The sequence below is a fragment of the Bombina bombina genome, chromosome 5 (genome assembly GCF_027579735.1).
Source record: "Bombina bombina isolate aBomBom1 chromosome 5, aBomBom1.pri, whole genome shotgun sequence".
Taxonomy (NCBI): Eukaryota; Metazoa; Chordata; class Amphibia; order Anura; family Bombinatoridae; genus Bombina; species Bombina bombina.
In genome coordinates, this window is record NC_069503.1 from 436,941,775 (window position 1) to 437,230,132 (window position 288,358).

The window sequence follows — 288,358 nt, forward strand, 5'->3', positions numbered from 1 at the left end:
TTGGATGACATAGAAAATAGAACGCGGCGCAACAATCTCCGATTTCGGGGTATACCTGAATCCGTGGGCAGAGAAGATATACACGAGCACCTACAAAACCTGTTTCAAGCTTTGGCTATTACTAATCAAAGGGTCATTGAGGAGATCCCCCTTGAAAGAGCCCACCGTGCCCTGCGCCCAAAGCCCAAAGAAAACCAACCTCCTAGAGACATTATCGTGTGCTTTCAAAGCTATAGAGACAGAGAAAAGATATTTCAACATCTTGCAGAGGGATGCAGCACTCTTAAAATTGCAAAGCTTCTGAAGCGTGATCATCGAACAATCAAGCGTTTCATTCAAAATAGTCAACAGGGTCGCAAGAAGCGTGTGGAAAAACCAAGGCGCAAAATAACTGCCTATGAACTGAGAAAAGTCAAGCGTGCAGCTGCCAAGAAGCCACTTGCCACCAGTTTGGCCATATTTCAGAGCTGCAACATCACTGGAGTGCCCAAAAGCACAAGGTGTGCAATACTCAGAGACATAGCCAAGGTAAGAAAGGCTGAAAGACGACCACCACTGAACAAGACACACAAGCTGAAACGTCAAGACTGGGCCAAGAAATATCTCAAGACTGATTTTTCTAAGGTTTTATGGACTGATGAAATGAGAGTGAGTCTTGATGGGCCAGATGGATGGGCCCGTGGCTGGATTGGTAAAGGGCAGAGAGCTCCAGTCCGACTCAGACGCCAGCAAGGTGGAGGTGGAGTACTGGTTTGGGCTGGTATCATCAAAGATGAGCTTGTGGGGCCTTTTCGGGTTGAGGATGGAGTCAAGCTCAACTCCCAGTCCTACTGCCAGTTTCTGGAAGACACCTTCTTCAAGTAGTGGTACAGGAAGAAGTCTGCATCCTTCAAGAAAAACATGATTTTCATGCAGGACAATGCTCCATCACACGTGTCCAAGTACTCCACAGTGTGGCTGGCAAGAAAGGGTATAAAAGAAGAAAATCTAATGACATGGCCTCCTTGTTCACCTGATCTGAACCCCATTGAGAACCTGTGGTCCATCATCAAATGTGAGATTTACAAGGAGGGAAAACAGTACACCTCTCTGAACAGTGTCTGGGTGGCTGTGGTTGCTGCTGCACGCAATGTTGATGGTGAACAGATCAAAACACTGACAGAATCCATGGATGGCAGGCTTTTGAGTGTCCTTGCAAAGAAAGGTGGCTATATTGGTCACTGATTTGTTTTGTTTTTGAATGTCAGAAATGTATATTTGTGAATGTTGAGATGTTATATTGGTTTCACTGGTAAAAATAAATAATTGAAATGGGTATATATTTGTTTTTTGTTAAGTTGCCTAATAATTATGCACAGTAATAGTCACCTGCACACACAGATATCCCCCTAAAATAGCTAAAACTAAAAACAAACTAAAAACTACTTCCAAAAATATTCAGCTTTGATATTAATGAGTTTTTTGGGTTCATTGAGAACATGGTTGTTGTTCAATAATAAAATTAATGCTCAAAAATACAACTTGCCTAATAATTCTGCACTCCCTGTACTATGGTAGACCCCTAACCTTGGCCAATATATATGCCCCAAATCGCCCTTCCCCCTCCTTCTTTCGCTCAGTGACCAATAAACTAATATATATCTCCAAAGGCCCAATAATTATGGGGGGTGACTTCACCTTTCCAATAAATCCATCTTTAGATACATCTACAGGTAAATCTTACATGCGATATAACCAGATTAGGGATAATTGGGTAGCTCTTAGAACGATTCCTTTTTTTCACACTTGGAGAATTATGCATCCCTCCACGAAGGACTTTACATTTTTCTCCCACCCGCCAGTGACGTGCAGTGACGTCAGAGGCTAGTGAGGCACATATATGAACCCAACAGAGGCAGCTTAAATTTACGGTTAAATTGGCAGGTTGCAGGTTGAATTAACTGCTAATATTAAATTTGCTTCATTCTTTTGGTATATTTTGTTGAAGGATATGCAGCAATATATATATTTACAGTATATAAACATACACACACAGTGCTATATATTGCAGGGTCATAATTGCAGAATACACTCCAGCCATATTTTCATTATAGACATAGGAGTTCTTATCAGGGATTTTTTTTATCAACCATATTTCTAAATGGAAATTTATAGTGATTTTCCCCTTAACCTATGTATTGAGGATTGATCTTATTTGTATTTGTAGAACTGTTAAAATGGAGGGAGAAGTTTTTCTGATCAAATTTGATATTTTTCTATCTGCTTTGGTTAGTGGGGAGACTTTCTTTGCATTCAGCAAAGCCCAAATGCAAGTACATTTGGAATTATTTAAAAACTGGTTATATCTTCATTCCACAACAAACAATAGGAAGTGGACAGAATATCCCAGAGGTTTTAGTTTCCTGTATTTAACCAGGGCTCTGCTTTAGGGGTGCATTCATTTCCACCATAAACCTAATATACAGTATATTACACTTAAAGTTGACCAGTCTGAGGGCATGAAATGCCATATAACTTGTTTTAGAAGCTCCACTTTGCTCATAGATTACTTTGAACTGATACTGAATTCCCCTAGAAACCACAGGACTTGTTTACCAACCAATTCACTGAGCTTAAGTTCAGCATTATTATTTGCAATAATTCCTTTGAAAAATAATTTCTTTAAAAAAATATGTTTTTCTTTTTTTTAGTTTCCTAAAACATGAATGTAGTACCATATCATAACTATATGACACACAATGCATAGGAATCTGAGAAAGGAAGAAGGAAAAAGAGAGAGAAAAAGAGAGAGAGAAAGAAAGACAAAGAGAGAAAGAGAAAGAAAGGAGAAAAGGAAATAAGGCAATATTTCCCTTCACCTCCCCCCCACTAAGTCAGAAGCAGGCCATGGTTGTATAATATCTCCTTCAAACTATGAGAGGAAAGGCTATTACCAGCTAATAACCATCAAAAGCTTTGAGAAACTAACCTGCTGTCAAAAAGGCAGCAAATTTATAATGAAAATAGTACATGCTAAACCTCCACAAACTGAGCTCTCCTCATCCAGGGAGTTGCCAGTAAGACCTGCATACTTGCATAGGAAAGACAAACTCTGACAAAAGTAGCAATGTTCCTTCAATAGCATAAAGCAAAGTTTGGACACCCCTGGCATAAGCATTAAAAGCAAGTCACTGTTGGGAAAAATGCATTATTGAAGCCAGGATTTCTAGCTCACTGGAAATACAATATGCAACTATGCAGTAAATAATGTATATGTAATTGTACTTGGTTTGTAAATTTACTAACACTTATAATATAGTAAATTCCATGGCATTTGTTCAGGCAATATGCTATCTTGGCAATTGGCACATCTGAGTGATATATATTCTGCATGATTCCTATAAACATCCAAAATATCTACATGAACAATGATTAATAAATCTGATTAAGACAGTTTAAGATATCTGGCTGGCCTGCTTTGATATTTCTCATTTTCACCATGCTCTGATTTTAAATGCATGGTTTAAGCTCTAAAATGTGTAATAAGCCTCTTTCTGCTCTGTGTAGATTATAAAACAATACTTAATATTTAAAAGGGACAATATCTATATTATTACAGTGCAATAAATAATATATTTATGTTGTTTATTGTCTCTTTAAGGAAGGGTAGTGGTACACAAGGAAATATCAGTTTTATAATGCACACAGAGCTGAAAGAGGCTTATTACACATTTTAGAGATAAACCATGCAAAATTAGAGCATGGTGAAAATGAGAAATATCAAAGCTGGCCAGCATAGCATATTAACACACTAGGGGTTAAAACAAAGCAGTGTTGTGCTGTGCTGGGGAACTGTAGTAAAGAGCCTGGTTACAATCCTGCTCAGCCCCCATCGCAGTGCACATGAAAGAAACTCTTAATGTTATGAGCTGACCATACTTTGTGCAGCACCCTTATTGCCCTCTTACCTAGGTTCACTGTCAGATTTAAGGCTATAAATTAAGCTGCTGTCCGTTTTCTGCCTTATGTTAGAGGCTGACTGCACTGTGCTCTGGGAGGAAGGGGAGGGGACTGGCTTTAGTGAGAGAAGCTGCAGCTTGCTCAGAATCAGCCCAGTAGTTTAAGAGGAAGCAGTGGCTGGGAACATTATACCCCCAAAAGCTACTATCTGGGGACAAAAAACCCCCAGCAGTGCTCAGCAGTCAGCACTAGTAATAACATTTAAATTAAAACAGATGTAGCACAACCGGCATCCCCTAATGTCGCTGCACTATTAGCACTGCTGCTAGACTACTGTTGTAGTTCAGCAGTTGTACTAATAGCACAGGGACATTGGTTATTTGTAGGAGCACAGTTTTTAAAAAAAAACTTATTTCTAGTGTGCCAGCTTCAGGAGAGGGAACGGTGGATGATCTTTATTAACCCCTTGAATGTAATTAGCACATATAGAACTGATAGTTCTTCCAACTAAACTCCAACCAGCGGCTAATGTGTGTGATGAGTAGAAGGCCCTCCTCACCACCCCTCCGTGACCATCTGTCCCTCACCACGCACCACTCAGTTCACCTACCTCTCTGGCTATGCTCCTGACCGGATCCTAGTCCTCCTGACCTCCAACTCCTCCTGACACTTGACTTGACTGACTACTCCACACACTCCAACAGTGACACAGTCCGACTCCTGACCGTCACCGACCAACTGCACAACAACACCTGACCACCAATGTGGCTGTGCAACTATTTCCCGCCCGGCAACTCAGCCTAGAGACTCAGACATACTGATGTCTGATTGGCTGAGGGGCGGGCAGGCAGGGCTGAGGGCTCCCGAGGCTAGAACAGTCAAGCCTCCGGTGGGAGCAGTTATGGGCTGCAATAGAGACTGCTGCATTAGCTATTATTCCCCACTGGGTGGCAGTCTCTAAAGCGGCCCATAACATAACAGAGAATTACATTCATATTGCGCAATGGAAGGACAGCTGGCCTCTACCTTCTTGCGCAATATGAATGTAGTAACTTAATATAACGTTTCTTTTTTTAAACAATAAAATTGTAATAACATACATAATGGTGGAGGGGTGGGGGGGTAGGGGGGGGCACCTTTTCATATGAAAAAAAAATGGGGAAAAAAAAGCATTTATTTTGTATTTTATTTTTTTTTATATAAAAAAGCATGTAATTCCCACATTGGCCAGGGGAGGCACTGCCTCACCTGCCTCCAATGAATGCACGTCACTGCCACCCGCAGCATTCTTATTCCTGCTTAGATTACATCCTTTGTGACCAAAATACTTTAACTGCCCTAGTGGACTCTAGGCTCCATCACACCTCTTGGTCCGATCATAGTATGACATGTTCCACCTTCACGTGGTCCGCTAGACCTCACTACCAACAACACTGGAGACTGAACGAACACATACTCTCAGACCCACTTATAACTACTGACATAATAGAAAAAACAACTGAACATTTCAATTTCAATGACCCTTCTTCTACCTCCGCAACTAATAACTGGGAGGCCTATAAGTGCTATATCAGAGGAGTGATCCTTAACCACACACACAAAATTCGCAAACAAAGAGCAGCACAATATTTGTCCTTAGTGAATAACTTTCAAAATAGCGAAAAAGCACTAAAACAAAATCCCCTCTCCCCTCAGCTTCTTTTGCAGTCGCAACAGGATAGGGAAGCTCTTAATCAGCATTTAATTAGAAACGCCCACTTACGAGCACTTCCAAATCTAAATTATATATTGAAAGCAATAAAACTGGGAGATTATTGGCCAGATCCCTCAAAAAGAAGAGGTATAAAACCTTTATCTCAAAAATCACATGCCCTTCTGGATCCTCAGTCTCAAAAAACACCGAAATAGTCAATCAATTCGCAGAAACTATATACGCTGCCAACACCACCAAGACACCAGTCATCTTACTCTCTACAGATGCAGAGAAAGCTTTCGACAGGGTGGACTGGGACTTTCTCTGGACCACCCTGTTGAATTTCGGATTCTCAAAAACACTGATCTCACGAGTTCAGGCTCTATATCAGGGCCCAACATAAGTGCTAATAACACATTATCCCGAAGAATCTCAATCTTTCTCCGTTATTGTTTGCCTTGGCAGTGGAGGTGTTGGCTGCCAAGATTAGGGAAAATAATCGTATCGAAGGTATGACTTTTGGGCAATCACAACAAAAATGTCTCCTCTATGCAGACGACATAATATTTTCAATCTGTTCCCCGCCCACTTCACTACCTGCATTGCTCCTTGAACTGGATAACTATAGGGAGGTCTCAAACTTCTCAATTAACATGGAAAAGTCCAAACTAATGCCCCTTAACCTATCAGAGGAAGACACCAGGTTCATTGTGTCTCACAACCCCTTTCAGATCACAAATAAGATACGATATTTGGGTATAGAAATTACCCCCTCTCAGTCAGACTTGTTTGACCTGAATTATATCCCTCTTCAAAAGGAATCCCAGGCCTCCCTTGAGGGGTGGCATAAGCAAGGCCATCTCTCCTGGATGGGTCGGGTTAATGCACTCAAAATGAATCTTCTCCCCAAATTTCTATATCTATTTCAGGTCCTCCCCCTAGACATTCCTCCCTCGTACCTAATACAACTGCAAAAACTGTTTGATTCTTTATATGGGCTCATAAACGTAGCAGAGTGACTAAGAATACGTTGTATCTTGATAGAGAGCACGGAGGTCTTGGCGCCCCAAATCTCACTGCATACTATAGGGCAGCTCATTTAGCCCGAATTGTGGCGTGGAAGCATTCACACCACCAGAAGCCATGGGTACAATTAGAATCCTCATTAACTGGTGGCAATAATCTTGGTGACTTATGCTGGACCCTTCCCAGGCATAGACCACCCGAAGCCCACACAAATTATTATGTTTCTGCTACTCTGAAAGTATGGGACAAAACTCTAGCCTCTGACAACCCTGTCTCGACCATACCCTCACCCTTAACTCCACTCCTCAACAATCCTCTTCTTTTACAACCACACTCCTTGCAGACCCCGGTCATTGCTAACTCACCCTCGAACGTCCCTGTATACTTGGTGCTTAGCAAGGGCCAGATTTGTCTGCAACATGAACTCTTCCAACTATAGTCCCCCCTTTCCATCTCTGGTACCCCTACCTTCAACTAAGACATGCCATAACAAATAGCCCTCACACTATTGATTTAACCAGGCCCCTAAAACCTTTTGAAACACTTTGCACGACTCCAGAAATGGCGAGATCCCACATCTCCATCATATATAAACTGCTTAGAGGTTCATACCCAGCCAAACAACCCTCATATATAGCTAAATGGGAGAGAGAGCTTAATTTCACTTTAACCAAAACCCAATGGACCCACATTTTTCTAGAAACTAAAAAATCCTCCCCCTCATTAATGTTTGCAGAAATGAACTACAAGCTATTATCTAGATGGTATTTAACCCTGCATCGCCTTCATAGCATCTACCCAAACTCCTCCTCTTTGTGTTGGAGGCACTGCGGTGGAAGAAGAACCCTCTCCCATATCTGGTGGGATTATCCCCTTCTACACATGTATTGGAAAGATATCACCAGAAGTATTAATAATACATTAGGTCTTAATATCACACTCTCTCCTAGTGAAGTCCCCCTACATAACAACCCCCCTATATATTGTATTTATTACAGACAACTATTTAAGTGCATGCTCAACTGTGCCAAACGCCTTATACCCAGGTTCTGGAAATCCATGCAAATCCCCACTATCTCCATGTGGCAGAGAGAAGTAGATACTATCTTATCATTAGAAAAAATACACTACACATTTTTAGGCAAACAAGATTTTATTGCTGATATTTCATACATATGGGAACAAAGGAAGCAATAAATTAGGTCCAGTATCATTGTATTATTTTCCCAAAGTGACTAACCAAATGTTGCCCCTCAGAATGTGGGGAGATCACTCATTGCCTTGTATAGCCATTTTTTTTTTCTTTTTTTTGCATGACGAGTACTACGCATCTCTCTTCGTTATGATCAAAAATCCACATATATAGTTATTTACCATGATTTTGTGTCACCTCTGCAGCCTTACACTGTTCTCTTGTACTGCTGTAAACCATATGTACTACTGTATTTTATTTTTGTACTTTTGTTTCAAAAACTTAATAAAAACAGTTAAATATAAACAAATAAACTCAACTAAAGTGCTAAAAAGTACACTAACACCCATAAACTACCTATTAACCCCTAAACCGAGCCCCCCCACATCGCAAACACTTAAATAAAAATTTTAACCCCTAATCTACCTAATCTGGATGAAGACTTCTGGCCGTCTGGAGGACCTCTTCTGCCCGGATAGGATGAAGACTTCAGACCGTCTAGAGGACCACTTCTGCCAGGTTTGGTGAAGACGTCTCAAGGTAAGGTGATCTTCAAGGGGGTAGTGTTAGGTTTTATTAAGGGGGGATTGGGTGGGTTTTAGAGTAGGGTTGGGTGTGTGGGTGGTGGGTTTTAATATTGGGGGGTATTGTACTTTTTTTTACAAGTAAAAGAGCTGATTACTTTGAGGCAATGCCCCACAAAATGCCCTTTTAAGGGCTATTTGTAATTTAGTATAGGGTAGGGATTTTTTTTATTTTGGGGGGCTTTTTTATTTTATTAGGGGGATTAGATTAGGTGTAATTAGTTTAAAAAAATTGTAATTATTTTATTATTTTCTGTAATTTAGTGTTTTTTTTCCGTACTTTAGTTTATTTAATTTAATTGTAATTAATTGTAGTTTAATTAGGTAATTTATTTAATTATAGTATATTGTTAGGTGTAATTGTAGCTTAGGTTAGGTTTTATTTTACAGGTATATTTGTATTTATTTTAACTAGGAAGTTATTAAATAGTTAATAACTATTTAATAACTATTGTACCTAGTTAAAATAAAAACAAAGTTGCCTGTAAAATAAAAATAAATCCTAAGCCAGCTACAATGTAACTATTAGTTATATCGTAGTTATCTTAGGGTTTATTTTATAGGCAAGTATTTAGTTTAAAAAGGAATAATTTATTTAATGGTAGGAATATTTATTTAGATGCATTTAAATTATATTTAAGTTAGGGGGGTGTTAGGGTTAGACTTAGATTTAGGGGTTAATAACTTTATTATAGTGGCAGAGACGTTGGGGGTGGCAGATTAGGGGTTAATGATTGTAGGTAGGTGTCGGCGACATTGGGGCGGCAGATTAGGGGTTAATAAATATAATGTAGGTTTCGGCGATGTTGGGGGCAGCAGAATAGGGGTTCATAAGTATAATGTAGGTGGCGGCGGTGTCCGGAGCGGCAGATTAGGGGTTAATAATATAAAGCAGGGGTCGGCGATATCGGGGGCGGAGGATTAGGGGTTAATAAGTGTAAGATTAGGGGTGTTTAGACTTGGGGTTCATGTTAGGGTGTTAGGTGTAGACATAAATGTTATTTCCCCATAGGAATCAATGGGGCTGCGTTAGAAGCTGAACCCTGCTTTTTTGCAGGTGTTAGGTTTTTTTTCAGCCGGCTCTGCCCCATTAATCCCTATGGGGAAATCATGCACGAGCACATTTTGCAAGTTTACCGCTACCGTAAGCAGCGCTGGTATTGAGGTGAGATGTGGAGCTAAATTCTGCTCTACGCTCACTTTTTTGCGGCTAACGCCGGGTTTCTAAAGACCTGTAATACCAGCGTTACTGTAGGTGAGCGGTAAGGAAAAACTGTGCGTTAGCACCGCACACCATTACTGACAAAAACTCGTAATCTAGCCGATTGTTTAAATGCATTTTATTCCAGGATGAATTTGAGGATACTGTGTCTGTATTTGTCTTCATAAAGTTTCATATTTGTTATTGTTATTGTTGTGTGTATATATTTAAGGTATTGGTACAATGTGTCATATAATGTTTAACACAATCATATACCCATATAATACTAATTGTAAAGCACTGGCATAATATTTTGTTGAAACAAAAAATACTAATAGAAAATTTACATGGCAAACATGCACAAACTGTTATGCCTCTCATAGAAATGAATTAATCACTCTCTTCCCTTCTGAGAATCTAGAAGGGAAGATCAAATTGGACAGGGTGCCCTGGCCAATTTTTAAGCACATACAAAGCTATTGTATTTTTTCAGTGTACTTATTTATTTTCTGTTTGCTTTTAGTTTTGCCTTCTTTACTTTTCCTCTCAGTGAAATAAGTGCATTGTTTATTTTGAGACAATTTAAAAGATAAAACAGACAGAGAGCTAGATTACAAGTGGTGTGCTAATGTTAGCGCAGGCCTTATATCGCAATATCGCGATTGTGCTAACTTGTATGACAAGTTGAAAGTAAATGTGTAATGCTGAGCACAATCTAAATTTGCACTAGTTGGGTTAGCGCAACTCGCATAAAGGGTGAGCGCTAAAAATAATTTGTAGCAAACACAACATAAATACATTAAAATAAACTGTTACACTCATACATAGACTATCTGATAAAAAATATTCATATAAATATTAATACTTACAAGGTTTATAAGGTATATGGTATATGACAAGGTGTTTGAATGGGAAGGGCTATAATGTATGCATGTATGTATGTGTATATATATATATATATATATATATATATATATATATATATATATATAAATAAATAAACAATAAACTATGGTTTCAGCACTAAGGGTATCAACAGATTCAATTGTCTCTACTGAGTATAACGTTCCACACATTAAAACCGGTTTGGTTTCACTTAGTATAAATTACCTCAATCGAAATGAGTTAAGTTGCCTCATCTATGAGGGAGAGACCACCCGTGTAGTGTAGACAGGATCCCTGTGACTGGTAGCCTTCTTGCTCTTTTGGAGTATGACAGAGTCAGTACTCAACTCGTACGGTCCCCAGGCGTCAGAATACACCACAAGGTAACAAAAGGATATTGAACTATCTGCATTTCTCACAAAATAAAATATGGTAGTCTTTTTCCTGTAGACTCCTTTTTAGTATATATTTTAGAAAGTGACTTTTTGTAACATGTATCTGTCACATTCTTAGTAGTGGGGACATCTTAATATAATCGGATGAAGGGAGTTTGTTTGATTCACTTTCTCCATCTGTGATAACATGGGAAAGGTAAAGATATATTGTTATAAGAATAACCAAGAATAATATTTATTAAGCAACCCAGGATTATAACAATACTTGTTTAATATATTTTTTTTATAGGAATTGAGTTAAAGGAACATTCCAGTCAAAATTTAAATGCACATAGATTAATTACATCTTTGAAAAGATATTTGCAATATACATGCATTAGCAAATATGCTTTTAGTAAAAGTTATCACTGTTTTAGTGTTCTCTGCACGTGCATGTGAAGCATAGCTAGAGATTGTCACTGCACCCACATTTTAAATAATATAGCTGCTCAGATCATCAGTGGGGCTTGTATCATGTCAGCAATTAACAAAATGAGTCATTACCATATGGTACAAGCACCTTAGGCTCTCTGAGCAAGTGCTATGTTTAAAATGCTGGTGCACGGTGCATACTTAAATACACTTTTGAAACAGCTATAGCTTTTATTAGAAGCATTTTTGCTAATGCATGTATATTGCAAAATTGCTTCTGTTCAATACTGAAATGCACCCATGTGGTTTTCAATTTTGGCTGGAATGTCCCTTTAATGAATTTGACAATATGGATCAAGTGTTTATTGTTTATTTTGTAATACAGGTAGCTTAATCAGTGGTTATTCAGTGTTTGGCCATTTGCTTCTCACTGTTATGTTGTGACATTTTGATTCATGCCAAACTGTACTTGAATCCGTGAATGGCTCTATTGATGCTAACGTGGATCATTACATACCTTAGTGACACAACGCACTTTGGACCAATAGCGTTGTTTGTTTCACGAGGGTGTGTTGCCGCGCTCAATGTGTAAGTCTCCTTGGACGGACTCTCGGCTTGGCTCTCTGATGAAGAAGAAAGTGATCCTTTAAAACGCATAAAAGATACGCTAACCAGTCTAAGGCATTTTCAACTTTTATTGAACTTTATGTTTTATTGCTTTTTATCGTATTATCATATGAACTACACCTGTGAACTATACCGGTCGTCAGGGAATAATACATTTGTATATACACTCACTGGCCACTTTATTAGATACACCTTGCTAGCACTGGGTTGGACTCCATTTTACCTTCAGAATTGCCTTAATTCTTTGTGGCATAGATTCAATAAGGTGTTGGTAATATTCCTCAGAGATTTTGGTCCATATTGACATGATAGCATCACGCAGTTGCTGCAGATTTATCGGCTGCACATCCATGATGCGAATATCCCAAAGGTGCTCTATTGGATTGAGATCTGGTGACTGTGGAGGCAATTGGATTACAGTGAACTCATGTTCAAGAAGCCAGTTTGAGATGATTTGAGTTTTGTGAATTGGTGCATTATCCTGCTGGAAGTAGCCATCAGAAGATGGGTACACTGTAGTCATAAAGGGATGGTCATGGTCAGCAACAATACTCAGGTAGGCCGTGGCATTTAAAAGATGCTCAATTGGTACTAAGGGTCCCAAAATTTGGCAAGAAAATATCCCCCACACCATTACACCACCAACACCAACCTGAACCGTTGATACAAGGCAGGATGACCTCTCACATCAGCAAGGCATTTTTGCCCACACAACTGCCACTCACTGGATATTTTCTCTTTTTTGACCATTCTCTGTAAACCCTAAAGATGGTTGTGCATGAAAATCCCAGTAGATTAGCAGTTTTTGAAATACTCAGATCAGCTTGTCTGGCACAAACAACCATGCCACGTTCAAAGTCACTTAAATCCCCTTTTCTTTCATGTAATTAGCAATAGTCCATGAGCTAGTGACGTATGGGATATACATTCCTACCAGGAGGGGCAAAGTTTCCCAAACCTCAAAATGCCTATAAATACACCCCTCACCACACCCACAAATCAGTTTTACAAACTTTGCCTCCTATGGAGGTGGTGAAGTAAGTTTGTGCTAGATTCTACGTTGATATGCGCTCCGCAGCAGGTTGGAGCCCGGTTTTCCTCTCAGCGTGCAGTGAATGTCAGAGGGATGTGAGGAGAGTATTGCCTATTTGAATTCAATGATCTCCTTCTACGGGGTCTATTTCATAGGTTCTCTGTTATCGGTCGTAGAGATTCATCTCTTACCTCCCTTTTCAGATCGACGATATACACTTATATATACCATTACCTCTACTGATTCTCGTTTCAGTACTGGTTTGGCTTTCTACTACATGTAGATGAGTGTCCTGGGGTAAGTAAGTCTTATTTTCTGTGACACTCTAAGCTATGGTTGGGCACTTTTATATAAAGTTCTAAATATATGTGTTCAAACATTTATTTGCCTTGATTCAGGATGTTCAACGTTCCTTATTTCAGACAGTCAGTTTCATATTTGGGATAATGCATATGAATAAATCAATTTTTTTCTTACCTTAAAATTTGACTTTTTTCCCTGTGGGCTGTTAGGCTCGCGGGGGCTGAAAATGCTTCATTTTATTGCGTCATTCTTGGCGCAGACTTTTTTGGCGCAAAATTTTTTTCTTTGTTTCCGGCGTCATACGTGTCGCCGGAAGTTGCGTCATTTTTGACGTTTTTTGCGGCAAAAGTGTCAGCGTTCCGGATGTGGCGTCATTTTTGGCGCCAAAAGCATTTAGGCGCCAAATAATGTGGGCGTCTTTTTTGGCGCTAAAAAATATGGGCGTCACTATTGTCTCCACATTATTTAAGTCTCATTTTTTATTGCTTCTGGTTGTTAGAAGCTTGTTCACTGGCATTTTTTCCCATTCCTGAAACTGTCATTTAAGGAATTTGATCAATTTTGCTTTATATGTTGTTTTTTCTATTACATATTGCAAGATGTCCCAGATTGACCCTGAGTCAGAAGATACTTCTGGAAAATCGCTGCCTGGTGCTGGATCTACCAAAGTTAAGTCTATTTGCTGTAAACTTGTGGTATCTGTTCCTCCAGCTGTTGTTTGTAATGAATGTCATGACAAACTTGTTAATGCAGATAATATTTCCTTTAGTAATGTTACATTACCTGTTGTTGTTCCATCAACATCTAATACTCAGAGTGTTCCTGTTAACATAAGCGATTTTGTTTCTAAATCCATTAAGAAGGCTATGTCTGTTATTCCTCCTTCTAGTAAACGTAAAAGGTCTTTTAAAACTTCTCATTTTTCAGATGAATTTTTAAATGAACATCATCATTCTGATTCTGATAATGATTCCTCTGGTTCAGAGGATTCTGTTTCAGAGGTTGATGCTGATAAATCTTCATATTTATTCAAAATGGAATTTATTCGTTCTTTACTTAAGGAAGTCTTAATTGCATTAGAAATAGAGGATTCTGGTCCTCTTGATACTAAATCTAAACGTTTAAATAAGGTTTTTAAATCTCCTGTAGTTATTCCAGAAGTTTTTCCTGTCCCTGATGCTATTTCTGAAGTAATCTCCAGGGAATGGAATAATTTGGGTAATTCATTTACTCCTTCTAAACGTTTTAAGCAATTATATCCTGTGCCATCTGACAGATTAGAGTTTTGGGACAAAATCCCTAAGGTTGATGGGGCTATCTCTACTCTTGCTAAACGTACTACTATTCCTACGGCAGATAGTACTTCCTTTAAGGATCCTTTAGATAGGAAAATTGAATCCTTTCTAAGAAAAGCTTACTTATGTTCTGGTAATCTTCTTAGACCTGCTATATCTTTAGCGGATGTTGCTGCAGCTTCAACTTTTTGGTTAGAAGCTTTAGCGCAACAAGTAACAGATCATAATTCTCATAGCATTGTTAATCTTCTTCAACATGCTAATAACTTTATTTGTGATGCCATCTTTGATATCATTAGGGTTGATGTCAGGTATATGTCTCTAGCTATTTTAGCTAGAAGAGCTTTATGGCTTAAAACTTGGAATGCTGATATGTCTTCTAAGTCAACTTTGCTTTCCCTTTCTTTCCAGGGTAATAAATTATTTGGCTCACAGTTGGATTCTATTATCTAAACTGTTACTGGAGGGAAAGGAACTTTTTTACCACAGGATAAAAAATCTAAAGGTAAATTTAGGTCTAATAATCGTTTTCGTTCCTTTCGTCACAATAAGGAACAAAAGCCTGATCCTTAACCCACAGGAGCGGTATCAGTTTGGAAACCATCTCCAGTCTGGAATAAATCCAAGCCTTTTAGAAAACCAAAGCCAGCTCCAAAGTCCACATGAAGGTGGTAGGGGGCAGATTACGATTTTTCAAAGAAATTTGGATCAATTCAATTCACAATCTTTGGATTCAGAACATTGTTTCAGAAGGGTACAGAATTGGCTTCAAGATAAGGCCTCCTGCAAAAAGATTTTTTCTTTCCCGTGTCCCAGTAAATCCAGCGAAGGCTCAAGCATTTCTGAAATGTATTTCAGATCTAGAGTTGGCTGGAGTAATTATGCCAGTTCCAGTTCTGGAACAGGGGCTGGGGTTTTATTCAAATCTCTTCATTGTACCAAAGAAGGAGAATTCCTTCAGACCAGTTCTGGATTTAAAAATATTGAATCGTTATGTAAGGATACCAACATTCAAAATGGTAACTATAAGGACTATCCTGCCTTTTGTTCAGCAAGGGCATTATATGTCCACAAAAGATTTACAGGATGCATATCTGCATATTCTGATTCATCCAGATCACTATCAGTTTCTGAGATTCTCTTTCCTAGACAAGCATTACCAGTTTGTGGCTCTGCCGTTTGGCCTAGCAACAGCTCCAAGGATTTTTACAAAGGTTCTCGGTGCCCTTCTGTCTGTAATCAGAGAACAGGGTATTGTGGTATTTCCTTATTTGGACGATATCTTGGTACTTGCTCAGTCTTCACATTTAGCAGAATCTCATACGAATCGAGATCATGGTTTCTTCTGTTTCTTCGAGATCATGGTTGGAGGATCAATTTACCGAAAAGTTCATTGATTCCTCAGACAAGGGTAACCTTTTTAGGTTTCCAGATAGATTCAGTGTCCATGACTCTGTCTCTGACAGACAAGAGACGTCTAAAATTGATTTCAGCTTGTCGAAACCTTCAGTCTCAATCATTCCCTTCGGTAGCCTTATGCATGGAAATTCTAGGTCTTATGACTGCTGCATCGGACGCGATCCCCTTTGCTCGTTTTCACATGCGACCTCTTCAGCTCTGTATGCTGAACCAGTGGTGCAGGGATTACACAAAGATATCTCAATTGATATCTTTAAAACCGATTGTACGACACTCTCTGACGGGGTGGACAGATCACCATCGTTTAGTTCAGGGGGCTTCTTTTGTTCTTACGACCTGGACTGTGATTTCAACAGATGCAAGTCTGACAGGTTGGGGAGCTGTTTGGGGGTCTCTGACAGCACAAGGGGTTTGGGAATCTCAGGAGGTGAGATTACCAATCAATATTTTGGAACTCAGTGCAATTTTCAGAGCTCTTCAGTCATGGCCTCTTCTAAAGAGAGAATCGTTCATTTGTTTTCAGACAGACAATGTCACAACTGTGGCATATATCAATCATCAAGGAGGGACTCACAGTCCTCTGGCTATGAAAGAAGTATCTCGAATACTGGTATGGGCGGAATCCAGCTCCTGTCTAATTTCTGCGGTTCATATCCCAGGTATAGACAATTGGGAAGCGGATTATCTCAGTCACCAAACGTTACATCCGGGCGAATGGTCTCTTCACCCAGAGGTATTTCTTCAGATTGTTCAAATGTGGGGACTTCCAGAAATCCCAGGCCTCCCTTGAGGGGTGGCATAAGCAAGGCCATCTCTCCTGGATGGGTCGGGTTAATGCACTCAAAATGAATCTTCTCCCCAAATTTCTATATCTATTTCAGGTCCTCCCCCTAGACATTCCTCCCTCGTACCTAATACAACTGCAAAAACTGTTTGATTCTTTATATGGGCTCATAAACGTAGCAGAGTGACTAAGAATACGTTGTATCTTGATAGAGAGCACGGAGGTCTTGGCGCCCCAAATCTCACTGCATACTATAGGGCAGCTCATTTAGCCCGAATTGTGGCGTGGAAGCATTCACACCACCAGAAGCCATGGGTACAATTAGAATCCTCATTAACTGGTGGCAATAATCTTGGTGACTTATGCTGGACCCTTCCCAGGCATAGACCACCCGAAGCCCACACAAATTATTATGTTTCTGCTACTCTGAAAGTATGGGACAAAACTCTAGCCTCTGACAACCCTGTCTCGACCACACCCTCACCCTTAACTCCACTCCTCAACAATCCTCTTCTTTTACAACCACACTCCTTGCAGACCCCGGTCATTGCTAACTCACCCTCGAACGTCCCTGTATACTTGGTGCTTAGCAAGGGCCAGATTTGTCTGCAACATGAACTCTTCCAACTATAGTCCCCCCTTTCCATCTCTGGTACCCCTACCTTCAACTAAGACATGCCATAACAAATAGCCCTCACACTATTGATTTAACCAGGCCCCTAAAACCTTTTGAAACACTTTGCACGACTCCAGAAATGGCGAGATCCCACATCTCCATCATATATAAACTGCTTAGAGGTTCATACCCAGCCAAACAACCCTCATATATAGCTAAATGGGAGAGAGAGCTTAATTTCACTTTAACCAAAACCCAATGGACCCACATTTTTCTAGAAACTAAAAAATCCTCCCCCTCATTAATGTTTGCAGAAATGAACTACAAGCTATTATCTAGATGGTATTTAACCCTGCATCGCCTTCATAGCATCTACCCAAACTCCTCCTCTTTGTGTTGGAGGCACTGCGGTGGAAGAAGAACCCTCTCCCATATCTGGTGGGATTATCCCCTTCTACACATGTATTGGAAAGATATCACCAGAAGTATTAATAATACATTAGGTCTTAATATCACACTCTCTCCTAGTGTAGTCCCCCTACATAACAACCCCCCTATATATTGTATTTATTACAGACAACTATTTAAGTGCATGCTCAACTGTGCCAAACGCCTTATACCCAGGTTCTGGAAATCCATGCAAATCCCCACTATCTCCATGTGGCAGAGAGAAGTAGATACTATCTTATCATTAGAAAAAATACACTACACATTTTTAGGCAAACAAGATTGTATTGCTGATATTTCATACATATGGGAACAAATGAAGCAATAAATTAGGTCCAGTATCATTGTATTATTTTCCCAAAGTGACTAACCAAATGTTGCCCCTCAGAATGTGGGGAGATAACTCATTGCCTTGTATAGCCGTTTTTTTTTTTTTTTTTCTTTTTTTTGCATGACGAGTACTACGCATCTCTCTTCGTTATGATCAAAAATCCACATATATAGTTATTTACCATGATTTTGTGTCACCTCTGCAGCCTTACACTGTTCTCTTGTACTGCTGTAAACCATATGTACTACTGTATTTTATTTTTGTACTTTTGTTTCAAAAACTTAATAAAAACAGTTAAATATAAAAAAATAAACTCTTAACTAAAGTGCTAAAAAGTACACTAACACCCATAAACTACCTATTAACCCCTAAACCGAGCCCCCCCACATCGCAAACACTTAAATAAAAATTTTAACCCCTAATCTACCTAATCTGGATGAAGACTTCTGGCCGTCTGGAGGACCTCTTCTGCCCGGATAGGATGAAGACTTCAGACCGTCTAGAGGACCACTTCTGCCAGGTTTGGTGAAGACGTCTCAAGGTAAGGTGATCTTCAAGGGGGTAGTGTTAGGTTTTATTAAGGGGGGATTGGGTGGGTTTTAGAGTAGGGTTGGGTGTGTGGGTGGTGGGTTTTAATATTGGGGGGGTATTGTACTTTTTTTTACAAGTAAAAGAGCTGATTGCTTTGAGGCAATGCCCCACAAAATGCCCTTTTAAGGGCTATTTGTAATTTAGTATAGGGTAGGGATTTTTTTTTATTTTGGGGGGCTTTTTTATTTTATCAGGGGGATTAGATTAGGTGTAATTAGTTTAAAAAAATTGTAATTATTTTATTATTTTCTGTAATTTAGTGTTTTTTTTTCCGTACTTTAGTTTATTTAATTTAATTGTAATTAATTGTAGTTTAATTAGGTAATTTATTTAATTATAGTATATTGTTAGGTGTAATTGTAGCTTAGGTTAGGTTTTATTTTACAGGTATATTTGTATTTATTTTAACTAGGAAGTTATTAAATAGTTAATAACTATTTAATAACTATTGTACCTAGTTAAAATAAACACAAAGTTGCCTGTAAAATAAAAATAAATCCTAAGCTAGCTACAATGTAACTATTAGTTATATCGTAGCTATCTTAGGGTTTATTTTATAGGCAAGTATTTAGTTTAAAAAGGAATAATTTATTTAATGATAGGAATATTTATTTAGATGTATTTAAATTATATTTAAGTTAGGGGGGTGTTAGGGTTAGACTTAGGGGTTAATAACTTTATTATAGTGGCAGAGACGTTGGGGGTGGCAGATTAGGGGTTAATGATTGTAGGTAGGTGTCGGCAACATTGGGGCGGCAGATTAGGGGTTAATAAATATAATGTAGGTTTCGGCGATGTTGGGGGCAGCAGAATAGGGGTTCATAAGTATAATGTAGGTGGCGGCGGTGTCCGGAGCGGCAGATTAGGGGTTAATAATATAAAGCAGGGGTCGGCGATATCGGGGGCGGAGGATTAGGGGTTAATAAGTGTAAGATTAGGGGTGTTTAGACTTGGGGTTCATGTTAGGGTGTTAGGTGTAGACATAAATGTTATTTCCCCATAGGAATCAATGGGGCTGCGTTAGAAGCTGAACCCTGCTTTTTTGCAGGTGTTAGGTTTTTTTTCAGTCGGCTCTGCCCCATTAATCCCTATGGGGAAATCATGCACGAGCACATTTTGCAAGTTTACCGCTACCGTAAGCAGCGCTGGTATTGAGGTAAGATGTGGAGCTAAATTCTGCTCTACGCTCACTTTTTTGCGGCTAACGCCGGGTTTCTAAAGACCTGTAATACCAGCGTTACTGTAGGTGAGCGGTAAGGAAAAACTGTGCGTTAGCACCGCACACCATTACTGACAAAAACTCGTAATCTAGCCGATTGTTTAAATGCATTTTTCCAGGATGAATTTGAGGATACTGTGTCTGTATTTGTCTTCATAAAGTTTCATATTTGTTATTGTTATTGTTGTGTGTATATATTTAAGGTATTGGTACAATGTGTCATATAATGTTTAACACAATCTTATACCCATATAATACTAATTGTAAAGCACTGGTATAATATTTTGTTGAAACAAAAAATACTAATAGAAAATTTACATGGCAAACATGCACAAACTGTTATGCCTCTCATAGAAATGAATTAATCACTCTCTTCCCTTCTGAGAATCTAGAAGGGAAGATCAAATTGGACAGGGTGCCCTGGCCAATTTTTAAGCACATACAAAGCTATTGTATTTTTTCAGTGTACTTATTTATTTTCTGTTTGCTTTTAGTTTTGCCTTCTTTACTTTTCCTCTCAGTGAAATAAGTGCATTGTTTATTTTGAGACAATTTAAAAGATAAAACAGACAGAGAGCTAGATTACAAGTGGTGTGCTAATGTTAGCGCAGGCCTTATATCGCAATATCGCGATTGTGCTAACTTGTATGACAAGTTGAAAGTAAATGTGTAATGCTGAGCACAATCTAAATTTGCACTAGTTGGGTTAGCGCAACTCGCATAAAGGGTGAGCGCTAAAAATAATTTGTAGCAAACACAACATAAATACATTAAAATAAACTGTTACACTCATACATAGACTATCTGATAAAAAATATTCATATAAATATTAATACTTACAAGGTTTATAAGGTATATGGTATATGACAAGGTGTTTGAATGGGAAGGGCTATAATGTATGCATGTATGTATGTGTATATATATATATATATATATATATATATATATAAATAAATAAACAATAAACTATGGTTTCAGCACTAAGGGTATCAACAGATTCAATTGTCTCTACTGAGTATAACGTTCCACACATTAAAACCGGTTTGGTTTCACTTAGTATAAATTACCTCAATCGAAATGAGTTAAGTTGCCTCATCTATGAGGGAGAGACCACCCGTGTAGTGTAGACAGGATCCCTGTGACTGGTAGCCTTCTTGCTCTTTTGGAGTATGACAGAGTCAGTACTCAACTCGTACGGTCCCCAGGCGTCAGAATACACCACAAGGTAACAAAAGGATATCGAACTATCTGCATTTCTCACAAAATAAAATATGGTAGTCTTTTTCCTGTAGACTCCTTTTTAGTATATATTTTAGAAAGTGACTTTTTGTAACATGTATCTGTCACATTCTTAGTAGTGGGGACATCTTAATATAATCGGATGAAGGGAGTTTGTTTGATTCACTTTCTCCATCTGTGATAACATGGGAAAGGTAAAGATATATTGTTATAAGAATAACCAAGAATAATATTTATTAAGCAACCCAGGATTATAACAATACTTGTTTAATATATTTTTTTTTTATAGGAATTGAGTTAAAGGAACATTCCAGTCAAAATTTAAATGCACATAGATTAATTACATCTTTGAAAAGATATTTGCAATATACATGCATTAGCAAATATGCTTTTAGTAAAAGTTATCACTGTTTTAGTGTTCTCTGCACGTGCATGTGAAGCATAGCTAGAGATTGTCACTGCACCCACATTTTAAATAATATAGCTGCTCAGATCATCAGTGGGGCTTGTATCATGTCAGCAATTAACAAAATGAGTCATTACCATATGGTACAAGCACCTTAGGCTCTCTGAGCAAGTGCTATGTTTAAAATGCTGGTGCACGGTGCATACTTAAATACACTTTTGAAACAGCTATAGCTTTTATTAGAAGCATTTTTGCTAATGCATGTATATTGCAAAATTGCTTCTGTTCAATACTGAAATGCACCCATGTGGTTTTCAATTTTGGCTGGAATGTCCCTTTAATGAATTTGACAATATGGATCAAGTGTTTATTGTTTATTTTGTAATACAGGTAGCTTAATCAGTGGTTATTCAGTGTTTGGCCATTTGCTTCTCACTGTTATGTTGTGACATTTTGATTCATGCCAAACTGTACTTGAATCCGTGAATGGCTCTATTGATGCTAACGTGGATCATTACATACCTTAGTGACACAACGCACTTTGGACCAATAGCGTTGTTTGTTTCACGAGGGTGTGTTGCCGCGCTCAATGTGTAAGTCTCCTTGGACGGACTCTCGGCTTGGCTCTCTGATGAAGAAGAAAGTGATCCTTTAAAACGCATAAAAGATACGCTAACCAGTCTAAGGCATTTTCAACTTTTATTGAACTTTATGTTTTATTGCTTTTTATCGTATTATCATATGAACTACACCTGTGAACTATACCGGTCGTCAGGGAATAATATGTTTGTATATACACTCACTGGCCACTTTATTAGATACACCTTGCTAGCACTGGGTTGGACTCCATTTTACCTTCAGAATTGCCTTAATTCTTTGTGGCATAGATTCAATAAGGTGTTGGTAATATTCCTCAGAGATTTTGGTCCATATTGACATGATAGCATCACGCAGTTGCTGCAGATTTATCGGCTGCACATCCATGATGCGAATATCCCAAAGGTGCTCTATTGGATTGAGATCTGGTGACTGTGGAGGCAATTGGATTACAGTGAACTCATGTTCAAGAAGCCAGTTTGAGATGATTTGAGTTTTGTGAATTGGTGCATTATCCTGCTGGAAGTAGCCATCAGAAGATGGGTACACTGTAGTCATAAAGGGATGGTCATGGTCAGCAACAATACTCAGGTAGGCCGTGGCATTTAAAAGATGCTCAATTGGTACTAAGGGTCCCAAAATTTGCCAAGAAAATATCCCCCACACCATTACACCACCAACACCAACCTGAACCGTTGATACAAGGCAGGATGACCTCTCACATCAGCAAGGCATTTTTGCCCACACAACTGCCACTCACTGGATATTTTCTCTTTTTTGACCATTCTCTGTAAACCCTAAAGATGGTTGTGCATGAAAATCCCAGTAGATTAGCAGTTTTTGAAATACTCAGATCAGCTTGTCTGGCACAAACAACCATGCCACGTTCAAAGTCACTTAAATCCCCTTTTCTTTCATGTAATTAGCAATAGTCCATGAGCTAGTGACGTATGGGATATACATTCCTACCAGGAGGGGCAAAGTTTCCCAAACCTCAAAATGCCTATAAATACACCCCTCACCACACCCACAAATCAGTTTTACAAACTTTGCCTCCTATGGAGGTGGTGAAGTAAGTTTGTGCTAGATTCTACGTTGATATGCGCTCCGCAGCAGGTTGGAGCCCGGTTTTCCTCTCAGCGTGCAGTGAATGTCAGAGGGATGTGAGGAGAGTATTGCCTATTTGAATTCAATGATCTCCTTCTACGGGGTCTATTTCATAGGTTCTCTGTTATCGGTCGTAGAGATTCATCTCTTACCTCCCTTTTCAGATCGACGATATACTCTTATATATACCATTACCTCTACTGATTCTCGTTTCAGTACTGGTTTGGCTTTCTACAACATGTAGATGAGTGTCCTGGGGTAAGTAAGTCTTATTTTCAGTGACACTCTAAGCTATGGTTGGGCACTTTTATATAAAGTTCTAAATATATGTGTTTAAACATTTATTTGCCTTGATTCAGGATGTTCAACATTCCTTATTTCAGACAGTCAGTTTCATATTTGGGATAATGCATATGAATAAATCAATTTTTTTCTTACCTTAAAATTTGACTTTTTTCCCTGTGGGCTGTTAGGCTCGCGGGGGCTGAAAATGCTTCATTTTATTGCGTCATTCTTGGCGCAGACTTTTTTGGCGCAAATTTTTTTTCTTTGTTTCCGGCGTCATACGTGTCGCCGGAAGTTGCGTCATTTTTGACGTTTTTTGCGGCAAAAGTGTCAGCGTTCCGGATGTGGCGTCATTTTTGGCGCCAAAAGCATTTAGGCGCCAAATAATGTGGGCGTCTTTTTTGGCGCTAAAAAATATGGGCGTCACTATCGTCTCCACATTATTTAAGTCTCATTGTTTATTGCTTCTGGTTGCTAGAAGCTTGTTCACTGGCATTTTTTCCCATTCCTGAAACTGTCATTTAAGGAATTTGATCAATTTTGCTTTATATGTTGTTTTTTCTATTACATATTGCAAGATGTCCCAGATTGACCCTGAGTCAGAAGATACTTCTGGAAAATCGCTGCCTGGTGCTGGATCTACCAAAGTTAAGTCTATTTGCTGTAAACTTGTGGTATCTGTTCCTCCAGCTGTTGTTTGTAATGAATGTCATGACAAACTTGTTAATGCAGATAATATTTCCTTTAGTAATGCTACATTACCTGTTGTTGTTCCATCAACATCTAATACTCAGAGTGTTCCTGTTAACATAAGCGATTTTGTTTCTAAATCCATTAAGAAGGCTATGTCTGTTATTCCTCCTTCTAGTAAACGTAAAAGGTCTTTTAAAACTTCTCATTTTTCAGATGAATTTTTAAATGAACATCATCATTCTGATTCTGATAATGATTCCTCTGGTTCAGAGGATTCTGTTTCAGAGGTTGATGCTGATAAATCTTCATATTTATTCAAAATGGAATTTATTCGTTCTTTACTTAAGGAAGTCTTAATTGCATTAGAAATAGAGGATTCTGGTCCTCTTGATACTAAATCTAAACATTTAAATAAGGTTTTTAAATCTCCTGTAGTTATTCCAGAAGTTTTTCCTGTCCCTGATGCTATTTCTGAAGTAATCTCCAGGGAATGGAATAATTTGGGTAATTCATTTACTCCTTCTAAACGTTTTAAGCAATTATATCCTGTGCCATCTGACAGATTAGAGTTTTGGGACAAAATCCCTAAGGTTGATGGGGCTATCTCTACTCTTGCTAAACGTACTACTATTCCTACGGCAGATAGTACTTCCTTTAAGGATCCTTTAGATAGGAAAATTGAATCCTTTCTAAGAAAAGCTTACTTATGTTCTGGTAATCTTCTTAGACCTGCTATATCTTTAGCGGATGTTGCTGCAGCTTCAACTTTTTGGTTAGAAGCTTTAGCGCAACAAGTAACAGATCATAATTCTCATAGCATTGTTAATCTTCTTCAACATGCTAATAACTTTATTTGTGATGCCATCTTTGATATCATTAGGGTTGATGTCAGGTATATGTCTCTAGCTATTTTAGCTAGAAGAGCTTTATGGCTTAAAACTTGGAATGCTGATATGTCTTCTAAGTCAACTTTGCTTTCCCTTTCTTTCCAGGGTAATAAATTATTTGGCTCACAGTTGGATTCTATTATCTAAACTGTTACTGGAGGGAAAGGAACTTTTTTACCACAGGATAAAAAATCTAAAGGTAAATTTAGGTCTAATAATCGTTTTCGTTCCTTTCGTCACAATAAGGAACAAAAGCCTGATCCTTAACCCACAGGAGCGGTATCAGTTTGGAAACCATCTCCAGTCTGGAATAAATCCAAGCCTTTTAGAAAACCAAAGCCAGCTCCAAAGTCCACATGAAGGTGGTAGGGGGCAGATTACGATTTTTCAAAGAAATTTGGATCAATTCAATTCACAATCTTTGGATTCAGAACATTGTTTCAGAAGGGTACAGAATTGGCTTCAAGATAAGGCCTCCTGCAAAAAGATTTTTTCTTTCCCGTGTCCCAGTAAATCCAGCGAAGGCTCAAGCATTTCTGAAATGTATTTCAGATCTAGAGTTGGCTGGAGTAATTATGCCAGTTCCAGTTCTGGAACAGGGGCTGGGGTTTTATTCAAATCTCTTCATTGTACCAAAGAAGGAGAATTCCTTCAGACCAGTTCTGGATTTAAAAATATTGAATCGTTATGTAAGGATACCAACATTCAAAATGGTAACTATAAGGACTATCCTGCCTTTTGTTCAGCAAGGGCATTATATGTCCACAAAAGATTTACAGGATGCATATCTGCATATTCTGATTCATCCAGATCACTATCAGTTTCTGAGATTCTCTTTCCTAGACAAGCATTACCAGTTTGTGGCTCTGCCGTTTGGCCTAGCAACAGCTCCAAGGATTTTTACAAAGGTTCTCGGTGCCCTTCTGTCTGTAATCAGAGAACAGGGTATTGTGGTATTTCCTTATTTGGACGATATCTTGGTACTTGCTCAGTCTTCACATTTAGCAGAATCTCATACGAATCGAGATCATGGTTTCTTCTGTTTCTTCGAGATCATGGTTGGAGGATCAATTTACCGAAAAGTTCATTGATTCCTCAGACAAGGGTAACCTTTTTAGGTTTCCAGATAGATTCAGTGTCCATGACTCTGTCTCTGACAGACAAGAGACGTCTAAAATTGATTTCAGCTTGTCGAAACCTTCAGTCTCAATCATTCCCTTCGGTAGCCTTATGCATGGAAATTCTAGGTCTTATGACTGCTGCATCGGACGCGATCCCCTTTGCTCGTTTTCACATGCGACCTCTTCAGCTCTGTATGCTGAACCAGTGGTGCAGGGATTACACAAAGATATCTCAATTGATATCTTTAAAACCGATTGTACGACACTCTCTGACGGGGTGGACAGATCACCATCGTTTAGTTCAGGGGGCTTCTTTTGTTCTTCCGACCTGGACTGTGATTTCAACAGATGCAAGTCTGACAGGTTGGGGAGCTGTTTGGGGGTCTCTGACAGCACAAGGGGTTTGGGAATCTCAGGAGGTGAGATTACCAATCAATATTTTGGAACTCAGTGCAATTTTCAGAGCTCTTCAGTCATGGCCTCTTCTAAAGAGAGAATCGTTCATTTGTTTTCAGACAGACAATGTCACAACTGTGGCATATATCAATCATCAAGGAGGGACTCACAGTCCTCTGGCTATGAAAGAAGTATCTCGAATACTGGTATGGGCGGAATCCAGCTCCTGTCTAATTTCTGCGGTTCATATCCCAGGTATAGACAATTGGGAAGCGGATTATCTCAGTCACCAAACGTTACATCCGGGCGAATGGTCTCTTCACCCAGAGGTATTTCTTCAGATTGTTCAAATGTGGGGACTTCCAGAAATCCCAGGCCTCCCTTGAGGGGTGGCATAAGCAAGGCCATCTCTCCTGGATGGGTCGGGTTAATGCACTCAAAATGAATCTTCTCCCCAAATTTCTATATCTATTTCAGGTCCTCCCCCTAGACATTCCTCCCTCGTACCTAATACAACTGCAAAAACTGTTTGATTCTTTATATGGGCTCATAAACGTAGCAGAGTGACTAAGAATACGTTGTATCTTGATAGAGAGCACGGAGGTCTTGGCGCCCCAAATCTCACTGCATACTATAGGGCAGCTCATTTAGCCCGAATTGTGGCGTGGAAGCATTCACACCACCAGAAGCCATGGGTACAATTAGAATCCTCATTAACTGGTGGCAATAATCTTGGTGACTTATGCTGGACCCTTCCCAGGCATAGACCACCCGAAGCCCACACAAATTATTATGTTTCTGCTACTCTGAAAGTATGGGACAAAACTCTAGCCTCTGACAACCCTGTCTCGACCACACCCTCACCCTTAACTCCACTCCTCAACAATCCTCTTCTTTTACAACCACACTCCTTGCAGACCCCGGTCATTGCTAACTCACCCTCGAACGTCCCTGTATACTTGGTGCTTAGCAAGGGCCAGATTTGTCTGCAACATGAACTCTTCCAACTATAGTCCCCCCTTTCCATCTCTGGTACCCCTACCTTCAACTAAGACATGCCATAACAAATAGCCCTCACACTATTGATTTAACCAGGCCCCTAAAACCTTTTGAAACACTTTGCACGACTCCAGAAATGGCGAGATCCCACATCTCCATCATATATAAACTGCTTAGAGGTTCATACCCAGCCAAACAACCCTCATATATAGCTAAATGGGAGAGAGAGCTTAATTTCACTTTAACCAAAACCCAATGGACCCACATTTTTCTAGAAACTAAAAAATCCTCCCCCTCATTAATGTTTGCAGAAATGAACTACAAGCTATTATCTAGATGGTATTTAACCCTGCATCGCCTTCATAGCATCTACCCAAACTCCTCCTCTTTGTGTTGGAGGCACTGCGGTGGAAGAAGAACCCTCTCCCATATCTGGTGGGATTATCCCCTTCTACACATGTATTGGAAAGATATCACCAGAAGTATTAATAATACATTAGGTCTTAATATCACACTCTCTCCTAGTGTAGTCCCCCTACATAACAACCCCCCTATATATTGTATTTATTACAGACAACTATTTAAGTGCATGCTCAACTGTGCCAAACGCCTTATACCCAGGTTCTGGAAATCCATGCAAATCCCCACTATCTCCATGTGGCAGAGAGAAGTAGATACTATCTTATCATTAGAAAAAATACACTACACATTTTTAGGCAAACAAGATTGTATTGCTGATATTTCATACATATGGGAACAAATGAAGCAATAAATTAGGTCCAGTATCATTGTATTATTTTCCCAAAGTGACTAACCAAATGTTGCCCCTCAGAATGTGGGGAGATAACTCATTGCCTTGTATAGCCGTTTTTTTTTTTTTTTTTTCTTTTTTTTGCATGACGAGTACTACGCATCTCTCTTCGTTATGATCAAAAATCCACATATATAGTTATTTACCATGATTTTGTGTCACCTCTGCAGCCTTACACTGTTCTCTTGTACTGCTGTAAACCATATGTACTACTGTATTTTATTTTTGTACTTTTGTTTCAAAAACTTAATAAAAACAGTTAAATATAAAAAAATAAACTCTTAACTAAAGTGCTAAAAAGTACACTAACACCCATAAACTACCTATTAACCCCTAAACCGAGCCCCCCCACATCGCAAACACTTAAATAAAAATTTTAACCCCTAATCTACCTAATCTGGATGAAGACTTCTGGCCGTCTGGAGGACCTCTTCTGCCCGGATAGGATGAAGACTTCAGACCGTCTAGAGGACCACTTCTGCCAGGTTTGGTGAAGACGTCTCAAGGTAAGGTGATCTTCAAGGGGGTAGTGTTAGGTTTTATTAAGGGGGGATTGGGTGGGTTTTAGAGTAGGGTTGGGTGTGTGGGTGGTGGGTTTTAATATTGGGGGGGTATTGTACTTTTTTTTACAAGTAAAAGAGCTGATTGCTTTGAGGCAATGCCCCACAAAATGCCCTTTTAAGGGCTATTTGTAATTTAGTATAGGGTAGGGATTTTTTTTTATTTTGGGGGGCTTTTTTATTTTATCAGGGGGATTAGATTAGGTGTAATTAGTTTAAAAAAATTGTAATTATTTTATTATTTTCTGTAATTTAGTGTTTTTTTTTCCGTACTTTAGTTTATTTAATTTAATTGTAATTAATTGTAGTTTAATTAGGTAATTTATTTAATTATAGTATATTGTTAGGTGTAATTGTAGCTTAGGTTAGGTTTTATTTTACAGGTATATTTGTATTTATTTTAACTAGGAAGTTATTAAATAGTTAATAACTATTTAATAACTATTGTACCTAGTTAAAATAAACACAAAGTTGCCTGTAAAATAAAAATAAATCCTAAGCTAGCTACAATGTAACTATTAGTTATATCGTAGCTATCTTAGGGTTTATTTTATAGGCAAGTATTTAGTTTAAAAAGGAATAATTTATTTAATGATAGGAATATTTATTTAGATGTATTTAAATTATATTTAAGTTAGGGGGGTGTTAGGGTTAGACTTAGGGGTTAATAACTTTATTATAGTGGCAGAGACGTTGGGGGTGGCAGATTAGGGGTTAATGATTGTAGGTAGGTGTCGGCAACATTGGGGCGGCAGATTAGGGGTTAATAAATATAATGTAGGTTTCGGCGATGTTGGGGGCAGCAGAATAGGGGTTCATAAGTATAATGTAGGTGGCGGCGGTGTCCGGAGCGGCAGATTAGGGGTTAATAATATAAAGCAGGGGTCGGCGATATCGGGGGCGGAGGATTAGGGGTTAATAAGTGTAAGATTAGGGGTGTTTAGACTTGGGGTTCATGTTAGGGTGTTAGGTGTAGACATAAATGTTATTTCCCCATAGGAATCAATGGGGCTGCGTTAGAAGCTGAACCCTGCTTTTTTGCAGGTGTTAGGTTTTTTTTCAGTCGGCTCTGCCCCATTAATCCCTATGGGGAAATCATGCACGAGCACATTTTGCAAGTTTACCGCTACCGTAAGCAGCGCTGGTATTGAGGTAAGATGTGGAGCTAAATTCTGCTCTACGCTCACTTTTTTGCGGCTAACGCCGGGTTTCTAAAGACCTGTAATACCAGCGTTACTGTAGGTGAGCGGTAAGGAAAAACTGTGCGTTAGCACCGCACACCATTACTGACAAAAACTCGTAATCTAGCCGATTGTTTAAATGCATTTTTCCAGGATGAATTTGAGGATACTGTGTCTGTATTTGTCTTCATAAAGTTTCATATTTGTTATTGTTATTGTTGTGTGTATATATTTAAGGTATTGGTACAATGTGTCATATAATGTTTAACACAATCTTATACCCATATAATACTAATTGTAAAGCACTGGTATAATATTTTGTTGAAACAAAAAATACTAATAGAAAATTTACATGGCAAACATGCACAAACTGTTATGCCTCTCATAGAAATGAATTAATCACTCTCTTCCCTTCTGAGAATCTAGAAGGGAAGATCAAATTGGACAGGGTGCCCTGGCCAATTTTTAAGCACATACAAAGCTATTGTATTTTTTCAGTGTACTTATTTATTTTCTGTTTGCTTTTAGTTTTGCCTTCTTTACTTTTCCTCTCAGTGAAATAAGTGCATTGTTTATTTTGAGACAATTTAAAAGATAAAACAGACAGAGAGCTAGATTACAAGTGGTGTGCTAATGTTAGCGCAGGCCTTATATCGCAATATCGCGATTGTGCTAACTTGTATGACAAGTTGAAAGTAAATGTGTAATGCTGAGCACAATCTAAATTTGCACTAGTTGGGTTAGCGCAACTCGCATAAAGGGTGAGCGCTAAAAATAATTTGTAGCAAACACAACATAAATACATTAAAATAAACTGTTACACTCATACATAGACTATCTGATAAAAAATATTCATATAAATATTAATACTTACAAGGTTTATAAGGTATATGGTATATGACAAGGTGTTTGAATGGGAAGGGCTATAATGTATGCATGTATGTATGTGTATATATATATATATATATATATATATATAAATAAATAAACAATAAACTATGGTTTCAGCACTAAGGGTATCAACAGATTCAATTGTCTCTACTGAGTATAACGTTCCACACATTAAAACCGGTTTGGTTTCACTTAGTATAAATTACCTCAATCGAAATGAGTTAAGTTGCCTCATCTATGAGGGAGAGACCACCCGTGTAGTGTAGACAGGATCCCTGTGACTGGTAGCCTTCTTGCTCTTTTGGAGTATGACAGAGTCAGTACTCAACTCGTACGGTCCCCAGGCGTCAGAATACACCACAAGGTAACAAAAGGATATCGAACTATCTGCATTTCTCACAAAATAAAATATGGTAGTCTTTTTCCTGTAGACTCCTTTTTAGTATATATTTTAGAAAGTGACTTTTTGTAACATGTATCTGTCACATTCTTAGTAGTGGGGACATCTTAATATAATCGGATGAAGGGAGTTTGTTTGATTCACTTTCTCCATCTGTGATAACATGGGAAAGGTAAAGATATATTGTTATAAGAATAACCAAGAATAATATTTATTAAGCAACCCAGGATTATAACAATACTTGTTTAATATATTTTTTTTTTATAGGAATTGAGTTAAAGGAACATTCCAGTCAAAATTTAAATGCACATAGATTAATTACATCTTTGAAAAGATATTTGCAATATACATGCATTAGCAAATATGCTTTTAGTAAAAGTTATCACTGTTTTAGTGTTCTCTGCACGTGCATGTGAAGCATAGCTAGAGATTGTCACTGCACCCACATTTTAAATAATATAGCTGCTCAGATCATCAGTGGGGCTTGTATCATGTCAGCAATTAACAAAATGAGTCATTACCATATGGTACAAGCACCTTAGGCTCTCTGAGCAAGTGCTATGTTTAAAATGCTGGTGCACGGTGCATACTTAAATACACTTTTGAAACAGCTATAGCTTTTATTAGAAGCATTTTTGCTAATGCATGTATATTGCAAAATTGCTTCTGTTCAATACTGAAATGCACCCATGTGGTTTTCAATTTTGGCTGGAATGTCCCTTTAATGAATTTGACAATATGGATCAAGTGTTTATTGTTTATTTTGTAATACAGGTAGCTTAATCAGTGGTTATTCAGTGTTTGGCCATTTGCTTCTCACTGTTATGTTGTGACATTTTGATTCATGCCAAACTGTACTTGAATCCGTGAATGGCTCTATTGATGCTAACGTGGATCATTACATACCTTAGTGACACAACGCACTTTGGACCAATAGCGTTGTTTGTTTCACGAGGGTGTGTTGCCGCGCTCAATGTGTAAGTCTCCTTGGACGGACTCTCGGCTTGGCTCTCTGATGAAGAAGAAAGTGATCCTTTAAAACGCATAAAAGATACGCTAACCAGTCTAAGGCATTTTCAACTTTTATTGAACTTTATGTTTTATTGCTTTTTATCGTATTATCATATGAACTACACCTGTGAACTATACCGGTCGTCAGGGAATAATATGTTTGTATATACACTCACTGGCCACTTTATTAGATACACCTTGCTAGCACTGGGTTGGACTCCATTTTACCTTCAGAATTGCCTTAATTCTTTGTGGCATAGATTCAATAAGGTGTTGGTAATATTCCTCAGAGATTTTGGTCCATATTGACATGATAGCATCACGCAGTTGCTGCAGATTTATCGGCTGCACATCCATGATGCGAATATCCCAAAGGTGCTCTATTGGATTGAGATCTGGTGACTGTGGAGGCAATTGGATTACAGTGAACTCATGTTCAAGAAGCCAGTTTGAGATGATTTGAGTTTTGTGAATTGGTGCATTATCCTGCTGGAAGTAGCCATCAGAAGATGGGTACACTGTAGTCATAAAGGGATGGTCATGGTCAGCAACAATACTCAGGTAGGCCGTGGCATTTAAAAGATGCTCAATTGGTACTAAGGGTCCCAAAATTTGCCAAGAAAATATCCCCCACACCATTACACCACCAACACCAACCTGAACCGTTGATACAAGGCAGGATGACCTCTCACATCAGCAAGGCATTTTTGCCCACACAACTGCCACTCACTGGATATTTTCTCTTTTTTGACCATTCTCTGTAAACCCTAAAGATGGTTGTGCATGAAAATCCCAGTAGATTAGCAGTTTTTGAAATACTCAGATCAGCTTGTCTGGCACAAACAACCATGCCACGTTCAAAGTCACTTAAATCCCCTTTTCTTTCATGTAATTAGCAATAGTCCATGAGCTAGTGACGTATGGGATATACATTCCTACCAGGAGGGGCAAAGTTTCCCAAACCTCAAAATGCCTATAAATACACCCCTCACCACACCCACAAATCAGTTTTACAAACTTTGCCTCCTATGGAGGTGGTGAAGTAAGTTTGTGCTAGATTCTACGTTGATATGCGCTCCGCAGCAGGTTGGAGCCCGGTTTTCCTCTCAGCGTGCAGTGAATGTCAGAGGGATGTGAGGAGAGTATTGCCTATTTGAATTCAATGATCTCCTTCTACGGGGTCTATTTCATAGGTTCTCTGTTATCGGTCGTAGAGATTCATCTCTTACCTCCCTTTTCAGATCGACGATATACTCTTATATATACCATTACCTCTACTGATTCTCGTTTCAGTACTGGTTTGGCTTTCTACAACATGTAGATGAGTGTCCTGGGGTAAGTAAGTCTTATTTTCAGTGACACTCTAAGCTATGGTTGGGCACTTTTATATAAAGTTCTAAATATATGTGTTTAAACATTTATTTGCCTTGATTCAGGATGTTCAACGTTCCTTATTTCAGACAGTCAGTTTCATATTTGGGATAATGCATATGAATAAATCAATTTTTTTCTTACCTTAAAATTTGACTTTTTTCCCTGTGGGCTGTTAGGCTCGCGGGGGCTGAAAATGCTTCATTTTATTGCGTCATTCTTGGCGCAGACTTTTTTGGCGCAAATTTTTTTTCTTTGTTTCCGGCGTCATACGTGTCGCCGGAAGTTGCGTCATTTTTGACGTTTTTTGCGGCAAAAGTGTCAGCGTTCCGGATGTGGCGTCATTTTTGGCGCCAAAAGCATTTAGGCGCCAAATAATGTGGGCGTCTTTTTTGGCGCTAAAAAATATGGGCGTCACTATCGTCTCCACATTATTTAAGTCTCATTGTTTATTGCTTCTGGTTGCTAGAAGCTTGTTCACTGGCATTTTTTCCCATTCCTGAAACTGTCATTTAAGGAATTTGATAAATTTTGCTTTATATGTTGTTTTTTCTATTACATATTGCAAGATGTCCCAGATTGACCCTGAGTCAGAAGATACTTCTGGAAAATCGCTGCCTGGTGCTGGATCTACCAAAGTTAAGTCTATTTGCTGTAAACTTGTGGTATCTGTTCCTCCAGCTGTTGTTTGTAATGAATGTCATGACAAACTTGTTAATGCAGATAATATTTCCTTTAGTAATGCTACATTACCTGTTGTTGTTCCATCAACATCTAATACTCAGAGTGTTCCTGTTAACATAAGCGATTTTGTTTCTAAATCCATTAAGAAGGCTATGTCTGTTATTCCTCCTTCTAGTAAACGTAAAAGGTCTTTTAAAACTTCTCATTTTTCAGATGAATTTTTAAATGAACATCATCATTCTGATTCTGATAATGATTCCTCTGGTTCAGAGGATTCTGTTTCAGAGGTTGATGCTGATAAATCTTCATATTTATTCAAAATGGAATTTATTCGTTCTTTACTTAAGGAAGTCTTAATTGCATTAGAAATAGAGGATTCTGGTCCTCTTGATACTAAATCTAAACATTTAAATAAGGTTTTTAAATCTCCTGTAGTTATTCCAGAAGTTTTTCCTGTCCCTGATGCTATTTCTGAAGTAATCTCCAGGGAATGGAATAATTTGGGTAATTCATTTACTCCTTCTAAACGTTTTAAGCAATTATATCCTGTGCCATCTGACAGATTAGAGTTTTGGGACAAAATCCCTAAGGTTGATGGGGCTATCTCTACTCTTGCTAAACGTACTACTATTCCTACGGCAGATAGTACTTCCTTTAAGGATCCTTTAGATAGGAAAATTGAATCCTTTCTAAGAAAAGCTTACTTATGTTCTGGTAATCTTCTTAGACCTGCTATATCTTTAGCGGATGTTGCTGCAGCTTCAACTTTTTGGTTAGAAGCTTTAGCGCAACAAGTAACAGATCATAATTCTCATAGCATTGTTAATCTTCTTCAACATGCTAATAACTTTATTTGTGATGCCATCTTTGATATCATTAGGGTTGATGTCAGGTATATGTCTCTAGCTATTTTAGCTAGAAGAGCTTTATGGCTTAAAACTTGGAATGCTGATATGTCTTCTAAGTCAACTTTGCTTTCCCTTTCTTTCCAGGGTAATAAATTATTTGGTTCACAGTTGGATTCTATTATCTAAACTGTTACTGGAGGGAAAGGAACTTTTTTACCACAGGATAAAAAATCTAAAGGTAAATTTAGGTCTAATAATCGTTTTCGTTCCTTTCGTCACAATAAGGAACAAAAGCCTGATCCTTCACCCACAGGAGCGGTATCAGTTTGGAAACCATCTCCAGTCTGGAATAAATCCAAGCCTTTTAGAAAACCAAAGCCAGCTCCAAAGTCCACATGAAGGTGCGGCTCTCATTCCAGCCCAGCTGGTAGGGGGCAGATTACGATTTTTCAAAGAAATTTGGATCAATTCAATTCACAATCTTTGGATTCAGAACATTGTTTCAGAAGGGTACAGAATTGGCTTCAAGATAAGGCCTCCTGCAAAAAGATTTTTTCTTTCCCGTGTCCCAGTAAATCCAGCGAAGGCTCAAGCATTTCTGAAATGTATTTCAGATCTAGAGTTGGCTGGAGTAATTATGCCAGTTCCAGTTCTGGAACAGGGGCTGGGGTTTTATTCAAATCTCTTCATTGTACCAAAGAAGGAGAATTCCTTCAGACCAGTTCTGGATTTAAAAATATTGAATCGTTATGTAAGGATACCAACATTCAAAATGGTAACTATAAGGACTATCCTGCCTTTTGTTCAGCAAGGGCATTATATGTCCACAAAAGATTTACAGGATGCATATCTGCATATTCCGATTCATCCAGATCACTATCAGTTTCTGAGATTCTCTTTCCTAGACAAGCATTACCAGTTTGTGGCTCTGCCGTTTGGCCTAGCAACAGCTCCAAGGATTTTTACAAAGGTTCTCGGTGCCCTTCTGTCTGTAATCAGAGAACAGGGTATTGTGGTATTTCCTTATTTGGACGATATCTTGGTACTTGCTCAGTCTTCACATTTAGCAGAATCTCATACGAATCGAGATCATGGTTTCTTCTGTTTCTTCGAGATCATGGTTGGAGGATCAATTTACCGAAAAGTTCATTGATTCCTCAGACAAGGGTAACCTTTTTAGGTTTCCAGATAGATTCAGTGTCCATGACTCTGTCTCTGACAGACAAGAGACGTCTAAAATTGATTTCAGCTTGTCGAAACCTTCAGTCTCAATCATTCCCTTCGGTAGCCTTATGCATGGAAATTCTAGGTCTTATGACTGCTGCATCGGACGCGATCCCCTTTGCTCGTTTTCACATGCGACCTCTTCAGCTCTGTATGCTGAACCAGTGGTGCAGGGATTACACAAAGATATCTCAATTGATATCTTTAAAACCGATTGTACGACACTCTCTGACGGGGTGGACAGATCACCATCGTTTAGTTCAGGGGGCTTCTTTTGTTCTTCCGACCTGGACTGTGATTTCAACAGATGCAAGTCTGACAGGTTGGGGAGCTGTTTGGGGGTCTCTGACAGCACAAGGGGTTTGGGAATCTCAGGAGGTGAGATTACCAATCAATATTTTGGAACTCCGTGCAATTTTCAGAGCTCTTCAGTCATGGCCTCTTCTAAAGAGAGAATCGTTCATTTGTTTTCAGACAGACAATGTCACAACTGTGGCATATATCAATCATCAAGGAGGGACTCACAGTCCTCTGGCTATGAAAGAAGTATCTCGAATACTGGTATGGGCGGAATCCAGCTCCTGTCTAATTTCTGCGGTTCATATCCCAGGTATAGACAATTGGGAAGCGGATTATCTCAGTCACCAAACGTTACATCCGGGCGAATGGTCTCTTCACCCAGAGGTATTTCTTCAGATTGTTCAAATGTGGGGACTTCCAGAAATAGATCTGATGGCTTCTCATCTAAACAAGAAACTTCCAAGGTATCTGTCCAGATCCAGGGATCCTCAGGCGGAAGCAGTGGATGCATTGTCACTTCCTTGGAAGTATCATCCTGCCTATATCTTTCCGCCTCTAGTTCTTCTTCCAAGAGTAATCTCCAAGATTCTGAAGGAATGCTTGTTTGTTCTGCTGGTGGCTCCAGCATGGCCTCACAGGTTTTGGTATGCGGATCTTGTCCGGATGGCCTCTTGCCAACCGTGGACTCTTCCGTTAAGACCAGACCTTCTGTCGCAAGGTCCTTTTTTCCATCAAGATCTCAAATCCTTAAATTTGAAGGTATGGAGATTGAACGCTTGATTCTTAGTCAAAGAGGTTTCTCTGACTCTGTGATTAATACTATGTTACAGGCTCGTAAATCTGTATCTAGGAAGATATATTATCGAGTCTGGAAGACTTACATTTCTTGGTGTCTTTCTCATCATTTTTCCTGGCATTCTTTTAGAATTCCGAGAATTTTACAGTTTCTTCAGGATGGTTTGGATAAAGGTTTGTCTGCAAGTTCCTTGAAAGGACAAATCTCTGCTCTTTCTGTTCTTTTTCCCAGAAAGATTGCTAATCTTCCTGATATTCATTGTTTTATACAAGCTTTGGTTCGTATAAAGCCTGTTATTAAGTCAATTTCTCCTCCTTGGAGTTTGAATTTGGTTCTGGGGGCTCTTCAAGCTCCTCCGTTTGAACCGATGCATTCATTGGACATTAAATTACTTTATTGGAAAGTTTTATTTCTTTTGGCCATCTCTTCTGCTAGAAGAGTTTCTGAATTATCTGCTCTTTCTTGTGAGTCTCCATTTCTGATTTTTCATCAGGATAAGGCGGTGTTGCGAACTTCTTTTAAATTTTTACCTAAGGTTGTGAATTCTAACAACATTAGTAGAGAAATTGTGGTTCCTTCATTGTGTCCTAATCCTAAGAATTCTAAGGAGAGATCATTGCATTCTTTGGATGTAGTTAGAGCTTTGAAATATTATGGTGAAGCTACTAAGAATTTCCGAAAGACTTCTAGTCTATTCGTTATCTTTTCCGGTTCTAGGAAAAGTCAGAAGGCCTCTGCCATTTCTTTGGCATCTTGGTTGAAATCTTTAATTCATCATGCTTATGTCGAGTCGGGTAAAACTCCGCCTCAAAGGATTACAGCTCGTTCTACTAGGTCAGTTTCTACTTCCTGGGCGTTTAGGAATGAAGCTTCGGTTGATCAGATTTGCAAAGCAGCAACTTGGTCTTCTTTGCATACTTTTACTAAATTCTACCATTTTGATGTGTTTTCTTCTTCTGAAGCAGTTTTTGGTAGAAAAGTACTTCAGGCAGCTGTTTCAGTTTGATTCTTCTGCTTATAATTTCAGTTTTTTTCATTATAAGATTTAAACTTTATTTTGGGTGTGGATTATTTTCAGCGGAATTGGCTGTCTTTATTTTATCCCTCCCTCTCTAGTGACTCTTGCGTGGAAGATCCACATCTTGGGTATTCATTATCCCATACGTCACTAGCTCATGGACTCTTGCTAATTACATGAAAGAAAACATAATTTATGTAAGAACTTACCTGATAAATTCATTTCTTTCATATTAGCAAGAGTCCATGAGGCCCACCCTTTTTTGTGGTGGTTATGATTTTTTTGTATAAAGCACAATTATTCCAATTCCTTATTTTTTATGCTTTCGCACTTTTGTCTTATCACCCCACTTCTTGGCTATGCGTTAAACTGATTTGTGGGTGTGGTGAGGGGTGTATTTATAGGCATTTTGAGGTTTGGGAAACTTTGCCCCTCCTGGTAGGAATGTATATCCCATACGTCACTAGCTCATGGACTCTTGCTAATATGAAAGAAATGAATTTATCAGGTAAGTTCTTACATAAATTATGTTTTTTCCCCATTCAGATGCTCGGCTTGAACTTCATCAAGTCGTCTTCGCCACGTCTAGATGCCTAAATGCATTGAATTGCTGCCATGTGGTTGGCTGATTAGCAATTAGTGTTACCAAGCAAATGAACAAATGTATCTAATAAAGTGGCCGGTGAGTGTATATTCTGACACTGACAGCATGCACTTTTAAACAACTTTCTAATTTACTTCTATAATCTAATTTGCTTCATTTTTTTCATATCCTTTGCTGAAAAGCATATCTAGATATGCCCAGTAGCTGCTGATTGTTGGCTGCACATAGATGCCTCGTGATTGGCTGACCTGCGTGGAATGCTATTTCTTCAACAAAGGTTATCTAAAGAATGAAGCAAATTGCATTTGCATTGAAGATGTTCAAACATGATGTGACTGAAATCTCTCTATCATGCAAAAGCCAAACACAGTGTTTGCACCTACATTATTGAACTCACATTCACAAAAGTGAGATCCTGTTTACAAGTTCAATAACAAAGGTAAAAGTACTGTGAAACACACTGGGCTAGATTACAAGTGGAGCACTATTTTAACGTGCATCCGTAAAGGGGCAAATTTGCCAGTTTATGAGCACACGTTAAATAACCACCCTTTACAAGTGGCTGGTTAATGCTCCCTCGAGCTTGCGGGAGCACTTTGCTCTTGGCGCAATTAACAAGAGGTCAGACCTCTAGTTAATTAAAAAAATGTGCCCAAATTGCCCCCCCAAATAATGTGTACAGTTCCTTTATTTAAATAAAAAATATTAGCATCTTTACTTTTTTTTAAAAAAACTGCGCAAAGCAGTTATAATGGGTTAAAGTGAGAGGATGTTGGTTGTTAGAAAAAAGTCACTGAAAAGTGCCTTTACATTGCCGTCTATGGGGACTGTGTTTTAACTGTAAATATATATGTATATGCTTATATACATATATATTTAGATATTGACGGCAGATAAGAGCCATAGGCCCGGCAAGTCTGCCCGAACTTATCTAGTTCGTAGGATAGCCTTATGATTGTCGCATGCATTTTTAAAGTCCCCACAGTGTTTGTTGCTACTACCTCTTGAGGAAGTTTATTCCATAAATCAATCACTCTTTCTGTAAAGAAGTCCTTCCTCAAATTACTCCTGAATCTACTACCCTTTAGCTTGAGCTCATGACCCCTTGTTCTTGAATTTTCCATTTTATGTAAAATACCCACAGCCTCAGTTTTACTAAACCCTTTAATGTACTTGAAAGTTGCTATCATATCACCTCTTTCCCTTCTCTCCTCGAAGCTATTTTTATATTATATTTTAATTTTTTTAGACCATGTACCATTTTGGTAGCCCTCCTTTGCACAGATTCAAGTTTGTTAATATCCTTTTGAAGATATGGCCTCCAGAACTGCACACAATACTCAAGATGAGGCCTAACTAATGATCTATAAAGTGGCATAAGAACCTTACTATTTTTGTTGCAAATACCTCTACCAATACATCCAAGCATTCTGCTAGCCTTACTCGCTGCATTACTACATTGTTTACTAAGTTTTAAATAATCTAAAATAATAATTCCCAAGTCCTGTTCCTCATCTGTAACAGTCAGTAAAGTGTCATTGAGTTTGTAATTAACATTTGGATTTTTCTTCCCTAAATGCATTATTTTACACTTTGCTGTGTTAAACTTTAGATCCCAGTCGTTTGTCCAATCCTCCAATTGTTGTATATCACTTCTCATTTTGTCTACCCCCTGGAACATCCACTCTGTTACAAATTTTTGCTTCATCTTCAAAGAGACATACTTTCCCCTGTAGCCCTTTGCTGATATCGCAGATAAATATGTTAAACAAAACAGGCCCCAGAACTGACCCCTGAGGAACACCACTAGTAACAGCCCCTTCTGCTGAATGAACTCCATTTACTAAGACACTTTGTTTTCTGTCCTTAAGCCAGCATTCCACCCAGTTCACACTTTTTGAAACTAGACCAAGGAGATATAGGCCTAGATTTGGAGTTTGGCGGTAGATGGGCTGTTAACGCTACGCAGGCTTTTTTCTGGCCGCACCATAAAATTAACTCTGGTATCGAGAGTCCCAAAAAATGCTGCGTTAGGCTCCAAAAAAGGAGCGTAGAGCATTTTTACCGCAAATGCAACTCGATACCAGAGTTGCTTACGGACGCGGCCAGCCTCAAAAACGTGCTCGTGCACGATTCTCCCATAGGAAACAATGGGGCTGTTTGAGCTGAAAAAAAACCTAACACCTGCAAAAAAACAGCGTTCAGCTCCTAACGCAGCCCCATTATTTCCTATGGGGAAACACTTCCTACGTCTGCACCTAACACTCTAACATGTACCCCGAGTCTAAACACCCCTAACCTTACACTTATTAACCCCTAATCTGCCGCCCCCGCTATCGCTGACCCCTGCATTATATTATTAACCCCTAATCTTCCGCTCCGTAAACCTCCGCAACTTACATTATCCCTATGTACCCCTAATCTGCTGCCCCTAACACCGCCGACCCCTATATTATATTTATTAACCCCTAACCTGCCCCCCACAACGTCGCCGCCAGCTACTTACAATAATTAACCCCTAATCTGCCGAGCGGACCTGAGCGCTACTATAATAAAGTTATTAACCCCTAATCCGCCTCACTAACCCTATCATAAATAGTATTAACCCCTAATCTGCCCTCCCTAACATCGCCGACACCTAACTTCAATTATTAACCCCTAATCTGATGACCGGAGCTCATCGCTACTATAATAAATGGATTAACCCCTAAAGCTAAGTCTAACCCTAACACCCCCCTAACTTAAATATAATTTAAATCTAACGAAATTAATTAACTCTTATTAAATAAATTATTCCTATTTAAAGCTAAATACTTACCTGTAAAATAAATCCTAATATAGCTACAATATAAATTATAATTATATTGTAGCTATTTTAGGATTAATATTTATTTTACAGGCAACTTGGTAATTATTTTAACCAGGTACAATAGCTATTAAATAGTTAAGAACTATTTAATAGTTACCTAGTTAAAATAATTACAAATTACCTGTAAAATAAATCCTAACCTAAGTTATAATTAAACCTAACACTACCCTATCAATAAATTAATTAAATAAAATACCTACAATTACCTACAATTAACCTAACACTACACTATCAATAAATAAATTAAATACAATTGCTACAAATAACTACAATTACATAAACTAACTAAAGTACAAAAAATAAAAAAGAACTAAGTTACAAAAAATAAAAAAATATTTACAAACATAAGAAAAATATTACAACAATTTTAAACTAATTACACCTACTCTAAGCCCCCTAATAAAATAACAAAGACCCCCAAAATAAAAAAATGCCCTACCCTATTCTAAATTAATAGAGTTAAAAGCTCTTTTACCTTACCAGCCCTGAACAGGGCCCTTTGCGGGGCATGCCCCAAGAAAATCAGCTCTTTTGCCTGTAAAAAAAAACATACAATACCCCCCCCCAACATTACAACCCACCACCCACATACCCCTAATCTAACCCAAACCCCCCTTAAATAAACCTAACACTAAGCCCCTGAAGATCTTCCTACCTTGTCTTCACCATCCAGGTATCACCGATCCGTCCTGGCATCCGGTGCTGAAGAGGTCCAGAAGAGGCTCCAAAGTCTTCCTCCTATCCGGCAAGAAGAGGACATCCGGACCGGCAAACATCTTCTCCAAGTGGCATCTTCGATCTTCTTCCATCCGGTGCGGAGCGGGTCCATCTTGAAGCAGCCGACGCGGATCCATCCTCTTCTTCCGGCGTCTCCCGACGAATGACGGTTCCTTTAAGGGACGTCATCCAAGATGGCGTCCCTCGAATTCCGATTGGCTGATAGGATTCTATCAGCCAATCGGAATTAAGGTAGGAAAATTCTGATTGGCTGATGGAATCAGCCAATCAGAATCAAGTTCAATCCTATTGGCTGATCCAATCAGCCAATCAGATTGAGCTCGCATTCTATTGGTTGTCTCTATTGCTGAGCACCCTGCTAACTGAACAGATCTCGCTCACACCAGCCCAGGCGTTGTTGCATGAGACGGTCCCAAGATTAAACCCACACATAAACACTTTTATTCGAATTTTATGTACCACTACAAGAATAGCTATAGCTAAATATTGGAAAAGCGAGATACCGACGTGGACAGAGGTCCTTAATAGAATACAGATGGTTTATTTAATGTACGAGACAGCAGCTTATATACAGGACACTGTTCCTACGTTCCAGAAGATCTGGTTTTACTGGATAATTAAAGAAGGTACAGAAATAAGGTAGGAAGAAAAACAGGGACTCCTTTAGAGGAAGATAGTCGCTGATCTGACACGAGAGATTATTTAATATAAGGAAAATTGATGAGGAAGCTACTAATAGCAATATAAATGAGACAAAAGGCGTGAGGTACCCGTGACTCCATTAGTTTAATTTGTTATGTTATGAGAAATGTTGAGTTTTGTTTATCTGTTCTAATTAAATTAACGATAAAGCTAAAGTTATGTGAATCTGACCCCCCATGAGTAGTTACTTCTAACAAAGAGTCATATATCCAAGGATGTGTAAAAGAAGTAATGGAAGGAAAAATATGAAAAGGGGAGAAACCTCCATATACACTGAAACAGACTACAGCAAAGGTAGCTGCATGATTTAATTGGAGATATCTTATGGACATGAGGATAGAAATAAATACAGAGGGTTTTATTGGAAACTCTGCTCAAGGAACTGTCTTCAGCTGAGAACCATTCGTACCTCATTATATAAGTATGAGTAGGGTACTCTTTATCATGCAGCTGAATGTCTTTCTCTGTTTCTTTTTTTTTTGTGCTTTTCTTTGTTCTTGCTTAATGTATCCTACATGTAATGTATCTGAAGTGTAAAGAGGAGGTTTGTGGTTTAATAAAAAATATTTTATCTAAATTGTTTGTCTTTATGTAAGTCATAATTCTTTCTTTTAAGAGGCTTTCCATTAATTCCCTACTACTGAAGTTAAACTAACTGGCCTGTAGTTGCCAGATTCTTCTCTACTGCCCTTTTTATGAAGAGGTATTACATTTGCTATTCTCCACTCATCTGGGACAGCTCCTGTTAATAGTGACTGATTAAACAGATCAGTTAATGGGACAGTTAGCACTGATCGAAGTTCTTTTAAAACCCTTGGATGAATATTATCAGGACCCACTGCCTTTTTAACATTTATTTTTGATAATGCTAACAAAACCTCATCCTCTGTAAAAAGATTACTGTTAAGCTTGTTTCTATTTTTCGTAGCATCCCTTAATGTAGACATTGTATCTTCACAATCTTTTGTGAAAACAGAACAGAAGTAATCATTGAGACAGTCTGCAATCTGCTTATCTCCTTCTATTATTCTACCATAAACTGATTTCAATTTTACTATTCCTACCTTATTTTTTCTTCTTTCACTGATATATCTAAAGAATGTTTTGTCCCCATGTTTTACTGACTGTGCTATCTTCTCTTCTGCATGAGCGTTAACCTTCCTAATTATATACACAAAGACATAAATATATATGTATCTATTCATATACATATTTTTAATTTGCTGCCCAACGCTGTGTGACTTACCCCCTGTGCTGCGCTAGGTGCTTTGCTGTGTCTCAAGGCATGAGAACGAGGCTCCCATTGGAGCCTATGGAAGTGCGCTCTTGTGAGCGCAAGACTTCCAGGCAATGCTAACGCAAGTTCGCATTCGCATTGCGCTTAACTTGTAATACCATTGTACATTTGCTTGTGCTGGTATTACTGAATGGAGTGCAAATATCTCACTCATGAAATCGCAAATTTGCACTCCACTCATAATCTAGGCCCCTGTTGTGAACATGTGTCCAACTTGCATGCATGTATGAAGGTACATTTCCTATAAAAACCTGGTCACAAAGGCACAATCTTCTATGAAGATTCCATGTTGCAATGGAGTGGGTTCATGCTTTACAGTAATGTTCCGTAATGTTAAAATCCAGTATAGGAAGGTATCATTAGTCCATGTCATAGAAACCCATAGTCTTATTCTTGCTTTCAGGTCATGACAGTTGTTTTCAGGTCATGACAGTTTGCTTTTACAATCAATAAATGTAAATATTGTTTTTACAATCAATAAATGTAAATATTGTTTTTACAATCAATAAATGTAAATATTTTTTTAAAAACCCAATAGTTGCAATATAGTCATTGAGCAATAATGCCCAATGTTCCCATCATACCTACATAGTTACAATTGGCATTCATATGGTTTAGCCATGGTGATAATTGAAACGGATTGCAATAGGGTTCTTTTGAACTCATGATTTTGTGATCCCATTTTTAATGTTGGTTATGAAGATGCCCGTAATTAAAGTGACCATCACTATAGTGAAAGTGTGACTTAGAATGAACCATTAACAGAAAGAGATGGCTCAACACTATTTCTTTCATGTAATTAGCAAGAGTCCATGAGCTAGTGATGTATGGGATATACATTCCTATCAGGAGGGGCAAAGTTTCCCAAACCTCAAAATGCCTATAAATACACCCCTCACCACACCCACAATTCAGTTTTACAAACTTTGCCTCCCATGGAGGTGGTGAAGTAAGTTTGTGCTAGATTCTACATTGATATGCGCTTTGCAGCAGGTTAGCCCGGTTTTCCTCTCAGAGTGCAGTGAATGTCAGAGGGATGTGAAGAGAGTATTGCCTATTTGAATACAATGGTCTTCCTCTAGGGGATCTATTTCATAGGTTCTCTGTTATCGGTCGTAGAGATTTCTTCTCCTACCTCCCTTTTCAGATCGACGATATACTCTTATATACCATTACCTCTACTGATTCTCGTTTCAGTACTGGTTTGGCTATCTACTATATGTAGATGAGTGTCCTGGGGTAAGTAAGTCTTATTTTTTGTGACACTCTAAGCTATGGTTGGGCACTTTATATGTAAAGTTCTAAATATATGTCTTTAAACTTATATTTGCCATGATTCAGGATAATCAGTATTCCTTTATTCAGACTGTCAGTTTCATTATTTGGGATAATGCATATGAATAAATATTTTTTCTTACCTTGAAAATTTTCAATTGACTATTTTTCCCTGCGGGCTGTTAGGCTCGCGGGGGCAAAAAATTCTTCATTTTATTGCGTCATTCTTGGCGCGAACTTTTTTGGCGCAAAATTTTGTCATTTCCGGCGCCGTAGTTGACGCCGGAAGTTGTTTTCAGTTAACGTCATTTTTTTTACGCATGTGTATTCAGACGTTTTTTTGCGCCAAAAAATGTGGGTGTCGGTTTTGGCGTCAGAGGATGTGGCGTCATACTTGGCGCCAAAAAATATGGGCGTTGTACTTGGCGCCAATAATGTGGGCGTCATACTTGGCGCCAAAAATGTGGGCGTCTTTTTTGTTCCACTTTTTTCTCACATTAGTTAAGTCTCACTTTTTCATTGCTTCTGGTTACTAGAAGCTTGTTATTTTGCATTTTTTCCCATTCCTGAAACTGTCATTTAAGGAATTTGATAATTTTGCTTTATATGTTGTTTTTTCTATTACATATTGCAAGATGTCACATCCTGACCCTGGATCAGAATCTACTACTGGAAAGACGCTGCCTGATTCTGGTTCTACCAAAGTTAAGTGCATTTGTTGTAAACTTGTGTTAACTGTTCCTCCGGCTGTAGTTTGTGTTAGTTGCCATGATAAACTTTCCAATGCAGATTGTATCTCCATTAGTAATGATCCTTTACCTGTTGTTGTTCCTTCAACATCTAATGTTGAGGATCTCCCTGTTAATGTAAAAGAATTTGTTTCTAATTCTATTAGGAAGGCTCTGTCTGTTATTCCTCCTTCCAGTAAACGTAAAAGGTCTTTTAAAACTTCTCACATTTCGGATGAATTTTTAAGTGACCGCCATCATTCTGACTTATCTGTTTCTGATGAGGATCTATCTGGTTCTGAAGATTCTGCCTCAGATATTGGTACTGATAAATCTTCATATTTGTTTAAAATGGAGTTTATTTGTTCTTTACTTAAAGAAGTGTTGATTGCATTAGATATGGAGGAGTCTAGTCCTCTTGATACTAAATCTGCTAAACGTTTAAATTCGGTTTATAAACCTCATGTGGTTATTCCAGAAGTTTTTTTCAGTTCCTGATGCTATTTCAGAAGTGATTTCTAGGGAATGGAATAGTCTGGGTACTTCATTTACTCCTTCTCCAAGGTTTAAGAAATTGTACCCTGTGCCATCTGATAGATTAGAGTTTTGGGACAAAATCCCCAAAGTTGATGGGGCTATCTCTACTCTTGCTAAACGTACTGCTATTCCTACTGCAGATAGTACTTCCTTTAAGGATCCTTTAGATAGGAAGCTTGAATCCTTTCTGAGGAGAGCTTATTTATGTTCAGGTAATCTTAGACCTGCTATTTCTTTGGCTGATGTTGCTGCAGCTTCAATTTTCTGGTTGGAGGCTTTAGCGCAACAAGTATCAGACCATAATGCTTATAGCATTGTTAAACTTCTTCAACATGCTAATAACTTTGTTTGTGATGCCATTTTTGATATCATTAGAATTGATGTCAGGTATATGTATTTAGCTATTTTAGCTAGAAGAGCTTTATGGCTTAAAACTTGGAATGCAGATATGACTTCTAAGTCAACCTTGCTCTCTCTCTCTTTCCAAGGTAATACATTGTTTGGTTCTCAGTTGGATTCAATCATTTCAACTGTTACTGGGGGAAAGGGAGCCTTTTTGCCTCAGGACAAAAAATCTAAAGGTAAATATAGGGCTGCTAATCGTTTTTGTTCCTTTCGTCAGAATATGGAGCAGAAGCCTGACCCTTCCTCTAAAGGAACGGTTTCCGTTTGGAAACCTTCTCCAGTCTGGAATAAATCCAAGCCTTTTAGAAAGTCAAAACCAGCTCCCAAAGCCGCATGAAGGTACGGCCCTCATTCCAGCACAGCTGGTAGGGGGCAGGTTACGATTTTACAAAGATGTTTGGATCAATTCGATTCACAATCTTTGGATTCAGAACATTGTTTCACAAGGGTACAGAATAGGTTTCAAGGTAAGGCTGCCTGTGAAGAGATTTTTTCTCTCACGCATTCCAGTAAATCCAGTGAAGGCTCAGGCATTTCTGAAATGTGTTTCAGACCTAGAGTTGGCTGGGGTAATTATGCCAGTTCCAGTTCTGGAACGGGGTCTGGGGTTTTACTCAAATCTATTCATTGTACCAAAGAAGGAGAATTCCTTCAGACCAGTTCTTGATCTAAAAATATTGAATCATTATGTAAGGATACCAACATTCAAAATGGTGACTATAAAGTCTATTCTGCCTTTTGTTCAGCAAGGGCATTATATGTCTACAATAGACTTACAGGATGCATATCTTCATATTCTGATTCATCCAGATCACTATCAGTTTCTGAGATTCTCTTTTCTAGACAAGCATTTTCAGTTTGTTGCTCTTCCGTTTGGCCTAGCAACAGCTCCAAGGATCTTTTCGAAGGTTCTCGGTGCCCTTCTCTCTGTAATCAGAGAACAGGGTATTGCGGTATTTCCTTATTTGGACGATATCTTGGTATTTGCTCAGTCTTTACATTCTGCAGAATCTCATTTGAATCGACTTGTGTTGTTTCTTCAAAGACATGGTTGGAGGATCAATTTACCAAAGAGTTCCTTGTTTCCTCAGACAAGGGTAACCTTTTTGGGTTTCCAAATAGATTCAGTATCCATGACTTTATCTCTAACAGAAAAGAGACGTCTGAAATTGGTTTCAGCTTGTCGAAACCTTCAGTCTCAATTGTTCTCTTCAGTAGCATTATGCATGGAAATTCTAGGTCTCATGACTGCTGCATCGGACGCGATCCCTTTTGCTCATTTTCACATGAGACCTCTCCAGCTTTGTATGCTGAACCAGTGGTGCAGGGATTATACAAAGATGTCACAATTAATATCCTTAAATCCCAATGTTCGATCTTCTCTAACTTGGTGGTTGAATCACCCTTGTTTAATTCAAGGGGCCTCTTTTGTTCGTCCAACCTGGACTGTGATCTCAACAGATGCGAGTCTTTCAGGTTGGGGAGCTGTATGGGGATCTCTGACAGCGCAGGGGGTTTGGGAATCTCAGGAGGGGAGATTACCAATCAACATTTTGGAACTCCGTGCGATTTTCAGAGCTCTTCAGTTCTGGCCTCTTCTGAAGAGAGAATCGTTTATTTGTTTTCAGACAGACAATGTCACAACCGTGGCGTATGTCAATCATCAAGGTGGGACTCACAGTCCTCAAGCTATGAAAGAAGTATCTCGGATACTTGTACGGGCGGAACCCAGCTCTTGTCTAATTTCTGCGGTTCACATCCCAGGTGTAGACAATTGGGAAGCGGATTATCTCAGTCGCAGACGTTACATCCGGGCGAATGGTCTCTTCACCCAGAGGTATTTCTTCAGATTGTTCAAATCTGGGGTCTTCCAGAAATAGATCTGATGGCCTCTCATCTAAACAAGAAACTTCCCAGGTATCTATCCAGATCCAGGGATCCTCAGGCGGAAGCAGTGGATGCGTTGTTGCTTCTTTCAAATTATCATCCTGCCTATATCTTTCCGCCTCTAGTTCTTCTTCCTAAAGTGATTTTGAATGGAGCGTTCATTTGTACTGCTCGTGGCTCCAGCATGGCCTCACAGGTTTTGGTATGCGGATCTCATTCGGATGGCCAGTTGCCAACCTTGGACACTTCCGTTAAGACCAGACCTTCTACCTCAAGGCCCATTTTTCCATCAGGATCTCAAATCATTAAATTTGAAGGTATGGAGATTGAACGCTTGATTCTTAGTCATAGAGGTTTCTCTGACTCAGTGATTAATACTATGTTACAGGCTCGTAAATCTGTCTCTAGAAAGATTTATTATCGAGTTTGGAAGACTTACATTTCTTGGTGTTCTTCTCATAAATTCTCTTGGCATTCTTTTAGAATTCCTAGAATTTTACAATTTCTTCAGGATGGTTTGGATAAGGGTTTGTCTGCAAGTTCTTTGAAAGGACAAATCTCTGCTCTTTCTGTTCTTTTTCACAGAAAGATTGCTAATCTTCCTGATATTCATTGTTTTGTACAGGCTTTGGTTCGTATCAAACCTGTCATTAAGTCAATCTCTCCTCCTTGGAGTCTTAATTTGGTTTTGAAAGCTTTACAGGCTCCTCCGTTTGAGCCTATGCATTCTCTGGACATTAAATTACTTTCTTGGAAAGTATTGTTCCTTTTGGCCATCTCTTCTGCTAGAAGAGTTTCTGAGTAATCTGCTCTTTCTTGTGAATCTCCTTTTCTGATTTTTCATCAGGATAAGGTGGTGTTGCGGACTTCATTTCAATTTTTACCTAAGGTTGTGAATTCTAACAACATTAGTAGAGAAATTGTTGTCCCTTCATTGTGTCCTAATCCTAAGAATTCTCAGGAAAGATCTTTACATTCTTTAGATGTAGTAAGAGCTTTGAAATATTATGTTGAAGCTACTAAAGATTTTAGAAAGACTTCTAGTCTATTTGTTATCTTTTCTGGTTCCAGGAAAGGTCAGAAGGCTTCTGCCATTTCTTTGGCATCTTGGTTAAAGTCTTTGATTCATCTTGCTTATGTGGAGTCGGGTAAGTCCCCGCCTCAAAGGATTGCGGCTCATTCTACTAGGTCAGTTTCTACTTCTTGGGCTTTTAAGAATGAAGCTTCTGTTGATCAGATTTGCAAAGCAGCAACTTGGTCTTCTTTGCATGTTTTTACTTAATTCTACCATTTTGATGTTTTTTCTTCTTCTGAAGCAGTTTTTGGTAGAAAAGTACTTCAGGCAGCTGTTTCAGGTTGATTCGTCTGCTTATAATTTCAGTTTTTTTCATTATAAGATTAAAACTTTTTGATTTGGGTTGTGGATTATTTTTTCAGCGGAATTGGCTGTCTTTATTTTTATCCCTCCCTCTCTAGTGACTCTTGCGTGGAAGTTCCACATCTTGGGTATCTGCTATCCCATACGTCACTAGCTCATGGACTCTTGCTAATTACATGAAAGAAAACATAATTTATGTAAGAACTTACCTGATAAATTAATTTCTTTCATATTAGCAAGAGTCCATGAGGCCCACCCCTTTTTGTGGTGGTTATGATTTTTTTGTATAAAGCACAATTATTCCAATTCCTTATTTTTGATGCTTTCGCTCCTTTCTTATCACCCCACTTCTTGGCTATTTGTTAAACCAAATTGTGGGTGTGGTGAGGGGTGTATTTATAGGCATTTTGAGGTTTGGGAAACTTTGCCCCTCCTGGTAGGAATGTATATCCCATACGTCACTAGCTCATGGACTCTTGCTAATATGAAAGAAATGAATTTATCAGGTAAGTTCTTACATAAATTATGTTTTCTAGCTGTTGGGGTCCTGATCTTACTTTTCCTGCAGATCCTCTTAGCTGTAAAGGATATTACGTAGTTAACACATATACATATGTAAATGAGCATATACATAGGTAAATGTGATCCCTGGCCCCTGTAAACAGCCCATACAATAGCCATGAATAGAACTTTAACCCCTTCACCCAAATAGAAGTATATATGCAAAAAGGGGGTTTATAGGTACTGGCAGACAATTGCCAATACCTAAGATGGCGGAAATAGTTAGAAGGGGAAGGGTTAGAGAGCTGTTTGGGGGGGGGGGTCAGGGAAGTTGGAGGGCTAAGGAATAATAGAATTGTGGTGTGCACTGCAATTAGTGGCCTTCTTATTACCGAAAATCAATGGCAAAGCCATATATGTCTGCTATTTCTGAACAAAGTGGATCCCAGAGATGTTTTTAAATCCATTTATGCCATGATTGCACAAGCAACAAATAAATAATTTCAGTGAGAAAAAGTTTGTGAAAAAATTAAATTTTTTTTTATTTGATCGCACTTGGTGGTGAAATGGTGGCATGAAATATACCAAAATAGGCCTAGATCAATATATTGGTTTTTCTACTTAAAATATATATATTTTTGACGGATAAATAAAAAAAACAAGCTCTATTTCTGTTTAAATGGAATGATAGCAAAAAATGCTGAAAATTCTCCGGTATTTTGGGCAATTCTCTGAAAGTCCCAGCAGTGAAGGGGTTAATGAATCAATACATTGCAAAGTCTCTTGAAAATGGATTTTGGTTGTCTAGAATTTTTCGGCCCTATAATAAAATAGGACAGCTGAAAATGAATTGAAAAGTGTCCTGTTTGGAAAGAAAAAAGCTGAAAAGGCCTCAGCCAATCGATTGTGATCGACCCCTGTATGTTTAACCCCTGCATGTGTGTAGCCACCAATCACCAGCTAGCTCCTAGATATGTACATATTCTTTTTCAACCAACAGAACCAAGTAAATTTGATAATAGAAATGAATTGAAATGTCTTAAAATGACATGCTCTATCAGAATCATGCAAGTTTAATTTGACCATCCCTTTAAATAATAATTTTACTGTGAAATTTAAATTAGGATTGTTGCATAGTTTTAAAACAAATTTTAATGTGCACTGTACTGTTAAATGTAGGGAACACCCCTTAGTGACAAACAAAGCTCTTAAAGGGACGTGAAACCCCAAAATTGTATTTCATGATTCAGAAAGAGTATACAATTTTGAACAACTTTCCAATGTACTTCTGTTACCTAATTTGCTCCGTTCTCTTGATATCTTTTGTTGAAAAGCATACCTAGGTAGGCTTAGGAGCTGGGAACCAGCTGCTGATTGGTGGCACAAATATGCCTCTTACCATTGGCTTACCAATGTATTCAGTTAGCTCCCAGTAGTGCATTGCTGCTTTATAAATAAAGGATATCAAGAGAATGAAGCAAAATTGATAATAAAAGTAAATTGGAAAGTTGTTTAAAATTGCATGCTCTGTCTTTATAATGAACAAATAAATGTTGGGTTTCATGTACCTTTTCCTTTCTAGAATCCTATAAATTACCTAATATTATGGATGGTATTGGTATATCAGTCTGATCACATCCAAAACTGCAAAACTGGTTCCCTAATGGCTTTACGGTTTTGCAGATGTGAACTTCTTGTTGATTGTAATTAACATAATAATGTCTTTAATAGCACTAATTGTCTGAGAACAAATTTACAACTTCCTGTGACATTTATTTTTAATATGACAACAATCTGCAAGATTTCTATAAAAAATGAAGTTAGTGTGCATGTACCTATACATCAAACAGCACAACAGCAAGTAACTCAAGGACACAGTTCAACCATCTCATCTAGTCAGTAAAAGAAACAGCTGCAAAGAGATTTAGGGTGTCATTAATGTACTGTCTTGTCTATAAGCAAAATAAATAAATACATAAATCAAATGATTACCCATCCATGGAAAATGTCTGTAACATTTTCATAGCTGGTGATTTATTTCATTTTAATTTGTTTTCTAAAGCGGTTATCTTTAAATATGGAATAAAAAGCATGCTTTGTTTTGACAACATGGATAATACCTGTGCCTCTGGCATTCACATGTCCTCGGTAAAGAATAATACAAATAATTAAAACTATTTTTTTTTAAAGGCATAGGAACATGCATTTTTTTTCATTCATGATTCAGATTGAACATACATTTGCTATCATACCTATACATAGTTTACAGAGGGAAACAGGTTTCAGGGTCAAAGAGGTTATGGATGCTCAAGTGGATATTCTGATTAGACCTAACACAACCTTCTTCTCTTTGAAAATTCACAAGAGAGAGATGAACTTAACCAGGAACTTGGGACTATCTTGGACAGAACAAAGTATGCCCTCATGCCTTATTTGAGGAAATTGAATTTTTTTTATAATTAAATAGAATAAACCTAAGTGGGATGTTTGGACACTGGAGAAATATCTAAAAATTGGTTTAATCCCTAGGGGCCTTCACCTAAATAAATTCCCCAACTTTTCCACTGATGATAAAGCATTTATTAAGTTATGGAATGATACATTATCTGATTGCTCTTTCAAATTAATACAATTACTTGTATAATACAAGACAGAACAGATACAGGATGTTTCTGCTAAAATAACCCTAATGCAGGAAGAGCTAAATAAAAGATGCGCTAACAACAATTACCCTAAATTTGATAACATTTTGCAAGACTCAGTGGCAGAGTCCAAAACCCTCCTTCTTGAAATAAAGCATTTCAAATAAATAATAGATCAATAGGATTATACCAATAATACAGTATATATTTGGAATAGGAAGGAAAGGTTTCAAAAGAGGAGAGAAATTAACCAGAGGAATGGATTTGAAAACAGGGGGCGGGGCAACAGGAATAGACATAGAAATAGAGGGAAACAAAACAGGAGAATTTTCTCACCCAGTGGGGGCTTATGACAGATGACATAAGGGATCCCCCTACCTCAAGCTCAAAGTTGAGAGTCACTGCTCCTGAATGGTCTGTTAAAGACCAAAGACCCAAGAAGTTGAAAACACAACAGTCTCAGGATACAACTCAACAACATAATTTACCCTCCTGAATTTGTGTCCACTGTTCGTAGCTTCGCCTTTCTTCCGGTACACCATGTCCTTCTTGACTGTGCTTTGGAAGCCGGCATGGAGATACCGGGGCCCTTAGGAGAACTAATTATATGACTACGGTTATAATATACAGGCTCAATACTGTAGACTGTGTTTAATTTTATTTGCCCTATCATTTGTTATAATGCTTAATATGTCAAGGAGCAGGGCCTGTACTTATTGAAATATGCCATTCAACTGCTCCATGTTAGACATTTATTCCCATAATGTTGTTGAATGTTTTGTTGTTGCCTCTTATGAGGCCCATCGGTTGACAAATGTTAATATTTTACGATGTATTTCCACTGTTTGATTAATTTTGCTTATGGAGTGGGGCTGGAGTTTCCGGCTCCCTCGTATACATTCTTGCTCTTAGCTCCCCCCCCCCACACACAGGTTAACCCACACCAGGGTTCCACCCAGGTGGACTATTTCCACCTCATACTGTCTATACATTTCTTTGCTCTAAGTGTTATTTAGTTCCCTTTCCCTTCCACCCTTTCCAGCTCGTTTCCACTACTTGACTGGGTCCCAACCTAAGCTTCCCCTCTCTCCCCCCACCCCAGCCTACTTTCATCTTAGTAAATGACTTTGAAAATGAACCGCTTAAGAATCCTCACACACAATTCCAGAGGTTTAAACTCCCCTTTCAAACGAAGTTTGCTTACCCGTATGCTCAAACTCCATAACCCTGATCTTGTATTCTTACAAGAAACACAATGGCAGTCAGATACACCCCATAGATTTTATTCACGTTCATACATGACTATTGAGTATTCCCCGTTTACAAAGAAAGCTAGAGGAACAGCGATCATGATTCATGGGAGAATAGCTTATGAAGAAATACAGGTAATAAAGGACCCCCAAGGTAGGTTTACCATCATAGTTTGCAAACTAGATCACGCCCCGCACAGCCTAGTTTCAGTATACCTAACTCTCACCAGCCTTAGAAAAATTCTGCGGTTAATAGACCAATACAAACAGGGTAGAGTCCTAATAGCGGGGAATTTCAATATGAATTGGGACACCAAAATGGACCGTAAGACTCTCTCCCCGGCTAAGGTCCCCCCTCAGCTGAACCTTCTCTCTTCACGGTTTAAGACCATTATGTCGGAATTTGGATACTATGACATATGGAGGTCACTACACACAACAGACAGGGATTATACCCATTATTCTCATTCGCACAAAGCCTATTGTAGGTTGAACCACATATTTTGTTTGGTGGCAACCCTAGACTCAGTTTCCCATACCAGTATCCCCCTTTGTTCTTGGTCAGACCATGATCCAGTTCTTGCTGACCTACGTGCTAATGACCCCCGTTTCCATAAAAGTAAGTGGTCCCTACCGTGCAGACCGCAGACGACACATTATGGGGAGCTATTAAGGCTGTAGTTAGGGGTTATATCATTCACAAGCAGGCCCGACTTAGGAGACTAGCAGGACTTACCTTAGCTCAAGCCCATTGTAAACTTAGACTACTGGAATCCACTAACCGAGTTAACATTACGGAAACAACGATAGCACAGATTTCAGCCGTTCGCTCACATATCAACCAGTTAGAATTACGTCGCACTCAAGAGAACCTTACAAAACTTAGGCAGTTATTTTACCATAAAGGCAACAGAGCAGACACCATGTTAGCCCACAAACTTCGCCAGCGGAATAGCACATCTCGAATACACCAAATTTTGTATAATAACAAGACGTTCAGACTCCCCTCACTGATAGGAGATTGTTTCTCAGACTATTATTGTAAGCTTTACAACATTGAAAAAAATGAAAATAAAACTCCTGCCCCTGCACAACAGATCAGACAATTCCTTAGCTCCCTTAACCTCCCAACTTTAACGTTGGAGCAACAAGAGTCCCTGACTAATCCATTCACTCCGCTTGAACTTAAACAAGTAATAAGCGTCTCAAACCCTTTAAGGCCCCTGGGCCTGATGGATTCCCTGCACAGTTCTATAAAACCTACTGCCAAGAATTGATGCCGTTGCTCTTTAGATTTTTTAGCTTAGCTAGACAAGAAGGAAGCTTTAAGCAAGAATTCTTGGAGGCTGACATTATTATGATCCCCAAGCCAAATAAAGATCCCTCATTTTGCCCCAACTATAGACCCATCTCGCTAATCAACGTGGATATTAAAATATATTGAAAACTTTTGGCCAACCGTATTTGTAAACTTTTGCCCAGTTTAATTAACCCGGACCAAGTAGGGTTCATACACAATCGTTATGGCCCAGATAACACGAGGTGTCTTATCAATGTGGTCTGCGAGTCGACGAGACTGCACAAGCCCTTCTCGGTCATCTCTTTAAATGCCGAGAAGGCCTTTGATAGAGTCAGATGGAGTTACCTCTGGGAGACTCTTAGTGCTTTCAAGTTCCCCTCCGACGCATGCCTCTCGATTCAAGACTTATATTCCAGACCTACAGCAGTGGTCAGGGGCTTGGGTTTCCAATCAGACCCATTCTTCATCTCTAATGGTACGAGGCAGGGTTGCCCACTCTCCCTGTTACTGTTTGCTCTGGCCATTGAGCCACTTGCTGAAACAATACGTTCTGACGCAGGCTTAGAGGGAATCACACTATACAGCTCCAAACACAAAATTGCCCTGTTTGCAGACAATGTCACTGTGTTTTCTGCTGACCCACTTCACACAATCCCTAGACTTCTGAAAATTCTGGAGGCCTTTGGCACTCTCTCCTTTTATAAACGTAATGCTCCCAAAACAGAAATTTATTGGTGGGGCTACCCCCAAGACTATATTATGGAGTTACAAACTAAGTTCAACTTTAAATGGTCTAACAAATGTGTAACTCACCTCGGAGTAAGGATCTCCAATAATTTGAAGCAAATGGTTAAAGATAACTATCTCCCTCTCTTGGTAGACTTATGCGTTCTAAAGAACAAAGGGGACCACAAGAATATATCTTGGATGGGCCGCATAACTTTCCTCAAAATGTAATTTCTTCCTAGGCTTACCTACTTATTTAGATGTCTCCAGATTAGAATACCTGCCCACCTCTTATTACAATTTCAAAGTGAGTGTACGAAGTTTATATGGCGGAATAGGACACCCAGAATAGCTCATAGAACCTTACAGTTTCCTATCCAGCTAGGAGGATTGGCTTCCCCATCTATAGTTAAATACTATGAGGGAGCTATGCTCACGCATATTTCCCAATGGGGGGTGCTCCAAGCACAAGACAGGTGGAGAGATATTGAGCAAGCCTCATTACCTTTTGACATTTGCCTAAAAGATTTAATCTGGCCCCCAGCCCATAGTCGTAGAACCTTAGGCATAAATAACCCCGTAGTACTTGAATGTCTGGCAGTCTGGGATAAGATCCGGCATCGTAGCCTGATCGCACCTCACCCCTCCCCGATTACTTCTGTTTCGGGCCTTCTTACAGGCCTTGTGGAAACACATCCCAACATGTGGGCTCGAATAGGTGTCAAGCAAGTCTCTGACTTTTGGTCAGGGTCCAGTAGAGATGGATATATCTCGCTGACCCAGGACAGATCCGGTGAAAACATCCCGTCCTTCCTTCACTTCAAACTTACTAGAATTAAGAGTTTCCTCTCTAGCTGGGGATTCCTCCCTACTGCTACTCTCCCGCTTACCCCATGGGAGTCCGTCTGGCGTGGGTGCCGCAGACTTCTTAAGCCTCTCTCGAGGCACTATGGTTTGCTTGAGGGCACCATGCCTCCTGTTCCGGCAACACACCTACTTAGGTGGAATACAGCTCTCCACACCCACATTCCTGTAAATTCTTGGCAGAGGTCTATTACTTTAACTAAAAAAACTTTACATTGTATAACAATGTTCGAAACTTACTACAAAGTCATTTCTCAATGGTATCTGGTCCCAAAATGTTTCCACTGACTTCACCATTGTGTTGGAGGGAATGTGGTCTTCCTGGCTATATGCTCCACACGTGGTGGGAGTGTCCAAAATTAAAGCCCCTATGGAACTCGTGCTTTCGCACCCTGGTGGCACTCAAGATTACGATACCTAAAAGTCCCGCTATGGCACTACTCCACCTAAATTTGCACACTCTTCCTAAACACCATCAGATTTTCTGTGTATATCTCCTGTCTTCAGTTAAAACTAACATTGCAAGGTGTTGGAAAAAAGAAAATCCCCCACGGTGGTCTGATATCCTTAACACGATGGCCTACCTGTACACAATGGAAAAAGACATATATTATAGTTTGGATAAAGTAGACTTATTTGAAATGGTCTGAGCTGACTGGAAAGATAAACACGACACTGCATGGATACCCTCGGTTAGGGCCTAAGCGACTCTGTCCCTGCCCACATTGTGGTGGTTTTCTGAGTTGTTTCCTTCCCCCTCTCCCTATCATCAGGGTCCCTTTTTCCTCTTTCCCCTCCCCTCTCCCCCCCTTTTAATAGCTACTTTGAAATGTATCAACTTTACTCTTTGTTCTCAAACATAAATGTTTCTTTAATGTTCCCTCATCTCCGATTGAGGAGTTCTTTTGAATATACAAGATACATGTTATAGATTCTGTGCATCTATATACCTGACATGTGTCATACTGTGCAGGGGTCCGGCGAGTCCCTGATTGTTGCTTATATTGTTTAAAACGAATAAAAATTATATTTAAAAAAACAAACAAAAAAAAAAAAACAGGAGAATTCAGTTTTCTGACAGTGAGGCAGAATCTTTTGGGAATAGTTCAGCGTCAGGGGATGAGGAGATAGCTAACAATCAACAAAGAGAAAACACACAGAGTGTCCCTAGCCAAATACAGCAGATAGTTAGACCCAAAGAAAACACTGGATATCCAATTTCTATTCTAAAAAACATCACTCCAGGTTCCAAATACAATACACAGAGTGTAGACATTTCTCCAATAACAGGTAATCCCAGTACCACCGAAAGTCTAGAATTAAATCAGTTTTTTCCCCTTCCCCCTAAAAAAACAGACGGGGATGGGGAGGCGAGGCATAAGAGGAGTCTACAAAGGGGGCTACCCTCTGAGGAAAAAACAAAAACAAACCCACTACCAGTAAATAGTGTAATTTATCTACACAACGTATTAGGATTAGGGTTGGGCTTTGTACCTACCAATTCATTCAACTTGTTCAATACTTTATTGGGTGTTAATAAATTAATTAGGAAACTAACTCTCAAAAAACATTTTCTAAGTCCACTGAAAGAGCCAATACTGATTTGTCACAAAGGTTTGGTGCAGAAAGGTCAGACATCATTTCACACTTGGAAGAATTTCACTTCCAGGACCTTTGTGAACTAGCAGTTTTGGATTTATTAAATCAGGAACAGGGGGACTATCAGCACCTGGGTACCAGTCGGCCACCAAGATTAAAGTGTCCTTCCACTTTTACCCAATTCAAAGTAGGGGCCCTATCATTAAAAAATTTCAGGAAAGGGTAGAAAATAAAGTATTTCCAAAAAATTAGAAAGAAAATGATAGTGTTGTCCAGTTATCATAAAAAAGACAGGCAATCAAGCACTCTTTTAACTTTTATTGTATAGCAATAAGATCTTTGCAATGCCAAATCCATAATAGAGACACTCTCTCACAAGAGAAACTATACACTAACTACCATACATGAACCAACTCTGTGGAAGGGATATGCTGTCATGGAATACAATAGGATCTATGCAGTTTCTTATTTGCCCTTAAAAATTAAATGCATCCACTTAAGACACTTAAAGACCAAGTATAGCACAATGATTAATGAGTCACCGATCATGGATATGCACACAAATGGCTGAAAATAGCTGAACCCTATGCTATAATGTAGACATTTAGAAAAATGGGTGTTAAAGTGTCAAAGATAATACTTTATACATAATTGAATAGTGGATTTAAACATGGCTCCTATCCATAAACCAATGACTGAAATACATGTCCCAGATTAAGCTCAAGGAAACAAAGATAGCGGTTATATATCTAGGCAAAAGTTTCCTTTTTATAACTATAAATTAAGTCTTAGAAAGCATGAATGTTCATGGTTATTTATATTGCAAAAGCTTCCAATATTAGTATTTGCACAAACGATGTTAAAGCTGTAGCAAGCATGAAATCCAGCATGCAAATGTTCGTTAATGAACGCTGATTTAGAGCAGAGGCTGTAGGTGTGCGGCAAATAGCAACGTGTGCAGTTAGTAATGTTGTATGTAATGTTGACAATCCTTCCCCATATTAGCTGCACACAACGGTAAGAACTAACTCACATACCTAGGTGCTGGGGTTGTATCAAGGAATGTTTGTCATCCAGAATCCTCATAGAGCAACTGGAATTATGTGTAAACTGTGCAAACAGTATCAACCTCTCCAACAAGCTGCACACAGCGTGCGTGACGTCACAGGATTAAGCCTACACGTGTTTCATCCCCTGTATCACTCAGGAATTCTTCTAGGCTAGTTAACAAGTAAACATACAGCTCTATTTATGAGATGTCGTTGTAACGCCCCTTAGGATGATGAATGTGGACAACACTAGCTAAAATTAACAATAGTAAAATACTTAATTTACAACATTTACTTGACGCTAATGATGCATAGTAAACCCAGATGGCGCACATTATTATTACGGCATTATGATAATATATAACATTATACCAACATTAAATATGAGGACAATTCAAGCGCATTGTTTATACAGATCCCTCTAAAGAAGCTTAACATATTAAATAAAGAACAGTGAAATATCACAAGAATGAAGCAAATTCAATCTTTTTGTTTAGTCCATTAGGAGATAAAGTATTAAGTCTGTACATCCAGACAGCCTCTTTTTGAAGCAAAATTTTATCTGAATTACCTTTACGATTATGCATAATGCCTCTATCAATGCCAATGCATCTTAAACTATCTGACTCTTGTCTGTGACAATTTTTAAAAAGACAAGCTACGCCAGTGTCTCTTCCATACTTTATGTTATCCTGGTGTTCTTGTATTCTATCTTTAAAAAATCTCTTGGTTTTTCCTACATAGAACACCGGGCATGAACAATAGAGCAGGTAGACCACTCCAATTGATTTACAATTAATAAAATAATTAATGTAATATTTTTTATCACCTGTGGAAAAATTGTTAGTTTTAACCACATGTTTGAAATAGACGCAATTCCCACAGGGAAAGCATCCCTTTGGAAGGGCCTTCTTCGAAAGCCAGTTAGGCGAGGCACTCTTGACAAAACCAATATGGACCAGTTTGTCCTTTAAATTAGGAGCACATCGGGCAGTAAGCAATGGGTATTCACCCACATTCTCAGCAATTTTTTTATCTGCTAAGAGGTAGTGCCAATTATCACAGAGAAAATTGCGAGTATGTGTCCAATGACTGTTATATTAGGTTATCACTCTTACTTTATTATCAGGGACTCTACAGGGAGTGCAGAATTATTAGGCAAATGAGTATTTTGACCACATCATCCTCTTTATGCATGTTGTCTTACTCCAAGCTGTATAGGCTCGAAAGCCTACTACCAATTAAGCATATTAGGTGATGTGCATTTCTGTAATGAGAAGGGGTGTGGTCTAATGACATCAACACCCTATATCAGGTGTGCATAATTATTTGGCAACTTCCTTTCCTTTGGCAAAATGGGTCAAAAGAAGGACTTGACAGGCTCAGAAAAGTCAAAAATAGTGAGATATCTTGCAGAGGGATGCAGAACTCTTAAAATTGCAAAGCTTCTGAAGCGTGATCATCGAACAATCAAGCGTTTCATTCAAAATAGTCAACAGGGTCGCAAGAAGCGTGTGGAAAAACCAAGGCGCAAAATAACTGCCCATGAACTGAGAAAAGTCAAGCGTGCAGCTGCCAAGATGCCACTTGCCACCAGTTTGGCCATATTTCAGAGCTGCAACATCACTGGAGTGCCCAAAAGCACAAGGTGTGCAATACTCAGAAACATGGCCAAGGTAACAAAGGCTGAAAGACGACCACCACTGAACAAGACACACAAGCTGAAACGTCAAGACTGGGCCAAGAAATATCTCAAGACTGATTTTTCTAAGGTTTTATGGACTGATGAAATGAGAGTGAGTCTTGATGGGCCAGATGGATGGGCCCGTGGCTGGATTGGTAAAGGGCAGAGAGCTCCAGTCAGACTCAGACGCCATCAAGGTGGAGGTGGAGTACTGGTTTGGGCTGGTATCATCAAAGATGAGCTTGTGGGGCCTTTTCGGGTTGAGGATGGAGTCAAGCTCAACTCCCAGTCCTACTGCCAGTTTCTGGAAGACACGTTCTTCAAGCAGTGGTACAGGAAGAAGTCTGCATCCTTCAAGAAAAACATGATTTTCATGCAGGACAATGCTCCATCACACGCGTCCAAGTACTCCACAGCGTGGCTGGCAAGAAAGGGTATAAAAGAAGAAAATCTAATGACATGGCCTCCTTGTTCACCTGATCTGAACCCCATTGAGAACCTGTGGTCCATCATCAAATGTGAGATTTACAAGGAGGGAAAACAGTACACCTCTCTGAACAGTGTCTGGGAGGCTGTGGTTGCTGCTGCACACAATGTTGATGGTGAACAGATCAAAACACTGACAGAATCCATGGATGGCAGGCTTTTGAGTGTCCTTGCAAAGAAAGGTGGCTATATTGGTCACTGATTTGTTTTTGTTTTGTTTTTGAATGTCAGAAATGTATATTTGTGAATGTTGAGATGTTATATTGGTTTCACTGGTAAAAATAAATAATTGAAATGGGTATATATTTGTTTTTTGTTAAGTTGCCTAATAATTATGCACAGTAATAGTCACCTGCACACACAGATATCCCCCTAAAATAGCTATAACTAAAAACAAACTAAAAACTACTTCCAAAACTATTCAGCTTTAATATTAATGAGTTTTTTGGGTTCATTGAGCACATGGTTGTTGTTCAATAATAAAATTAATCCTCAAAAATACAACTTGCCTAATAATTCTGCACTCCCTGTATTCTTTCCATCATATAGCAAGTTATCATGTGTCAATTGCCTGGCCCTTGCTAGTGACCCTTTAAGTTTTCTTTTAGAATAGACTCGTCTAAGAAATCTATCTGACATTTCTGCAGCTTGTCTCTCAAAGCACTTTTTAGTTGAACAATTCCTTTTTAATCTTAAAAATTGGGCATATGGAATACTTCTCTTTAAAGGGACAGGGCGATTGCTTGATGCCTCCAATAAACTATTAGTAGCTGTTGGTTTTTTGTAGTTTTCAGTGGTTAGAATGTTACCTACTTTTTTATTTTAACATCAAGAAACTCTAATTCATTGTGGTCCATAGTGTACATTAAGACAATGTTGTACTCATTATTGTTCAATAAATCCACAAATTCTTTTAGGGCTTCAACAGTGTCATTCCATAAGATGAAAATATTAGTCCTATTAGAAAATTAGTCCTTTCTCAAATCATGAAGAGCCGGATTTACCACACGGCTATTGGCTAAGAGGTGAAAATGTCACCCCTTAACCAAATTTTTTTTTTGCCGTGGGCTGCTGTACAAGGTAAACACGGCGATCGATTGAATCAAATAAAGGAGCTTTCTACATGAAGTATCTTATACTTCATGAATGAAAGTCCCCTTTATTTGTTTCAATAGTAAATCCTAGCGTTTGTAAAATGCTAGGATTTACTTTCACTTTAAAAAGCCTGCAATATGCCTGTTTTATATCTTTTTGTTTGTTTCTCATCAGTTTCCTTGCTTGAAAAAGATGCTATAGAGACAAAGGAATATTCTAGTAGAACTTGACTGTTCTTTCAAACTGTATGCAATAGGATAGAAATCAATTAAATAAACTCTAGCGGGAAATGCATGGGAACGGAGTTCCTGCACTATTTTTGAAGGAGGAACTAAGTTCCATCTGGACAGAGAACAGAAACACTTCAGTAAACACTGCTGTTGCTGGTGGGAGGAGCTGGAGGACAGTCTGGTTAGAGGGATAGTGAGATCCTCTAGTAATGGGCAGTAACACTTCCTACAATACACTAAATGCAAGCCTGTCAGCGGTCCTGCTGTGTGATCACCCAGAAAAGTGTGTAACACATGGTGCTTACATTTCTCTGTTGCTTGCTCTGGGGTAAGTTAGCTCCCCTCAGCAGAAATAGGACTATTGCACCTTAAATGGGGGAGATTCTGTGACAGAAGATGATTCTTATGCCAAAAGGCAACCATTCAACCCTTACCCTTCATTGGATTTAATTTGCTTTCTATAACCAAAGTGTATAGATTATATACATATAGTATCAATACAGTGTGTGTGTGCGTATTTATATATATATATATATATATATATATATATATATATATATATATATATATATATATATATATATATATATATATATATATATATATATATATACCTGCAAGGTTTAATAGCATATATCATTAATTTTACTGAAGACAAGACAGTACCTAGCAATAAATACATATATATATATATATATATATATATAATCACATTCTCTTTTCCTATATGCTTATTAGCTCCTTTTTGCTTCTATGTAGGTCTGCAATAAGGTTGTCAGTTTAATAATATCTAGTCTAAAATCTACTAACTTAAAAATGTGCTGTACATTTCTCGCATTGACAAGGGGTACTCCAGCACTTGGCCTTATATTATTTCAATGTAAAGGTAAATATTCCTTGTATCTCAGTGTTTCTCAGATCTATCCTCAAACACCTCTTATAGGACAGATTACATTTCCAGTCCTGGTCTGGTCAGCTGCTCACTCAATATGGTTCACTCACCTGTGTTCCGCTAGGGAATTCTTTAGAGTCTGAAGTTATAGAGATTGAAGACCGGTGATACTAAACACTGATATAAAGTGTGTCACATGGAAAATTATAGTAAATTGTGTATTACTGTGAAAAAGTTCTTACACTGCCATGTGCCATATATAGGGCTATAATAAAATATCAGATATGCCATGGTGAAATGTGCCAGGTAAAGTGTTTTATACCCGAGTATGCCACAATATATAGAGCTGCATATGTGATGAAGTTGCAAACATGTTGAAACATGAATATTCCCTGTCATTTGCTTCAGTAAAACTGGATTGTAAAATGAATTCATGAAAACAATATTTATCTGATACCAATTTATCACATTCTGGGATATGCTTGATTGGATTTTTTTTTAAAAACAATAATATGTACTAGTTACAGGTGGGATTCTTGTGTTCCTGTGGTGGTTCTTGCTACAAAAGGGTTGTACAAATAAGCATGTGCTTAAGGCAGCAGGGTATAGGGGCAGCACAATTTAAGGGTTAATTCTATGGAGTAATGCTATCCTAAGCTTTCCAAGTGTTTCATTTAAAGTGACAGCAAGGTAAAAAAATTAAACTTGCATGTTTCAGATAGAGTATGTGATTTTAGACAACTTTCCGGTTTACTTCTATTAGCTAACTTGCTTTGCTTTCTTGGTATCCTTTGTTGAAGTGTAGGCTGAGGAGCAGCAATGCACTACTGGGAACTAGTTGAACACATCTGGTGAGCCAATGAAAAGAGACATGTGTTAAACACCAATCATCAGCTAGCTCCCTGCAGTGCCTAGGTATAAGGTATGCTTTTCAAAACGCATACCAAGAGAACAAAGCAAATTTAATAATAGAAGTAAATTGGAAAACTGTTTAAAATTGCATGCTCTATCAGAATCATAAAAGTGTAACTTTGTCTTTACTGTCCCTTTAATTGTATTACAAATCATTATTTCTTGGTAGTCTATTTGGTGTGCATGATCACTCTATGTATCCCTGGCCCCTGTCTGTGAGAAGTGTATGAGTCAATTAGAATTATATGAGTAAATGTAAAGGTCAGTCAACTCAAATGGTTGTATTGTTTAAAAAGATAGATAATCCCTTTATTACCCATTCCCCAGTTTTGCATAACCAACAGAGTTATATTAATACACTTTTTACCTCTGTGATTACCGTATCTAAGCCTTTTCTGATAGCCCCTTGATCACATGACGTTTTGTTTATTATCTATTGACTTGCATTTTATTCAATTAGTGCAGTGTCTTCCACAACCCACAGGTGTTAGCACAATGTTATCTATATGGCTCACATGAACTAACACTCCCCTGTTGTGAAGCTAATAAAAAAAAATGTGCTAAGAGGCTGTCTTTAGTGGCTTAGAAACAGGCAGACATTTAGAGGTTTAAAGGTTATAAAGTATATTAATATAGCAATGTTGGTTGTGCAAAGCTGAGGAATGGGTAATAAATGGATTATCAATCTTTTGCAAATATATATAATATAATAATTTTGGTGTTGACTGACCCTTTAATTGATTGGGCTGAGGGTTTGGAGAACAGCAAATTTACCAGTGCGTAGGGCAGCACAGAAATTAAATGCCCCACTATATCACTATTTTGAATACAAGCACATCTCTCTCAAAGGCATCCCTTGCTTCTTTGTTTCTTTAGTTTTTTAAAGACAAAATACTGACTTTAACTTTGTACAACATATAAATACTGATAAATAGGAACAAAAGGTTGTTTTAATAAAATAAATTATCATTAATATAAATTCCCATTTAAAAAATGGAGTTTCCTGTTGCATTTGTTTCACACTGTTCCATCTTGATGTAAACTAGATATGTATCTTATTTATTCTATTATTACAGTATTTAGCTTCATATAAATTCATTTCCAGGGTGCAGTTCTGGTTGGTGCAAGTTTTTCTGTGTCTTCTTATCTTGTATTACACAATCAATGCTATGTTATGTTTGATTAAACTTGCTGATAGTTGGATTTTTTCATGTAAATTCTAAAAACTATGACTGAAAGAACTATAACAGCAATAATAAGCAACATCAAAGTTACGGCCAATCCAATAACAGCACCTATAAAAATAAACAAAAAAACATGGTTAAATATAGTAAAACATACAGCCATATTACAAGTTTTGCGTTATTAGTGAAAAAGCATCGTTATGGCCCATAACAATGCTTTTTCCCTACCGCTGATATTACAAGTCTTGCAGGTATAGGTGTACCGCACACTTTTTTCACGCAACATCAGTACCGCACTTTTAAAAAAGTCCTTTTTCAATGGGACTTCCATAGCGCCGGTATTACGAGTTTTGCTGTGAGGCCAAAAAGTGAGCGGTACACCCTATACCGACAAGATTTGTACCGCCATCTAAAGTTAGTAGTTATAAGTTTTACGTTACAAAGCTGTACCATAAAACTCATACATTGTATCTATCTTCGGTTTTATTTTTATTTCACAGCTAGGTTTGTATTTATTTTAACTAGATAGACTAGTTAGTAAATAGTTATTAACTATTTACTAGCTACCTAGTTAAAATAAAAACACATTTACCTGTAAAATAAAACCTAACCTGCCTTACACTAATACCTAACATTACAATAAAATTAAATAAATTAAATTAACAAAATACAATGATCTAAAGTGCAAAATATAATAAACACTAAATTGCACAAAATAAAAAAAGAAATGATCAAAAATAAAAATGAATTACTCCTAATCTAATAGCCCTATCAAAATAAAAAAGCCCCCACAAAATAAAAAAAACCCTAGCCTACACTAAACTGCCAATGGCCCTTGAAAGGGCCTTTTGCGGGGCATTGCCCCAAAGAAATCAGCTCTTTTACTTGTAAAAAAAATACTAACAACCCCCCAACAGTAAAACCCACAACCCACACAACCAAACCCCCCCAAATAAAATCCTATCTAAATAAACCTAAGCTCCCCATTGCCCTGAAAAGGGCATTTCGATGGGCATTGACCTTAAAAGGGCATTTAGCTCTTTTACATTGCCCAAAGCCCTAAGCTAAAAATAAAACCCACCTAATAAACCCTTAAATAAACCTAACACTAACCATCGACGATCCACTTACAGTTTTTGAAGACATCCATCCTCATGCAGGCGACGAAGTCCTCATCCAAACGAGCATAAGTCCTCATCGAAGCAGGCAGAAATCTTCATCCAAGCAGGCAGAAGTTTTCATCCAGACGTCATCTTCTATCTTGATCCATCCGGCGCGGAGCGGGTCCATCTTCAAGACATCCAGCGCGGAGCATCCTCTTCTTCCGATGGCTGTTGAAGAATGAAGTTTCCCTTTAAATGACATCATCCAAGATGGCGTCCCTTACATTCCGATTGGCTGATAGAATTCTTTCAGCCAATAGGAATTAAGGGGGAAAAAATCCTATTGGCTGTTGCAATCAGCCAATAGGATTGAGCTTGCATTCTATTGGCTGATTCGAACAGGATGAAAGCTCAATCCTATTGGCTGATTGCCATTGGCAGTTTAGTGTAGGCTAGGGTTTTTTTTTATTTTGGGGGGCTTTTTTATTTTGATAGGACTATTAGATTAGGAGTAATTCGTTTTTATTTTTGATAATTTCTTTTTTTATTTTGTGTAATTTAGTGTTTATTATTTTTTGTACTTTAGATAATTGTATTTTGTTAATTTAATTTATTTAATTTTATTGTAATGTTAGGTTTTAGTGTAAGGCAGGTTAGGTTTTATTTTACAGGTACATTTGTATTTATTTTAACTAGGTAGCTAGTAAATAGTTAATAACTATTTATTAACTAGTCTGCCTAGTTAAAATAAATACAAACTTACCTGTGAAATAAAAATAAAACCTAAGATAGATACAATGTAACTATTAGTTATATTGTAGCTATCTTAGGGTTTATTTTACAGGTAAGTATGTATTTAGTTTTAGGAATTAGTTATTTAATAGTAGGTTTTATTTAGATTTATTTTAACCCCTTAATGACCAGACCATTGTTCAATTTTCTTACCCTTAAGGACAAAGGCTATTTTTACATTTCTGCTGTGTTTGTGTTTAGCTGTAATTTTCCTCTTCCTCATTTACTGTACCCACACATATTATGTACCGTTTTTCTCGCCATTAAATCGACTTTCTAAAGATACCATTATTTTCATCATATCTTATAATTTTCTATAAAAAAAATTATAAAATGTGAGGGAAAAATGGAAAAAAACACACTTTTTCTAACTTTGACCCCCAAAATCTGTTACACATCTACAATTACCAAAAAACACCCATACTAAATAGTTTCTAAATTTTGTCCTGAGTTTAGAAATACTCAATGTTTACATGTTCTTTGCTTTTTTTGCAAGTTATAGGGCAATAAATACAAGTAGCACTATTTCCAAACCATTTTTTTTTCAAAATTAGCACTAGTTACATTGGAACCCTGATATCTATCAGGAATACCTGAATATCCCTTGACATGTATACAGGGAGTGCAGAATTATTAGGCAAGTTGTATTTTTGAGGATTAATTTTATTATTGAACAACAACCATGTTCTCAATGAACCCAGAAAACTCATTAATATCAAAGCTGAATAGTTTTGGAAGTAGTTTTTAGTTATAGCTATTTTAGGGGGATATCTGTGTGTGCAGGTGACTATTACTGTGCATAATTATTAGGCAACTTAACAAAAAACAAATTTATACCCATTTCAATTATTTATTTTTACCAGTGAAACCAATATAACATCTCAACATTCACAAATATACATTTCTGACATTCAAAAACAAAACAAAAACAAATCAGTGACCAATATAGCCACCTTTCTTTGCAAGGACACTCAAAAGCCTGCCATCCATGGATTCTGTTAGTGTTTTGATCTGTTCACCATCAACATTGCGTGCAGCAGCAACCACAGCCTCCCAGACACTGTTCAGAGAGGTGTACTGTTTTCCCTCCTTGTAAATCTCACATTTGATGATGGACCACAGGTTCTCAATGGGGTTCAGATCAGGTGAACAAGGAGGCCATGTCATTAGATTTTCTTCTTTTATACCCTTTCTTGCCAGCCACGCTGTGGAGTACTTGGACGCGTGTGATGGAGCATTGTCCTGCATGAAAATCATGTTTTTCTTGAAGGATGCAGACTTCTTCCTGTACCACTGCTTGAAGAAGGTGTCTTCCAGAAACTGGCAGTAGGACTGGGAGTTGAGCTTGACTCCATCCTCAACCCGAAAAGGCCCCACAAGCTCATCTTTGATGATACCAGCCCAAACCAGTACTCCATCTCCACCTTGCTGGCGTCTGAGTCGGACTGGAGCTCTCTGCCCTTTACCAATCCAGCCATGGGCCCATCCATCTGGCCCATCAAGACTCACTCTCATTTCATCAGTCCATAAAACCTTAGATATTGAGATATTTCTTGGCCCAGTCTTGACGTTTCAGCTTGTGTGTCTTGTTCAGTGGTGGTCATCTTTCAGCCTTTCTTACTTTGGCCATGTCTCTGAGTATTGCACACCTTGTGCTTTTGGGCACTCCAGTGATGTTGCAGCACTGAAATATGGCCAAACTGGTGGCAAGTGGCATCTTGGCAGCTGCACGCTTGACTTTTCTCAGTTCATGGGCAGTTATTTTGCGCCTTGGTTTTTCCACATGCTTCTTGCGACCCTGTTGACTATTTTGAATGAAACGCTTGATTGTTCGATGATCACGCTTCAGAAGCTTTGCAATTTTAAGAGTGCTGCATCCCTCTGCAAGATATCTCACTATTTTTGACTTTTCTGAGCCTGTCAAGTCCTTCTTTTGACCCATTTTGCCAAAGGAAAGGAAGTTGCCTAATAATTATGCACACCTGATATAGGGTGTTGATGTCATTAGACCACACCCCTTCTCATTACAGAGATGCACATCACCTAATATGCTTAATTGGTAGTAGGCTTTCGAGCCTATACAGCTTGGAGTAAGACAACATGCATAAAGAGGATGATGTGGTAAAAATACTAATTTGCCTAATAATTCTGCACTCCCTGTATATTTTTTTTTAGAAGACAACCCAAAGTATTGATCTAGGCCCATTTTGGTATATTTCATGCCACCATTTCACCTCCAAATGTGATCAAATAAAAAAAAGTTCACTTTTTCACAAATTTTGTCACAAGTTTTAGGTTTCTCACTGAAATTATTTACAAACAGCTTCTGCAATTATGACACAAATGGTTGTAAATGCTTCTCTGGGATCCCCTTTGTTCAGAAATAGCAGACTTATAAGGCTTTGGGGTTGCTTTTTGGTAATTAGAAGGCCTCTAAATGCCACTGCGCACCACATGTGTTTTATGCCCAGCAGTGAAGGGGTTAATTAGAGAGCTTGTAGGGAGCTCGTAGGGTTAATTTTAGCTTTAGTGTAGTGTAGTAGACAACCCCAAGTATTGATCTATGCCTATTTTGGTATATTTCATGCCACCATTTCACCGCCAAATGCGAGCAAATAAAAAAAAAACTACATTTTTCACAATTTTAGGTTTCTCACTGAAATTATTTACAAACAGCTTGTGCTATTATGGCACATATTGTTGTAAAAGCTTCTCTTATTTGGCTTTAGCGTTGCTTTTTGGTAATTAGAAGGCCGCTAAATGCTGCTGCGCACCACACGTGAATTATGCCCAAGCAGCGAAGGGGTTAATTAGGTAGCTTGAAGGTAGCTTGCAGGGTTAATTTTAGCTTTAGTGTAGAGATCAGCCTCCCACCTGACACATCCCACTCCCTGATCCCTCCCAAACAGCTCTCTTCCCTCCCCCACCCCACAATTGCCCCCACCAGAAAGTCTGCCAGTACTAAATAAGTTTTTTTATTTTTTTAAATAAAAATAATAAAATATTTTAGCTGTGATGGACCCATGCCTTAGCCCCCAACCTTCCTGACCCCCCCCACAGCTTTCTAACCCTCCCACCTACCTAATTGCCGCCATCTTGGGTACTGGCAGCTGTCTGCCAGTACCCAGTTTGCCTCCAAAAACAAAAGTTTTTTTTTTCTTTTGAGCTTTAAACTTTTTCTGTAGTGTAGCAGCCCCCCCACAATACCCCTACCCCCTCCCCCTCCCAGATCCTTTTATATTTACATTTTATTTAACTTTTTTCCCCCTCTCCCTCCTCATTGGTGTCAGTGGCTAATGTGCGCGGGCGCGCGCACATGCGTGCGCCCCCGCGGGCCCCCCGCACGCTCCTGGCACCTGGCGTGCACATTGCACTTAAAGAAACCGGATGCCGGGTAGCGATGGGCTGCCCACCCACCTCCCTGCTACGCTCCCACCCACCAACGAACGGCACCATCGCTACCAGTGCAGAGAGGGCCACAGAGTGGCTCTCTCTGCATCGGAGGCTTGTAAAAAGGTATTGCAGGATGCCTCCATATCGAGGCATTACTGCAATACCCTGAGAGCTGCTGGAAGTGATTGCGATTGCTTCCAGCACTCTGTTAGACAACTGACGTACCAGGTACGTCTATTGTCATTAACTGTTCATTTTTGCATGACGTACCTGGTACGTCAGTTGTCATTAAGGGGTTAATTATGTTAAAGTAAGGGGGGTTAGGGTTACGTTAGGGTTAGACTTAGGGTAAGGGTTACATTAGGGGTTAATATATTTATTTAGTGTTAGTGATGTGGGAGGCCAGAGGTTTAGGGGTTAATAACTATAGTATACTTGCGGCTGCGACATTGGGGCGGCAGATTAGGGGTTAATAAGTGTAGGTAGGTGGCGGCGACATAGGGAGCGGCAGATTAGGGGTTAATAAGTGTAATGTAGGGGGCAGCAGATTAGGGGTTAATAAGTGTAGGTAGGTGTCGGCGACATTGGGGGCGGCAGATTAGCGGTTAATAAGTGTAATGTAGGTGGTGGCGATGTTGGGAGTGGCAGATTAGGGGTTAATTAGTGTAATGTAGGTGGTGGCTGCGGCGTTGGGGGTGGCAGATTAGGGGTTAATAAGTGTAGGTAGGTGGCGGCGACATAGGGGGCGGCAGATTAGGGGTTAATAAATTTTTGTATTTGGGGGCGGCAGATTAGGGGTTAAAAAATTTATGTAGGTGGCGGCGACATTGGGGATGGCAGATTAGCGGTTAATAAGTGTAATGTAGGTGTTGGCGATGTCGGGGGCGGCAGATTAGGGGTGTTTAGACTCAGGGTTTATGTTAGGGTGTTAGGTGTAAACATACATTTTTTCCCCCCATAGACATCAATGGGGCTGCGTTATGGAGCTTTACGCTTCACGATCGCAGGTGTTAGGCATTTTTTTAGCCGGGTCTCCCCATTGATGCCTATGGGAAAATCGTGCGTGAGCACATCAAAACACTGCTTGTATTTGGGTGAGGTATGGAGCTTAACGCAACCATATCGCCCACAGAAGCCGTTTTTTTTCAAACCTGTAATAACAGCAAGTTATTAGAGAGCCAGCCATAACGCAAAACTCGTAATCTGGCTGATATTTTCTAAAAATAGTAATATGGTCACAGTTACTATTGCTGTAAAAATGTGATTGTCCTACACTTTAAAGGTTATAATTTAAATTCTCTTTCCTAAGTATGCTGCAAAATGCTGCAAATTGCCCATACCAACTACATATCTTATCTCCCTTAAATATGACCAGTTAGGATTAGCAGGACATGTGTTTGTGAACTTCTCTAAGCAATCACTATGCAGTATAATTTTGCAGCATAATTATGTTACAGATTTGACTTCCAAACTCTCTAGAGAGTGTAAGACTAGCACATTTTTTAGAGAAAAATAATTGTATTTTAAAGCAGACACTTGAAAATACAGTGAATATATTGCATTGTTATTTCACTTTTATTAATGAATTCATTTATAGAGAAAAACATTTTTAATTTTAATGTTGCTTTAAGTACATTTTAAAGCCTAGGCGGAGAGTTCAGACCAATGACTGTATCTCTTGTAATGTATTTGAGGCTCAGTAAATTCTAGACTGAAATTTCTGACTTGTACATGAGACTAGATTTACAGCAACACATTTAAATTCAGTTGGAAGACTTTGTATAATATGGGTACAAATTTGTTTCATATTCACTTTATTCACCCTTAAAATACAGATGATATTTTAGCAATATGTTCTCTTTTTTACGTACTAAATCATTTCACATAGAAGTTTTCATTCTCATTTTATCTACTGGTCTCATCAACACCTTTCAGTGGCAGCATAGGTAACATTAAGCTCTATCACTCACTAGAAGCCAACACAAGATAGATTGTCATTTGAAGTTTAACTTCTATTAGGTTTGAACTAAAAATGTTATCAGTTCCTAGCAACCCTGGCTTAACTCAGTGCAGGCAGCACTGAATGAGATTGGTATCTTTGAGGGAGGAATATATAGCTAAAAGTAAAGATTGTATATGGTTTTAGTATTTATCTCATAGCTTAGTGAGTCAAGGCAAAAACTCTCTAACTATAAGAATTTGCTATGGTTTAAACTTTAAAGGGACAGTCTAGTCAAAATTAAACTTTCATGATTCAGATAGGGTATGCAATTTTAAACATCTTTCCAATTTACTTTTATCATCAGTTTTTTTTGTTCTCTTTGTATTCTTAGTTGAAAGCTAAACCAAGGTAGGCTTGTATGATAATTTCTAAGCTATTGAAGGCTGCCACTTATCTGAATGCATTTGACAGTTTTCCATAGCTTGAGGGTGTTAGTTCATGAGTGCCATATAGATAACATTGTACTCACGCCCGTGGAGTTACCTAGGAGTCAGCACTGATTGGCTAAAATGCAAGTCTGTCAAAAGTACTGAAATAAGGGGCAGTCTGCAGAGGCTTAGACACAAGGTAATCACAGAGGTAAAAAGTATATTAATATAACTGTGTTGGCACACACAAAAGTTGATAGAAGCGAACTTTGATTTTAAATGGGTTAATCATTCCCTAAAATATCTAGGCATACAAATCACAAACACCATAGAAACATTGTATAAAGCAAACTACATCCCAATTTACAAAACTATAAGAAGAGATATATTGAAATGGAAGAAAGGGAACTTTTCTTGGTATGGCAGATTATCGGCCATTAAAATGAATGTCCTACCAAGACTGTTATATCTATTTAGAGCTTTACCTATTAAAATCCCAATAAAAGAGCTTGAAGAACTACAATCTGAAATTATTAAATTTATAAGAGGACATAAAACAGCTAGAATAGCTGCTCATATTTTAAAACAACACAAGCTATTGGGAGGTGTAGGAGTCCCTAATCTTAGAGATTATTATCATGCTGCCAGACTGGCACAAAATGCTCTTTTATGTAAAGATTGCCAGGGGATGACATGGCCAGGTATTGAAGCAGATATTGGAAGACTAAGCACTCCGGGAGATATATTATGGAAACCCTCAGATCCAAAAGACCAGAGGATAATTAAACTAAAAACTACAGAAGATTCTAAGCTTATGTGGAGGTCACTAACACATACATTGAAATTACTCTCGCCACACACTATTATAATACCTCTAAGTACACTACTCCCAAAAGAATTTAAAAAACAAATAGATAAGTGGGGAAATAAAGGCCTCTATAGGGTAGCTGATTTCCTAGACAATGGGAAGTTGTTGACATTTACACAATTAAGAGATAAAATACACCCAAATACATTGCACTGGTTTTTATATCTCCAAATTTCCCATGCTATAAATACATATAGACTAGGCAGCATCCCAGCCTGCCCAAAAACTGCTCTGGAACAAATGATAATGACACCCGGTAGAAATAAAAAAATGATTACACGCTTATACTTAGCCATTCAAGAAGCAAATAGTTCAGCAAAATTGGTAATTTATGACAAATGGGAACAAGATTTAGCTATAACCTATGATAGAGAAGATTGGAGCCAGATTTTCTCCTCAATGAGGAGAAGTTTAATTGGGGCAGACCTTATCGAAAACTCAATAAAAACCTCATATAGATGGTACCTTACACCACTGAAATCCTCACATTACACCACACAGGGTAGTAGATTATGTTATCGGGGATGTAATGGGATAGGGACCTATTTTCACATGTGGTGGGAGTGTCCAAAGATACAACCTACATGGGACAAGCTTTCTCAACTATTTAAGGTGATTCTAGACGACTCCTTTACATTATCAGCCTCACAGGCCTTACTACATATCCCCCAGGAGTCAATGAACTCAATTACTAATAGATGGGTTAATATTATATGTACAGCAACCAGAATATGTATAGCTAGAAAATGGAAAGTGGGGGCTCCAGAATGGGGTGAGGTAATGATCAAAATTGAAGATGTTTATAATATGCTAAAATCAGCTGCATGGATACAAGGGACATCTGAGAGATTCCAAAACATGTGGATACACTGGATTTTAAATAAACAGAAATATGTATGTACATACAGATCAACACTAAGTAACCAATAAGGCTTTTTTAGGGCAATTAAATTGGAGAGAATAGGAACTTTCTTAAATATAGATATAGCGTTCTAAAGAAATCTACAACATTGTCACTGCTCGACGGGAAAAGTTTAAAGTTAAAGGTTTTTCTTTGTATACAGTTATGAAGTTTAGGTTTAGGGAAATGGGATAAGAGGGGAGGGGGTGGAGAGGGAGTTAGGGAAGGGGGGAGAAAAATTGATGAAAATGATATAAACAGGGTGCTGAAAACTTTAATTGTTTTAAGAATACTAGGACATTGTAACCCAGCACACTGTTTTATTATGTTGTATTTGATGTGATCCATGACAATAAAAATTATTTCAACTAATATAACTGTGTTGGTTATGCAAAACTGGGGAATGGGTAATAAAGGGATTATCTATCGTTTTTAACAATAACAATTCTGGAGTAGACTGTCCCTTTAATATTTATGCAAATATAAGTGCCAAATAATGTTTTTTTGTAATGGATGCATTGATATATAAACTATTTAAGACCAAAAATGGTTCAGAGGTGGAAAATATTTAATATGTCTAGGTTCACCAAACTTGCATGCAGAATCAGACACCCATATTTGGTACCCATGGGCAAGAGTAAGTCAGACCCAGTCATACATTTTACACCATTTATTCCCTAACACAAATTGAGCCTTTAGCTTTTTCTTCTTGACAGTCATACAAAATAAGGAAATGCATTGCGAATTCATGTGTGACCACATGTGTCTATAGGAGGGAGAGGGCAAATGCCACCTGACTGTGCACATATATAGAGTCTGATGTTGCAGTATAAAGTCATTTTAAGAGTTAATTCTATGGTGTGACACTATCCTAAATGTTTCATTTATTACACACACGTGGTCACACATTACTTCCCAATGCATGTCCTTATATTTTGTGTATTTGCTTGTTTACATTACACTTATATTGTTTTGGACATTTGACTTTTGTGCCTCACCAGAAAACAATCTGCAGACTCTCCTAAGTGAATTGTATAATTACATCACTTATATAGGCAGTTAGCTTTATTGCCTAAATGCGAATATGTCACTATCTGCAGAACTCAACCAAATGGTGTGTTGCTTCAATGTCATTTGCAGAGATGTTGAACCTTAGGTGTTACATCAAGCTGTAAGATTCTTAGGGGCCAATTCTATAAAGCTCTATAGGCTGGTGAGATTCTATGAGAATTATCGCCAGCCCTTCCATTTCCCTGGTGGAATTCAATAAAGCCACTTTTTACCCTGAAAGCAGCTGTCTCGCTAAGGGTGCACAATAAAATTCTTAATTTAAAAATCATACAACATTAATAATTGAAATAAAAATATGCAGGAAAATTAATTTTATTTTAAGGTTCATCAAAAATCATAACAAAAAATTTTCACTATAAATCGTATTTAATAAAAAAACAAAATTTATGCTTACCTGATAAATGTATTTCTCTTGTGGTGTATCCAGTCCATGGGTTCATCCATTACTTATGGGATATTCTCCTTCCCAACAGGAAGCTGCAAGAGGACACCCACAGCAGAGCTGTCTATATAGCTCCTCCCCTAACTGCCACTCCCAGTCATTCGACCGAAGACAAGCAAGAGAAAGGAGAAATTATAGGGTGCAGTGGTGACTGTAGTTTAAAAATAAAAAACACCTGCCTTAAAATGACAGGGCGGGCCATGGACTGGATACACCACAAGAGAAATACATTTATCAGGTAAGCATAAATTTTGTTTTCTCTTGTAAGGTGTATCCAGTCCACGGGTTCATCCATTACTTGTGGGATACCAATACCAAAGCTTTAGGACACGGATGAAGGGAGGGACAAGGCAGGCACTTAAACGGAAGGCACCACTGCCTGTAAGACCTTTCTCCCAAAAATAGCCTCCGAGGAAGCAAAAGTATCAAATTTGTAGAATTTAGAAAAAGTATGAAGCGAAGACCAAGTCGCCGCCTTACAAATCTGTTCAACAGAAGCCTCATTCTTAAAAGCCCATGTGGAAGCTACCGCTCTAGTGGAATGAGCTGTAATTCTTTCAGGAGGCTGCTGGCCAGCAGTCTCATAAGCTAAACGGATTATGCTTCTTAGCCAAAAAGAAAGAGAAGTTGCCGACACCTTTTGGCCTCTCCTCTGTCCAGAGTAGACCACAAACAAAGCAGATGTTTGACAAAAATCCTTCGTAGCTTGTAAATAAAATTTTAAAGCACGAACCACATCAAGATTGTGTAATAGAAGGAACAACAATCTCCTGATTGATATTTTTATTAGATACCACCTTAGGAAGAAAACCAGGTTTGGTACGTAACACTACCTTATCTGCATGGAAAATGAGATAAGGGGAATCACATTGTAAAGCAGATAACTCCGAAACTCTTCGAGCCAGAAGATAGCTACTAAAAACAGAACTTTCCAAGATAAAAGTTTAATATCTATGGAATGCAAAGGTTCAAATGGTACCCCTTGCAGAACCTTAAGAACTACATTTAAACTCCATGGCGGAGCAACAGGTTTAAACACAGGCTTGATTCTAACTAAAGCCTGACAAAAAACCTGAACGTCTGGAGTATCAGCCAGATGCTTGTGCAAAAGAATAGGCAGAGCAGAAATCTGTCCCTTTAAGGAACTAGCTGACAATCCCTTCTCCAATCCTTCTTGGAGAAAAGATAATATCCTAGGAATCCTGACCTTACTCCATGAGTAACCCTTGGATTCACACCAATGAAGATATCTACACCATATCTTATGATAGATTTTCCTGGTGACCGGCTTTCGAGCCTGAATTAAGATATCAATTACCGACTCAGAGAAACCACGCTTTGATAAAATCAAGCGTTCAATCTCCAAGCAGTCAGACACAGAGAAATTAGATTTGGATGGTTGAAAGGACCCTGAAGTAGAAGGTCCTGCCTCAGCGGCAGAGTCCATGGTGGAAGGGATGACATGTCCACCAGATCTGCATACCAAGTCCTGCGTGGCCACGCAGGTGCTATCAAAATCACCGAAGCTCTCTCCTGCTTGATCTTGGCAATCAGACGAGAGAGCAGAGGAAACGGTGGAAACACATAAGCCAGGTTGAAGGACCAAGGCGCTGATAGAGCATCTATCAGCGCTGCCTTGGGATCCCTGGACCTGGATCCGTAACAAGGAAGCTTGGCGTTCTGACGAGACGCTATGAGATCCAGTTCTGGTTTGCCCCAAAGTTGAATCAACTGTGCAAATACCTCCGGATGGAGTTCCCACTCCCCCGGATGAAAAGTCTACCGACTTAGAAAATTTGCCTCCCAGTTCTCTACTCCTGGGATATGGATAGCTGATAGATGGCAAGAGTGAACCTCTGCCCATAGAAATATTCTTGAAACCTCCAACATTGCTAGGGAACTCCTTGTTCCCCCTTGATGGTTGATGTAGGCTACAGTCGTGATATTGTCCGACTGAAATCTGATGAACCTGACCACAGTAAGCTAAGGCCAAGCCTGAAGAGCATTGAATATCGCTCTTAGTTCCAGAATGTTTATCGGAAGGAGTGCCTCCTCCTGAGTCCACGAGCCCTGAGCCTTCAGGGAGTTCCAGACTGCACCCCAGCCCAGAAGGCTGGCATCTGTCGTTACTATTGTCCAATCTGGCCTGCGGAAGCTCATACCCTTGGACAGATGGACCCGAGATAGCCACCAGAGAAGAGAATCCCTGGTCTCTTGATCCAGATTTAGTAGAGGGGACAAATCTGTGTAATCCCCATTCCACTGACTGAGCATGCAAAGTTGCAGCGGTCTGAGATGTAGGCGGGCAAACTGCACTATGTCCATTGCCGCTACCATTAAGCCGATTACTTCCATACACTGAGCCACTGAAGGGCGAGAAGTGGAATAAAGAACACGGCAGGAATTTAGAAGTTTTGACAACCTGGCCTCTGTCAGGTAAATCTTCATTTCTACGGAGTCTATCAGAGTTCCTAGGAAGGAAACTCTTGTGAGAGGGGATAGAGAACTCTTTTCTCCGTTCACCTTCCACCCATGAGACCTCAGGAATGCCAGAACAATGTCCGTATGGGACCTGGTGATTTGAAAAGTCGACGCCTGTATCAGAATGTCGTCTAGGTAAGGGGCTACTGCTATACCCCGCGGCCTTAGGACCGCTAGGAGGGACCCTAGAACCTTCGTAAAGATTCTTGGTGTCGTGGCTAACCCAAAGGGAAGAGCCACAAACTGGTAGTGCCTGTCTAGGAAGGCGAACCTGAGAAACCGATGATGATCTTTGTGTATCGGAATGCGAAGATAAGCATCCTTTAAGTCCACGGTAGTCATATATTGACCCTCCTGGATCATAGGTAGGATGGTTCGAATTCTTGAAGGATGGGACCCTGAAAAATTTGTTTAAGATCTTGAGATCTAAGATTGGTCTGAAGGTTCCCTCTTTCTTGGGAACTACAAACAGATTTGAATAGAAGCCCTGCCCCTGTTCCTCCTTTGGCACTGGGTGGATCACTCCCATAACTAGGAGGTCTTGAACACAATGTAAGAATGCCTCTCTCTTTATCTGGTTTGCAGATAATTGTGAGAGATGAAATCTCCCTTTTGGGGAAGAAGCTTTGAAATCCAGAAGATATCCCTGGGACAAAATTTCCAACGCCCAGGGATCCTGGACATATCTTTCCCAAGCCTGGGCGAAGAGAGAAAGTCTGTCCCCTACTAGATCCGTTTCTTGGCCTGCTTTCCCTTGTTCCAAGCCTGGTTAGGTCTCCAGACCGGCTTGGACTGGGCAAAATTTCCCTCTTGTTTTGTATTAGAGGAAGTTGAAGCTGTGCCACTCTTGCAGTTTCGAAAGGAACGAAAATTAGTCTGTTTGGTCCTTAATTTGTTGGACCTATCCTGAGGAAGGGCGTGACCTTTTCCTCCAGTAATATCAGAAATGATCTCCTGCAGTCCAGGCCCGAATAGGGTCTGCCCCTTGAAGGGAATGTTGAGAAGTTTAGACTTTGAAGTAACGTCAGCCGACCAGGATTTAACCCATAGCGCCCTACGCGCCTGAATAGCAAAACCTGAATTTTTAGCCGTTAGCTTGGTTAAATGAACAACGGCGTCAGAAACAAATGAATTGGCTAGCTTAAGAGCTTTAAGCTTGTCAAGGATATCATCCAACGGGGTTTCTACCTGTAGAGCCTCTTCTAGAGACTCAAACCAGAAGGCCACAGCAGCAGTGACTGGGGCAATGCATGCAAGAGGCTGGAGAATAAAACCTTGTTGAATAAAAATTTTCTTTCCTCGACAGGGATAGTTGTACGCTTCGCTAGGGTAGAGACTGCTCCCTCCACCAGTGATGTGCGGTGACTTCAGAGGCTGGTGAGGCAGTGGCTAGCAATCGAATACGCCTTCATTCTTTAGATATCCTTTGTTGAAGAAATAGCAATGCACATGGGCGAGCCAATCGCATGAGGTATCTATATGCAGCCACCAATCAGTATCTACTGAGCATATTTAGATATGATTTTCAACAAAGGATATCTGATTTTCTTCATTCTTTTGATATCCTTTGTTGAAAAGCATATCTAAATATGCTTAGTAGCCACTGAACATATTTAGATATGCTTTTGAACAAAGGATATCAAAAGAATGAAGAAAATCAGATATCCTTTGTTTAAAATCATATCTAAATATGCTCAGTAGCTAATGAGCATATTTAGATATGCTTTTCAACAAAGGATATCAAAAGAATGAAGAAACTCAGATCTAAATATGCTCATTAGCTACTGAGCATATTTAGATATGATTTTCAACAAAGGATATCTGATTTTCTTAATTCTTTTGATATCCTTTGTTGAAAAGCATATCTGAATATGCTTAGTAGCTACTGAGCGTATTCAGATATGCTTTTCAACAAAGAATATCAAAAGAATGAAGAAAATCAGATTTTCTTTTTTTGAAAAAAAAACTATCTAAATATGCTCAGTAGCTAATAAGCATATTTAGATCTGATTTTCAACAAAGGATATCAAAAGAATGAAGAAAATCAGATCTAAATATGCTCATTAGCTACTGAGCATATTTAGATATGATTTTCAACAAAGGATATCTGCTTTTCTTAATTCTTTTGATATCCTTTGTTGAAAAGCATATCTAAATATGCTCATAGCTACTGAGCATATTTAGATAGCAGGTCCTGAGGCCACACAGTGCAAAAAGACAGTGTTTATTTTTTTGGACATCGACATGCAGTGGGCGATAGTAGTTACTGCACTGCAGCCAGCCTTTACTAATACGCATTCGCAACAACAAGCCAGTCAGAGTATAGTAAGTCTGGCCATATTTAAAGCCACGCAGTCCCACGTTCAGATTCAGAGCGTCTTACTCTTACTATTTTTAGTAACTGTTTTTGTCAGTGCTGGCCTGAGTGCTATACTGTGGTGTTTTTCACACCAATTTATAAGTTATGACATTTATTAAAATAACCTCGTTAAACGAGGTTAATAAATGTCATAACTTATAAATTGGTGTGAAAAACACCACAGTATAGCACACAGGCCAGCACTGACAAAAACAAAAATAGTAAAACGTTCTGAATCTGAAAGAGCCTCTCAGTTCCACTGCCAAATCCAATGATAATTCTGTTGTTCTGTGACGCAGCAAAGTAAAAGTACACAACAACTCCTTCTTCTTACTCCTCCTGTCCTGATTCTGAATGAATACTAAATCTGAACTGATCATTAGTCCTATCCTAATCTAAATCAACAACATCAACAACACTTCGAGGCTCAGGCTCAGTCATATAAGAGAAGTTTTGTATTTATAATAAATATAATATAATTCTTTCATCAAGTTTCACTGACACTCACTGAATTTAATTATCAAAAAAAATATCAAGTAATAGCACCGACAGTCAAGTGCCACCACCTACCTAAAAAAGATGCGCTAATAGATAGATTAGACTTAGTCTTCTCCGGTAACGGTTGCTGTAAATTGAAAGTAGTTCACTCACTGACACCTGTCCACCACGTCTGACTCCGTCTCTGAGTTGAGCTGCTCTGAGCGTGACCGCACGTGACACGCTGACGCGCGCCTCGATTCCATTTCCTTCCCGCCCGGCACTCAGCGACAGCCAGCCCCAGAGAGACTCAGACGACTTGCTGAATTCTGATTGGCTGAGACTCTGAGAGGCGGCCAGGGCTGAGTCCGGAGGCTTTCAGAGTGAAGCCTCCAGTGGGAGCGTATGGGGCGCATTGGAGAGCACTGCATTAGCACCTTTTCTCCTCTTGGTGGCAGTCTCTCAGCGGCCCATACACTTCCCCAGTGAGTCAATACATTCATATTGCGCAATGCAAGGACAACTGGCTGGCCTTGTCTTGCGCAATATGAATGTATTGAATTATGTATTGTATTACGTTTTTTTATATAAGTTTTAATTTACACAAGCACAAGTCATGAATTTGGTGGAGGGGTGGGGGGTCACCTTTTTTTATTAAAAAAAAAAATATGAAAAAAAGATCTATTTTTATTTTTTTTTTTATAAAAAGGCTGTTATTACATACATTGGCCAGGAGAGGCACTGCCTCACCTGCCTCCTGTGACTGCACGTCACTGCCCTCCACCTTAGGGACCGTCTGCCACAAGTCCTGTGTAGCGGCATCTATAGGAAACATCTTTTTAAAAACAGGAGGGGGAGAGAACGGTACACCTGGTCTATCCCATTCCTTAGTAATAATTTCTGAAAACCTCTTAGGGATTGGAAAAACATCAGTATAAACAGGTACTGCATAGTATTTATCCAATTTACACAATTTCTCTGGGACTACAATGGCGTCACAGTCATCCAGAGTTGCTAAAACCTCCCTGAGCAACACGCGGAGGTGTTCAAGTTTAAATTTAAATGTAGACATATCAGAATCAGGTTAAAGTGTCTTCCCTGAATCAGAAAAATCACCCACAGAAAGAAGCTCTCCTGCTTCGGCTTCTGCACATTGTGAGGGTATATCAGACATAGCTACTAAAGCGCTCTGTATTTGTTCTAGCCCCAGAGCTGTCTTGCTTTCCTTGTAACCCTGGCAGTTTGGACAATACCTCTGTAAGGGTATGATTCATAACTGCCGACATGTCTTGTAAGGTATACCCAATGGGCGCGCTAGATGTACTTGGCGTCCCTTGAGCGGGAGTTATAGGTTCTGACACGTGGGGAGAGTTAGACCGCATAACTTCCCCCTTGTCAATTTCCTCTGGTGATAAATCTTTTAAAGCCAGAATATGGTCTTTATAATTTATAGTAAGATCAGTGCATTTGGTACACAAGAGGGGGTTCCACAATGGCTTCTAAGCATAATGAACAAGGAGTTTCCTCTATGTCAGACATGTTTAACAGACTAGTAATGAGACCAGCAAGCTTGGAAAACACTTTAATAAATGTGAAAAAGCAGAATATAAAAAATGGTACTGTGCCTTTAAGGGAAAAAAACAATCACATAAACTGCAAAACAGTGAAAAAAAGCAGTAAACTCTACGAAATTTTTACAGTGTGTATAATAGACTAAAGTAGCATTGCACCCACTTGCAAATGGATGATTAACCCCTCAGGCTCAAAAACAGATCAGAAAAACGATAAAACAGTTATAAACAGTCACAAGCAAACTGCCACAGCTCTACTGTGGCTCCTACCTGCCCTTAAAACGACTTTTGTAGGAACAAAAACCCTTTACAGAGGTCCTATATGTCAGGGGACTCCTTCAGGGAAGCTGGATGTCTCAGACTGCAAAAACTACTGCGCAATTAGAGCGTGAAAATAGGCCCCTCCCACCATGCACTCAAAGTTAGAGGGCCATAAATAACTACTGCTAGGAGAAATCTAACCAGCCATGTGGAAAACTAGGCCCCAAATAAAGATTTATCACCTTCAGTAAAAAACGTTTTTTATATATCATGCAAACGTTTTACATACTAAGTAATATGAGCAATTAACATGAATATTACCCTTTACTGCAAGCATGATCCCAGTGGTTGTTAAATCACTGTAATCAGGCTTACCTTAAATATATCAGGCACTGTCAGCATATTCTAGACCTTATCATCTCTCTAGAAAAAAATATACTGAACATACCTCAGAGCAGGTAATTCTGCAGGCCATTCCCCCAGCTCAAGTTTTCCCATACTCTTCAGTTATGTGTGAGAACAGCAGTGGACCTTAGTTACAAACCACTAAGGTCATCAAAAACCTCAGGCAGAACTCTTCTTCTAATTTCTGCCTGAGGCAAAAACAGTACAACGCCGGTACCGTTTAAAAAAAAAAAAAAATTGAAGATAAACTACACTATCACCAACATATCTCTTGATACTTCCTTTCTTGTCGAGAGCTGCAAGAGAATGACTGGGACTGGCAGTTAGGGGAGGAGCTATATAGACAGCTCTGCTGTGGGTGTCCTCTTGCAGCTTCCTGTTGGGATGGAGAATATCCCACAAGTAATGGATTAACCCATGGAATGGATACACCTTACAAGAGAAATGTAATTTTTTTTAAATTTGTATTTAAATTACACAGTAATAAATCTTATTAAATATGCAGTGCAATTTAAGTACAAACCCCCCTTGAAATTCCTACTTATATGTAAAAAATACAGCGAGGTGCTTCCCATAGAAAGTGTTACAGATCTTTGGAATGGGGAATCCCGCAGCAAAGAGTGAACATTGTATAGTCCTGAATTTTTTTACTGTACTATCTCAAATAGAATGTTTCAAACTGCAGTGCTTTCATTTTTTTAAAATTTGATGCTTGAGAAAAAACTTTTTCTGGTGTGGGTTGTTCCTATCAGTAAATGAGCAGTAGAGTTTAAAGTAAAGTCAAAATTAAACTTTCATGATTTAGATAAAGTATGCAAATTAAAACAACTGTCTGATTTACTTCTAATTTGTTTCATTCTCTTAATAGCCTTTGTGGTTAAAAGCATATGCACTACAGAGAGGTAGCTACGGATGGGTGGTTGCACATATATGCTTCTTGTTGTTGGCTCGTCTGATCTGTTTAGCTAGCTCCCAGTATTGTGTCGCTGTGTGATAATAGAAGTAAATAGTAAAGTTGTTAAAGTGGTATGCTCTATCTGAATCATGAGAAAATGTCCCTTTACCTGCTGCACTTTAAAATTCATGATAGAGAAAATTTTGAGTACCATGTCCCTTTACCTTTTCGTTGTTTCTTGCTTCAAATACGCCTTTTACTTTCAATCTACTATATGCAAGCTCCCCAACACTTCTTATTTGCCCTACTCCCCGGCCCAGTCGCGCTAAGACTGCAAATCTCATTTTACTCTGAAAAAATACAAAGCGTGATTTTCTTTTTGTACTTGCGTGTTAATTCTATATTTTTTATATTTAAAGGGACAGTCTAGGCCATAAACTTTCATGATTCATATAGGGCATGTAATTTTAAACAATTTTCCAATTTACTTTTATCACCAATTTTGCTTTGTTCTCTTGGTATTCTTAGTTGAAAGCTTAACCTAGGAGGTTCATATGCTAATTTCTTAGACCTTGAAGGCCACCTCTTTTCAGAATGCATTTTAACAGGTTTTTTTTCACCACTAGAGGGTGTTAGTTCATGTATTTCCTATAGATAACACTGGGCTCGTGCACGTGAAGTTATCTGGGAGCAGGCACTGATTGGCTAAACTGCAAGTCTGTCAAAAGAACTGAAATAAAGGGGCAGTTTGCAGAGGCTTAGATACAAGATAATCACAGAGGTTAAAAGTATATTAATATAACTGTGTTGGTTATGCAAAACTGGGGAATGGGTAATAAAGGGATTATCTATCTTTTAAAACAATAAAAATTCTGGTGTAGCCTGTCCCTTTAATGTGATCTTTTACTTTGTATTTTAAATGTTATTTTTACTTTGTACTTTCAATAGGATTTATACAGTGTACTTTCATTAAGATATTTTACTTTGTATAATGAAAATACAATTTTTACTTTGTACTTTATTAATGATTTTCAAACGGTCTATTTTAATGAGCACTATAATGTAGTGTTTCGCCTTTACATACAACAATCTAGGAAATTCCTCTTAATCAGATACACAGGTAAAATTTGTCTTTCAGAACCCTGTGAAGAACTTCATAGAACTGATGGATATTTGTAGATAATCTCGTCTATCTGGAGAGGTTTAGAGAATCGGAACATATTATTGCACATTCTGTATACTTAATTTAGTAATATATTGTATGGTACTATGTCCAGTATTAATCCTTTGTATGTTTTTTACTAACTGCACTAGGGGTAAACCTTTTGTGCCAGTTGGGTTGCTTTGGTATTACGTGTTGAAAGTAAAAACTTATCGCTCTAGCACTAACCCAACTCATGCAAAAAGTCAAACTTACAATGTCAATTGGCAAATAACCTACTGCCCCATAGAAGTCAATGGAGCAAAAAAAGTGCAAAAACCCCCCTTACTCGTGCGCTAACCCAAATCGACATAAGACCCCTACTCTAAAAACCCCTAACCGCCACATAACCCACTGGAAAGTCTCCACTACACTATTAACTCCTAAACCGCCCACCACAAAATAACCCACTAACGTCTAAACCCCCTAACCTAACACCACTAAGTTAACACAAAATAGACTAACTTTTACCAAAAAAACCTAGCTACCTTTAAAAAAAATAAGAACTTATCTTACCTTTTAAAATAAAAAAAACTACCATTACTATTAAAATAAAAAAACAACATTACCAACAAAAAAATAGATTACTTTAACAACCCACCTAAACATTACAAACCCCCAAAACCAAACATTACAAATAATAAACACTAACCTTACAAAAAAAAACAAATTTCCAAAAATAAAAAAAAGAGTCATGACTATTCTAATACTCCAAAAGAAAAACCCCCCACCCCAAAATATAAAAAAAACATAAAAAAAAAATACAAAAAGCCCTTAAAAGTGATCAAGCTCTTTTGGTGAACCCCCCCCCCAAAAAACACCTAACATTAACCCCCCCTAAAAAAAAAAAAAAACTATCTAAAAAAAATCTAATCTAAAAAGTGCCCTGAAAAGGGCATTTTTCTAGGCATTTATCTCTTTTGCTGTCCATATAAAAAAAAAAATAATCTAAAAAAAAAGCCACCCAAAAAATAAAAAAAATCCTACCACACCCCAAGATGGTACTCACAGAAGATAATGGTGGCTTTGCTCCCTCTTCATCTCGGCAGTGCTCCATCTTCATCCCTGCCGCGGTCCTTCATACCGGTGGCGGCCCATCTTCTTATCTATATCCTGGTGGCAGTGGTCTTCATCTTGCGAGCTAAGAAGATGGACCGCCGCAGGGATGAAGGAGGACCACTGCATGAATGAAGATGGAGCGCTACCGCCATCATCTTTGGTGAGTACCAGCTTGGGATTTTAGTGGTAGTTGTTTTTTTTTGGGGGGGTATTTTTTTTTATTAGATTACATTTTTTTTTTTAGATATTTTATTTTTATTTTTTGGGGAGTTGGGGGTTAATGTTAGAAGGTGTTTTAAAAACAAAACAAAAAATTATTTCACCAAAAGAGCTTGATCACTTTAGGGCAATGCCCTACAAAAGGCCATTTTAAGGGCTATTTGTAGTTTATTTTTATTTTGGGGTATTAGAATACGCATAACTAATTTTTACTTTTGGTAATTTGTTTGTTATTTTTTGTAAGGTTAGTGTTTGTTATTTTTTGTTAGGTTTGCAACCTTTTAGGTTGCATAAAATGTTTGAGCGGTAAATGTGATTACGCAAATTAATTTGCAGTAATTTTAACAGTGCGCCACTTGTAATATGGATTTCAGTGTAAAGAACACCTTAATCTTGCGATCGTGTTTACACTCCTAGCATTAATGATAGCGCTCCACTTGTAATATGGCCTTAAATGTTTTATTGTGCCATACAGTTCGGTCTTCAAATCTGCATGTGATTATGCAAACAAGACAACATACTTTAAAATTGTAGGGTGTTTTTTCTAACTCATTTTAATGAAATGATGTTCTACTTGTTGGAGAGATATTTGTGTATTTTGTTATATAGCCAATAAAAAAACCTTTTCAGACTTACATGGCTACGTTTTAGAGACAGAGGTTATGTAGAACCTAATTATATGCTTTGTATAATTACTCATGATATCACTAATATTTTGTAAATAATTTTTATAGAAAATACAGTACAAGGTGTGTTTAATTTATGACAAGTACAAATGATATTAAGGTAAGAAAAGAGTAATGTTTTGAATGGCATCTTGTGTGTTTTAATGTACATAGCTGACAGATTAAAGAGATTTTGACAACTCCCAATCAAAGGAGAGAGTAAAGTCATAAAAGGTATTTAGTGAAAATATTACAAAAAGCAATCACAAATGTGTTTTGTCAATTAGAGTATGCAGTCAATATTTAATGTTTAATGCCAATATCAGATATATAGTTTCAAAACACATCAATAGTAGTACAATAAAAACAATAATCTGATTTAAATTGTTTCACTGTTTGTTCCTAGCAGTTTTGTAAAAGAAAATGTCATCATTACTTTATTAATCAAAATTTAATTCCAAATTAAATTAATGTAAAATAACATCATATACAGGTATAGAAGCCTCCTATATTTGGAGCACAATAAAAAAATAAATAGACTATGTGGAATATAGCAGGGTTAAAGGGACATCTCAAGTCAAAATAAACTTTTATGATTCAGATAGAGCATGCAGTTTTAAGACACTTTCCAATTTACTTGCATTATCACAATTTGCACAGTCTTTTTATATTCACACTTTCTGGGAACAAAATCCTACTGAGTGAGCATGTGCATAAGCTTACAGGGTATATGTATACTAGTCTGTTATTGGCCGATGTCTGTCACAAGATACAGGGGGCCGGAAAATGAGAGAACAAATACATTTGACAGAAAATAAATCTACTGCTTATTTAAAATTCAGAGTAGGTGTTAAATGATTGTCTTTTTATTATGCACTTGTTAATTATGCAGTTCCACTGAATTGAGTGATCCTTTAAGTCTGGAGTCTGCACTTCCACTTTTAAAGGGACATGAAACACATTTTTTTTCTTTCATAATTCAGATAGATCATATAATGTTAAGCAACTTTCCAATTTTCTTATACAGATGGCCCTCGTTTTACAACGGTTCAATTTACACCGTTTCAGAATGACAACCTTTTTTTCCAGTCATGTGACTGCTATTGAAAAGCATTGAGAAGCAGTGCATTTATTAAAATCGCCAGTAGATGGAGCTGTCCGCTTGTGTTGCAGCAAAGCCAAGCAAGCTGAAATTATTCAGTTTAACCAGACCTGAGCTATTGAGCAGATTTCAAAGGAACAAGATCTTCCTGTCTATAAATCAGTCCAGATTGGAATGCATAGAAAGAACTGTTTGCAGAAAAATGGAAGTAAAGTCTGTGTTGTGTGATTATTTTATTAGGTTTATAATGCTGTTTAGCATTTAAAGTCTTCATTTCAAAGCTTTAAAAATAATCTATTAGGTGTTACTTATGAAAATTTTGAAAGGGGCCTGGAACCTATCTCCCTCACTTCCCATTGACTTACATTATAAATTGGGTTTCAATTTACAACGGTTTCGATTTACAACCATTCCTTCTGGGCTACCTGTATTAGCAAATGTGCTTCATCCCCTTGGTATCCTTTGCTGAAGTAGCTGCAATGCACTACTGAAAGATAGCTAAACACTTCTAGTCAGTCAATCACAAGAGACAAATGTGCACAATCACTAATCACCAGCTAGCTCCCACTAGTGTAATATATGTACACATTCTTTGCATACTAAAATAAAAAAGAACACTTAAAATTAAAAGTAAATGTAAAAGTGTCTGAAAATAGCATGCTCTATCTGAATTATGCAAGATTAATTTTGGAATGCCCAACATTTTTGTAGTTAAATTACTGGAAAAGGGGAACAATAAATATTATATTACCCTATTTTACTACATATAAATAAACATTTGATATTGCAGTCTCAAAATGTTTCAAGTCCCTTTAAAAAAGTCTGTAAACAAATATATTTTTTGCACCAACAATAATATAACTGACCATGTGTCGCATTTAAATATAAATATAAAATGTTAATCAAATGTTGTTTAAAAAAACAACTTTTATGTTATTCTGTGCAATAATGTAGCTAATGTTTTGAACTGTCTTTAAACAGGATGCATAAATTATGACTGAAGGCAAATTGTTTATTCTAATCTTTTGATTCCTTTTGAATAATGACCCAGGCTATTTCCAGTGGAGATGATTAATTCTAATGTAAGCACTTCAGATGTTTCCATGCTGCATACAAATGACCCTTGGGTTTTGACCTCTAAGGGTGACAGGGTTATTTACACATATTCACGTTGCTAATTGGTACTAGGCAGATTAAGCTGGAATACATTGATTGGGTGCAACAAGGCCATATTATTTATAAGGCTAAACTATTCTTTTAGACAAAGTCAAACTTATATACCACAGAAGTGTTTTTATATTACAAACATTATATTACAACTATAATTTTTGTTTTACTCTGCATTTTATGTGGATTTAATGAAGCACATATTTTACAATAATAAACAACATAAAAATATGTATTGAAAGGTCCTAACTTGCTGTCTCCTCGCAATATAACTTTATATTTGTGTAGCCCCATTTAGTGCTCTTGTATAACTAATGATGCAAGAGCACGGCTTGTCAATCATACCAGACAAATCACTCTCCTCCAATTTATAATTTGTGATTTGCAGGTGCAAACATGCGCTACATGGGCATTTGATGCTTGATAAACAACATGTTAACCCCTTCAAATTAACTTCATATAAGGATATAGCTGGTGATCTAATCAGGAGCACACATACTTGCATATTTGTAGAGCGAGGCACAGGTGATGTTGTGGAATGCAGGGTTTAAATGTATAGTAAAAAAAATAAAGGCTCTAAAAAAAATAGAACATTAAAGTGACAGTGTCAGCTAATTCCCCATTTATAAGTACTCATTTTGCAAGCGAATAAGTAAGTTGTTTTTTTATACAATCTGTTTCTTTTAAGTTTACTTTGATTAAAAATATGTTGAGCACTGTTTCATATACCTTTAAATCTATAAAATTTACAGAACTGAAAACTAAAATACATCTATAAAAAATAATACTGTATAGTAACTAAAATAAAGCACCATTAATAATCACATATGCAAAGAAAGCCAAAATGTTTAGCCTTTTGATTTTTTTACCCTAGTTTTCTTTAACAAATATTTTTTTTCTAAGATCATAAACACTATTATTTTGTAAGATTATTTTACTTTTGAACATTATTACAGTGCAGACATTTCTCTTCAGCTGTGCCAGATACATCCGCAGTTCTGTTTTGTTGTATCTTATTATAGTTAGGACCTTCTGAAAATGAAGGTTTGAAGTCTAACCTTAAGGGCGCAAACTGCTATGTTTTATTTAAAAAAATTCCAACTTTATTAAAGTAACAGTTTTATTATAACAAAACCTTGGGACGGGGTAAAAATAATTGTGTCAACTTCTTGTTATTCCACGGATAACGCGTCGTCATCTTCTTTTTTGACTTGCTTTTCATAGCAATCCTTTCTTCTTCACGTGCAATATATGTCATTTCTGGGAGGGACAGATACCAGGGTACAACAATATGTTTATGAGATATAGCAGATTAATGATACATAAGAATATTGATGTGATAAACATGGAAACACATGAAAATAATATATTCTTAATTGTTTTTTCAGTGTATAAAGCTGACAGGAAAATATCACCTGAGCATCTCTATGTAAAAAAGGAAGATATTTTACCTCACAATCTCCTCAGCTCAGCAGAGTAAGTTCTGTATAAAAAGTTATACTCAGCTGCTCCCAGCTGCAGGTAAAAATTGAAAAAAAATGAAGAAATGAACAGCAGCCAATCAGCATCAACAGTGCTGAGGTCATGAACTCTTACTGTGATCTCATGAGATTTCACTTAACTCTCATGAGATTTCATAGTAAGCTTCCTTTACCTGATTGGTGAAATAATATGAGAGTTCATGAGGCTCATCCTTTCAGTTGTCCCAGGACAGACACACTAAAATGCAGCTTAGAAATCCTTTACAATGGGAGGTGGCTACTGAGGAACTTTTGAGGTAAAATATCTTTCTTTTTTACATAGAGATGTTCAGGAGATATTTTCTAGTCAGCTTTTTACAGCTATGCTGCATCACTTTCTAGTGTTTAAACATTTGGGTATTATGGCTCTTTAATAATACAGTTTGAGGAATAGTATTTGCAATATCTGGCTTCCAGTGATGTGCTTTATATTTTATGTTATTGGATCTTGCTTTCTTTACATTACAGTGACAACTTTCATTTGCACATGGAGATATTTTTTTAATTTCCTATTCTTTAAAGATTCATAATAAATTAAATGTCTTTAACCACCTTGTCAAGGGATTATAGGGACAGTTAAGTCAAAATTAAACTTTCATGATTCAAATAGAGCATACAATTTTATTTTACTTATGTCATCAAATGTGCTTTATTTTCTTAGTAATCCTTTGTTGAAGAGTAGGCTCAGGAGCAGTAATGCTGGGAGCAAGCTGAGCACATCTGGCGAGCCAATGACAAGCGGTATATATGTGCAGCCACCAATCAGCTGTTAGCTCCCAGAAATGCATTGCTGCTCCTGAGCCTACCTAGGTTTGCTTTTTTAACAATGGATACCAAGAAAACAAAGCAAACTTGATAACAGAAGTAAACTGGAAACTTGTTAAAATTTACTGATTACAACTGTAAACCCCATCACAACAGTCAGAGACTCTTGATTATGTCTTTTGCAGTTTTACTAATTATAATATCATAGTCCATCATATGCATATGTTAAATGTTTCTACAAACAGTTTCTCTATGCAAAATATTATCAGTGCACATTCAGTTGACCTTAAACCAGGCACAAAATGAGCTGTGACTGTGGCCCCAAGTTATCAAAGTCTGGCAGGCCTGATCCGACAGTGCGGATCAGGTCCGCCAGACTTCGCTTAATACGGCGAGCAATATGCTCGCCGTATTCAGCATTGCACCAGCAGCTCACAAGAGCTGCTGGTGCAACGCCACCCCCTACAGACTCGCGGCCAATAGGGCGCCAGCAGGGGGGTGTCAATCAACCCGATCGTACTCGATCGGGTTGATTTCTGGCGATGTCTGTCCGCCTGCTCAGAGCCGGCCTGCTTCATAACTGCTGTTTCTGGTGAGCCTGCACGGGGCATCAAGCTCCATTCCAGTCCCTGCGAATTGCGAGATGTCTCCTATTAAAAGTAATGAAGCTCGCTGGATAGGGAAACTTCGCTCCTTAAAAATTAAAATCCTGCAGCCAATATAACTCACATTACGCTGCTTTCTGCTTATAGCATCTTACATTCGCCTATATTTTAGTATGCATTTGTTTTTCTATTGGTGTTATAAGTGTTCGTATTGTTTTGACAAAAGCTCGCCACCTTTTAGTTGGCGAGAAAAAACTGATATCTGCAGTGTGAAAATCTTTATAGAATTACGCTGGGATTAGTGAGACATATTCATATATACGCCCATGGAACGCCCATGTTCAGCCCATTTTACGAAAAAACAACAATTACGCTTTGCATTTTGTATTTATAAATTCAAATTTCGGTGTGATTTTTGCACATCCAGTGTACTACAATTACGATTTACTCTGTGAATATTTAATTTGATTTATTCCTGTGTAAATTACATACTAATTTTACATTTTGTTAACATACAATTTTTGGTGAAGAATTTTGTTACGATTTTTGACGCACCTTAACAATACAATTTTCCCTGCTTATTTGTGTGTGAATGGTTCAAATATTTGTTTTGTATAATGTTTAAAATATGAATTTTGTTGTGCACATTTCATATGAAAATGCAGTATACGCCCCTTAGCGAGACACCCTGTTTTCAGGGTAAAAAATGGCTTTAGATCATTCCACCAGGGAAATAGAAGGACTGGCGAGCATTCATTAATAATCTCGCCAGCCCAGAAAGCTTTTAATCATCGAGCCCTTAGTGTCTATAAAAAAAATGGGGCTGCCATCTTGTAACTTTGTAATATTCCACACACCCATTGGCTGCACACTCCAGCAACCTATTTATAACCGTCTCTAATTGGCCACAGCAAAGAAAGTAACCTGTGTCCATTTCTAACAGGAACTAAAAAGCTCATAATTTCTGAATGGAATTACAGGAAAAGGGGACAAACTAAATACCTTGTCAATCAGTAAGTTGGATCTGGTACCCCAAACTATACATTAACCAGTATAAATGTGACTTTTATAAGTAGTAAAATAAAAGTACCATTTCAACATCACAGTACCTTACAAATTTGATATAACAATTTAATTCATAACATTTTAAAATCAAAGTAGAATAAATATCAATAGAGCCCAAATTTTGATATTTTAACTTCAAAGAAATGCAGTCATAGGGGAGTTCTACTGAGCATTCCATGTTAAATGGTGTTTTTTTTTTCTTTTCAAAAAGCTTATAATTCTGAAACTGCTGAAGGATTTTGGATTAAAATTAGGATTTTTTCCAGGGAATAGTAGTTTCTACATATTCTGATGAAAACTGGGCCTGTACTTTTTGAATTATTTAGATGTGAAAAAAACAGAATTTATGCTTACCTGATAAATTTCTTTCTCTTGTGATGTATCGAGTCCACAGATTCATCCATATTTATGGGATATTCTCCTTCCCAACAGGAAGTGGCAGAGAGAGCACCCACAGCAGAGCTGTCCATATAGCTCCTCCCTTAGCTCCACCCCCCAGTCATTCGACCGAAGGCTAGGAAGAAAAAGGAGAAACTATAGGGTGCAGTGGTGACTGAAGTTTTTTAAATAAAAATATACTACCTGTCTTAAATAGACAGGGCGGGCCGTGGACTCGATACATCACAAGAGAAAGAAATGTATCAGGTAAGCATAAATTCTGTTTTCTCGTGTAAGATGTATCGAGTCCACGGATTCATCCATACTTATGGGATACCAATACCAAAGCTTTAGGACACGGATGAAGGGAGGGACAAGACAGGTACCTTAAACGGAAGGCACCACTGCTTGTAGAACCTTTCTCCCAAAAATAGCCTCCGAAGAAGCAAAAGTATCAAATTTGTAAAATTTGGAAAAAGTATGAAGCGAAGACCAAGTCGCCACCTTACAAATCTGTTCAACAGAAGCCTCATTTTTAAAAACCCATGTGGAAGCCACTGCTCTAGTAGAATGAGCAGTAATTCTTTCAGGAGGCTGCTGGCCAGCAGTCTCATAAGCCAAATGGATGAAGCTTTTCAGCCAAAAGGAAAGAGAGGTAGCCGTAGCCTTTTGACCTCTCCGTTTACCAGAATAAACAACAAACAATGAAGATGTTTGACGGAAATCTTTAGTTGCTTGTAAGTAGAACTTTAAAGCACGAACCACATCAAGATTGTGCAACAGACGTTCCTTCTTTGATGAAGGATTAGGACACAGAGAAGGAACAACAATCTCCTGATTGATATTCCTATTAGAAACAATCTTAGGAAGAAACCCAGGTTTGGTACGCAAAACCACCTTATCTGCATGAAAAACTAGGTAAGGTGAGTCATACTGTAAAGCAGATAACTCAGAAACTCTTCGAGCCGAAGAGATAGCTACTAAAAACAAAACTTTCCAAGATAGAAGCTTAATATCTATGGAATGCATAGGTTCAAACGGAACCCCTTGAAGAACATTAAGAACCAAATTTAGGCTCCATGGTGGAGCAACAGGTTTAAATACAGGCTTGATCCTGACCAAGGCCTGACTAAACGCTTGAACGTCTGGGACATCTGCCAGACGTTTGTGTAAAAGAATAGACAAAGCAGATATTTGTCCTTTTAAGGAACTAACTGATAATCCCTTCTCCAATCCTTCTTGGAGAAAGGACAAAATTCTAGGAATCCTAATCTTACTCCATGAGTAACCCTTGGATTCACACCAACAAAGATATCTGCGCAAAATCTTATGATAGATTATCCTGGTGACAGGCTTTCTAGCCTGAATCAGGGTATCAATGACCGACTCAGAGAAACCACGCTTTGATAGAATCAGGCGTTCAATCTCCAAGCAGTCAGATGCAGAGAAGTTAGATTTGGATGCTTGAATGGACCTTGGATTAGAAGGTTCTGCCTCATTGGCAGAGTCCACGGTGGAACAGATGACATGTCCACCAGGTCTGCATACCAAGTCCTGCGTGGCCATGCAGGCGCTATCAGAATCACCAAAGCTCTCTCCTGCTTGATTCTGGCAACCAGACGTGGGAGGAGAGGAAACAGTGGAAATACATAAGCCAGATTGAAGGACCAGGGCACTGCTAGAGCATCTATAGTCCCGGGACCTGGACCCCTAACAAGGAAGTTTGGCGTTCTGTCGGGACGCCATCAGGTCCAATTCTGGTGTGCCCCATAGCTGAGTCAGCTGGGCAAATACCTCCGGATTGAGCTCCCACTCCCCCGGATGAAAAGTCTGACGACTTAGAAAATCCGCCTCCCAGTTCTCTACCCATGGGATATGGATTGCTGAGAGATGGCAAGAGTGATCCTCCGCCCATCGGATTATTTTGGTTACCTCCATCATCGCTAAAGAACTCAGTGTTCCTCCTTGATGATTGATATAGGCTACAGTCGTGATGTTGTCTGACTGAAATCTGATGAATTTGGCCGCAGCTAGCTGAGGCCATGCCTGAAGCACATTGAATATCGCTCTCAGTTCTGGAATGTTTATCGGGAGGAGAGATTCCTCCCAAGACCATAAGCCCTGTGCTTTCAGGGATTTCCAGACTGCACCCCAGCCTAGCAGGCTGGCATCTGTCGTTACTATGAGCCACTCTGGCCTGCGGAAACACATTCCCTGAGACAGGTGGTCCTGAGACAACCACCAGAGAAGAGAATCTCTGGTCTCTTGGTCCAGATGCAGTTGAGGAGATAAATCTGCATAATCCCCATTCCACTGTTTGAGCATGCATAGTTGCAGTGGTCTGAGATGTAGGCGGGCATAAGGAACTATGTCCATTGCCGCTACCATGAGTCCGATTACCTCCATACACTGAGACACTGATGGCCGAGGAATGGAATGAAGAGCTCGGTAAGTGATTAAAAGTTTTGATTTTCTGACCTCCATCAGAAATATTTTCATTTCTACCGAGTCTATCAGAGTCCCTAGGAAGGAAACTCTTGTGAGAGGGACGAGAGCACTCTTTTTTATGTTCACCTTTCATCCGTGAGATCTCAGAAAAGCCAACACGATGTCCATGTGAGACTTGGCTAGCTGGAAAGTCGACGCCTGAATTAAGATGTCGTCTAGATAAGGCGCCACTGCTATACCCCGTGGTCTTAGAACCGCCAAAAGGGACCCTAGCACCTTTGTGAATATTCTGGGAGCCGTGGCCAACCCGAAAGGAAGGGCCACAAACTGGTAATGCCTGTCCAGAAAAGCGAATCTGAGGAATTGATGATGATCTCTGTGAATAGGGATGTGTAGATACGCATCCTTTAAATCCACGGTAGTCATATATTGACCCTCCAGGATCAGAGGAAGAATAGTCTGAATAGTCTCCATCTTGAAAGATGGTACTCTGAGGAATTTGTTTAGAATTTTGAGATCCAAGATCGGTCTGAAAGTTCCCTCTTTTTTGGGAACCACAAACAGGTTGAAGTAAAAACCTAGCCCTTGTTCCGCTCTTGGAACTGAGCGGATCACTCCCATGGTATGTAGGTCTTCTACACAGCGTAAGACTTTGTCTGGTTTGCAGACAATTGAGAAATGTGAAATCTCCCCCTTGGGGGGGAGTCTTTGAAGTCCAGAAGATATCCTTGGGACACAATTTCTAAAGCCCAGGAATCGTGAACATCTCTTGCCCAAGCCTGAGCGAAGAGAGCGAGTCTGCCCCCTACTAGATCCGGTCCCGGATCGGGGGCTACCCCTTCATGCTGTCTTAGAGGCAGCAGCAGGCTTCTTGGCCTGTTTACCTTTGTTCCAAGCCTGGTTAGGTCTCCAGACTGACTTGGATTGGACAGAATTCCCCTCTTGCTTTGCTGCAGGGGAAGCTGAAGCGGGACCTTTGAAGTTCTGAAAGGAACGAAAATTATTTTGTTTGGTCCTCATCTTATTTGTTTTATCCTGAGGGAGGACATGGCCTTTCCCTCCAGTGATGTCTGAAATAATTTATTTCAGTGTAGGCCCGAATAGGGTCTTTCCTTTGAAAGGGATGTTCAACAACTTAGATTTTGATGACACATCAGCAGACCGGACTTAAGCCATAACGCCCTGCGTGCTAAAATGGATAAACCTGAATTCTTTGCCACTAATTTAGCCATTTGGAAAGCGGCATCTGTAATGAAAGAATTAGCCAACTTAAGGGCCTTAATTCTATCCATAATATCCTCTAATGGAGTCTCCACCTGGAGAGCCTCTTCTAGAGCCTCAAACCAGAAAGCAGCTGCAGTAGTTACAGGAACAATGCATGCAATAGGTTGGAGAAGAAAACCTTGATGAACAAAAATTTTCTTTAGGAGACCCTCTAATTTTTTATCCATAGGATCTTTGAAAGCACAACTGTCTTCAATAGGTATAGTTGTACGCTTAGCAAGAGTAGAAATAGCTCCCTCCACCTTAGGAACAGTCTGCCACGAGTCCTGTATGGTGTCAGATATGGGAAACATTTTCTTAAAAACAGGAGGGGAGCGAACGGAATACCTGGTCTATCCCACTTCTTAGTAACAATAGTCACAATCCTCTTAGGGACTGGAAAAACATCAGTGTAAACAGGAACCTCTAAGTATCTGTCCATTTTACACAATTTCTCTGGGACCACTATAGGGTCACAATCATCTAGAGTAGCTAATACTTCCTTGAGCAATAAGCAGAGGTATTCAAGCTTAAATTTAAAGGCCGTCATATCAGAATCTGTCTGAGGGAGCGTCTTTCCTGAATCAGAAATCTCTCCCTCAGATAACAAATCCCTTACCCCTACTTCAGAACATTGTGAGGGTATATCGGATACGGCTACTAAAGCGTCAGATGGCTCAGCATTTGTTCTTAACCCAGAGCTGTCACACTTTCCTTGTAAACCAGGCAGTTTAGAGAAAACCTCTGTGAGGGTTTTATTCATAACTGTGGCCATGTCTTGTAAAGTAAATTAATTAGACGCACTAGAGGTACTTTGCGTCACTTGTGTGGGCGTTACTGGTTGTGACACTTGGGGAGAGCTAGATGCTAAACCCTCATTTCCTTCTAACTGAGAATCATCTATTGCAATATTTTTAAGTGCTAAAATATGCTCTTTATAATTTATAGACATATTAGTGCAAGTGGGACACATTCTAAGAGGGGGTTTCACAATGGCTTCTAAACACATAGATCAAGGATTTTCCTTGGTGTCAGACATGTTAAACAAAAACGGTACTGTGCCTTTAAGAGAAAAAAAGCTGCACAAACTCTGCAAAACAGTGTAAAAAAGCAGTAAACAAAACAAATTTTTTACAGTAGCATCATAAAGCCTTAGTAACTATGCACCACTATGCAAATAAACAATTAACCCCTTAATGTAAAAACCGGATTGAAAAAACTTCAAAACTGGTAAAATAATGTTCAGCACCTTGCCACAGCTCTGCTGTGGCGCCTACCTGCCCTTTAGGAACAATTTGTGGGGGAAAAAACCTCTTTACAGCCCTCAAATACAGCAGGAATCTCTGGAGAAGTAGCTGGATGCTTCTGAGGTAAATAAACTGTGCAACTGAAAATAGGCCCCTCCCACCTCACTCGATGTTATGGGGCCTAAAAAACACCACAGAGTGTTTCTTAAACTAGCCATGTGGGTTAATAACCCTTAAACAAGCCACAAAGACCCCTTAAAGTCCCTCAAAAAACGTTTTATTTGTAATTAAACCAAAACGTTTTTTACTATTAGTGTCACCAGTAACTGTGAGCCCTTTATGCAAGCTTGGATTCCTCTTTTACTGAATACAGCTTACGTTTCCCTCATGGGGATATTGCCAGCCTTTTCTAGAAATAACACAGACTGTCTAGAAAAAAATAGACTGAACATACCTTAATGAAGTTTAGCCTGCAAACTGTTCCCCTAACTGAAGTTTTCCTGTACTCTTCAGCCCTTGTGAGAACAGCAGTGGATCTTAGTTACAAAATGCTAAGATCATCATCCTCCTTGCAGAAATCTTCATCCCTTTTCTGCCAGAGAGTAAATAGTACACCCTGGTACCATTTAAAATAACAAACTTTTGCTTGAGAAAATAAAAACTAACATTTTTGTCACCACACTCCCTTTGCCCTTCCTAGCAGTTAAGCAGGCAGAGAGAATGACTGGGGGGTGGGGCTAAGGGAGGAGCTATATGGACAGCTCTGCTGTGGGTGCTCTCTCTGCCACTTCCTGTTGGGAAGGAGAATATCCTATAAGTATGGATGAATCCGTGGACTCAATACATCTTACAAGAGAAAAATAATTTTGTGAGCATGGACATTTACTGTTTTCAGTAACAGATCCACATGTGAAAACCCTACAATATTTCTAAAATGTACTCAATATGGGAAAAATCAGGGGAATTCTTGATTTTGTTTCTTTCTAAATGAAAATTTGAAACTGATAAAGGAAACGTGTGCTTTTCCCATGCTCCCTAAAGAGGCCAAAAAGCAAAACCTGGGTTTTAAAAAAATATTGCAAATTGCTCACACCAGCTTATTGATTTGTTGCATTTGCAGGTTACATAACTGCTTTTTGGCCTCTCTAGGGAGCATGGGCAAGCACAATTTTTACACAAAATATACATTTAAAGAAACATTAAACACTAATTACATTTTATAAGCATAGTGTTAAGGTTATTCCCAACCTCCCCCTAGTCATGGGTGCTGACATGTTTGCATGTGAGCAGCAGATCCCCTTAAAATACCTGCAGTGAAACATAGCTTCCAAAATGGAGGCAACCATAATTAGAGAGGGGTGCTTAATATGATTTAGTGATTATTGTTCCTTTAATGTCTTTTTAAACTCTGAACTTGAAACTTCTGTTGTTAAACTAAGACTGCATAGTAAGGTGGTGCAGACATTTCTGAGTTGTGTTTTCATGCATTATGTTGGGGAGCATATAAGTTTTTTTTTTAGATTTCCATTAAGAGGTAACTGAAAGCAGAATCTGGAAAACACTTGCATACTTTGATTTCTATTTATTTTTGTTTAAAGGGACATAAAACCCAACATTTTTCTTTCATTATTCAGCTAGAGCATAGAATTTTTTTTTAAATATTGTTTATTAACCAATAAAGGCAGTATTGTACAATGCTACAAGCAGAAGTCATAACAGTTACAAAAATGATAAAGCAAAAAGAATTGCTGTCTTCTGATATTTCAGACAATTTTAACAAATCAAGACTTATTAAATAACTTCAAACACAAAATCCTCCTCAAGGAAGGTTTACTATCATTATAGTCTAAATTAAAGAAGAAATAATTATCTTGATTCGCCTTATATTGGCATTTTTTTTCCCCCTTTCCCCCCCTTTCCCCCCTCCAATATCCCCACCACAGAATTAAATTATGATTTGTACAATAAAATAATAAAAACAACAAAAAAAAAAAAAAAAAAAAAATTATTTAAGAAAGGAGTAACCATCTCTCTCCCTGCTCCATCTACCATATGCCTAAAAGGACTAATTCAGAATTTTGAAATGGAAAAATTATATATTCCATTTCAGTTTCAGGCAGTGTTTTAATATACACAGACCATTTACTGAAAAAATTCCTTATGTCATTTTCATTGTCTATGTTTGTATCCTTTTGTTCCAGTAGGCACTGTTTTTTCAGACAATTCTGAATTTCCGAGACACTGGGTACAGAACGCATTTTCCATTTTTTGCATATTAAGTATCTGGTAGCTAAAATAGACATAGCTACCAGCTTATCATTAGGATGGTGTCTGTTTAAGTTGTCAATGCATAAAATAATCTGATATAAAGACAAGGTCACTGGGGGAATTTTTAACACCCTATTCAACCAATATTCTACCTTGCGCCACAAGTTTCTAATTTTTGGACAGGACCAGAACATATGTTCAAGGTCAGCTGCTGGAAATTAGCACTTAGGACATTTGTCAAAATCTATGTTGTGTACCCTGCGGCCCTTATCCGGAGTGAAGTATGCCCTGTGAAGCAATTTAATATGCACTTCCCGCCAAGTAGCTGAGAGAGTTATTGTTGCCACTTTCCTTATAGAGTGTTGAAAATTTTTTGAATCCACCATGTTCGGATCTGAAAGTGAGACCCATGTTGACACTAGCCTTGCCAAAGTTAAAGTTCCCCTGTGAGTACCAAGTAGACGATAGCACAACGATATAGACATCTGGTCAGTTCCCATAAGTTTAAACCAATTTTCCAAGTTGCCCAGCTTCCAGCACCATCCTACTTCTCTGGTTATTTCAGAGAGAAAGTGCCTTATCTGCAGATAGGCGAAGAAATTCTTATTAAGTAAATTGAATTCCTCTCTCAGCTCTTCAAATGTTTTAATAGATTTTCTATCCCCATCTCTCAGTAGGGATAATTTGTTAAGGCCATTCTTGTGCCATCTACGGAAAACCTCAGAATATAGCCCAGGTTGAAATTTTGGGTTGCCTATGAGGGGGAGATAGTTCGAGACCTTAGTGTTAATTGAAAGAAGCTTTGATATCTTCCACCAAGCCTTGATAGGGTTAGAGATTGTTTTAAATCTCTTAATCTCTGATGGTAACTCTTTAGGGGGATAGTGTAAAAGTGCTAAAGGAAGATATGGGTCACACATATTAATTTCAAGATCATTATTTAAAATGTAGTCTTTAGACAGAACCCAACTAGATGCTATTCGTGCCAGGAAACTGAGATTGTACGCTCTAATGTCTGGAAGCGCCAAGCCTCCGAACTCACGTGCAAGAGTAAGTTTATTGAGGGCTATTCGTGCTCTTTTCCCTTGCCAAAGGAATTGTCTAATTAAACTATTAATCAGCCGGACATCTTTTTCAAAAAGAATTACTGGAACGTTCTGAAGTATGTATAGAAGTTTTGGGAGGAGGACCATTTTAAAGAGTGCTACTCTCCCCGAGAGTGATAGTGGAAGACTTTGCCATAGTCTGAGTTTTTCCCGAATTTGCTTTATAATTGGGGGTATGTTAAATTCATATAAATCACTAGAATTCACCGGGATGTTTATCCCTAAATATTTAAATGAATCTGTTACTATTTTAAATGGGTTATCTGTACAAGAATCAGTGTTCCTCCTAATCCATAAAATTTCTGATTTAGATGCATTAATTTTGTATCCTGAGAAGGTACCAAATTGGTCAATTATCTGCATGAGTTTAGGGATATTAATTTTAGTATTTGATAAATACAACAGAACGTCATCTGCATATAAACCGATTTTCAACTCATGATTCCTAATCTTTATACCTTCCAAGCTTTGTCTTATCATGATTGCTAGGGGCTCAATGGCAACATCAAACAGAAGTGGGGAGAGAGGACAACCCTGACGCGTTCCTCTCTCCAAAATTATTGGAGAGGATACAGTTCCATTGACTATCAGACTTGTAGCAGAGTGATTGTATAGGTTCTCTATGAATTCAGGGAATTTACCCTTGATTCCAAACTTCAGCAGAGATGTATTTAGGTGTTTAAAGGTAACAGAATCAAACGCTTTTTCGGCGTCAATGGAGAGAATAGCCATGTCCGATGCTTCGAGTGATTCCTCTCTCCCCCCTCTGGGCAAGGAGGTTTTTCCAAAGTATTCTAGCGCGACTAATACCTCCCTGATTTTAGTCGAGGAGTTTCGTTTATTTAGGAATCCAGCTTGATCTGTATGTATTACTTTTGGGAGAATTGACTGTAATCTGTTGGCTAAAATAGAAGTTAGAATCTTATAATCTGAATTGAGTAAGGCTATCGGCCTATAGGATTCTTTTAGCGTCGGGTCCTTCCCTCCCTTAGGTATTAAAGTCATATAGGAAGAGGAAAATGAAGATGTGACTGGCTTGCCGTTAATATAGATATCATTATATAAATTTGTTAAATAAGGAGAAATTTCTGCGGATAATATCTTATAAAATTCATTGGGTAGTCCATCTGGACCTGCCGCTTTGTTACTAGGAAGCCTAGTGATCACATCAGCTACTTCCTGGACCAAGATAAGGGGGGTTAAGGTTGCTGATAAGATCGTCTGTAATTGAGGGACTGGTGATCTTATTCCAGAACTCTGCAGATTCTCTACTATCGCTTCCTTTACAGGAATATATATCTTGATAGTATTCCACTAATGCAGATACGATTTTGTCAGGATTCCGAATTCGCTCGCCCTTGTGATGGAGTTCCTCAATGTCAGATTGCTTTTTCTCGTTCTTAACCATTTTAGCCAACATCTTTCCAGATTTATTCCCATATCTGTAAAGTTTGGCTTGGATTTTTAAATCTTTTTGCGCTTGTTGAGCCAAAATAAATGTATCCCTAGCTTCTTTTGCTTGCACATATTTAGCCCAGTTTAGGGGGCTTTTGTGCAGCAGATATTTATTATATGAGTTAGATAATGTTTTATATATTTCCTTTTCTCTTAGCTTCAATTTCTTAGATAGAGCTATGTTATAAGCCAAAATTTCGCCTCTGAGGACCGCCTTAGCGGTCTCTCAGAGCAGGTCGGGGCGATCTATGTAGCAAGAATTAAACCGCAGAAATTCTTCAAACTTGGACCTAAGACAAGTTTTGAACTTCATGTCAGTTGCTAGATACCATGGAAAATAGAACCGCAAGAATTTAGATTTTAGTTGTTTAAACTGAATATCCAGAGTAATCGGGGCGTGGTCTGATATTAAGATAGGATTGATTCCCGCTTGCACCATTAAGGATCCCAATCGCTCATCTACTAAAAATAGATCAATTCGGGAGAGGGTCTTATGCGCTTTTGAAAGACAGGTAAATTCCTGTGTATCCGGATTCTGACTTCTCCAAATGTCACGTAGTGCTAAATTTTGTTTTATTTTTTTGAACATGTTATATTCTAGATTATCCTTTTTCTGTTTTTTCTGTTTCATAGTTTCTCGAAGTCTATCTAACGGGCACTGCGGCGCCATATTGAAGTCGCCTCCCATAATTAAGTGCCCTTGACTGTACAAGAGAAGTTTGGATTGGATTTTATTCCAAAATTCTAGATCGAAAATATTGGGACCATAGATGTTACATAGCGTGTATGTTTCCTGGGCAATTTTTACTTTTAGCAGAACATATCTTCCCTCCGGATCGGGCTCGCAGTGCACCACCTCAAGCTGAGTCCTTTTCCCAATTAAAATAGCCACACCCCTTTTTTTACCGATGCTAGGTGAAAAAAATACGTCTCTGACCCAGGAAGTTTTAAGTTTACAGGATTCTTCTGGGTTAAGATGCGTTTCTTGGATAAACCCTATGTCCGTTTGGAGTTTTCTTAATTGGGTCAGAATAGCTTTACGCTTGATAGGGGTGGAAATCCCTCCCACATTCCACGAATTTATTCTAAGTTTTTCTATTCTTCTATAGGTTTAAAACTAATATGGAGCAGGGGGAGATGAGCAACGAGAAGAAAAAAAAAAAAAAAAAAAAAAAAAAAGGGGAAGAGAAGAGAAGGAGACTAACATTTCACCCAGTAACCCCATTGTCCCCGAGAAGAGGGATCTTCCCAGCCAATGGACCTATCTTAGCTAAACTGGGGCTACCCCTTCTGGTGCTGGTGAGTCCAAGGATAAAAAGAATTTCTCGGCTGAATGCGCCTCCAAAAAAAAATGCACTACTTCATTCACTGTTACTTTAAGTTTGGCTGGGTAAATTATAGTAGCGTTAAATCCGCTGTTTATAAATTTAGTACAGATGGGTGCCAATTCTCTCCTCTTGGAAGTGGCTTCAGCCGAGAAATCCTGAAAAATGAGGATCTTGGCGCCATTAATAAAAAGCGGTTGAATTTTACGGAAATGTTGTAAAAGGATAATTTTGTCTTGATAATTGAGTAACTTTGCAATAACCGGTCTAGGCCTGGTATTGCTTTTATTGGATGTACGCGGTGGCCCCATCCTATGTGCTCTCTCTACCAAGATATGACGATATGAGGGTGGCAATTTAAGAGCTGCTGTCAGAGTGTCAGAAATAAAAAAGCTAAGATCCTCATACTGTTTCTCCTCTGGGAGACCTATTACTCTGATATTATTTCTTCTGCTGCGGTTTTCTAGATCTTCCAGCCTGGAGAGAGTTTTTTGGATACTACTATTCATATTATCTAGCTTAGGGCCATATGATAATGTAAGATCTTCTAAATCTGACACTCTCTGCTCGACCTCCTGCAGCCTAGTTGAAAATTGTCTGATTTCTTGCGTTAAGGAGGATATATCTTGCTTAATTTCTAACCTCAAGGCATCAAACTTGGGTGAGAGAGCCTCAGAAATGCTGGCAACCAAGCTTTGTATATTTAATGCTTCAGGCATAGGTGTATTTGAAAAAGCTGGTTGAGCGTCGACTGCAGGGTCCTGTGTGCCTTTAAGCTTCCTATCCCTCTGTCTGCCTGCCATAGCTGGGGAAGGTGTTTTGGCAGAGGTACCAAAGTACTTGTCCATAAACCAGTTGTGGTGAAGTGATTATGTGGAAGTGAAGCAAAATAATTAAAAAAAACGCTTAATGTGAGCCTGTGCAAGTGTCTATCTAGTGAGTGTGGAGAGAATTAGAGAAAAAAAAAAAAAAAAAAATAAATAGAAAAAAAGGAGAAGAGGGGGGAGTAGTGGCCCCAATTAATTGTGATTATGACAAGGGGGTGCAGGAGTTGTGCCTAATCTCAGTGAGGTGGGCTGTGTATTGTGATGTCAGATTATATTTAAGTGAGGGGAATTTACCAGAACTGGTATGGAATTCTAAGGTGAAAATTAACCTAATTAATTACCTGCCAAAAAAAGTTGTCCTTTTTATAAGGAGACACATACAATTTTCCCATGGTTATTAAAAAAAAAATAAAAAAAAAAATAAAAAAAAAAATATATATGCGCCTGATTTTACCAAAAATACCAAAGAGACTGGAAGAACATAATACATTGGTTAACCTAAGAGGTTACTAATTTGTTCAGATGTTCATATGTTAAATTGCACTGTTACAAAGAAAGCTAATACAGAAGAATTATCAAAATTTAGGATTTTATAGCTATTTTAGCAGAAAAGAGTCCTTGAAAGCAGAAATAGCCAAGTTCCTATATTCTTGAAAAGAGTACTACGGCTAAGAGTTTCAAAGTAATATATGTCTCTTTTTCAAGGTTTATTAATTCAGTGTAGTCTTTTAGCCTTTACTTATGCAGTCGAAGTACCAAGCAAGGGTTTTTTCTTTTAATATCCCCAAGTAGATGAAAACACTGTCCTGAGTTAATTTTCCGCGTACCTACAGCCCAGTCACATTTTTAATTCCAAACTTCTGCTATGCGGCTCCTCCCGAGAAAGTAACTTGGCGTTTTATCAAAAAGATTTCAAGAAGGAGAAAAATTGAACCACTCACCCCAGCTCGCGCTGCCTGCCCGCCCGCCGAGATCGCCGACAGCTTCCAACTCCCTGTGGGAAGCTCAAGCTGCAGAGGTCACCTGCCGGACCTCCCGTTTTACTGCTCCGTCCGAGAATCCAACCTCAGCTCCCCTCACGCAGCAGCGGTGGGAGGGGAGAGAGGAGCGCCACGCCAAGCACCAGCGTAATGGGTAGATCAGCCTCCACACCCGGTCTCCGACACAAGACCAAGCCCGGCTCCCTCCCACGCAGCACCGGTGGGGGAGGGGGCAGGGAGAACGCCGGGGGCAGGAACACCCAACCGACGGGTGAGAAATCCTCAGCAAGACAACAGGTAAGGCTGTGAGATTACGGTGCAGTCTTAGGTCCTGAAGTTAGCCTGGCGGGAGCGGGCAGGCAGGGGGGGGGGAAAGAATTAGTGTCAGGTAATGGTACGCAGGACTCCACCAGGGGAGAACAAATAACTTAGGGCTGGGAGAAAATGGTGTGCCCCACACCTGTTTTGGGCCAGGTGAGCCAGGTAAATTAGTTATAGTAAGTGAGATAGGTCAGATTAACTGGCAAGACATGCACCAGTGAGTTGGCAGTCCACTGGTAAGGTTCCAGAGCGCTTCCACTGCTTATCCCAAAGAACAGCCCCACAATTGGGGCAAGGCGCGAAGGGATCCACCGCCAAGGACTGTAGGACTGGAGCTGTGAGCTCAGCAACACCTGCCTAGCTCCTCCTCCACCGGAACCTCCTAGAGCATAGAATTTTAAACAACTTTTCAATTTATTTCTATTATCAAATTTTATTCATTTTCTTGCTATCCTTTGTTGAAAAGCAGTAAGTTCAGGAGTGTGCACGTGTCTGCAGCAGTAAAAGGCAGCAGTTTTGCAACAATGTTATACATTAGCAAGAGCACTAGATGACAGCATTATTTCCTGTCATGTAGTGCTTCAAGCATGTGAACACTACCTACCTAGGTATCTCTTCAACAAAGAATCACATGAGAACAAAGTAAATTTGACAATAGAAGTAAATTAAAAACTTGTAAAATTGTATTCTCTATCTGAATAAAAAAATTAATAAATTGGGGTTTCATGTCCCTGTAACTATTATGCATGCATGGAAAACATTAAGGGCCAGATTACAAGTGGAGCGGTAAATTGTTGCTTTTGCGGGCACACAATTAATAATTAGCCATTACAAATGGCTGAATATTGCTACTGCAAGATGGCGGTAGCAATTAGTGCTTCTAAAATTAACCAGAGATCAGATCTGCAAGAAATGGATACCTATTTGCTAGAAATGTACATGCAATGAATGTCAACATAAACAAAACGAAGAATGACAGATTTGTCAGCATTTCAAACTAAACATATACAAATGAAACCTCGTTTTTTTATTCTATAAACCTCCCAAATTATTTATAGGCCACTCTTGTGTGTAATAGCTTAAGTCACTGGAGGTAAACTAGAGTGATATAAAGCCACTCTTGGGCATGGTAAATTACCATATAGCTATAAGCATATTATCAGTATATAATGTAAAGCAAACTGATTTAGTATAGTGATTTAAATAGTTAAAGTGACAGTCAAGTCCAAAAAAAACTTTCATGTTTCAAATAGGGCATGTAATTTTAAACAACTTTCCAATTTACTTTTATCACCAATTTTGCTTTGTTCTCTTGGTATTCTTAGCTGAAAGCTAAACCTAGGAGGTTCATATGTTAATTTTAATCTAAATACATTTTGATAGTTTTTCACCACTAGAGGGCTTACCACTAGAGGGCATTAGTTCACGTGTTTCATATAGATAACATTGAGCTCATGCACGTGAATTTACCATGGAGACAGCTCTGATTGGCTAAACTGCAAGTCTGTCAAAAGAACTGAAATAAGGGGGCAGTCTGCTGAGGCTTAGATGCAACGTAATTACAGAGGTAAAACGTGTATAATTATAACTGTGTTGGTTATGCAATACTGGGGAATTGGTAATTAAGGGATTATCTATCTTTTAAAACAACAAAAATTCTGGTGTTGACTGTCCCTTTAAAGAAAGGACTAGTAAAATATGTGTATGACTAGCAAGACACAGTATGGAGCAGCATAACAAACAATAACTAGTAAAATAATCAGTATGAGATTAATATGTTAGATCCTTGCAGTATGTATGATATATATATATATATATATATATATATATATATTTTTTTTTTTTAAAGGGGCATTAGTCATATCTGACGAGTTCCTGCTACTAAAGGGACACTATATAACTATATACAATAAAGGAGTCAGTAATTTTCTGTGGCATTTATAATAAGTATGCAAACAATAGATGAATTAGAATATGGATATAAAGCCAAAATATTTTGCTGTTGAGGGAGTAAGTAAGGCTATCCACAGATATTGCTCATATCTGTATTTCTCACTCAAACAAGTTTGGTTATCTTTCTGTATGCATGTAAGATTTGCTCCTGGACATTTCCCTGGAACTATCCAGTAGTTTGTATTTATGATAACAAGAAGTATGTAAAAAGCTCAGCCATCTGTCCATTTAACTAGCCCAGTTTAAGAAAGGCTTAATTTATTAATTTGTAAAGTGTTGTTATTCTCAAAACATTGACTGAGTAAAGCATACATATGACAGGCTCTCTAGGTTAGAAATAAATATGCAGGATTACACATTAGTTACACATGAGTTACTCCACCTTGTTCATCAATACTGTGTACCTTCCATCTAGAAGGTTTATCAAAAACTAATTGTCTGTCTTGGAAACATATGGGTATAATTCAAATTTAAATATAATATACCTCAACCTCTTCGCTAATTTGGTGACACATCCTATCTAGGTTAGGTATAAATTGAGATATATGAAATGTGGTAACTTAACAAAAATACAGACAATTGTAAACATACTCAGTAGGCAAACAATGCCACATACAATAGCAAACATGCTGTCATTAGGGCAGTTGGTGGATTCTAAATATTCCTTATAACTCTGTAGAAGATATCATAGCAAAACATCATTTAAAGGATTAACTGTTTAGACAGCTAGGGTTATGTCCAAGTCCCCATGCAAAGAACACTATTAATAATAGGATGGGAGATTGCCAACCTACTGTCTTTGCTACTGTCCATACTATCCGATGCCGGATTTCTGCATCCAATGTCCCATATCGATCAGATGGTAATGAAGAGCCTTTTCAGGGGGCATCGACACACGAGCCAAACACAGGAAACCAAGGGAGCGCTAATGTTTTTGCTCTTTGGTAAACGGCTCACCTGCGATCTCTGCTGCTGCACTTTTATAATTGTATCCTTATGGCGGTAAGGCACAGTGATGTATTTCACTAAGGGGCCGGCCGTACCCCCCAGCGAGAATAAGGTAGCATTGCATATTTGGTGCCATGTATCTGGGACCTGCAAAACCTTTTCCACTGCAGGCTGTGTATCTATGCAGTTATATCCGGCTTTGCCAACATGCAGAGTAGCTATCATGGAGTCTGTCATCCATGCACCCTTGGGATCAGTAGTGTTGCTTGGTCGCCTCTGATCTTGATCAGCAAGTGTCTTGGCCCCCTGGCATAGTGTGGCAGGCAGCTTCCGGTAAAAGAAGTTAGAGGCTTTTGCGGGTCTTGGGTTTTGTCTCACGTCTGTATTCTGCTTGCATCGTTTAGTACTTTGGGCAAAGTAAGCAGGGATGCCTCGTTCTGAGTCGTCAAACTTGTTACAGAGACTTTTTTCCAGGGTTGTGAGGGCTGCAATAATGATCTGGCAGGGTTCCTCCATGGTTAGTGGACATATGACAGGCTATTAAAAACTGTCTGACCCGTGTTACAGGGGTTGAGGTCTCATTAATAGGCCGCCGTCTGAGTTCTCAATGGTCCGGTACTGGGCTGGAGGCTCATAAATACAATAATCGGTATATCAATAGATCCAGCAAGGTGGGTATAAACCATATCCAGAGTACAAGTAGTAAGCAGGCACTGCAACGTGGGTTTCTTTTTTAAAATAAAAAGTATCCTTTATTGAAAAAACAAGGTTAAAAAGATTTTAACCAGCTACAAACGCTGGATGACACGCTAAAAGAGACAAATGGCAGGAGTTAATGGTTATCACATGACGAATATAGCTAACATGAGTATTAACATCATAGACATTGCCACTACATCCATTAGAGGGGGCAATAAATTTAAAATCTTAGAGAAAAAGGAACTGTTCTGGATGTTGAAACTTAAAACTCGGTCACCATTAGGGATGAACCGTGAATGTGACATCAATTATTTCATTGATAATTGATTCCATTCTCTTAGTTTATCCCTCTTGGTTTTCTGTATTATATATATGCTTTTTTGTATATGGTTTATCATTTACACCTGATGTCTTCAATTGTGGTCTAGATAGGGTTAATTGTTTTCCAAAGACATTTTTTACTAACCTGCTGGTTAGTTAATTAACTTTTTTCTTATGTATTCCTTTTTCATTTTTCATTTTCTAACTCACTTGTATATTTATTCATTTCATAATTATTATTATGTTATTTTTTCATTTTCTCATTCATTTATTCATTCATTTTTTCATTTATTTATTTCCTCATTTATTATTATCACTTTTTTTCAATATTCTCCATTTCAGTCTAAGTTCATGTTTTGGATTTTGCTTCCTCCATCAATATCATGTAACCATTTTTATATTTACATTAATGTATATAATTGTAAATTTAAAATACAATGAGGTTCATTAACTTTGTTTTTAACTTTGTACTTTGTGATGTATCAAGAGAAAGGTCTTCTTACTAAGGGTTAACAAATAGATGGCTGTAGCTGATTAAACCATTCTTAGCAAACAGCCAATTGAATTTAAAGTTCCCCTTCTTAAGCAGCCTTCCTCTCATCACAAATTAGTCTATGAATAAGCGTCCAAGAGGGACGCGAAACTAGTCAGACAGCTAATAGTGTCTCTCATACACTCCTGCCATTTGTCTCTTTTAGCGTGTCATCCAGCGTTTGTAGCTGGTTAAAATCTTTTTAACCTTGTTTTTTCAATAAAGGATACTTTTTATTTTAAAAAAGAAACCCTCGTTGCAGTGCCTGCTTACTACTTGTACTCTGGATCTGGATTTGTGGCTTGGTTTCGCCACTGCTACGGCACTCTGTTTTCCAGGTGGGTTGAACTTGAAATCAGTCAGACCGGTGTTATTTCCGGTCTCTTAGCCGGCTCCACGGTTGTTGCCAGACACGCCGCACGCTTCTCAGCATCAACTCTTGGGTATAAACCATATTTATAAGAATGACCCATAGATACTGTGGATTCTCCTAGATAATCGGGGGATTCTGGAGATCACCTTATCTGCTTCAGAAAATGGCCCGGACACGCACCCAGCATCTTTACTTTTTAATAAAATTACTACATCGGGCAGTATTTTGGGGCTAAAGTTGGTGGGAGTGGGGTGTGCCTTTACATTAGGGTCTATGGGAATTGTGTGTTCCCTGTAAATATATATGTATATGCTTATATAAATATATATTTATGTTAATATGTGTATATATATTTATATGTCTATATATGTATACATATGTATTTATGTATTATATGTGTATATATGTCTGTAAATACATATATACACATATAAATACATAAATACTTTAGGGATGTATATGTATGTATCTCTATGTTAAATCCGTGCCTTTTTTTTCTAACACCTGAGATCTCATATCTTTGAGCCCTTATAACTTTTTTGTGCAATTTTTTTAAAAATATTTATTATTAGATGGTGTTATTATGAGTGTAAGTGTACTTTGTAATGTATTTTTAGCGTGTTTTGTGACTCTTTTTTGTTTCGAGATACAGTAAACCAGAGATCTGAAGTTGTGGTAACCATTCTAGCGTAAATCGTGATTACGCTCAAGCGATTGCGTTTACTTTTAACTCGTAAAAGGAGATGTATGCCTAATAAGGGCAAACCCTTGTGATAAGCCCCTTATCGCTCGCGTGCAAATGTTTGTGCTCCACTTGTAATCTGGTCCTGTATTGGAAAGATTAGTTTGAGCAGTTTATCATCGACCAGTTTGCAGGGTAACGTGCAAAACCGTATAATGCATTTACAAGCACCTAGATGTGCATATATCTTGTGAGTGTTTTATTTACATTCATTTTCTGTGCTTTTAACCTTAAGGTAACCACTTATTGTTTTTAATAATAGACCGCCATGTCAGGGATCGTAGCAAGCTACTGTCACTAGGAAGATCTGCAGTGTGTTGCACAGGAATATGATATGAAAATTAAATATATGTACACCTAAGGATGTGTTGTGTTGCAGTTACAGCAGCATATTTGAGTTGGATATAGTGCAAACATGCAAAACAACTGAATTGAGATACACTTTGCTCAATTTTGGTCAGTTCTATGCATCTTGTGCCGCTCTACCAAAGTGGTTTTGGGCTCGTTTATCAAAAATTCTCCATATTAGGGAGAGAGATTATAGTACAAGCTTCACAGGGGCTGAACTCATTGAATTCTCTAAGAAAAGGGGAGGAACCTGGAAGTCCCTGGATGAGAACTGCCTCCCATAAAAAGTTATAAAGCCTTCTGGGATGAGGTTGAAAGAGGAGCACCTGACACTGATTTAAATTCTCAGTTTGCAGCTTTATCTTGTATTTGCTTCTAGTTTAGTATAAATTACTTGTCTGACAGTTAAATAAGTATATTGTGAATTTTGAGCAAACCTCACCTGCATATGGCTGGCAAGATAAATCAATGATTCACATGCAAGTGTAAGATGCTTAGAGAATGAGGAGAATTGTGGGAAAGCTTCAGACACACCCTGGAATGCCCCCTGTCCCTCATCTTACATTATTAAAGTTACACAGAATCTTTCAAAACACAATAAGATTTTAGAAAATCACAATTCTAACTGCATTGCAATTTACAGAATGTAAATGCATTAAAATACAAAATAGAAAGTACAAATCTTAATTGTAAAGGAACTTTAAGGATAAAACCTGTCGTCTAAAGTATATATATATATATATATATATATATATATATATATATATATATATATATATATATATAGTACTATAAATTATAAAAAAAAAATGTGTAAATGCAACTAAATTTTCATGTCATATAGTATTATATTGTACTGTGCTTGTCTCTCCTTTTCACCCAGAAATGCAGGGAACACCCCTCAGAGAGATACAGCAAACTTTGTCTTTCTAGAATTTTTGAGTGGGATTTTGCAGTGCTTGGGGATCATTTTAGATTTAGACCTCTAGTCTCACTATTTAATGATTTTATTAACCCAACACTCTCAATTTCCAATATCAGGTGACTTGGTTACAATCTGAAATATTAAAAGAAAACTCCATTTCAAGTTCCTGGTTCCAAGGAGGAAATAGTCAGTGATCCAATCTTAAGTGGCAGTTACACGAACCAGCTGTGTTATTGTCACTGATGTTTGGTTTAAAAACTGTGTCTGCTTGAGATCAGCAGTTCTCTGTGGCTCCCAAGCAGTTCTTTAACTATGTGTAGTAAATAAGAGTATGCAATTGTGCACTATAATATCCCTTTAATGTTCAATGACATCTAAAGTCAACCACAAATTGCCAAACTATCCCCACAGGCCATGTCTGCTCTTCCCCTGAACACCATGGAAGACCCATAGATAACTCGGAAGACCCCCTAGTGTTGAGCAACATCCCTGGGGCTACCATCTGTTTCCTAGCCATACCCAGAGAGCACCACAACTTCACCTTTCATCTCCTAGTCTCTCATTCTATATGGAATTTGTATCCATGATATAAAATATGTTCACTTAAATTGTAGTCTTATTTATGCAAATAAAGTTATTGCTACAGACACATGAATATACCTGTAATGGATATATATATAAAACATTGTGCACAGTTATCCTACCTGATGATTTTTCCACATTCCCACATTCTTTTTCCCAGTCATTAGTAATAATGGGGGATGTCAGTTCAACAAATTTTTGCAAAGGACAATTAAAGGTGCATCCTGGTAAAGTGAGCTTGTGAGGTGCAACTGATGAATCATTTCGATAATACATTTCAATTATGTATTCACTGAAAAAAAGAAAAGAATACTAAAATATTTAAAGGGACATTGTAGTGGAGAAATACATGCTTTAAATTGTTATTTGTTTTTTGTTTGCACATTACGTTTGCACATAGTGCAGAATATTTGACAGGGACATGTGCAAATGTACTGTGCAAACAAAAGTTTTAATGTCAAAAGACCCTTTGCGCAAATGAGCACTGAACAGCTCTGGGTAGCAGAATTAGAAAACACACTGTCATAATTAGCTACAATTTAAAGTACGCATGTGCGCATGGAGTTCACTGCTTTTAGATTTAATAGAAGACTCATTTTAATCCCTGTCAAGATTAACTACCTGAGCCTGTGCGCATGCTTATAATTACGTAATTGCGCATTCAAAAGATTATTTTCAATCATCTGTGGAATGCAATGACGTCATTGTGAGCATGCACACGTTGAGGTAGCTAATCTCGACAAGCTAGCTTTTTTCGCCAGGACACCGGCTGTCGAACTGCCAGACTGACAGGACACCCCAAAAAAGTATCCAACAGTCAGAAATAAGCATCACGACAATGATACTTTTCAAGGACACTTATTTCTAACTGTTGGATACTTTTTTCGGAGCAACTGTGCAAACAAAAATAGCTTTATAAAGGTAGATACAAAGTAAATCCAAATTGCATTAGCAACATTTTCCACATAGTCACAGATGAAATAAACCACTTGTTTTTATATATTTTATTTTCAATTTTATGTATTTACAAAAGTTGATATATTAAATGTTTTAAATCATATTTGGTATAATTTTAATTTCAAATGATATATTGATTTTAAATCATACTGCTTTTTGAGCTCTTCCCTCACCTGTTTTTCGCTGTTAGTCACATACAGGGAGCATTTGTGGCACAGAGGGTCAGCGGTGTCTGTGCTAAGTGTGCTCTTCTCACACCATATTTTGAGTTCTTGTTAACCTGAGATGACCCTAAAAACTTCTGCAGCTCACAATCTACTAAGTATATATTGTTCTATAACTGATACATTACTTCACACAGAACTATTACTACAATATAATAGCAATATGATAACTTATTTTTTTATTCCATATTATTTGGGGGAAGTGATTTATAATTATATTTTTTTTTCTACAGCTTCATGTCCCTTTCTAGAGCCCATAATTGGACATGTAGCTTTATTTTATTTTATTACATTAGTACACTTTACTTTGTATAGCTAAACTGTAAAAAAGCTATACACATTTTATTTAGCAAATGATTGTAATTTGCTTATACTTAGGCTGACCATATTGCCGCTTTAAGAAGGAACACATATGAAAAATACATATGTGAGGGTTCTTATACAAAACCATTTCTTTAAACAGCCCTGAAAACAGCCCTGACATATGTATTTTTCATATGTGTCCCTTTTTAAAGCGGCATTATGGTCAGCCTACTTATACTACACTAATTTTACCTAGCACATTTGTAAATGCATCACATATAGTGTAAAAAAACACATTTCCACTAAGTCAAGGGATGCATTCTTATTAACCCTTTCCTGCCGGGACTAATTTGTCTACATCAGAACAAAGTATGCTGAAATACATTTGACCTTATAATTGGATATGTAAACTGTTTTATTTAATGTATTTTTATGCAACTTACCTGTTATCATTCTGGTAAAGTTCAAAAAAGTGGCAGGAAGCATAAGGAGGCAATTTTTCATTAGATACATTCAGTGCCATCTGGAGAGCAGCTACTGTGGTGTCATGCTGTAAGGAAAACAACTTTCACTTAGAAACTTTAAAGTGAATGTAAATTTTGATGCTAAAGTGTCCGGTTTTTAAAAATTTGATTAAAAACAGGGGCACTTTAATTCATCAAAATTTACATTTAACTTCTGTTGTGAAAAAAAAACTTACCTTTTAATCTTGACAGCAGCTCCAGCTTCCTCCACCCGTTGCAAAGCCTCTTCCTGGGTCTAAAATGAGGAATCCGGCTTCCTCCAATCACGGCGTTGAAGCAGACACTAATTCCCCCAGGGGGGGGAGCCGTGATTGGAGGATGATCTATCCATCATTTCTGACATCAGAAATGGCTTGCGACGACCAGAGGAATCTGGAGCTGCTGTCAAGTTTAAAAGGTACGTTTTTTTATCACAACAGGAGTGAAATGTAAATTTTTAAAAACCAGGCACTTTAGCATCAAAATTTACTTTCACTTTAAGTATTAAAGAGACTGATAAATTAGAACAGCATTGTGTTGTGTAAAAACTTGTTTCCTCTCCTGTAGTGACAGAGTTACGTGCGTTTCCTGGAGAGGATTTTTTTTTTTTTTTTTAAAAAGGGGGGGGGGGGGGGTTTGATTCAAAAACAACAGGGAAAGTTTTAGCTCTAATGTTCCAAGAGCAGTATTTTACAACATGAGATGAAAATTATAACAGATCTTGACCCCTTAAAGGGACAGTCAAATCCAAAAAAACTTTCATGTTTCAAATAGGGCATATCATTTTAAACAACTTTCCAATTTACTTTTATCACCAATTATGCTTTGTTCTTTTGGTATTCTTAGTTGAAAGCTAAATATAGGAGGTTCATATGCTAATTTCTTAGACTTTGAGGTAGGCAAATGTTAGTGTGTATTTTATGCATCCTTGAACAGTAAAGTCTTTAAGGAGCACTTGAAACTTTGAAAAGTACACAGAGAGTTCCACAAAATTGGCCGCTAGCAGGGGGTGTCAATCAATCCGATTGTATCTGATCGGCCAGTTAAGGAGCAGCGGTCTTAAGACTGCTGCTTCATAACTGCGGTTTTCGGCAAGCCCGAAGGCTCCTGTGGAAACAGGGGCATCAGGGGCCATCCGGTCCTTGATAAATTGGCTCCTAGAACTTCCTCTCCATTGTTACCACCCAATAAAATCTCTATGATATTCCATGTTTTTCAATTCTACTTCTTAGGTCACACTAACAGCTCATATTTTTAGGATATCTGAACTAGAGCACAGGTGAAATAACCAGCTGATTAGTAACATGGTTATTAACTTCCTCTCACCCAACGTAATCCTGAAATCTGGCCTGTTACTGTGCTCTGAGGCCTAGAATTTAGTAATACTAATTTAAACTGCTCTCTTGTCTCCATTTTCGGTAAAAAGACTGCATAGAAATATATAAGAAATATAGATACAAGACACAATGTCAGTCAGCCACCAATTGTGCAAGTTATCCCACTTAAGAAGATGAGAGAGGCCTGTAATTTTCATCATAGGTATACCTCAACTATGAGAGACAAAATGTGGAAACAAATCCAGACAATCACATTGTCTGATTTGGAATGAATTTATTTGCATATTATGGTGGAAAATAAGTATTTGGTCACCTACAAACAAGCAAGATATTTGGCTCTAACAGACCTGTATCTTCTTCTTTAAGAGGCTCCTTTGTCCTCCACTCATTACCTGTATTAATGGCACCGGTTTGAACTTGTTATCAGTATAAAAGACACCTGTCCACAACCTCAATCAGTCACACTCCAAACTCCACTATGGTGAAGACCAAAGAGCTGTCGAAGAACACCAGAAACAAAATTGTAGACCTGCACCAGGCTGGGAAGACTGAATCTGCAATAGGCAAGCAGCTTAGTGTGAAGAAATCAACTGTGGGAGCAATAATTAGAAAATGGAAGACATACAAGACCACTGATAATCTCCTTCGATCTGGGGCTCCACGCAAGATCTCACCCCGTGGGGTCAAAATGATCACAACGGTGAGCAAACATCCCAGAACCACACGGGAGGACCTAGGGAATGACCTGCAGAGAGCTGGGACTAACGTAACAAAGGCTACCATCAGTAACACACTACGCCGCCAGGGACTCAGATCCTGCAGTGCCAGATGTGTCCCCCTGCTTAAGCCAGTAGATGTCCAGCCCGTCTGAAGTATGCTGGAGAGCATTTGGATGATCCAGAAGTGGATTGGGAGAATGTCATATGGTCAGATGAAACCAAAGTAGAACTGTTTGGTAGAAACACAACTCGTCGTATTTGGAGGAGAGAGAATGCTGAGTTGCAACCAAAGAACACCATACCTACTGTGAAGCATGGGGGTGGCAACATCATGCTTTGGGGCTGTTTCTCTGCAAAGGGAACAGGACGACTGATCCATGTACATGAAAGAATGAATGGGGCCATGTATTGTGAGATTTTGAGTGCAAACCTCCTTCCATCAGCAAGGGCATTGAAGATGAAATGTGGCTGGGTCTTTCAGCATGACAATGATCCCAACCCACACCACCCGGCAATGAATGAGTGGCTTTGTAAGAAGCATTTCAAGGTTCTGGAGTGGCCTAGCCAGTCTCCAGATCTCAACCCCATAGAAAACCTTTGGAGGGAGTTGAAAGTCCGTGTTGCCCAGAGATAGCCCCAAAACATCACTGCTTTAGAGGAGATCTGCATGCAGGAATGGGCCAACATACCAGCAACAGTGTGTGACAACCTTGTGAAGACTTACAGAAAACGTTTGACCTCTGTCATTGCCAACAAAGGATATATAACAAAGTATTGAGATGAACTTTTGATATTGACCAAATACTTATTTTCCACCATAATATGCAAATACATTCTTTCCAAATCAGACAATGTGATTGTCTGGATTTGTTTCCACATGTTGTCTCTCATAGTTGAGGTATACCTATGATGAAAATTACAGGCCTCTCTCATCTTCTTAAGTGGGAGAACTTGCACAATTGGTGGCTGACTAAATACTTTTTTGCCCTACTGTATATGATATTAATTCAATTTCAAAATAAAAAAAACTAATAATTGGAACCATCATATAATCTTGTTATTGCACAAGTAAAGTTTGATTACAAAAAGCATAGGTTTTATTGCACTGCAATTTGTTTACAAGCTATAACTTAAATTAATTATCTGACAAATATACTTACTGCAGAATACATAATAAACTTTCGATGGCTGGAAGGCATTGTGATAAAATCAGTGATATTTTTAAGAATAGAATTCAAAACAACACCTACAAAAATAAAGGAAGGTTAAACATGAGTGCTCACACTTTGACTCAAATAGTATTTATTATTATTTTTACAGTAAAATGTAAGACTTTTAGTAAATGTATAACATTAAATAAGTATTGTACTATATAGTTGGTTCCCCTTAATGTTTTTCTAATTACTTGTTATACAATCTACAGAGTATTACATGTATGAGAAATTGTTCCTTTGAGTTTATTTTTTGTATATAAAACAGCCATTTTTGCCCATTATATCAATAACCCATTTAAATTGCCAATTCTTAGAGAAAGCAATTGAGATTAACATTTTAATATATATATCTCCGACCCAACTGGTCTGCTACTGCCTAATGTTTATATAGCTTTTAGATATATTGGGTGCAATCCGATATACGGCGCAGGTTTCAGCGCAAGCGTGGAAACCTGTGCTGCCCGTAGTTTCAGCTCGCACATCGAGCTATCACATATAAGGCGCCGGCAGTTGCTAAAGTGACGTAAGTCGGACAAACTAGCGATGTCTAGAAATAAGCGTAAGTACACATTTCTGGAGTCACCAGTGACTTACGGCACTTTAGAAACTGCCGCCGCATTAAAAAACTCACTAAAGTATAAAATATCCCATAACTGTCTAACCTGCCTCCCAAACATCCTCCAGACACGTATACCCCTCTATCCGCAATCCCCCCTCTCACTCCTAACAATAAATGTATTAACCCCTATTACATTGTAGCTATTTTAGGGTTTATATTTATTTTACAGGTAATTATGTTTTCATTTTAACTAGGTACAATAGCTATTAAATAGTTAATAACTATTTAAAAGCTACCTAGGTAAAATAATTACAAAATTACCTGTAAAATAAATCCTAACCTAAGTTACAAATACACCTAACACTACACTATGAATCAATTAATTAAATAAATTAGCTACAATTATCTAATATAAAATACAATTAAATAAACTAAACTATATTACAAAAAAACAAATACTAAATTACAAAAAATAAAAAAATATTACAAGAATTTGAATTTAATTACACCTAATCTAAGCCCCCTAATAAAATAAAAAAAGCCCCCCAAAATAATAAAATTTCCCTACCCTAAACTAAATTACACAGGTGTGGACTGATAAGCCGGGCAAATAGGACCTGGACCGAGGGCCCAGCATCTAGGGGGCCCCACAAATAGCATAGCCAGGTCCCCTGGTGTGCTGCTTAAGCTGGGGCTGACAGCTGCTCTATCAGTAACTAAGCAGTTAAGTGTGGGTTTATTGGGGACCCTTGTGTCTGGATGTGGGGTTTGTTGTTTGGGGGCCCTAGCGTGTGTGGGGGTCCTGTCATGGGTCTGTCACTGTGAGGGCCATGGATTGTTGGGTCTGGCTCTGGTGGTTGGGGCCCTGTCTCTGGCCCTTGACAATGGGGGCCTGGTGGGGGCAGGGCAGGGAGGCTTCCATGATCATTTGTATACATTTGAATACATTTGGGTCAGTGTGAGACAGTGGGGGCCCTTGCCTAATTTTTGCCCGGGGGTCCTGATTAGTCTCAGTCCGCTCCTGAAATTACAAAGTAACCAGCTATTTTACCAGCCCTTAAAAGGGCTTTTTGCGGGGCATTGCCCCAAAGTAATCAGCTCTTTTACCTTTAAAAAAAAAGCAATACAATACCTCCCCAACATTAAAACCCACCACCCACACACCCCTACTCTAAAACCCACCCGATCCCCCCTTAAATAAACCTAACACTACCCCATTGAAGATCACCCTACCTTGAGCCGTGTTCACCCAGCTGTGCACCACTGGTCATCCGATGTGGCAGAAGAGGACATTTGGACCGGCAGAAGTCTTCATCCGATCGGGGCAGAAGAGGTCCTCCATCCGGCCGAAGTCTTCATCCAAGCGGGGCAGAAGAGGTCCTCCATCCGGCCGAAGTCTTCATCAAAGCGTGGCAGAAGAGGTCCTCCATCCGGCAGAAGTCTTCATCCATCCGCGGCTCCATCCTCAAGACCTCCGACGCGGAACATCCTCCTCGGCCGACGGACTAATGACAAATGAAGGTTCCTTTAAATTACGTCATCCAAGATGGCGTCCCTCGAATTCCGATTGGCTGATAGGATTCTATCAGCCAATCGGAATTAAGGTAGGAAAAATCCGATTGGTATATTGAATCAGCCAATCGGATTGAAGTTCAATCCAATTGGCTGATTGGATCAGTCAATAGAATGTAACGTCAATTCTATTGGCTGATCCAATCAGCCAATCGGATTGAACTTCAATCCGATTGGCTGATTCAATCAACCAATCGGATTTTCCCTACCTTAATTCCGATTGGCTGATAGAATCTTATCAGTCAATCGGAATTCGAGGGATGCCATCTTGGATGACGTAATTTAAAGGAACCTTCATTCGTCGTTAGTCCGTTGGCCGAGGAGGATGTTCCGTGTCTGAGGTCTTGAAGATGGAGCCGTGGATGGATGAAGACTTCTGCCGGATGGAGGACCTCTTCTGCCCCGCCTTTGATGAAGACTTTGGCCGGATGGAGGACCTCTTCTGCCCCGCTTGGATGAAGACTTCGGCCGGATGGAGGACCTCTTCTGCCCCGATCGGATAAAGACTTCTGCCGGTCCGGATGTCCTCTTCTGCCGCATCGGATGACCAGTGGTGCCCGGCTGGATGAACACGGCTCAAGGTAGGGGGATCTTCAATGGGGTAGTGTTAGGTTTATTTAAGGTGGGATCGGGTGGGTTTTAGAGTAGGGGTGTGTGGGTGGTGGGTTGTAATGTGGGGGGGGGTATTGTATTGCTTTTTTTTACAGGTAAAAGAGCTGATTACTTTGGGGCAATGCCCCGCAAAAAGCCCTTATAAGGGCTGGTAAAAGAGCTGGTTACTTTGTAATTTAGTTTAGGGTAGGGAAATTTTATTATTTTGGGGGGCTTTTTTATTTTATTAGGGGGCTAAATTAGGTGTAACTAGATTAAAATTCTTTTAATATTTTTTTATGTTTTGTAATTTAGTGTTTGTTTTTTTTGTAATATAGTTTAGTTTATTTACAGTGGGGCAAAAAAGTATTTAGTCAGCCACCAATTGTGCAAGTTCTCCCACTTAAGAAGATGAGAGAGGCCTGTAATTTTCATCATAGGTATACCTCAACTATGAGAGACAAAATGTGGAAACAAATCCAGACAATCACATTGTCTGATTTGAAAAGAATGTATTTGCAAATTATGGTGGAAAATAAATATTTGGTCAATATCAAAAGTTCATCTCAATACTTTGTTATATATCCTTTGTTGGCAATGACAGAGGTCAAACGTTTTCTGTAAGTCTTCACAAGGTTGTCACACACTGTTGCTGGTATGTTGGCCTATTCCTGCATGCAGATCTCCTCTAGAGCAGTGATGTTTTGGGGCTGTCGCTGGGCAACACGGACTTTCAACTCCCTCCAAAGGTGTTCTATGGGGTTGAGATCTGAAGACTGGCTAGGCCACTCCAGGACCTTGAAATGCTTCTTACGAAGCCACTCCTTCGTTGCCCGGGTAGTGTGGGTTGGGATCATTGTCATGCTGAAAGACCCAGCCACATTTCATCTTCAATGCCCTTGCTGATGGAAGGAGGTTTGCACTCAAAATCTCACGATACATGGCCCCATTCATTCTTTCATGTACACGGATCAGTCGTCCTGTTCCCTTTGCAGAGAAACAGCCCCAAAGCATGATGTTGCTACCCCCATGCTTCACAGTAGGTATGGTGTTCTTTGGTTGCAACTCAGCATTCTCTCTCCTCCAAATACGACGAGATGTGTTTTTACCAAACAGTTCTACTTTGGTTTCATCTGACCATATGACATTCTCCCAATCCGCTTCTGGATCATCCAAATGCTTTCCAGCATACTTCAGACGGGCTGGACATCTACTGGCTTAAGCAGGGGGACACGTCTGGCACTGCAGGATCTGAGTCCCTGGCGGAGTAGTGTGTTACTGATGGTAGCCTTTGTTACGTTGGTCCAAGCTCTCTGCAGGTCATTCACTAGGTCCCCCCGTGTGGTTCTGGGATGTTTGCTCACCGTTGTTGTGATCATTTTGATCCCACTGGGTGAGATCTTCCGTGGAGCCCCAGATCGAGGGAGATTATCAGTGGTCTTGTATGTCTTCCATTTTCTAATTATTGCTCCCACAGTTGATTTCTTCACACCAAACTGCTTGCCTATTGCAGATTCAGTCTTCCCAGCCTGGTGCAGGTCTACAATTTTGTTTCTGGTGTCCTTCGACAGCTCTTTGGTCTTCACCATAGTGGAGTTTGTAGTGTGACTGATTGAGGTTGTGCACAGGTGTCTTTTATACTGATAACAAGTTCAAACCGGTGCCATTAATACAGGTAATGAGTGGAGAACAAAGGAGCCTCTTAAAGAAGAAGATACAGGTCTGTGAGAGCCAAACATCTTGCTTGTTTGTAGGTGACCAAATACTTATTTTCCACCATAATATGCAAATAAATTCTTTCCAAATCAGACAATGTGATTGTCTGGATTTGTTTCCACATTTTGTCTCTCATAGTTGAGGTATACCTATGATGAAAATTACAGGCCTCTCTCATCTTCTTAAGTGGGAGAACTTGCACAATTGGTGGTGGCTGACTAAATACTTTTTTTGCCCCACTGTAATTGTATTTTATATTAGATAATTGTAGTTAATTTATTTAATTAATTGATTGATAGTGTAGTGTTAGGTGTATTTGTAACTTAGGTTAGGATTTATTTTACAGGTAATTTTGTAATTATTTTAACTAGGTAGCTATTAAATAGTTCTTAACTATTTAATAGCTATTGTACCTAGTTAAAATAAATACAAATATACCTGAAAAATAAATATAAATCCTAAAATAGCTACAATGTAATTATTAATTATATTGTAGCTATCTTAGGGTTTATTTTACAGGTAAGTATTTAGTTTTAAATAGGAATACTTTAGTTAATAATATTAATATTATTTAGATTTATTTCAATAATAATTAAGTTAGGGGGTGTTAGGGTTAAACGTAGGTTTAGTGGTTAACATATTTAAAATAGGTGGCGGCGGTGTAGGGGGATTAGATTAGGGGTTAATATATTTAAAATAGGTGTCGGCGGTGTAGGGGGATTAGATTAGGGGTTAATATATTTAATATAGCTGGCGGCGGTGTAGGGGGCTCAGATTAGGGGTTAATATAGTTAAAAACATAATTTATGCTTACCTGATAAATTTATTTCTCTTGTGGTGTATCCAGTCCACGGATCATCCATTACTTGTGGGATATTCTCCTTCCCAACAGGAAGTTGCAAGAGGATCACCCACAGCTGAGCTGCTATATAGCTCCTCCCCTAACTGCCATATCCAGTCATTCGACCGAAACTAGCCGAGAAAGGAGAAACCATAGGGTGCAGTGGTGACTGTAGTTTAAAATTTAGACCTGCCTTAAAAGGACAGGGCGGGCCATGGACTGGATACACCACAAGAGAAATACATTTATCAGGTAAGCATAAATTATGTTTTCTCTTGTTAGGTGTATCCAGTCCACGGATCATCCATTACTTGTGGGATACCAATACCAAAGCTAAAGTACACGGATGAAGGGAGGGACAAGGCAGGTACTTAAACAGAAGGGACCACTGCCTGTAGAACCTTTCTCCCAAAAATAGCCTCCGAAGAAGCAAAAGTATCAAATTTGTAAAATTTTGAAAAGGTATGAAGCGAAGACCAAGTTGCCGCTTTGCAAATCTGTTCAACAGAAGCCTCATTTTTAAAGGCCCAGGTGGAAGCCACAGCTCTAGTAGAATGAGCTGTAATCCTTTCAGGGGGCTGCTGTCCAGCAGTCTCATAGGCTAAGCGTATTACGCTCCGAAGCCAAAAAGAAAGAGAGGTTGCCGAAGCCTTTTGACCTCTCCTCTGTCCAGAGTAAACAACAAACAGGGAAGATGTTTGACGAAAATCTTTAGTCGCTTGTAAGTAAAACTTTAAAGCACGGACTACGTCCAAATTATGTAAAAGACGTTCCTTCTTTGAAGAAGGATTAGGACACAATGATGGAACAACAATCTCTTGATTGATATTCTTGTTGGAAACTACCTTAGGTAAAAACCCAGGTTTTGTACGCAGAACTACTTTATCTGTTTGGTAAATCAGATAAGGAGAATCACATTGTAAAGCTGATAACTCAGAGACTCTACGAGGCGAGGAAATAGCCATCAAAAACAGAACTTTCCAAGATAAAAGTTTGATATCAATGGAATGAAGGGGTTCAAACGGAACTCCTTGAAGAACCTTAAGAACCAAGTTTAAGCTCCATGGAGGAGCAACAGGTTTAAACACAGGCTTAATTCTAACCAAAGCCTGACAAAATGCCTGGACGTCTGGAACCTCTGCCAGACGCTTTTGCAAAAGGATAGACAGAGCAGAAATCTGTCCCTTTAAAGAACTAGCTGATAATCCTTTATCCAAACCCTCTTGAAGAAAGGACAATATCCTAGGAATCTTAACCTTACTCCATGAGTAATTCTTGGATTCACACCAATGAAGATATTTGCGCCATATCTTATGGTAGATTTTCCTGGTTACAGGCTTTCGTGCCTGTATTAAGGTATCAATGACTGACTCGGAGAAGCCACGCCTTGATAAAATCAAGCGTTCAATCTCCAGGCAGTCAGTCTCAGAGAAATTAGATTTGGATGATTGAAAGGACCTTGTAGTAGAAGGTTTTGTCTCAGAGGCAGAGGCCAAGGTGGAAAGGATGACATGTCCACCAGGTCTGCATACCAGGTCCTGCGTGGCCACGCAGGCGCGATCAAGATCACCGATGCTCTCTCCTGTTTGATTTTGGCAATCAGTCGAGGGAGCAGAGGAAACGGTGGAAACACATAAGCCAGGTTGAAGAACCACGGTGCTGCTAGAGCATCTATCAGCGTCGCTTTGGGGTCCCTGGACCTGGATCCGTAACAAGGAAACTTGGCGTTCTGGCGAGACGCCATGAGATCCAATTCTGGTGTGCCCCAATGATGAACCAATTGAGCAAACACCTCCGGATGGAGTTCCCACTCCCCCGGATGAAAAGTCTGACGACTTAGAAAATCCGCCTCCCAGTTCTCTACACCTGGGATATGGATCGCTGATAGATGGCAAGAGTGAGTCTCTGCCCAGAGACTTCTAACATCGCTAGGGAGCTCCTGGTCCCCCCTTGATGGTTGATGTAAGCCACAGTGATGTTGTCCGACTGAAATCTGATGAACCTCAGGGTTGCTAACTGAGGTCAAGCTAGAAGAGCATTGAATATTGCTCTTAACTCCAGAATATTTATTGGGAGGAGTTTCTCCTCCTGAGTCCACGATCCCTGAGCCTTCAGGGAATTCCAGACTGCACCCCAACCTAGAAGGCTGGCATCTGTTGTTACAATTGTCCAATCTGTCCTGCGAAAGGTCATACCTTTGGACAGATGGACCCGAGATAGCCACCAGAGAATAGAATCTCTGGTCTCTTGATCCAGATTTAGCAGAGGGGACAAATCTGTGTAATCCCCATTCCACTGACTGAGCATGCATAATTGCAGCGGTCTGAGATGTAGGCGCGTAAATGGCACTATGTCCATCGCCGCTACCATTAAGCCGATCACTTCCATGCACTGAGCCACCGAAGGGCGCGGAATGTAGTGAAGAACATGGCAGGAATTTAGAAGCTTTGATAACCTGGACTCCGTCAGGTAAATTTTCATTTCTACAGAATCTATCAGAGTTCCTAGGAAGGAAACCCTTGTGAGGGGTGATAGAGAACTCTTTCCCTCGTTCACTTTCCACCCATGCGACCTCAGAAATGCCAACACTATGTCCGTATGAGATTTGGCAATTTGGAAGTTTGTCGCCTGTATCAGGATGTCGTCTAGATAAGGGGCCACTGCTATGCCCCGTGGTCTTAGGACCGCCAGAAGAGACCCCAGAACCTTTGTAAAAATTCTTGGGGCTGTAGCTAACCTGAAGGGAAGAGCCACAAACTGGTAATGCCTGTCTAGAAAGGCAAACCTTAGGAACCGATGATGATCTTTGTGAATCGGTATGTGAAGGTAAGCATCCTTCAAATCCACTGTGGTCATGTACTGACCCTCCTGGATCATAGGTAGGATTGTCCGAATAGTTTCCATTTTGAACGATGGAACTCTGAGGAATTTGTTTAAGATCTTTAGATCCAAAATTGGTCTGAAGGTTCCCTCTTTTTTGGGAACCACAAACAGATTTGAATAAAATCCCTGTCCTTGTTCCATCTGTGGAACTGGATGGATCACTCCCATTATTAGGAGGTCTTGCACACAGCTTAAGAATGCCTCTTTCTTTATCTGGTTTACAGATAATCTCGAAAGGTGAAATCTCCCTTGTGGGGGGGAAGCTTTGAAGTCCAGAAGATATCCCTGAGATATGATCTCCAACGCCCAGGGATCCTGAACATCTCTTGCCCACGCCTGGGCGAAGAGAGAAAGTCTGCCCCCTACTAGATCCGTTGCCGGATAGGGGGTCGTTCCTTCATGCTGTCTTAGAGGCAGCAGCAGGCTTTCTGGCCTGCTTGTCTTTGCTCCAGGCCTGGTTAGATTTCCAGGCCGGCTTGGATTGCGCAAAAGTTCCCTCTTGTTTTGTAGCAGAGGAAGTTGATGCTGCACCTGCCTTGAAGTTTCGATTTAAGCCATAGCGCCCTACACGCCTGGATGGCGAATCCAGAATTCTTAGCCGTTAGTTTAGTCAAATGAACAATGGCATCAGAAACAAAAGAATTAGCTAGCTTAAGTGTTCTAAGCTTGTCAAGTATTTCAGTCAATGGAGTAGCTGTCTGAAAGGCCTCTTCCAGAGACTGAAACCAGAACTCCGCAGCAGCAGTGACAGGAGCAATGCATGCAAGGGGCTGCAGGATAAAACCTTGTTGAATAAACATTTTCTTAAGGTAACCTTCTAATTTTTTATCCATTGGATCTGAAAAAGCACAACTGTCCTCGACAGGGATAGTGGTACGCTTTGCTAAAGTAGAAACTGCTCCCTCCACCTTAGGGACCGTCTGCCATAAGTCCTGTGTGGTGGCGTCTATTGGAAATTTTTTTCTAAAAATAGGAAGGGGGGGGGGGGGGAAACGGCACACCGGGTCTGTCCCACTCCTTAGTAATAATTTCTGTAAACCTTTTAGGTATTGGAAAAACGTCAGTACACACTGGCACCGCGTAGTATTTATCCAGTCTACACAATTTCTCTGGCACTGCAATTGTGTCACAGTCATTCAGAGCAGCTAAAACCTCTCCAAGCAACACCCGGAGGTTCTCAAGCTTAAATTTAAAAGTAGACATATCTGAATCAGGTTTCCCCGAGTCAGAGACGTCACCCACAGACTGAAGCTCTTCCTCAGCTTCTGCATATTGTGAGGCAGTATCAGACATGGGCCTTAAAACATCTGCGCGCTCTGTATTACGTCTAACCCCAGAGCTATCGCGCTTTCCTCTGAATTCAGGCAGTCTGGCTAATACCGCTGACAGGGTATTATCCATGATTGCCGCCATGTCCTGCAAAGTAATCGCTATGGGCGTCTTTGATGTACTTGGCGCCATTTTAGTGTGAGTCCCTTGAGCGGGAGTCAAAGGGTCCGACACGTGGGGAGAGTTGGTCGGCATAACTTCCCCCTCGTCAGAATCCTCTGGTGATAATTCTTTTAAAGATAACAGCTGATCTTTATTGTTTAAAGTGAAATCAATACATTTAGTACAGATTCTCCTATGGGGTTCCACCATGGCTTTTAAACATAATGAACAAGAAGTTTCCTCTATGTCAATAGACTAGCAAGCTTGGAAAACACTAAATCAAGTTAACAAGCAATATAAAAAAACGTTACTGTGCCTTTAAGAGAAACAAAGTTAGCCAAAATTTGAAATAACAGTGAAAAAAGGCAGTTAAACTAACGAAATTTTTACAGTGTATGTAACAAGTTAGCAGAGCATTGCACCCACTTGCAAATGGATGATTAACCCCTTAATACAAAAAACAGATTAACAAAACGAAAAATATGTTTTTTAAACAGTCATAACAACTGCCACAGCTCCTACTTTTGAAGCCTTTTGAGCCCTTCAGAGATGTCCTATAGCATGCAGGGGACTGCTGAGGGAAGCTGAATGTCACAGTTTGTAATTTTAACTGCACCAACTGTAACTTTTATACTATAACAGTGGAAAGCCTCAGGAAACTGTTTCTAGGCAAAAATAAAGCCAGCCATGTGGAAAAAACTAGGCCCCAATAAGTTTTATCACCAAAGCATATATAAAAACGATTAAACATGCCAGCAAACGTTTTATATTGCACATTAATCAGAGTATATACCTCTGATAGCAAGCCTGATACTAGTCGCTATTAAATCACTGTATTTAGGCTTTAACTTACATTAATCCGGTATCAGCAGCATTTTCTAGCAAATTCCATCCCTAGAAAAACTTAACTGCACATACCTTATTGCAGGATACCCTGCACGCCATTCTCCCTCTGAAGTTACCTCACTCCTTAGACATATGTGAGAATAGCAGTGGATCTTAGTTACTTCTGCTAAGATCATAGAAAAATGCAGGCAGATTCTTCTTCTAAATGCTGCCTGAGATAAAATAGTACACTCCGGTACCATTTAAAAACAATAAACTTTTGATTGAAGAAAAAACTAACTATATTTTACCACTTTCCTCTTACTACCTCCAGCTATGTTGAGAGCTTGCAAGAGAATGACTGGATATGGCAGTTAGGGGAGGAGCTATATAGCAGCTCAGCTGTGGGTGATCCTCTTGCAACTTCCTGTTGGGAAGGAGAATATCCCACAAGTAATGGATGATCCGTGGACTGGATACACCTAACAAGAGAAATAGGTGGCGGCAGGGTAGGGGGCTCAGATTAGGGGTTAATATAGTTCATGTAGCTGCCGGCTGTGTAGGGGGGGTCAGATTAAGGGTTAATATATTTAATGTAGCTGGCGGCTGTGTAGGGGGATCAGATTAGAGGGTAATAAATATAATGTAGGTGGCGGCGGTGTGCGGGGGATCAGATTAGAGGGTAATAAATATAATGTAGGTGGCGGCGGGGTCCGGGAGCGGCGGTTTAGGGGTTAAACACTTTATTTAGTGGCGGCGGGGTCCGGGAGCGGCAGTTTAGGGGCTAAACACTTTCGCCTATATTTAGAGTTTTGTCAGTAAAGACCCGTGGTGCTAACGCTCCTTTTTTCCAGTGCACCCTTAAGACAACGCTGGTATTTAGAGTTGTCTGAATGGCTGCGTTAGCCTCAGAAAAGGGAGCGTTGAGCATAATTTAGCTCCACTTCAACCCTCAATACCAGCGTTGCCTACGGTAGCGGTAAGCTGGAAAAACGTGCTCGTGTACGATATCCCCATAGGAAACAATGGGGCTGAGCTGGATGAAAAAAAAACCTAACACTTGCAAAAAAGCAGCGTTCAGCTCCTAACGCAGCCCCATTGTTTCCTATGGGGAAACACTCTCTAAGTCTACACCTAACACCCTAACATGAACCCCGAATCTAAACACCCCTAACCTTACACTTATTACCCCCTAATCTGCCCCCCCCAACGTCGCCGCCACCTACCTACACTTATTAACTCCTAATCTGCCGACCGGACTTTGCTGCCACTATGATAAATGTATTAACCCCTAACCCGCCACACTCCCGCCTCACAAACACTATAATAATTGTATTAACCCCTAATCTGCCTTCACTAACATCGCTGCCACCTACCTACAAATATTAAACCCTAATCTGCCGCCCCCACCGTCGCCGCTACTAAAATAAAGTTATTAACCCCTAAACCTAAGTAAGAGCAAGAAGAGGTCCTCCATCCTGTAGAAGTGTTCATCCAAGCGGCATCTTCTATCTTCATCCATCCGGAGTGGAGCGGAGCCATCTTCCATCCAGCCGATGCGGAGCCATCCTCTTCAACCGACGGACTAACGACGAATGACGGTTCCTTTAAGGGATGTCATCCAAGATGGTGTCCCTCGAATTCCGATTGGCTGATTCTATCAGCCAATCGGAATTAAGGTAGGAAAAATCTGATTGGCTGATTCAATCAGCCAATCAGATTGAATTTCAATCCGATTCGCTGTTCCGATCAGCCAATAGAATGCGAGGTCAATCGGATTGAACTTCAATACTTTTCCTACCTTAATTCCGATTGGCTGATAGAATCCTATCAGCCAATCGGAATTCGAGGGACACCATCTTGGATGACGTCCCTTAAAGGATCCGTCATTAATCGTTAGTCCGTCGGTTGAAGAGGATGGCTCCGTGTCGGCTGGATGGAAGATGGCTCCGCTCCAGATGGATGAAGATAGAAGACCTCCTCTTGCCCCGCTTGGATGAAGACTTCTACCGGATGGATAGATTTAATTGTATTTTAGTTTAGCTAATTGTAGGTAATTTATTTAATTAATTAATTTATTGATAGTGTAGTGTTAGGTGTATTTGTAACTTAGGTTAGGATTTATTTTACAGGTAATTTTGAAATTATTTTAACTAGGTAGCTATTAAGTAGTTATTAACTATTTAATAGCTATTGTACCTAGTTAAAATAAATACAAAGTTGCCTGTAAAATAAATATAAATGCTAAAATAGCTACAATGTAATTATTTATATTGTATCTATATTAGTGTTTTATAGGTAAGTATTTAGTTTTAAATAGGATTAATTTATTTAATTATAGTAAATTTATTTAGTTAAATTTAAATTATATTTAAGTAGGGGGGTGTTAGGGTTAGGGTTAAACTTAGGTTTAGGGGTTAATAACTTTATTATAGTAGCGGCGACGGTGGGGGCAGCAGACTAGGGGTTAATATTTGTAGGTAGGTGGCGGCAATGTTAGGGAGGGCAGGTTAGGGTTTAATAAAATTTATTATAGTGTTTGCGATGCGGGAGTGCGGCGGTTTAGGGGTTAATACATTTATTATAGTGGCCGCGATGTCTGGTTGGCAGATTAGGGGTTAATAATTGTAGGTAGGTGGCAGCGACGTTGGGGGCAGATTAGGGGTTAATAAATATAATATAGGTGTCGGCGATGTTAGGGGCAGCAGAATAGGGGTTCATAGGTATAATGTAGGTTGCGGCGGTGTCCGGAGTGGCAGATTAGGGGTTAAAAATTTTTACTATAGGGTTTGCGTTGTGGGGGGGCCTCGGTTTAGGTATTCATAGGTAGTTTATGGGTGTTAGTGTACTTTTTAGCACTGTAGTTAAGAGCTTTATGTTCCCATGTTAGCTCATAAAGCTCTTAACTACAGACTTTTTTTTAGGGTAGGAGTCTTGTCGGTAGAGGCTCTACCGCTCACTTCTTCCAAGACTTGTAATACCAGCGTTAGGCAAATCCCATTGAAAAGATAGGATACGCAATTGACGTAAGGGGATCTGCGGTAGCCTCGAGTCGCGGAAAGAAAGTGAGCGGTAGACCCTTTCCTGCCTGACTCTAAATACCAGCGGGCGTTAAAAAGCAGCGTTAGGACCCCTTAACGCTGCTTTTGATGGCTAACGCCAAACTCTAAATCTAGGCGTTTATTAGGTATATCGGTGGGGGATTGGGGTTGACAGGTAGATAGACATTGTGCATGCGTTAAGTGTTAGATTTTTTTTTGTAGGCATTTTAGGGAGTTACGGTGCTCCAATACTCAGCGCAAGGCCTGCTATGGGTGCATTTTGTGGCGAGGTGAAAATGGAGTAAGGCCTTGCGCTGTATATTGGATACCAAACTGTGCTGGTTTGGTACATCACTCTATGGGCCAAAAAACTACGGCTGAAGGGTGAAATATACGAGCGTAACTTCTATGTTACGCCGTATATAGGATACCAAACCAGCGCAAAATTTGGCGCCGCCGGCTTTTGCGGGTGATGCTGCATATCGGATCGGGCCCATAGTTAGAAAACGAAGTACAATATTTGGGGAAAAGGTTAAATATCATTTTTGCAATATATATGTTTTAAACATTTTGCAGCTAAAGTTAAAGGGACAGTAAAGTCAAAATTAAACTTTCATGAGCCAGATAGAGCATGCAATTTTAAACCACTTTCCAATTTACTTCTGTTATCAAATCTGCTTTGTTATGTATGTTTTACTGAAGAGTAAAACTATGTTGGCTCATAAAATCTCAAGAGTGTGCACGTGTGTTTAGTATGCTATGGCAGCAGTGTTTTGCAACATTGTATAACAAATCTACATATATTGTTTAGAAGTATGTAATCTTTTTAAAAACTTCAAATTAGTTCTAGACCTACCTAACAAGGGCTTAGCTTCTCAATTCCATTGCGCCTGCACATATATAACATGCTTCCACTACTAACTAAACATTATCAACCAATGGGAGCTTGCCTTGCACCTTTGAACCCTTGTAAGCGCCCTTATTAGATTCTTGCACCTGGGCCCTGTGGTTTCTAGTTACGCCTCTGCTTGTGTGTGAGAGAAAATGTAAGAAGTAATGTGTATATATATATCATACAATCACTACATAAACCTATATCAAATACACTGCATATATAATATGAGGAAAATATGCTAATAAAATATTTTTGAAAATAAAAAAAAAGATGACCAGATTTTTTAAATTAAAGGGACACTATACCCAAACATTTTCTTTCATGATTAAGGTAGAGAATATAATTTTAAACAACATTCCAATTTACTTCTATTACCTAATTTGCTTTATTCTTTAGATATCCTTTAATGAAGAAATAGCAATGCACATAGTGAACCAATCACAGGAGGCATATATGTGCAGCTACCAATCAGCAGCTAAGCATATCTAGATATGCTTTTCAGCAAAGAATATCAAGAGAATGAAGCAAAATAGATAATAGAAGTAAATTAGAAAGTTGTTTATAATTGTATGCTCTTTCTAAATCATGAAAGAAAAAATTTGGGTTTCATGTCCCTTTAAATCCTGTTACACCTTATACTCTCCACCACAATATTCAGTCAGAAATGCAGCCTTTCAGTTCATGACTAATACTTGCACAGAGCTCCCAATAATTACTTGCATTTTTATCAAATATTGAAACACATACTATAGGTATTTTTAGTCAGCCATAAATATTCCTAAAAAAATATTATGTCATTTCAATGGGAGGCGATCAAAATCCCTAAACTCAAAATCCCTAATACCGTAAAACAGAATCTTGAAATCCAGAAAGATTATAATCCCTAATGTCTAAAATCCAGAAAATCAAAATGCAGAAAGAACAAAATCCCTAAAATCAAAATCCCTAAAATGCAAAATCCCTAAATTTAAAAAAAACCCTATAGATATGAGGGGCTGGGATGTCCAGACTCCCTATCTTCACTATCTTTGTACCTCCGCCTTGGGAGCCCCCCTTGTAAAATTATTCCCCAAGGTTCACTTGAGGTGGATGCCAGAGGATCGGTAGGGCGCCTCTTGAACCCCCCAGGCAGAGGCACAAAGATAGTGAAGATGGGGACATTATAGCACATTGTATCTATAGGGTTTTTAAGTTTAGGGATTTTGCATTTTAGGCATTTTGATTTTAGGGATTTTATAATTTAGGAATTTTGTTGTTTCTGCATTTTGATTTTCTGGATTTTACACATTAGGGATCTTTCTGGATTCAAGATTCTGTCTCATGGTATTAGGGATTTTGAGTTTAGGAATTTTGATATAGACCCAATTTTTAATAGGATGTAATCAATTTACAGAAATGTGTAAGAAATTCTGTTAATATTATATTAAAGGGACACTGAACCCAAATGTTTTCTTTCGTGATTCAGATAGAGCATGACATTTTAAGCAACTTTATAATGTACTCCTATTATAAAATTTTCTTCATTATCTTGGTATCTTTATTTGAAATGCAAGAATGTAAGTTTATATGCCGGCCCATTTTTGGTGAACAACCTGGGATGCTCTTGCTGATTGGTGGATAAATTCATCCACCAATAAAAAAGTGCTTTCCAGAGTGCTGAACCAAAAAAAAAAAGCTTAGATGCCTTCTTTTTCAAATAAAGATGGCAAGAAAACGAAGAAAAATTGATAATAGGAGTAAATTAGAAAGTTGCTTAAAATTGAATGCTCTATCTGAATCACGAAAGAAAAAAAATTTGGGTTCAGTGTCCCTTTAAGCATAGAATAATAATATAAAACATATAATAATAGCTAATTACTACATTCTTGCAATAATTTATTTAATCTTATTTAGAAAAAAAATCCATAGTTTGCATCAAACATAAATATTGTGCACTTTAATTTTTATTATACTGTTTACCATTTTAAATATCTGGCAATCATCTTTACGTCCCTACTGAGATTGACACGTGAAATGTTAAGAGAATATTACTTCTCCACATGACTAGCTGAACATTAGGCGAGCCCATGAAAAGTGTCATATATGTGCAGCCACCAATCAGCAGCTAGCTCCCAGTAGGGCATTGCTGTTCCTGAGCATGAACATTGTAATTTTGTCTATACTTGAACTTGTTTGGTTTAGCAGCAATTGGTACAGTATATATATTTAAAAAAAAGAATGCAGTGTACCTCCTTGCAGCCTGGACTTCTCATCTTGCTTGTGTACCCCGTAGAGAAGTGACAGAGACATTTCGGACAGATATCGCAGCTTGTTCATGGTCTCGTTAGTGGCCCATTCAGGTTGAGTTAAATTGTGAATTTTCTACAAAATAGAAAGCACAACACAAAAAAAAGGTGTAAACTAATACATACATTTCTGTTGAGGAACGGAAGGTATTTAGTATTCGAGACTGAAGAATGATAAAGATAAAATTAATCTCGTCAAAAAGGTCCAGATGAACCTCAAACATTATTTAAGAGAAATTGCTCAGAAGCCTAGCTAATCTAACAGCTATGTTTTATGTTTGTACTATACTATAAGAAAAATTATCCCAACCTTTCAGACTTTGATGGCAAGAGGCTAAAGAAACCCTTCTAGAGAGAATTAAGATGATATTTCTGGCAAGAATATACTAATATCTCTGAAACATGTATAGGAACCTACTTTTGGATGCAAGTCCCAGGATTAGTTCACTGGATTGTGGATACAATTGTGTCCTTTGCTCGGAACCACCTGGTTTTGGGTGGGTCAAGAACAAGCATCCAAGAATGGTGGGTATTTTTTAGAGTTAGGGGATGATGTGATGGGGTATTAAGTGACTTGACAGGAATATATTTTATTAGGGTATAGTGGCAGATCAAGCTAACTATTTAGAGAGGTTGCTATTCTGGGGGAAAGGCGGTTTATTCATTAAAGCAGGCAATGCATTAAGCTATTCAGTTGGATAGAGTGTTATATAATTGAAGGCAACATTGTGGTGGTCTGATATATGGAGGGTTAATTTATTAGATTGACATTGAAGGGATGCAGCCTTTTTCACCACTTACAGTTACAACAGCTAATTATTATATTTATGAAGAGCCAGCTTCCATCATCTCCCCTCTTATGACTATCATGTATCAGGAAACTAATTTAAATTAATTTGAAACCTAAGAGGAATTTAATATTCATTAGTGTTAAGTATCAACAACACACGGTCTTTGGTCTTAACACAGTGATTTTGATGGCTCTATGAGAATACACCTCCAGATCTTTAAATAACAATTATGTTTTAACCTGGGATTGAATAACTAGATAAACAAATCAATAAAAGATGCATTAACAATTAAATATTCCACTTCCCCCTTCAGAACCAGTATAATATTCTGACAACTGTAAAGCGAACATTTTTTCCCTGTGTATAAATATATAGGGTACAAATAAAGGACAGAAATCTATAAGTTTCCACAAATGCATTCTATTCCTATAACTAATGCAATAAAATCTGATTAATCACTGTCACTGTTTTTACTATGAATATTGCAGGTATTTTTTGAGATCCTAGGAACAGGAAGACAGATACCTGTTTAAAGATTTAGGGCCAGATTACAAGTAGAGCGCTAATTAACACTCCCACTCGAGCATTAATTGCGCTAAAAGTAAAGCGTATGAGTTGAAAGTAAACTGTTTTCACTCTTGTGCGCGCAAAAAGACAAACTTACAATATCGTGTGAGCGTTCATGTATTCCCCCAAAGAAGTCAATGGAGAAATAAAAGTGGGAAAAAACCCTAGCACCCCACTCTCACGCAAACCTGATCGCATGTTTTCATGTGTGCTAACCCGACATTAAAATATGAATATTTCACGTTCTAATGTTCTGCACATAGCAGAATAGGTTATATTTATTCAAATATTAATATTTCACATTCCAATGCTCTGCACATAGCAGAATATGTTCTACTAGTCCTAAAGCCCATGTACAAGGGCCATTTTTGCAGTACAGTGGTTCCACCCCTTGCTTTCTCTCTATCCCCCCTCTATTTTGCTCTCTCTGTCCCCTCTCTTTTGCTCTCCCCCCCTCTCTTCTGCTCTCTCTCTCCCCCTCTCTCTATTTTGCTCTCTCTCTCCCCCTTCTCTTTTGATCTCTCTCCCCCCCTCTCTTTTGCTCTATCTCCCCCTCTCTTTTCCTCCCTCTCTTTTGTGCTCTCCCCCCTCTTTTGCTCTCTCTCTCTCCCCCTCTCTTTTGCTCTCTCTCTCTCACTTTTGCTCTCTCTCTCCCTCACTTTTACTCTCTCTCTCCCTCACTTTTGCTCTCTCTCTCCCTCTCTTTTGCTCTCTCTCTCCCCCTTTCTTTTGCTCTCTCCACCACTGTTTTGCGGTCTCCCCCCCCCCTCTTTTGATCTCTTTCAGCCCTCTCTTTTGCTGTCTCTCTCCCCGTCTCTTTTGCTCTTTCTCTCCCCTCTCTTTTGCTCTCTCTAACCCCCCTCTTTCAATCTCTCTCCCCTTTTTTTTGCTCTCTCTCCACTCTATTTTGCTGTCTCTCTCCCTCTCTTTTGCTCTCTCTATCCCCCTCTTTTGCTCTCTCTATGCCACCCCTTTTGCTCTCTCTCTCCCCTCTCTTTTGCTCTCTCTCTCCCCCTCTCTTTTGTTCTCTCTATCCCCCCTCTTTTGCTCTCTCTATCCCCCATCTTTTGCTCTCTCTCTCTTCCCCCTCTCTTTTGCTCTCTCTATCCCCCTCTTTTGCTCTCTCTATCCCCCCTCTTTTGCTCTCTCTATCCCCCATCTTTTGCTCTCTCTCTCTCTCCCCCTCTCTTTTGCTCTCTCTCCCCCCCCCATCTTTTGCTCAATCTCTCTCTCCCCCCTCTCTTTTGCTCTCTCTATCCCCCTCTTTTGCTCTCTCTATTCCCCCATATTTTGCTCTCTCTCTCTCTCTCCCCTCCCTTTTGCTCTCTCTAACCCCTCTTTTACTCTCTCCCCCCTTTTTTGCTCTCTCCCCTCTCTCTTTTGCTGTCTCTCTCCCCCCTCTTTTGCTCTCTCTATCCCGCTCTTTTGCTCTCTTTCTTCCCCCTCTCTTTTGCTCTCTCTCTCTCTCCCCTCTCTTTTGCTCTCTCTATCCCCCCTCTTTTGCTCTCTCTCCCCCTTTCTTTTATTCTCTCCCCCCTCTCTTTTGTTGTCTCTATCCCCCTCTTTTGCTGTCTCTATCCCCCTCTTTTGCTCTCTCTCTCCCCTTTCTTTTGCTCTATTTCCCCCCCTCTTTTGCTGTTTCTCTCCCTTTCCTTTGCTGTCTCTCTACCCCTCTCTTTTGCTCTCTCTCTCCCCTCTCTTTTGCTCTCTCTCTTTCCCTCTCTCTTTTGCGCTCTCTCCCCTCTCTTATGTGCTCTCCCCCTCTCTTTTGCTCTCTCTCTCCCCCTCTCTTTTGCTCTCTCTATCTCTCCCCTCTCATTTGCACTCTCTCCCCCTATCTTCCCCCCTCTTTTCCCCCTCTTTTTTGTGCTCTCCCCCCTCTCTTTTGCTCACTCTCCCCCCTTTCTCCCCCCTCTCTTTTGCTGTTTCTCTCCCTCTATTTTGCTCTCTCTATCTCCCCTCTTTTGCTGTCTCTCTCCCCTTACTTTTGCTCTTCCTCCCCCGTCTCTTTTGCTGTCTCTATCCCCCCTCTTTTGCTCTCACTCTACCCCCCCTCTTTTGAGCTCTCTCTTTCAAGGCTGCACGGCCCTGCTCATGTCACACCCGACCCCGCCAGCGTCATGCCCGACCCCACCCCCTGTCACGCACGGTCGGCCCCAGATGCCAGGAGGCTAGTCTGTTGAAGGCCAGGTGTGTTTGTCCTCACGCATTCTCTAGGATTTATTAAAAAATATATATTTCTACATATATATGATGACATTTTTGTACAATATGTATCTGTACCTATATATATATATATATATATATTGACCATATTGCCCCTTTAAAAAGGGACACATATAAAAATACATATGTCAGGGCTGTTGTCAGTGCTGTTTAAAGAAATGTGTTGTATAAGATCCCTGACATACATATTTTTCATATGTGTCTCTTTTTGAAGTGGCAATATGGTCACTATATATATATATATATATATATATATATATATATATATATATATATATATATATATATATATATATATATATATACAGGGAGTGCAGAATTATTAGGCAAATGAGTATTTTGACCACATCATCCTCTTTATGCATGTTGTCTTACTCTAAGCTGTATAGGCTCGAAAGCCTACTACCAATTAAGCATATTAGGTGATGTGCATCTCTGTAATGAGAAGGGGTGTGGTCTAATGACATCAACACCCTATATCAGGTGTGCATAATTATTAGGCAACTTCCTTTCCTTTGGCAAAATGGGTCAAAAGAAGGACTTGACAGGCTCAGAAAAGTCAAAAATAGTGAGATATCTTGCAGAGGGATGCAGCACTCTTAAAATTGCAAAGCTTCTGAAGCGTGATCATCGAACAATCAAGCGTTTCATTCAAAATAGTCAACAGGGTCGCAAGAAGAGTGTGGAAAAACCAAGGCGCAAAATAACTGCCCATGAACTGAGAAAAGTCAAGCGTGCAGCTGCCAAGATGCCACTTGCCACCAGTTTGGCCATATTTCAGAGCAGCAACATCACTGGAGTGCCCAAAAGCACAAGGTGTGCAATACTCAGAGACATGGCCAAGGTAAGAAAGGCTGAAAGACGACCACCACTGAACAAGACACACAAGCTGAAACGTGAAGACTGGGCCAAGAAATATCTCAAGACTGATTTTTCTAAGGTTTTGTGGACTGATGAAATGAGAGTGAGTCTTGATGGGCCAGATGGATGGGCCCGTGGCTGGATTGGTAAAGGGCAGAGAGCTCCAGTCCGACTCAGACGCCAGCAAGGTGGAGGTGGAGTACTGGTTTGGGCTGGTATCATCAAAGATGAGCTTGTGGGGCCTTTTCGGGTTGAGGATGGAGTCAAGCTCAACTCCCAGTCCTACTGCCAGTTTCTGGAAGACATCTTCTTCAAGCAGTGGTACAGGAAGAAGTCTGCATCCTTCAAGAAAAACATGATTTTCATGCAGGACAATGCTCCATCACACGCGTCCAAGTACTCCACAGCGTGGCTGGCAAGAAAGGATATAAAAGAAGAAAATCTAATGACATGGCCTCCTTGTTCACCTGATCTGAACCCCATTGAGAACCTGTGGTCCATCATCAAATGTGAGATTTACAAGGAGGGAAAACAGTACACCTCTCTGAACAGTGTCTGGGAGGCTGTGGTTGCTGCTGCACGCAATGTTGATGGTGAACAGATCAAAACACTGACAGAATCCATGGATGGCAGGCTTTTGAGTGTCCTTGCAAAGAAAGGTGGCTATATTGGTCACTGATTTGTTTTTGTTTTGTTTTTGAATGTCAGAAATGTATATTTGTGAATGTTGAGATGTTATATTGGTTTCACTGGTAAAAATAAATAATTGAAATGGGTATATATATTTGTTTTTTGTTAAGTTGCCTAATAATTATGCACAGTAATAGTCACCTGCACACACAGATATCCCCCTAAAATAGCTATAACTAAAAACAAACTAAAAACTACTTCCAAAACTATTCAGCTTTGATATTAATGAGTTTTTTGGGTTCATTGAGAACATGGTTGTTGTTCAATAATAAAATTAATCCTCAAAAATACAACTTGCCTAATAATTCTGCACTCCCTGTATATACACAGAATATATATATATATATATATATATATATATATATATATATATATATATATATATATATATATATATATATATATATATATATATATATGATTATATATAGGTATAGATATATACAAATATAAATAGGAATATCTATTTAAAATACGTACTTAGAACATATTCGGCTATGTAAAGAACATTGGAATGTGAACTATTTACAGTAAACATATAGTTAAAACCTTTATTAAAAATGAATATTGCGTAAATATTTTTTTCACCTGTTTTCATCTACCTAACTGCAGAGGGCTCCAATGCACTTTTATATACTATATGTCTATATATGTATACATATGTATTTGTGTTTATATGTGTATACATGTCTGTAAATACATATATACACATATAAATACCTATGTACACATATATAGACATATATATATATATATCTACATACATATACATCTTTAGACGTGTATATGTATGTCTATGTTTAAGCTCTTTGCCTGTCTTTTTTTTCTCTCTAACATTTGAGATCTCATATCTCTGAGCACTTTTCATTTTTGTGTGCAATATATTAAAATAATTTGTATTAGATGTTATTATGAGTGTAACTATACTTTGTAATGTATTTTTTATGTGTTTTGTGCATTTTTTTAAGTTGAAATCTTTTTTTATTAACATATTAAGAAGATATAACAGGTGACATTCAATTAACATATTCTTCAGTTTCACTATCTCAGTTACTAAATTACTAATTTAGTGGACATAAATAATCTTACAAAATATACACTTTTCAAGATGTGTGTCCCAGTATTCCACTTATGAAGATAGCCAGATGTAATTAATCACATTTTAAATAAATCGAAGCTAACATACACTTAGTTCTGCAATTCTACGATTAAACATACCTATTGGACAGTATATTCAAAAGTCTGTTTTATAGATATGACACCAGTAGGGTAAAGAAGAAAAGAAGAAAGATTAGAGAGGTAGGAGAAAGGAAAAAAGAAAGGGGAAAGAAGATAAGAAAATCCTCGCACTTGTCTCTCTGCCGTCGAATACCCCAGATCGGCAATAAAAAAAATAGTGTACCTATGGCTGGATGGGTTTTGTGCATTTTTTAGTTTCGCAAAAGAGTTAACCAGAGTACTGAAGTCACTGTAATCATTATAGCATAAATGACTGCAGATAATATTGACTTGCCATTAACATCAAAATTAACTTTACTGCATGGAAATGTAAAGCTGTTTAAAGGGACATGAAACACAATTTCTTTCTTTCATGATTTACAAAGAGCATGCAATTTTAAACAGCTTTCCAATTTACTTTAATTATTTCATTTGCTTCATTCTCTTAATATCCTTTGTTGAAATGCATATCTAGATCTGCTCAGTAGCTGTTGATTGGTGGCTGTACATAGAAACCTTTTGTGATTGGCTCACCCATGTGCATTGGTATTTCTGCAACAAGGCATATCTAAAGAATGAAGCAAATTAGATAATAGAAGTAAATTGTAAAGTTGTTTAATATTGTATTCTCTATCTGAATCATGAACATTTTTTGGGGGGGTTTCATGTCCCTTTAACCAAAATTTAGATTCAATGAGATCTACAAGTAATATGCATGCACTTGCCTGAAGAGAAAGATAATTCAGAGCAGTCTATGCTTTCAAAAATGATTTTACTCCAGAAGACACACCCAGCGCAACACAACACATGATCATTACAGGAACTAGAATTGTCAGGGTTAATAGACCTTTTAAGGAGTAAGATGCTGAAACAGAGCAGCAGGAGAAAACCCTTCTGAAATAAGTTCTGACCAAACACAAGATGTTAAAGTAATACTGCAACCTCAACAAGTCTGGGTAAAGAGCAGGGCCGGCTCAACCATGGGACCAAGTGGGTCCAACAGACCCAGGCAGAACTTGACAAGAGGCAGCACTTCAGTGCCTGAGCCAGTTACTGTCAGACCCAGGCCACCCCTGTCCTCCTTCTCTGTGGGGAAAGTCACAGGCTCCCAACAGCATTAGTCTCATCATGCACAAAGACATAGAAAAGTCAGATGTGACATTCAAGGTGGGACAAGTTCTTTAACTATCTTTCTACTTATTGCACAACTGTGACAGGCAGGTTTAGTAAGGTAGTGGCCAGGCTAGTAGACTTATATGCTAATCGATAATGTTACTACTGGGGGGAGCTTTATTTCATTCTCTGACCCAGGCAGCACAGTATCTTGAGCCAGCCCTGGTAGAGAGGATATTAGAATAATGCAAAGAGAAGAAAGGAAGATATTATTGCTAGGAGAATGTGATGTAGAATTCCAACATATTCTGAAGTGAGATTTCTTTATTATTTTACCTGTATCCACAGACCAAATGTTCCAAATCATATTAGTGACAACATCTGCTGCAGGACAGTTGCTTGTGGATATGAACTATACATACTTTAAAAATGGGGGATCTTTGTACCACAAAATTGACTTAAGTGGGTGCTAATTATTATATATAAAGAACAAAATTCCACAGTGAGTATTTGCCCTCCCAGCATTTATGCATATAGTGCTAAAGACACGTGCACACTCTTGAGTCTACCAGACAATGCTTTTATGGAAAGGAGTTCAGTACCAACAAAATAAACCAAGAGAAAGAGGTCAATTGAAATAATAATAATAAAACAGCAAATTGCACAGTGTTTTTTTAAACTGTTTTGTCTATCTACATCATAAAAGTTTAATTTGGACTTCCATATCCCTTTACTAATAAAAAGATTATGCTGATTCTAGGCCAGATTACAGGCGGCACAATATTTAGTGCGCATATTACAAGTTGAAAGTAAACTTCAGTACTTCAGATATTGCAACCGTGTTAAATTCCTCTCCCCATAGACTTTAAAGGAGCCTGCCTGCGCATGAACCTGACATGCATTACACCAACTTCGCTAACCCGAAGGTAGTTATGAATATTTACATTCCAATGTCCTTCACATAGAAAATAATTTCCTATTTATTCTTAAATATATATTTGGAGACATTTGAATTACCCATTGAGAAAGGTGCCAGTCCGTTACTGAAACATCTGGTGGTATTTGTGCAGTGATTTAATGATGTGATGAGATGTGAATAAACTATATCATTCTCAAAACCGGTGAGTGCAGCGTTTTATTCTGAAAATGATAAAGGATATTTGTCTATATATATATATATATATATATATACATATATATATATATATATATATCGATTTTTTAAAAATCTATGTATACATACATATATATATATATACATACAAAGAGAGAAGCGCTCTACCAGGAACGTACAACAGCTCAGTGGCTTGTTCTATGGCGATTTACCACCCGGAAGCAGCCTCTTTTAGACCAGTGTGCTTTTCACAGAGGAAAACTTTCCTGAAGTATATCAGTCTGATCCCGCCAAGTAAGGTCAGTCCAGCCCGAAATACCAGGCAATTCTCCTCTGAACAAGGAACATGACAACCCCAGACGATCGTTTCGGCCTCCTATGGGCCTCGTCAGTGAGGTGCAGCCACATTCCTCTAAGCACACTGAGCAAGGAGTCCACGTCTGGTTTCCCCCATCACCCATAGGGAGATTTCCCCAGGGTCATAATAATTTGCATACAAAGAGAGAAGCGCTCTACCAGGAACGAACAACAGCTCAGTGGCTTGTTCTATGGTGATTTACCACCCGGAAGCAGCCTCTTTTAGACCAGTGTGCTTTTCACAGAAGAAAACTTTCCTGAAGTATATCAGTCTGATCCCGCCAAGTAAGGTCAGTCCAGCCCCGAAATACCAGGCAATTCTCCTCTGAACAAGGAACATGACAACCCCAGACGATCGTTTCGGCCTCCTATGGGCCTCGTCAGTGAGGTGCAGCCACATTCCTCTAAGCACACTGAGCAAGGAGTCCACGTCTGGTTTCCCCCATCACCCATAGGGAGACTTCCCCAGGGTCATAATAATTTGCATACAAAGAGAGAAGCGCTCTACCAGGAACGAACAACAGCTCAGTGGCTTGTTCTATGGCGATTTTCCAACCCGGAAGCAGCCTCTTTTAGACCAGTGTGCTTTTCACAGAAGAAAACTTTCCTGAAGTATATCAGTCTGATCCCGCCAAGTAAGGTCAGTCCAGCCCCGAAATACCAGGCAATTCTCCTCTGAACAAGGAACATGACAAAAGAAAAGGGGTTTAATATAGGCGCTGCCCAAAATACAAATTAGAGTGCAATATCTAACCGTTTGTATCCTGTATCCCAGGTAAGATTTTTATCTATATAGAGGCAATATCCCTCCTATTTTGTAGGCCTATTATTAGTGCATACAATGGTTAATCAAACATAAATGAGACATATGAGTCATGTATATATAATAAAATATGTCTTACAACTCCTATTGACAGAACTGTAGCAGAAAGTGTCCGTTATTATACACAAGTTATAAGTTCTCTGTAGCAAAGTTCTCTTTAGTAGTTCTCAGTGTATATAGGCTGCTCCTTAACAAAGTCCCATCACGAACTTCCAAAAAGCTAAGAAAAAACAAAGAAGAAACAGAAGCGCCCACCGCATCTAAGTGCAGATTAAACGTATGATTTAATATAATAAAATTGACATTAGAATAACACTCACAATGTTAAAAAACAAATACAGGCCTTGTATAAAAACTTTGAAGATGTCACTGGTTATGTAGTGTCCCGCTGCGATCCTTCCAAAATAGAGACTCCACGTCTCAGCTAGATGGGGGTGTGTAAACCGTTGGACCAATCAGGTGTGTCCTTGGCCGGGGGCTGGAACGCTACGGGTAGTAGCGTGGTGCTGTGCAAAGCCGACCCCGATGTTGGTAGAGAACTTCCTCCAAGATGGATTCCGAGTTTCAGCTGTAGTAATCCTTGTCCTTAGGTGATGTTTTTAGAACACGTTAGTGCTACAAATAGTTAGGTCCTCAGCCCACTTAGTGTCTGTATATACGTGACCAGCACTAATAGCGGCCTCACCGGCACCTACAATTGCACACTATGTGCAAATACTATAAAGGTATACACAAGTAGTAACAAGAAGTAACACTGGGTAGTGATGTTCTAGTCCCTCAGCCCACTTAGTGTTTAACAATTGTATATGAAAAGACACTAACAGTGGCCTCACAGGAACTGAATTTGAACTATGTTATTGCACACTATGTGCGCTCACTCGACGTACGTGACAACCCCAGACGATCGTTTCGGCCTCCTATGGGCCTCATCAGTGAGGTGCAGCCACATTCCTCTAAGCACACTGAGCAAGGAGTCCACGTCTGGTTTCCCCCATCACCCATAGGGAGACTTCCCCAGGGTCATAATAATTTGCATACAAAGAGAGAAGCGCTCTACCAGGAATGAACAACAGCTCAGTGGCTTGTTCTATGGCGATTTACCACCCGGAAGCAGCCTCTTTTAGACCAGTGTGCTTTTCACAGAAGAAAACTTTCCTGAAGTATATCAGTCTGATCCCGCCAAGTAAGGTCAGTCCAGCCCCGAAATACCAGGCAATTCTCCTCTGAACAAGGAACATGACAACCCCAGACGATCGTTTCGGCCTCCTATGGGCCTCGTCAGTGAGGTGCAGCCACATTCCTCTAAGCACACTGAGCAAGGAGTCCACGTCTGGTTTCCCCCATCACCCATAGGGAGACTTCCCCAGGGTCATAATAATTTGCATACAAAGAGAGAAGCGCTCTACCAGGAACGAACAACAGCTCAGTGGCTTGTTCTATGGCGATTTACCACCCGGAAGCAGCCTCTTTTAGACCAGTGTGATTTTCACAGAAGAAAACTTTCCTGAAGTATATCAGTCTGATCCCGCCAAGTAAGGTCAGTCCAGCCCCGAAATACCAGGCAATTCTCCTCTGAACAAGGAACATGACAACCCCAGACGATCGTTTCGGCCTCCTATGGGCCTCGTCAGTGAGGTGCAGCCACATTCCTCTAAGCACACTGAGCAAGGAGTCCACGTCTGGTTTCCCCCATCACCCATAGGGAGACTTCCCCAGGGTCATAATAATTTGCATACAAAGAGAGAAGCGCTCTACCAGGAACGAACAACAGCTCAGTGGCTTGTTCTATGGCGATTTACCACCCGGAAGCAGCCTCTTTTAGACCAGTGTGCTTTTCACAGAAGAAAACTTTCCTGAAGTATATCAGTCTGATCCCGCCAAGTAAGGTCAGTCCAGCCCCGAAATACCAGGCAATTCTCCTCTGAACAAGGAACATGACAACCCCAGACGATCGTTTCGGCCTCCTATGGGCCTCGTCAGTGAGGTGCAGCCACATTCCTCTAAGCACACTGAGCAAGGAGTCCACGTCTGGTTTCCCCCATCACCCATAGGGAGACTTCCCCAGGGTCATAATAATTTGCATACAAAGAGTGAAGCGCTCTACCATATATATATATATATATATAAAAATATGTATAGGTATATATATATATATATATATATATATATATATATATATATATATATACAGTAAATATATATAGGAATATATATTTAAAAATACATAGAACATTTCCCCCTATGTAAAGTACATTGGAGTGTAAAATATTTACAGTACATACACTGTAAAACAAATTATTAAATATTAAAATGTATTAAAAATAATTCTTCATACTTTAAGGTATTTCAGTGGAAAGGGGCTCCAAAGAATATATACATATGTATATATGTGTATACTTGTGTTTATATGTGTATACATGTATATACATACATAAATACACATATCAACACATATCTATAAATGTATACACACATATACATACACATATTTAGACAAATATATGTACTGTATGCATATATCCATTATAGCCCTTTCCGTTTAAATACCTTGTCATATACATTTTAACCCTTATAAAAAAAAAATGTAATGTTTATATGATAATGTTTTTGATCAGATAGTGTAAATATAAGTGTAGCACTTTATTTTAATGTATTTATGTTGTGTTTGGTGGGGCTTTTAATTTATCCCTAACCCTTTATGCAGACTTCAGTCATGCTACCTAATGAGGGGCCGGGCAAATTTTGTTTACTCTTGTGTGGTCAAGTTTAGTTTCAACTTGTAATATGAGCGTTAGCGCGCCACTTGCAATCTAGCACTCTGTGAAGTCAGCTAAAAGAAAATTGATCATATTTCATATTGTGAAATAGTTAACTTGATGAATCAGGAAAAATAGATATTCTGTGTAGTACATAATAAAAAGAAACTGAAATACCACCTTTTTTTTTTAACATACTATTACCTATAAAAAATCGAATTCATTAAATGGGTTGAATCATTACTCTACATGTGTTGCTCGCAGTTAAGGTAGGAGATGAAAGTTTACTTTAATGCTTTATTTAAATAGGTGCAATGTGTTTACCTCACAAAACAAAGCATCATATGTTGTCCAGACAAGTTGATTTAATTCCTTGAGGCTGAAGCCAGTATATTTTGATATTTGTTGTAAAAAGTCCTGTGTGGAAATAAGTAAAAAAGGTTATTTCACAGATGATATATAGGGGCCTATCTATCAAGCTCCGAATGGAGCTTGATGCCCCGTGTTTCTGGCGAGCCTGCAGGCTCGCCAGAAACAGCAGTTATGAAGCAGCGGTCACAAAGACCGCTGCTCCATAAATCGAATGTAGAAAGGGGAGTGCTGCTGCAGTATGCTTCCCCCGGGTAGAGAGAAGAGGGGTAGAGCAGACCAACTCAAGAAAAAAGGGGTGTGTGGAGCCAACCAGAAAAAGCGGAGGACTACCGCAAAAGCAAATAAGGAAAAGGCGGATGGCTGCTGAGCAACAGTGAAAAGGTTATTTATTCCAATAAAAATACACATATTAGTTAACAAAGTCACAACAAACAATGGAAGGGAACAGCGATCTTACATGTTTCACGCACACTTGCGCTTATGATTAAGCTCTATGATTAAGCGCAAGTGTGCGTGAAACATGTAAGATCGCTGTTCCCTTCTATTGTTTGTTGTGACTTTGTTCACTAATATGTGTATTTTTTATTGAAATAAATAACCTTTTCACTGTTGCTCAGCAGCCATCCGCCTTTTCCTTAACCGCTGCTCCATAACCTGTCCGCCTGCTCTGAGCAGGCGGACAGACATCGCCGGAAATCAACCCGATCGAGTACGATAGGGTTGATTGACACCCCCCTGCTTGTGGCCCATTGGCCGCGAGTCTGCAGGGTACAGCGTTGCACCAGCAGCTCTTGTGAGCTGCTGGTGCAATGCTGAATACGGCGAGCGTATTGCTCACCGTATTCAGCGAGGTCTGGCAGACCTGATCCGCACTGTCGGATCAGGTCCGCCAGACCTTGATAAATAGAGGCCATAATCTTTAAAAGACTTTAAGGCCTCTATTTATCAAGGTCTGGCGGACCTGATCCGGCAGTGCGGATCAGGTCAGCCAGACCTCGCTGAATACGGCAAGCAATACGCTAGCTGTATTCAGCATTGCACCAGCAGCTCACAAGAGCTGCTGGTGTAACGCTGCCCCCTGCAGACTCGCGGCCAATGGGCCGCCAGCAGGGGGGTGTCAATCAACCCGATCGTACTCGATCGGGTTGATTTCCGGTGATGTCTGTCCGCTTGCTCAGAGCAGGCGGACAGGTTATGGAGCAGCATTCTTTGTGACCGCTGCTTCATAACTGCTGTTTCTGGCGAGCCTGCAGGCTCGCCAGAAACACGAGGCATCAAGCTCCATTCGGAGCTTGATAGATAGGCCCCTAAGGCTCAATATAGCCTTATGTGACTGCTGAGAAACTTTATTTAACACATCATGGATATACTATAACTATGTATAACTTTGCATAGTTGATATTTATGTAAATATTAAATACAATTTAATAATAAGTCTAATACTAATCATCTACAGTAAATATAATTTTAGGTATCCACAAATTAACAGTCATACAATTGTATTTGTAGATATTTTGTAATTTACCTTATATGGTTTAACAAGACGGTGGTATCTCTCTGAGCTGAAGGTTTCTTTTTGAAGTTGTTCATAACGTGGACAATTATAGAATGGCATTAGTAGCAACTGAAAAAAACAGGCAAGGTATAAAAACCTTAATTTACTCATTCATTTGTTTTTTTAGTTCATATTGCTTCAACACATAAAATTATTAATTAATGATAATATACAGTAATTTTATTTATGCTTTAGACTATTTAAGTCATTTGTAATCTATAAAGTTGTAGACAGATTATTTTTCACACTTTTATATTCTTTATATATTTGAGTGCAAAAAAAGTTTTAAATGAGCAGTATGGTGGCTATTCATTTGAATATGAATAATACAGTTTAAATCATACTTGGGGAAGGACAAATAGATTGTGATATTGTAAAGTTGATAATGTTGTAATGATATATCTAAGATAGATGTGAAAACATCAATAAAGAAATAAATTATGTACATGCATCAGAATCTAAGCTAGCAGATAGATAAATTGATAGATAGGGACATAACAAACTGACAAGACATTAAACCTAGCAGGATTTTTTGGACTCAACTATTTGTAAGAACAAGAGAGAAAATTCCCACATTGTACTATTCCTACATTATACTATTTCCCTTGTGTGTTGTGTACTTAGATGCCTAATTCTAAAAAGATTTTGGGGAAAAAAAAGGGTGTACGTACTTTATCCAAAGACCGAGGTACTGTATGTACTGGTATTGGCTGCCATGTAATGTTAGGATTCCAGATTTGATCACCAGAAGGGGGGAACAAACCAGCAAGATTTGCCTGTGCGCTCATGAGAGTGCGGTCCATATCTGTGCTTCTGACATAAACCTGTGAGTAAATCGCAAACAACCATCATTTCTGTAATCTTATGATAACTGTCCATAATAAAAGTGATTATACTTGATGATAATATTATCCCTAGCTAACATAAAACCATATACTCGCCTTCTGACACACTTCCACTACCAATGCTGGCTGAAAAGCTAGCAGAGAAACTGGTACTTTATGTATATGCAACATGTCAGTCAAGTGAAGAAACTGCAATTTAGTAATGCTGGGACACAAGAGAGAGAGAAAGAGAGAGAGAGAGAAAGAAAGAAAGAGAGAGATAAAGAGAGGGAGAGAAAAAGTGAAAAAGAGAAAGAGAGAGAGTTTCTTGTGCTCATTAAAAACATTTTGTCAGAGTGTCACACGGTAACAAAACACATCGGTGCCCACAGAAGAAAATCATACATACATGTAACTTGAAGCCCATACGTGTGTTTTAAAAAGAATAGCCTCTTCTGCATATATCTTCTATTACAATAAGATAAAGTCAGAGGCATAACTAGAAACCACAGGGCCCAGGTGCAAGAATCTAAGAAGGGTACCCCCCCAACCACCCCAAAACAAAAAGTGAATTTGATACATACCTTCTTCTTTTTTTTTTTTTTTACATTTAACACAGAAAAAAATGTCTGCAAAAGGAGGTACCCTGTGCCCACAGTCTGTGAGATGGTCTGACCCCCTATTACTGTATATAGTGACACTGTTTAACCCACCAGTACTGTATATAGTGAGTCAGTGATACAGTCTGTAATCTGCCGGTGAGATGGCTGGCCTGACCCTACCCACCCCAGTACTTTATAAAGTGACCAAAGTAGTCTGTGACATGGTCAGGCCCCCCCATACTGTATATAGTGGTACTGTATAGACTGACACTGTTAACCCCCCGGCCCCCCCCATGCTGTAGTAACAAGGTCTGTAATTTGCTGGTTCCACAAACATAGACACACACACATACATACATAAATACACACACAGTCACATACATACATACACACACACACACACACCCACACACACGCATAAATACACACACAGTCACATACATACATACACATACATACATACACACACACACACACATACATGCATAAATACACACACACACACACACACACACATACACACACACATACATGCATAAATACACACACACACACACATACATGCATAAATACACACACACATACACACATACACACACATACATGCATAAATACACACACACACACACATACATGCATAAATACACACACAGTCACATACATACATACATACACACATACACACACCAGTGACGTGCAGTGACGTCAGAGACTAGTGAGGCAGTGGCTAGGATACGCCTTCATTCTTTAGATATCCTTTGTTGAAATAGCAATGCACATGGGTGAGCCAATCACATGAGGTATCTATGTGCAGCCACCAATCAGCAGCTACTGAGCATATTTAGATATGATTTTCAACAAAGGACATCAAAAGAATGAAGACAATTAGATATTAGATGTAAATTGGAAAGTTATTTAAATTTGCATATGGGTTTCATATGGGTTTCATGTCCCTTTAAATGGTGTCTTGGAAAACTGGTCAACTTAGTAAACATCTGATTTTAGTCTAAAAGGATTGTAACAGAAACTCTTGCCAGATAACACAATGCTTGCTCTGATTATGAGATCTAGAAATCCATGCCCATTAAAATATGTTTAAAACATACTTTTTACTTTAATGCTGCAAATTATGCTTATAGATTCTTTCATTACATAAGGGATGAGAGAGTCAGAGGGGGAGGAAGAGAGACAGAGAGAGAAAGAGACCATGGGGAGAACAACACATAAGGAGAGAGATGGATAGATTGACACACACACACACACACAAGGGGGGGGGGGGGAGAGGGACCACTGCATTTTAAAGTAATAAAACAGCAGAGCTACAGAGAGTTCAGAAAGTAAGACTATACATTAGTACAGAGGCAAGCTGCTAAGTTAGTGGGTGTAAAGTTTGAGTAAACAAAATACAAAAACGACCCTGCTGTAAAAGAGTAAACAAACACTAAACCACATTCATTAAATTATAATTTTCACTAACAGAATCCCTTTTTAGTAAAATCTTACTTCAATAAGATGTGGCTAAAACAGTGTTCTCTGTGCCTCTCTCTTCCTGCTCTGTAAGGATTCAGGAAGTGACAGTGGCACATTCCACTGCACTTAGAGGGGAAGAACAGAACTCTCTTTTTCACTTTAGCAAAGCTAGCAGGTTCACAGGACAGCAACAAAATATATGAAAGTTGTTTTTTTTCCGTTTTTTGTTTTGTTTTATATGATTTAACATCCAGCCCCAACCCTATGTTCCACTTACTAATGCCTCTTGCTGGATTGGTTCAGCCCAAATAGGACTGCCTCAAATAAGCAGTTAATGGGCCATGCAATGATCTTAACCACTTGCATCCAGTAGGTGGTGCAGCATGTTGTGTAATGGTGGGCAGACCTGCTTGTGCCTCTGCATTGCACAACATATAGCTGTGAGAGAAAAAAATGCTGGGGAAAAAAAATACTATTTTTTTTTAAAGCCAATAAAAAAAAATATATTTTTGCCCATATGAGAGGTGAAGCACTGCCTCACCTGCCTCTAGTGACTGCACATCACTGACACACACACACACACATACATGCATAAATACACACACAGTCACACACACACACACATACATGCATAAATACACACACACATACACACATACATGCATAAATACACACACACACATACATGCATAAATACACACACAGTCACATACATACATACACACATACACACACACATACATGCATAAATACACACACAGTCACATACATACATACACACATACATGCATAAATACACACACACACACACACACACACATACATGCATAAATACACACACATACACACACACATACATGCATAAATACACACACAGTCACATACATACATAAACACACACACATACATGCATAAATACACACACACACACACACACACACACATGCATAAATACACACACAGTCACATACATACATACACACATACACACACACATACATGCATAAATACACACACACACACACACACATACATGCATAAATACACACACACACATACATGCATAAATACACACACATACACACACACATACACACACACACATACATGCATAAATACACACACACATACATGCATAAATACACACACAGTCACATACATACATACACATACATACATACACACACACACATACATGCATAAATACACACACAGTCACATACATACATACACACACACACACATACATACATACACACACACATACACACATACATGCATAAATACACACACAGTCACATACATACATACATACACATATATACATACACACACACATAAACACCAATGGGTAAAACAGAAACACTAACCCCTGTAGTCAGAGACACTAGTGAAGCATCATGTCACACTCACATGATATCAGTGCAGGCAGTGGCATGTCAACGTTTTTTATTGTAAAAAAAAAAAAATATATATATTTTTTTAAGATGGGCCCACACCCTTGGGGCCCAGCTGACTACACAGCCGGGACTGGATGGAGATACTGCCAAGAGAGAACGGACCCTGTTTTTGCCACTGAGAGCTATCTGAGCAGCTTGTGAGGGTTCAGCAGGCACAGCTTGCACTTTTTAAGTGCTTTAAAATTGTGAGTATTATGTGAATAACTTTTAATCATCACCAGACAACAGTGATAGTGCACCATTGTGGCGCCTTCTCTTTTTCATCTAATATTACACATCCCATCTACTTGCATCATCGTTGCGTGCTCCCTTTGGGGTTCAGCTTGTGAACATTAGCGCAGTGTTGCTGAACTCTGCCTGTTTCACTACTATGTTTGCTTTAACCCCTATATTGCTGGACTGCTTAACTGTTGATGAACTCTGCCTGCTTGACTATTCTGCTTTCCTTAAACTCTGCATTGCTGGATTGCTTAACTGTTGATGAACTCTGCCTGTTTGACTACTCTGCTTGCCTTAACCTCAGCATTGCTGGATTGCTTAACTGTTGATGAACTCTGTCAGCCTGACCATTCTATTGGTTTACCCCTGAACTGTTATACTGCTGGATATCCTTTTGTCGCAGATTCCTGCTTGTTCCTGGTCCTTCTATTGGTTTACCCCTGAACTGCCATACTGCTGGATTACCTTCCTGTTGCCGCTTAGTACTGCCCTGTCTGCTGTGAGTACTACTTACCTCATTTTACAAACTCTCTCTCTGCTCTGGGATATTTCCTATCATTTCATTTGCCGCCAGGATAAGAAGACTACTGGCCGAGTTTGGTCTGATAGTGGAATATCCCACAAGCATTACACTAATCTTTTATTTTTCATCTGTTAATGTCCAAGAAATAGCTATATTTATACCTGAACAAACAATAATATCTCATAGAAAGTTATTTTCTATGTATTTGTTATACAAAAAACTGATATATGATATTTCACATAAGTTAATGTGTATTTGTATTTCTAGAAATTATGATATGCCTATCTCATCTTTTTTTGTTTTTTAAAATGGATTATTAATGCAAGAATTTGTACATATATCTTCGCACATACTTGTGTATATATATATATATATATATATATATACATATATATATATATATATATATATATATTCACATGTTACGTCAGAAATCTTTTGCAAACAAATTTACATGTCCCTAAATTCCTTTTTTTGTTCTAAACAATGTTGTCTTTCATATCTCTGTGTTTGTTTCTACCACTATATGTATATAGTATTATTGTCAGGGTTTTTTCCCTGCTTTGTTTGTGATGTGTGTGATGCTGCTCATTTCCTGCATGCATTCTTATGGCCAGACTGTTGTACATCATTCGTGTGTGAGACAGGTTGCAGTCTAAGAATTGTGATGTTATCACTTATTATTTAAAGGGCCTCTGTTCAGTATGCTTTGCCCTTGCGTTGTCTCAGACCTGTTTGTGAGTTCCTGTGTATTACCTGGCTGTCTGATGTCCCTCCTGGTTCCTGACTCGGCTCGTCTGACTACTCGCTTTGGCTCCTGACTCAGCTTGTCTGACTAACAGCTCTGGCTTTGACTCCTGGCTTGTTATTTGACTTGTGGACTTTTTATTATTTCTTTGTTATTAATAAAGGTGTGATTATTTTGCACTTCTCGTCTCAGTCTGATTCCTAGAACCCTGACATTACGCAAGGGCCATGAATCCTGATGGTGCTAATAATCCACCTTTACCTACCATCATTTCCAGGTTGGATAAACAGGATCACTGCTTGGATCAATTTGCACTAGCCCTGTAAACCCTGCTGACTCGCACTGCACATTTGGACCAGAGTGGCCCACAAGTTATGGCTGCTCCTGATTCCGCTGCTGCACCTAGTCCTACCAGGAGCATGTCCGGTTTTGCACCTCTACCTCAGCGATATGGAGGCGATCCTATTCAGTGCAGAGGGTTTTTGAACCAGGTTGGCATTTACTTTGAGATGTTACCTCAGGCGTTTCCCTCTGACAGAGCTGAGGTGGGATTTCTCATCTCGTTACTCTCTGACACAGCTCTTGCCTGGGCTAATCCCTTGTGGGAGACTAATAAACCTGTGATTTCAAATTACCCTGAATTTGTGGCCTCCTTTCGAAGGGTATTTGATGTTCCAGCTTGCTCCTCCTCTGATGCTAAATGACTCATGTCCATTCAGCAAGGTACGAGATCTGTTGCTCAGTACGCCATTGAGTTCCGTAACTTTGCCACAGAGGTAGGTTGGAACAATGAAGCCCTTGTTGCCGCCTTCTTTTATGGGCTCTCTGATATGATTAAAGACCTTGAGGCATTGGTGTCTTTTTTGATCCTAATTGACATCAGACTCAGAGAGAGGCCCTCTTTCAAGGAGCACTTGTGGAAGCCTCCTGTTCCGTTGTCTCCTACATGTTCATTCCCACCCATGCCTCCCTCTCCTCCCATGCCTCCTGGTCCCAAATCACCAGGTACTGCTGAGCCGATGCAGTTGGGATTCATGCTTCTCTCCATGGTGGAGAGGGCCTTTAGGAGTAGGGAGGGGCTCTGCCTCTATTGTGGGTTACATGGCCACTTTTTAAAGTCTTGTCCTACACGGCCGGGAAATGCTCGCACCTAAGGTCCTGTCGGGGGCAGACCTTGGGTGGTTTATCCTTGTCCCTGGAACCGCTAAAGGAGAAAACTTTGGTCACAGTTGTCCTTTCCTGGGTGGACTCCTCCATAGTCACCCAGGCTCTTGTTGACTCCAGTGCTTCGGGCTATTTCATTAACAGTGCTTTTGTATCAAAGCACTCCATTCCTGTATTGCCTCAGTCCGTTCCGCTTGCTATTGAGGCCATTGATGTCAGGTCCCTTCAGCCCGCACTCGTTACTTACGAAACCGCTCCGTTATCCATGGCTGTTGGGGCTCTCCATTTTGAAACCCTCCAGTACCAGATGATTAACTCTCCGCATTATCCGGTTGTTCTGGGTTATCCCTGGCTCCAAAAGCAAAATCCCAGTTTTGACTGGCGCAGGTCCGAAATTTTGTTATGGTCTCCGCAATGTATTTCCACTTGTCTTCGGAAACCAGTCAAAGTCTTGTGCACTTCTTCGTTATCTCAATTGCCAGAGGAGTACTGAGAGTTTCTAGATATTTTTGACAAGGTTTGTGCCGGTACGTTGCCTCCTCACCGGCCATACGATTGTGCCATAGACCTGCAACCCAGAGCCATTCCTCCTCAGGGCCGGGTTTACCCTCTGTTTTTTTGCGGAGAATTGTGCTATTGAGGAGTATATTGCCGATGCTCTGTCGTGGGGGATCATCTGCAAATCCTGCTCTCCTGCACGTGCTGGCTTCCTCTTTGTGAAGAAAAAGGGTGGCGAGTTAAGACCATGCATCGATTATAGGGGTCTTAATCGTCTTACCATTAAGAATGCTTACCCTATTCCGCTCATTATGGAACTCTTTGACCGCCTCAAGGGAGCTACGGACTTTTCTAAACTTGATTTAAGAGGAGCGTACAATCTCGTTAGGATTAAGGAGGGCCACGAATGGAAAACAGCATTTAACACCAGGAGCGGGCATTATGAATATCTTGTAATGCCCTTTGGCCTATGTAATGCTCCTGCTGTTTTTCAGGAATTTATTAATGATGTCCTACGAGATATGTTGCAACAGTGTGTTGTGGTGTACTTAGACGACATCCTCATACACTCACCTACACTTGAGGCTCATCATTCTGATGTCACATGGGTACTTCAGAGACTACGTGAGAATAGCCTGTATTGTAAACTTGAGAAATGTGTATTCTATCAGACTCAAGTAACCTTCCTAGGTTATGTGATCTTCGTTGCAGGGTTCTCCATGGATTCTGACAAGTTGTCTGCAGTTCTGCAGTGGCCTCACTCAGTTGGTCTTCGCTCTATTCAACGTTTTTTGGGCTTCACCAATTACTATAGAAAGTTAATTAAAAACTTTTCTTCCTTGGTCAAACCTATCACAGACTTGACCCGTAAAGAGAATGATCCACTCCATTCGTCACCTATTGCCATTAAGGCCTTTGATAGTCTTAAGACTGCCTTTGCTGCTGCTCCAGTACTGGCTCATCCTAACCGTGTCCTGCCTTTCGTTCTTGAGGTCGATGCGTCTGAGACTGGAGTAGGTGCCCTCTTGTCTCAACGTCCTAAGCCTGATGGTTCCTTGCACCTGTGCGGTTTCTTCTCTAAGATATTGTCTCCAGTGGAGTGCAATTATGAAATTGGCAACAGGGAATTACTGGCCATAATTTTGGCACTCAAGGAATGGAGCCATCTTCTCAAGGGTACTAGTGTACCAGTGCTCATTCTTACTGACCACAAGAATTTAACTTATCTATCTGAAGCAAAATGTTTGTTGCCCCGACAGGCCAGATGGGCACTATTTTTGTCTCGGTTTAAGCATGTGGTCTCCTACCTGCCTGGTTGTAAGAATGTTAGGGCTGATGCCCTCTCTCGACAATTTTCGCCTCTGTCTAAGGAGGAGTCTGTACCTACTTCAGTTATACCTCCTGATCATATTTTGGCTACCATACGTACTAATTTGACTTCTCCCTTGGGGGAGGAGATCCTGGCTGCACAAACCAATGCACCTCCTGAGAAACCTAGTGGTAAGTGCTTTGTTCCTTAGAATCTTTGAACTAAACTTTTGCACACTTACCACTATCCTAAAGTCACAGGTCACCCAGGCAAGAACCAAATGATTTGGTCTGTCACTCAACAATTCTGGTGGCCAAGTCTTCATTCTGATGTTGCTGCGTATGTTGCCTCCTGATCAGTTTGTGCACAGAATAAGACTCCTCAACGTCTTCCTGTGGGTCTTCTTCAACCTATTGCTAATGGTGAGCGTCCTTGGACACACCTTTCCATGGACCACATTGTCGAGCTCCCTGTTTCCAATGGCAATACTGTTATCCTAATGGTGGTTGACCGTTTTTCTAAAATGTCACATTGCTTTCCTTCGAAGAAGCTGCCTACCACTCAGGAGCTTGCTTCAAATTTTGGCCGGGAGGTCTTCCGTTTACATGGTTACCCAAGGAGATAGTCTCGGACTGGGGTTGCCAGTTTGTCTCCAGATTTTGGCATTCCTTTTGTGCTCAAATGGGGATCCAGCTTTCCTTCTCCTCTGCATATCACCCTCAATCCAATGGGGCTGCGGAACGGTCTAATCAAGCTCTGGAACAGTGTCTCCATTGCTATGTCTCAGATCACCACAATAATTGGTCTGAACTGTTACCTTGGGCAGAGTTCGCTCGTAATAGTGCTATTAATGCTTCCTCCCAGTTATCCCCATTTATGGCGAATTATGGGTTTCAACCTTCCTTGTTGCCCGATTCATTCATGTCTCAGGGTATTCCGGCTTTGGAGGAGCATCTCTGGCAACTCTGTTCCACGTGGGTGCAGATTCAGGATTGCCTTCATCGTTCTATGCGGCGCCAAAAGTTCCAGGCTGATTATAGGCACCTGTCCACACCTTCCTACCAGGTTGGTAAGAGGGTTTGGCTGTCCTCTCGAAACTTGAACCTTCGTGTGCCTTCCAATAAGCTGTCTCCTCGATATGTTGGTCCTTTTTGAATACTTTGACGGGTCCACCCGTGGCTTACACTCTTGACCTTCCTCCTGCAATGCACATCTCCAATGTTTTTCATGTCTCCCTCTTGAAACCATTGGTTTGTAATCGGTTTACCACTGTGTTGCCTCGTCCCCATTCTATCTCTGTTGACAACCATGAAGAATATGAGGTCAGCAGCATTATTGACTCTCGTATGTCCAGGGGCCGTGTACAGTATTTGGTTCACTAGAGGGGCTACGGTCCTGAGGAGCGTTCATGGGTTCCCTCCTCTGATGTTCATGCTCCTGCCCTCCTCCGTGCCTTCCATGCCCGTTTCCCCAATAAGCCTTTTGTCCTCCCATGGGGGAGGGGTCATTGAGGGGAGGGTACTGTCTGGGTTTTTTCCCTGCTTTGTTTGCCATGTGCTGCTGGCAGCCATTTTGCTTACCTTTTCTTGCTGAATCTGGTGCAGAGTGTGTGATGCTGCTCATTTCCTGCACGCCCTCTTATGGACAGGTTGTTGTACATTATCCGTGTGAGACAGGTTGCAGTCTCAGAATTGTGATGTCATCACTTATTATTTAAAGGGCCTCTGTTCAGTATGGTTTGCCCTTGCGTTGTCTCAGACCTGTTTGTGAGTTCCTGTGTATTACCTGGCTCTCTGATGTCCCTCCTGGTTCCTGACTCGGCTCGTCTGACTACTCGTTTTGGCTCCTGACTCAGCTCGTCTGACTATCAGCTCTGGCTTTGACTCCTGGCTTGTTATTTGACTTGTGGACTTTTCATTATTTCTTTGTTATTAATAAAGGTGTGATTATTTTGCACTTCTCGTCTCAGTCTGATTCCTGGCACCCTGACATTACGCAAGGGCCATGAATCCTGATGGTGCTAATAATCCACCTTTACCTACCATCATTTCCAGGATGGATAAACAGGATCAATTTGCACTAGCCCTGTAAACCCTGCTGACTCGCACTGCACATTTGGACCAGAGTGTCCCACAGGTTATGGCTGCTCCTGATTCCGCTGCTTCACCTAGTCCTACCAGGAGCATGTCTGGTTTTGCACCTCTACCTCAGCGATATGGAGGCGATCCTATTCAGTGCAAAGGGTTTTTGAACCAGGTTGGCATTTACTTTGAGATGTTACCTCAGACTTTTCCCTCTGACAGAGCTGAGGTGGGATTTCTCATCTCGTCACTCTCTGACACAGCTCTTGCCTGGGCTAATCCCTTGTGGGAGACTAATAAACCTGTGATTTCAAATTACCATGAATTTGTGGCCTCCTTTCAAAGGGTATCATGTCCATTCAGCAAGGTACGAGATCTGTTGCTCAGTATGCCATTGAGTTCCGTACACTTGCCGCAGAGGTAGGTTGGAACAAGGAAGCCCTTGTTGCTGCCTTCTTTCATGGGCTCTCTGATACGATTAAAGACCTCGAGGCATTGGTGTCTTTTTTTATCCTAATTGACATCAGACTCAGAGAGAGGCCCTCTTTCAAGGAGCACTTGTGGAAGCCTCCTGTTCCGTTGTCTCCTACATGTTCATTCCCACCCATGCCTCCTGGTCCCAAGTCACCAGGTACTGCTGAGCCGATGCAGTTGGGATTCATGCTTCTCTCCATGGCGGAGAGGGCCTTTAGGAGGAGGGAGGGGCTCTGCCTCTATTGTGGGTTACAGGGCCACTTTTTAAAGTCTTGTCCTACACGGCCGGGAAATGCTCGCACCTAAGGTCCTGTCGGGGCAGACCTTGGGTGGTTTATCCTCGTCCCTGGAACCGCTAAAGGAGAAAACTTTGGTCACAGTTGTCCTTTCCTGGGTGGACTCCTCCATAGTCACCCAGGCTCTTGTTGACTCCGGTGCTGCGGGCTATTTCATTGACAGTGCTTTTGTATCAAAGCACTCCATTCCTGTATTGCCTCGGTCCGTTCCACTTGCTATTGAGGCCATTGATGGCAGGTCCCTTCAGCCCGCACTCGTTACTCACGAAACCGCTCCGTTATCCATGGCTGTTGGGGCTCTCCATTTTGAAACCCTCCAGTACCAGGTGATTAACTCTCCGCATTTTCCGGTTGTTATGGGTTATCCCTGGCTCCAAAAGCACAATCCCAGTCTCGACTGGCGCAGGTCCGAAATTTTGTTATAGTCTCCGCAATGTATTTTTACTTGTCTTCGGAAACCAGTCAAAGTCTTGTGCACTTCTTCGGTATCTCAATTGCCAGAGGAATGCCGAGAGTTTCTAGATGTTTTTGACAAGGTTTGTGCCGGTATGTTGCCTCCTCACCGGTCTTACGATTGTGCCATAGACCTGCAACCCAGAGCCATTCCTCCTCGGGCCGGGTTTTCCCTCTTTTTTTGCGGAGAATTGTGCTATGGAGGAGTATATTGCCGATGCTCTGTCGTGGGGGATCATCCGCAAATCCTGCTCTCCTGCAGGTGCTGGCTTCTTCTTTGTGAAGAAAAAGGGTGGCGAGTTAAGACCATGCATCGATTATAGGGGTCTTAATCGTCTTGCCATTAAGAATGCAAACTAACCAGCTACTTACAGGACACAACACATGTTCTAAAACTGATGGAGAATATGGAATGGCAAGATTCAGACTGGTGGCTTACAATAGACGTCAAAGCCCTGTATACCTCTATACCGCACAATAGGGGATTAGAGGCCATTGAATTTTTTCTGAGAAGACAAACTGACTTTTCGGATGAGTTGATTGACTATGTACTAAGGGTTGTACAGTTTCTTTTGACACACAACTATTTTTCCTTTGAGGGGGTTTTTTATCTCCAGAGGTGCGGGACAGCTATGGGCGCGAAGTTTGCGCCCTCTTTCGCCAATCTCTATATGGGATGGTGGGAGCTGTCCCGCATCTATGGGGATGAGAACCCCTTCAGGAAAAATATTCAATTTTACCGGCGTTATATTGATGAACTGCTTCTGGTGTGGAGAGGCACAGGGGAAGAAGCCAAGTTCTTTGTGGACTGGCTGAACCACAATAACTTTGGGCTTGAGTTTACGTTCGAACTAAATAAACACCAGATAAATTTCCTGGACCTCACTTTGAGAGGTATCCCCGGGTTTGGAGTAGTTACGGAGGTTTACAGAAAACCAATAACGGGTAATACACTACTCCACGCCAGGAGCAGCCATCCAAAACAGGTTTTTAGGTCAGTTGCAAAGGGTCAGTTTACCCGTCTGAAACGCAACTGTAGTGATTCGAAGCAGTATGAAACACATGCCGAAAAGCTAACTGATCGCCTGAAGGCAAGAGGGTATAAGACATCCGAGATTAACAAGATTAAGAAGGAGGTATCCTCCTCTAGTAGAAGGCAATTATTGGAGAAATCTGAAACAAATGTGTTCGACAGTGACCACATTTATTTCGTAACAGATTATAGTACCCAATATAACAAAATATGTCAAATAATAAGAAAACATTACAGACTACTAGCAGCAGATGATTCACTAGCCAGTGCAGTGGAACAAGGTTGTAAATGTTCCTTTAGAAAGGGAGTCACGGTGGGCAACCTTCTGGCGCCTACACAATTAAAAAGTAAACGGAGAGAACAAACAAGCTCTTGGCTTAGTTGCAAGGGTGTCTTCAGGTGTCACAATTCTACATGCAAAGCATGTGAACACCTATTGACAGGCAATGGATTTAGATGCAGTGTAACTGGTACCGAGTACAAACATGATAAATGCATGAATTGCAGAAACATTTTTGTAATTTACCTAGCGGGCTGTGTGGCATGCAATCTACAATATGTGGGCATGACCACACGGGAGGTACGAGCTCGCATTAGGGAGCATTTACTGGATATTAAGGCGGGCCTTCTGACTACCCCCCTCGTCCAACATTTTAAATTGTTCCATAATACAGATAATACTTATTTTAAATGGACTATCATTGAGACTATAGATGCGGGGCGAAGAGGGGGGACAGGGAGTCTGTGCTTGCCAAAAAGGAGATATTTTGGATCTTCAAATTAAAAACAAGGTTTCCAACAGGCCTAAATTCGGCCTATGACCTCATTAATCATTGGATTTAGTATAGTATGTATCAATATTGGAAACAAGTATTTAAGTAATTTTCCAATCATCATTCATAAAATCTGTGACTCAGTCAGTCTGACAATTTAAGATTTGAGAGTTATTAAGTGTATTTAAATGAACCATGATCATGGATAGCTAATTTAGTCATATAGCACATTAACATAATATGGTTTCTTTGATAAGGGAAAGAAGGAGTAACTAGTAAGTAACCCTAATATCATATTAAATTATAAACAGAATTGTAGAATAGACTGGCTTTGTTGATTGTAGATGGGGGTATTCTCAGTGACACTTAATGTTAAGAGACAAACAAAATACGAATAAAATAAAAGCAAGATGGTCAGCTAACTAGCTGCAGTAAGCTTCACAAGCATTTTGTGGCTTTAATATTTAAAATCAAGTAAGAATTTAAAATCCTTAACCAGATTACTGACAAGTATAAATCTAGGAATCTTGAAGTAATCATTAAGATAGTGCTCTGAATAGTGTCCCCCTTAAACAAGTACAATACACAGTAACATCAGTAACATTACTTAGTTCACTGAATGCATAAGTTTTGTATTTACATTAGAACTTAGTCACAGAATGACAGAGTTTTCTTTAATCATTACACCGGCTAATGGGTTTGTGTATTTGATGTCTGGTAAACCGGGAAGGAAGGAGTTAACCTGGTCACAGCCTTTCAACCAATAATATGTTTTTACCCCCTTTTTAAAGCCCAGAGCAAAAAGGGAGTGTATGAGCTATGATTACGGCATGTAGCCGAAACGCGTAAGCTTGTATCACTGGAGGGCTGCTACTACCATCCTGTGACTTGTTTTATCTGAATAAATGCTTTTTTGAACTGACCTCACCTGTGACTCCTGAAATCCTTTTCTACATTAAGAATGCTTACCCTATTCCGCTCATTACGGAACTCTTTGACTGGCTCAAGGGAGCTACGGTCTTTTCTAAACTTGATTTAAGAGGAGCGTACAATCTCGTTAAGATTAAGGAGGGCCGGGGGGCGGAGCTAACTGCCATACAGGAAAGCTGCACTTTGTCAGAGCTCCTCTGCAAACTCTGCTAAAAACCTTATTAAAACCTCAAATCAGCCTATATCAACTGAGGTAAACAATAGATCGCTTTAGCAGGACAAGGAATCAATCGATCTGGGACCAAAATTGGGCTTTTACAGCAAAAACGAAACCATCCAGTTCAGACTTCCAGGGCCCATTCAGGAAAGTCCCCGGCTGCGGCCTACACTGGATCCAGAGGTAGGAGTTAAACAACACAAAATAACCTCATTCGCTTGGGGAAAATAGAGAAACATACCCCAGATACTAAACTACCTAAAATAAAAGGGTTTTTTACATGCTACAAGTGGAAATAGCTTAACCCTGAGGAGAAAGGGAGGTGGGAAAATCGCCATTTTTAGCAACATTCTGCAAAGTTTATTGGCCCCTCTGCACCCCACAACTGTGTCCTTTTAAGAAGTACCAAGACCCCCAACCCTAGTCAGGAAAGTCAGAGAGACACTGAAGGGACAAAGGTTGGGAAAGTTTATAAAGGACACTTGATTATAAATATCTCCCTTTATTTAAACAGAAAGGGTTTTATTTTTACAGTAAAGAATACACATCAATACAGAGTTGGGATTTCACTCCTGAACATTATACTGCAGCATAAAATAGCACCTTGCACTGCATATGAGTAGTATGGGCTAACTAAAGAAGCAGCTGCACAGTGACAGAGCTACATGCAACATAATCTCACATCTTAATGATTTCTTAATACATCCATGCTAAATATAAGCTAACAAAGCATCTTTAGAGGACGTGATACAGTAGCTGACACCTTTGCATTGCCTGTACATAACAGCCAGAGCCGCAAACATGCCATTGCAACATGAAAAACAAATCACAAACGGTCAAAGATTGTCTATCACGATCACAAATAAAGCAAAGAAATCTGGAAAATTCTCTAACACCAACAATAAGCATTTCGCCCTCATCACAATCAGACATGATGGAACCAGCCCTGTCAGTGCCCACAAATAAAGAGTTACTAAGTCAAATAATGGTGCTATTTCAGGAAGAATTAAAAATGGCCATATCTGAACTTAGACAAGACATACGAGAAATTGGAGGGCGTACAGCGGAGCTGGAGGAGAAACTTGATGAAGTAGTTGTTGAAATACCACAAATACACAATGCCATTCAGGAGCAGTCATCAGATATCAAAAGGCTGGAAGATCAAATAGAAGACCTTGAAAACAGGTCGAGAAGGTCGAATCTCAGGATCCGAAACCTCCCAGAAACCTACACTAATCTTCCAGACACAGTCACGAAGATATTCCGCCAACTTTTACCAGAAATGGACACCGCCATGCTACTCATGGATAGAGTGCATAGGGCTCTCTCCAGACCGCCACAGGACTGATCAGAGTTCAGAATCCGAGGACGAAGAAACCTGAACTTACAAACAAACTCTTCAGGCCTGTTATCTATCGCTGTTTAACTACCTGAATAGGCAACCCACTGTTCTGTAAAGGTATTATGGTTACTTAAAAAATGCACATTAATTTTTAGTACCTATTCCAATAACAAAAAAAAGGTAAGGTTGTGAGTTGGATAGATCAGCATTTTACTGACCCTACATAATATTTCCGGACATTACACTCTTGTCTAAACCGTTGAGACGTTCCTCATAATTCATACCCTATCCCTTTCAAACCCACACCCATATCCTTGTTTACCCAGCACCCTCCCACCCCCTACCAGATTACCCACTTATCTTTCCCTCCCTTCCTTCCCTCCCCATGCCCCCCCAGTTATAGCATGGTTCTCATATTCTAAATATTAAGATACATGTTGATTTTTTTTTTTGCACTATTGTGAAAATGAATAATGTCACTGTTTAATTGCTCTACTCATTTGACTTGAAATGTTTATGTTTGTTATGTTTGTTATAATTATAATGTTCTTAATAGTTGACGACTCATTGTACATTACAATGCACACTTTATCACAGATAGCATCACTCCTAAAGTTCACAAGGAAAGTTAGAAAACCTATAATACAAGCTCCTACCACCATAGGCAATTCTCTACTTCTAACCTATCACATAAGATATATCAAGCAAAAGTTTTCATCTCCACTATTGATATCTGCAGTGCTCCGCATGAATACAAAAATTAGACGAGCCAACAGAAATATACATATCACATACACATACACAACTCCTACCCAAATATGGCTCCAATCATGGTAATCACACACAACGTTAGAGGTTTGCACTCTAACGTCAAACGAAAAAAGGCACTTCAGGAATATAAAAATCTGCAAGCACATATAGTGTTACTACAAGAAACACATTTCACAAAAGCAAGCACACCCAAATACTGGGATAAAGCATATTCACAACAATATCATACAACTACACATAAGAAGCATAGAGGAGTGTCAATTCTATTACACAGTTCCTTAAACTTTAAAGAGGAAGAAATCATAACCGACAAAGAGGGAAGATACCTGATAATTAGGGGATACATACACAATAACCCTATCATGATAGGCAATATCTATGCCCCAAATGACCACCAAGCTCAATTCCTAACTAAAGTTAGCAAACTACTAACCATGTGGAATAAATATAAAATAATCGTGGGAGGAGATTTTAATCTCACATTAGATAATCTAATAGACAGATCCCAACATATAACCCATACACAACAGAAAAGAGAACCTAAACATAAAATCCTGGGTGATTTCCTGCTTGATCACAATTTTATTGATGGGTGGAGGACCTTAAACAAAGGTGTGAGAGAGTACACATATTACTCACCAGTTCACGACTCTCATTCGAGAATCGACTACATTTTATTGAGCCAGATTCTGGTTCCATTACTCATGCAGGCAAAAATACATAATTGCACATGGTCAGATCACTCTATAGTTGAGATCACACTACAGGGGATAACAAATCATAATAGAACCAAAGCATGGGCATTTAACCCTAAAATAATAGGGGACCCACTTGTTAAACAAAAATTATTAGATGAACTTACCCACTTTATAGCAGCAAATAATGGATCTACACTTAACCCATTACACCAATGGGGAGCACTCAAGGCTTTCGTTAGAGGTTACCTGATGACTGAATCAGCAAGGCAGCATAGACTCCACCAATCACATATAGAAAAACTGAGAACAGACATTTCAAACCTGAAAAGGGAAGTGATAGCACACCCAAGCAATGCTAATAACAAACAACTGAAACAGAAAAATAAAGAACTAGACAATCTCCTCTCAGATGAAGCTAACAAATACATAAAACTACTAGATACACACTATTTTATCCACTCCAACAAACCGGATAGAATGTTAGCAAACAAATTAAAGGAAATCACTAGAGCTACAGCGGTACCACAGATACATACACCGACAGGAAAGGTAACAAATGACCCCCTAGAAATTGCAAACTCCTTTGCTGACTATTATAATGCACTCTATAATCTCCCGACTCCCAAAGTGAATCAAGAAGCGGCTGAAACACTAAATAAGTTCCTAGCAGACAGTACAATGCTTCAATTGTCTCAATCTGACGTTACAATGCTAAACAACCCCATTTCAGTAACAGAGGTTTTGCTTGCCATAAAAGATCTTAAGCCAAACAAAGCTCCAGGACCAGATGGTTATTCCGGAATATTTTATAAAACCTTCAAAAATATATTAGCCCCACAATTAGTCACTATCTTTAATTCTATAATGAAAGGAAGTGAAATCCCAAAAGAAATGCTCCTGGCCAGAATATCAGTTATCCCTAAATAAGCAGTTATGCCAAAATTATAGGCCCATCTCCCTTATAAACCAAGACATAAAACTGTTCACGAAAATCCTGACAAATAGACTAAACGATCCCCTAACTAAATTGATACATTCAGATCAAGTCGGTTTCATTAAATTCAGGGAAGCGCCAGACAATACCCGTAAAGTCATCAATTTAATAAATTATGCTGCGGTACATGGAGTGCCTTCTCTGCTCCTTTCGTTGGATGCAGAGAAGGCATTCGATAGAGTAAACTGGAGCTACATGACCGCCTTATTGACTAAAGTAGGAATACGAGGAGAATTCTTAAACACTATCTCATTACTGTACTCAACTACTGAAGCATATATTAGACTAGCAGGATATAACTCTAAATCAATACCAATCCGAAATGGAACAAGACAAGGATGCCCCCTCTCCCCACTGTTGTTCGCCTTGTGCATAGAACCCTTAGCACTTAAAATTAGGGAATGTACAGATATCTCAGGAATTAAAGTAACTAATACAATATATAAACTTGCATTATTTGCAGATGATGTCATTTTAACCCTTACAAAACCCACACTTTCTTTACCACCCTTATATAATATCCTACAACAGTTTAGAGCGGTGTCAGGATATAAAATAAATGAAGATAAATGCGAAGCCATAGGAATCCATCTACCATCGCATACTAAAAAATTGTTAGAGGCTAATTTCTCCTTTATATGGGCAAGCAAAACTATAAAATACTTGGGAATTCACATCACGACTGATGTCTATGCACTTTTTAAATATAATTACAAACCCCTATTCGCACAAATACGGCAACTTATGTCCAAATGGACGAAATACAAAATATCATTCCTGGGAAGGATTATAGTATCTAAAATGACAATCCTACCAAAACTTCTTTACCTGTTCAGATCTTTACCTATATCCATCCCAATAAGGGAATTACATAGTTTACAAAACGATATTCTCTCTTTTATTTGGCAAAATAAAAAAGCGAGGATTAACAAGCATATTATGACCAGACATAGAGACGGGGGAGGAATGGGTATACCCCATCTGATATCATATTACAACGCTGCCAGAATGGCACAAACAGCTTTATGATGTACAAGAGATAAAAACATACAATGGGTGCAATTAGAAGCTAACATAATAGGAGTAAATAATATAGCCAAACTTCTATGGTCCACAAAACAAAGCAGGCCCCAGCAGGGGAAGCGATTCATATCCATTACACACACATTATATATCTGGGACAAATTAACACATTATTATCAAATCACAAACACCAAATCCCAGATAACCCCTCTAATTGATCTCAACTCCTCCATAGATAAGATAGTACAGGATAAATGGGCTAAAAGAGGACTGTACAGGATAGCAGACACCCTCATTAATGGGACATTCATGACACATAACCAATACAATGAACTAGACCCTTTAGACAAACATACGTGGTACCACTACTTCCAGTTACGCTCTAGAGTACATGAAATTATGGGTACATCAACCACACGCGCTACCACCCCCTTTGAATCCATATGTCTTTCTAAAATTAGGCCAAAAGGCTCCATAACTAAATTATACCTAATATTCAATATAAATAATAACACGAACAAAACATTAACAATGGACAAATGGGAAGCTGATTTAGGAAAGGAATGGACAATTACAGACTGGATTCAGACACTCAGACAGGGTACAAAGTTCACGATTAACTCTGCATTACAGGAAAATTACCTAAAATCAGCCTATAGATGGTATTTATACCCCACTAGACTACATAAGATAGGAAACCAAAATAGTAATTTATGTTTCAGAGGATGCGGAGAGATTGGCACCTATATGCATATGTGGTGGCACTGTGAAAAAATACAACACTTATGGCAAGAAACAAACAAATTATTGCAAGACATATATGACAGAGAAGTAACATTATTACAGAAACATGCTTTGCTACACCTCCCAATGAGAGGATTCCTACCAAAACAAAATAAATTAATTGCTCAATTATGTACAGCCACGAGATTATGCCTTGCTAGATACTGGAAAAATGAACCACCAGGGTTCTACATAATTCAACAAAAAATAAGAGTATTTATACAAAATGTCTAGTTCAGTAGCGGATTTAATGGCAACTAAAGACACATTCATAGAAATATGGGAACCTTGGATAATGTACACAGAAGCAAAACACAGAGAGCAAGCCAACACCATAACAACTGTCAGGCCCCATATCAATCCTGGTGTACAAGCTAAATAGCCAAAGACAAGCTAATAGTATACCAACACAGACCATATCAGGAGAGTCACTGATTTAGGAGAGATGTTGAAGTTTTGAATGTACAAGTCAACTATTCTTAGTTTATATCTATTTGTTGTCCTTTTATATCTGATAATAATTCATACAAAGTTTTCAGGAAAACAAGAATGGACCACAGACTTTACTGTTTAAATTTATTATTTTTAGTTTTAGTTTTTTTTTTGCATTGTATAATTTATCTTTCTGTTATGATGTGCAAAATATGCAAGCACAATATGTTATATGTTACATATGATAATAAAAGCAATTTCTGAAAAAAAAAAAAGATTAAGGAGGGCCACAAATAGAAAACAGCATTTAACACCAGGAGCGGGCATTATGAATATCTTGTAATGCCCTTTGGCCTATGTAATGCTCCTGCTGTTTTTCAGGAATTTATTAATGATGTCCTACGAGATATGTTGCAACAGTGTGCTGTGGTGTACTTAGACGACATCCTCATACACTCACCCACACTTGAGGCTCATCGTTCTGATGTCACATGGGTACTTCAGAGACTATGTGAGAATGGCCTGTTTTGTAAACTCGAGAAATGTGTATTCTATCAGACTCAAGTAACCTTCCTAGGTTATGTGATCTTCGTTGCAGGGTTCTCCATGGATTCTGACAAGTTGTCTGCAGTTCTGCAGTGGCCTCGCCCAGTTGGTCTTCGCTCTATTCAACGTTTTTTGGGCTTCACCAATTACTATAGAAATTTAATTAAAAACTTTTCTTCCTTGGTCAAACCTATCACAGACATGACCCGTAAAGAGAATGATCCACTCCATTGGTCACCTATTGCCATTAAGGCCTTTGATAGTCTTAAGACTGCCTTTGCTGCTGCTCCAGTACTGGCTCATCCTAACCGTGTCCTGCCTTTCATTCTTGAGGTCGATGCGTCTGAGACTGGAGTAGGTGCCCTCTTGTCTCAACGTCCTAAGCCTGACGGTTCCTTGCACCTGTGCGGTTTCTTCTCTAAGATATTGTCTCCAGTGGAGTGCAATTATGAAATTGGCAACAGGGAATTACTGGCCATAATTTTGGCACTCAAGGAATGGAGACATCTTCTCAATGGTACTAGCGTACCAGTGTTCATTCTTACTGACCACAAGAATTTAACTTATCTATCCGAAGCAAAACGTTTGTTGTCCCGACAGGCCAGATGGGCGCTATTTTCATCTCGGTTTAAGCATGTGGTCTCCTACCTGCCTGGTTGTAAGAATGTTAGGGCTGATGCCCTCTCTCGACAATTTTCGCCTCTGTCCAAGGAGGAGTCTGTACCTACTCCAGTTATACCTCCTGATCATATTTTGGCTACCATATGTACTAATTTGACTTCTCCCTTGGGGGAGGAGATCCTGGCTGCACAAACCAATGCACCTCCTGAGAAACCTAGTGGTAAGTGCTTTGTTCCTTAGAATCTTTGAATTAAACTTTTGCACACTTACCACTATCCTAAAGCAACAGGTCACCCAGGCAAGAACCAAATGATTTGGTCTGTCACTCGACAATTCTGGTGGCCAGGTCTTCATTCTGATGTTGTTGCGTATGTTGCCTCCTGATCAGTTTGTGCACAGAATAAGACTCCTCAATGTCTTCCCGTGGGTCTTCTTCAACCTATTGCTAATGGTGAGCGTCCTTGGACACCCCTTTCCATGGACCGCATTGTCGAGCTCCCTGTTTCCAATGGCAATACTGTTATCCTAATGGTGGTTGACCGTTTTTTTAAAATGTCACATTGCATTCCCTTGAAGAAGCTGCCTACCATTCAGGAGCTTGCTTCAAATTTTGCTCGGGAGGTCTTCTGTTTACATGGTTACCCAAGGAGATAGTCTCGGATCGGGGTAGCCAGTTTGTCTCCAGATTTTGGCATTCCTTTTGTGCTCAAATGGGGATCCAGCTTTCTTTCTCCTCTGCATATCACCCTCATTCCAATGGGGCTGCGGAACGGTCTTATCAAGCTCTGGAACAGTGTCTCCATTGCTATGTCTCAGATCACCACAATAATTGGTCTGAACTGTTACCTTGAGCAGAGTTCGCTCGTAATAGTGCTGTTAATGCTTCCTCCCAGTTATCCCCATTCATGGCGAATTATGGGTTTCAACCTTCCTTGTTGCCCGATTCATTCATGTCTCAGGGTATTCCGGCTTTGGAGGAGCATCTCTGGCGACTCCGTTCCACGTGGTTGCAGATTCAGGATTGCCTTCATCGTTCTATGCAGCGCCGAAAGTTACAGGCTGATCATAGGCGTCTGTCCACACCTTCCTACCAGGTTGGTGAGAGGGTTTGGCTGTCCTCTCAAAACTTGAACCTTTGTGTGTCTTCCAATAAGCTGGCTCCTTGTTATGTTGGTCCTTTTTGAATACTTTGACGGGTCCATCCATGGCTTACACTCTTGACCTTCCTCCTGCAATGCACATCTCCAATGTTTTTCATGTCTCCCTCTTGAAACCATTGGTTTGTAATCAGTTTACCACTGTGTTGCCTCGTCCCCGTCCTATCTCTGTTGACAACCATGAAGAATATGAGGTCAGCAGCATTATTGACTCTCGTATGTCCAGGGGCCGCGTACAGTATTTGGTTCACTAGAGGGGCTATGGTCCTGAGGAGCGTTCATGGGTTCCTTCCTCTGATGTTCATGCTCCTGCCCTCCTCCGTGCCTTCCATGCCCGTTTCCCCAATAAGCCTTTTGTCCTCCCAAGGGGGAGGGGTCGTTGAGGGGAGGGTACTGTCTGGGTTTTTTCCCTGCTTTGTTTGCCATGTGCTGCTGGCAGCCATTTTGCTTACCTTTTCTTGCTGAATCTGGTGCAGAGTGTGTGATGCTGCTCATTTCCTGCACGCCCTCTTATGGACAGGCTGTTGTACATTTTCCGTGTGAGACACGTTGCAGTCTCAGAATTGTGATGTCATCACTTATTATTTAAAGGGCCTCTGTTCAGTATGGTTTTCCATTGCTTTGTCTCAGACCTGTTTGTGAGTACCTGTGTATTACCTGGCTGTCTGATGTCCCTCCTGGTTCCTGACTCGGCTCGTCTGATTACTCGCTTTGGCTCCTGACTCGGCTCGTCTGACTATCAGCTCTGGCTTTGACTCCTGGCTTGTTATTTGACTTGTGGACTTTTTATTATTTCTTTGTTATTAATAAAGGTGTGATTGTTTTGCACTTCTCGTCTCAGTCTGATTCCTGGCACCCTGACAATTATAGTGTAAATGTATTATTATTCTGAGCAAAAATAATTGTGAATATAACATGTAATCAGGATATCATATGTATTTATTTGCAATCAATGGATATTTTAAGAGCTGGGTCAGTTTTCTCTCTGCACCTGTGTAACCCCTCCTGATTGCAGTCTAGTTTTAAACATCACCCCAACACAGGTGTTAAAAAATGGGCTGGCATATAAAATGACATTTCTTTATGAAAATGAAATTCAAGAGAAGGAAGAAAAACACTGAAAATAGCATGTCAATAAAGAGGTGATTTTAATTTCTGCTGTATCTGATTCATGACAGTTTAATGTTAGGCAGACTATCTCTTTGAGCTATCAGCTTAAGATTATATTGAATCAAACATCATTCAAATTTTAAAATCATTGTCTAAAATATTACACAGTGTGTCCTAATGTCATCATCAATGTTTAACTTTAATACTTATTTTTCCCATATACATACTTTCAAAGTATAATATACAATGTAACAAATGGCACTTGCACCTTCTGATAAGTGATCAATGACACAAGTTTCGAGCAATTTGATTTGTTAGTGATAGTATAAAATGTATATTCAAATCAGATTGGCTGATGTCATAAATCATGTGATTATGCATTTCCCAATCAAAAGTGGTGGAAAATTTCACTAGTTTGTCGGTTGTTTTTAAGTATTGTGTCAAATTTGGTGCAAAAAGTGTTGCATCAAATTTGGTGCGAAGTGGAGAGTGGGACTTGAATTTCATGCCTTAAACATGGTGCAAATAGATTTATTTTAAAAAAAAAAAAAGGAAATTAGCTATACTATGTTATGAATTTATTTTATTGTTATCTCTGTATCTACTAGTGCACCAAATTTGGAGCAATACTTTGCACCAAATTTGACGCAACACTTTTCGCACCAAATTTGGAGCAATAATATTGTCCCTTGCTTTGTAATGAGAGCCAAAGATGTAACATAATCCATAAGTAGTAATGTATTTATCTCATGTATCCCTACTACTCTACTAGTGCACCAAATTTGAAGCAATACTTTGCACCAAATTTGGAGCAATACTTCTCACCAAATTTGGAGCAATACTTTGCACCAGATTTGGAGCCATACTTCACACCAAATTTGGAGTCATACTTTGCACCAAATTTGGAGCAATAATATTGTCCCCTTGCTTTGAAATAAATACATTACTACTTATGGATTATGTTACATCTTTGTCTCTCATTACATTTTTATTCCTATATCTACTAGTGCACCAAATTTGAAGCAATACTTTGCACCAAATTTGGAGCAATAATATTGTTTGATTTAGAAAGAGTGTACAATTTTAATAAAGTTTATAATTTACTTTTATTATCTAATATGCTTCATTCTCTAGCAGCATCGAACATAACCTTTCTGTGTTTTCAGACTCCCTTTGATTTCTATGGCATTCGCGGTCTCAAGAGTAGCGGTTTGAACGATAGGTACGCTGCTTCAGAATTGACGAGATTGTACCTGTTGAATGTTTGATAAATTGGTAAGAGGGTCAAATGGATTTGAATGTATAGTAAAAAGCGGATTATCAGTATTCCGCTCAAATAACACAAGCATCGATCTGCGTCGGATTGTTCTTGCTGGAGCGTATATTACGTCACACATTTTAACATTTGACGATGTTGATGCTTTGTTAATTATGGCGAATTTGCATCGAATATGACGCGGGATTCAAGCGGATTCCATAGTATTATCAGTTGAAGCTTTGATAAATGGGCCCCATAGACACTTATTTTGACAACCTCTCAAACACATATTGACATTTATATTGAGATATCCACATGCCAACTTTGTATCAAGCGGTGTGCGGACAAGCTTCTCAACTTGTCTGCATGCCTTAGCTGCTTACGGGCAGCGGATCTGTTTGCCGTATGCATCATTACACACTCTGATGATCAAGTGAGAGAAGGATCTGTCAATCACCTCAAGGGAGTGAGTTCGGGGTGATTTCATTTCACCAGCTTAGAGGTGGCGAAGAGTTTAAGAAGAAGGTTCACATGTGTGACCCTGCCTCATGTGTGACCCTGCCTCAGAAGTGCTCCGGAGCTGTACATGGAGCCTTAAGGAAAATACACTCCGACTCCTGAGATCACCAGGGCACATAAGGAAAAAGACAGAAGGGCTCACTGACAGTTAATCTTCTGCAACAAGCAAAATAGAGAATGTACAAAAGATGTTGCATGACTGTATAAGGGGTGCACAAAGTATGGAAAAACATAGTAGGGAAACTGAAGTTATGTGACTTAGGCTAGCTGCTCAAAAATGAAAAATAATAATCACTTGGTCCAGTCATTGTTCTGATTGGCTAGAAGGAGAATGTAAGGTTATGTATTAGTCATGAATTGTGTGTATAACTCTGATGACCAACAATTTGGGGGATGAAAACAATTAGAAAAAGTAAATTAGTACTAACATCAGTTACTATAGTAATAATAATAATAATATTACAGTAGATAAATCATGAGGAAAATATCATTACTAACTAATTTTCAATTTGAACATGGGTCTGGTTTTCGGAAATGCATTTCCGACTTAAACCAAATGAGGTCTGTTGAAGAATGTTTCATGCGCATTCACAGGCTAAGCATTCTAATAGTATTTCTATTTCCATCTTTAAAAAAAAAAAATACTTTTCCTGTACTATAAAAACTTAAATAAACAGCAAGAGAATTTTGAAAAGAATTTTACAGTTAATGGTATCCAAGTTTGTGTTGGTTCACATTCTGGTTTTGAAATGTCAAACCGTAACACTATGAAAGAGGAAATAAATTGACTGAACAAATTAATGGGAACCCAGAATGAAAATGAACTTCTTGAATACATAGCACAGAATGATTTGGAAGTGTATTATATACACACTAAAAAAAAAAAGTTCTGTTCAAATGACATACCTTTAACTTTTTTCATTTTAGAGAATTGGGTATATATTATGCTCTATAAGTGAATAGTTTATAATATTGAAGATAATCAAGTAATCTTACCTCATGACGACTGTAGGATGAGTTTAAAAACCCAGCATATCTTTGCTTTAAATATTTTCCAAGCTCATAATGCTGTAGCATTCCAATCTGTAATTGAAATACACAAAAGGCATTGAATACAAAACCGCAGTGCATTTTATTTACAATATAATGACCTTATTTTTGTTTACATAAGCACATTTCCGTTTATTATCTATAAAGGTCAGAATCTGACATTTTATCAACACGTTGTCAATGTTGTAAAGATTTTGTTGTAAATAGAAAGTTCCCTGCTGTGTGTAAAGAACTGTTTAAAACAAAGTCACAGCTATATTACACTGCTGCCAATTACATAAAAAAATAAGAATGTTGAGTGTAAATGTTAGAAAGTATAGTAAAAAGCTATTACATAATAGGCTAAAGTTGTATGGTTGTATGGTCTATAATATCATAAAGCAACAAGTTAAAGGGACATTTTTGCCTGCTATTCCTGTAATTTAACTCTGCACAGTGATTGGTTAATACTTGATCTTCTGTAATTGGCCACAAAAAGGTGTGTCCTGGGCCTTTCAAACTTACTACACAAGTGATATTGCTTTATTAGATTACATTTTAATCTAAACTTTTTTTTTTTTACTTCACATGTTTTCTGTTAATTTTTTTTTTTTTAAATTTCTCCTACCATTTCCTGAGCACTTTCCAGGATGTAGGAGGTTAAACAGCTTGTGCGCAGTAGTCCTTTGGCATTTCCTGGGCAGGGCCACTCCAGGAGGAATGGGGGTCATAGACAAGGCCACATTAGGAGGGCTTGGTCATGGGTTGATCATGGATGTGTGTGGTTAGGCTACGGGCATCTTGACAGGCTGTGAGTGTGACTCAGGAATTTACTTAAAACTGCAACACACAGAGACTATGTGGGAGAAGCGGGCCAGACCACCGAACCCATGACAATCCCTAAGGATGCGGGATGGTTGGGAAGTATGACATGATATGTGTAAATGCTGCTCTTTAATAAAAAATATAAAAAAATACAGAATTTTTGGTTCTGCACCCTTGGTAGCGCTTGCTGCTTGGTGGATACATTTAGCCACCAATTAGCAAGCGCTACCCAGGTGTTGAACCAAAAATGGGCTGGCTCCTAAGCTTACATTCCTGCTTTTCCAAATAAAGATACCAAGAGAATTAAGAAAAAATCATAATAGGTGTAAATTAGAAAGTAGCTTAAAATTGCATGCTCTATCGGAATCATGAAAGAAAAAATGTGGGTTTCATATCCCTGTAAGTATAGAATGTTCACAAAATAAAACAAAAAACAACAACTTAATTAATCAAAAAATAACTAGTACTGTCTGTACCTTGGTGAGTTGTCCAAAACCATCCGGCCAAGAATCTTTTTGGTGCTTATCAAGAGGAAATGTTTTAGTCGGACTTCTGTCTCCATGGCGATAGACCTAGCAAAATACATTTTATATAATAAAATATATATTTAAGATTAAAATATAATAGCAAGTACAATGCATAAATTAGAAATATGCACCTCTTAAAGGAAAATTCCGGTCAAAATTTAAACATAGATGAATTACATCTTTGAACATAAACATATTTGCAATATACATGTACTGGCAAAAATGCTTCTAGTAAAAGTTATCACTGTTTTACGCCTAGATTTAGAGTTTGGCGGTAGCCGTCAAAACCAGCGTTAGAGGCTCCTAACGCTGGTTTTTACCGCCCGCTGGTATTTGGAGTCAGTCAGGAAAGGGTCTAACGCTCACTTTCCAGCCGCGACTTTTCCATACCGCAGATCCCCTTACGTCAATTGTGTATCCTATCTTTTCAATGGGATCTTTCTAACGCTGGTATTTAGAGTCGTGGCTAAAGTGAGCGTTAGAAATCTAATGACAAAACTCCAGCCGCAGAAAAAAGTCAGGAGTTAAGAGCTTTCTGGGCTAACGCCGGTTCATACAGCTCTTAACTACTGTGCTCTAAAGTACACTAACACCCATAAACTACCTATGTACCCCTAAACCGAGGTCCCCCCACATCGCCGCCACTCTATTAAATTTTTTTAACCCCTAATCTGCCGACCGCACACCGCCGCCACCTACGTTATCCCTATGTACCCCTAATCTGCTGCCCCTAACACCGCCGACCCCTATATTATATTTATTAACCACTAATCTGCCCCCGCCAACGTCGCCGCCACCTACCTACAATTATTAACCCCTAATCTGCCGACCGGACCTCACCACTACTATAATAAAGTTATTAACCCCTAATCCGACTCACTCCCGCCTCAATAACCCTATAATAAATAGTATTAACCCCTAATCTGCCCTCCCTAACATCGCCGACACCTAACTTCAAGCATTAACCCCTAATCTGCCGACCGGACCTCACCGCTACTCTAATAAATTTTTTAACCCCTAAAGCTAATTCTAACCCTAACCCTAACACCTCCCTAAATTAAATATAATTTAAATCTAACGAAATAAATTAACTCTTATTAAATAAATTATTCCTATTTAAAGCTAAATACTTACCTGTAAAATAAACCCTAATATAGCTACAATATAAATTATAATTATATTGTAGCTATTTTAGGATTTATATTTATTTTACAGGCAACTTTGTAATTATTTTAACCAGGTACAATAGCTATTAAATAGTTAAGAACTATTTAATAGCTACCTAGTTAAAATAATTACAAAATTACCTGTAAAATAAATCCTAACCTAAGTTACAATTAAACCTAACACTATACTATCAATAAATTAATTTAATAAAATACCTACAATTATCTACAATTAAACTTAACACTACACTATCAATAAATTAATTAAATACAATACCTACAAATAAATACAATTAAATAAACTAACTAAAGTACAAAAAATAAAAAAGAACTGTTACAAAAAATAAAAAAATATTTACAAACATTAGAAAAATATTACAACAATTTTAAACTAATTACACCTACTCTAAGCCCCCTAACAAAATAACAAAGCCCCCCAAAATAAAAAAATGCCCTACCCTATTCTAAAATTAAAATAGAAAAGCTCTTTTACCTTACCAGCCCTTAAAAGGGCCCTTTGCGGGGCATGCCCCAAAGAATTCAGCTCTTTTGCCTGTAAAAAAAACCCCATACAATACCCCCCCAACATTACAACCCACCACCCACATACCCCTAATCTAACCCAAACCCCCCTTAAATAAACCTAACACTAAGCCCCTGAAGATCTTCCTACCTTATCTTCACCACACCGGGTATGACCGATCCATCCAGGCTCCGAAATCTTCATCCAAGCCCAAGCGGGGGCTTAAGAGTGATGTCCATCCTCCGGCTGAAGTCTGGATCCAAGCGGCGGCGAAAGAATTCCATCTTCGGGCAGAAGTCTTCATCCTATCCGGGCAGAAGAGTCGATCCGGACCGGCAAACATCTTCATCCAAGCCGCATCTTCTATGTTCTTCCATCCGATGACGACCGGCTCCATCTTGAAGACCTCCGGCGCGGATCCATCCTCTTCTTCCGACGACTAGACGACGAATGAAGGTTCCTTTAAGGGACGTCATCCAAGATGGCGTCCCTCGAATTCCGATTGGCTGATAGGATTCTATCAGCCAATCGGAATAAAGGTAGGAAAATTCTGATTGGCTGATGGAATCAGCCAATCAGATTCAAGTTCAATCCGATTGGCTGATTCGATCAGCCAATCAGATTGAGCTCGCATTCTATTGGTTTTCCCTTAATGTATTTCCAATGGTTTGTTATTCCAGCTGCAGAGTATAAAATGTATATAAAAAAAGATGTTTGGGTTTATTTTTGCACATGAAATAGCTGTTTTTGTTCTTTGAAAACAAACCCCATTAAAATGGTCTAAATTTGCAGGGAAATCCGATTTCCTTATTTTATAAATTTCTGTACACACACGATTCTTTATATTATTTCTGTCTGTACACGAAAGCCCAATAATTAATCGCTAATAATCAAAGTATCATCGAAGTAGCAATACATTCAAAAGGGGTCCATTGCTGGATTGAGATTGGCGGTGAAATTTTCAAAAGGGCTGAAACCAGTTTTTTAAGGCAGTCTCGCCTAGAGATGTTTTACTATACATCTCTGTGGGTGGCAATGCTTTTCTGATACTGGTGATATTTTCAAAGCAGCATCGCAACCTACATTGAAGGTGTAATATAAATTATGCCATTACACAGTATTAAATGGCAAAATAGTTTTCATGTGTTAACTGAAACTCAACCCCTTTTTGTTACAATACAAAGAGAAACTAGAGCATCAATAATACACCTATAGGAGGTGGGGGATTGTGGGTATATTTTAAATGTATATATATATTGCTAGATTACAAGTGGAGCGCAAACATTTGCATGCGAGCAATAACATAATTTATGCTTACCTGATAAATTTATTTCTCTTGTGGTGTATCCAGTCCACGGATCATCCATTACTTGTGGGATATTCTCCTTCCCAACAGGAAGTTGCAAGAGGATCACCCACAGCAGAGCTGCTATATAGCTCCTCCCCTAACTGCCATATCCAGTCATTCGACCGAAACAAGCCGAGAAAGGAGAAACCATAGGGTGCAGTGGTGACTGTAGTTTAAATTAAAATTTAGACCTGCCTTAAAAAGACAGGGCGGGCCGTGGACTGGATACACCACAAGAGAAATAAATTTATCAGGTAAGCATAAATTATGTTTTCTCTTGTAAGGTGTATCCAGTCCACGGATCATCCATTACTTGTGGGATACCAATACCAAAGCTAAAGTACACGAATGAAGGGAGGGACAAGGCAGGCTTAAATGGAAGGAACCACTGCCTGTAGAACCTTTCTCCCAAAAATAGCCTCCGAAGAAGCAAAAGTATCAAATTTGTAAAATTTTGAAAAGGTATGAAGCGAAGACCAAGTCGCCGCCTTGCAAATCTGTTCAACAGAAACCTCATTCTTAAAGGCCCAGGTGGAATCCACAGCTCTAGTAGAATGAGCTGTAATTCTTTCAGGGGGCTGCTGTCCAGCAGTCTCATAAGCTAAGCGTATTACGCTCCGAAGCCAAAAAGAAAGAGGTTGCCGAAGCTTTTTGACCTCTCCTCTGTCCAGAGTAAACAACAAACAGTGTAAATCTTTAGTAGCTTGTAAGTAAAACTTCAAAGCACGGACCACGTCCAGATTATGTAAAAGACGTTCCTTCTTTGAAGAAGGATTAGGAAACAATGATGGAACAACAATCTCTTGATTGATATTCTTGTTAGAAACTACCTTAGGTAAAAACCCAGGTTTTGTACGCAGAACTACTTTATCTGAATGGAAAATCAGATAAGGAGAATCACATTGTAAGGCAGATAACTCAGAGACTCTCCGAGCCGAGGAAATAGCCATCAAAAACAGAACTTTCCAAGATAAAAGTTTAATATCAATGGAATGAAGGAGTTCAAACGGAACCCCTTGAAGAATTTTAAGAACCAAGTTTAAGCTCCATGGGGAGCAACAGGTTTAAACACAGGCTTAATTCTAACCAAAGCCTGACAAAAAGCTTGAACGTCTGTAACTTCTGCCAGACGCTTGTGCAAAAGAATAGACAGAGCAGAAATCTGTCCCTTTAAAGAACTAGCTGATAATCCTTTTTCCAAGCCCTCTTGGAGAAAGGACAATATCCTAGGAATCCTAACCTTACTCCATGAGTAATTCTTGGATTCACACCAATAAAGGTATTTACGCCATATCTTATGGTAGATTTTCCTGGTAACAGGCTTTCGTGCCTGTATAAGGGTATCAATGACTGACTCGGAGAAGCCACGCTTTGATAAAATCAAGCGTTCAATCTCCATGCAGTCAGTCTCAGAGAAATTAGATTTGGATGAATGAAAGAACCTTGTAGTAGAAGGTCTTGTCTCAGAGGCAGGGTCCATGGTGGAAAGGATGACATGTCCACTAGGTCTGCATACCAGGTCCTGCGTGGCCACGCAGGAGCTATCAATATCACCGATGCTCTCTCCTTTTTTTTTGGTAATCAGTCGAGGGAGCAGAGGAAACGGTGGAAACACATAAGCCAGGTTGAAGAACCAAGGCGCTGCTAGAGCATCTATCAGTGCCGCTTCTGGGTCCCTGGACCTGGATCCGTAACAAGGAAGCTTGGCGTTCTGGCGAGACGCCATGAGATCCAGTTCTGGTTTGCCCCAACGATGAACCAATTGAGCAAACACCTCCGGATGGAGTTCCCACTCCCCCGGATGAAAAGTCTGACGACTTAGAAAATCCGCCTCCCAGTTCTCTACACCTGGGATATGGATTGCTGATAGGTGGCAAGAGTGAGTCTCTGCCCAGCGAATTATCTTGGAGACTTCTAACATCGCTAGGGAACTCCTGGTTCCCCCTTGATGGTTGATGTAAGCCACAGTCGTGATGTTGTCCGACTGAAATCTGATGAACCTCAGGGTTGCTAACTGAGGCCAAGCTTGAAGAGAATTGAATATTGCTCTTAACTCCAGAATATTTATTGGGAGGAGTTTCTCCTCCTGAGTCCACGACCCCTGAGCCTTCAGGGAATTCCAGACTGCACCCCAACCTAGAAGGCTGGCATCTGTTGTTACAATTGTCCAATCTGGCCTGCGAAAGGTCATACCTTTGGACAGATGGACCCGAGAAAGCCACCAGAGAAGAGAATCTCTGGTCTCTTGATCCAGATTTAGCAGAGGGGACAAATCTGTCCATCGCCGCTACCATCAAGCCGATTACTTCCATACACTGAGCCACCGAAGGGCGCGGAATAGAATGAAGAACACGGCAAGATTTTAGAAGCTTTGATAATCTGGATTCTGTCAGGTAAATCTTCATTTCTACAGAATCTATCAGAGTCCCTAGGAAGGAGACTCTTGTGAGTGGGGATAGAGAACTCTTTTCCTCGTTCACCTTCCACCCATGTGACCTGAGAAATGCCAGAACTATGTCCGTATGGGACTTGGCAATCTGAAAGCTTGACGCCTGTATCAGGATGTCGTCCAGATAAGGGGCCACTGATATACCTCACGGTCTTAGGACCGCCAGAAGCGATCCCAGAACCTTTGTAAAGATTCTTGGAGCTGTAGCTAACCCGAAGGGAAGAGCCACAAATTGGTAATGCCTGTCCAGAAAGGCAAACCTTAGGAACCGATGATAATCTTTGTGAATCGGTATGTGAAGGTAAGCATCCTTCAAATCCACTGTGGTCATGTACTGACCCTCCTGGATCATAGGTAGGATGATCCGAATAGTTTCCATTTTGAACAATGGAACTCTGAGGAATTTGTTTAAGATCTTTAGATCCAAAATGGGTCTGAAGGTTCCCTCTTTTTTGGGAACCACAAACAGATTTGAATAAAAGCCCTGTCCCTGTTCCGTCTGAGGAACTGGACAGATCACTCCCATAACTAGGAGGTCTTGCACACAGCGTAAGAATGCCTCTTTCTTTATCTGGTTTACAGATAATCTCGAAAGGTGAAATCTCCCTTGAGGAGGGGAAGCTTTGAAGTCCAGAAGATATCCCTGAGATATGATCTCCAACGCCCAGGGATCCTGAAAATCTCTTGCCCACGCCTGGGTGAAGAGAGAAAGTCTGCCCCCTACTAGATCCGTTACCGGATAGGGGGCCGTTCCTTCATGCTGTCTTAGAGGCAGCAGCAGGCTTTCTGACCTGCTTGCCTTTGTTCCAGGACTGGTTAGGTTTCCAGCCCGGCTTGGATTGAGCAAAAGTTCCCTCCTGTTTTGTAGCAGAGGAAGTTGATGTTGCACCTGCCTTGAAATTTCGAAAGGCACGAAAATTAGACTGTTTGGCCCTTGATTTGGCCCTGTCCTGAGGAAGGGTATGACCCTTACCTCCAGTAATGTCAGCAATAATTTCCTTCAAACCAGGCCCGAATAGGGTCTGCCCCTTGAAGGGAATGTTAAGTAATTTAGACTTTGAAGTCACGTCAGCTGATCAAGATTTAAGCCATAGCGCCCTACGCGCCTGGATGGCGAATCCAGAATTCTTAGCCGTTAGTTTAGTCAAATGAACAATGGCATCAGAAACAAAAGAATTAGCTAGCTTTAGTGTTCTAAGCTTGTCAAGTATTTCAGTCAATGGAGTAGATGTCTGAGAGGCCTCTTCCAGAGACTCAAACCAGAACGCCGCCGCAGCACTGACAGGCGCAATGCATGCAAGGGGCTGCAGGATAAAACCTTGTTGAATAAACATTTTCTTAAGGTAACCTTCTAATCTTTTATCCATTGGATCTGAAAAAGCACAACTGTCCTCGACAGGGATAGTGGTACGCTTTGCTAAAGTAGAAACTGCTCCCTCCACCTTAGGAACCATCTGCCATAAGTCCCGTGTGGTGGCGTCTATTGGAAACAATTTTCTAAAAATAGGAGGGGGGGGGGGGGGGAAACGGCACACCGGGTCTATCCCACTCCTTATTAATAATTTCTGTAAACCTTTTAGGAATTGGAAAAACATCAGTACACACCGGCACTGCATAGTATTTATCCAGTCTACACAATTTCTCTGGCACTGCAATTGTGTCACAGTCATTCAGAGCAGCTAATACCTCCCCAAGCAATACACGGAGGTTCTCAAGCTTAAATTTAAACGTAGAAATATCTGAATCAGGTTTCCCCGAATCAGAAATGTCACCCACAGACTGAAGCTCTCCTTCCTCAGCTTCTGCATATTGTGACGCAGTATCAGACATGGGCCTTAAAGCATCTGCGCGCTCTGTATTATGTCTAACCCCAGAGCTATTGCGCTTTCCTCTGAATTCAGGCAGTCTGGCTAATACCGCTGACAGGGTATTATCCATGATTGCCGCCATGTCCTGCAAAGTAATCGCTATGGGCGTCTTTGATGTACTTGGCGCCATTTTAGCGTGAGTCCCTTGAGCGGGTGTCAAAGGGTCCGACACGTGGGGAGAGTTAGTTGGCATAACTTCCCCCTCGTCAGAATCCTCTGGTGATAATTCTTTTAAAGATAACAGCTGATCTTTATTGTTTAAAGTGAAATCAATACATTTAGTACACATTCTCCTATGGGGTTCCACCATGGCTTTTAAACATAATGAACAAGGAGTTTCCTCTATGTCAGACATGCTTATACAGACTAGCAATGAGATTAGCAAGCTTGGAAAACACTTTAAATCAAGTTAACAAGCAATATAAAAAAAAAACGTTACTGTGCCTTTAAGAGAAACAAATTTTGCCAAAATTTGAAATAACAGTGAAAAAAGGCAGTTAAACTAACGAAATTTTTACAGTGTATGTAACAAGTTAGCAGAGCATTGCACCCACTTGCAAATGGATGATTAACCCCTTAATACAAAAAACAGATTAACAAAACGAAAAATATGTTTTGTGGCTTTACCTTCCTCAATACACGACTTTTGAAGCCTTTTGAGCCCTTCAGAGATGTCCTATAGCATGCAGGGGACTGCTGAGGGAAGCTAAATGTCACAGTTTGTAATTTTAACTGTAACTTTTATACTATAACAGTGGAAAGCCTCAGGAAACTGCTTCTAGGCAAAAATAAAGCCAGCCATGTGGAAAAAACTAGGCCCCAATAAGTTTTATCACCAAAGCATATATAAAAACGATAAAACATGCCAGCAAACGTTTTATATTGCACATTAATCAGAGTATATACCTCTGATTATACCTCTGATAGCAAGCCTTATACTAGTCGCTATTAAATCACTGTATTTAGGCTTAACTTACATTAATTCGGTATCAGCAGCATTTTCTAGCAATTCCATCCCTAGAAAAACTTAAAACTGCACATACCTTATTGCAGGATACCCTGCACGCTATTCTCCCTCTGAAGTTACCTCACTCCTCAGACATATGTTAGAACAGCAGTGGATCTTAGTTACTTCTGCTAAGATCATAGAAAACGCAGGCAGATTCTTCTTCTAAATGCTGCCTGAGATACAATAGTACAACTCCGGTACCATTTAAAAACAATAAACTCTTGATTGAAGAAAAAACTAACTATATTACACCACTTTCCTCTTACTACGTCCAGCTATGTTGAGAGTTGCAAGAGAATGACTGGATATGGCAGTTAGGGGAGGAGCTATATAGCAGCTCTGCTGTGGGTGATCCTCTTGCAACTTCCTGTTGGGATGGAGAATATCCCACAAGTAATGGATGATCCGTGGACTGGATACACCTTACAAGAGAAAAGGGGTTTATCTCAGGGGGTTGAGCTCATCGGGTTTATCGCTGGTATTATGAGTTGAGAGTAAATGCAATCGCTTAAGTGCAATCGTAATTTACGCTAGAATAATTACAGTGTCGTCAGTGCTCTGGTTAACTGTTTAGCGAAACAAAAAAGTTCCACAAAATACATCAAAAATCCATTACATAGTACACTTACACTCATAATAACACCATCTAATAAAATTATTAAAAAAAATATACATATTGCACACAAAGGTAACAAGGGCTCAAAGACAGGTGTCAAGTCGAGCGGGAACACATGGGAACGGAGTTCCTGCACTATTTTTGCAGCGGAAACTAAGTTACCCCTGGACAGAGAACAGAAACACGTCAGTAGACACTGCTGCTGCTGGGAGGAGCTAGAGCACAGTCTGATTAGAGAGATAGGGAGATCCTCTAGTAATGGGCAGTAACACTTCCTACAATATACTAAATGTAAGACTGTCAGCAGTCCTGCTGTGTTATCACCTCACAATGTGTGTAACACATTGTGCTTACATTTCTGTGTGGCTTGCTCTGGGGTTATTTAACTCCCCTCAGCAGAAATAGGGCTATTGCACCTTAAGTAGATGAGACTCTGTGACAGAGGAGTCGTCTCAGGCCCAAAGGCAACCATTCCACCCTTCATTGGATTTAATTTGCTTTCATTAACCAAAGTTTATAGATTAAATACATATAAATCCAGTGTGTGTGTGTATATATATATATATATATATATATATATATATATATATATATATATAAAACCAAAAATATTAATTGTGAGGGAGGGTGGAAGTCTTGGTGAGTTCCCACACTTTTTTTTGTAAGGTCTCAGGCAGGCAAAGGGCTTTAACATAGAGATACATACATATACATGTCTAAAGATGTATATGTATCTATAGATATCTGTATATATGTATGAACATATGTATTTATGTGTTTTAGTGTATATTTACTTCACATATTTCATATTCCAATGTCTAAACATGTATATGTATGCATATATATATTTACATGTGTGTGCATATGTATGTATTATTTTTATGTGTATAAATACAGGTATGTATTTACAGACATATTTATACACATATAAAGACATAAATAAATATGTACACCCATTTAGACATATATAGAAGTGCATTGGAGCCCTTTGCAGTTAAGTAGATGAAAACATGTAAAAGCATATTTATGTTATATACATTTGTAATAAAGGTTTTCACTATATATATATATATATATATATATATATATATATATATATATATATATATATATATATATATATATATATATATATATATATATATATAAATATATATATATATATATATATATATATATATATATATATATATAAATATTGAATAATAATAATGTGATGTATAAATTAGTATAGTAAATGTTGGAGGGAAACTGAGAAACAATTTGAGAAGAGTAGCAATGGTTAAAACTATTTGGTTAGAAGCCCAAAGCCAATTAGTGAAGATAAACTGCATCTATATTGCCAACTATTTTTTGACAGAAAGCCTGAGGTGTGTGGGCAGGAAAATCCATAGAGAGAAAATACAATGGTTTAATGTAAGTATGCAAGCTAGCAATGTCTCAGTGAAAAATAAAAGTACAAGGAAAATAAGGAATTTTGATTTTAAAGGCTTTGAAAAAAATTCATATAGAAAAACTGAAAGAAGATGGCCATGCTTTCAGGTTTTCATATGCAAGGCCCAGGCACGCGTAGAGAGAAGTGCTAACTCATTACAAGTGCAGGCTCGTTCATGTGCACCAATCATAACACCTCCACCTACTCAAAGGGGGTGGAGTTAAATCACCACAAACTTGCGTATCCAGGGTGATTGACAGCCCTTGCTCTCAGGGTGGTGCAGCACAAGTTGCTTGTGAAATAAAAAATGTGGAAAGCAGTCTGAAACTGTACTCTAAAATCTTTCCTATATGTTAGCGAAAAACAAATCAAAACAGCTTTGGAACTCCCTTAAAGAAGAAAATCTACTATTTCCAACCAGGGGAAACATGATCCTTTGGTTATCACATGGTCAATGTGAAAATGGCAGTTTTCAAGCCAATTAGACATCAGGTAAAAATAATAAGTAATAAATGTCTAAGCACTCTGAAACTGTGTCTTTATATCAGCCAAAAATAAATCCACCAATAAGATCACTTACTGAAAAGGGTCACTTGAGACTCTAGATATCACATGGTTAATGAAAGAGGAGAGAATTAAATATGTGTCTCGTCTGCAAAAATTAAATCAATACATCAATGAGACCCATAATCCTATATTATAAAAGACAAGAGTTTGTCTGAAGCCGTCATGCGCAGTTCAGACAAACTCTTGCAGCTGATCGCACGCGCACCCACCCGGTAGAGCCCGAGGACCCGGCAGCACAGCTGATCAGTGAAACAAAGCAGCGCGAGGACCGGCAAGGGGAGAGAGAGAGAGAGAGAGAGAGAGTGAGAGAGAGAGAGAGTGAGAGTGAGAGAGAGAGAGAGAGAGAGAGAGAGAGAGAGAGAGAGAATATGAATGAATGAATGAATATTAAATATAACACAACACGGCCCGTGTGAACGGGCTTTAGGACTAGTATGAACAATAATACATTTACTTTCAAAAGAGAAGTCACGTGACTCTCTAGATGTTATATGTTTGGTTTTAAAACATTGACTATAAAATCCTTTAGGCACTAAGTACAGAGAAGTAAAATGAATTGGCCAAGGACTATGCTCCACCATCTTTACCAAATAAAATGCACTGCACATGTGAGAACTCATAAGCTAAGGAGCAAAGCTATGGGGTCAACATGTTTCCTTGGTTTATGGCAATTTTACAAACATATACATTATCTAATTTTAAAATTGCCAACAAGAAATATACATTCACTGGCCACTTTATTATGTACACATTTTTTGTATGTTAGGTAGGTCCCCCCTTTTCCCCCAACCTGGACCATTGACACAAAGTAGGATAGATCCATTGATTCATGTTATTTACACCAAATTCTGACCCTCCCCTGTGCCACAGTAGCTTCAGTTTCCTGTTCTTTGCTGATAACAGAGGAACCTGGTGTGGTGTTCTGCTGCTGATTGGCTGGTTAGCTTTTTACCTTAATCATCAGGTGTACGTAATAAAATGGCCACATAGTGTAGGTATCTCTGCTTTACAATAATAATTTGTTTGCCTTTCACAATTGCACGGCAGTGCTTAATTATTAAACTTTAAGCACCACACTGAAAAACAAAGGCAGATGAGCTGCAGCTGATGTACATAAAAGAAAGAGAATGACATATTTAGGGCCAGATTACAAGTGGCATGAGAACCACGCACAGCGAAGGGGGTAAGTAGAGCAAATGTTAATATATATATGTATATGAATATGTACATATATATTTATGTGTTTATATGTGTATATACATAAATATATATGTGTATGAATATGTACATATATATTTATGTGTTTATATGTGTATAAACATTTCCCCATTTTGGCCGCTGACGAAAAACTGATTAACGTGGTCAAGAAAGGCATAAGATGCAGTTCAAGGAAGTGTCCCACTTTGGGGTCACTATTATCCCCTACAGAATTGAAATCACAAACTAAAATACAAAGTACTTGGATGACCAGCAGAGGGATGTATCAATGCGGTCACAAGAAATGTAAACCATGCGAGTACCTAGACAAGACGAAAATATTTAAATCTCAGGTGACAGGAGAGGTTTTTGAGATTAAAACTTGTATGAATTGCACAACGTCAAGTGTAATATACATGCTTACATGCCAAGTTTGTAAAGTGCAATACATAGGTCTCACCTCCAGGGATATTAAAACACGGATATGTGAACACATATCTACCCTCACGAGAGGCAAATCACAAACACCCCTAGTACGACACTTTACAGAAAATCACAATGGTGATATTGGCTCACTTAAATGGTGTGCTATTGAGGAAGTAAAGGTCCCCAAAAGGGGAGGAGATTTAGATAAACTCCTGGCAAAAAGGGAAATGTTCTGGATTTTGAGACTCAGAACTAGGATTCCAGAGGGTCTCAACTCCAGATACGACATAATAAACTATTGGGAGTAGGATAACCTCCCCCTCTTTCATATCCTATTAGGGTATGAGGACAAGGCTACAAGGCACTTTCAGTGCATTTGGGCATGTACTTAAGAGGGTCTGAAAAGTGAACAAATTAAATTTTTTAAAAAATAAATCCCCTTAAATGACTACAAATGGGATATGTATTGTTTTCTGACAATATATAAAATAGAACTTTTTCCTCAAATAATTTCAAATACTAGTCAATATTGTAAATAGGTATGTATACTGTCTTGAGATAATAAATAATTGATTAGTCATCTTTTCTAAAATAATTTCTGAATAATGTATAAGAAGTGAATCAACAGCTTGGTTACACATAGGTATGGATATAATCCCTTTCTATTAGGAAATTGTAATAGGGATTAAGAAATAGAGTCAAACTAACAGTTATTAAAAATCCTTACTAAGTGACTTACATTTAAGATTTAAGATTTATTACATTTATTACATTTCTGACATATATGACTGTTAACTTGTATATAAAGTGTGAACTGCAAGAATACAACTGTGAGTATAAGCCCTTTTTGTTAAAACAATACTACTAAGCCCATATGAGAAAATGGGGTTAGCATAAAGGGTTAAGTTTTCTGTTTCAGTCATTCCTTGAGTGCCCATTATTAGAAGGTGGAGTTAGTGCATTTATTTTAACCTATTAGCATACATTTAGGTGTTTTTAAGGACCTGTAGGATAGACACACACCAGGCTATGATTACGGCAATCTGCCGAAACGCGTAAGCCTGTGTGCTGTGCTCTCCCCAAAACACTTGTGGCAAGCTGTCACTGTTTTTTGCTATGCAATTTTAAACCTTTTTTGAATAAAGTATCCAGTTTTTACAAGGAGTGTGGTATTGTATCTCTTTTTTTTCTTGTTTATATGTGTATATACATAAATATATATGTGTATAAGCATATACATATATATTCATAGCAAACACACAGTCCCCACAGACCACAATGTAAAGGCACTTTTCAGTGCCGTTTTATAACACCCCACACCCCCACACTTAAAACCCTCATAACTGCTTCATGCAGTTTTTTTTTTCAAATAGTACTTTTTTTTTTTTAAATAAAGAAATAATAATACACTCTATTTTGAGAGCATTTGGGGCACTTTTAGAAAATTAACCAGAGATCTGATTTTCTCAGTGCTAATTACTACTGCGAGCTTGCAGTAGCGATAACATCCCACTTGTAATGGCTGGTTATTTATCACGCGCCTGTAAACGGGCTAATTTGTCCACTTGCGAGTTAGCAATAAATTAGCGCTCCACTTATAATCTAGCCCCTATTTTTTTCATACACATATCCCATGCATCACATCAGCAAAATTAAAAACAAAGACTGATGTGAATAAAAGACTGATGTGAATAAAAAAGCTAATTGCATAAATGGCAGCATAACTATAGGTCACTGGCCCGGGATAAAATCTATGGCAGGGTCCTCCATTTCAACAGCATTCCTTCACAAAAAATACAAAACATAAAACTCCACCAAATATTTTCAGTTTAACCCCTTAATGACCGGACCATTTTTCAATTTTCTTACCCTTAATGACAATGGCTATTTTTACATTTCTGCAGTGTTTGCGTTTAGCTGTAATTTTCCTCTTACTCGTTTACTGTACCCACACATATTATATACCGTTTTTCTCGTCATTAAATGGACTTTCTAAAGATACCATTATTTTCATCATATCTTATAATTTACTAAAAAAAAAATGATAAAATATGAGGAAAAAATGGAAAAAAACACACTTTTTCTAACTTTGACCCCCAAAATCTGTTACACATCTACAACCACCAAAAAACACCCATGCTAAATAGTTTCTAAATTTTGTCCTGAGTTTAGAAATACCCAATGTTTACATGTTCTTTGCTTTTTTTGCAATTTATGGGGCAATAAATACAAGTAGCACTTTGCTATTTCCAAACCACTTTTTTTTCAAAATGAGCGCTAGTTATTTTGGAACCCTGATATCTGTCAGGAATACCTGAATATCCCTTGACATGTATATATTTTGTTTTAGAAGACATCCCAAAGTATTGATCTAGGCCCATTTTGGTATATTTCATGCCACCATTTCACCGCCAAATGCGATAAAAAAAAAAAAAAAGTTCACTTTTTCACAAATTTTGTCACAAACTTTAGGTTTCCCACTGAAATTATTTACAAACAGCTTCTGCAATTATGACACAAATGGTTGTAAATGCTTCTCTGGGATCCCCTTTGTTCAGAAATAACAGACTTATATGGCTTTGTGGTTGGTTTTTGGTAATTAGAAGGCCGCTAAATGCCGCTGCGCACCACACATGTTTTATGCCCAGGAGTGAAGGGGTTAATTAGGGAGCTTGTAGGGAGCTTGTAGGGTTAATTTTAGCTTTAGTGTAGTGTAGTAGACAACTCCAAGTATTGATCTAGGCCCATTTTGGTATATTTTATGCCACCATTTCACCGCCAAATGCGAGCAAATAAAAAAAAAAACTTTACATTTTTCACAATTTTAGGTTTCTCACTGAAATTATTTACAAACAGCTTGTGCTATTATGGCAGAAATTGTTGTAAAAGCTTCTCTGGGATCCCCTTTGTTCAGAAATAGCAGACTTATATGGCTTTGGCGTTGCTTTTTGGTAATTAGAAGGCCGCTAAATGCTGCTGCGCACCACACGTGAATTATGCCCAGCAGTGAAGGGGTTAAATTAGGTAGCTTGTAGGGAGCTTGCAGGGTTAATTTTAGAGATCAGCCTCCCACCTGACACATCCCACCCCCTGATCCCTCCCAAACAGCTCTCTTCCCTCCCCCACCCCACAATTGTTACTGCCATCTTAAGTACTGGCAGAAAGTCTGCCAGTACTAAATAAAAGAGTTTTTTTTTTTTTTTTAAATAAAAATTATAAAATATTTTAGTAGTGATGGACCCCTGCCTTAGCACCAACCTCCCTGATCCCCCCCTCCAGCTCTCTAACCCTCTCCCCTACCTAATTACCGCCATCTTGGGTACTGGCAGCTGTCTGCCAGTACCCAGTTTGGCCCCACTGGCCAAACTATTTAAATTTTATTTATAACTTTTATTTGTATTTTTTATACAAATTTATTTCTGTAGTGTAGCAGCCCCCCCACAATACCCCCACCCCCTCCCCCTCCCAGATCCTTTTATATGTAAAAAAAAAAAAAAAATTTAACTTTTTTTTTTAACTTTTTTTTTTCCCTTCCTTCATTGGTGTCAGTGTGGTATTGCGCGCACGTACACGTGCACGCGCATCCACGTGCACGCGCGCGCACACGCTCCCTCCTCCCACTGGGCAAAGGCACCATCGGCACCATCACTACCGGTGCAGAGAGGGCCACAGAGTGGCTCTCTCTGCATCGGAGGCTTGTAAAGGGGTATTGCAGGATGCCTCCATATCGAGGCATCACTGCAATACCCTCAGAGCTGCTGGAAGTGATTGTGATCACTTCCAGCACTCTGTTAGACAACTGACGTACCAGGTACGTCCATTGTCATTAACTGCTTGTTAATGCATGACGTACCTGGTACGTCAGTTGTCATTAAGGGGTTAAAAATTTTCTTTCAGGATTTGGAAAGAACATACAATTTTAATCAACTCCAATTTACTTTTGTTATCAAATTTGCATCATTCTCTTGTTATCCTTGGCTGAAGGAACAGGGTTGCACTACTGGCAGCTAGCTGAACACGTCTAGTTAGCCAATCACAACAGACAAATGTGTGCAGGCACCAATCAGCAGCTTGCTCCCACTAGTGTAGGATATGTGCATATTCTTTTTCAAGAAGTGATAGTATACCAAGAGAACAAATCACATTTGAATATAGAATTGAATTTAAAAGTGTGTTAAGACTACATGCTCTATTTGAATCATTCATGTTTAATTTTGACTTTCCTATGCCTTTAAGACATATTCATGTGCCACATATACTAATGACAATAAAGTAACCACCCACATTTGTATTGCCACTAGATTCAGCTATTCCACAATCCTGCAGGCACTGGCTAATCTGCTTTTTTCTCTCTTTGATCACCAGGCATTAGGGGGTTAAACGTAAAGTTCAAGTCAGCTCTGAAACAGCAGTGCATCACTTGGAGCTAGCTAAACACATCTGGCAAGCCAATGACAAGTAGCAAATGTGAATAACAAACAATCACCAGCTAGTTCTCCTGAGCCTACCTAAGTATGGTTTTCAAAAAGATGCCAAGAAAAAGAAGTAAATTTGCTAACTGAAGTAAATTAAAAAGTATCTTAAAATTGCATAACCCTATCTGAACCACAAAAGTGGTTACTTCTTTTTTATTTTGACTTCCTTTAAGCCTCCTGTGACCTCTCAGATGGTCGCATTGGGAGAACCTATGAGTGAATCACTTAAAGTAAAGGTAAAGTTTTAGCAATTTGAAGACCTAGATTAGATTTGCTAATATTACCTTAAGTTAATCGCTAAGTTATTTTCTCAATTGATTTTATATTTCTCCAAATATATATATAAAAATCTGTACCGTTACGATGATGACTCCTCCCAAACCCTATTTCCTGTTTTTTTTGTCTCTGATGTATAGAGCAGTCCCACCCGCTCTATACGTCTCTCAAAAGCGCGTTCGCGATGCTCAGTTGAACTACGCATGCGCTAATTGGCAATCTCACTCTATTATGTACATGCGTTAAGCGGCGAACTGATTCTCAAATGCTGCTAATTCTGATCTTTGATTTTAATGTGAAAGTTTAGTGCTGTGTTTGTCCGTATCGGAGCGTTCTGTAAGCAGCCGATGACGTAGTGTTGGAATTCATAGACACCAACCAATGCGCATGCGCAAAACGGGAGTGAGCATGGATTCCTAGCTTCTGAAACAAGAAATACTGCATAAGAGCAAGAGGGCGGATGACGTTGAGTGACGGTCGCCTAGCGGACAGATTTTCAATTGGTTAAAAAAAACAAAAACGTGACCAACATAGAAAAAAAAACGGGTTGATTTATTCGAGCTTCAGAAAATGTTTTACAATGGCAATAACTTTACTTACAAGCCAAATTAGAAGAATCGATGAATGAAAGTCATATTTATTTGGGAGATATTACTATATAAGAAATTGTAAACATGGTAAGTTTACCTTCACTTTAAAATAGAATAGAGATCTGCTTGGTTATACTTTTGGTTGTCCAGGTGTGGCCTAGAGGCTAGTAAGTAGTTGGCTGTTTACCAATTACAACCACACAACAATTTTGGCAACACTGGTGCTTGGCTTGGATTCTGTCCCAGAACATTTTACAGGTGTGCATTTATTACATCTTACACAAAATGTATCTAAAAATTATCATGCATTCTGTTAATTAAAGTAGAAAATTGTATCTACAATATAAAATTAAACAATGTCCTAGATGTACTACCATTTGTCACAAGTTGTGAGTCATTCTCCATTATAATCAATATAGCAGCATCCATTTTTGTACCATTCACTTGTCAACACATAAATGCATAGAACAAGTTCCACTATGAAGAATTCTAACATCACAAAAATTATTTAAAATTTAACTGAACAATAAATGAAAATAAAATCTATAAAACAACACACTATAACCTATACACTTATGGGCGTATTATATCCTAGGCAGACAAAGCATTTGTCTAGGGCGGCACTCTGGGTAAGGGGCGGCATTTTCTGCAGGCACATGTCTGGCACTAGTCACATAAAGAATTGTCCCTTTATTGGATTAACGACTCAGTCTCAGCCCCAGCCTGCCTTCACCTGTGTTGTCATATGCCGTGCAGTTTAGTAGAGCACTGTTCTTCAGCCTGCTTGCCTCAATAAGTTGCCAACTTGTCTGCTATTTTTCTATTGTTTTTGTGGACTCTGAGGCTATGTGATTATTAATGTAGCCAATGATCCACATCCCATCTGCAGTCAAACGTAGCAAGCTGTTAATGCAACCCGGACCGTGCCAAAGTCATGTGACTTTGGCAAGTACTGGTAGCCTTAACCCCTTAATGACCAGACCATTTTTCAATTTTCTTACCCTTAATGACAAAGGCTATTTTTACATTTCTGCTGTGTTAGTGTTTAGCTGTAATTTTCCTCTTATTCATTTACTGTACCCACACATATTATGTACCGTTTTTCTCGCCATTAAATGGACTGACACATCCCACCCCCTATCCCTCCCAAACAGCTCTCTTCCCTCCCCCACCCCACAATTGTCCCCGCCATCTTAAGTACTGGCAGAAAGTCTGCCAGTACTAAATAAAAGGAGTTTTTTTTTTTTTTTTAATAAAAAAAATAAAATATTTTAGCTGTGATGGACCCCTGCCTTAGCCCCAACCTCCCTGATCCCCCCCCCAGCTCTCTAACCCTCTCCCCTACCTAATTGCCGCCATCTTGGGTACTGGCAGCTGTCTGCCAGTACCCAATTTGCCCCAAAAACAAAAGTATTTTTTTTTCTTTTGCACTTTTTAATGTTTTCTGTAGTGTTGCAGCCCCCCACAATACCCCCATCCCCCTCCCCCTCCCAGATCCTTTTATATTCAATTTTTTAAAATCTTTTTTCCCCCTTCTTCCCTCCTCATTGGTGTCAGTGGCTAATGCGCGCACACACACACGCGCGTGCCCTCCCCCGCACACTCCCAGCACCCGGCGTGCACATTGCACTTACAGGAATCGGATGCCGGGTAGCGATGGGCCGCCCACCCGCCTCCCTGTTACGCACCCACCCACCAACTAACGGCATCATCGCTACCGGTGCAGAGAGGGCCACAGAGTCTTCTAAAAAGGTATTGCAGGATGCCTCCATATCGAGGCATCACTGCAATACCCTGAGAGCTGATGGAAGCGATTGCGATCGCTTCCAGCACTCTGTTAGACAACTGACGTACCAGGTACGTCTATTGTCATTAACTGGTTGTTTTTGCATGACGTACCTGGTACGTCATTTGTCATTAAGGTGTTAAAGGGACACTGAACCCAATTTTTTTCTTTCATGAATCAAATAGAGCATGACATTTTAAGCTACTTTCTAATTTACTCCTATTATCAATTTTTCTTCGTTCTCTTGCTATCTTTATTTTAAAAGCAGTAATGTAAATCTTAATAGCCAGCCAGCCAGCCTATTTTAGGTTCAGCACCATGGATAGCATTTGCTTATTGGAGGCTTACATTTACCCACCAATTAGCAAGCATAACCCAGGTTCTCAACCAAAAATGGGTCGGCTCCTATGCATCACATTCCTGCTTTTTAAATAAAGATAGCAAGAGAATGAAGAAAAATTGATAATAGGAATAAATTAGAAAGTTGGTTAAAATTGCATGCTCTATTTGATTCATGAAAGAAAAAAATTGGGTTTAGTGTCCCTTTAATAATCACACAGAGTGAAAAAAACAATATTAATATAGTAGGCAAGTTTGCAAATAACATTTCATGTGCTGCTTTCTTTAAATTTATGTAAGCCGGCATATATATATATACACACACATAGAGAGAAGCAGAGGAATGTGGCTGCACCTCACTGACGAGGCCCATAGGAGGCCGAAACGATCATCTCTGGTTGTCATGTTTCTTGTTCATAGGAGAATTGCCTGGTATTTCGGAGCTGGACTGACCTTACTTGGCAGGATCAGACTGATATACTTAAGGAAATTTTTCCTTGTGAAAAGCACACTGGTCTAAAAGAGGCTGCTTCCGAGTGGTAAATCGCCATAGAACTAGCTAATGAGCTGTTGTTCGTTCCTGGTAGAGAGCTTCTCTCTTTGTATACAAATATATATATATACACATATATATATATATATATATATATATATATATATATATCCTTTCCAGCTCTCCTTGTTAATAGAAGAAATGCTGCACTCACCGGTCTTGTTGTAGAAAGTTTCTTTTATTGCAAACAAATGACAATATACATCACATAAATACCCGAAACGTCTGGGGTATTTATGTGATGTATATTGTCATTTGTTTGCAATAAAAGAAACTTTCTACAACAAGACCGGTGAGTGCAGCATTTCTTCTATTAACAAGGAGAGCTGGAAAGGATATGTATTGTTTATGCAGCACCACGGCAATTGGACTGGGTTTAATGGAGTGCACCTTATTTTGAATTTGTATATATATATATATATATATATATATATATATATATATATATATATATATATATATATATATATGTGTGTGTGTGTGTGTGTGTGTACATATGTATTTATATGTGTATATATGTATTAACAGACCTTCCACAAACAATAGGTAGAGGAGCACTCCCGCATAACGGATACTTGTAAAATGTAGCCTTTATTGGTATACTGGATAAAATCCAAACACCGGAAGAAAATCCAATTAGAACCAGATCCCCACAGTGTCTGTATGAGTGGATTAGAGGAGCTTGCTCCCCTGCTGACTGTTGCTGACGTGTTTTGGCTATCAAAACGCTGTAATCGTAGCTGCAGTCATGGGTAGAAAACTACCCTTTTAAATGCACATGTTCTACATGATTGGCTAAAAACAAAATAGCCCGGAGCAAACTCCTATATGCTCCACCTCTTAGACTATGTTACATTTACAACATTTGAATCATCATGCTTATTATACTACAGTCACAATATATCAAATTACAGTTGTCTTGTTATATATATCAATGCAAACAGTTATACAGCACAAATGTTCCATTTTAACATAAAAAAGGAGTTCAGTTCTTGCAATTATATGCCACATAATATAATACAATATCTCTATCTACAGTTTTCATTAATACATTCCTGAAATATTATTGCTGTTCATTTTTTATTTTATTAGCTTCTACTCCCAAATTAATATGCATTTTGAGCAAAATGGGCAAATTCTCATTTGAATAAATATAGCATAGGCTATTTAGATATGGTTTATATTGTACACAGGTCCAGACTAGCTTTTCTCAAAAATTAAAGACATCATAGTCTATATTGAATCCATCAGGGACCCTGGTCCTGAGCCTGTGTATCCAAAAAAAAACTCCCTTTTTCCCAAAAAATTATTACTGTCACCTCCCTTCTCTTTACATTTCACAACTTCAATTATGGTCCATAGTAGCGTATTTGCATTTTTGCTGTGTACCTCCTTAAAGTGTTGTACCAGCTGGGGGAGTTAATTTACCCTGTTTTATACATGAAAGGTGCTCACGTATTCTAGACCTAATCTCTCTACTCGTGAGCCCTACATATTGTTTCCCACAAAAGGGTACAAGTCAGGAGGTACACAACATAAATGGACCTACAGTTTAAACAGGAGAAGTGTTTGAATACTTCCCTGTAACTGAACTCCTAAACTCCTCCCCCACTTGCAGATAATCACAAGCCACACATTGCATGTAGCTACATCTGTAGACACCGTTAACCTGCAGCCATGAAGATTCTTTTTTCTTAGCTTGTTTCAACTAGGTTGGAACCACTTCATTACCTATGGATCTGCCTTTCTTGAAAGCAAATCTACATCCATTAGCAACCACATCCACCAGTCCATCATTCGCTTTCCACATCTGAAAGTACTTGCAAATTATATTACACACCTGGTGGAACTGGTTGCTGTACTGGGTAATGAACGATACTCCCCCTGAGCATACCTTATCCGTCCTAGGCTCTTTTGTTTCAAGACATCTCTCTCTTTTTGTCTTGACATCCCTTCTTCTATACCCCCTACTTCACAACTTCTCCTCCAGGTCCTCAGCATGAGTATTAAACTCCTCATCCCGAGTACAATTCCTACGTAGTCGAATATACTGTCCGTTAATGACAGATTTGAAGACTCTCTTAGGATGGCTGCTGCGGGCATGGAGGAGAGTGTTGCCAGAGATGGGTTTCCTGTAGACCTTAGTTATTATCTTTTTATCTGATGTTCCTTGTAATGTAACATCCAAATAATGAATTTGTCTCCCTCCAAATTCTGACGTAAACTGAATGCCCACTTTATTCTGATTTAACTTGTTCACAAATCTTATGGCTTCATCTTCACTGCCTTTCCAGACAATAAGAAGATCATCTATAAATCTTCGATAATATATTATCTTGTCCCTCAGGTGCTCATCACATCCATAGATGTGGGACAGCTCCCATCAACCCATAAAAAGGTTGGCATAGGAGGGGCAATTTTGCCCCCATAGCTCTCCCACATCTCTGGAGGTAGTGAACACCCTCAAAAACAAAGTAAATATGGGTAAACAGCACTTCAGCCACCCTTAAGATATATCTGTGAAAATTTTGATCATAGTTGGTCATTCTTACTAGAAAAAGTCCAGGGTCTCAAGACCCTTTTCATGTGGAATTGAGGAATACAAAGCAACCACATCAACTGTTAACCAGTTTAGATCCTCACTCCATGTGATGGATTCTAGTTCCACCAATAGTTGCTTTGTATCCCTCAAATAGCTTTCCAGATTTCTTACTAATGGCTGCAGTATAGCATCCAGCCACTGGGAGAAATGTTCGAACAATGAACCTATACCACTTATAATTGGTCGACCTTTAACATTGGTGAGGGACTTATGGACTTTCAGTAAAAAATTAAAGACAGGAGTCACCGTATTTTCAACATATAAAAATACACTAGTCTGTTCATCCAAAAATCCTTCCTCTCTACCATCATCAATATATGTATTTACAGACACACATATATAGACAAAAATATAAGTGCATTGGAGCCCTTTGCAGTTAAGTAGATGAAAACAAGTAAAAGCATATTTATGCTATATTCATATTTAATAAAAGTCTTATACTGTTTTATACTGTGTATTTACTGTAAACATTTCACATTCAAATGTTCTGCACATAGCAGAATATGTTCTACGTATTTCTAAATAGATATTCATTTATATTTATATATATCTATATATATCAAATATCGTTCAATGTACAGTGTTACCCTCCTTAAGACATCTGCCTGGGTGCAAACATGCAATGCATACTCCTTGAAAAAACGAATGCACTATCAGGTCTTTTTAGGTGAAGAAAAACAATCTCTTTAATGGGACGTTTTCAGGGAATTCTTCCCCTTCATCAGCACAAATTCAGTGTCAAACATGCAAACTTATATACACATATGTGAAATTAAACAATGCCAAATACCTGTGATCACTCAGTGAACTGGCGCCAAAAAATCTATATGGAACGCATAATTTGCGTTCCACTACGTGTAGACCGGAAGTGGTATCACATATTCTATTTCCGGTTACCAAAATAAAGTGTAAAATCTATACCTTTGTGGTCTTTAATTGTGTGAAAATGTAAGGTACATTGTAAATTACATTTTGAACTTGTACAAAATTTATCTCAAAGTACCCCAAGTGTGGGGTTAAATTATTTACAGGCTGTGATCGCAAGTAGCTATCGTACGTATCATCGTGCTCAAAACACTGGTGCATTAAACTATACACCTGGTTTGTGACAGCTCTTCTGTATACCCATTTGATTTTTAACTCACCCTGATGTGATGGTGCCACACTCGGGATCGTTGGTTGTTATGTTGGTTGGCATGGTGACAAGATCAAGCCGGAACTACTTGGTGCATTAATATGTATACTGGGGTTTGAGTCACCAGTTACGTTACATGTCGTGTATCTATGCACTGTCAAATGCCATCCATCATATCAACGGGTTGGACTACATTCTTCAGTGATATACTGAACATTGGTGTAGTTGCTGTCTATTGTAAGGTTATTCCTTAATGCATATGTGGCGACCAAATATTTACACAATATCTAAAAATACATTCTAGAAAAACTGGCTTACACCTAGTGTCTACCCAGCTATTATCGGTTTCTACACAGACAATCGCTAATTGCTTTCATATGTCCTCCATATATTGGAATGTTCCTGCATTTATTAGAATATGCCATCCTGTTGGAGTTAACTTGTTACATCATTTGATTATATGGGACCCAGTCCTTGTGGCACAAATCCAATGTCCATTTTTTTTCTGCCTATTGTGTGCATATATGTACCCTCTGCTTTTGCCCACACTAGGCATATATTTATGTTGTTGTTGCACTGCTATTACAGGCAGTGCGTGTTGCCAGTCGAGTACATCAACTCCTGTGTTGCATTCCTATGTTGTATTCCTGCTATATCCTTGTAGTATGTGTATAGGTGGGTATTCCAGTTGGGCTGCTCTTTGTATAGGTATAGGAGAAGGTATATATAGGTAACTTGTCTATTGGGTATGAGAACTGCTGAATGGCAGGGATCACCTCCGTGTCCCCCTCCTATTCAGTTCTAAGGCATATGCTAAAAAATCTACCCCCTACGGGACCTGATTTTCAGCATGTCGCCAAGACTTATTCTCTGTCCAACTGGCCGTACCCTGGACTGTATCTCCACTTCTAAATGAGCGCCTTGAAATCTGGTGGCGAGTTTAGACCTCCTGGGGCTATCGTGCCCAATCTATATATCCACTCTGCCTCTCGTTTTAGTAAGGCTTTGCTGCGGTCACCTCCCTTATCAAGGGAGGGAATGTGGTCTATCAGGATATACCTGATGGTCGATACTTGATGTGACATCTGTGCACAGTGCCTGGCCACAGGCTGGTCGGATTCTCCCTCGCTAAGTGCTACTCGTATAGCCCGTCTGTGATTGGCCATCCTTTCGCGGAGTGTGCCACTCGTTTTTCCCACGTAGAATCGAGCACATGGGAAAAAGAGCAGATATGCTACAAATGTAGTGTTGCAGGATATGGAGTGTTTGATGGTATACACTTTATTTGTGTGTTGATGGTGGAAATTTTTTGTGGCCATTGCATGTTGTGCACCCCAGGCATTGATATGAGCCTTTGATGTTGACATTAGTTACTTCCATGTAGCTTTTCTTAGGGTCTGTCCATACTAAGATATCCTGGAGGTTAGTGCCTCTTCGGTATGCTATCATGGGGGTGAGGTTTTGTGTAAATACCAATTTTGGGTCCGATTTAACCACCGGCCAGGGTTTTCTCAAAATTTTACCATTCTCTGTGGTATTGGGTGAAAAAGTTGTTGCCATTATTAATCTGTTTTGTTTCTCAGTTGTTGCAGCTTTATGAATGAGGGTATCCTGTGTATAGGATAGAACTTCTTTCAGGGTATTTTCTACTATCTGCTTTTTGTAGCCCCTTTGTAAGAACTTATCCCTTTTACCAGCCTCTGTGGTACTGAGTGATCACAGGTATTTGGCATTGTTTAATTTCACATATGTGTATATAAGTTTGCATGTTTGACACTGAATTTGTGCTGATGAAGGGGAAGAATTCCCTGAAAACGTTCCATTAAAGAGATTGTTTTTCTTCACCTAAGAAGCCCCTTTGTAAGAACTTATGCCTCATGAGTTGCAACTGGGAGACCCCTGTAGTAGTGTTGGAATTATTTCGTATTACCCTGGTCATCTGGGATTTAATGATGCCCTTGAGTAATGCTGGTGGGTGGCAGCTAGATGCATTAATGATAGAGTTCCTATCAGTAGGCTTATTATAAAGCGTGGTACCTAAGGAACTCCCCTGTATGTAGATGTTAAGATCAAGAAATTGTATCTCTTTGTCATTGTATGTGATCTTAAACCTCACCGGCGTCTCTGTGCTATTCCAATTATTGAACCAATTAAGGAGTGTTTGCTGTTCCCCCCGCCAGATCATGAAAGCATCACCTCATTCATAAAGCTGCAACAACTGAGAAACAAAACAGATTAATAATGGCAACAACTTTTTCACCCAATAGCACAGAGGCTGGTAAAATTTTGAAAAAACACTGGCCGGTGGTTAAATCTGACCCAAAATTGGTATTTACACAAAACCTCACCCCCAGGATAGCATACCGAAGAGGCACTAACCTCCGGGATATCTTAGTATGGACAGACCCTAAGAGAAGCTACATGGAAGTAACTAATGTCAACATCAAAGGCTCATATCGATGCCTGGGGTGCACAACATGCAATGGCCTGATAGCCACAAAAAATTTCCACCATCCACACACAAATAAAGTGTATACTATCAAACACTCCATATCCTGCAACACTAAATTTGTAGTATATCTGCTCTTTTGCCCATGGGAGACTCCGACCAGCCCGTGGCCAGGCACTGTGCACGGATGTCACATCAAGTATCAACCATCAGGTATATCCTGATAGACCACATTCCCTCCCTTGATAAGGGAGGTGACCGCAGCAAAGCCTTACTAAGGCGAGAGGCAGAGTGGATATATAGATTGGGCACGATAGCCCCAGGAGGTCTAAACTCGCCACCAGATTTCAAGGCGCTCATTTATAAGTGGAGATACAGTCCAGCGTACGGCCAGTGGGACAGAGAATAAGTCTTGGCGACATGCTGAAAATCAGGTCCCTTAGGGGGTAGATTTTTTAGCATATGCCTTAGAACTGAATAGGAGGGGGACACGGAGGTGATCCCTGCCATTCAGCAGTTCTCATAACCAATAGGCAAGTTACCTATATATACCTTCTCCTATACCTATACAAAGAGCACCCCAACTGGAATACCCACCTATACACATACTACAAGGATATAGCAGGAATACAACATAGGAATGCAACACAGGAGTTGATGTACTCGACTGGCAACACACACTGCCTGTAATACTAGTGCAACAACAACATAAATATATGCCTAGTGTGGGCAAAAGCAGAGGGTACATATATGCACACAATAGGCAGAAAAAAATGGACATTGGATTTGTGCCACAAGGACTGGGTCCCATATAATCAAATGATGTAACAAGTTAACTCCAACAGGATGGCATATTCTAATAAATGCAGGAACATTCCAATATATGGAGGACATATGAAAGCAATTAGCGATTGTCTGTGTAGAAACCGATAATAGCTGGGGAGACACTAGGTGTAAGCCAGTTTTTCTAGAATGTATTTTTAGATATTGTGTAAATATTTGGTCGCCACATATGCATTAAGGAATAACCTTACAATAGACAGCAACTACACCAATGTTCGATATGAGCCTTTGAAGTTGACATTAGTTACTTCCATGTAGCTTTTCTTAGGGTCTGTCCGTACTAAGATATCCCGGAGGTTAGTGCCTCTTCGTTATGCTATCATGGGGTGAGGTTTTGTGTAAATACCAATTTTGGGTCCGATTTAACCACCGGCCAGTGTTTTCTCAAAATTTTACCAGCCTCTGTGGTATTGGGTGAAAAAGTTGTTGCCATTGTTAATCTGTTTTGTTTCTCAGTTGTTGCAGCTTTATGAATGAGGGTATCCTGTGTATAGGATAGGACTTCTTTCAGGGTATTTTCTACTATCTGCTTTTTGTAGCCCCTTTGTAAGAACTTATCCCTTTTACCAGCCTCTGTGGTACTGAGTGATCACAGGTATTTGGCATTGTTTAATTTCACATATGTGTATATAAGTTTTCATGTTTGACACTGAATTTATGCTGATGAAGGGGAAGAATTCCCTGAAAACGTTCCATTAAAGAGATTGTTTTTCTTCACCTAAGAAGCCCCTTTGTAAGAACTTATGCCTCATGATTTGCAACTGGGAGACCCCTGTAGTAGTGTTGGAATTATTTCGTATTACCCTGGTCATCTGGGATTTAATGATGCCCTTGAGTAATGCTGGTGGGTGGCAGCTAGATGCATTAATGATAGAGTTCCTATCAGTAGGCTTATTATAAAGCGTGGTACCTAAGGAACTCCCCTGTATGTAGATGTTAAGATCAAGAAATTGTATCTCTTTGTCATTGTATGTGATCTTAAACCTCACCGGCGTCTCCGTGCTATTCCAATTATTGAACCAATTAAGGAGTGTTTGCTGTTCCCCCCGCCAGATCATGAAAGCATCACCTCATTCATAAAGCTGCAACAACTGAGAAACAAAACAGATTAATAATGGCAACAAATTTTTCACCCAATAGCACAGAGGCTGGTAAAATTTTGAAAAAACACTGGCCGGTGGTTAAATCTGACCCAAAATTGGTATTTACACAAAACCTCACCCCCATGATAGCATACACGAAGAGGCACTAACCTCCGGGATATCTTAGTATGGACAGACCCTAAGAGAAGCTACATGGAAGTAACTAATGTCACCATCAAAGGCTCATATCGATGCCTGGGGTGCACAACATGCAATGGCCTGATAGCCACAAAAAATTTCCACCATCCACACACAAATAAAGTGTATACCATCAAACACTCCATATCCTGCAACACTAAATTTGTAGTATATCTGCTCTTTTGCCCATGGGAGACTCCGACCAGCCCGTGGCCAGGCACTGTGCACGGATGTCACATCAAGTATCAACCATCAGGTATATCCTGATAGACCACATTCCCTCCCTTGATAAGGGAGGTGACCGCAGCAAAGCCTTACTAAGGCGAGAGGCAGAGTGGATATATAGATTGGGCACGATAGCCCCAGGAGGTCTAAACTCGCCACCAGATTTCAAGGCGCTCATTTATAAGTGGAGATACAGTCCAGCGTACGGCCAGTGGGACAGAGAATAAGTCTTGGCGACATGCTGAAAATCAGGTCCCGTAGGGGGTAGATTTTTTAGCATATGCCTTAGAACTGAATAGGAGGGGGACACGGAGGTGATCCCTGCCATTCAGCAGTTCTCATAACCAATAGGCAAGTTACCTATATATACCTTCTCCTATACCTATACAAAGAGCAGCCCAACTGGAATACCCACCTATACACATACTACAAGGATATAGCAGGAATACAACATAGGAATGCAACACAGGAGTTGATGTACTCGACTGGCAACACACACTGCCTGTAATACTAGTGCAACAACAACATAAATATATGCCTAGTGTGGGCAAAAGCAGAGGGTACATATATGCACACAATAGGCAGAAAAAAATGGACATTGGATTTGTGCCACAAGGACTGGGTCCCATATAATCAAATGATGTAACAAGTTAACTCCAACAGGATGGCATATTCTAATAAATGCAGGAACATTCCAATATATGGAGGACATATGAAAGCAATTAGCGATTGTCTGTGTAGAAACCGATAATAGCTGGGGAGACACTAGGTGTAAGCCAGTTTTTCTAGAATGTATTTTTAGATATTGTGTAAATATTTGGTCGCCACATATGCATTAAGGAATAACCTTACAATAGACAGCAACTACACCAATGTTCGATATGAGCCTTTGATGTTGACATTAGTTACTTCCATGTAGCTTTTCTTAGGGTCTGTCCGTACTAAGATATCCCGGAGGTTAGTGCCTCTTCGGTATGCTATCATGGGGTGAGGTTTTGTGTAAATACCAATTTTGGGTCCGATTTAACCGCCGGACAGTGTTTTCTCAAAATTTTACCAGCCTCTGTGGTATTGGGTGAAAACGTTGTTGCCATTATTAATCTGTTTTGTTTCTCAGTTGTTGCAGCTTTATGAATGAGGGTATCCTGTGTATAGGATAGGACTTCTTTCAGGGTATTTTCTACTATCTGCTTTTTGTAGCCCCTTTGTAAGAACTTATCCCTTTTACCAGCCTCTGTGGTACTGAGTGATCACAGGTATTTGGCATTGTTTAATTTCACATATGTGTATATAAGTTTTCATGTTTGACACTGAATTTGTGCTGATGAAGGGGAAGAATTCCCTGAAAACGTTCCATTAAAGAGATTGTTTTTCTTCACCTAAAAAGACCTAAGAGTGCATTCGTTATTTCAAGGAGTATCTATATATATCTATACCTATATATAATCATGTATATATATATATATATATATATATGTGTGTGTGTGTATATATATATATATATATATATATATATATATATATATATATGGCAAGAAACTTGCACTCACTGGACTTTTTTTAAAACACCAAAATTTAATGTGACGTTTCGGAGATAGAGTATCCCCTTCCTCAGACGAAAGTGAAATGGCAATACCAGCAGTTTAAAAAGACAAACAAAATTGTGACCCCTCCCCCCAATTAAATTTCTTGATCTGGTGGATGCGTGCCATGTTAGTTCCATCCCCTGTATGTGTGGACAGGATTCCTTTGCACTCTTTTGCATTTATTTTTGTTATTTTTGTGGTTTTTGAGGCTCACAGTCGTTCTATGCCCACTTTTGTTGTATGCCATCACAGTGTCTATTTTAGATTTGGGGTTTGTTCCGCTTGATGTCCTATTTCTCTCGTATGTTTGTTCATTCCTTACTAGCCAATACCTGTATAGTTTTGAGTTGTACATTTAAAGTTCTCGGCTTATTACCTGTGGTGACAGGTGTCTATTATTGCTCACTTTTATATTTGTGACAATTTTTATTCGTGGATGGGGTACATGACATGAGCAGTGTATTACCCACTTTTGTTAATTGAATCTCTTGTGACTTCTCTTTGGTCTATTTATCCACTAGTCCCTTATCTCTCTAATTCAGTTCTTATAAGTTTTTACCTATTATATTACCTTAATTTTATTTTATTTTATTTCCCTGCCTTAGGTATAATGCTGGTACTGCATATATTAGCGGTGTTTAGTGCCTGATCCTCATAGATTCACACTTTCCAATTGGCTACACTGGTATGATACTCAGGACCTCTTGTTCCTGTTTTGTTATAACAGATTAATGCTTACTCTGTGTGGTGTTGTGATTTGTACTTTTCTTGTAATACACATAGGTTACTTTTCTCTTTACCCATAGTGGCTAGTGCGCCCCACGGTCTGATAGTGGCTATTGTGCCCCACGGTCTGACTATGCGCTCTCAGTGTGCAAAGCTTTAGTCGTTGCCTTGGTGACGTGACGTCACTACTCGCCCCCTCCACTTCCGGTTTTCGCCATGACCGGTCCCGGTGGATTTTACTACCTAGCGTGTGAGTAAAAGCCTATTTTTGCAATACACAGTAATAGATGTACAATTAACAATGTCTTGTTCCCTCATCTTCAATGGCACTGTGTTGTGTATGCACCCTTCTTTGCCTTAGAACTCAGAGACTTTAAGTTTGTTAGCGTGTGCTAGTTTGTGCTTCCCCCTATGATGCAGGTTCCCTTATACAGTTTTTTAATGGGATATGCGTGTGTATATGTGAATAACACATAGTATTTAGAATTTAATACTCCATAGTTGCCAGATATTGGTATATACTTTTTATTATACTTTTTTAATTATGGTTATTGTTTCACATGATTCAGTACTTTACACTATAATATTCAATCACTTGATCAATCAATTTTGAATTTCTCAGCAATATTTGTTTTGTTTAACAACACATGTAATTTGGATTGTGTGGTAGTCATGACTACCATTTTTGGCGGTTTTTGTCTTAATTGGGTGGAGGGGTCACCATTTTGTTTGTCTTTTTAAACTGCTGGTATTGCCATTTCACTTTCGTCTGAGGAAGGGGATACTCTATCTCCGAAACGTCACATTAAATTTTGGTGTTTTGAAAAAAGTCCAGTGAGTGCAAGTTTCTTGCCATATATACCTATTACCTTACCTATTACCTACTAGCACCCTGGCTGCTGAAGTTTGAAGTGAGAGTGCTCATCTTGGCTCTATATATATATATATATATATATATATATATATATATATATATATATATATATAAGTATAAATATGTATTTTTGCACCAAACCATGATATATATAAGGAAGGATTTTTGGAAATTAAGTCCCTAAGGGGGGTGAACTATTTTATGAGTATACCTATATCTCAAAAACCAAAGATGTTACAGATGTGAAAATTGGTATTTAGATTCTCCTTGAAAAATAAAGAAACACATATTTTACCATTTCCACAAAATCTACTTAAGGGGGCTCAAAAGAGGGGGGGCTGTTTTATGAGGATACCTATATCTAAAATACTGACGATGTTACAGACATGAAAATTGGTATTTAGATTCTCCTTGAAAAATAAAGAAACACATGTTTTGCCATTTCCCCAAAATTCACTTAAGGGGGGTCCAAAGGGGGGGGGGGCTGATTTATTAGGACACCTATATCTCAAAAACCGACCATGTTACAAACGTGAAAATTGGTATTTAGATTCGCCTTGAAAAATAAAGAAACAATGGTTTTACCATTTCCCCAAAATCCACTTAAGGGGGTCAAAAGAGGGGGGGCTGATTTATGAGGATATCTATATCTCAAAAACCGACAATGTTACAAACGTGAAAATTGGTATTTTGATTCTCCATGAAATATAAAGAAACACATGTTTTACAATTTCCCCCAAATCCACTTAAGAGGGTCAAAAGGGGGGGCTGATTTACGAGGATAACTGTTTCTCAAAAACCAAAGATGTTACAGACGTGAAAATTGGTATTTAGATTCATCTTAAAAATAAAGAAACACGTGTTTTAATATTTTCTGAAAATCCACTTAAAGGAACACTGAACCCAATTTTTTTCTTTCATCATTCAGCTAGAGCATGCAATTTTAAGCAACTTTCTAATTTACTCCTATTATCAATTTTTCTTCATTCACTTGCTATTTTTATTTGAAAAAGAAGGCATCTAAGCTTCTTTTTTGTTTCAGAACTCTGCACTTTTTTATTGGTGGATTAATTTATCCACCAATCAGCAAAAATAACCCAGGTTTTTCACCAAAAATGGGCTGGCATCTAAATTTATATTCTTGCATTTCAAATAAAGATACCAAGAGAAGGAAGAAAATTTGATAATAGGAGTAAATTAGAAAGTTGCTTAAAATTGCATGCTCTTTCTGAATCACGAAAGAAAAAAATTGGGTTCAGTGTCCCTTTAAGGGGAGTCAAAAGGGAGGTGATTTATGAGGATACCTAGATCTCAAAAGCCAAAGATGTTACTGATGTGAAAATTGGAATTTACATTCTCCTTTAAAAATAAAGAAACATGTGTTTTACCATTTCCCAAACATCCACTTAAGGGGGGTCAAAAGGGGGGGGATGATATATGAGGATAACTATATCTCAAAAACCAAAGATGTTACAGACATGAAAACTGGTATTTAGAATACGAGAAACACTGAGAATTAACGAAAACTCAAGAAGTTCATGTCAGCGGGTGTGCAACCTGAACGGACACACACGTGAGGGCACGGTGTTGCGAGTGGTCGGGTTTTTCGCTATTCTTTACAAATTATAAAATCCATGCAAGCGAAGCAGCGGGCAACAGCTAGTATATGTATATATATATATAAACTTCAAAATGAGAAGAGGCAAACTCAGGTCTTAATAAACATAATTTTATTTCTTCTTTTTTTTTTTTTTTAATGAAAACACTTTGTTTTATTAAAAAAAAAAATCAATTTTAAATGCAAAAATTTTTTATTTTTTTAAATTTTTTTTTTTTTTTTTTTTTTTTTTTTGGTTTTAATACTTTTATTGAGAATATTCCAAGGTATACATAGGTTAACATAAAAACAAAAGTTTCAAATCAACAATGATTATTACAATAGATAGGACATTATTACAAATATTTCACTGTTCTTACGACAGAAAGACTCGAGGTTAGCTATTGCTAGTGGTTTAGATGGAAAGTACCAATACAGTTGCCGTCTATATGTATGAATCATCTATGAGTGATGAATTAGTAAGAGTGACTGCCTCCTGACTGCTATGGATGGGTTACATTTAATAGTTATTTTAGGGATCTAGGTCTTAGGAAATCATAGCTGAGGATTCTTTGTTTGGTCGGTGCCTGAGAGATTGTGAGGGAATTAGTTGGTGCTAATTGTTTATGTATTCCTCCCATAGAAATACTATGTTATGGTATTCGTCTATTCGTTTGGTGTGAGTGTAATGGTATTTTTCTAAGTGGAGGTAGTGTGTGACTTTCGCTTTCCATATTGCAGGTGATGGCAAGGTTGTTTTTTTCCAGTTCAGTGGTATTAACCTCTTTGCTGTATTAATTGCGATGGTGAGAAGTGTTCGTTTTAATTTGCATGTGATTTTAGGGAATTTATTAAATAGAAAAACCCACGGTGTGAATGGGAGTGTCGCCCCCAGCAATTTTTCCATCTCTGGCTTGAGGGCGTGCCAGTAGGATATTACTACCGGGCAAGTCCACCATATATGTGCGAAACCTGCCGGCTGTCCGCACTCCCTCCAGCACATGGCAGTCGCGTTGGGAAATAAATGGTGTAGTCGAGCAGGTGTGTAGTACCATCTGCTCAATAATTTTATATTCATCTCTAGCATTGAGATAGATGATGAGGCTTTAGTCATTTGTTGGAAAATGATAGTCCAGTCTTGTGGGTCTAAGGTATTTTCTAAGTCTGTTTCCCATTTAGCTATATAAGTGGGGGGTGTTGTATGGGACACCTGCGATAGCATGTTATATACTAACGATAAGATTCCCCTCTGTGGGTGGGGTTGGAAGCATATTGTTTCGAATTGGGATAGGCGTCTATTTAATTGGGATCTAAAAGGGTGTGTGGATAGGTAGTGTTTCAGCTGTGTATAGGTGAACCAGTTTTGAAAGTGAGTTCCAAGAATGTCACTGACTACCTGTTGGGGTTGGATGCCGTTATCCTTGTATAAGAGGTGGTGTGGGATTGAGCTTTGCAAAAAGGAGGAAGAGTGGGCTGCATTAGGTGTTTTTATTAAGGAGGAGAGCGGTGTATTTTTGCTAACTGGTGTTAGGGGAGAATACATTGTGGAGATCTTCGGGTGTTTCTTGAGTATTTTGTCCCATTGTCTAAACGTTTCGCTCACCAGGCTTGGAGTTGTGTGTAATAATTTACGGTGGGCGTTGGGGATCCAGCAATTCCCACATAGATAGTTCTTATCAGAGAGTGTTTGCTCTAGTTGGACCCACTCTTTGTTCGTGTTATGTTTACACCAGTCGACTATTCGTGTGAGGAATACTGCCTGTCTGTAACGTGATATATTGGGAGCTCCCACCCCCCCCAACTCTTTTGGACGATATAAAGTGGAGGTGGCAATTCGAGGTCGTTTACGTGGCCATATGAAATAATTGATTTGTCTTTGTAGGGAGAATATTAGATGTTCTGGGAGCGTGATCGGGAGGGTTTGCAGAACATATAGAATTTTAGGTAGGATGATCATTTTGATCGCGTTAATTTTCCCTAACCAGGAGAGGGGTTTAGGGTTCCATGTATTAAGGGTGTTGTGGATTGTTGCAGTAAGAGTTTTATAATTTGAGGAGATCATGGTATAATTTTATTTCTTCTTAAGTAAATTTCCAGTCAACGTTTCGGTCCTCACAGAGACCTTTTTCAAGACTGTTTTGTGCTTCTTCTCATTTTAAAGTTTCTATCTACCTACCATAGAGAGCACCCAGGCATTTCACCATATCAGGGAGTGCTGGGAACCCATATATATATATATATATATATATATATATACATAAATATCTATTTATGAATAAATAAAACATATTGTTATATGTGAAGAACATTGGAATGAAAAATATTCATATTTTCATGTTGGTTTAGCGCACTTGAGAATATGCGATCCAGTTTGCACGCGATTACAGTGTTTTTTTTCTACCCACTTTTTTGCTCCTTTGACTTCTATGAGGGAATATGTTATTGTGTGCATGATAAAACAGTTTACTTTCAACTCATAATACGAGTGCAACCAGACACGTGCAAAAAGTTTACTTCTAGCGGAGATAAAACTTGAGCAGGAGAGTTAAATAAGGCTCCATTTGTAATCTGGCGCTTAAAATAAAATTAAAAAAGCATGGTCTTGATTTAATGCAGTTTTAACACACAGGTCACTGTTTTGTATTTTGTTTAGATAAATGTGCACTTTTGAAAGTTTTTGTCTGATATAATCACTCTTTGCCTGTTAAGGGCAAAATTATGAGTGGAGCGCAAATTATAACTTTTTAATGCTATTTTTTTTAAAATAATTATTATTATAATTGTAACTGTACTTTTGTATGCATTTTTGATGTGTTTTGTTCAACTTTTTTGTCTTGCGTAACAGTTAACCAAAGCTCTGAAGTTCAATTGTGCTCAAGCAAAAGCGTTTATTTTAAACTCGTAATACGAACGCTATTTCCATTGCGTACAAAAAGGCGAAAAAAATCCAATATCGCTTGTGCACCACAGTTAGCGTGCCACTCGTAATCTAACCCTAAATAGGCTGAGAAATCTATTGTTTGAAGTGAGGGGAAGATATTTATGTGCATTTCAGTGTGTAAGATTATGTGTTCATTTTAATTACTGTTTGGTTTGAAACTGAAGAGAAACAAGTACTTTGTCCTGTTCTTTGACCCTTTCCGATTGCTTCAGTCACTATAATAACTTCTAAGACATAACTATGTGAAATATCTAACTTTTCTTGTTTATCCCATATAGCCTTGTAGATAATTACCTGTTTGCACACTGCTCCTCAGGTGGATGTCTTGTGTGAGTCTGAATAAGCAGTGTTTTAAGTCTGATATTTATTTAGTAAACTAATACTGTATGGCTGATGCCTCTTTGTTTATTTATCTAAATCAGACTTTATAATAGTTGTTGTAACATTTAAAAGTTAAGTGTAAAAATAAAGTGCTCTATTTCATTAGTGTATCCAATTTATAAAAACATTCATTTAACTAAGGGTTACATATGCACTTATAGTTGCTCTCCTGGACAATCTCCATTCTGCTGCAGATGAGGATATGATCAGTGATTTCAGGATAGTGACCCAATCAGCAGTGGTAGTAGCATGACCCAGCTGTGCAACTGCAGCTGCTGATTGGCTCACTCACTGGCAGTATCCACTCCTTTTGTTGGGACACATAAGAACATGTAATATTTCCATTCTAAAGGCCCTTCAAACCATTGCTTCTTAAATTGGGGGTTGGGACCCCCTGGGAAGTACCTTAAAAATGTTTTGACAATCTACTGTGACTGTGGGTATGCTGTGAGTGTGTTTGTATGTGTGTGTATATATGAGCGAGTGTATGTACTGTATGTATATGTGTCTATGGATGAATGTGTGTTTTTGTGTATGAGTAACTTTTTTCATATTTTGCAAATGTGAGGTAGGCACATAGTTAAAGGGACAGTTTACTCAAAACACAGCCAGCAGAAGAAATTACACTCCCAGTGGGGTATAGAAGAGATAGGGTAATAAAATGTTAATTTTCCATTGTTCTCACCAAGTATTGGTGATTGGTTTACAGACAGATATAAGATAAAGAAGCAGGTATATGTACACAATGTGATACAGTAATGATATCTCATTATACCTACAAGCTCAACCCATTTTATTTGGTTGTGGCTTCAAAACACAAAATCAGCTAATTCATATACACAAATAAGCTTTAAAAAGCAAATGTCATATACTCTGCAGCAACTGGTAAAAAAAGTAATAGCAAACACATTAAAGGGACACTGTACCCAAAACATTTCTTTCGTGATTCAGATTGAGCATGAAATTTTAAGCAACTTTCTAATTTACTCCTATTATCAAATTTTCTTCTTTCTCTTGGTATCTTTATTTGAAATGCAAGAATGTAAGTTTAGATGCCGGCCCATTTTTGGTGAACAACCTGGGTTGTCCTTGCTGATTGGTAGATAAATTCATCCACCAATAAAAAAGTGCTGTCCAGAGTACTGAAACCAAAAAAAAGCTTAGATGCCTTCTTTTTCAAATAATCATAGCAAGAGAACGAAGAAAAATTGATAATAGGAGTAAACTAGAAAGTTGCTTAAAATTGAATGCTCTTTCTGAATTACAAAAGAATTTTTTTGGGTACAGTGTCCCTTTAAGGAAAAAACGATTTTATTTTATACTGTCCCTGGAATGTAAAACATGCATAACACACTTCGGGTATTGTGCTGTAGTCTAATGCGGTGTCGGGTTAGCGCACATGAAGAATTAGATATCTTATGGAGAATCATACAAATATGAAATATTAGATATCAAAAAAAAAAATATTAATAATTCTTAATAATTATAGATACTGTTAAAAATACATATATATTCAGATTATTTTTAGAATTTTTAAGTACATCTATAATAATTATTTACATTAATTATTAATATTTTTCAATATTTTATATTTAATAAATACATAATGCACCTTAATATAACTCATGTGGGGTTAGGGCACATGAAAAGTTCTCAAAAAGGCATTTACATGTGTTAAGTACCTGTCTTCTGCATATAAACTGGGTGGTCACCCAAAAAAAACAGATATAATAGCCCTTTCACATCTCTTAAGGTTACAATGACTGCACAATCACTATACTGTCACTTTTAACCCCTTGAATGCCTATTATAAGATTTAATATATGTAAACGTAAACATTTAAAAAAATAAATAAATATATACTTTAATTTTATGTGCCCAAGACTATTGCATTTCAAATGGTGGGTCTTGGGTGTTTCTATGGCAGAGATTAATGGGTTTAAATATTTACCCCTCCACCCAGCTCCCTTAAGCTAGTAACTGCACTGCCTGGTCTCTGGGGCTGGTAATGCTATTTAAAAGTACTTTTTACAATATTTGTATTTATTGTTTGTAAATGCACCATTTCCGGTTTGGTGTAATTTTAAAACAAGATGGGGACAATGTGTTTCTATTAAAAACATTTATGATATGTTCTTATATTGGATTTTAACAGTACTGCAACTATAAAGCATGAATCTCCTCCCTCGCAATATTATATCTACATAGAAGATGTGCCTTTGTAACCAGGTTTTTAAAGGGGGCAAATTCATTCAAACATGGTCACAACAATGTGTTTTACAGTGTTGCAACTACATTATTAAATTCACGTTCACATAAGCGAGATTCTGCATAGTTAATGTAATGCAAAGGAGCTGCAGAGCACTGCTGGTCCTGAGAGGAAACTTCAGCTGATTCAATCAGAAGTGCTAGTCACTATAATGACCCTTTAATTATACCTTGATTACAATATTTCTTAATTTTAACATAGTGGCTATCCACTATTAAAGTATTAAGAGTAAGAATTAATACATTTTTAAACAAAATTATATTATCATAAATATTTAGATTTCAAATGCCCCTGAATTGTCTCATACTCTAAAATACTGAGCATTGAGAGGAAAAAGGGAGGAACTGTTTTGTATATTATAATAAATGTATTCCTGTTACGACATTTCTATGACACATGTAAAGGAATGCATGCTATGAAATATATATTTTAAAGTTGGCAAACCTTATATGTATTTATGTATGTATGTATATATATATATATATATATATATATATATATATATATATATATATATACAGTATATTTATATATATATACACTATATAGAGAGAGAGAGAGAGAGAGAGAGACATTCTGCCTACCACGACGAGCTGCTTTCATGTGGGGATCTGTTGATGTTTGTATACACTTTAGGCTGGTCACAATGGCATTTACATATATATATATTTCCTCTGGACTAGTGACTTTCTTTCCCTGTCTAGTAAACTATAGTGATGTTTTTCTATCCCTGTATGTGTGTGTGTATATATATATATATATATATATATATATATATATATATATAAATATATATATATATATACACAGGTTGTGCACCCCGATTATATTTCACTGTGCTAAGCTGTTTGGACTTATATATATGAATAATGTGCAATTTGTATAGTTATTACCATCTTAAAGCAAACATTTAACATTGTAAAATACATTTTCAGTGCCATATGACAGATTAAATTTATCAAAGGAAATGAAAAGTGGAGCTGAACAATAAAGTGAGGAAATTCTTAACAAGCACTCTCTTGTTTATATCATGGTTAAACAAAATATATAGAAAAGAACTGAAAGTATAGTTGTCAAACAAGTTTTTTAGCTTCACATTGTTAATTACAGATGAAAAAACAAACACTCTGTCTTAAAATGGGCTCAACAATGCTTTGATTATAAAGAAAACAAAATAGCAAGATACAAAAAAATCTCCTCACTTACCAATATCACAAGCTTAAGTTTTTTCTCAGCAGCTGTTCGATCTAAAAGAAGAAAAACTAAAGTAAACAGAAAACAAAAATAGAAAGACAGACATCCAGATCGTATTGGTTTCATTTGGGTGAGATTTTTTGTTTCTTAATCTTGCTGAACAGGTAGATCTGCCGGGCCAGACATGGAATGAGAAATTTAAAGTATACTGGGTGGAGCCATGCTAAAGTAAATATCATCAAAGGTGACAATAAATCTTCCCACAAAACTTGCAACATATCTCAGGAATTTCCAGATGGAGTTAATATGTATATATACTTATGTATATGTTTTCATATATGTATGCATATCTATCAAGGCTGGATTGGCCTACCAGCATACCAGGAGATTTCCGGTGGGCTGCAGCAGCTGGGACTGACCAGCTACAATTTAAGGGGGTGCTGCTGGTCAGGTAATCAACCTGTATCAATTGTATTTTCTCCTTTGAGCTATATGTATTAAGATCATATAGTGTTTACATGTACATTTTATTTCCTAGACCATGTACTATTTTAGTAGCCCTACTTTGATTTCTAATGTCTAGTGAAATTACACAGTGACACACTGTAGCCACCAATCAGCAAGCACTACCCAGGGTGCTGAACTAAAAATGGGACGGTTCCTAACCTTACATTCCTTATTTTTTTAAACAAAGATAGCAAGAGAACGAAGGAAAAAATATAATAGGAGTAAATTAGAAAGTTGCTTAAAATTGAATGCTCTATCTGAATCGTGAAATAAAAAAAATGTGGGTTTAGTGTCCCTTTAATTCTGAAAAAAATATTGGTGAAAGAGTACAGGCATATCTTGTTTTTTTGCACTTCCCAGATATTTTTTCAAATTGAAGGTTTGTGGCAACCCTGTGTTGAGCAAGTCTATCTCTGACCTTTTCCAACATATATACACATATAAACACATAAATACATATGTATACACATATATACACACCTATATATACACACCACCAGCAAAAGATTATGGGGCCAAATTATCAAGGGCCGAATGGCCCTGAATACCCCTGTTTCTGCGCGAGCCTTCATGCTCGCCGGAAACAGGAGTTAAGAAGCAGCGGTCTTAAGACCGTTGCTCCTTAACTTGTCCGCCGCCTCTGAGGCTGCAGACATCAATCCGCACGATGACATACGATCAGGTTGATTGACACCCCATGAATCTGCAGGGGGCGGCATTGCACAAGCAGTTCACTAGAACTGCTTGTGCAATGTCAAATGTCGACAGCGTATGCTGTCGGCATTCAGCCATGTCTGGCGGACATGATACGCTACATCGTATCATGTCCGTCAGACATTGGTAAATCAGCCCCTATGACTCACTGAAGGCTGAGATGATGGTTAGCATTTTTTAGCAATAAAGTATTTTTTAATTAAGGTATGTACATTTGTTTAGACATAATACTATTCCACACTTAGTAGACTACAGTAAAATGTAAATATAACTTTTATATGCACTGAGAAAAAAAAAAATAGTGTGACTCACTTTATTGCCATATTCGCTTTATTGAGGTGGTCTAGAACCAAACCTGCAATATGTTCGAGGTAAACCTGTATAACAGTAATTCCCTTGAAAACACACACTGACACACACACAGGCACACACTCATACACGGACACACATACTCATACAAAATTGTATTTGGAGCACTGAAGCAAGGCTAACTGTGACTAAATTGCTATGAAAAGGAAATCAATGATAAATCTTTGTTGTCTAATTAATGTACTGCTTGTAATTTGATGCAGTCACTTTAACCCCCAGAGTGCCATGAACGTAAATTTAATGTGCACTTGTACTTAGCTCCGGAGCCAAGCATGATAAATTGAAATTGATCAGCTCTCTACTATTGTTGATGGAATAGTACAGGTATTGAACAATTCTTCTATACAATTTAAATTTGTTAAACGAAAGAAAAAATATAACCTTTTCTAATCTATATATTAAATCTATCTATCTATCTATCTATCTATCTATCTATCTATCTATCTATCTATCTATCTATCTATCGTTTAAGTTTGAAGGACTGTGAATTGGATGTTAATTTGTGTAAATGTGTCAGTTTTGTGGCTCTCTCATTAACTGGAAATGGTTTAAGTAAAGCAAAAAGAAAATGCACTAGTTACAATCATCTCCAAAGCAGCAATGCACTTTTGTATCTAATTAAAACAGCTCTCTACTAGTGTTGATGGAATATTACAGGGATGAAAAAATTGTTCTATACAATTTAAATTTGTTAAAAGAAAGAAAAAAATATAATCTTTTCTAATCAATATATTTAATCTGTCTGTCTATCTATCTATGTATCCTAATCTCTATCTATATATCCAAATCTCTATCTATATATCCAAATCTCTATCTATGTATCCTAATCTCTATCTATATATCCAAATCTCTATCTATATATCCTAATCTCTATCTATATATCCAAATCTCTATCTATATATCCAAATCTCTATCTATGTATCCTAATCTCTATCTATATATCCAAATCTCTATCTATATATCCTAATCTCTATCTATATATCCTAATCTCTATCTATATATCCTAATCTCTATCTATATATCCTAATCTCTATCTATCTATCCAAATCTCTATCTATATATCCAAATCTCTATCTATATATCCTAATCTCTATCTATCTATCTATCTATCTATCTATCTATCTATCTATCTATCTATCTATCTATCTATCTATCTATCCTAATCTCTATCTATCCATCCATCCATCTATCCTAATCTCTATCCATCTATCCTAATCTCTATCTATCCATCCATCCATCCATCCATCCTAATCTCTATCCATCTATCCTAATCTCTATCTATCCATCCATCCATCCATCCATCCATCCATCCATCCATCCATCCATCCATCCATCTATCCATCCATCCATCTATCCATCTATCTATCTACCTACCTACCTACCTATCTGTGGGACTGTTTAGTGTTTGAAAATGTTTTTATTGGTGATTGGATGTTAATTTGTGTAAATGTGGCAGTTTTGTGGCTCTCTCATTAACTGGAAACGGTTTAAGTAAAGGGCATAGTGCAAAAAGAAAATGCACTAGTTACAATCATCTCCAAAGCAGCAATGCACTTTTGTATCTATTTGATCAGATTTCTACTAGTGTCGATGGAATAGTACAGGGATGAAACAATTGTTCTATACAATTTAAATTTGTTAAAAGAAAGAAAAAAAATATATTTTCTAATCTATATATTTAATCTGTCTGTCTATCTATCTATATAACCTAATCTCTATCTATCTATCTATCTATCTATCTATCTATCTATCTATCTATCTATCTATCTATCTATCTATCTATCTATCTATCTATCTATCTATCCATCTATCCTAATTTCTATCCATCTATCCTAATCTCCATCCATCCATCCATCCATCCATCCATCTTAATCCCCATCCATCCATCTATCTATCCATCTATCTATCTATCTATCTATCTATCTATCTATCTATCTATCTATCTATCTATCTATTGTTTAAGTTTGAAGGACTGTTTAGTGTTAGAAAATGTTTTTATTGGTGCTTGTGACTTTGAAGATTCAATTAGACCATGTAATTTTAAACGGCTTTCCAATTTACCTCTATTATATAATTAGTTTTGTTCTCTTGGTTTGGCTACATTTATCCACCAATCAGCAAGTGCTACCCAGGGTTCTGAACCAAAAATGGGCTGACTCCTAACCTTACATTCCTGCTTTTCAAATAAAGATACCAAGAGAACAAAGAACATTTGATAATAGGAGTAAATTAGAAAGCTGCTTAAAATTGCATAATTTTTTTTTATTAAAGAAAAAAATATGGGTTTCATATCCCTTTAAGTCAGTAATGAGGATTGTGTGCGTCATTGTGGTAAAGGAATGTGCTGGAGTGCAATATATTGGAATGAACCAGTGTTAAATAGACTGTTGCCATTTTCCTGGATTATATGTGGAAAACGTGCTGTTTGTTTGGTTTGATGGGGTAGATTTATTAAATATACAGGTAATAAGGGAGGCGCTAAGAAAAGCCAAAGGTATCAAGCACTTAAAATTTAATAAAAACACATAAGCATACAATAACATATGTATAGGGGACGTCTCCCCAAAACGAAATACTAATAAATAAAAACTAAAATACTAAAAGATGCAATTGATAAAACTTCCACAGATTTAAAACCATATAATTTGTATAGAGCAGTCCCAATCAGTTTGTTTTAGTAGGGTCAGATAGAAATGTCTTTACTCCATATAAAATGTAACTGAGTCTGTGGTCAGCGTCTCACTAGTCAAATACCACCAAGCTGCCAAATTGATAGAGCAATAGCTGCCAAACAGTGTAAGTGGATAATATTATACTTGCAATTCCAAAGTTCTCTTACTGTGTAAGATATCACTTTAGCAGAACATTCAGCCGTGTACTTTACCAGATCCTTATCCGTGAAGTAGATGTCTTTTCCCCTTGCCCGGTATTCACCTCGAGCGGGGCCGACTGAAACTTTCCGGCGTCTGACGTCACTGAAAGATGTTCAGACGCCGGAAAGTTTCAGTCGGCCCCGCTCGAGGTGAATACCGGGCAAGGGGAAAAGACATCTACTTCACGGATAAGGATCTGGTAAAGTACACGGCTGAATGTTCTGCTAAAGTGATATCTTACACAGTAAGAGAACTTTGGAATTGCAAGTATAATATTATCCACTTACACTGTTTGGCAGCTATTGCTCTATCAATTTGGCAGCTTGGTGGTATTTGACTAGTGAGACGCTGACCACAGACTCAGTTACATTTTATATGGAGTAAAGACATTTCTATCTGACCCTACTAAAACAAACTGATTGGGACTGCTCTATACAAATTATATGGTTTTAAATCTGTGGAAGTTTTATCAATTGCATCTTTTAGTATTTTAGTTTTTATTTATTAGTATTTCGTTTTGGGGAGACGTCCCCTATACATATGTTATTGTATGCTTATGTGTTTTTATTAAATTTTAAGTGCTTGATACCTTTGGCTTTTCTTAGCGCCTCCCTTATTACCTGTATATTTTCTCTCTTATTTTAGACAACTGTAGGGATATTTGTCTTTTTAAGGGGGTGTTTGGTTATCGATTTGGCCTAGCGCACCTTTCTCTCCCCTTTATTTTAGATTTATTAAATGCCGGGCGGACATGATTCGCTCTAGCGAATCATGTCCGCACGACATCACTAAATGCCGACAGCATACGATGTTGGAATTTAACATTGCACAAGCATTTCTTGTGAAAAGTTTGTGCAATGCCGCCCCCTGCACATTTGCTTCCAATCGGTCGCTAGCAGGGGGTGTCAATCATCTTGATCGTATGATGGTGGACAAGTTAAGGAGCAGTGGTCTTATGACTGCTGCTTCTTAACTTAAGTTTCCGGCAAGCCGGAAACTTTGGGCGGACAAAGCAGCATTCGCTGCTCGATAAATCTCACCATATAAGTGTTTTGCTTGTTTAGAACTATGTAGGATGCACTAATACAAAAATATATACTGCATTATCCAGTTTGAAATAAAGAAAATTAGCTAAAACAAAATTAAGAAGCTATGCAGCAAGCAGTAAAATGGCTTTTACTGGCATTTAAGGGGTTAGTAACAGTTCTATGCTTTTACTTACTTTTTCAACCTTGACAACTCCCATTTACATGTTGCTCAGCTGCTTTAATGCAGGTTTCCTTCAAAGAAAAATCCCAACTGTCTGTTGAGCTTTTATGGGAGGAGAGCCGTCTAATGTCTACAGTAAAATTGACACTTTGCTTGGGAGCTGCTGAAATGTTAGCCCCAATGTCTCCTGCCAGCTGCATACTGGGAGTGCAGAATTATTAGGCAAATGAGTATTTTGACCACATCATCCTCTTTATGCATGTTGTCTTACTCCAAGCTGTATAGGCTTGAAAGCCTACTACCAATTAAGCATATTAGGTGATGTGCATCTCTGTAATGAGAAGGGGTGTGGTCTAATGACATCAACACCCTATATCAGGTGTGCATAATTATTAGGCAACTTCCTTTGCTTTGGCAAAATGGGTCAAAAGAAGGACTTGACAGGCTCAGAAAAGTCAAAATAGTGAGATATCTTGCAGAGGGATGCAGCACTCTTAAAATTGCAAAGCTTCTGAAGCGTGATCATCGAACAATCAAGCGTTTCATTCAAAATAGTCAACAGGGTCGCAAGAAGCATGTGGAAAAACCAAGGCGCAAAATAACTGCCCATGAACTGAGAAAAGTCAAGCGTGCAGCTGCCAAGATGCCACTTGCCACCAGTTTGGCCATATTTCAGAGCTGCAACATCACTGGAGTGCCCAAAAGCACAAGGTGTGCAATACTCAGAGACATGGCCAAGGTAAGAAAGGCTGAAAGACGACCACCACTGAACAAGACACACAAGCTGAAACGTCAAGACTAGGCCAAGAAATATCTCAAGACTGATTTTTCTAAGGTTTTATGGACTGATGAAATGAGAGTGAGTCTTGATGGGCCAGATGGATGGGCCCGTGGCTGGATTGGTAAAGGGCAGAGAGCTCCAGTCCGACTCAGACGCCAGCAAGGTGGAGGTGGAGTACTGGTTTGGGCTGGTATCATCAAAGATGAGCTTGTGGGGCCTTTTCGGGTTGAGGATGGAGTCAAGCTCAACTCCCAGTCCTACTGCCAGTTTCTGGAAGACACCTTCTTCAAGCAGTGGTACAGGAAGAAGTCTGCATCCTTCAAGAAAAACATGATTTTCATGCAGGACAATGCTCCATCACACGGGTCCAAGTACTCCACAGCGTGGCTGGCAAGAAAGGGTATAAAAGAAGAAAATCTAATGACATGGCCTCCTTGTTCACCTGATCTGAACCCCATTGAGAACCTGTGGTCCATCATCAAATGTGAGATTTACAAGGAGGGAAAACAGTACACCTCTCTGAACAGTGTCTGGGAGGCTGTGGTTGCTGCTGCACGCAATGTTGATGGTGAACAGATCAAAACACTGACAGAATCCATGGATGGCAGGCTTTTGAGTGTCCTTGCAAAGAAAGGTGGCTATATTGGTCACTGATTTGTTTTTGTTTTGTTTTTGAATGTCAGAAATGTATATTTGTGAATGTTGAGATGTTATATTGGTTTCACTGGTAAAAATAAATAATTGAAATGGATATATATTTGTTTTTTGTTAAGTTGCCTAATAATTATGCACAGTAATAGTCACCTGCACACACAGATATCCCCCTAAAATAGCTATAACTAAAAACAAACTAAAAACTACTTCTAAAACTATTCAGCTTTGATATTAATGAGTTTTTTGGGTTCATTGAGAACATGGTTGTTGTTCAATAATAAAATTAATCCTCAAAAATACAACTTGCCTAATAATTCTGCACTCCCTGTATAGTAATACTGAAAGTTTTTTTCCCAATACATTTTTTGCAATTTGTTGGGAGCGATATCCGGTTTTTCTCTGCTTTTTGCTTGTGATGGAAATGGTGCGCGTGTTATGAGTTGAAAGTAAACGCATCCACTTAAGTGCAATCTCGTGTAAAGGGAAGGGGATAAAAAAAAAAAGTTGCATAAAACACAACAGGCTAGATTATGAGTGGAGAGCTATTTATTAATCACGCTCTTGCGCTAACTCTGCTAAAAGGTAAGCTTTTTGCACGTCGGGTAAAATAAAAAGTTTTTGTTCTCGTGCTAACCAATGCATGCAAAAAGCCAAACTTTAGATATCGGGGCCATATTAAATGTATTGCTCCATAGAAATCAATGGAGCAAGAAAAGTGGGACAAAAACCTAACACCCTTACTCACGCGCAAACCCGATCAGATATTCTCAAGTGCGCTAAGCCAACATGAAAACATGAATATTTCACATTCCAATGTTCTTCACATAGCAAAATATGTTCTTTTTAATCATAAATACATATTTCTACATATATCTGATGTTTTTTTGGTACTATATATATCTATACATATATATATATATATATATATATATATATATATATATATTTATATATACTGTATATATAAAGTGCAATCCAGGAACCAGCACTCCCTCAACTTAATCCAAGCATCCAGGGTGCACTGCAAATTCAATACAAATGTCAAAGACAGACAGGCACTCTCCAGTTTTCATTTAGCAAAATATTTGTTTAATAAAGGTAACGTTTTGGGGTTAACTTCTTCCTCAGACCATTAAAAAAGTAATTAAATCTTACCACCTTATATCCCGGCCATAACCATGATCGTTATGACCCTGGCCATCCAGTGACCTGGTCGTGCAACTGCGCATGCCCACCAAGTGCTATAGAAGCTCCATAGGCACAAAAATCTAAAAATGTCAAAAGAACCAGAAGAACGTTATTCACTTCGTTGCACACTCACAACAATGTTAAACATATTTCAATACATTTGTAGATGGCTACAACATCATGTTATAATCCTTTATTTATTTATGTATCACACAGAAACCTGGCAATGTATTAGGAATCAAATTATATATTTTAAATAAATTATTACCTGTTTGTAGAAATAAAAGAGTGCTGAAATCCCTTGCCTTGGAAGAGAGGATATAGCTATCCTATATTTTTCTTCCTTTATATATATATATATATATATATATATATATATATATATATATATATATATATATATATATATATAGTCTATGGATTATTTAGAATATTTTACTGTATGTATAATAATGTTAATATTTTTTTATTAATATTTTTTAATAGTTTATATTTAATAATTCAAAAAGGGCAATGAAGATAGCAATTCTTCAAGTGTGCTAACCTGACCACGTTAGTCCTAAGTTACGAACCCCAAAGCGCTTTAAGTATATTTTACATTTCCATATTCTCCACATAATGTACTTTTTTTATTAAATGTATATTTCTATATATATCTGATACTGTTAATATAAAATACATAGGAATAGGAATAGATTTATAGGTATTATATATATATTTACAATAAAATGTACTTAGTTTAGTATGTGAAGAACATTTGACTGTGATATTTTAAAAATTCATGTCGGGTTAGCACGTGATAATAGGTGTTAGTTTTTTTCCAGTTTGCACTCTCCATTGATTTCTATGGGGAGAATACATTAACGCGGTAGCCATATTTTGTTGGTGACCACTTCTTACTTTCAACTCGTAATACAAGCTCAAACTAATGTGCACAAAAAGCTTTCCTCTAAGGAAGTTAACGCACGAGCAGGAGATCAAAATAGCGCTCCACTAGTAATCTAGCCCTTAATTTAACTTGCACCAATAAAAGGGAAACTAACCTTCCAAACTGCTCCATAACTGTGCCTTCCTCTGTACCCTGCTATGTCCCCCTCCCTATAACTTCACTGCTTAGAGGATATGTGGTTAAAGAACCAGTCAACACAGTAGATTTGCATAATCAACAAATGCAAGATAACAAGACAATGCAATAGCACTTAGTCTGAACTTCAAATGAGTAGTAGATTTTTTTTTCTGACAATTTTAAAAGTTGTCTATTTCCACTCCCTCTGTACCATGTGACAGCCATCAGCCATTCACAAATGCATACACGTACCATGTGACAGACATCAGCCATTCACAAATGCATACACACTTATTCTTGCACATGCTCTGTAGGAGCTGGTAACTCAAAACGTTTAAATATTAAAAGAATGTGCACATTTTGTTAATGGAAGTAATTGGGAAAGTTGTTTAAAATGGTATGCTCTATCTGAATAATGAAAGTTTAATTTTGATTGAGTGTCCCTTTAAGGTGCAAATGATGTGCACTAAATTAAGGGGAGGAGTCTTCTAAATCTCAGGGGCCTGATTGTCTTCTGACATTCCACCCTTGCTGCAAGTGCTAGTCTGTAACCCTGCCTATCTGCCAGTTACTATGACAACAGCGTATGCACAGGGAATTAGCAACTTCATGATTGGGGGGCACAAGGGAGGTACAATTGTATACTCCTCTTAGCGACACCACTGGGGATACTTGCCTATATGTGCTAATTGGATATACAATAATTTTTTTGGTTCTATAAAGTAATAAAAAATATATATTAACACTATTACAATTGTGCTTTTATCTTGTTTCAGACGCTCAGAAAAGTTGGAAACCCTAAACATACCATCAATCAAATGTACAATTTGCAATAAAGAAGCCAATGTCTAGGCTCCCATTACTTTTCTAGAAAATCAAGCACGTGACGTTGATTATGATTAATATTCTGATTACAGTAGACCAAATGCTATGCCTGAGACAGAAGATTAGTTTGCTGTCCCCATTGTTACCAACCCTATTATGTTTTCTTACAAGAAATAATTTACAGATTTACTAACATTATATTTTTCATTTTTCATAAAACAATTATCATATCACAAAGTGACTATATGATCACCACATATATAAAAAAAAAGAATAATTGTTATCATTTAATTTGAGTGTAAACATTTACTTTTTGAAATTAAAATTTCCTTTAAATTAGATAATTCAGTTAAGGCTGTGAATGTTTTATTCTTTGTGAATAGTATTGTAGCATTAGAATACTAAGTGACTTGCTTATGCCAGTGCCAATGTATAGCATTTTGTAACACCATAGAAATACTGATTGTTACATTTAAAGGGACATAGAACCCAAACTGTTTTCTTTTATGATTCAGGTAAAGCATGCAATGTTAAACAATGTTCCAGTTTACTTTTTTTTTTTTTAAATTACATTTTTATTAAAGTTTAGGTATTTTACAACAAGAAAGGCAAAATTGTCCACGTACATTACAGACATAAAGTTAATATGTGTACATATAGTAAGTAAAAATGAACACACAATGGAATACAGGTATTGCAGTTATAGGTGTCACATCCAGGCCATCATGAAAGTACAGTAATTGCCAATGTGCTTTGTTCTTTTGGTATCATTTGTTTTTTTTTTTAACAAAGGATAACTAGAGAACAAAGCAAATTAGTTAACATAAGTAAATTAGAAGGCTGTTTAAAATTGCATGAATCATTAAAGTTTTTACTTTATTGTCCCTTTAATGCTACAACATTAATTATTTTTTACTCTACTGATAGTGTAGTCCTTCTCAAACAAAATCTGGAGATAGAGGGAAAATAGCTGTATATCAGCAGAATAAGTTGTCAGTCCAATCTTCTATTGAAGGACATAAAGCAAAAAACAGAGGCTGCTCAACAATGTTTAATCTTAGAAGTTTAACTTTAAAGAGATAAACAACTCACAGCTTGGATAGAGTTTATAACAAAAATGCGTATTCAGGCATTCTGGGTATTCCAATTGCTGGCAGCCAGCACACAGCTTTAATGTAATAAATCTTTTAAAGGAGAGTGTAAACACCAATCACATGCACTTGCTAGGAAATTAAACTACATACTGAATAGTTTTGGTGCCTTTATAGAGCTCAAAAAATATATAATACCTAGGAGACCATAACCAAAAATATGCCATCACAGCTGATGTACTCATTAAAATGCTTTATCAAGGATACTCAGTCCAGAAGGTTAACAGACAGTGCACGCTACTCAGGGCTACTGCAAAAACTCAATATAGTGAACTAAAAAGTCCATGTAGCAGCACAAACTTGAAAACAGAATATATTTATTGTATCCACAAAATGTAACAAAGTAACATTTTGTTATTACACCTCTTAATCAACATCAAGACTAAAAAGAATCAATTTATCAGTCGTTAAACAGTGACTCAAATTTTAAAAAAAAATTACCATCATCTTTGATAAATGAGTCAGATACAGTAAGGACGTAAAATATGATCAAGTTAGATAGCAATATTACTAAACACTGTGGGCCAGATTACAATTGGCGCGCTAACAGTTACTCGCAAAAGCGTATTACAAATTGAAAGTAGACACAAACATGAGAGCGCAATCATGATTTATGATAGAATCATTAGCGCGTCCTCAGAGCTCTGAATAACTGTTTTGCAAAACAAAAAAGTTGCACAAAACACATCAAAAATACATTACAAAGTAATTTACACTCATAATTACACTATCTAAAATCAATTATTAAAAAAAATATTGCACAAAAAAGTTATAAGGGCCCAAAGATATGCGGTTTCAGGTGTTGAGACACATACTTATAGATGTCTAAAGATGCATATGTATGTACATATAAATGTCTATATGTATTTACAGACATATACAGTATATATATATATACATAGATATGTATACATATATAGGCATATATATATAAGTGCATTGAAGTAGCTGAAAACATGTACAATCATATTTATGCAATATTCATATTTAATAAAGTGTTATACTGTGTATTTACTGTAATTATTTCACATTCTAATGTACTTCACATAGGGGAATATGTTGTAAGTATTTATAAATAGATATTTCTATATATATCTGTCTATATCTATAACTATATATATATATATATATATATATATATATAAAACCATCTATATACTGTATATAGGTAAAGATACAGTACATATTGTACCAAAATACCATCTGAAATACAGTATGTTAAAATATGTATTTATAAATAAATAGAACATATTCTGCTATGTGAAGAACATTGGAATGTAAAATATTCATATGTTTATGTCGTTTAATGCACTTGACAAAATGCGATCGGGTTTGCACTCGAGTAGGGTGTTAGGTTTTTCCCCCACTTTTTTGCTCCATTGACTTCAATGGAGTAATACGTTAACAAGGTTGCAATATTCAAAGTTCGCCTTTTTGCAGGTATCGGGTTAGCACATATGCAAACATTTTTTACTTTCAACTTGTAATACGAGCAGTACCCAACATGTGCACAAACCTTACTTCTAGCGAAGTTAGCGCATGAGCGGGAGCAATAAGTAAGGCTCCATTTGTAATGTGGCCCTGTGAGTGTAATGATATGAGTCGGAGTCATGAAATTCAGCATATGATTAGACGACATTGGAATATACTTAAAATGTACAATCCTGATATTCCTAAATTTCCAAATACCTTCAATGCCAACATACAGGAGGAGTAAGCATTTGAAAGATATGCTAGTTAGGACTGATAAAGGCACTGCTGTTGATGGGAATAAATTATACATAACCTCTTAAAATAAGGGTTGTTTCCTGTGTTTAAAACATTCCTGTTGCAGTAATTTGGTTAAGGTATCTGTTTGTTTTATCATCCAGAGAAAGGTATGAAGTATAATATGCATGGTTACTACATATGTCAAACTAGTTTTGTAATATATATGGTAAAATGCCCTTGTGGGCAGGTCTGTATAGATGAAACCATTTGGACACAATAGGAAAATTTGATTGTAGGGGATAATTGTAGTGAGTTGTTCTATGAACAGTTACAAGGTTAGGTTACAGGCATTTACAGCACCACCTTATGGTGGTGTCAATCAGTGTTTTATGCAATATTATGGGAGTAATTCCAAAATGATGCTTTGTTACATTTTATGGATACTATAATTATATTATTTTTTCAAGTTTGTGCTACTACAAGGGCTTTTTTTGTACTCACTAAAATACCCTACTGCTAAGGAAACATTGGGACTTTGAAAACAAGAGGAGGAGAAGGAATGATTTGCACCTTGGGACCTCCCTGGTACATTAAAAACTCTGAATGACTACACTTGTTTTTTCAAATACTTCCCAAAATACATTCCTAGTTACTAGGTGTGTTTTTATAGGGCAATCCTCTGCCCCTTTAAAATAAATTCATCAAATCATTTAACTACCAGCAGCTAAAGGACATATCTATAAACAGGCAAGTAACTATCCAAAATGGATGAATGAAAAGATGAGTTTACAAAGGCAGCCTGAACTGCGTACATAGTTAACATAATAGACATATAAATATATATACCAGTAAACAAATAAGTGAACATGAATATACTTAATGCTTAACGTGTACTTTCACCAGATTTTTATATACAATTTATATAAAACAGTCACATTGTGTCTGCTTCAAGCTATATTTACACAGACACAAATATCTTACTTCTATCATTCTCTTTCACTTTTAGTCTTATATTGGTATAGCTATATATTTTACCAAGAAAGCAGAATATATATAAAAATATATATTTATGAATAAAAAGAACATATTTTGCTATGTGAAGAACATTGGAATTTGAAATATTCATATTTCATGTCCGTTTAGCACACTTGAGAAAATGTGATTGGGTGCGCAACATGTTGGGTGTTTTTCTTTTTCTACTTTTCGGGCTCCTTTGAAGTCTATGGGGGAATATGTTAATAAGGTTGCAATATTCTAATTTTGACTTTTTTCACATCGGGTTAGTGTGTTTTAACTTGTAATACGTGTGCTACCCGACACCTGCAGAAAGCAGAAGTGGAGAGGGGTTAACACGTGAGCGGATGTGCAAACTACCGCCCCACTCGTAATCTAGCCCTAAATAGGCTGAACCTGCAGTTAAAGCAGACCTTCTAATGTTATCTATGTCTAAACATAAAGGCTAATAGTTAGGTATTTTAATGCTAATTATAGTTGAAGGTTAAATGAGCACAACCAGCTACTTCAGATAAAAAAAATCTCTCTTTCCTACCCCCACTTAGAGATTAATTATTGCTATTGTCCAATGTTTATATAGATTAGGTGGTGGTTTCTACCGGCAAAGCAGCTATTTAAAATAACACAATGAATGCAAAGGAGCTGTTTGCAGCCAAATAAATATACTCTAGCAGATAAAATGGACTACTAGAAACACATTAAAGGGAAGACAATTTTGTAAAATGAGTAAAGTATTCTTGTATGAAAAATAGATTTTTTTTTTAAAATGGAGACTTTTTTTTAAGAAAAGTCTAAGGATTCAGTAATAGCTTGTGGCTGCTGCTGCACAGTGTGGTTCATCCGTTTCTCTGCCTACCCTGTCATTTTATCAAGAGATTGTTCCCCACAGCCCCCAAAACAGCAAAAGCCAAGGTAAACCGTACAGTTCATCTATGCAGAAACTGCATGGAGTTTACATATGCAGGGATGGTGCTAGGGTTTTTATTTACACAGGCAAAGACACATCTTGCCCCCACAGCCGATGAAATTATATAAAACAAATTAACCTAGAGGCAGGATAACCTCTTTTCTTTTTAACCATTATATCTAGATTGATACTAGCATGTCTAACAGGAAAATGTATCAAGCTGCAGGAAGACAAGTTCTCAAGCAGAGAACCTGTCCACCTGCAATTGCCACTTGGCAAAATTTAAGACTGCAGACAAGCTCTCTTATTCAATTCTGCCCCCTTTTCTTGGGCAATCGATTGCAAGAAAGCAGGGCCTGTCAATCACTCAGAATAAGTGAGTTTGAGATGGTTTGTCTGTCACATAGGATAAGAAGCAGAGACTGCTTGTTAAATTTGTGGTTGTGGACTAACTCTTGAAAGCCTGAACTGAAAGTTCTCAGAAGCTGCAAATGCATTTCGATAAATTTAGTATATATATATATATTATATATATATATATATATATATATATATATATATATATATATATATATATATATATATATATATATATATATATATATAAATATATATAAATATAAAGTATACATTTTTCAAGCCCTACAACAGATCACATTACCTTGCAGTGGAGTATTGGCAAGTTTTGGCCAGGTGATCAGTACAACTCAAACTTATTTTAAACAAGTGTCCCTGTATAGTGATGATAATAAACATTTAAACACTAAAAAACACAACACTTGACACTATATGATAATACAAGGCATCTATTCACTAGTAAACATGCTGCACTATATAATTAATGCAGAGTACCTATACACTGATAACAAATATGCTGCACTGTATAATGTTGTTGATGGTTCATACACTAAAAACAGAAGAGGCCGCCCTGTATAATGATGTTGGGTGTCTATACACTGATGGTGAGCAGTCTGTGCTGCAGAAGGATGCAGAACATTTATACACTGAAAATGGAAGTGGAGGGCCCTCTAGTGGGGCTGTAACAAAATTAAGGGATAACTGAGTTTTGGGAAGTCTCCCTAAGTGTGATGCGGGAATCCAGACGTGGACCCATTGCTCAGTGTGCCTAGAGGGATATGGCTGCACCTCACTGACGAGGCCCACAATAGGCCGAAACGTACGTCTGCTGTTTTGCTGTTTCTATCGTTTAGAGAGGGATTGCCTAGTATTTCGGGGCTGTACTGTACTGTTAAGTCAGGATCAGACTCACACGCTTCAGGAAAGTTATTCTCTGTGAAAGGCACATGTTGAGCAAAAAGAGGCTGCTTCTTGTGTGTTAACTAGCCATAGAACAAGCTATTATGCTATTGTTCGTTTCCAGGTTGAGCGCTTCTCTCTTTTTATTTATGCAAATTATGACATTTTGGGAAGTCTCCCTAAGTGTGATGCGTGAATCCAGCCGTGGACCCGTTGCTCAGTGTGCCTAGAGGGATATGGCTGCACCTCACTGACGAGGCCCACAATAGGCCGAAACGTACGTCTGGGGTTTTGCTGTTTCTTTCGTTCAGAGAGGGATTTCCTGGTATTTCAGGGCTGGACTGTGTTGTGAAGTCAGGATCAGACTGATATGCTTCAGGAAAGTTATTCTCTGTGAAAGGCACATGTTGAGCAAAAAGAGGCTGCTTCTTGGGTGGTAACTAGCCATAGAACAAGCTATTATGCTATTGTTCATTTCTAGGTTGAGCGCTTCTCTCTTTTTATTTATGCAAATTATGACATTTTGGGAAGTCTCCCTAAGTGTGATTCGGGAATCCAGACGTGGACCCGTTGCTCAGTGTGACTAGAGGGATATGGCTGCACCTCACTGACGAGGCCCACAATAGGCCGAAACGTACGTCTGGGGTTTTGCTGTTTCTTTCGTTCAGAGAGGGATTGCCTGGTATTTCGGGGCTGGACTGTGTTGTGAAGTCAGGATCAGACTGATATGCTTCAGGAAAGTTATTCTCTGTGAAAGGCACATGTTGAGCAAAAAGAGGCTGCTTCTTGGGTGGTAACTAGCCATAGAACAAGCTATTATGCAATTGTTCGTTTCCAGGTTGAGCGCTTCTCTCTTTTTATTTATAACTGAGTTGAAGTCTGGAGGGTACTAGGTCAGCTACATTGTTGCAAGTGTGGGGGTGGGTATTTCTGCTTACCTTTATAGGTCCTGGCTGCAGTGGATCCGGCCCTCTTTGTTCCTGGTTCCAGACTTCAAAGGAGCTTTCCTGTGTGTTCGTGATCCAGGGATCCAGTGATGCAGCGCTCTAGGAGAAAGTCGGTGCCACCTAAGCGGTATCGTGAGGTCGTACAGGAGGTGCCGTGAATGAGGGGATCTGCAAGAGAAAGCAGAGCATCAGACACTGAAGATGTGGTAGCCCCTACTCCCTCAGCTAGGCCCCGGGTAGCCCCCTGGCTTGTGACTAGAAGTGCCGTTAGGAGGGGTCTGGGCCTCCAGGACCTGCCAGCAGGCCCTGGGGCCCGGTCACCACTGATGGATTTCTCCTCTAACTATGCCCCAGGTGATCTAGGGGTCGCCCAGGTCTCTACTACTATGATGTCTGGCCATGTGGCTGGGGAGCATGCTAACACAATGCCTACTAATGGGTCTCTGCATGCCCCCAGCGTTCTCATTGCCCCCCAGCCCTATGTGCAAATTACTGCCCCCCAGGTCACTTAGTGTGAAGCAGTGCTGTCTTATGCTGCAGCTGTTGCCGGAGATTCTTCATGGCAGCAGCTGCAGTCCTTAACACGGCAGCCACCCAGTCAATGCTTGTTCTGGCCTAGGCATTCATGGGGACATTATCTGGCCAGTTCAGGTGGTCCAGGATCAGTTGCTGGTGGTGGTGTGGGCCCGGTGGCCTCCAGTCTGACTGGGCCTGCTACGGGATTAAGCCCCGCCCCTCTCCGGTAGACGCGTGTGCTCCCTCCCTGGATGAGTCATCCAGTGGGGAGGAGCATGGCCGACAAGCCAGAAGAGGCCTCAGTAGGAGCAGGAGCTGGTCACTACAGCGAGTCCTCCCAGGTAAGTCAGGGACGCTCTGCACAGGCGACCGGGCTCCTGATGGGAGGGTTGGGAGGAGTAGAGGGCAGGGTAGGAAGGCCATACACAAGACTCCGGGTGGGAGAAGGGCTCCTGGTGGGGAGGATGTAATACATGTGGTCAATGCTGGTATGGGAAGTCGCATGGGGATAAATGCACAAGAACAAGAGAGCATGTCTGTTAGGGAAGAATCTGGGGGGACAGGCAATTTTGGTGCTAGGATGGCTGATGCAGGGTCTGCTGGGGCACAAGGGCCCGCTGTGGGTGTACTGGAAGGACATGGTGTGAGTGAGGATGTGATCCGCAGGGCAGTGGTGGTTGCTCTGGGTATGTGTGGGGTTGGAGAGCATGGGAGGTTGGCAGGGGTTCCCTCAGGGGTCCATTCAGCTGTGCAGTGTTCTCCCCATTCTGTTTTATTTTCACAGGATGCCACAGCGGAGCCAGCAGCCAGCGCTATGGCTTCAACATCCAGACAGGATACATCAGCAGCGGCTTCAGCACCGCCTGCCTTGGCGGCCTCCACATCACAGCCATCGCCAGCAGGAGCTGCTCCACTATTGGCCCCCAGCAGTGAGTACCTACTGCACACAGCACCACACGTAGAGCAGGGCGCATCTACTAGTGAGTCAGGCTCAGAGAGTTAGGGTGATTTGGGATTAGTAGGAAAAGGTCAGAAGGACATGTTTAAAATAATTAAAAAGTTGGTTGAGGCTCAGGTTAAGGGTAAGAGTCCTTCCACAGTAGGTACAGAGGTGGTTTCATTCACGCAGGGCGTTAGCTTAGCTATCTCGGGAGCGGGAACCGTGGTGGTGTCAAGGAAAGTAGCCTCTCAAGGAGACACCTACCCATGTTTAGTGCACTCCTTGTACTGTCACCTGAAAGCTAAAGTCGTGAAGAAAATTCAAGATGGAAGCTATGTGAAAATCTTTGAACTCTTGCCAGAGGCGTGTAGGGCCAGGGAAAGGGCAGCGGATGGTACCGGCCCTAAGAAAGTGCAAAGACCTGAAACATATGAAGAGTGGCTGTGCTGCTTTCGGGTGCTGGCAACTTGTTATGTGGACAAATGGCAGTCGCAGGGTCATAACCTGTTCAAGTATGAGGATACCATATACAATATCCATGCAAGGTTCAAGGAAGGTGCATGGCGTGAGTACGACATGGCCTTCCATAGGAAGATGATGGGGAACCCGCGCCGCGCCAGGGAGTTAGCCGTCCACTCCCGCGGTCAAAAAAGCAGGACAGGGAGTGCTGGAAATTCCAGGACAGGCAATGTGACAGGGGGGCAAACTGCTCCTTTTGTCACATCTGCAAATTTTGCAGTGGTCCATACCCCAGGGTGAAATGCAGTAGGAGGAGGGAGCCTGACATGGAGAAGCCAGCCTCAAAAGGGGGCCCTGGTAACAAGGGCCCCAACGCCCCTTAATCCTTCAGCCATGGAGCCATGGCTGGCGAATTACCCTGATCCTGAGTCTGCTCGGCTGATCAGGGTAGGGTTGGAGGAGGGATTTAGAATTCCCATGGGGGGGGGCACGTGGTGAGGTCCACAGTTCACCATAACCTTAAGTCGGCCTATGAATATCCGGAGGTAGTGCGGGACAAGTTGTGCAAGGAAGTGGATTTGGGCATGGGGGCTGGCCCCTTTTGGGAGCAGCCTTTGCCTGATCTGGTGGTATCCCCATTGGGGGTTGTACCTAAGAAGGATACAAGGAAGTTTAGACTTATACACCACCTGTCCTTTCCAAAAGGGGCATCAGTGAATGACGCCATTGACCCGGTAATGAGCTCGGTACATTATCAGTCTTTTGACGATGCGTTGGTGATCGTTAGGGGCAAAGGGAAGGGAGCGCTAATGGCGAAACTGGAGATAGAGTCTGTGTTTCGCCACCTGCCCCTTCATCCGTCTGGATTCAGGCTCATGGGCATGAAGATGGACGGGGCATTCTATGTGGACAAATGCCTTCCCATGGGATGCTCTCTATCGTGTTCACTTTTTGAAAGTTTCACCTCATTTTTACACTGGGTAGTACAAAAGGCATCCAGGGGTGGGGCCGTGACCCACTACCTGGATGACTTTCTACTGGTGGGAGAGGCTGATTCTGATGAATGCGCTCGCTTGATGGCGATCATGCAAGGGGAGATTCAGGGTTCCTTTGGTGAATGACAAAACGGAAGCCCCCTGTACCTGCCTGACTTTTCTAGGGAATGAGATAGATACTCGGGCATCAGAGTGCAGGCTTCCTAGGGACAAGGTCGACCGTCTGTTGCAGGTGGTTTCTCCATGGCTAGCGCTGACTCTATTTCCATCAAGGAACTACAGTCCCTGCTGGGGTTGCTAAATTTTGCAGGTCGGGCGATACCGATGGGTGGAATCATTAATAGCAGCTGGAGAGTCAGCTGCAGGGTCCTAGGGGGCATAGAGCTAGGATCAGGGTGTCTACTGAGATGAAGGAGGATCTCAAGGTTTGGGAAGACTTTTTGAGAAACTTCAATAGTGTCTGCCTATGGCGGAAAGACCCTATTTCGAACCAAATGCTGCACCTCTTTACGGATGCGGCAGGGTTTTTTGGGTATGGTGCTTATTTAAACGGTGAATGGAGCGTGGCTCCTTGGCAGATGATTGGGTGACGGCGGGTCTGACTAAGAACCTGACCCTGTTGGAACTTTTCCCTATCATAGTGGGGATAGAGCTGTGGGGACAGAAATTGGCTAACCGGTCAGTAATTTTTCTGGTCTGACAACATGAGCGTGGTTTATGCCATAAACCGTTTGTCGGCATCATCCCCGAAGGGGGTCATGTATTTGAGGCACCTAGTGTTTTGCGATGCTTACAATTGAATGTTAGCTTTGCAGCTTCGGACATACGTTGGGTGTGCACATGGCTCAAGGATGTAAGGATTGAGTGGTCCAACGTGCACGACTGCGTTGGAGGTACATTGTTACTCAGAGGGCAACATACAATGGGAGGAAGAAGCTAAACAGGGAGATGGGGAGAACGGTCACTACGTTAGGAGGTTTTGCCATAAGGCACGATACTTTAATGGTTCACAATAAGGCTCTCTATCGCCCTGATGGTGTCCATCTCATGGATGTGGGACTGGACATTTTCCTCTGGGATATTCACAAAGCTCTTCTTTCTGTAGATTAAAAAAAAAACCAAAAAAAACATTTTTTTTTGTAATCTGGAATTTTAGAAAAATGTTATGATTGTTTGGGAGTTTTTCAGTTATGTGGTGGCAAGAGGCGGCTGACTCTTGTGGCGGTCGGTCAGGGCCCAGAGAGCAGACGGGGAGAGAGAAGAGTAATGCCCCAGGATGGGGGAGGTAACACCCGCTAGGTGTCGACCTAGAGGTTACTCCCCCCTACGAATCGTAGGCCAAATAGCTCTACCAACTTACAGATTTCTCTCTCTGCCAATTGGGCGCGCGCAATCCGTGCCATGCTGCAAACACAGTGTAGGACACTGGCCGTCTGTCAGTAGGGGTTAGACTAGCTAGTTCATTGCCGCCACCAGTTTGTTAAGAACTTTATACAGTTCTTTTGATTATTATTAATAAGTTGCATAAGTTGGCATATTCAAATAGCCTAACTTAAGAGGTTTATTTTATATAATAAACGTGACAGTGACCGGTCTTTAGCCCAAAACCTGTTGTTGTGTGTTTATTGGTTAAGAATTCTAGGGTACATAAGACGTAATAGGTAGTTTATCTCTTATGAAAGTGGAGGGCCCTCTAGTGGGGCTGTAACAAAATTAAGGGATAACTGAGTTGAAGTCTGGAGGGTTCTAGGTCAGCTACATTGTTGCAAGTGTGGGGGCGGGTATTTCTGCTTACCTTTATAGGTCCTCTTTGTTCCCGGTTCCAGACTTCAAAGGAGCTTTCCCCGCCCACCCGTCCCTGGAAGAAGAGGTGGCGGCTCATAGTGGGAATGGTAAGGGTTCAACCTGGCTTGGGTAGGTTTATGTGAACTAGCCCTCTAAGCCCAGGTTTTAATTGTAGCCTTCCACCTGTTTCAGGTGTGTTTTACGACTCGTTTGAGAAGGTCACCTTACTAGGCTGGTTGTTTATGCCTTAGCTGGCGGTCGGTCAGGGCCCAGAGAGCGGGTGGGTAGAGAGAAGAGTGATGCCCTAGGATGGGGGAGGTGACGCCCGCTAGGTGCCGACCTAGGGGTTACTCCCCCCTACGAATCGTAGGCCAAATAGCTCTACCAGCTTACAGCTTTCTCTCTCTGCCAATTGGGCGCGCAATCCGCGCCATGTAGGACCCTGGCCATCTGTCAGTAGGGGTTAGACTAGCTAGTTCATTGCTGCCACCAGTTTGTTAAGAACTTTATACAGTTCTTTTGATTATTATTAATAAGTTGCTTAAGTTGGCATATTCAAATAGCCTAACTTAAGAGGTTTATTTTATATAATAAACGTGACCATGACCGATCTTTAGCTCAAAACCTGTTGCTGTGTGTTTATTGGTTAAGAATTCTAGGGTACATAAGACGTAATAGGAAGTTTATCTCTTATGAACACACTGCACTGGTATAATTATGCAAAGTGTCTATACACTGAAATAGGACGTGCTATGCTGAATAATGATTATGGCCATCTAAAGTAGACAGATACTAGACGTAGTACTGAGCAATTATGTCTTTATACACACCAGACATCATTCAATGGAAGATAGCCCACTGATATATCAAAAGTTGGAGTATTATCAGAACTCTTAAGAGTGCCCATTAGTCCCAGTAATACCGATTAGGCTGTGGGTGGCGAGTCCCACTGCTGTCCTCTATTCCACCAACTTTTATGAAGGCTGCTAAAATTGGCAGATAGCGCAGAGCCTTTGCACGTAATATTTCAGCCAGATTCTTCTAGCTATTTTGGCTGACCTGCACTCTTTGCTTCCCTATGTTTCAGGGCGGTCCCCTCTCATTCTAGCCATTTTGCCACCGCATATGGGCCCTATGAAGCCAATGTTAGACAAAAATAAATAAATATACACATTAAAAAAAAATTCAAGCATAGGCGGTCACCTAGTCTGCCTCTATTGTAGCACTGTCCTGCTGTCTAACACTGATTGAATACAGCGCTAAAGGCACTTCTCAGCAGTAAATCTTTATATCAGCCTGTACTTGCAGAACTGCTGTTGAGGAGAGTAAATTTGTATTTCCATTGCATCTACCCAGGCATGGACTAACACGAATCACTATCACCCAGGGACACCCTTAGCATTTTTGGGGCCCTGTGCAAGACAAAGTTGTGGGGTCCCACAGCCAAGCGCTCTTATTCCCTCACTGTATGCCCTGCCTCTATATGGGCCATCAATCTCCAAAGAGTCAGTGTTACCTATATTAGGAATAACAGTATATATTACACCTCCTGATACAATAAACACTTCTTCATAAACTAAATACAGGACATACATTGCACCTTTTCATACCCTCACCCCTGAAAGTGCTGCCCCCCAAAGCATGGAGCCCTGGGCAGGTGCCCCTTTCACCCTTCTTAAAGGTCAGACCTGCTATCACCCCTCCCACTAGGAGCTGCTAGAGTTACTGATTGCACCTAAGCCTGCGAGGTCTTGCATACATCGCTGTCATTAAGGGGTTAAAATTGTGTGTTCTCTCTAAATCATGAAAGTTTATTTTGACTTTAGTGTTCCTTTAACCCTATAGTAGACTAAGGTACTCATTGCAGTTTCACTGTTATACTTTTTTCACACTTATCTCCTATGACCATTCTGGCCTTCTGTGTAGTTACTGTCTTTAGAAAGCTGATGTGTATAATAAATCATATATTGTTTATGTATTTATTTGATTGTTTTTGTCTGGACTAGGAAAAACCTCTATATAGGTAAGGAACACTAATTTTAGTAAACAAACTAATATTAGACTAAGACAGACAAATTTAAATTTCTTGATATCAGTTATTGAATGGACATAGGTTGGGGTCAGCCATAGGGCTCAATTTATCAAGGCTTCAATCTGCCTGTGCTTGTGCGTCACAATACGCAAATAATTCATCCTATCCAAAACAATGTTTTTTTTTTAGATTCAATCACAATTTGTATTTGCATCTGATTGATTTAACATATTTTCTGCCTGTATTAAACCAAATCTGATTAAATTCTTCATGTTATTACACTGTGTAGTCTAAAAATGAAAATCTAAGAATCTGCCTGGATCGCAGATGTATATTTAGCTCCTCAGTAGTGGACATACTCAACAGAAAGAGCAGGTGCAAACCTTTGTTTTTTTGTGCTCTCCCAAAGGTAACTCAGGGTAGTAAGTTACAGTAATAATATACATGCTGCTCTGTATAATGATTTTGAGTATAAATAGATAGATAGATGGACAGAAAGACAGATAGATGATAGATGATAGATAGATAGATAGATAGATAGATAGATGAAAGGCTCCCATGCATTAGGATTGTACACAGTCTGCACACACCTATGTATAGACTGGCTGCTATGGGCCCCCATGGAAATTTACTTGCACACTTTTTTATAGATGTCCACTGCATGCTGGTACAACTTTCAAACAAGTATGTGTATATCTCGTTAACAAAAATAACATCTTTGACAGGTTAATAAATCCACTTGTCCACGTCTAGTCTGACTTCTAATGTACCAATCTTCGCCACCATTCACGCCCGATTTGATACAAACATATCTGGTGCTATTCTTGATACATTTTGATGTTGGGCAGTATTTGGAGAGCTTGAAGTGATACAGACTTTCTCACATACACTTGTTACTACTTTTTGATACCTTAATAAATTGACCTCTTAGAGTGTGGTTTTAAGAAGTGATTAGTGAGTATTCTGCAGTTGATAAGTAACAGTGGGAACTCAGAATACCAGAAAACTGCAGAATACCCATGCTATGATCTGTTGCACAACATGGAAGCATGATAGCATTCAAAGCCTTTCCACTGTCCATGAGCTAACAACCAGCCAGCTACATTGCACCTTATCAGTTCCAATTTACAGGTAATCCCTATGTGTGCCAGCTATAGTGTGCCTTCTTAATACCAGTTTACAGTAATTGCTGAGTGTGCCAGCTATAGTGTGCCTTCTTAGTATCAATATACAGTTATCCCTAAGTGTGCCAGCTATAGCCTGCCTTCTACAGGGAGTGCAGAATTATTAGGCAAGTTGTATTTTTGAGGATTAATTTTATTATTGAACAACAACCATGTTCTCAATGAACCCAAAAAACTCATTAATATCAAAGCTGAATAGTTTTGGAAGTAGTTTTTAGTTTGTTTTTAGTTATAGCTATTTTAGGGGGATATCTGTGTGTGCAGGTGACTATTACTGTGCATAATTATTAGGCAACTTAACAAAAAACAAATATATACCCATTTCAATTATTTATTTTTACCAGTGAAACCAATATAACATCTCAACATTCACAAATATACATTTCTGACATTCAAAAACAAATCAGTGACCAATATAGCCACCTTTCTTTGCAAGGACACTCAAAAGCCTGCCATCCATGGATTCTGTCAGTGTTTTGATCTGTTCACCATCAACATTGCGTGCAGCAGCAACCACAGCCTCCCAGACACTGTTCAGAGAGGTGTACTGTTTTCCCTCCTTGTAAATCTCACATTTGATGATGGACCACAGGTTCTCAATGGGGTTCAGATCAGTTGAACAAGGAGGCCATGTCATTAGATTTTCTTCTTTTATACCCTTTCTTGCCAGCCACGCTGTGGAGTACTTGGACGCGTGTGATGGAGCATTGTCCTGCATGAAAATCATGTTTTTCTTGAAGGATGCAGACTTCTTCCTGTACCACTGCTTGAAGAAGGTGTCTTCCAGAAACTGGCAGTAGGACTGGGAGTTGAGCTTGACTCCATCCTCAACCCGAAAAGGCCCCACAAGCTCATCTTTGATGATACCAGCCCAAACCAGTACTCCATCTCCACCTTGCTGGCGTCTGAGTCGGACTGGAGCTCTCTGCCCTTTACCAATCCAGCCACGGGCCCATCCATCTGGCCCATCAAGACTCACTCTCATTTCATCAGTCCATAAAACCTTAGAAAAATCAGTCTTGAGATATTTCTTGGCCCAGTCTTGACGTTTCAGCTTGTGTCTTGTTCAGTGGTGGTCGTCTTTCAGCCTTTCTTACCTTGGCCATGTCTCTGAGTATTGCACACCTTGTGCTTTTGGGCACTCCAGTGATGTTGCAGCTCTGAAATATGGCCAAACTGGTGGCAAGTGGCATCTTGGCAGCTGCACGCTTGACTTTTCTCAGTTCATGGGCAGTTATTTTGTGCCTTGGTTTTTCCACACGCTTCTTGCGACCCTGTTGACTATTTTGAATGAAACGCTTGATTGTTCGATGATCACGCTTCAGAAGCTTTGCAATTTTAAGAGTGCTGCATCCCTCTGCAAGATATCTCACTATTTTTTACTTTTCTGAGCCTGTCAAGTCCTTCTTTTGACCCATTTTGCCAAAGGAAAGGAAGTTGCCTAATAATTATGCACACCTGATATAGGGTGTTGATGTCATTAGACCACACCCCTTCTCATTACAGAGATGCACATCACCTAATATGCTTAATTGGTAGTAGGCTTTCGAGCCTATACAGCTTGGAGTAAGACAACATGCATAAAGAGGATGATGTCAAAATACTAATTTGCCTAATAATTCTGCACTCCCTGTAAGTACCAATTTACAGGTAATCCCTATGTGTGCCAGCTATAGTGTGTCTTCTTTATACCAGTTTACAGTAATCCCTGAGTGTGCCAGCTATAGCGAGCCTTCTTAATACCAATTTACAGGTAGTCCCTGAGTGTGCCAGCTATAGAGTGCCTTCTTAGTACTAATATACAGTAATCCCTGAGAGTGCCAGCTATAGCATGCCTTTTTAGTACCAATATACAGTAATCCCTGAGTGTGCCAGCTATAGCATGCCTTCTTAATACCAATTTACAGGTAGTCCCTGACTGTGCCAGCTATAGAGTGCCTTCTTAGTACTAATATACAGTAATCCCTGAGTGTGCCAGCTATAGCATGCCTTCTTAGTACCAATATACAGTAATTCCTGAGTGTGCCAGCTATAGCATGCCTTCTTAATACCAATTTACAGGTAGTCCCTGACTGTACCAGCTATAGAGTGCCTTCTTAGTACTAATATACAGGTAATCCCTGAGTGTGCCAGATATAGTGTGCCTTCTTAATATCAGTTTACAGTAATCCCTTAGTGTGCCAGCTATAGAGTGCCTTCATAGTACCAATATACAGTAATTCTTGAGTGTGCCAGCTATAGCATGCCTTCTTAGTACCAATATACAGTAATCCCTGAGTGTGCCAGCTATAGCGTGCCTTCTTAGTACCAAAAAACAGTAATCGCTGAGTGTGCCAGCTATAGTGTGCCTTCTTAGTACCAATATACAGTTATCCCTAAGTGTGCCAGCTATAGAGTGCCTTCTTAGTACTAATATACAGTAATCCCTGAGTGTGCCAGCTATAGAGTGCCTTCTTAGTACCAATTTACAGGTAATCCCGGAGTGTTCTAGCTATAGTGTGTCTTCTTTATACCAGTTTACAGTAATCCCTGAGTGTGCCAGCTATAGAGTGCCTTCTTAGTACTAATATACAGTAATCCCTGAGTGTGACAGCTATAGCATGCCTTCTTAGTACCAATATACAGTAATCCCTGAGTGTGCCAGCTATAGCGTGCCTTCTTAATACCAATTTACAGGTAGTCCCTGAGTGTGCCAGCTATAGAGTGCCTTCTTAGTACTAATATACAGTAATCCCTGAGTGTGCCAGCTATAGCGTGCCTTCTTAATACCAATTTACAGGTAGTCCCTGAGTGTGCCAGCTATAGCATGCCTTCATACTCGTAGTACCAATATACAGTAATCCCTGAGTGTGCCAGCTATAGCATGCCTTCTTAATACCAATTTACAGGTAGTCCATGACTGTACCAGCTATAGAGTGCGTACTAATATACAGGTAATCCCTGAGTGTCCCAGCTATAGTGTGCCTTCTTAATACCAGTTTACAGTAATCCCTGAGTGTGCCAGCTATAGCGTGCCTTCATAGTACCAATTTACAGGTAGTCTCTGAGTGTGCCAGCTATAGAGTGCCTTCTTAGTACTAATATACAGTAATCCCTGAGTGTGCCAGCTATAACATGCCTTCTTAGTACCAATATACAGTAATCCCTGAGTGTGCCAGCTATAGCGTGCCTTCATAGTACCAATTTACAGGTAGTCCCTGAGTGTGCCAGCTATAGCATGCCTTCTTAGTACCAATTTACAGTAATCCCTGAGTGTGCCAGCTATAGCGTGCCTTCTTAATACCAATTTACAGGTAGTCCCTGAGTGTGCCAGCTATAGCGTGCCTTCTTAATACCAATTTACAGGTAGTCCCTGAGTGTGCCAGCTATAGCGTGCCTTCATAGTACCAATATACAGTAATCCCTGAGTGTGCCAGCTATAGTGTTCCTTCTTAATACTAATTTACAGGTAATCCCTGAGTGTGCCAGCTATAGCGTGCCTTCTTAGTACCCATATACAGTAATCCCTGAGTGTGCCAGCTATAGTGTGCCTTCTTAATACCAGTTTACAGTAATCCCTTAGTGTGCCAGCTATAGCGTGCCTTCATAGTACCAATATACAGTAATCCCTGAGTGTGCCAGCTATAGCGTGCCTTCTTAATACTAATTTACAGGTAATCCCTGAGTGTGTCAGCGATAGCGTGCCTTCTTAATACCAGTTTACAGTAATCCCTGAGTGTGCCAGCTATAGCGTGCCTTCATAGTACCAATATACAGTAATCCCTGAGTGTGCCAGCTATAGTGTGCCTTCTTAATACTAATTTACAGGTAATCCCTGAGTGTGCCAGCGATAGCGTGCCTTCTTAATACCAGTTTACAGTAATTCCTGAGTGTGCCAACTATACCATGCCTTCATAGTACCAATTTACAGTAATCCCTGAGTGTGCCAGCTATAGTGTGCCTTCTTAATACTAATTTACAGGTAATCCCTGAGTGTGCCAGTGATAGCGTGTTTTCTTAATACCAGTTTACAGTAATTCCTGAGTGTGCCAGCTATAGCATGCCTTCGTAGTACCAATTTACATTAATCACTAAGTGTGCCAGCTATAGCATGCCTTCTTAGTACCAATATACAGTAATCCCTGAGTGTGCCAGCTATAGCGTGCCTTCATAGTACCAATTTACAGGTAGTCCCTGAGTGTGCCAGCTATAGAGTGCCTTCTTAGTACTAATATACAGTAATCCCTGAGTGTGCCAGCTATAGCATGCCTTCTTAGTACCAATATACAGTAATCCCTGAGTGTGCCAGCTATAGCGTGCCTTCTTAATACCAATTTACAGGTAGTCCCTGAGTGTGCCAGCTATAGCGTGCCTTCTTAATACCAATTTACAGGTAGTCCCTGAGTGTGCCAGCTATAGAGTGCCTTCTTAGTACCCATATACAGTAATCCCTTAGTGTGCCAGCTATAGCATGCCTTCATAGTACCAATATACAGTAATCCCTGAGTGTGCCAGCTATAGTGTTCCTTCTTAATACTAATTTACAGGTAATCCCTGAGTGTGCCAGCTATAGCCTGCCTTCTTAATACCAATTTACAGGTAGTCCCTGAGTGTGCCTGCTATAGTGTGCCTTCTTAGTACCAAAAAAACAGTAATCCCTTAGTGTGCCAGCTATAGCGTGCCTTCATAGTACCAATATACAGTAATCCCTGAGTGTGCCAGCTATAGTGTGCCTTCTTAATACTAATTTACAGGTAATCCCTGAGTGTGCCAGCGATAGCGTGCCTTCTTAATACCAGTTTTACAGTAATTCCTGAGTGTGCCAGCTATAGCATGCCTTCATAGTACCAATATACAGTAATCCCTGAGTGTGCCAGCTATAGCGTGCCTTCATAGTACCAATATACAGTAATCCCTGAGTGTGCCAGCTATAGTGTGCCTTCTTAATACTAATTTACAGGTAATCCCTGAGTGTGCCAGCGATAGCGTGCCTTCTTAATACCAGTTTACAGTAATCCCTGAGTGTGCCAGCTATAGCGTGCCTTCATAGTACCAATATACAGTAATCCCTGAGTGTGCCAGCTATAGTGTGCCTTCTTAATACTAATTTACAGGTAATTCCTGAGTGTGCCAGCGATAGCGTGCCTTCTTAATACCAGTTTACAGTAATTCCTGAGTGTGCCAGCTATAGCATGCCTTTGTAGTACCAATTTACTTTAATCCCCGAGTGTGCCAGCTATAGCGTGCCTTCTTAGTACCAAAAAAACAGTAATTGCTGAGTGTGCCAGCTATAGCCTGCCTTCTTAATACCAATTTACAGGTAGTCCCTGAGTGTGCCTGCTATAGTGTGCCTTCTTAGTACCAAAAAACAGTAATCCCTTAGTGTGCCAGCTATAGTGTGCCTTCATAGTACCAATATACAGTAATCCCTGAGTGTGCCAGCTATAGTGTGCCTTCTTAATACTAATTTACAGGTAATCCCTGAGTGTGCCAGCGATAGCGTGCCTTCTTAATACCAGTTTTACAGTAATTCCTGAGTGTGCCAGCTATAGCATGCCTTCATAGTACCAATATACAGTAATCCCTGAGTGTGCCAGCTATAGCGTGCCTTCATAGTACCAATATACAGTAATCCCTGAGTGTGCCAGCTATAGTGTGCCTTCTTAATACTAATTTACAGGTAATCCCTGAGTGTGCCAGCTATAGCGTGCCTTCATAGTACCAATATACAGTAATCCCTGAGTGTGCCAGCTATAGTGTGCCTTCTTAATACTAATTTACAGGTAATCCCTGAGTGTGCCAGCGATAGCGTGCCTTCTTAATACCAGTTTACAGTAATTCCTGAGTGTGCCAGCTATAGCATGCCTTTGTAGTACCAATTTACTTTAATCCCTGAGTGTGCCAGCTATAGCGTGCCTTCTTAGTACCAAAAAAACAGTAATTGCTGAGTGTGCCAGCTATAGCGTCCCTTCTTAATACCAGTTTACAGTAATCCCTTAGTGTGCCAGCTATAGCATGCCTTCTTAACACCAGTTTACAGTAATTCCTGAGTGTGCCAGCTATAGCGTCCCTTCTTAGTACCGATATACAGTAATCCCTGAGCGTGCCAGCTATAGCGTGCCTTCTTAGTACTAATTTACAGGTAATCCCAGAGGATGCCAGCTATAGCGTGCCTTCTTAATACCAGTTTACAGTAATTCCTGAGTGTGCCAACAATAGTGTGTCTTCTTAGTACCAATTTACAGTAATCCCTGAGTGTGCCAACTATAGCGTCCCTTCTTAGTACCAATTTACAGTAATCCCTGAGTGTGCCAACTATAGCGTGCCTTCATAGTACCAATATACAGTAATCCCTGAGTGTGCCAACTATAGTGCGCCTTCTTAATACTAATTTACAGGTAATCCCTGAGTGTGCCAGCGACAGCGTGCCTTCTTAATACCAGTTTACAGTAATTCCTGAGTGTGCCAGCTATAGCATGCCTTCGTAGTACCAATTTACATTAATCCCTGAGTGTGCCTGCTATAGCATGCCTTCTTAATACCAAAAAACAGTAATCCCTTACGCCTAGATTTAGAGTTTTGCGGCCAAAGGGGTGCGTTAGCTACGCGTGCTTTTTTCTGGCTGCACTTTTTAAATACCGCTGGTATTTAGAGTTCACAGAACGGCTGCGTTAGGCTCCAAAAAAGGAGTGTATAGAATATTTACCGCAACTTCAACTCTCGATACCAGCGGTGCTTACGGACGCGGCCAGCTTCAAAAACGTGCTCGTACACGATTCCCCCATAGAAAACAATGGGGCTGTTTGAGCTGAAAAAAAACCTAACACCTGCAAAAAACCCGCGTTCAGCTCCTAACGCAGCCCCATTGTTTTCTATGGGGAAACACTTCCTACGTCTGCACCTAACACTCTAAAATGTACCCCGAGTCTAAACACCCCTAACCTTACACTTATTAACCCCTAATCTGCCGCCCCCGCTATCTCTGACACCTGCATATTATTTTGAACCCCTAATCTGCCGCTCCGTACACCCCCACCACCTACATTATCCCTATGTACCCCTAATCTGCTGCCCATAACACCGCCGACCCCTATATTATATTTATTAACGCCTAATCTGCCGCCCCCAACGTTGCCTCCACCTAACTACACTTATTAACCCCTAATCTGCCAACCGGACCTGAGCGCTACTATAATAAATGTATTAACCCCTAATCCGCCTCACTCCCGCCTCAATAACCCTATAATAAATACTATTAACCCCTAATCTGCCCTCCCTAACATTGCCGGCACCTAACTTCAAGTATTAACCCCTAATCTGCCGACAGGAGCTCACCGCTACTCTAATAAATTTATTAACCCCTAAAGCTAAGTCTAACTTTAACCCTAACACCCCCCTAAATTAAATATAATTTAAATCTAACGAAATAAAGTAACTCTTATTAAATAAATTATTCCTATTTAAAGCTAAATACTTACCTGTAAAATAAACCCTAATATAGCTACAATATAAATTATAATTATATTGTAGCTATTTTAGGATTAATATTTATTTTACAGGCAACTTTGTAATTATTTTAACCAGGTACAATAGCTATTAAATAGTTAATAACTATTTAATAGTTACCTAGTTAAAATAATTACAAAATTACCTGTAAAATAAATCCTAACCTAAGTTACAATTAAACCTAACACTACACTATCAATAAATTAATTAAATAAACTACCTACAATTATCTACAATTAAACCTAACACTACACTATCAATAAGTAAATTAAATACAATTCCTACAAATAAATACAATTAAATAAACTAACTAAAGTACAAAAAATAAAAAAGAACTGAGTTACAAAAAATAAAAAAATATTTACAAACATTAGAAAAAAATTACAACAATTTTAAACTAATTACACCTACTCTAAGCCCCCTAATAAAATAACAAAGACCCCCAAAATAAAAAAATGCCCTACCCTATTCTAAATTACAAAAGTTCAAAGCTCTTTTACCTTACCAGCCCTTAAAAGGAAGAATTCAGCTCTTTTGCCTGTAAAAAAAACATACAATACCCCCCCCAACATTACAACCCACCACCCACATACCCCTAATCTAACCCAAACCCCCCTTAAATAAACCTAACACTAAGCCCCTGAAGATCTTCCTACCTTGTCTTCACCATGCCAGGTATCACCGATCGTTCCAGGCTCCGAAATCTTCATCCAAGCCCAAGCGGGGGCTAGACATCCATCATCCAGCGGCTGAAGAGGTCCAGTAGAGGCTCCAAAGTCTTTATCCTATCCGGGAAGAAGAGGTGATCCGGACCGGCAACCATCTTGATCCAAGCGGCATCTTCTATCTTCATCCGATGACGACCGGCTCCATCTTGAAGACCTCCACCGCGGACCCATCTTCTTCTTCCGAAGACTTCCCGACGAATGGCGGTTCCTTTAAGGGACGTCATCCAAGATGGCGTCCCTCGAATTCCGAATGGCTGATAGGATTCTATCAGCGAATCGGAATTAAGGTAGGAAAATTCTGATTGGCTGATGGAATCAGCCAATCAGAATCAAGTTCAATCCGATTGGCTGATTCAATCAGCCAATCAGATTGAGCTCCCATTCTATTGGCTGTTCCGATCAGCCAATAGAATGCAAGCTCAATCTGATTGGCTGATCGGATCAGCCAATCGGATTGAGCTTGATTCTGATTGGCTGATTCCATCAGCCAATCAGAATTTTCCTACCTTAATTCCGATTGGCTGATAGAATCCTATCAGCCAATCGGAATTCGAGGGACGCCATCTTGGATGACGTCCCTTAAAGGAACCGTCATTCGTCGGGAAGTCATCGGAAGAAGAAGATGGGTCCGCGGTGGAGGTCTTCAAGATGGAGCCGGTCGTCATCGGATGAAGATAGAAGATGCCGCTTGGATCAAGATTGTTGCCGGTCCGGATCGCCTCTTCTTCCCGGATAGGATAAAGACTTTGGAGCCTCTACTGGACCTCTTCAGCCGCCGGATGATGGATGTCTAGCCCCCACTTGGGCTTGGATGAAGATTTCGGAGCCTGGAACGATCGGTGATACCTGGCATGGTGAAGACAAGGTAGGAAGATCTTCAGGGGCTTAGTGTTAGGTTTATTTAAGGGGGGTTTGGGTTAGATTAGGGGTATGTGGGTGGTGGGTTGTAATGTTGGGGGGGGTATTGTATGTTTTTTTTTACAGGCAAAAGAGCTGAATTCTTTGGGGCATGCCCCACAAAAGGTCCTTTTAAGGGCTGGTAAGGTAAAAGAGCTTTGAACTTTTGTAATTTAGAATAGGGTAGGGCATTTTTTTTATTTTGGGGGTCTTTGTTATTTTATTAGGGGGCTTAGAGTAGGTGTAATTAGTTTAAAATTGTTGTAATTTTTTTTCTAATGTTTGTAAATATTTTTTTATTTTTTGTAACTTAGTTCTTTTTTATTTTTTGTACTTTAGTTAGTTTATTTAATTGTATTTATTTGTAGGGGTTGTATTTAATTTATTTATTGATAGTGTAGTGTTAGGTTTAATTGTAGATAATTGTAGGTAGTTTATTTAATTAATTTATTGATAGTGTAGTGTTAGGTTTAATTGTAACTTAGGTTAGGATTTATTTTACAGGTAATTTTGTAATTATTTTAACTAGGTAACTATTAAATAGTTATTAACTATTTAATAGCTATTGTACCTGTTTAAAATAATTACAAAGTTACCTGTAAAATAAATATTAATCCTAAAATTGCTACAATATAATTATAATTTATATTGTAGCTATATTAGGATTTATTTTACAGGTAAGTATTTAGCTTTAAATAGGAATAATTTATTTAATAAGAGTTAATTTATTTCGTTAGAATAAAATTATATTTAACTTAGGGGGGTGTTAGGGTTAGGGTTAGAATTAGCTTTAGGGGTTAAAAAATTTATTAGAATAGCGGTGAGCTCCGGTCGGCAGATTAGGGGTTAATGTTTGAAGTTAGGTGTCGGCGATGTTAGGGAGGGCAGATTAGGGGTTAATACTATTTATTATAGGGTTATTGAGGCGGGAGTGAGGCGGATTAGGGGTTAATAACTTTATTATAGTAGCGGTGCGGTCCGCTCGGCAGATTAGGGGTTAATAAGTGTAGGTAGGTGGTGGCGACGTTGTGGGGGGCAGATTAGGGGTTAATAAATATAATATAGGGGTCGGCGGTGTTAGGGGCAGCAGATTAGGGGTACATAAGGATAACGTAGGTGGCGGCGCTTTGCGGTCGGCAGATTAGGGGTTAATTATTGTAGGTAACTGGCGGCGACGTTGTGGGGGGCAGATTAGGGGTTAATAAATATAATATAGGGGTCGGCGGTGTTAGGGGCAGCAGATTAGGGGTACATAAGTATAACGTAGGTGGCGGTCGGCAGATTAGGGGTTAAAAAAATGTAATCGAGTGGCGGCGATGTGGGGGGGCCTCGGTTTAGGGGTACATAGGTAACTTATGGGTGTTAGTGTACTGTAGAGCACAGTAGTTAAGAGTTTTATGAACCGGCGTTAGCCCAAAAAGCTCTTAACTACTGACTTTTTTCTGCGGCTGGAGTTTTGTCGTCAGATTTCTAACGCTCACTTCAGCCACGACTCTAAATACCGGCGTTAGAAAGATCCCATTGAAAAGATAGGATACGCAAATGACGTAAGGGGATCTGCGGTATGGAAAAGTCGCGGCTGGAAAGTGAGCGTTAGACCCTTTCCTGAGGGCGGTAAAAACCAGCGTTAGGAGCCTCTAACGCTGGTTTTCACGGCTACCGCCCAACTCTAAATCTAGGCCTTAGTGTGCCAGCTATAGTGTGCCTTCTTAATACCAGTTTACAGTAATTCCTGAGTGTGCCAGCTATAGCGTCCCTTCTTAGTACCGATATACAGTAATCCCTGAGTGTGCCAGCTATAGCGTGCCTTCTTAGTACCAATTTACAGGTAGTCCCTGAGTGTGCCAGCTATAGAGTGCCTTCTTAGTACTAATATACAGTAATCCCTGAGTGTGCCAGCTATAGCATGCCTTCTTAGTACCAATATACAGTAATCCCTGAGTGTGCCAGCTATAGCATGCCTTCTTAATACCAATTTACAGGTAGTCCCTGAGTGTGCCAGCTATAGCGTGCCTTCTTAATACCAATTTACAGGTAGTCCCTGAGTGTGCCAGCTATAGAGTGCCTTCTTAGTACCCATATACAGTAATCCCTTAGTGTTCCAGCTATAGCGTGCCTTCATAGTAACAATATACAGTAATCCCTGAGTGTGCCAGCTATAGCGTGCCTTCATAGTACCAATATACAGTAATCCCTGAGTGTGCCAGCTATAGCATGCCTTCTTAATACTAATTTACAGGTAATCCCTGAGTGTGCCAGCTATAGCCTGCCTTCTTAATACCAATTTACAGGTAGTCCCTGAGTGTGCCAGCTATAGAGTGCCTTCTTAGTACCAATTTACAGGTAGTCCCTGAGTGTGCCAGCTATAGTGTGCCTTATTAATACCAGTTTACAGTAATCCCTTAGTGTGCCAGCTATAGCGTGCCTTCATAGTACCAATATACAGTAATCCCTGAGTGTGCCAGCTATAGCATGCCTTCTTAGTACCCATATACAGTAATCCCTGAGTGTGCCAGCTATAGTGTGCCTTATTAATACCAGTTTACAGTAATCCCTTAGTGTGCCAGCTATAGCGTGCCTTCATAGTACCAATATACAGTAATCCCTGAGTGTGCCAGCTATAGTGTGCCTTCTTAATACTAATTTACAGGTAATCCCTGAGTGTGCCAGCTATAGCGTGCCTTCTTAATACCAGTTTACAGTAATTCCTGAGTGTGCCAGTTATAGCGTCCCTTCTTAGTACCGATATACAGTAATCCCTGAGTGTGCCAACTATAGCCTGCCTTCTTAGTACCGATATACAGTAATCCCTGAGTGTGCCAGCTATAGCGTGCCTTCTTAGTACCAATTTACAGGTAATCCCAGAGGGTGCCAGCTATAGAGTGCCTTCTTAATATCAGTTTACAGTAATCCCTTAGTGTGCCAGCTATAGCATGCCTTCTTAATACCAGTTTACAGTAATTCCTGAGTGTGCCAACTATAGTGTGCCTTCTTAGTACCAATATACAGTAATCCCTGAGTGTGCCAGCTATAGCGTGCCTTCATAGTACCAATTTACAGGTAGTCCCTGAGTGTGCCAGCTATAGCGTGCCTTCATAGTACCAATTTACAGGTAGTCCCTGAGTGTGCCAGCTATAGAGTGCCTTCTTAGTACTAATATACAGTAATCCCTGTGTGTGCCAGCTATAGCATGCCTTCTTAGAACCCATATACAGTAATCCCTGAGTGTGCCAGCTATAGTGTGCCTTATTAATACCAGTTTACAGTAATCCCTTAGTGTGCCAGCTATAGCGTGCCTTCATAGTACCAATATACAGTAATCCCTGAGTGTGCCAGCTATAGCATGCCTTCTTAGTACCCATATACAGTAATCCCTGAGTGTGCCAGCTATAGTGTGCCTTATTAATACCAGTTTACAGTAATCCCTTAGTGTGCCAGCTATAGCGTGCCTTCATAGTACCAATATACAGTAATCCCTGAGTGTGCCAGCTATAGTGTGCCTTCTTAATACTAATTTACAGGTAATCCCTGAGTGTGCCAGCTATAGCGTGCCTTCTTAATACCAGTTTACAGTAATTCCTGAGTGTGCCAGTTATAGCGTCCCTTCTTAGTACCGATATACAGTAATCCCTGAGTGTGCCAACTATAGCCTGCCTTCTTAGTACCGATATACAGTAATCCCTGAGTGTGCCAGCTATAGCGTGCCTTCTTAGTACCAATTTACAGGTAATCCCAGAGGGTGCCAGCTATAGAGTGCCTTCTTAATACCAGTTTACAGTAATCCCTTAGTGTGCCAGCTATAGCATGCCTTCTTAATACCAGTTTACAGTAATTCCTGAGTGTGCCAACTATAGTGTGCCTTCTTAGTACCAATATACAGTAATCCCTGAGTGTGCCAGCTATAGCGTGCCTTCATAGTACCAATTTACAGGTAGTCCCTGAGTGTGCCAGCTATAGCGTGCCTTCATAGTACCAATTTACAGGTAGTCCCTGAGTGTGCCAGCTATAGCGTGCCTTCTTAGTACCAATATACAGTAATCCCTGAGTGTGCCAGCTATAGTGTGCCTTCTTAATACCAATTTACAGGTAGTCCCTGAGTGTGCCAGCTATAGTGTGCCTTCTTAGTACCCATATACAGTAATCCCTCAGTGTGCCAGCTATAGCGTGCCTTCATAGTACCAATATACAGTAATCCCTGAGTGTGCCAGCTATAGTGTGCCTTCTTAATACTAATTTACAGGTAATCCCTGAGTGTGCCAGCTATAGTGTGCCTTCTTAATACCAATTTACAGGTAGTCCCTGAGTGTGCCAGCTATAGCGTGCCTTCATAGTACCAATATACAGTAATCCCTGAGTGTGCCAGCTATAGCGTGCCTTCTTAATACGAGTTTACAGTAATCCCTTAGTGTGCCAGGTATAGCGTGCCTTCTTAATACCAGTTTACAGTAATCCCTGAGTGTGCCAGCTATAGTGTGCCTTCTTAATACCAGTTTACAGTAATCCCTGAGTGTGCCAGCTATAGCGTGCCTTCATAGTAACAATATACAGTAATCCCTGAGTGTGCCAGGTATAGCGTGCCTTCTTAATACCAGTTTACAGTAATCCCTGAGTGTGCCAGCTATAGCGTGCCTTCATAGTACCAGTTTACAATAATCCCTTAGTGTGCCAGCTATAGCATGCCTTCTTAATACCAGTTTACAGTAATTCCTGAGTTTGCCAGCTATAGCGTCCCTTCTTAGTACCAATATACAGTAATCCCTGAGTGTGCCAGCTATAGTGTGCCTTCTTAATACTAATTTACAGGTAATTCCTGAGTGTGCCAACTATAGCATGCCTTCTTAATACCAGTTTACAATAATCCCTTAGTGTGACAGCTATAGCGTGCCTTCTTAATACCAGTTTTACAGTAATCCCTTAGTGTGCCAGCTATAGCGTGCCTTCTTAATACCAGTTTTACAGTAATCCCTGAGTGTGCCAGCTATAGCGTCCCTTCTTAGTACCAATATACAGTAATCCCTGAGTGTGCCAGCTATAGTGTGCCTTCTTAATACTAATTTACAGGTAATCCCTGAGTGTGCCAACTATAGCGTGCCTTCTTAGTACCAATTTACAGGTAGTCCCTGAGTGTGCCAGCTATAGAGTGCCTTCTTAGTACTAATTTACAGGTAATCCCAGAGGGTGCCAGCTATAGTGTGCCTTCTTAATACCAGTTTACAGTAATTCCTGAGTGTGCCAACTATAGCGTGCCTTCTTAGTACCAATTTACAGTAATCCCTGAGTGTGCCAGCTATAGTGTGCCTTCTTAGTACCAATTTACAGTAATCCCTGAGTGTGCTAACTATAGCGTCCCTTCTTAGTACCAATTTACAGTAATCCCTGAGTGTGCCAGCTATAGCGTCCCTTCTTAATACCAATTTACAGTAATCCCTGAGCATGTCATTTACAGTAAATCTTCTTTATACCATATTACAGTAATCATCAGAGTATGGTAGGTCCACAATAAACCTTGCCTGTGCCAGTTTACAGTAATCGCTGTGTTTCATCTTCAATTTGCCTTCTCAATACCAGTATACAGTAATCCCTGAGTGTGTCAGTTCACTGCCTGCCTTGGGCATGTCCCCTGGTATGTCTCTGCTGTATTTGTTTGAAGGGTACTGTGTCATCAAGCATGTGGAAGGGTTCAGACTGTAGTGGATGGAGAGTTGGGGGGGGGGGCATCATTTGACTCTTGGATCCAGGCAGCACAATGTCTTGAGCCAGTCCTGCCCAGATTCAACCTGCATTATGCCTGTCCCCTCTGTGTGCTTACAGTGGGCTAGATCACAAGTGGAGTGCTAAATTATTGCGATCCCACAAACATGAAAATGTGCCCGTTGGCAGGAGAGCAATAATTAACCAGCCATTACAAGTGGCTGGTTATTGCTAATGCAACCTCGCAGTAGTAATTAGAGCTCCGAGATTAGATCTCTGGTTAATTTTCTAAAAGTGTCCCAAATGCCCTCAAAATAGGCAAATTAAATTAAAAAAAAACAGCTCTAGGCAGTTTTGGGTTTTAAAGTTGGTGAGAGTGGGGTGTAAGAAAAAAAAAGAAAAAGTGCCTTTAAATTGTGGTCTATGGGAACTGTGTGTTCCCAAAGACCACAATGTAAATATATATGTATATGATTATATACTTATATATTTATGTGTTAATATGTGTATATACACATATTAACACACATATATATGGGTCATTCTTTGGATTTGGTAATATTTCAGTCCCCCAGAGTTTTTAAAGTGGTGGTTCACCAAAAGGAAATGTTAAAAGCTTTTTAAAATACCTTAGTATGTCCTTTATAATGAATAAAAATAATTACATTCAGATAATTATTATAATAAAGATTGTATTATTTTGATCTTACACCAAACATTTTGTCCTTTCCCTGAGGCACTTCACTGAATTTATACTTAGAAAATAATAAATAAAATGTGCAAAGCATCTATAATTTTTGGCAGCAATGTAAGTATTTATTTGGGTTTCTTTCTTGTGAAAAATCATTTTAAATGCAGGATATTTTATAAAACCCAGGCTATAAAGTTATGCCCCTCAGTCTGGACTCAACCCTGTCACACCAACCATTCTCCACCCATAATAATTAAAACTCCACCCATATGTGACATCATTGACCGGAAGTGACATAATTCAGCTCTCTTCTACAGTGTGGTTCAGAAGAATGTAAGCAATATCATACTTTTTTTTTAAATATATTTGAGGCATATTATAGACAGCGATGGTATTGTCAAGCTTAACCACTCAACCCCATCACATAAAATTAAGATGAAAAATTATCACTTTTAAATTTTTTATTTCATTCAATAAATATATAAAATATAGTTATGTCATTGCTGCCATGTAGTCTTCCTTTCTTACACCTCATGAGGAGCAGCTGCCATTTTGAGCAAAAAAACACAGCCCCATCACACTATACACTGTCACGTATGCCATTGTTTTGGGGTTTTAAATTTGTGACAGGGTTGAGTTATTAACCACATTTATAAATACATACATTTAAAACATATGAAATGGTCATGGTTTTAGTAAATATGTACTTACTGAAATCATGACAATTCATATTTTTGTTAAAAATAGAGTATTTGATGTAACTTTTACAAGTGTCAGGCAAGTCGGAATTTCTAAGAAGATAAAAATTTTACTTTGGTTAGGACCGCAGCTGCTGAGATTTAAATATGTGGTAATGTTGCTGAGGAGTGTGAGGTAAGCAAATAAACTACCTAGAGCAGAGCTTTCCAAACTTTTCATGTTGGTGACACACTTTGTAGACCTACACAGTAATTCAGTTGTACTAGCAAAAAGGAGGTTAAACTAACTTGTTTTAAAAGATACGGACACATACATAAATTATATAATAACAAAATGTATTTACAAGTAACAGTAAGTATGTGCAAGAATTAAAAAAAGTTTAATAACACCAATAGCTACTTACTATTTTAATGGGATGTATGAGGTTGATGGGATGAACACAGTTTCGGAATATTTGGTGTAATATTAGATAAAAACACTCACATTTCATCATCAAGCATTTTTAAACTTCCACTTCCTATCCATATATCAAGAGCAGGAGAAGCAAGGCACTACTGGGAGCTAGTTGCAAAAAAATCCCACTGACTTCAGCTCAGCATTTAAGCTGCCACTCTCAGAGCTCTGTGAGTCCGACTGACTACTGCCCGCGCTGCAAACACACGGCTGTCCCACTCACTGGCTACACTTGCAGTCAGGAGCCAATTAAGGAGACTACACGTGCAGTCAGGAGCCAATGTGCCGCCAAATCTGCCAATGGTAATAGTTTCAGTTCCCACTGAGCTGTGCCAATTGGTTAAGATGATCTGTGACCCACTAGGTATCAATCACGTGTCAACCATGTGATATGCGTAGCAGGCAGGCGGAAAGTCAGAAACCAAAAAACAATTTAAAAAAAAATAATTTAAATTTAAAAAAATTTGTGCTGAAGCAGGGACACACCTACACACTGCTGCCGACACACTAGTGTGTCCCGACACACAGTTTGGAAAGCACTGACCTAGAGGGTAGTGTGCTGGCCTCATGTAACTATTCAGCAGTTTAATGAGAAGGTTTAAGAAAAGGAAGCACTCTATTGTTGCCACCTGTGATATCTTAAACACTAAAACCTGCAGCAGAGCTCTTGTAAATCTGGATGTTTTTAGTAAGGAAATCAAAACAATATGCTAAGCTGAATTGCATAAAACAAATTAAGTAGAAAACTAGACAGAGGTACAGAGTTAAACTCGACATACGAACTGCAAATAATATGTAAGAACTTTGACAGCATAAGTATTTAGCAAGCTTTATACCTTTGAGAGAAGTGAAACCTTTCAGGCTGAACCGGTGTGGTTTGTAGGCAGAGAGGGTCTTGAGCGTGGAGTGCCGCGGTGCAGGCTGTTTGCTGAATTGAGGGTAGCTCCGTGAAGCTGGCGTGTGACGTCACTGCGGAATGATCCGTTGAGAGGCAGCTACTGAGAGCCGAGTCCGGATAGCGTTAACAGAGGAGATTCGAGATAGAGTTACTACAAGGTATGTAGTATAGCGGTAGTTTGGCAAAACAAACAGATAGAAAGTGACAGAGAACAAAGTCACAGTATGTCACTTTCAGAGAGAGTTCCGGTGTCCAGTAAAAAGCACAGGGGAAATCAGTAGCTCAGTAGGACTTAACCTAATTCAATACCAAGCAAAGTAGTGAGGGTTGATGGGACATTTATATGAATGAGTGGAAAAAGTAATTGAAATTTAAAGGTATAGCATGGAATGTGCAAAGCAAAAAATGAAAATGGCAGGAAACAAGGTAATAACGTGACAACAAGTTTAAGAAGCACCTGTTCAATATGAAACAGCAATACACCTACTATTGTGAGCTAAAAAAAACATGGCAATGAATGAGGCATTGATCCACATCCGATTTTTCAGAGAGCTATGTCTGTAAATACGCATCAGAGATCCAAACTGTTCACTTTGAGGCCTCACACAAGCAGGCCACTCTACACGCTGGGGTAATGTATGTAGGGCAACAGTAGCCCATATGCTTCACCACAGTCTCCCCTTCCAGACACGCGCGCACGCAACTTATACGCTCCTCTTAAAGATGCAGTTGTAGGAAGGGATCTCCATTGTCACGTAGGGGATCTGGGAGGGGGAGGGATTTAGGTTATTGAGGGGGGGCAGCTACACTACAGAAAACTAATGTTTTAAATAAAAAACTAAAAAAAAACTATTTTTGGGGGCAAATTGGGTACTGGCAGACAGCTGCCAGTACCCAAGATGGCGGCAAATAGGTAGGGGGGAGGGTTAGAGAGATGTATGGGGGGGATCAGGGAGGTTGTAAGGTAAGGGGGATCCATCACTGCAGACTGTATGAAGAAAATAATAAAAAAAAAAAAAATGCTTTTTATTTCAGTACTGGCAGACTTTCTGCCAGTACTTAAGATGGCGGGGACAATTGTGGGGTGGGGGAGGGAAGAGAGCTGTGTGAGGGGGGTCAGAGGGGATCAGGGGGTGGGATGTGTCAGATGGGAGGCTGATCTCTACACTAAAGCTAAAAATTAACCCTACAAGCTACCTAATTAACCCCTTAACTGCTGGGCATATTACAAGTGTGGTGCGCAGCAGCATTTAACGGCCTTATTATTACCAAAAAGCAACGCCAAAGCCATATATGTCTGCTATTTCTGAACAAAGGGAATCCTAGAGAAGCATTTACAACCATTTGTGCCATAATTGCACAAGCTGTTTGTAAATAATTTCAGTGAGAAACCTAAAATTGTGAAAAATGTAACAGTTTTTTTTTATTTGATCGTATTTGGCGGGGAAATGGTGGCATGAAATATACTAAAATGGGCCTAGATCAATAATTTGGGTTGTCTACTACACTACAATAAAGCTAAAATTAAACCTAAAAGCTCCCTACAAGCTCCCTAATTAACCCCTTCACTGCTGGACATAATACACGTGTGGTGTGCAGTGGCATTTAGCAGCCTTCTAATTACAAAAAAGCAACGCCAAAGCCATATATGTCTGCTATTTCTGAACAAAGGGGATCCCAGAGAAGTATTTAACACCATTTATACCATAATTGCACAAGATGTTTGTAAATAAATTCAGCGAGAAACCTAAAGTTTGTGGAAAAAGTTGTGAAAAAGTCAACAATTTTTTTTTATTTGATCGCATTTGGCGGTGAAATGGTGGCATGAAATATACCAAAATGGGCCTAGATCAATACTTTGGGATGTCTACTAAAAAAAATATATACATGTCAAGGGATATTCAGGGATTCCTGACAGATATCAGTGTTATAATGTAACTAGCGCTCATTTTGAAAAAAAGTGGTTTGGAAATAGCAAAGTGCTACTTGTATTTATTGCCCTATAACTTGCAAAAAAAAACAAACAACATGTAAACATTGGGTATTTCTAAACTCGGGACAAAATTTAGAAACTATTTAGAATGGGTGTTTTTTTGGTGGTTGTAGATGTGTAACAGATTTTAGGGGTCAAAGTTAGAAAAAGTGTGTTTTTTTCAATTTTTTCCTCATATTTTATATTTTTTTATAGTAAATTATAAGATATGATGAAAATAATGGTATCTTTAGAAAGTCCATTTAATGGCGAGAAAAACTGTATATAATATGTGTAGGTACAGTAAATGAGTAAGAGGAAAATTACAGCTAAACACAAACACTGCAGATATGTAAAAATAGCCATTGTCATTAAGGGTAAGAAAACTGAAAAATGGTCCGGTCATTAAGGGGTTAAATACTCTATGCAGTTTGGTTACTAAAGTTCACATTAATCAAAATATGACTAATGTCATTATTACATGGTTGCCTAAAATGGAATACACGTATTGTGTTTTGGTTGAGTCTTGGGGGAAATTTCATAATAACTAAAATTGAAGGTGTTTTGTCCCTTCAACCCCGTTACAGTCCTCAACCCTGTCACACTATTCTCAGCTCCATCACATTAATATTTTTTAGGGAAAAATAGGGAAGGGAATTAAAAAAGAAAGCATTTCTTGCTGAGTACCACCTGACATGTTAAGGGCTAGCACAATAAAGTTGTGATTTTAGTTAAACATCTAAATTGACGTTTTTTTTTCTTTTAAATAAAGAGAGCACAGGCACACAATTTGTTTATTTGAAACTTTCATACATATAAATGTGAAGATTATCATAAATGTTACATAAGTAAGTATTAATTTGTTATAAGGAACACATGAGCAGTAGGTAGATGCTTGTTTTATAATACGTTTTGTGTAAAATCCTTTTTAAACCAATATCATTTTGTCTGTTACGGGGTTGAGAATAAAAGTTGTCCAGATGTGAAAAAAACTGAAAATAATAAAATGACTTTATTGCCTGAGGTGGGAAAATACGATTTGTTAGAAGTTTGATTTGTGCCTAATTATGTGGGATAGATAGATAATTAATCAAATGTCGTTGAAAAAAAAAAATCTAAGTTGAAATATTACCGAGTCTCAGGAATATATATTTTAAAATGCTGCCCATAGCTGCGCTACATATCTCATTTGCTGCGCGAGGTTCTTATGCCGTCTGTGACAGCATCAGAATGAGGCTCCCATAGGAGCCTATGGAAGCGCGCTCTCGTGACCGCAATGCTTCCTAGCAAATGCGAACACGAGCTTGTAATACCAGCGCACATTATCGTGCGCTGGTATTACAAAGTGGAACTCTAATATCGCTTGCATGCAAGCGATATTTAGCGCTCCACTTGTAATCTGGCCCAGTGTGAAAAAAGTGTATGGATTTACAAATTGGTGGCAGACTTTCCAAGATAGTTACTGTAAAGAAAAACCTGCCGCATATTTGCACAGGAAGTCTAGGCAAGTGCATGACCTCTGGTATGAATTAACTAATGCAGAAAGATATCTCACAGTAACAGAGAATCAGCTCATCTTGCTCATTTGTGGCTCAGCTTCTGATGACTTCAAACAGCCAGAAAGGGCATTGTTGAAACAGAGGGCCCCATTACAGTCTTTACTCTGGGGGCCAATGAGATCTTAAGCCTCTTATTCCATTCTTATGCTTTTCTAATTCTTCCTTATGGTCCCATCCTTTGTCTTCTACTATTATAGCTATCCTGCTTTGTCATTATGCTTTTCTTTTTAAATGGCTTCAGCATGACACCATTGTTATTATGTGACCGCAATCATATTGGAATAATATGTAATATTGAGATGCTTTAACGTTATCTTCTAAATGCTGGAACTAGAAGGCAACTGTTTTAACTCTTATGCAGTGTACTTGCAGCTATATATCTATAAATTCTTGTTAGTGAATTGAAAGTTAACCAAACTAATGTGCAGGAACTTTTCATTACTTGATTACTGAATTAATTCACCAAAATATTAAAGGTTACACTTTGATGTAGATGTTGTTTTACTAAATGTTATTGCTTATCAATGCAATAGTGACCTCTAGTGGTTACTCAGTGGACTTACAGCTCACATTTGCAATTCATACAAAATATAACTAAGAGCTAACAATTTAATTATAAGACAGAAAGCCTGTTATGTTGCATTAACTGTGTTTACTACATTTCCTTTGAAGAAAATAGCAACACATAGAAAACATAACTTTAACAATTTAAACATATAAAGAAACAAGTTAAATTTCCCTATAACAAAAAACAAGAAGAAAATAGTCCCCAAAAACTAAAGACACCAAGCATGCACATATCTTTATATGAAGTTAGGAGAACTATTTTATTTTTATATTTTATTAATTCATTTATATAATAAATATGTGCAATAGTTTTGACTACCAATAAAGTAGCATTTGTGAGCGTGAGACCTTACTGTATGCTAGAAAGGGAAGTTTATAATAACACAAATGCTTTAGCTGAACACATCTGGTGAGCCAATGACAAGAGCCAAATGTATAAATCACCAGCAACCTCCGAGTAGTGTAGGAATTGTACACATTAATTTTCTTCAAAGGATTCTAAATGAACAAAGTAAATTTGAAAATTTAAAAGTATCTTACAATGACATGCTCTGTCTGAATCATGCAAGTTTAATTTTGACTTTTCTATCCCTTTAATATTTCCTCACTTAATTTCAGGTAATGTGGTGGTTATGTGTGGCTGGGTAGCCTAGGGCCAGGGGGATAACTGGGTCATTTGAGGGCTGAGGCAGTGGGTGATTGGTCAGTTTTGGAACCGGTCATTTATGGATGGGTTTAGATGCTCTCGAGTTTTGCTTTGTACAACAGGGTAGAGGAAGGTGCAGGAAGGATAACAGGGAAGAGCCCCTGAACCTGACAATCCCAAAAATGAGCTTTCAATCATTACTTAATTTACAGAACTATCCCCAATCCCTTCTCTCTTTGTCCCTCTTATGTCACAGTATCTGTAAAAGATCATGGGATTGATTCAATCCTGCCTAGGATACCCACTCTACACAGGCCTTAAATTATTTTGTGTTTCTTCAAAGGGACATTAAACACTTTAGGGCTAAATTATGAGTGGAGTGCAAACATTTGCGCCCGAGCGGCAAGGGCTATATCAATAGGGTTTGCACTCATCGGGCTTACCGCTTGTATTATGAGTTGAAGGTAAACACGATCATGTGAGCACAATCACTATTTATGCTAGAATGATTACCGCAACTTCAGAGCTCTGGTTAACTGTTTTGTGAAATAAAAAAGGTGCACAAAACACATAAAAAATACACTGCAAAGTACACATATGGGTCGATTTATGAAGCAGCGGATGCTGCTTCCGACCCACTCCATTGCAGTTCCGCCTGAAGCGGAAGTTAAGAAGCAGCAGTCCTAAGACCGCTGCTCCTTAACTCGTCCGCCACCTCTGAGGTGGAGGACAGTAATCACCCCGATTGAATATTAAAGGGATAGAAAAGTCAAAATTAAACTTGCATGATTAAGACAGAGCATGTCATTGTAAGATACTTTTACATTTTCAAATTTACCTTGTTCTTTTGGAATCCTTTGAAGAAAATTAATGTATACATTTCCTACACTACTCGGAGGTTGCTGGTGATTTATACATTCGTTATAGCGGATCATGTCTGTCTGCACCATGATAACTTACCATACACTCATAATAACACCATCTAATAAAAAAAACAAAAAATATTGCACAAAAAAGTTATAAAGGCTCAATGATATGAGATCTCACGTATTAGTAAAAAAAAGTCATAGACATACATACATATACATGTCTAAATATCTAAAAGTCTATATATGTGTGCATATGTATTTATGTTTTTTATGTGTATATATATGTGTTTACATACATAGATGCCGAAATGCGTCAGATCCCTACTTTTGGTATTGTGCTATTTACCATGAGCAATATGCTTGAATACATTTGTACTTTTATACAGCAGACCTTGGATTTAGTTTTTGCTATAAATACACATATAAACACATAAACACATAAATACATATACTGTATATAGAAGTGCATTGAAATCCTTTGCTGCTAAGTAGATGAAAACATGAAAAAACTAAATATTTCACATTCCAATGTTCTGCACATATGTTCAGAATATGTTCTATGTATTTGTAAATAAATCTATATATAGCTATAAATATATATATATATATATATATATATATATATATATATATATATATATATATATATATATATATTTATTTATGAATAAAAATAAATTATTCTGTTATGTTGCAGAACATTGGAAAATGAAATATTCATATTTTCATGTTGGGTTAGAGCAAATGAGAATATGCGATTGTGTTTGCGCAAGAGTGTAGTGTTTTTTCACACTTTTTTCTCTCCATTCATTGACTACTATGGGGAATACTTGAATGCGCACAAGATATTCTAACTGGATTTTTGCGCTAGTCGGGTTACAGCGAGAACAAAAACAGTATGCTTTAAACTCATTATACGAGCGCAACCCGAAGAGCGCAAAAAGCTTACTTCTAGCGCAATTAACGCTCAAGAGGAAGCGCTAATTTGTGCTCCACTCGTAATCTGGCCCTAAATAAATGCTAGATAGAATGATGTATTTAAAGAAAAGATTAGTCTGAGAATAACATGTAGATGTATTTTTTTTAAAGTTTCAATAGCGTTTTAAATATTGACTAAATAAGTGTAAAGTTTTAATGTCTATAAAAAAAATGGGGGCTGCCATGTTGTAACTTAGGTTACCTTCTCTGCTCTGGCCAATTAGGGACAGTAATAAATAGGTCATTAGAGTGTGCAGCCAATGGCTGTGTGGACTTTAAGTGTTCTGTACTTTCACTGCTGTAATTACAGGAAAAAGGGACAAAATAAATAAATAAAGTATATTGCATTGGTTTTTTATATATAAGTTTTATCATTTTATATAACCATCTCAAAGTGTTTAATGTCCCTTTGAAGAATACAAATTTGAGTTATTTTTCCTTTGTTGTTTCAAGCATAGCTTCTGATGAATAATCTAAGCCTGGTCAGATGTTTTAATTTAGGTCAGATTTTCTGGTTCCGTGTAGTATCCCATTGCTGATTTAGGACTAGATTACAAGTGGAGCACAACCGATAGCGGATGTGTTATCTTTGATTGAATCTGTGCTGATAATGCACAATCTAGTATTGCAAGTGAAAGGTTAAAAAGGTTTACTAGAGAATCTTAATGCAGCCGACAAATGTTTTTGGAATGCTTAATATTTTGATTTTATAAAAAAAAAATATTTTTCTTTTATTTTTATCTATATTTTTCCCTACCGTTCCATCGATAACTCCTCCCAACCTCTATATCCGGATTTAAAGTGCTGTTAAGTATAGAGTGGTCCCATCTGGCTCAATATGTAACAGCAGAAGCGCGTTCACGATGAGCGTTGTAAATGCGCATGCATGATTCTCAGCACACCCATCTCCCTTCACCTACAACAAGCGGCCTTAAGCAGAACAAGTACGCATGCTCAAAACTAGAACGCCTGTGTAGTCTTTGAAGAAGAAATAGACTCTAGCGCATGCGCAGTACATCGAGTAGGTGGATGACGTAGGGTCACGGCCGCCTAATGGCCATATTTTCAACTGGCTGCTCTAAAAACGTGACCCAAAAATAAAAAAAATAAAAATAAACGGGTTGATTGTGAAAATCGGCAAAAAGGGAATTGAAATTGAAATGACTGGATTTGGAAGTAATATTGTAAAAAATGATGAATTAAAGTCCCATTCATTTTCAACAAAGAATTGGATTCTGTATCACTGTCAAGGTAACTTTACCTTCACATTAAAATAACGCTGGAAAATTTAGCGTTTTTGGAAACTTGGGGGGTAGATTTACCAAGCAGCTGATGCTGCTGTCTACCCTCGACTTTCCGGCTCGCCGGAATTGTACGCTAAAAAGCAGCGGTTGTAAGACCGCTGCTCCTTAACTTGTCTGCCATCTAGGAGGCGGTGAACAGCAATCAGCCCGATTGGATATGATCGGGTTGATTGACACCCCCTGTTAGCGGGGAATGTGCAGGGGGCCACATTGCACTAGCATTTCACTACAGCGGATCATGTTCGCCCGCACATTGTTAAATCTACAGCTTGAAGTAAAGTGTTAACACATGAATATATGCACAATATATTCAAATTAAATATTTCACTCATATTTATGCACATTAAATATAAAATACAGTTTAATTATTAAAATACAATTTAAATGGATATGGTATATGACAAGTTGTTGGACTGAGAAGGTCTCAAAGTTGTATAGGTATGTGTGAACATTTGTATAGTGTATATATGTGTATGTGCGTGCACATTTATATGTGTATGTATGTTTGGTGCAGTGTTTTAATCATATATTTCAATATAAAATCATAGTTGAAAAGTTAGTGAAACACTATACAATTTGACCTTAGCTCACCTTTGGTTTAGAGCACCTTTGGCTTAGTGCACATTCAGTCTGGCAATTAAGTGATAGTGATATGAGGTTTTTAGAGCAAGCCCATAAAAGTCTATTATGTGAGGGATTTAGCGCACCCATACTATCCAACATCCAGTTGTTAGCGCCCCCTAGGCTATTGCTTGAGCACTAACACATTACTTTCTACTTGTAATATAAGCTCAAAAATAAAAGTACTATTGATTTAAGGATATCGAGAGAATGAAGCAAACTAGATAGTAAAAGTAAATTGTAAAGTTGTTTAAAATTGCATGCTCTTTCTAAATCATGAAAGAAAAAATTTGGGTTTCATGTCCCTTTAAGAAATGTTTTCGCACAATGGGCTAGATTACAAGTGGCGTGCTAACATAAGAATATCACAGGCGTATTAATTTGCACACGTATTAAAAGTTGAAAGTAAACTCATTTTCTAAAGTGCAATTGCTTTTAACACGCGTAGGGTTAACAGGCCTGAAGACCTTGCGTAAAGGGTAAGAGATAAAAAAAGTTGTGTTAAACAAAACATACATACATTAAAATATACTGTTACACTCATATAAAAAATCTCTGATAAAAATTAGACATATAAATATTCTTTTAAAATGTTTATAAGGGTTCAAAGGTATATGGTATATGGCCATGTATTTGCATATTCTAAGGACTATGTTTTTTTTTACAGTATATTTAATATTTTTTAATAATAATTTTAAATATTTTTTAATAGTTTATATTTACTATTTCAATAACACTCCTTAAAATAACTAAGTTTTCATGTGAGCTAACCCAACACTGTGTTAGACCTAGACTGTGAAACCTGAAGCGTGTTATGCATTTTTTAAATTATATTCTTCACATAGAAGAAAATGTAATTTTTATTATTAAATATATATTTCTGCATATATATGATAATGTTAATGTAAAATATATATCTATAGGAATAGATACGTATATTAGGCAACATTTGAAAAACGGCACGAATTTTAACACATTCGTTCGTTCGAATCAAATTTTGAATGTTTACATAACATTCTAACATTCGATTTTCGAATGTTCGGTTTCGAATTTTACGATTACATTCGAAAATATTCTTTTTGAAAAATTTGAATTTAGATTGTAATAATATTTCTAATGCTTTTCTTTAAATGTAATATTCAAATTATGCAATATTCGAATTCGAAAAATTCGAATTTAGATTGTAATAGTATTTCTAATGCTTTTTCTTTAAATGTAATATTCGAATTATGCAATATTCGAATTCGAAAAATTCGAATTTAGATTGTAATAGTATTTCTAATGCTTTTTCTTTAAATGTAATATTCGAATTATGCAATACGTGTATTCGAATTCGAAAAATTTGAATTTAGATTGTAATAGTATTTCTAATGCTTTTTCTTTAAATGTAATATTCGAATTATGCAATACGTGTATTCGAATTCGAAAAATTCGAATTTAGATTGCAATAGTATTTCTAATGCCTTTTCTTTAAATGTAATATTCGAATTATGCAATATTTGAATTCGAAAAATTCGAATTTATATTCGAATTCGACAAATTCTAATTTATATGTTTGTAATAGTATTTCTAATGCTTTCTTTAAATGTAATATTCGAATTATGCAATATTCTATATGGAAACATTCAAAATTATATATTTGTATCTATTATGTATCAATTTACTAGATTCCCGCCCTACCTACATGAACTATTGAACTTCTGAATAGTATTTGTTAAATAGAATGTTAAATTCGAAATTTTGAATGTGGACATTCGATATAATTATAAACATTCGAATTCGAAAGTGACATTCAAAAACTGTAAATAACATTCGATTTTCGAATTTTTAAGAATATTCGTTCTTATCGACATTCGGATTTAGAATTCGAATTTCGGTAATAACATTCGTTCTACATTCGAAATTCAAAAATTTACACATTCGCCCATCCCTAACGTATATACAGATATCTATAAGAATATGTATTTACAAAAAAAATAACATATTCCTGTAAAATAAGAAAAAGTGCTTATCTAATACTTTGAAATAATTTGTTTCATATTTTATGATCCCATTCCACCTTGGTGTAATAGTCTTCTGTTATAGAAGGCACATAACTTCCAAATCCACCATTGTTCAACTTCAAGAACTTTTTATTAACTGGAGAAAACCCATCCCTTTCACTGTAATACCTCATGCTTATCCCCAGTGTCAGAATATATCACTTGCAACAAACATAGACAATAACAACTGGAAGAAACCATTATGAGATATTCATTACATCTCTATTCTTTAAAAAAAACAAAAAACTTTGGCTTGATTCTCCGTCCATATCTAAAGAATCTGTTGGGGGCTCAACGTGTGCTGTTCCTGTCCTGCTAGGAAGCATTACATGGAACTTTGTTCAGAGAGTTGTGATGGTGTTATACTTAGTAATTGTCCCACTTGCAGAGTCGCCTGTCCACATCTGAAGCATCAGTTGAACTTTGAGTTTCATTTTTGTCACTGTGTGACATCCTTGGTACATAAAGGGCTGCATCTTGAATATTTGTGTCTCCTCTATTTGTACTTCTGTTATGATGCAGATGGATTCTATTGCACAGATTGTATTTGCCATACTCTGTGCGAATAACGTATGAGCATGGAGCACTGGTTACTTTGGTTACTACTGCAGGTTTCCATCTTCCTTCTAAATTTTGCAATCTTACCCCTTCACCAGGTTTACAAGGTTTTAGAAATCGAGACGCCCGATCAAACTACTGAAATTCTGACTGTTTTTTAATGATTCCACTTGGTGTGTAACCATTGCAGGAAACTGTATTTTGCAGGAGAGTTTGCAGGTGTTGAAGGCATTTACGATTACATTCGAAAATATTCTTTTCGAAAAATTTGAATTTAGATTGTAATAATATTTCTAATGCTTTTCTTTAAATGTAATATTCAAATTATGCAATATTCGAATTTGAAAAATTCGAATTTAGATTGTAATAGTATTTCTAATGCTTTTTCTCCAACATAGGTGTGTCCGGTCCACGGCGTCATCCTTACTTGTGGGATATTCTCTTCCCCAACAGGAAATGGCAAAGAGCCCAGCAAAGCTGGTCACATGATCCCTCCTAGGCTCCGCCTTCCCCAGTCATTGTCTTTGCCGTTGTACAGGCAACATCTCCACGGAGATGGCTTAGAGTTTTTTGGTGTTTAACTGTAGTTTTTATTATTCAATCAAGAGTTTGTTATTTTAAAATAGTGCTGGTATGTACTATTTACTCTGAAACAGAAAGGTGATGAAGATTTCTGTTTGTAAGAGGAAAATGATTTTAGCAACCGTTACTAAAATCGATGGCTGTTTCCACACAGGACTGTTGAGAGGAATTAACTTCAGTTGGGGGAAACAGTGAGCAGACTTTTGCTGCTTGAGGTATGACACATTTCTAACAAGACGATGTAATGCTGGAAGCTGTCATTTTCCCTATGGGATCCGGTAAGCCATTTTTATTACATAAGAAAAAAAAGGGCTTCACAAGGGCTTTTAAGACTGTAGACATTTTCTGGGCTAAAACGATTGATATATAAACATATTTTAATACTTCATAGCTTTGAGGAATTATTTTATTCTTGGGAATTATGTAAAATAACCGGCAGGCACTGTATTGGACACCTTATCCTCTAGGGGCTTTCCCTAATCATAGGCAGAGCCTCATTTTCGCGCCTCTATTGCGCACTTGTTTTTGGGAAGCATGACATGCAGATGCATGTGTGAGGAGCTCTGATACACAGAAAAGACTTTCTGAAGGCGTCATTTGGTATCGTATTCCCCTTTGGGCTTGGTTGGGTCTCAGCAAAGCAGATACCAGGGACTGTAAAGGGGTTAAATATAAAAACGGCTCTGGTTCCGTTATTTTAAGAGTTAAAGCTTTCAAATTTGGTGTGCAATACTTTTAAGGCTTTAAGACACTGTGGTGAAATTTTGGTGAATTTTGAACAATTCCTTCATACTTTTTCACATTTGCAGTAATAAAGTGTGTTCAGTTTAAAATTTAAAGTGACAGTAACGGTTTTATTTTAAAACGTTTTTTGTACTTTGTTATCAAGTTTATGCCTGTTTAACATGTCTGAACTACCAGATAGACTGTGTTCTGTATGTGGGGAAGCCAAGGTTCCTTCTCATTTAAATAGATGTGATTTATGTGACACAAAATTTAGAGAAAATGATGCCCAAGATGATTCCTCAAGTGAGGGGAGTAAGCATGGTACTGCATCATCCCCTCCTTCGTCTACACCAGTCTTGCCCACACAGGAGGCCCCTAGTACATCTAGTGCGCCAATACTCCTTACTATGCTACAATTAACGGCTGTAATGGATAATTCTATCAAAAACATTTTAGCCAAAATGCCCACTTATCAGCGAAAGCGCGACTGCTCTGTTTTAGAAAATACTGAAGAGCATGAGGATGCTGATGATATTGGTTCTGAAGTGCCCCTACACCAGTCTGAGGGGGCCAGGGAGGTTTTGTCTGAGGGAGAAATTTCAGATTCAGGGAAAATTTCTCAACAAGCTGAACCTGATGTGATTACATTTAAATTTAAATTGGAACATCTCCGCGCCCTGCTTAAGGAGGTGTTATCTACTCTGGATGATTGTGAGAATTGGTCATCCCAGAGAAATTATGTAAAATGGACAAGTTCCTAGAGGTCCCGGGGCCCCCCGAAGCTTTTCCTATACCCAAGCGGGTGGCGGACATTGTAAATAAAGAATGGGAAAGGCCCGGCATACCTTTCGTCCCTCCCCCTATATTTAAGAAATTGTTTCCTATGGTCGACCCCAGAAAGGACTTATGGCAGACAGTCCCCAAGGTCGAGGGGGCGGTTTCTACTCTAAACAAACGCACCACTATACCCATAGAAGATAGTTGTGCTTTCAAAGATCCTATGGATAAAAAATTAGAGGGTTTGCTTAAAAAGATGTTTGTTCAGCAAGGTTACCTTCTACAACCAATTTCATGCATTGTTCCTGTCACTACAGCAGCGTGTTTCTGGTTCGATGAACTAGAAAAGGCGCTCAATAAAGATTCTTCTTATGAGGAGATTTTGGACAGAATTCATGCTCTCAAATTGGCTAACTCTTTCACCCTAGACGCCACTTTGCAATTGGCTAGATTAGCGGCGAAAAATTCTGGGTTTGCTATTGTGGCGCGCAGAGCGCTTTGGCTAAAATCTTGGTCAGCGGATGCGTCTTCCAAGAACAAATTGCTTAACATTCCTTTCAAGGGGAAAACGCTGTTTGGCCCTGACTTGAAAGAGATTATTTCTGATATCACTGGGGGCAAGGGCCACGCCCTTCCTCAGGATAGGTCTTTCAAGGCCAAAAATAAACCTAATTTTCGTCCCTTTCGCAGAAACGGACCAGCCCCAAGTGCTACGTCCTCTAAGCAAGAGGGTAATACTTCTCAAGCCAAGCCAACCTGGAGGCCAATGCAAGGCTGGAACAAAGGAAAGCAGGCCAAGAAACCTGCCACTGCTACCAAGACAGCATGAGATGTTGGCCCCCGATCCGGGACCGGATCTGGTGGGGGGCAGACTCTCTCTCTTCGCTCAGGCTTGGGCAAGAGATGTTCTGGATCCTTGGGCGCTAGAAATAGTCTCCCAAGGTTATCTTCTGGAATTCAAGGGGCTTCCCCCAAGGGGGAGGTTCCACAGGTCTCAATTGTCTTCAGACCACATAAAAAAACAGGCATTCTTACATTGTGTAGAAGACCTGTTAAAAATGGGAGTGATTCATCCTGTTCCATTAGGAGAACAAGGGATGGGGTTCTACTCCAATCTGTTCGTAGTTCCCAAAAAAGAGGGAACATTCAGACCAATCTTAGATCTCAAGATCCTAAACAAGCTTCTCAAGGTTCCATCGTTCAAAATGGAAACCATTCGAACAATTCTTTCTTCCATCCAGGAAGGTCAATTCATGACCACGGTGGATTTAAAGGATGCGTATCTACATATTCCTATCCACAAGGAACATCATCGGTTCCTAAGGTTCGCATTTCTGGACAAGCATTACCAGTTTGTGGCACTTCCGTTCGGATTAGTCACTGCTCCAAGAATTTTCACAAAGGTACTAGGGTCCCTTCTAGCGGTGCTAAGACCAAGGGGCATTGCAGTAGTACCTTACTTGGACGACATTCTGATTCAAGCGTCGTCCCTTCCACAAGCAAAGGCTCACACGGACATTGTCCTGGCCTTTCTCAGATCTCACGGGTGGAAAGTGAACGTAGAAAAAAGTTCTCTATCTCCGTCAACAAGGGTTCCCTTCTTGGGAACAATAATAGACTCCTTAGAAATGAGGATTTTTCTGACAGAGGCCAGAAAATCAAAACTTCTAAACTCTTGTCAAGTACTTCATTCTGTTCCTCTTCCTTCCATAGCGCAGTGCATGGAAGTAATAGGTTTGATGGTAGCGGCAATGGACATAGTTCCTTTTGCGCGAATTCATCTAAGACCATTACAACTGTGCATGCTCAGTCAGTGGAATGGGGATTATACAGACTTGTCTCCGACGATACAAGTAGATAAGAGGACCAGAGATTCACTCCGTTGGTGGCTGTCCCTGGACAACCTGTCACAGGGGATGAGCTTCCGCAGACCAGAATGGGTCATTGTCACGACCGACGCCAGTCTGGTGGGCTGGGGCGCGGTCTGGGGACCCCTGAAAGCTCAGGGTCTTTGGTCTCGGGAAGAATCTCTTCTCCCGATAAATATTCTGGAACTGAGAGCGATATTCAATGCTCTCAAGGCTTGGCCTCAGCTAGCAAAGGCCAAATTCATACGGTTTCAATCAGACAACATGACGACTGTTGCGTACATCAACCATCAGGGGGGAACAAGGAGTTCCCTGGCGATGGAAGAAGTGACCAAAATCATTCAATGGGCGGAGACTCACTCCTGCCACTTGTCTGCAATCCACATCCCAGGAGTGGAAAATTGGGAAGCGGATTTTCTGAGTCGTCAGACATTTCATCCGGGGGAGTGGGAACTCCATCCGGAAATCTTTGCCCAAATTACTCAGTTGTGGGGCATTCCAGACATGGATCTGATGGCCTCTCGTCAGAACTTCAAGGTTCCTTGCTACGGGTCCAGATCCAGGGATCCCAAGGCGACTCTAGTAGATGCACTAGTAGCACCTTGGACCTTCAAACTAGCTTATGTATTCCCGCCGTTTCCTCTCATCCCCAGGCTGGTAGCCAGGATCAATCAGGAGAGGGCATCGGTGATCTTGATAGCTCCTGCGTGGCCACGCAGGACTTGGTATGCAGACCTGGTGAATATGTCATCGGCTCCACCATGGAAGCTACCTTTGAGACGGGACCTTCTTGTTCAAGGTCCGTTCGAACATCCGAATCTGGTCTCACTCCAACTGACTGCCTGGAGATTGAACGCTTGATCTTATCAAAGCGAGGGTTTTCAGATTCTGTCATTGATACTCTTGTTCAGGCCAGAAAGCCTGTAACTAGAAAAATCTACCACAAAATATGGAAAAAATATATCTGTTGGTGTGAATCTAAAGGATTCCCTTGGGACAAGATAAAAATTCCTAAGATTCTATCCTTTCTTCAAGAAGGTTTGGAGAAAGGAGTATCTGCAAGTTCTTTGAAGGGACAGATTTCTGCTTTATCTGTGTTACTTCACAAAAAGCTGGCAGCTGTGCCAGATGTTCAAGCCTTTGTTCAGGCTCTGGTTAGAATCAAGCCTGTTTACAAACCTTTGACTCCTCCTTGGAGTCTCAATTTAGTTCTTTCAGTTCTTCAGGGGGTTCCGTTTGAACCCTTACATTCCGTTGATATTAAGTTATTATCTTGGAAAGTTCTGTTTTTGGTTGCAATTTCTTCTGCTAGAAGAGTTTCAGAATTATCTGCTCTGCAGTGTTCTCCTCCTTATCTGGTGTTCCATGCAGATAAGGTGGTTTTGCGTACTAAACCTGGTTTTCTTCCGAAAGTTGTTTCTAACAAAAACATTAACCAGGAGATAGTCGTGCCTTCTTTGTGTCCGAATCCAGTTTCAAAGAAGGAACGTTTGTTGCACAATTTGGATGTAGTTTGTGCTTTAAAATTCTATTTAGATGCTACAAAGGATTTTAGACAAACATCTTCCTTGTTTGTTGTTTATTCTGGTAAAAGGAGAGGTCAAAAAGCAACTTCTACCTCTCTCTCCTTTTGGCTTAAAAGCATCATCAGATTGGCTTACGAGACTGCCGGAAGGCAGCCTCCTGAAAGAATCACAGCTCATTCCACTAGGGCTGTGGCTTCCACATGGGCCTTCAAGAACGAGGCTTCTGTTGATCAGATATGTAAGGCAGCGACTTGGTCTTCACTGCACACTTTTACTAAATTTTACAAATTTGATACTTTTGCTTCTTCTGAGGCTATTTTTGGGAGAAAGGTTTTGCAAGCCGTGGTGCCTTCCATCTAGGTGACCTGATTTGCTCCCTCCCTTCATCCGTGTCCTAAAGCTTTGGTATTGGTTCCCACAAGTAAGGATGACGCCGTGGACCGGACACACCTATGTTGGAGAAAACAGAATTTATGTTTACCTGATAAATTACTTTCTCCAACGGTGTGTCCGGTCCACGGCCCGCCCTGGTTTTTTAATCAGGTCTGATAATTTATTTTCTTTAACTACAGTCACCACGGTATCATATGATTTCTCCTATGCAAATATTCCTCCTTTACGTCGGTCGAATGACTGGGGAAGGCGGAGCCTAGGAGGGATCATGTGACCAGCTTTGCTGGGCTCTTTGCCATTTCCTGTTGGGGAAGAGAATATCCCACAAGTAAGGATGACGCCGTGGACCGGACACACCGTTGGAGAAAGTAATTTATCAGGTAAACATAAATTCTGTTTTCTTTAAATGTAATATTCGAATTATGCAATATTCGAATTCGAAAAATTCGAATTTAGATTGTAATAGTATTTCTAATGCTTTTTCTTTAAATGTAATATTCGAATTATGCAATACGTGTATTCGAATTCGAAAAATTTGAATTTAGATTGTAATAGTATTTCTAATGCTTTTTCTTTAAATGTAATATTCGAATTATGCAATACGTGTATTCGAATTTGAAAAATTCGAATTTAGATTGCAATAGTATTTCTAATGCCTTTTCTTTAAATGTAATATTCGAATTATGCAATATTTGAATTCGAAAAATTCGAATTTATATTCGAATTCGACAAATTCTAATTTATATGTTTGTAATAGTATTTCTAATGCTTTCTTTAAATGTAATATTCGAATTATGCAATATTCTATATGGAAACATTCAAAATTATATATTTGTATCTATTATGTATCAATTTACTAGATTCCCGCCCTACCACATGAACTATTGAACTTCTGAATAGTATTTGTTAAATAGAATGTTAAATTCGAAATTTTGAATGTGGACATTCGATATAATTATAAACATTCGAATTCGAAAGTGACATTCAAAAACTGTAAATAACATTCGATTTTCGAATTTTTAAGAATATTCGTTCTTATCGACATTCGGATTTAGAATTCGAATTTCGGTAATAACATTCGTTCTACATTCGAAATTCAAAAATTTACACATTCGCCCATCCCTAACGTATATACAGATATCTATAAGAATATGTATTTACAAAAAAAATAACATATTCCTGTAAAATAAGAAAAAGTGCTTATCTAATACTTTGAAATAATTTGTTTCATATTTTATGATCCCATTCCACCTTGGTGTAATAGTCTTCTGTTATAGAAGGCACATAACTTCCAAATCCACCATTGTTCAACTTCAAGAACTTTTTATTAACTGGAGAAAACCCATCCCTTTCACTGTAATACCTCACGCTTATCCCCAGTGTCAGAATATATCACTTGCAACAAACATAGACAATAACAACTGGAAGAAACCATTATGAGATATTCATTACATCTCTATTCTTTAAAAAAAAACAAAAAACTTTGGCTTGATTCTCCGTCCATATCTAAAGAATCTGTTGGGGGCTCAACGTGTGCTGTTCCTGTCCTGCTAGGAAGCATTACATGGAACTTTGTTCAGAGAGTTGTGATGGTGTTATACTTAGTAATTGTCCCACTTGCAGAGTCGCCTGTCCACATCTGAAGCATCAGTTGAACTTTGAGTTTCATTTTTGTCACTGTGTGACATCCTTGGTACATAAAGGGCTGCATCTTGAATATTTGTGTCTCCTCTATTTGTACTTCTGTTATGATGCAGATGGATTCTATTGCACAGATTGTATTTGCCATACTCTGTGCGAATAACGTATGAGCATGGAGCACTGGTTACTTTGGTTACTACTGCAGGTTTCCATCTTCCTTCTAAATTTTGCAATCTTACCCCTTCACTAGGTTTACAAGGTTTTAGAAATCGAGACGCCCGATCAAACTACTGAAATTCTGACTGTTTTTTAATGATTCCACTTGGTGTGTAACCATTGCAGGAAACTGTATTTTGCAGGAGAGTTTGCAGGTGTTGAAGGCAAAAACAATTTTAATACTCTTCTTATTAGTAATTGTGAAGGTGATGCAATTCCATCTATTGGAGTGTTACGGTAGTTTAGAACGCACATGGATCTTGATAAGTTTGGGCTTCTTTTTCCAAAATGTTCTTTGCAATTTACACATTTTTTTCGGCTAAGCCATTTGACTGTGGGTAATCTTCTCTACACAATGTGTGTTTAAAATCCCGTTCTTTTGCAAAGTTTGCAAATTGCATTGAGGAGTACAGAGGATCATTATCTGAGATCAACTCATCACAAATGCCATGTCTTGCCAAGATAGATTTAATAACATTTACCACTGCACTCACTTTTGTCTAAGCCATTGATGTACTGAAAAAATGTATCCCAACCAATAACAATGGCCAAAATAGATTTTTCTATCTGGGCATATTTGCATAACGTAGGAGTAGTTGATCTGGAACCATATGCAACAGGCCTGCCTTGCTGCATTAGCACTTCCCCTAAACCAGGGATGCTCAACCATGGCTCTCCATAGATTTTGGAACTACATTTCCCATGATGCTCAGCCACCATTCCTCAGGATGTACAGATACTTTAAGCTGGCTGAGAAATCTGGCTGATCCTTATGGGAAATGTAGTTCCAAAACCTCTGGAGAGTCAAGGTTGAGCACCACTGCCCTAAACCGACTTTAGAGACATCAACCTGTATTGTTACCTCCATCTTGGGGTTATAATATTGTAATCCAGTTTCTGATGAACACGCAATTAGACCTTTGACATCTTCAAAAACATTGTTTATTGAGTCACTCCTGCTCCATAGTGCATCCTTTGGAATAGTTTATATATTTAATTTGGGTGACACCAATTTGCATTTTATCATGGTTTAACCTAATTTCTCTCTCACAATGTTCCATTAGTGTATACAGATTTTGATAGAAACATAGAAACATAGAATTTGATGGTAGATAAGTACCAAAAGGGCCCATCAAGTCTACCCATATGTTATTTTTTACAGAAAGGATGCATAAGACTATCCTAAGGAAAAAGTGCTTCCTCAAATTTCTTGTGAATCTGCTACCCTCTAACTTTAGATTGTGACCCCTTGATAGAAACTATCTAGATTGATATGCCAGATCATTTATGATTTCATCTGCACCATGTTGGCCTTCAATGGTTTCATGTACTTTTTTTCTGATACATTTCTTGTGCCAAAGCATTTCCAAAGGGAACTCTAGTGACCATCTCCCAAATGATGAATTAAAAGTGGTAAGCTTGCTGCTCTGTTCAGCTAATTTGAGTTGCCAATATCGTGACTGAGCATCTAATAAAGTGAAGAAGTTATGCTAACGTGTGTGATGTCATCTAGAGTTGGTGAACTGTAATGCGCACACATTTCTCTGTTTAAATCCCTTGTATCACTGCATATTCTTAAAGCATCTTTTCTACTGCAACTATTGAACTCGCCCACTCAGGGACAGATTACAAGTGGTGCTGTAACAGTTATGTGCGAGCAAAACGGGGTTTATCGCAGCTGTTGAAGTTAAAGTGAATGTAAATTTTCAGCACTTGAAAATAAAGTTAAACTCATAATAACACTAATAAAAAAATATTGCACACAAAAGTTATAAGGGCTCAAAGATATGAGGTTTCAGGTGTTAGAAAATGAAAAAGGCAGGCAAAGGGCTTTAACAAACATATACATGTCAATAGATCTCTATATATATATATATATGTTTATAGGCGTGTACATATGTATTTATATGTGTATCTATGTATTTACAAACATATATACACATATAAACACATAAATATACATATACATACATACACACACATATATATATATATATATATATATATGTATGTGTGTGTGTGTGTGAAACGGTATATACATTTCCACAGTGCTTAACTAGTGCATAATATATAGATTCTAAATATGATGTTCAATATCTCTACAACTTTCAATTAGTCAATACAGGTTAAATAAGTATTAATATGTCGGGGGGGGGGGGGGGGAATCGTCTACACTCAACTGCGCATTGTTTCTAATGGGCTGTTAATCTCCCTGAAAGATTTGGTTTATATATACAAATGTGTAGAACTTATAGATTAATACAAAGTACAATTCAGAAAAGGGTAATCGAACAACATGCATCCAGTTATTTCAAGTAACACCATAAAATATAATACTTTAAGCCTGGAAAATAAAATACAAAACCCAGTCTATACACTCGTTTGCAATAGGAAGTATGGAATAAACAATGCTGTGATAACACATAGACAAAAAGTCTTAAATTCAAGCAAAGTCCCGCTTTTAAGTAGATTAAGATGTTCCTTGTGTATGGTTTGTCTTATCTACTTACAATTAGAACCCTCAATCCTATGAGGTAAGGATGAAGTGTTTCAACTGATGTCTCTCTCCAGACACAGTGAAGAGCGCTTTAAAGTGCGTGTTTGATTGGTTGTCGGTTCGTCCTTCGTGACTTGTCTCCTCACGTGATTTATAGACAGGAGTATAAGAGAAACAAGGACATAGTGTAATTCTATTAGGATACAATGTAAGTTAATGAGGTGCACGATTGTACTCACAAGGGAAACCTCAATTTATATGAGGTATCAATGATTTTGAGTCTCCTTACAGTACTTCACCCATTGTGTATCTGCTCCAATTTCGTAAACATTTTTCAATACACCATCAGATGCACATGTGGGCCACAATCTGTCTTACCATTATAGCAGATACCATAATAAGGACCCCAAAAGTCTAAAAGGGACGATCTTGGAATATATTCCCATTGACAAAAATGGGGGAGATAGAGTAAAAAAACTCAGACAATGAGAGACTTTTTGGATCCACTATTTGAATACTTTAGCCCCTGCTGGCCTAAATAAGGACATCGATATAGTGGCCTTTTTGTGATGATTAAACTTCTAAATATCCAAATAGTGGACTTCTTATATCTGTAATTTATATTCCTACTTTTACCAACCACATAAATTGTGGCACACTAAAAATTCGAGAGACTTCCTAGAGGTAATAATAGACATCTAAAAAATATACATGCCTATTATTCTATTTATTATTCTATCTAAAAAATGTACAGTATCATTTGTTGGGTAGATGGGAACACATATATCAATGGTACAGTTTTAGATAGATAGCAACGGAGCCAGCGTGTATATATATATATATATATATATATATATATATATATATTTAAACATGGAAGGGAACTGCACTCCAAAACTGGACCAGGTACACATCCAGTGACTCAGCAACATCCCAGCCTTGGGTGCTAAATAGCACTCCAAAAAAGCTGTGATGTCACCAGAGCCACAGGCAGTTAACCCCAGTCCAGAATGGGTGCAAGAAACAAGGGGGATTACAAACAAAAAGTAATACAACACATAGAGACATCCAGCACTCACCAGCTAGCTCACAGCTAAGATAAAATCACAACTGGAAAGGTTAGTTACCGCATCTGGCCAAATGGGAAAAGCTCAGGCACCACGTCAAGGT

The 288,358-nt window shown here is 39.0% G+C and overlaps 1 protein-coding gene and 1 long non-coding RNA gene across 4 annotated transcripts; one reads left to right on the forward strand and one right to left on the reverse strand.

Moving 5' to 3' along the window:
* Positions 1-67,398: 67,398 nt before the first annotated feature.
* ACP3 (acid phosphatase 3) lies at positions 67,399-223,405 on the reverse strand. Of its 2 annotated transcripts, none has more exons than XM_053714294.1 (11): positions 223,234-223,405; positions 182,446-182,541; positions 181,112-181,198; positions 154,459-154,611; positions 153,758-153,856; positions 152,185-152,277; positions 139,288-139,420; positions 122,652-122,737; positions 119,376-119,482; positions 117,571-117,740; positions 67,399-67,761 (listed from the first exon to the last, which is right to left on the reverse strand). In XM_053714294.1, the coding sequence occupies exons 1-11, from the start codon at positions 223,345-223,347 to the stop codon at positions 67,649-67,651; spliced, it is 1,251 nt and encodes a 416-aa protein (XP_053570269.1). In that variant the 5' UTR covers positions 223,348-223,405; the 3' UTR covers positions 67,399-67,648. The 2 variants fall into 2 exon arrangements, with proteins under 2 accessions (XP_053570269.1, XP_053570268.1); XM_053714293.1 differs by lacking the exon at positions 67,399-67,761 and adding an exon at positions 90,458-93,712.
* Positions 158,311-233,738, forward strand: LOC128660447 (uncharacterized). Of its 2 annotated transcripts, none has more exons than XR_008402532.1 (3): positions 158,311-158,328; positions 158,766-158,861; positions 233,359-233,738. It is a non-coding gene; the product is annotated as an uncharacterized LOC128660447 (long non-coding RNA). The 2 variants fall into 2 exon arrangements; XR_008402533.1 differs by lacking the exon at positions 158,311-158,328 and adding an exon at positions 179,505-179,560 and having other exon boundaries at positions 158,823-158,861.
* Positions 233,739-288,358: the final 54,620 nt, after the last annotated feature.

What these genes read in the sequence shown, in the direction of transcription:
- ACP3 (XM_053714293.1), bottom strand. Translation starts at nt 223,347, where the DNA reads ATGAAACCAATACGATCTGGATGTCTGTCTTTCTATTTTTGTTTTCTG. An exon ending in CATCCTACAGTCGTCATGAG is followed by an intron (nt 154,612 to 181,111) that starts GTAAGATTACTT and finishes ATTTACTCACAG; the next exon opens with GTTTATGTCAGAAGCACAGA. An exon ending in ATGATGCTTTGTTTTGTGAG is followed by an intron (nt 139,421 to 152,184) that starts GTAAACACATTG and finishes TCTATTTTGTAG; the next exon opens with AAAATTCACAATTTAACTCA.